Raw genomic sequence first — 230,129 nt, 5'->3', positions numbered from 1 at the left:
GTTGTAATAATGCGCAACGTGCGGTTATCCTCTAATTTAACTTGAAATATTCGGTTGAAAAACAATTCGAAGCGACAGAATCTATGTAGGATAAAATGTTTTTCTTATTATAAACTGAACTGCATTGAAATGATTTATCTTATTCTTTTGTTTTAGGTAAGTGTTTCTCATTCAGTTCATGGTAATATCCGGCAAGCTGTAAGTAAATTTTCGCGAATTCAATGTAGGAAATTTGAAAAATAGGTAGAGGGAGCAGTCTGAAAACAACTGTTCTATCCAATCAAATTCGTAAATGAATGTGCGTCCTAAACGTTGGCAAATAAAATCTCGCTTTCCAATCAGACAGCCGGCAGACGAAATTCAGTTATAGCCTCGAGGCCTTTTATTAAACGCTCGATTACTGTAGTAGTTGTCGTCGGCAACACCTTTCCCAATGTTTCATTTCTATCTCTGGCACTTGCTGCTGGTTCTACCCTTAAAATGTCTACCCGGAGAAAAATGTCCTGCCGCGCGTGACAATCGGAAATGGCATCCTCGAAATTGAAATAAGCTGCTACTGCGGCGTCGTACGCAAGATGAGCTCAAAATTTAATAGTCGCGCGGCGGCGACGGAGGCGAAAATTTTCGAAGCCGCAGCCCCCTGGTATTTAATTTTAAAAGGCACCGAAAAAGTAAGAGAGCGAGCGGCAATCTCCGCTCTACGGAAGAAATTTTTTCCAATGGAATTCCCTCGTCGTAGCTCTGTTTTCAAGGAACAAAAGCTTCGCAAGGCCGTGTTTCCGATTGCCCGTCTCAGCTTTGCACCCGTTCAAGGTCGGAATATTTCGGTGTTGATTTGCTAGCTGCGGTGTGGTGGCCAACGAAGCGCACGTGCTCTAGGCTCGCTGCTATTGTTCGAGGCACCGTTGCATGATTATGGAATTCTCGAGTACAATGCAGACACGCAATATGCTACTCGCGCCTACTACTATAGTATTTTACTGTATTGAGAATCGGGGGCGAATGATTATGTCACGCACGTCACCGCAATGTTACGATGTTGAAGAAAACAATATGTCCAGTTGACCGACAAGACAGATTTTTTTCGATACTCTAATCGAGTGGACGTATAGTCGTGATCGCTGAAAGTACACATATGCACCAATGAATGCTGCAAATCTCGTTAGAAGCACATCGAGCTGCACGCTAAATGAGATTCGTTTGTTCACTAACGATTGGAGTCAGCACGAAAGAACCGGGCAGCATTGTCTGCTAAAAGCCGGCAACTTACTTGACAAAATCGAGACTTCTACCTGAGAAAAAAATAAAAAACTTATGAAACAAGCATCTAATGATACTAACATCGTTTATGGTACGCATAATACCTACAAACGAGATATATACATCGAAAAGTAAAAGAGAGCAAGGGCAAGCGACAGCGAGACAAAGCGTTTCGAGTTGTCGTCTATAATGACCGCCGCTACAGCTCAGACGCGCTCGCACACCTGCTTATATTTACGCCACGTTTGTCGCGATAACCAGAGCGCGTTCTGCCTATCGCGTTACCTCCTCGCGAGAAGTCGCCGCAGTGAGATTAGAGGTTCTATTTCCAGAACGCGCGACGTGTCACGCGTTTTTGCTCAGTGTATTTTATGCCAGGCGCACATGCTCATGTGTGTGTGCTTGCGAAACAAAGAAATTTATACGGGAGCGCGTGAAATACTGAATGCAATTTACCGCAAATCTCGCCGACTTGTTTTTAGCCGTGCGCTCGTGTTCTTGCGCGGCCGTAGAATATTTTTCTGCTTGTGTGTGTGTGTGTGTGTGTGTGTGTGTGTGTGTGTGTGTGTGTGTATATGCGTGGTCATCGACGCGAACGAGCTAACCAGATTATTTATCACTTTTTTGTTAAAGTGCAGGTTTTAAACAATTGTATAGTACAGCTGCAATCCGAAAAATGCATGCATGGGATCTCTTGCGCTCTCTTTTATTCGAGAGCGTTTACGATGCATTGTCTTGTTGTTTCGCTGTCATTTTCGATATGGCTGCTAAATCAGATTACACCTGCGAAGACAATCAAATTTATTCCGCTCAAATTAAATCTCTACGCCGCATTTACTTTTTATTTTTTTCTCGTTTGCAATTTCATTTACCAGTCCGCGCGATTTTGACAATAATTTATCTACGTATATTCGAACTCCACGTTTCTGATAAAAATGACATTGAAGCCATGTAATGCCAATAGTTAAAAAAATATATTTAATCCCATCGAACAACGTTCCCTCGAAAACAAAGAAAAAAAAACCAGAAAAAATTAACAGACGGTACCCAATTTTTCCATGCACGTCCAACAAATCAATCTTCTCTCTCTTTCCTTTTTTTGTTTTCGTTCATGTCCACCATAACCAATGCTAGAGGGAGAGTTAGGGTGATATGGCATAGATAGGATCTTACTCGCGGCGAGATATATACTGACAAAAACTTGGACCTCTCTCTCTCTCTCTCTCTCTCTCTCGTGTGAGCGCTACTGTTTATCCACGCTTCATAGTCCCGTGATTTTTCCACAACGGCGCTTTGTCGTGGCGTATCCGGTGAGCCTCGCATCGGAATCAACATGGCTGACCCTCCTGTCTCGCCCTGTAGTCTGATGAAATATTAACAGAAAGCCGGATTCGAATAACCGCATACCTTTTTCCAGGGCTCGCGAACAATATAGGGGAATGGTTAACAAACGTTTATTCGCAGAGAAATTTTCAATCACGCTTTCCAGTTTAAAACGTCAATACTTTTCATTGAAATAGACGGACATTCGTGTATTTATTTTGAAAAATGAATGCGCAACTCCATTGCCTCGACGATTTTTGAGCGATATTTTTTTGTTCAATTCGCGCTCGTATCGTATGCGCTTAATCAAATCGACACTATTCGATAAATGCTTATTAAAAATTAAAGCAAATCCTAATCTTTACACGTAACGATGTATGAGCACTGTTCGTCACAAACGTTTTTCTAGCAATAAATAATAAATGTTCCGCTTAGGTATGTTATACGAAAGTCTTTAAAATAGCAGAAATGGCACAAGCAGGCTACGTAACAAATCTGCAATCGCACTTCCGTTAGAGTAACAGCGATATCTCATCGGGCGCTCATCGAATTACCGTGGTGCGCGCTCGGTATATAACTGGCTCTGGTTCTCTCGCTCTCTCATTGCATACTGAATAATTTCCAAACTCTAAAACAGCTAGCAGATAGATGGAGATTTAATTCGTCTACTACTGTCTCAGTGTGCCACTGTACGTTTTTAGGACTACTCGGGTCATGATCGATTTTTCACCATGATCCCTCAGTTTTCCAGAACTGCCTATCTGTATATGCACTCTATCCCTCTCTCTCGCGTGAATACATAGCATCGTATATTCACGATAAACACTAAAGCACTGCAAGGATTTCAAATACTTCGAGTTCTACCAACAGAGTTTCCTCTCTCTTTTTTTAGTTTTTACTAAGCTGCAGCATATTTATTTTCTTCTAGAGGATGAGAGAGAGAGAGAGAGATAGCAAGAAACAATGGTGGAAAATCGGCTTTCGCCGCAGGGACGTTTGTTTAACTTCGACCTCCTTCACCGATAAGTAATTCGTGAATCGCAGTCGCTCACGCGAACTCGTTTCTTCCCTTATCAAACGACTGTCCATTATGCTGTGGCTCGCGCGGGCGTCTAGTAATCAGTTGCCTCTCTAGGACATTCCAAACTCTCTTTCTCTCTTTCTTTCTTTTTCAACTATGTTTGTTTTTCGAAAATCTGGGTAATGGATTTAATAGAGGAATTTGTAAGTACATCAAATTTTTAAATGTTGCTATTTTTAACGTGTTAATTTGAACTTCTTGGACAATAGTTGAATATTCTATATTAATGGTTCTTTTAATGACAAAAATATTTTATTTCAAATAAAATACTTATTACATTGAAATGGAGTAAAAGGTTGCCCAAAATATGTAACTATAAATATTGTCGTACATTCATACTAAATTTTCAATAAATGTTACAGTCAGTTACATTGGCAAATGTCCGTAACTTAATTAAAATTCTACTCAAAACTAGCATAACAGATATACGAGGTCTATCCGGAAAGTATCGGGCCTGCGTTTATGTTTTCGCGCCATAGTGTTCGAGCGACCTCTACCGGACAGAAACGTCAACATTAAAGCCTCACGAATCTATTGGTTACTTACTGACACCTGCCGGACGTATAGTTCATGCGCAGCGTGTCTATGTTTATAGTGCCTTTTTCGCGTTCGTCGGATTTTGATATTGTCAAAAATGACTGAAAAACAAGATCAACGAATTTGCATCAAATTTTGCTTTCAACTCGGAAAAACGAACTCGGAAACTATTGAAATAATGCAAAAGGTCTTCGGAAGCGAGTGTATGAGTAAAATACGAATAAAAGAGTGGTATAAACGGTTCAAGGATGGTCGCACTTTTATCGATAGTGATTCTCGTTCCGGCCGACCTTTGACGACAAAAACCGCAAATAATATTGAGCGGGTGCGACTTGCAATCGAACAAGATCGTCGTATGACTGTGCGAGAACTAGAAGAAGACCTTGGGATACGAAAAACTATCATTTCAGAAATTTTAACCGAAAATTTAGGAATGAAACGCGTGCGTGCGAAATTCATCCCAAAATTGCTCACAGCAGAGCAGAAGAACATTCGCTTAGAGATCGCTCTGGACAATCTGGAAATGGTCAATAATGATGATAATGTGTTTAGAAAAGTTATTACAGATGATGAATCATGGGTTTATGGTTATGATCCTGAAACAAAACAACAATCTTCACAGTGGAAGCATTCTGAATCGCCAAGATCAAAAAAAGCACTTCAAAGTCGGAGCAATGTTAAGTCAATGTTGATTGTTTTTTTCGGTTGTGAAGGCGTTATACATCACCAATATGCACCAACAGGTCAGACAATCAATAAAGAATACTACGTTTAAATTTTGAAACGTTTGCGTAATGTAGTAAGAATAAAACGGCCGTACTTTTGAGAAAGTGGTGACTGGCTTCTCCATCACGATAATGCGCCAGCGCATTCATTCAATCTTGTGCAGCAGTTTTTGAGCAAACACAATATCGCATTGCTTCGACAACCTCCATACAGTCCCGACATAGCCCCTTGTGACTTTTGGCTGTTTCCAAAACTAAAAAAAACCACTCAAAGGACACCGATTCGATGACAAAACAACGGTTGAAAACAATGCGACGAGTGTACTTAAGGCTATCTCTAAAAGTGAGTTCCAGGACTGTTTTGAAAAGTGGAAACATCGATGGAACCGTGTTATTCAATCAAGTGGGGATTACTTTGAAGGATGCCACCCACCAGATGATAAAGAATAACGCTAGCACGAAAATGTAAAGGTAGGCCTGATACTTTCCGGACAGACCTCGTGGAGAGGTGAAGCAGCGCGGACTCGAGAGACAAGTTAATAAAAATTTTAGTATTTTGACAATTATGAGAAAATGCTCGGCGCGCGGTGTCCTATCTGAAAATTTCATCTGTCAGCATTCCTTACCTTGATAGCCGAGCAACTGAAATTTCCACCTGAAAAATTGAATACGTCAGATAAGAAGCATTTACTGATTAAATATGATAAAGTCTTTTTTAGTTTTTTTAACTTTTCCTTCAATTATGATGCTGCTCATTCATCATTCATCTTATTTATGAACGTTGACTAATGTATTACTTTGAAAGATTATATTAGTTATGAACAAAATACTTTGCACGTATTGCTCATGGAAAATATAATGTAACATAAAATATATAAATAAAATATTAAAAATTATTAAAAGTTTGCCTGGAAGATTAAGGATAAATGCGAAAGCGTGACTAGATATCCATTTAACGTATTTCAATTGAATTTATTCGGTTATGTGCATCAATAAACCATATTATGACGCTCTGCATTAACATTTGTTTTTGGAGAATATAAGGCTCTGCATACATACAATCATCCATAGACTTCAATTGAACGATTGTTTTACGATATTATCTTCCTTCCATTTTCAGATAAAACGAAACGAAATTATTCATCTTCGCATGAAATTTACGAAAACTATGAATAATTTATGCGTTAGGTCAACACGTCTTATCATGATATATAACGTTTTTCTTACATATCGCATGTTTGCAATAACGCTTGTTGGCTTAATCGCTCGGTCCCGGATGATGGAAGGTCCCGGTCGACTAAATCAATGCCGTGAATAATTGTGCGTAACGTGATGTACACGACACATTTGCGTGTGAGGACGAGATAGAGGGGTAGCTTCCCTGAAGCATTACGATGGATGCACTTTGACAGAAATTGTCTTGTTAGTCTGAAGGCGGCCGCCAGCTTCAAGAGCGTGACTTCAGTTGATATTGAACAGGTGAACTCTCGATGAACTCCGGTAACTCGCTAAAGCAATGGCGATTAAGCGACGCTCTAATCGCTTGTTTTTTCTACCGTGGGAGGTCTGTGATTTCATACATACGCAGTCTTGAACGTTGCAAGTTTTTTAGGTCAAGCGAGTCGGGAAAAATTGATTTGCTGTTTCCCGTCTGGTATATGAACTATGTATATGTGTATCCTGTCGAGCTGCACGGAGTTCAAGCGAAAAAGCGGAAAGAGATGAAAGGCCTGGCAGACAGGCGGACTAGGCAAGCCGGTCCGTCGCTGATTCAATATTCGTTTTTCTGCGGCTCGGCGTAACTTTTCATTTGCGTGCGCCCTGCCATGTACATATTCATGCACCTATAACCATCTACCCATACACACACACACCCATACAGAAGGCCGATTTTTTTCGTTTTCCTTTATCTGTCTCCTTGCAAAGCCTGACCTCGCTTTCTTTCTTTCTAGCTCCATTTCGCTGTAAAATTCGTCATGTGCCGAATTGTATAATATGGATACACATAACAGAGATAGATATTTCGATGTCTCGCGTGGGTGTACAATATATCCGGATATTAAATTGAATATATCTTACAATTTGGGACACAGTGGAATGTTTGTTTTTTCCAGTTTGATAGGCTTGTTTTTCCATTTTGTCAAAAAACACGGACTTTATTATTTGTACACGCGCCAATTTTCTATTTGATTGCTCGATCGTGTGACTGTTAATGATAACTACTTGTGATTCAGTGCATAAATTTGAATATTCTGATGATCGTGTTCGCATATATTGTTAATATTATCGGATACGAGAATGTTATAATTTGAACATGGAACCCATTTCAATACGTAATAACCTTTCCGATCGATAAAGTTTCAAGTCTGTATAATCGAGCATTTACGCTTCCCACTTTTCGAGAGAGAAAAAAAGCAGCAATAAAAAGTATGCTGTACAAGAGTGAGAGCCTGGTAAAATTCAAATAGCGAAGAAAAAAGAACGAAGAAGTAGGCAGAGTGTATAAATTAACATAGTGATCGGCAATCATCACGAAAAAATGTAAATGTCGTAATTGAGCGAGTGCAAGGACGAGAGAGTATGAAGTATGCATAGATTATCTGCTTGAAAACAGTTCACAGTTCATTTATTCCCAACGAAGGGCCTACTTACACTGCAAAGTTGCGAGGCGTCAACAGTATATTTAGAGCACTCGAAACGGCTAAAAACACGCGTGGACGACACACTCGAAATCTCTAGTCGTACCGTGCGAAAATTTACATTAATCGTCATACGCTGCGTCGCCGAGTTAATTCGAAAAGTTTTAGACGACGCAAACGCGCGCGGTAACAAGTGCAATTTGCAATTTTGCAATTCCAATGGTCGCTGCGTGACCCTTAGCTAAATATGCAGATCCGGCGACGCAGCTTTCTATGAAGCGTCGCGTACACATAGCTGTTTCGACATCACCGCGCCCACCCACACGTCTTTCTCGCGTCAACGTCTAGCTACGAAAGCTCACCAGCCAAGTTGAGTGCGTCGGTTATACACAGGACGTGCGATAGAATTTTCGCTCCGGATACTCGGATGTAAATTTGTTGGAGCTTGACGGAGACTCGAGCTTACTGCTTTATTGAAATGTGGTTCAGTCTATCTTAAGTTACATTCATTATAACCATACTGCTAAACCACTCTGTTTGAATACACAAAATGCATTTTATGCTCTTGATAGTGAGTCTATCAATAATAACGATTACGATGAAAAATAATGAATCTTTATTGCCTGACTACCAATAGGAAAAGCTGTGATGACGCTGCGAAACGGATGTGACAATTGTTAGCAAGAAGTTGTAAGCGCTGGACGCGTGCACGTGTGCGAATAACACACGCATCGTCAGAGGAATTTAACGCCAGTACACGCGTGCGGCCTTAAATGCAACGGAAACGCATTACGAGTGCCATGGGGTAGTTGCAGCGAAGGCAATTTGACGCGCGGTAGCAGCCGATGGGGGTACATATAAACGTGCGAATACGAGCTGCATACGGGGAAGCGAGAGGATGATGGTATATATAGCTCTACGAGCTTCAAGAGAGCCATCGCAATTTGTAGGAACAAAGGTAATTATCGTGTATGCTGTTAGCCCCACTGGAGCACCACACCTTTGGTTCTGTCTCTCTCAGTTGCGGCTTCGCCCAGGTTACAATGCAACTCCATTGCCTGTTTTGCTGAATGTTCTTCAGTTCAGCGAATAGTATTCAGAGCGGTTCCTCGATACTACTACCGCATTCAGTCCAAATCAATACTTAAGACTCTAGAAGTTTTCTCTCGCTGCTCCAAAGACTTTTTCGACAAATCTCTCAAGAGTTTATTTTTCTTCGCTTGCAACCAACTCGAAATTCAATCGACTATTATCCGATAAGAGTGAAGCAAGAATTTATTACTCGAATACATGTAATAGAGTAGAAACAAATGTTTAAACGAAGCGCAACAGTATTGATGCAGTAATTATCGAAAGTTCGCGGGGTTATTTTTCACCTTTCGCACACGCTCGCGTGATCGCAGATAGCTAGCTTGCACGGATTGGGTAGAACGTGAAACGTGATATTCTCTCTCTGCCTTTCTCGTTCCGAATTGAAAATTGTTGCGCCAGTTTCCGATCTGACGTCTCTAGTAATGCACATGGCGCGCACGCATAGACCGATCGTTTAAGGCCCATTATGAAGCTGAGCTATGCCTTTGCCACGACCGACGATATATGCACGTGTTCAACACGACAACAACTCGCGATTTGTACAATGACCACTATTCCTGATTAGCCTCATTTTTCGGCCTGATTGCGCACACTTACACTATATACCATGTGCACGCTTGATTGATCTCATGCTATATACCCATAGAAAACGTTATTATTCAGTGAACGCGAACATTTATTACAATGTTTTTACGAGCCTGCGAATTATATAACAGTTGACCTGGATTTTACACGCGCGATGTAACTTGATTTTACATACTGTAAAATGGAGTAAGCTATCGGAATATTGAACATAAATATTTCAGCAGGATAAAATATATAAATTCATTAGGTGGCATGCTGGTTGGCTGGTCATTTTATTGGCTTTTTTATTCGCGTATTTTTTTCTTCGCAAAACTCATTATTAAGATATTCAAGTGACGACTGAAGTAAATTAGAATGATCTGTAAATTGTATAACCATCTAAAGGTTGGAAACGAGGTCGAATATTCTCAAGAAAGAGATAAGAGCAAAAGTTGCTCCTCTTGTTTCGCCTACTAAATGGGATACGACCTGGCTTTTTTAAAAGTCCATCTCCTCCAAGCCAAAGTTCATTTTTCGCTCATTCTGATTTCCTGGTATGAGAGAGGGAGAGAGAGTCTTCAAGAGCAAAGCGCGTCGCCGTCGGTGGATCTCTCAGGATGCCTCGAGGCTGTGTGTCTGTAGTATAAAGCAATTCTTATGAACTCGGTACTATTTGCCAAATCGAAATGTTAAAAGTAATAGCTTGGTTCACCTCCAGTATGTATGTATATATACAGGATAAGAGAGCGAGAGAAGCGAGGAAAAGTAATAGGGCGGCATCGAATTCAGTTAAGGAGGGTTATAAATTGCGAGAGCCGCCGTCGCCGTCGCTAAAGTCCCTGCGGGCCGCAAAACTTTTCTTCCGCGCGTAATTCGAAACTCTCGTTGCCGGAAAGGAGCGCCCCTCGTACATCAAGCGTTTTCTCTCCACTTGCTCGTCGCTTCGCAAAACTACTCGACCTCGAGATTTTAGCCTTTTGGTCTGATTAAGATTACACGCTAGGCTTGGAAAAAAGTTGTCAACGTCGCTGTCGAAAAATCGGGCGCGCGTGCGAAAACAAAATTACTCTTTCGAGCCCATTCGCCGTTCAAAAATGGCTTTCAAGTCATTTCGACAGCTTGTTTGCGGACGCTTCTGCGGTGTATTCGCTATTGCGTAAACATTCAAGTGTTGTTTACGCGACTTGTTGTTTCTACTGTCAGTTCAACGTAATAATGTTTCGTGTAACTACAAAACTTGACACGCTCTACAAAATGGAACTCGTACGATAGCATTTCGTGTGTGGAAAAAGAATTGTTTTTAGAACAATACGCCGAACAATGATATGATAGAGCAAAGTCACCTTTTAAATGAAACGCTATTTTTCATATCTGCTTTATTAAACGAAAAGGTCTTCCTCCCTAGAGTCACCAAATCGCTATATAAAAGTGACGGATGTAGTGAGAAAAACCATAAAAGCTATTCTCTCGGTCTCGGCTGCAAGAAAACTTTCCTATTCATTATCCAACACATCTGCGCGCCTCGTCGCGCTCCGATAAATCAGTCAATGCGCAAATCATCGATTCTCTCCTCAGCGGCGACTGGCTGTTTTCATCGATTACTCTAATAACTTCACGTCTTCATGACAATAATACTCGGCAGCAGCACCGTACTATTTTTTTTCCTCTCTCGAGCATTTTTTTTTATTTCGTTCCGTAATCGCGTAGCTAAGGAGATAAATATGACGTCAGCGACAGAAGCCGTCGCCGCTAGGAGAGAAATTGCGCACGCTTGTGCTTCTCTTTCTCTCGTGAGAGCGAGCCACCCAAGAATTCCTCGCCTCCGGCAGAATTAAAAGTTTGAGCGACGCACCACTTGTGAACTGCTTTTTTTCTTTTTCTCCTTGTTTTTTTTTGTTTTTTCGTTTCTCTCTTTCTTTCCATTCGTTAAACACGCTGTACATTATTATATTTGCAACCGAGAGAAAAAAAAGTCACTAGCAATTCCATTTATTATATAAAGCCGTAATAACGCCGAGTGCGTATGAATTACGAAAATTCATGATTTCATAATTGCCACCGGGCTTTTATCAAACAATTGCTCTTTCTTCTTGGTAATAGGATTTGAAACATAAATTTTGAAAAGACCTCGTAGTTTCTCACGCACGCTAACAAAATAAACTCTTTCATTCCGCTAAATAAAAAGAGAGAAAGAGTTTCACGCAAAACATTGTCCAAAGCTTTACGGGAATTAAGTACGAAGGCTACTGAGCGAGCGAACGCGCGCTTGGCAAGGTCGCTTTCGTTGATTTATTTCTCTCCCGCTGCTGCTACCACCGGCTCGCTCGTTCGAGCAAGTCAACCTAGCGAGCGCTTATACTTGCCCCCCAGACAATGCATCCGGCGAGAGAGAGAGAGAGAGAACTAGTCGCCGTGAAATTACCGGCTGCGAGAGATCCACTTCTGTCTCGTTTCTTGAATTTTTTTTCTTCGCTGCTCTTCGTGGTATCGGTTATACGCTGCTTGCTCGCATTTTCATATTCTTATTTCTTCGTTTTTCCGAGCTCAAAGTTACAATTCAACGTGGTTTTGCTGAACAAATATTTTTGCGATTAACACAATTCATCATTTGCAATTTTTATACTGATTACAATTTAAAAAAATGTTGTTATGTTTGAACAGTATTCCAAGAGATGAAAAAGTGTTAAAAAATCATTTCTATTACAAATTTCGTCATTATTAGGAAACGTCTACTTTTTATTTAAAGTAAGCTTGAAAAAATCTTGAAATATCTTTTCAAAGTTCACCGCTAATTGATAGATTACGACAGTGGTCGTCGAAATTCCCGTCTTTTCTTTCCAGCACAGAGCATTAAATTATTCCACTTATTCAGCCATTCTTTTAATCACAGTGCCCACTCAACTTGGCTTTCCAAGGCAAAGAAGACGAAGCGTAAGAGAGGGTGGTGGGCATGCCGTCCGATCTTCGCGACAGATTAGACCTTCAAGAAAGTAGAATAAACGAAAAATATAGACGGAGACGAAGGACAGAGAAGCTCGAGGGATTAACATTGAGAGTCCTCTGCGAGAAGTTACGTCGTCTTCTAATTGGATCGCGCAGCACAATAAATTAAAGAATCGCAGCTAAACAGAGTCCGAAAAAAATTTCAGCGACTATGTCGTAATCAGGCTTTCCGTGTATCTCTCGGTAACGTTTCGTATCTTACGTTCTAACTCAAAACGGCGTATGTCATATCCTGTAGGTAATTGAAAACGCGTTATCTCGTTGCGGGGGTCAAGGAATCTCTTATGGCATATAGGATAGTTAACTAGCTTTGCCTTCCTCTTATTTTGGTGTGTGTGTGTGTGTATGTGTGTCGTAGCGTTCGACGGAAAATGAGCTGTGACTCTTTGCCTCGGGTTACAAACTATCGCTATGGTGAAAAGGAATGAAAGCGGTAGCGGTGGCTGGCTGGCTGCTGCATGGCCTATCGACCGTGTCGAAATCAATACTTTCGGCTGTGCTACAGCGCGCTGGCGGCCGACTGTCGTGTACCTTCGCCGCCTACTCCTACTTCGCCACTGCGAGGAAGAAGAAAAAGGAGAGAAGAGGAAGTGAGGAACGACTCTGAAATTGTAAGCTCCAACGACGACGAGCATGACGTTCCAGTCATTTCTTGGATTCTTCTTTTTCATTTCCGCCGCTGTTTCTCCACGCGACGCGTCCGCTTGTTTTTCTGGTTGTCTTCCAAATGTCAGGTTTGATTTACTTTTCATTCACCGTTGGATTTTGTCGGCTATATCATTTTGCCATTTTTCTTCAGTTTCTACTTAAGCTATATACGTGCAAAAGTGAGAAATTCTTTTAGATAGTATTTATTTTTCTAAGAAATTGATTTATCCAATACTTCATATAATTTTATTTCGAATAAAAATAGTACATTTCTTTTATTTAATTATCTATTTTCAGTTTTCATTGTCGTGATAATGTTGCAAATTTTATGTGAAATTCATTCGTTTTAAACCGTCAGTTACAGAAGAGTGGAAAATCGAGTAGGAATTTTAATTGAATCAAAGTTGTAATATGCAGTGAGCAACTCTACAGATAATTTTAATTTCAAATCTGAAGAAATGGAATACTCGAACGGATAAATGTGTACTTTAGGTATAAATGGTGAGCTTTAATGAGAATCATGAGTAGAGTGTATCGGTGACTATTTGACTTTATCGCTCAGGATAAAGCACATACGAAATCGATTTTCCAGGCTAGTATACTTCTGCCGGGGACAGTGACAAATGGAGGCCACCTTTCAACAGGCTCTCGAAGCTGCCGCCATCACCGCTTGCCGAGCTACGCCCTCCACTTTCTTAGGTGTTCGTCGAGGTTCTCTACTTCCTCCTTCACCTCTTCTTATCTCCGCTATTCTGGTCTCTACACTATTAATTAGAGGCGAATTAATATCAGTCTCTATTTCAAAGGAGAGGTTGCGAGTACAAGAGCAGAAGAAAAAAATTATTAACTTATCCGGAAAAAAGCTATTTATCTTCGTTCTTGAAACTTGAAACAAATGACTCCCTGGCGAACTTTCGTTTGGCTCGAAACTTCGATGAAAATAGTTCGAATGAGGAGAAAAGAACAACAAGAGTTTTTTTTTTTAATAAAAGTTTTGATATTTTAAAAAACGAATTAAATTTCACGCTATCTCTGGCGAGATACAGAATTCCAAGCTGATCCTGCGAGCACTATCGCACTTTGACTTGGCGAGTAGTGCTGCTTCGTGCCGAAACTCCAGAGGCTTCACGACGACGAGATAGTAAAGTGCCTATCTCTCTCTCTCTCTCTCTCTCTCTCTCTCTCTCTCTCTCTCTCTCTCTCTCTCTCTCTCTCTCTCTATCGAACTGCTGCCTCCGGCGTGAATCATGTGTCCATGAGACAACAACTAACAAAACAACAACAAAACAATAGATGTCTCGGGCTTATATTGCTTCCGACTATCTGTAACAAAACAGTGCGTGTGATTGGTCCTGTTTGTTTTCGAATTTTTTATCGACACTAGCCATATGAATTTATTGTCTGTTTGCTATAGGCTAGATTTATTGCTCTGCATTCTCCATCCGTTCCTCCAGTTTGACGTGACGATTTTTTGTTTGATAAAAGGCATTCTTTACACATGGATGACCGCACTTTGTTTGTTCTACTGATAAGTAATTGTGATTTTTTACAATGGTGCACATTTCTGGTTGTCGTGTCCGATCGAAGAGTGTCTGTACTACTAGTTTTCTAAGAGAAAAGTAAATTACAGAAGAAATTTCGTTTTTTGCAGTGATGTGCTGATTAATTCAAATAGAAAATTACTCGAAATATTACCGAAATCAGCAAAGTGGATCGAGCACTGCCATTTGTCATTCGTTAGTAGTCCTACATGCGGCAGATGAACGAGACGATCTAATATATGTCGTTGAAACCGCACATAACCCATTCGAAGTTTCAGTGCTAGTGCGGTAGTAAGTAGTAATTCACAGTGCTGCATTCTTCCGAACCTGAAAGCATCAAACTGGCGAGAGTTACAGCCGACAGCCCCCCCCCCCCCCCCAAGACACACGTAGCCTTTCGTGCAATTCGCAAAGCGTGGTAATGAAACTAACAAGTCACGTTCTCGGTAATTCGGTACGCGCAACCAATGAGCGGACGCGCAAGGATATATAATGCCGCACGCTACTGTGGCCGAAAAGCGAGAAAGCCGATGTAACTTAGACAGAAGTTGCTCTCGCTGTCTCGAAATTTACGCCACGCGTCTTTATGAACTTGCTTAAATCTCCTTAGCCGTTAGCTCTTCTCAACGCAGAGACTGTAAATTATTTAGCCCACGAGAAGGCGGGCGTTAGTTATCCTTTTGGTCACTTAGTTCCGACTAAAGTTAGTCAAGTCAGTAGTTTTCGAATTAATCTGCTTATAATTTTTCGTTGCCAGCGCACACTCTCAAGAACGCGTCTACGTGTCGAGCTACAGCAGTTGCGAAGAACCCTTCTACCCCTTAGCCATTAATCAAAAGTGCTTCACTCAAAGCCCTCCAGTTACGCACCTTCGAACTGCTAACGTTCACGCCTTCTGACTGCTACTACTGCTGTTCTAGCGTCATTCTCTGTAATATCCTTCGTACGCTAAGTGACATTTCAGCTACTAAATCTTCATCAAGCGAAAGAATTATTGTCAAACTTCTCTCTCTCTCTCTTTCTCTCTCTCTCTCTCTCTCTCTCTCTCTCTCTTTCTTTTTCTTTATCTATCTCTTTTGCTCTCTCGTTAATCAATTGATCAAAGGGATGCTAGTGCTGTTGGGATTTGCTGCTGTTAGCTTAATTGTATCTCCGTTAGTGCTGATTTGACGTTACTGTCTATTTGCGGTCTAAAGGGTACCGATTAGCGTAGGTAGCCGTCAATTACTGAATGCAATTGAAATTAGTTATAATGCTATTAAATCGATTGAATAATATTAAACATAATTTTTTCATAGGTGTTAATGTCGACGACTGATAATCAATCACTTATTCAAGTGATTATTCAATTGAAGTGAATTATCGAGTATAAACCTGATTAACATGATAAAGCAAACATTATATAACATTATATTTTAAACTTACTTGGGTGGTAAAAGTTTGTAGAAAATGATTCAGGACTAGAAAGAATGAAAATTTATAAGAAATTGTAAGTTGGACAGGATCTTTTCAAGTGCCTGTATAAGCTTGTAGTCAAAATGTAAAATTAATTCCAAAGCAACACAGCACACGCATTATATCGACATAACAAAACATCGACAGCAGTCAGCGTTTTTTTCTTTACAAACCCCACACAAGGAAGGACGGAATCCCGTACACCCACACAGATTTGACAAAGACTGCGCTGGGCCATTCAGTGGGCTGTCATTGTCCGGTGGAAAAGCGCGAAGCGAGGCTGACACCACTGTACTGTGAATTAGAAATTCCCATTCGGTTACTGCCTTTTTTTTGTCCCCTAGTAGTAGCAAACGTGCAAGATCAGCGCGAAACGGTTGCCGCGAGTTTGTTAAGTTGACACGTGTCTGGACGACAAAAAAAATCGGCATAAATTCAGGCCAGAGAGGTAGCGCGCGAGAGATTTAAAAATTCGGTATTAAATCACGTCGCGCTAGTGGGCGGAGTGCGCGCTGCCGATTACGTTTTCGCGGGCGAATTTTCCGACTCTGATTTATTGCCCCTTTCGGATTTTCATTTGTTATTAAAATATATAGACGGCCACGAGCTATCTCCTCCCTCTCTTTCTCTCGTTTCTTGTGCGCTCTGGGAGAGCGAACTATCGTACCTTTTTTTGTACTGCTGCTGCTACATCACCATAGCAGAAGTGCGAACTGCCTGTAGTTACGAGCGCTCGTTTTTCTCTGCTAGCATATCGATCACTGATCTTGTTTTTTTCTTTTTCCTTTATAAATCCTTATTCTTTTTTTTCAAGTTTGACACTGATTTATGCATCATGCTTATTGTAATTAGATAAGTAAACTACGAAAAGATACTTTCATAATTAATAGATCTTTTTTCATGGTACATAAAATAAGCTATTGATTATTTTTTCAAAGGTTCTTTTATTTCGCGCGGCTTATTCATTAATCATTCGTGTCACTCTAGTCGTTGTCAGATTGGGCGTAACAGTCTCAAGCATCAGTTGATAAAATTAAATTCTTTCGGGCTGAATAATAAAATTCATCCTCTACAACTCAAACGCACGATTAAAATTAAACTGTTGGCTAAGAAGAGCCATCGATGCTGAAATCGTTCCTACGACGAATTCATTGATGAGCTTGTAACAATTCATATGCATCTCCATGTACATATATTATCAACTAAGTTAGTTCTATTCAATTGACGCACATGTTCATTTATAGATAAGTTACATCTACGATTTTTATAGTTCTTACCAATTCCTCAAAAACAATGTAAAGAAAACACACAATTGAATGGCAGTGATCATTGAACAAATTGCCCGATGCAAATAATTCCACACGGATAGCATCTCGCTGAAAATCAATGCTTTCTATATATCTATTTTATTCCAAGCTGTATTACTAGGACGTTTCAGCATGGGGAAAGCCAAATAAAAGTCTCGCGTGATTGCGTGTAGAAGTCAAATTCAGCAGAATCAGCAGTAGCAGTGCCCTCTCGTGGGGCTCAATCGTGTGCGAGCGAAGCCGACAGTGACGAGGGTAGGCTGCCGCATTAATATTAAGTCGCCTCGTTATCGCTCGCCAAGAAGAGATCTCGCTCTCTTTCTTTTCTGTACAGACGGTCGGAATCTATTAATAACATTGAACGCGCGTCGCAAGCGCTAAATTGAAAATATCATCGATGTCTCGTTGTATGCGGGCTTCTTTCAATATCAACATCTGCCTTTACGCCCTCGCTTCTTTTTCTGATGCTTCATTTGGTATCTTAATTGATTGTCTTGAGATTTTAATTAACTTGGACTTGGAGTAACTTTTCGTGACAAAAACTAGATTGATAGAGTAGACTTTTTTAAACTTGATTGATGAATTTGTTTTTGTCGTAATAATTCCGATGCCAATAGAGATTGCGTTTTCGACATAGCAAATTCGTTGGTTCTTGCGACAAAATTTTCCGCTGTAAACAATGTTATGTTTAAAAAATGTTCTAAAACTTTCTTCGAAAGAAAAACTCGGCCATAATCTTTGTGCAACGTGACGACACGACGAGACGAGTACGCGAAAGAAAGAAGAGCAAGAGGGAAAAAAGAAGCTAGAAGAGGCGCGCGCACAGACACAGAAGCTCATCAAGCTCGCTGTCGCTGCTAATGAAAAATCGTCGGGAGCGTGGTGTACGCAAGCTAGCCCTTCACTCTCACTCGGGAAAAAGGCGAGACACACGCACACATACACACACACACACACACACACACACACGACTGAGGGCAAGCGCGCGCCACTACAATTACCGGCGAGAGTTTCCAGGCCCGGGGCGTATGGCACTCGAGGTAGCAGCAGCAGCACCTGACCCGTTGTTGCGACAATGTCACACGTCAAGCTCACTTCTGTGTGTGTGCGCGTGTGTGTATAAGGAAGGCGCATCTTGTTAGCGTTCACGTCTTATTTAATTAGACGCCTCCTCTCTTCGAAGCGTCGTTGTTAGCCGAGCGGAAAAGCTGACCCCCTCGTTATCCTTTAGCGCGGAACGTGTTCAAGTTGGCCGACAGCCAATGGCGATGGAGCCGCCGCTACTTTTGGATCTTCTTCTTTATCAGCGACTAACTTTGATCGTTTGTCACTCTGGCTATGACTAAGTCTATAAGCAATGATCAACTTACACCATTCTACAATGAATGAAAAATTTAATGATCTCGAGTAATGCAAAGACTTGATTGACAAATTTTTGTAATTTTTTTCTTTTGTTATAAACATTTCGTGTGCTCGTTATGATAAGTGTAGGTGAAACAAATGTGATGTTGGTCGAATAACAAAACTCGAGGCGGCAGATTTTAGAAACTAAATGAAACGAGCTCGGTGTTGGGCGATTACAAGGGGTCCCAAAGCGAGTATGTTCTCTTGTGCTACGCATCATCCCTTGCGCCAATGAATATTTGACAAGGACGTTAAAAGTGCGGCAGCTATTTCATTAGCTGCGCTGCGTGCTCGCTGCATTGTATACGGTCCAAAGCTTATATATTCAGTGGCGCATCTACATGCTAAGTGCACAGTTGGTGAATCGACAGTTCAACGCACATTTGGAATAGTGCTGCGCTGGACGATTTCGATGCATAGATTTTTGATTCGACGATTTGCATTTCAAGTGCACGCCCGTCGCACAACTACTACACTCGGTTGCATCATGTTTCAGCGGCACATGCATTTTGAACGAGGACGTAAATATTTGCGCGCGTCCGCGCGCGTTTTGTGATATTTGAGCGCTCGCTCGCTTGTATTTAATTACGACGTTGCGTGCCCATCAAGATAAAAATATCAGCGTTACATGCTGCCGCTACTGTTGGGCTATTATGCGTGTATTATGCATTAAATCCTGAACAAACGATGCTAGAGAGAGCGAGCGAGAGAGAAAATGCTGCGAAACGCGATATGCGAGAGAGAGAGAGAGAGTGAGATGCTGGCAGCCTGCTACAACTGACGGACGTATTTTATCTTTTAGCCTTTTCGAGAATTAATGCACTCAGATTATTTGTTTAAACAATGAGCAGACCGCTACACAACTACACACTTTGCCATATGATTGTGTGTTATGTTTCTAATGACTCTTTTTCAGAGTACTATAAATCTTTAATATTTTATGTAACACGTTATTTCTTCGCGATGTTGTATATTGAAATATCAATTTCAAATTCTTCAATTCGCTTGTATTAAAGCTTTTTATAAAAAAGATCAGATCAAATTAATAGACAAAAGTGCTTTTGTTTCATATTACGAAAAAATGTTCGTTGAGCAAAAAAAATTTCGCGTGCGTTATATGCGAATAATGAATTTTATATCAAGCGAGGAATTTTATTCACTTAACATATGACGCACCAGACCCGAACGTTTGTTTTCGAACATCTCTGACATTATAGCACCGTAGCTCGAAAATTCTTATAGCAGCATTGTGCAGCTCATTCGAAAAAACTATACGTGCTCGCGCATATCATTCATTAGGCATGCCGTTGCCGAGACAGAGAACGAGAGTAGGAAGGTTTTGATGCAGTAGTGCACTGGCTGCTGCTGCTACCGTACTTGACACATCAGCGTAACGAAGTAGTGATGCTCGCGCGCGCGCATGCCGTGGCACTTAATTAATTCTGATTAACCCGTAATCACGTCGTCGTTCGGCGAACGCCCCGAGGCACACTGCTCGCATCCAATTTACCTCTCGTTGGCTATTAATCCCTGTATGTAACATTGCCTACATATTCTTTTCTTCTTGTCCGGGCAAAAACTGGATCTTAGCGATCGTGGTTCAAAAGGCAGAACAGGATTTTCGAATGCAGGCGCCGCACGTCGTCCGAAAGTTTTGTTCCAAAATTGCAGAATTGGCTTTGCAGTATTATATATAAATATGCATGTCCAAAATTGTCAATCGAAAAAGCCTATTGGGAATCGTTGTTGAAGAATGTTATTACGAAATAAATTCGAACGAAAAGTATACATAGTGTCGCGTCATTAATCTCGTTGGCGACGTAATCGCTTAATCTTCAGCAACGAAACTAATATGTTTGTGACACTTTAATAGTCAAAGTTGGCGCTCTCGGGCAAGCAGAAAGGCAAGGCGAGGCAGAGGCTGCTATGAAAATGCTCTATTAAAACTTTCTCTTGGCGCTCCGTATGAATTTTGCCGCGCTCGGCCGCCTAATAGTATATAAAGATTTCGCTGATGCGACGGAAGAGTGTTCTACGTACTTTTTTCCTCCCTCGCACGCGCCCTCGCCTTCTGCTCTTATTAAACTTCCTCGTTCTCTTGCACAGGATCGATGTACTTTATTAAAGAGTGCACGCCCACGCACAAGAAAAATTTAATTAAGCCCGAATGCAGGACGACGTACACACACAAGCTACGTCAGCTCGTGCGGGGCTTATCTCGAATTTACAAGTGGTTCGAACTTTGCCAGCAGCCTTGCGATGTTAATACGATGCTCGCGATAAAGAGAGTCAAACGTGTGCTACCCACCTCACACCCCCTACACACCACCCTATTCTAGTTAGGCAGACAGAGGGAGAGAGAGAGAGAGTGTGATACGTTGTATTTCTCTCGCTCGTTCACTTTTGCAAACAAAGCTGCAAGAGAGCGCGGGCTTAATTAATGAACGCGACCCGCAGCTAAGAAAGACCAAGTTTCACTAGATAGTGTCGATGCTACTTCTGCAAACTACTGCCGCATACCGCGTTTCTTCAGAATTGAATGTTCGTTATTTAAGTTTAACCCGCGACTCCAATCTTTCTCACTTTGCACTACTTGTCTTCTGTGTAAAAGCTCCTACTCCAGCTGAAAACAAAATCGCTTGTTTCCTTCTACCTGTTATTAATTATTCAATGAGTTTCCATTCGTGTTCGATTTCATTTTTTCGAGTATTCACGAAATTTACGAGTGTAAAATATTTCAGGCGTGTGAAGTCGTACAGTAATGAAGTCGAAACGACGCGACGCGACGCGACGCGACGCAGCAGCGTGACGAAGGTGAATTCAATAAAATATGAAAATTGGACGATGTTCGTGGAACGGTAACGCGCGCGCGCACGAGAGAAAGAGAGCAGGTCTATCTGTCGCATGGGTGGCATATGTGGACAGTGGCAGCAAAAACTATCTGTCGAAGGTCCCGACGGGGACTCCAGTTCGTTCGATTCGATGCGGTGCGGTTGTTAGCGAAATTAGTTCGGCTTGTAGCCCCGATATAAATTGCCGGTAACGAGAGACTCGCGTCTCTACCTCTATCCCCTTCTATTTTTTACGCTATTCCGCTTTTATGCGTGAGCTGCTGGAAAATTCGCTTTTACGATTTGACCTGGATTAAAGCCCCTCGCTGTAGAGGTACGCTTTTTATTCCCTCAGAATGAAGTTTCAAAATGAGTTGTGGCGAAAATTTATTTTCCATTAATTAGAGAACGACTGTTATGCAACAGGCAACGTTTTATTTGTATATTTTATTTTCGCACAAGACATTCGACTAAAATCAATCTGTCAAGTTGATTGATTTTTTCGGCGATATGTTGGAATCGATTTTGTTTCCAGCTCTACCGGACTAAAACTGATCGGCAAACAATATTCCAATATTCCATATCGCATAGAGAGAAGTGTTTCTCTCGTTTTTCAGAGAGCGCTAGAATATTAAAAAATTTTCAATTCGTCGCGCGCCGTAAAGGCCATAGCCTAGTGATTGTTTTATTTTACGACAAGCGGCCGTCTCGCTGGCTAAAAAAGATATTAATTACAAATTCCAAAAGAGCCAAATAGCTAACTTTTCCTTTACCTTTGATCCAGCGGTTGGAAATCGCTTTTTCCCCGAGCCAAGCGTGCTCGTTTTCTCTCTTCCGCCAAACTTCGGAGTCACGCCCGTGTACGCTCTTGACGGAGCTTTTTCACTCTCTCTCTCTCTCTCTCTTTTTCTCTCGCTTCGCTTCAATCCTTTGGGACCGCGCGGCTTGCGTTGATGAAAAATATATTAGCAATTTTCGCGAGTGGGATTCAGAATTGTGAAGCTTCTCTTTATCTCTCTGCTTATACTTTTTTTCTCGTTGCTAGGGCGCTTGCTGGCTGTCCCACTCTATCTTTCTCTTTGTAATAACGCTGCATTAAAAGCTCGTCACTCTAGAACATGTATTTTCAAGCGTCTATTTTCTTTTTAGTGAAAGATTAAAATTCCCAACTAACCTTTACCACGAAAAAAATTAATTTAGCTTTTCATCCAATGAAAAGGTTATAACGATTATTCCATTTTTTCACTTACGAAATACATAGAAAGCTATACTGTGTTATGTGATAAGTCTTTTCATAACGTAAAATATGTTTATAATTTGATTGTTTTGCGTATGGTTGTAAAAGTATAAAAAAACAAGTTTTCAATTTGTTCAAAGTAAAAACTTGCTTGTACATTCACAGCATGGAAATGAAATAAATGATATCGAGCATTCATACAGTTGACTTGATTAGTTGAATAATTAATATTAATTAAAATACAATTATATTTCATATGTGGAATTAGTAGTTTTTGAAGAGATAAAAGAATGAGAAAATGACAGAATATTCTCTTGCCATATAATAATAATTTCAGCACGGTAAAATAACTCGAGCAAATAACAATTTTTCGCCGAGAGAACGATGCTATCTTATAGCTAGTATATACGTGTATGAGAATTTTTTCTGTCTTTTTCTCATTAAAATTGAAACGCGCGAAATTTCGCCCCTCTGAAAATACGAGAATAGTGATTGAGGCCGACGTCGTGCGCTCAAGATTTCTGAATTTTTAAAATTACCTGCACTCGTGCCCCCACTGCTTTCTCTCGTTTACTTAATATTTTTATCTTCTTTTTTGCTAATTGTAAGTAGCACTCTCTTCTTGATAACTTATTTTATACAAACAAATTGTTACATTTTTCAAAGTAATAAATGTTAAAGCTTATTACTCAGCGAAATTGTCTAACAGTTTACTTTCAATGTTGACACATTTCGCGTTGGATAATATTTTTTTAAAAGTAGCTTTATGATTATATTAGAACATTCACAGCTGATGCTAATTCTAGAACATTTATATTGAATTAGCTCCTTTTAAATACATGAAATATCACTTTTAATAATAAGAATGTATGAGCATACTATTGAATAGTTTGTAAAATGAAAATATCAGAAACTAAAACAGAGAGCCGAAAATTTGGGACCCTCCAAATTCATCCAATAAGTAGCAAACTCATCTCTACAGATGTGCACGTGTCGACTAGCTACTAATTAAACGATTAATCATGAAGGAGAGTAAGGGAGGGAATGGAGAAGAGGCGCCAGGCTGCCTGTCGATGTCTCGTATGAGCGTCCAATGTGCTGAAGAGAGAGAGAGAGAGAGAGAGAGTTGCAGTAGTGCATATGCACGGCACTGATCTAGATTCCTGATGAATTCGCTTCGGCCGATGCTGCCGCTAGCATTTGCGGTCCTAAACACGTCAGCACCGCGCGTAGAGATTTAGTCTTTCGTAGCAGATATATATGTTCAACGTGCGGTTGGCGTTTTGATCGATTCGATTTCTGAATTGTGGCTGCAGCCTGTGTATATTTTTTTCAATAGAACCATTGTTGCGGCTTATTCGATTTTGCATTGCCATATACACGTCGATTCGATTTATCGACGAATAATTATCGCTTATTTTCTGCTATGAATACTTCGTTCCGTGTTTATCTTGCGCTTTCTCTCTTTCTCTTTCTCTTTCCCTCTCTCTCTGTATTTACTTCACGATATAACTGCCGGCACTTGACAATAATAGAGAAATTAATTTAATAATACGCTTGCGATATCATAGTGGAACATAAAAGATATCACTTTATCTTTATTAGGTATAAAGAATGTATAATAAGAATTTAATTATGAATATATTATTTTAAAACTAAATTCATGATAATTCAAATCGCTAACAAATCATTTATTTTATCTGTTGCAGGTAAGCTTTCCAGAATATTAAATCGGTGACATGAGTAAAGACAGCGCCGTTTACACCATCACATGGAATTTTCCTTTTCCCTTGACTGAAAAACTTATTCGCTTTCAAACGCGGCTGACCACAGTCAATAATAAATATCCTCTTGCTATTCGAGGCGGCCAGTATAGTGGTTGAAGCTTGTATATATCGTCGGAGTCATGCGGCACGTCCCGAAAGAGTTGGGAGGTTAGTGGGTTATTGGCAGAGAAGGTGAAAGAGCTCTCGACTGGAAAAGCCGTGGATGACGTTTCGTAATCGAATTTCGTCCCGTGAGGCCTTCGACGTTCGTTTCTCTCTCTCTTTCGCGTAGAGTATCGTTTGCTTGGTGGTAGTGGTCGAAAACCTGTGATTTGTTGCTACTGCTCTCGACATGGCTGCACTTGTGTATATCTATGTGTGACAGCTCGTGAACGAAACCCGCAGCCGTTCGTTCGCGTGTACTTTATAGCATTCTGCCTGATTTCACCACGAGACGAATCTCTCTCTCTCTGTCTCTTTCTCCCTTTCTCGTTGCTGTATGTGTTGTCGCTTCTGTGTGATCGGCATGAAATAGCTTGTGTCACGCACGGGAATAGATAGTCCATGACAGGGTTTCTTTGTGATCATATTAGAACGTTCGAAAGATATCTATGGAAAATACACTGTACATTTCCTTTTTTTCCACTATGATTTATATTTTCTGGGTGAAATGGTTTTGTTAAATCTATTCGAGTTATGTGCATAGTTTCTCAATAGGAGTCACATATTCAAAATGTTTTTGCAAATAAGAAAATATATAAGGTATGATTGAACATGAGTGAATTAACGAAAAATATGGAGGTTTTGTAATGAACGTTGAAAATAGATGCTACAAAACGCGCACAAGAGCTTGAAGCGACAAGTACAGCTGAAGTGAGTATAAAAAGCTTCTCCTCGGTAAGGCAGCAAATACGCTTTTTTTCTCCTCGTACGCATTATACGTATATTGGCCTGCGAACTCGTGTAATACGATATCGCGTACTGAAAGATATATCGTGCGCACAAGGAGGACAAAAAAACGCGGGGAGGCCCTTTAAGAATATGAGATCGAGAAAGGTATAAAACTGGCTTGTTCGCGATATAATCCTCCGATTCCCCCATTATCCTGTTGTTTCGTCGCTTCGGGCCGCGCGCGTATTCGCGTAGTGGTCGCAATTTATTATATATCTGTTTCTCCCTTCTTTCTCATCGCAGACAGAAAGAGCTTTTTCCCTTTTTTATCGAGCGACGGCGCCTTCGGGCGAGCTAAGCTAGAAGGGGGAAAACGAAAGCTTTGACGCTACAGGTGTCGACGAAGTACAGGTGTTGCTTGCCCAGCTAGTGTATATGTGTGAGTGTGTGTGCCTGCGTTTGCCCGTTTTCGATACTCGCTCTTGCCAGCCAAGTGGTATGGGTAAGCGTAAGGCACGACCAACAGCAGCAGCAGCAGCTCTCTGTGCGCATTTTCTTTTTAGTTTCTTTTGAGTTTCCGTATCGATTCCAAGCTACACACCCGAGCTATCTTGGCTTATAATTTATTTTTTTTCCCGTATATAAAATAAAAAAAAATATTATCGGGGATTTCTCAAGCTCTTTTCTATGCGCGTGTATACACACACACACACACACACACACACATATATATATAGCTGGCTATTACTAATATACAGTGATCATTGTGTTATTATAAAATTTATATGTCAATTAAAAAGTAGTTTTACAAAAAATGCACGTTTTCACGTTTCAATCTGAATTCACGTACTTCCACGAGTGATAGGAACTATATAATAAAAAAAGTCATTACTTCAATCAAAATTAAATTTTCAGCAAACCTTTCTATTCCCTGAGCGCGTATATATCAGAAGCACTAATCAGAATGTCTTCGTAAGTTGCTCGCGAAACTCTCCTGAGGGGCGTCGTCGTCGACGGCGGCGATGCGTCGCGAAAGTGAAAAAGGCTGAAGCGCGCGGTAATTGCTAAGTGATGCATCATCCGAGTTGAGCGCACCCTCGAAAATTTGTGGCTTCGTCGTCAGGCTACATATAGCAGCTCGTGCTTTGGTTGACGTCGATATCCGCTTTCAATTAACAAACAGCTTTACATCGTAGTCTTGTATGTGCTTTTAGGTAACTATAATGCGACAATATAATTATAATCATTAATTGATCGACTGTACCTAGATAAAGAAAAAATATAACGTCTTAACGCTTTATGTAATAATTAAATTTTTTTCGACTGTCGAAAAAAATTGTTCGTGGAAATTAGGTCAGTCGGCGCATTAATCTTGTTAGAGAGAATTTATATAAATTTTCTGAACGCTCATTATGAATAATTTATGGAGTGCAATAATTACGTTTTCACGCAATTAATGTGTGAAGTCACACCAGGATATAAAACAATTGGAATCATACACTTTTCAGTCCATGAAACATTTTTCAGTCTTACATATTTTAGTAATTTTAAAAGTATTAGTGTAACATGTAAATGAAAGAGTACACAACTGGCACAAGTTTTACAATAACGTCGGGAAATGCTTTGTGTAACCAATTATAAAAAATTTAAGTTTTAATAAACCGGGCATGCATAAATCAAAGAAACAGTTTTCCTGTAAGCCACAAAAGGTAACGCACAATATTGCCCGGAAATCTGCTTTATTAAATTATAATTCCCGTTAATTCTATCCCGTGATTGTGCAACGTACAAATCTTATGAAAACGTAATGCGATAACCGTCTGCGCGAAAGTACGAACGCGCTCGCGCACGAGAGAGGAAAAAGGGCCTTTCCCAGTGGACTCAAGAGCGAAAACGAGAGGGAAAGAGAGAGAGAGAGAGAGAAGCACTCACTCACGCGCCGCGGAATGGAATCCCTTATAATACGGTAAATTTGTCGAGAGCGAATTGCTTAGCCGCATTTGTGGCGCATTTTTCTAGTGATCACCATTAGTCGACATATATCTTCATCAGGCTATGAGTTTGCTTTTTTTTACTTGCCGTTGCAATGAGAGATGAAGATTTATAGATAGAGATTTCGTTGAAATCTTTGTCGCAACGTTTTATTCCGAGAATGGTATTTTGTTTTTTAGATCAATTTCTTATTTTCAACGAGAGTCGCTTTTCATCGAATATTCGCTCGACTAAATTACAAAAATGCATTTAACGTGCAGATTTGTTGTCCGTTTCAATTAACTCGATATATATCATCAATTGAAATAACAGTCCATGTGAGTAGAAATAATTATTTTAGGGAAATTGAAACCGCCTCGCATGTTTTTTTTTTGATTGCATGCAATTGGAAAGATTACAAAAGTTTAAAGATGATCCATCAATGTCGATTGTAGGTAAGTGTTTACCCTATACTCGTACGCGTTGAAGTTGTTCTGCTCAAGTAATAACTCGACCAACCAACAGCTAACCTCTTGTTTTCCAATCAGCGAATAATTTCCATTTTCGCAAAGTGAGTTCTGCCGCAAATTGTAGTTTTCCATCGGTCTAAGCGGTATTTCCGAGAGATACTCTACGTCACTTTACTTTCACAGTACAGAATACGTTTGAGTAGTCTAACTTTTCTAGATATTTTAATATTCTATATTACATTCTGATGATATTTTCTATATTTCATTCTTGAAAAATTGACACAATGTTTGAAAGTAAACTGATTGCTCATGTAGAAATATCACAGAGCTGTCATTCGTGATTCAATTTACTGTCGTTGAAATTCATTTCAATCTATGAATATTATTTTAGTTTTAAAAGTGTCACGCGAGTGCAATGAACCTTCCACGCAATGCACTGTGCCTGCTAAGCTTATATAAAACTGGAGAAAAAAAGATGTAGATCGTTTCACCGAGTAAAATTTCAATCTTGTTCGCCGGTCGCACCGGGTACACGTGAAATAAGCACGAGAAAGCGCAGTTAGTTTTTGTGACGACGAATTCGAGATTGGTAATAGTCCGAGACACATACATAAAAGTACGAGTAAACGAGGATTTATTTGCCAAAGGCTTATTGACCCCGGAATATGAGATTAAAATTTTAATGCCATGTTTTGATGTTATTGTCGAAGATGTTACTATCTAAACACATAGCGCAACTACAGTCTCACAACTCGCAGCTACGACGACGCAAGACGTTTTCCTACTTACGTCGTAGTTGCAAACGCACGTGCAAGCTTCAAAATTTGCTCCCTACTTTTCAGCAAACTCGCGTTCTAGAGCATCTTACATCTTTCGTTTCATTTTCCACGCACGCAGGTCTCTCAAAGTAAAATGAATAGCTTCGTGCTCGAGTGCGCTTACCAGATTTTTCCTTGGTTGTACGTGCGCCATATCCCTAATCATCAATTTCAAGAATGCGCGCCATTGCTTTGATCCAAAACCGTAATTGAGTCAAACGAGGTGGTGTGCGTTCTTCTCTCTCTCTCTTGCTCTCCCTAACATAAATTGCCCAAGTAATCTACTGCCAGCTAATTAATCCCCGCGAGTGGGTATTTATTTTTCCGCATACAGCACTGCCACCACCACAAGAATATCCTCGAGAGCCCACTTACCCACTTCTCTCCTCCTCTTCCGCAGGCGACTCATAAATGTAAGCCTAAGCTCTCCAGGGAAGACATTTGCCGTCACGCGTGCGATCGGACCTTGATTTATCTGATAATGATTCCACGATCTCATTTTTTTTACGCGTTCCCTAAATTCTCGCTTTGTCGGTCGACAATATTTTGTTTACGTCTTTCTCTCTTTAAGAGAGGCTGATTTTTTATGACTTTTTATGACCGATGCTTCTTTGTTTCTTTGCTCCACAAAGAGATGTTGGGGCATAATGTTATTTTCTAAGATATATATGTGCGAATAAAGATTATCTCATGGTAATTTTTTTTATTGATTGCATAAACCGTTTTATGTATGCGGGTACATTAGTATCGTCCATTATTAACCTTATGCTGTTTTACGGTGCATTTTCTTTTGACTTTATCGATCATTGACGTATTCGTCTGATGAAATTTCAACGTAGTAAAAAATATATCGCTTAAACATTTCAACTTGATGAAATTCAATTTACCGTATTTTTACATCGGATTTTTGTCGTCAATTGACATTTTCTTGGAACGCAAACTGACATGAAGCTCAGTATTCAGTTAAGCTCAGTCAATATTGCTGAAATTGAGAAAAAAATCAATTTTTTGAATACTCTTATTTGTTAAAATTATTGTTAAAAAGTTATTAGACGTGAGGTTTAGTTTTCGATGATTTGTTGCTTTAAAAATTCATTTATTTCAAAGGCATATTTTTTTTTAGGAGAATCAAAGCTCTCAAAGTGCAACGAAAATTGATATCTACCGGAATTTGTAAAATTCTGAATTACATTCTAAAATTTTATGAGAAATTTCGATTCAAATAAAAAGTGGCCAAAAAAGTTCTGTAAAAATACATGGCAGCTTGTTTACGTAAACATTAAATCGCATAGAATGACTGACGTATAATAAATGTAGCGCATCCTTGGCGCATCAGTCACGCACAATAAGTAAATCGTATCGGTGTATATTCGTGAGCCTAATAGCTGATTGTTCTGCAGCTATTCACTGTTAACTTGCGCACGCTGACCAAAGAAGGTGGACGAATAGGAGCGTGTATACACAGTGATTTCACAAGACTGGCCTTGGGTGTAATGCTCTTTGCTTAGCGGGCGAGCTTGCGGCAATAGCAGTAGTAGCCGCGGCATATATATATATATATATATACTGTCGTACGTTGAATACTTGATGCTAGGCTCGCAGAGAAAGAGAGAGAGAGAGAGAGAGAGAGAGGGAGAGAGAGAAAGCGAGAGTATGGGACGAGAGAGAGAAAGAGAGAGGGACACGATTATGCTTTCACGAGTACGCGCGCGCGCAAAACGAGGTTGGCACCGGCTGAATAAAGCATCGCCCAGACGAATAGAAAAATAGAATAAATTGGACGCCCGGGTAATCCTGCTTAATGGCTCTTATAAATAGGACTCGGGCCGCTTTTTTTCTATTTACTTACACCGACACTGTATCGCCTTAAATATTCATCGGTTCGCCGCCGACGACGAGGTTTGCACGAGCTTCACCTATCCAACCACTTTGTGGCTATATCGATTTTCGCTCCACACAGATTGCGCCAGTAGCAACGGCATAGAGAGTACTATGTTAGGTTCCAAGCTATCCTGATTTTAGTCGCTGAATTATTCAACAATTTTTCGACATCGCTTCGTAAAAAGCCTACATTAATACTTTTCCATTCTAACTTCTTGCGCGCACGATAATTGCTGTTGTTTTTGACCGTCGAAGAAAGTTTTAAAAATACGAAATGAACTGAATCTCCGCAGGAAAGAATGTAAATATTTTTCACGCAAAAGCCATAGACTGTCGTCTGAAAACCTGTGTCAAACTAAAAAAGACCAAAATTGTTTAATCGGCTTATGGTCGTAGTGCAAAATTCTCACCGGCGCTTGGTAGAAAATTACGAACGGCGCTAGAAAATAATTAAGATCCCCGAGTGCTCGACTTCGCGAGCATATATATATATATATATATACGCATCGTCTAGTAGTTGAAGTGAGAATGGGCTTTTCACCGAGACCAGAAATAATGGTATTAAGAAGCCCCTGAGCGTTACAGACTGCAGCCCCCTAACTGAGAGCGTCTATAACCCTTTCATAGCAACCGGCCAGCGAACCTCACGAGCGATCGTCGCCGCTTCCGTCTTTCTTACGCTATGTTCGACACCCTATGATTTCCCTGTCTAGCCACGCTGCTACTTACGACTCAATGCTTTTAGCTAGATCTATATAACTCGCTGACTATAGCTTGTTAGTATTTCTCAGCTAACACGGGTTATATTGTGCCAACTGACGCACGCTGCCTCAATCTGTGAACGTGCGTATCGCGATTCAGTCACTAAGCTCTCGATATTTCTGATAAAGCTTACTCGCTTATTCGATCAGTTATCAGCATTGAAAAGGCAATTATTTATTCATCAATATCGTTTACAAATTTTTCACGTTTATAGAGTAATTTATTTGAACATATCAAGTTTTTAATCATCCATCTACACAGAAGCACATTTCCTTTATATCCAGCACAGGAAAGATGATGAAGCATTATGCCGTCGCTTTGTATGCATTTTTTTCTGGTAGTCTTTACGGGCTTGTCGTATGACCCGAAACACAACTAGCGGCCTGAGAGTAGAGATCGCGCGTGAAATTATTGTATTGTTTCGAACAACGTATTTTCGGCGTTGGGGCACTAATCCAGAAACATCGTAAACTGGGCAGCATGAACGAGATCGAATGTCCGATCGAGTGTTGCGCCCGTCCGCTTTAGAGAGCTAGAGCACAATACGGTGCAAGGGGAGAAGCCACCTGACAAACTTCCATTACCTTCGACATCGAAAGTTAAGCTGGACCAATCGGAAAACGATATCCGATAACGTAAATCTTCTCTCTTTTTCTCTCTCTTTGTTTTCGTACCATCTCTTTTCTACGTTTTTATGTTGCTCCCTTGCACCCGTTAATTCCAAGTTCAAATCTTCATTATGGCTCACGTTAAAAACGTTGCAGTGCACTGCAAATAAATTTTTCATTGTTGCACAAATTACACAGTGAATGTCGTGATGGTAATATATACATAATCAAAGAATATCAAATGAAATATCAAATTTATCGCAGAAAAAATATATATTCGGGCCGTACGAGAGAGAAAGACAGGAAGAACGAGAGAATCAACAGAAAAATGAAATTTAGCGTGCGCGATATGCGTCAACGATAAATCATAGAAAGGATCAATTTCGTGGCTATGGGTTGCCTGGGTACAAGTGCACTCTATTCAACCACGAGCGACCGAAGAAAAATGAAAAAGAAAAGAAGAAGGAGCCCTTATGAGGCTCTCTCTCAGTCTCTCTCTTCAAAGTATGCATCATCTCTTCGTCACGATGCACATGCCTGGCACCGAATTCTCGGCCCTACACCAATAAAAGCAAAGAGAGAAAGAGCGAGAGAAGAAAAAATGCAAACTATTTGCATTGCGGAATGGAGGGGGGGGGGGGGGGGGGGGAGAGGGCACACTCCGACAAACAGCATTCCATTTTGGCCGCTCGTACGTGGTAAATATGAATAGTTCAGCAAAGCTCTTTTATCGTTCTTTCACACGATACAAGACACGACGGCACGCGCTGCTGCTTGCTGCTGCCTTTTACATAATTGATATTTCCCGCGAGCTTGTACTACTGCCTTCCAAAATCGTTTTTGATAATAGAATTGTTATATATATATATATATATATCCAACTGGTTATATCGTGAGGAAAATTGAAACTCACTGCACAAAGACAAGCATGATATACCAGTAACGTTGTTGTTTAACCTTCAGTGTGTATTTATCTAGCATCAGCCAATGTAGTAATGGCAAAGTACATTATGACTCTCTTGCTTTCTCTCTACGTATACGAAAGCTTCTTATGAGCTCATTTCGGAAAGCGAATATTATTCATTATGAATGCAGAAGAATAAATCACTAGTCACGACAATAGTAAATGCTAGACTTAAACGGCCTCCTCGGCTCTTCATTGTATTTAGAGTGACTTTTGTTTATCTTTTTGAGTCTGAAAATCGCTTACTTTTTCATAAACACTTGAACGATCTACATGTTTTTATGTCATTTTATCTTTATCTCTCACGACCAACGTAAAAGTCAACTCCACTTATTTGAAGATATTTTCGTCCTCTCCTGCTCGGATTCGTTTTATAATTTATTGCAAGCTTTTCTGAAATTTTAAATTCACGTTGCTTCATATCTTAAAGTTAGAATGAATGTTTGAACATTAATTTTCTTCTTACCAAATACAAACTTCCACTAGATTCAGTTCTTTAGTGCCTATGCGTGCAAGCGCTTCATCTTAGAAAGTATTGCTCGTGAATTTTCGACACTTTGTTTGACAACCTTAGATTGAAAGGATCTATGGGTGAAGTCAAAGTATGACGGGTCGTAGAGTTATAAACGAGACTCTAAAGTTAAAGGCTTTGAAGAATACTTTACCTTATCGAAAGGTTCTTCAAATAGTAGATAGGAGGTTCAAGTTGCAACGTAAATTTTATAGCTGTGTGCTGTTGAAGTATCGAATTTCTATTACATTGCTTTCCTTACAGAGACATGCAGAGTCAGCAGGGTATTAAAAAAATTATTCATTTTTGCACTAATCTATTACTTAGATAATTTAAAGTGAGTTAAAAAACTATAAAAAAAAGTCGAATAAAAAATAGTTAAAAAGTCAATCGTAAAATTTCTTTTCTATTTTCATTTTTAACGAAGTAATAAAACATTTCATTAAAATGAATGAAAAAATAAAGTGATAAACTCAATTGTATTAAAAATTTACGAGTTTTGTTTCATAAAAGCAGCCTTATCTATTATCTTTATTCAGTCTGCAGAACACGCAAGTCGAAAAGGTATATGTAATTCGCAACACGATGCGCATAGTCAAATATTTATTTTACACTGAACGCAACAATTCCGCGGAGTATTCTCTGCGTCCATTGGATATGTCATTGGTATTCATTGGGAATGCGAACGTATTGAAAATGTTTGGGAGTTATATTTTTGTTCATAACTGTGCGTGTATGTTGGCTTACTAAATTTAACGATACTTCTTTACATAGATCATGCAGGTCGGACGTAGGCAAAAACGAAGCAATAAATAAACGGAGAAAAAGAGATAGGTGAATACATGAATTTCATCTGAAACGTAACTTCGAACACAAGGGGATGCTTTCACCGGACCTCCTTCTCTTTCTTTTCAAGAGGGTAGCTTTCTTCTCTTTTTTTCCTTTGTACCTTTACGAGAGGGAGGAGCGAGCGTACGCTTACTTTCCGTTCCTATTTTGCTGAATTTATTTCTACAAGTGAACTCAATTTCAAATGGTAGCGTTGAAATTCGAATCCAGCAAATAAATTATTCCACTGCGCACTGAAAATAAACTAGAATCCATACAGCTCTCTATGCTTAGTCTTATATTCAAGCGTAAAAATTATGATTCTTGGAATAAAGAAAGGAAATGGAATAGTACTGAATCCTGCAATCAATTCCGAGAAAAAGGCGGCCAATAGCTTTGTAGGAATGATTCGGTCGATGATTTTGTAATCATTGGTGCGTAATTAAAGTGATTGTGTTGAGCATCGAGCCGCGGCAGCGAAGAAAACCGCTAAGCAATTTTCGCGCAAAACAATCTTGCGGTTCGACTTTTCTTGTCGGTTCGCGGCCCACACAATATTGCCGGATTTACACCGGCTGCGCACAATGCCACTATTCAGCGAATTAGCGTCGCGCGCATTTACCCCCAATTAAAGGACCTGCTCTCCCTCTCCCTCGGTCTTTCATTCATTGTACCTGCTCTGCCTTTATAATTTTCACCGGCCCAGAGCTCACAGTTAGTAACAATCGGCTGCTGCTGCTGCTGCAATACACTGTTTCGAGGCGAAAACCGATAACGTAAACAATTAAAGCGCAGTATGCTGCTGCTAGTAGCGACACCGAGATCTTTCTCTGCTGCTATACTCTACTTTGCCAATTAATATCGCGTTTTGTTTTTAACAAGCTGCAAATGTACTTCCAAAGGCAAAATATTTCTCGATACATATACATACAGAAAAGTGTACGAGTAGTTTTCGATCCCTCTCCGCGATAATAAGGCGCAATCTCGAAAGCATTTCAGCCAGAGGAAGAGGGTAGCGTGACCCCCTCGAAAAGCCGTACTGGTCGCCTTTTTTTTATCTACCAAGCGCGCTTTGAAAAGTGAAGCCGTGACCCAGTTGCCTTCAGTACGTCGCGCTTTCAAATTAGTCGGACCAACGATACTCAAGATGCCGAAGGGTAAGCCTCGTCATTTTCTTTTTTATACGAGAGCCGAGCGTGCGCGAGCAATGTATATAGCTGTGGATTTATGAGAGTGATTTCGCGCGGGCCATATCAGGCTTTTTTTTTTATTAAAATGCTCGAAAGAAGAGTGTACGCATGAAAATGCGCTATGACTCAGCCATGTTTATCCTTACTGAATTTCAATTTCCAGCTAATTTACAAAGCGCCATCTGGTTGTAGCACATTCTCGCTGTATATTTTACTCTTTCGAAAATCCGAGGCTATTTTACATTGATCCGACGCAAGTCTTGAGAAGACGAAACGTACGAGATCAACGTACTGATGGATATTCAAGCTGGTAAAGCGATTTAAAACTTATGCGAGAGAGCAAGACAGAGCCAATCTACTGGCCAAGTCCACGGAGAGTCACAACGCTGTGGAAATCGAACTTGTAATAAGGTACATACGCGATGTGCTCGAGCGTATACGTGTGCGTATGAGAGTGTGTAGATGTACGCCCGCGTGCGCAGCTCGACGTTCATTGTTCCCCAGTGAATACCTCCGGCGCCAAGCGCGCGAATTCGAAAAATAAACTAAAGAACGTAGACGTGCAAGAAAAATATGTCGCGATTTTATTTTCTATCCTACGTTCGACTCCCGACTCGTTCTTTTTTTCCTGCCCCCCTCGTAAAGTATTAAGATTTACACGCGATGACTAATACATCCCCCCGTAGAAGTCAATATAACTTTTCAGATTTATTAGGCACAGCAAGGAGTCGCGCAAATATTTGACACTCGTATGCGTTGCGTCGAAAGTTCGGGGATGAAAAGTAACTTTAGAAGGGCGTAGAGAGAGAAAGAAATAGAGAGAGAGCCGTGAGAATTAGTCGACGCTGATGAGAGAACTCGGTGCATCGGAAGAAGTCTGCTGCCGTAAAGCTCAGTGCTGTCCTTTGTGCCGAGCGCCGTATCTTTACAGTCGACGGCCTACTTTATCGCTAGTAGTTGGAATGTACATCTCTCTCGCACTCTCTCGTTTACGACGGTATTCGGATCAAACAAACGCTTCAAACTTTGATTTAACTGCGAGAGGGAAACTCTTGCTCTGTGGATGATGACGAGACATCGCGTCGCGCTGCGTCGCCTCAGTGCATTGCACATTGTTGTTACCTCTCTCATTAAAAGCAATGATCGTCGAAATAAACGCTCGTTTTTTTTTTTTTTTTTTTTTTTTTCATTTACAGTTGATATTTTCATGAAGCTCGTTAGCTCCAGTTTCTCATCAGCGAGCATAACTTTAATTATTGTTTTGATCCGCCATGCGTGATAGTAATGAGATTATTATTGTATACACGAATAAAGGATATTAGAAGAACAAATAGTTGAATTTTGAGAGAGACGGTTTCGTGTGCTTTGTCGCTCTCCAAAATGACGTCTCGAGAGTGTCAATAAACTTTCCTTTTTCTTTTATGCTACTTGTCTGAAGTACAGTTAACGATATCCAAACAAACCCAGGCTACGGGAGCTTCGCCAGCTTTAAACTCTTGAGACTTTGTGACTCTAAGGATACATTTTCTCTAAAGTTCATCGCAATTTGGAAATTTTACAATACTTGGAGGGATCATAACGTATTTATGAGCACTCAATAAACATGATAAAATTGTCTATATAACAGAAATGATAAACATCGTGAAAAATCAGGATGTCTTTCCAGAAATAATTCCAGCTTCTGAATTTTCGAAAAAGAGTAACAATCGGAGTAAGTAATGCTGATCGTTTCCCTCAACTCGTAAATCCAAGTAAGGTCTTCTCCCACAATAGCCCTCACTTTCGACTCATTTGTACATTTTGGCCCAGGTGTGTGCTCTACATTTGGCATTTTTTTCTTCTTTTCGCCCATTTAGCGATGGAATTAGATCCCTCCTGAGAGATCTGTACTTGCCCGGTGCTCCCTGACGTTGGCCCCGATTTATACACACGCTTTCTCTCGTACCACCTGTGAGCAGCAAAACGTATAGACGAATCGCGTGTATAATACACTTTGCAGGCGCCCTATCTCTCTGTTTTTTCGTCTAATGGCAGCTCCTTTCTTTATGTCTCGTCTGCTCCTTTTTGGCTCCGACTCATGGAAATAATTGCTCGAGTTCTCTCGTGCGGCCGCGCGGCCGAGATACTTTTTCAACCGTTTACTTTTACGCGAGTAATGATGTCGGGCGCATGAGTTTCCACCTTTTTCGTAAGTTTGCGAACTTTTGATGATAACGTGAGATTTACACTTTTCGCTGTATCTCGTTACATTTTTCCTCGTGATAAGTTGTTACGAGAGAAACTTTTCGAATTCGGGAAAAACAATTGCGCATTGAAGTTATTGTTGGTCCGGTGAGCAAGCCACCTTTATCGATCAAGCATTAAATAGAAGCTCACACGTGTCCCGTTGCGGAATCTAGTTCGGCACTTGATGGAGAAAAAAGTATTGGCAATGCTTAATACTGCGGGCTTGATAGAGGCGCCGTGATGCGGATATGGGTCGCCCGGAGGGATGTTAATACAGAGAATTTATCAGGTGGCGTTACGACGCACTCGCGAGATAATTGTATTAGCATTGGGGGGAGTGTAGCGGTGCGCGCCCTTAGGGAAATGTACAAGGCCTTTTAATTTGCAAGTTCAAGAGAGAGCGCGCGCTAGCTGCCGAGTGAGACGGGCAATAGTATCAGAAGAGCCGACACAGTCAGTTAGTTTTTACAACCCTCCCGCCGTCCCTACATCTTTCTTGTGCACTTACATTCTGTGAGTAGTAGTAGTAGTAGTAGCGGGGAGAGAGAATTGAAATACGAAGGACAGCCTTTAAGATTTTCTCCTTCGGGAATCATTCGATTTGTGCGAAGCGATTTTACACAAGCGCTTCTCTCCCCCCTTCTCCACTTATTGCCCGCTTGAAATTCACCCCCGCGTATTTACGATTTTTCGTAGCTTTAAGGATGGGAAAGGGAGTGTGCGCATACCTGGTATGTATGAGAGCGCAAGCTCGTGTCGACTTTCCGGCCAAATCCGAATAAACGGCTTCTCCGCGCCGTGATTACGAATGCTCGACACGATTCTGCCCTTTACATATCCTCACATCTGTCGCTTATTTATAAACATTGGATTAGCCTTTTGAAAACGTTTTGCTCGAGCATTTTACTCTCTATTTCTCTCTCTCTCTCTCTCTCCATCATGTTTACGATTCTTTCTTTCTTTGTATTTTCATGCTTTTTGTTTTCTGTTTTCAGATCGAGGATGCCATGCTGATGTTCGACAAGCAAACCAACAGGCACAGAGGTGAGTTTTTCAGTTTTATATATTGTTATCCCTTTTCGAAAATGTTATATGGATCAACATTCACAACAGAGTAATGAATCAAATTTATTGTTAATCACTCGTAAAGGGATCTACACCATTTTTAGGAGCAGCTGTGTGTACGTGTGTGTGTTTGTGTGTGTAAATCTGTTCTCTCCTCTTTTCGCGCGTATCGATTAGCAAGGTGCTCGCTATAGTTTTTGCTGGCTATTGTGACTTTGTTAAGGGTCACCCCGACAGACGGTTGATAGATTCCTATAAAAAGCATGAAGAATAGCCAGTCTAATTTGTTTCGTGTCACCTTGAATGGAAAAAGTAGGGGAAAAAGGTTCTCGTTAGTAAAGCGCGACAAAGAAAGTAGACCAAAAGAACAATAATCACAGTTATGTTCGACCCATGAGTATTCAACTAATTTCCGTACATTGGTGCGATCAGTCGTCACCTTCAATTCAATCAACCAACGACGACGACACTCGCTGAAAGTATCAATATATAGAATAGGATCCGCTTGGCTAGTGCGCGTATCGTAGAGGTGATTATTTAAGCTTGGCTGAGCAAAGGCAAGACGTAGGTCATAAACCACGCAAGCGCCAACTTGATTTCACGGTAACAAGGCGGACGGGTGGGGGGGGGGGGGGGGAGAAGAAGAAGAAGAAGCTATATCGAGCGTTCGCAGCTCAAAGCTTTGACCGGAACGGATGATCCGATAGCCTGACCGTTCAGCCGTGCGATTATTCATCTGCATCTATATATATATATATATATATATATATATATATATATATATATATATATATATATATATATATATCCCTCTTCCTGAGGCTGTTTCATGCTCGACCGCTCGCGCGCCCTCTTCGATCGTACACAGGCGCGTGCGATCACTCAACTTCTGTAATTGCGAATTCAACTGGTGTGCCCAATGCTACTGCTCTCTGCTCTCTCGTGCAATTTACGAGCTCTTTGTTGCATTATAGTCGAGGAGCTCTAGTCTTACTTGACTGACTTGAACCTATTGAGATCTGTGAAATTCTCTCTGTGCTACAGTCGTTCAAACTTTCAAGTGGATTTATTCGTTCGACTTCAATACTCAACGCTACTAGTACGCTGCTGCTCTTTTGATGCATTACTTCCGAATTGATTGCCAGCAGCATCTGGAGATTTCCATTTCGATGTTATTTGCCTGATTTTCGCTATGTCAGAAAATATTCTCTTTTATTTGAACCATCATATAATTAAAATAAATCGATCACCATAAACCTGATTTTCAAATGGAAAGTTAAACAACGTTAGGGACCAGTCAATTCCTTACTCGTCCAAATACGAGTCACGGGATCCTCAAACGCACTGCAAAGCAGTTGTGGCGGCGTCGGAAGAACACAAGACGGCAGAACTTTGGGAGTGAGCAAAAGGAGCTTTGATCTCAAAGGAGCCTCGAACACCAACGTCGCGGTGGCGAAGTTACGTGTGCGGAACCGATGACCGAAGTTCAAGAGCGCATCTCGCGGGCGCTCGCGCACGATTACTCGCATTTCAACGTCGGAGGTTGCTAGAGGGGCCACGGAAGCCGAGTCGCGAGGGAAGGTAGCCAACTTTTACCTCTGAGCAATTCGGGGCTCTCTCGAAAATTTCTCGCAGCTGCAGCGCTCGTTGTGGGTCAAATAGTTTCGACTGGCAACCTATGGAAATAGTTTCGTCTCGTAGAGTACGCGCACAGCAATAAACCTTTCAACTTGAATCCATGTGCGCGAGTTGAACGAAGGAAATGGAGGGTCATTAAAATCTCGAATTTCGCCGTGCAATTAATTTATCGACATGTGCGCGGCAGTGTGCGTGCGTCCGCCTTTTTGACACTTTGTTCCGAACAAAGTTCATTGCATGCACAACTTGGAAAGCATTTTAGTTTGGCTATTCGCGTTTACCGGATTGGCACGATAACGAGCGAGTGCGGCTTGGTAATCCGTCGAGCAGCGCGCGTGGTTACGGAAGCCGCTCACTTTCCATTCCATTATGAAAATCCCGAGTCGCGCACGCTCCAATTGTCACTCGCATTACGCCCGCAGTTTTCTCAAGGCGGATAGAAAATGCGACGAGAGCGAGAGCTCGAGGGAGGATTTTGAAATATTGAAATGTAACGTTGCTCGCTCGCCATCTCTGCTCTTCTTCCTTTCGCTCACTACCACTACCCTATGCTCTCGCCTATATGTGTATTTTCCTTCGATTCCTATCTCCTTCGCAGACTGACGACTCGCTGTCCGCTTAAGCTTTTTCCTCCATTTTTCTCTCGCTCTCGCAAGCCGCACATAACCCGCGTTTGCCGAATCAACTCGTACGCTCTCTACATTTTTTTGACCTCCAATGCTTTATCTGCTTTATGCTCCTCGCTGATTTTCTTCTTACACCCCATTCTTTTCTATACGGGAATCATACTGCCAGATTGCCATATTTCAACGTAAGGACGAGCTGGAATTGAATGAGATCGCTCAAAATTGAACGTTTCAGCTTCAAGTAGTAAGACTTGGTTTTTGGTTGGACGTCTTTAGAGACGCGATTACTTAAAAGAAATTTCGGGAAGCACAATAGATATACATAATAATTTTTTAATTGACAACGTTCACATTTTCCTAACTTTGAGCTTCCACAGAGTTTGCATTCAGCTATTTCCTCTTTCAGAAAAAGCCACAAAATAAGCGACTCGGCACTCGGTCTGAGAAGCCATCTCTGGCGATCGATGAGAGAGGAAACTTCCGAATGTCAAGCGTAGAGAGCAAGAGAGATTCGCGTGAATGAGAGCTCCATTTCTCCGAGGGAGAAAATAAGATTTGAATATACACGCATACATGGTATATATATACACGCTGACAAGGGGAGAGTGACTTTCAATTCGCTCACGAGTAAAATCGCGTCGACCTGCTGTTGTTGTTCGAATTTGACGTATATCGTCGTGTGTGTATGCGTGTATATGTGAGCTCCATCGTTCAGACGTTTGTCGTCGACGAGCGTGCGCATTGACGTAGAGAGAGACGAGTTTTCGTATCGAGCTACATGAATCTTAATAGAATTTTTCAGACAGTCCCATAGCAACGCATATTGTCCGAGAGACGTTTAAAATAGATTTGTTATCGACGTCTCCTTTCTCTTTTTATCTACGATTCGAGAAGAAAAACCGTTCGCAGTACAACTCTTACGCTGTATGATCACTTCGATCTTACACATGACGCGACGCAGAGCACGTTCAATCAACGATTTCCTCTGATCCGAATAATGAAATAATAGCGCGCATGTGCGTGCGCGCGCGCGTGGAAGAGAGAGAGAGAGAGAGAGAGAGAGAGAGAGAGAGAGAGAGAGACAGACAGAGAGACAGAGAGAGAAAGCGAAGCACGCTAATTGATGCTGCGCGCAACACGTTTGCTGTGGTTCCGCCCTGCATACGTGAACACCTCTCGTCGGCGCGCAACCTGTCCGCAACTTTAGCTATTCAGCGATAACTTAGCTGACGCTTTCTCTTTTCGACTCTGCTCTTTGAATTAATCGTCCACGTAAAAGTTTTGGCAAATAATTTAAGCTTAAAAGCAACACGTGCATGTATTTTTGTCGTGTCACAGGGGGCTGCAGAATTTTAGAAATGCAAAGACAGAGCATATAAGCCGAGAAAAATATTGAGATAAGTGAGTTACGATGCAATGAAAGTGGCGAAAATTGAAAAAGAAGGTTGCAAAGCTCAGATGCAAGCAATCCGTGGATAGGGAATAGGAAGACAGGACAACGAAGTCCGTGATGTTTGCTTAATTTTTATTTGGTAATTAGCTAAGTTATGCAGATGCCGTTAGGTCTGGCGCTAACGGTGCAAAATTTTAATTTACAATTCGGGCTTGCGCGCGGCCGCGGGCGTCTGCATAATACGCTTTGGAAAATAAAATTACGCCCTCAACTGAAATTCATGCGGAGGCGCGTCGCACGCGTTCGCTCCTCACTCTGAGGAGGATCTTGTAGGGTACCATATGCATGCATACATGTATATCATTATCTGAAGCGCGGGAAAGGCGAGGAGCTGAGAAGAAGACGTGAAAATTTCGTTCGCTCTCGTTTTTTCCTTCTTGCGGTCTACCCCGAGCACAGTATTATGCAAAATTATGCATCCTTAAGAAATTCGCTGACGCTACCGTCGAATAAGAGAACAAGAAATTAAAAGTAAGATAAAAAAGTCGTCGAGCGGTCGATAATTCGCAAGTGTACGGGGATCATGCCTCGGGAGAGCGCGTGGCTACAGGGGGTATAGGACTTGTTTCCACTCTCGCGCAAACGAAGACTTAATCTGTAAAATATTTCAAACGGTAGGTTATAAAAAATGTGAGAGCACTAGGTAATTAAATTCGATAAATAATTTACGACTCGCGCGAGCAGCTCGTACACATATGTTGGATAAGGCGAAGGCACGAGAGAGCTGGAGAATGAAGGGACAAAACGTCTATGTACGGAAAAAAGCTCGTTAAGTTTGAGTTAGGGCACAATAAATATTCATTAATGGCTCAAGCAATGTCGCTCTTGTGCACATTACCTCGCTATACGCCGGAGTGTCCGGAGTGTTGTAAGAGAGACCGAATCCTCTGGCAATAGAGATGTTGTACCTAGTTTAAATCTTCAAGATCTATTGGCAATTTATTGTTTTTCCGTTTTAAGCTTCTATCTCGTGGATCATCTATAGACTCTTAACGGAAAACTAATACATCAGTCTGAACGTGGCGCTACGCTCGAATTTTTCTACCTAGTCGCGTGAAATTCATTTGTTTAACTAATTAATCAATGACATTTGCTCAGCTGTACATATCCGATAGCAGTAAAAGGAATGGTGTACCATCGATATCAACGCTAATGAACGATCTCTCGCTTCTGTGGCTGAATACGCGTCAAGACCCATTTCACACGGTAATCATGTCGGTGGGTGACGGGGCGAAGGAACGAAGCTATGAGAGAAGAGAAAGAGGAAAGAGATATATACCGAGGGAAGTAGATTGCCCGCACGAATGTTCTAATGGTTTCACAACTCTTGCCCGAGAGAGATAGTTGGTTGCTATCGAGCTCGCAGAATGATTGGCGCAGGTATACATCGGTCTTCTCGCGCAATTGATAAGCGCGCTATGCATAGATCGACTGTGCTATTAGAGCAGTGCTGTGCTCGAGGCCATTTCATCGCGTACCGTCTATTCCAAGTGATACCCAACCGCCAACGAGAATCGATTATCCGTGGTAATCAGCTTGTAAAACATTGCGACGCAAGTATGGGGCTTTCACACCCTCACCCACTCTAAACGTTACTGGTCTTTATCTCTTTTGCCCGCTTGCATTTCATGAAAATGGGTTTGCAGAGCGATAAAGCCGAAGGGCGAAAGAGGAATGAGGGATTTGCTTGATCCCCCGTTCCTCTAGCTCTTGAAGCTGATGGTGTTATGCCGTCGGAAATTGAATGCACTCATGGGAGTATTATTGCATTCAAGCCAGACCTCGTCTGACTCTTAAAACGATTCTGACGGAACGCTTCCTTCGCTGCTGATGTTTCCTCTCTCTCTCTCGCTCTTCCTTTTACCTTGCACGGCGCTGTAGCTCTCGTTTCAATTCTGATGAAAAAAAGAGCTGCAACGTGCGGCCAGGCGAATTTGCGTCGATTACTCAATTGCGCTACGTCAGATGAAATTTCAAATTTTTATTTTATCTCACCGTTCCATTGCTTTTCTGTGCTTCTTTGAATATTTTGCATAGTGTGGTATGAACAAATTCTTCACATAGTACGATCAAAATTGCATTCGGCTGATCGAAGTAATACTGCGATTTTTGTTAACGTGGATATTTGTGTGGTTGGGATTTCAAGATGAAAATGGAAAAACACAGCTGCTGTAGAAGGTTCATAGAATAACTGAAAACAGCGGCGATAGCGAGGAAGGGCAATATATAACGAGGCTCGGTGTATTGCAAACTCGCTGATGCAAACACATTTGAGATGAGTTTATTGTTCGTCGCACACTGTGAAAGTCGGGGAGCTATTATTCGGGTTGTCGACGCAGTCATATTCGCGCGTGCTCGCCACGTGGCTTGCAAGTTCCGTTGGCACGCGATTCTCCGAGCGGCAATAACTGGGAGATTAAAACAGAATTAAAAGTGTACGGTACACAGACGTTCTTTTGCTTGCTTGCTTACTTGGAGCGAATGCATGTCGAGAATGTGAATCGTACTCGTTGAGCTTCCAGCGCATCGCTCGCTGATTGTGAAATGACTAAATGCTTGCGCATTTATAACTTATTATGAGTATTTGTTTTCTTGACTACTAAGCTCTAATAAACATTGCTCTTTGGATTTTCATATTAGTACATTGATTATTTACGATAATTTGTCAAGATCACAAATGAATTGACAGAGAAAACATTGCCGTGTTAAAGTTGGCGCTACAGCGAAAATTTCTCGTATTTATCGGTCCGCAAGCAGAGACGAGCTCGTGTCTGACTCTTGACAGTGGAGCGCAGCTGATGAGGGTAAACACACGACGAACCCTAGATTTGCTCCCCTTGCTGCTTAGCGTAAATCCGCTACTCGTCCTCCCAGTAAAACCAAGACTTGACGTTGCCCTGCAATATCTACGTGTAAGCACATCGAAAGAGCATCGCCCTAAATATAAACTTCAATTTTTTATACTGTATCTCATCAATTTACCAAAAATTAAAATTCAATATTTAATTTTCTTTTGTCGGTGTAACGCATCTCCAAATGAATGACGATATTGATTCCATTGATAAATCACAAAATGCTTTCAACGTCTCGTCTGTCATATCAGTCATTTTATCTTTAATGAATGCATTCAGTCCGTAGATTGAACAAATGAAGATCGATGGCATATCACAGCGAAAAGAAAGCAAATGCAACGAATAGAAAGATAAAAAAACTCAAGAACACACGAGTCTTGAGACGAATAGAGGAAACGTAGCGTTCGTCTGTCAGAGCAGCTGCAAAAGGTAAATGCGCGCACTAGTAGTAGCAGCAATATGCACAAACGACGGCCGCTGCTCAATCATTCTGAGCTTTAGGCAGGGGCAGCAACAAAGTGTCAGTCGCAACTTTTCCAATACTCATCGGCCTGCCACGCGCGCTTCCGTTCTCTCTCATGATCCGTGCATTTGTAACCAGTCAGTATAGAATTTCAGTAATCCATCATCTTTCTCGCTGCAGCGCGCGCAAGAGTCATTATATCGAAACACGTCGCAAGCTCACTACTTCGCTTGCATAAGTGTAATATAAATTACGTGCTGGCTTGCCACTGGCGCGCCTATACGTTATCAGAGCTATCCGTCGGATGAATATGCATGCAAGGGTAGTAGTCGATCGATCCTATCGTCTTTTCTCCCTGAGTCATCGACTTTTGGTATTTAAGCTTGACTCGCTCGATTCTATAGATTTGATCGATACATTTCAAGTGATATGTGGTTCGAGCAATTACGAAACAACACTTGAGTGCAGAATTTCGTAATATTCTATTAGCATACGTCCCTCGACACTGAAATTCACTAATGACTTTGATAAAGCGACTTTAAATGATGTAGACGTAAGCGTTTGAAGTCGACCCAAATCTTGATAGTGGCGTTAACGATGCGAAGCGCTCGTTGCTGAACTTTAGCAAAGGATTCGGCATCTCGTAGCAGCTAGCAGCAGCCCCCATCCCCCGCTCGTAGCTGCTTGCTCTCATCTCATCTCCGGGTATTAAATTTCGTTTGTGCACAATGCGGCGAAGCGTAATTAGAGAGAAGCCACGTTAGAACGGGATTATTCATCTCTCTCTCTCTCTCTCTCTCTCTCTCTCTCTCTCTCTCTCTCTCTGTTGAGAGTTGAGCGGCGTAGAGAATTCGATAACTTCACGGACATTTTGCGCGCAGCTTGTGAGAGTATCGTGCGCCTCTAATTTCGCTTGGTTTTTACTCAGAGCGCGGGGTATTGCGAGTGACAGCTGGCTGTTCATTATTCCGGGATTACGGAGACGAGGACGACGATGGAACAGCTGAGCGAAGCAGCCAGCCGCACCTTGGCTAAATCCAATTCCTCTAGTAGAGCGGCTCCGTTGACGGCAACAACACAAGCTACGCGTAGCAGTGGCATGGCGCGCGGCCGAACCGAGCTTGATGCACTCGCAATAGCTAAGTGCGCGAGACGTGAGGCGCACGTGTGTCAACGTCGAACACGCCGCCCGGGCTAACTTTCCGAGATAGCACATTTATCCCTTATTAGGTTATCACGTTTGACGGTTTCTCCTGCAAGCGCCGCATCGTGTTGCACCACCTTCCTTTTGCTTTAATTATTCAAAGACTGAGTAAGCTGTTTTGATTCTAGCGACCGGCTCTCTGATTTATGCGTGTAAATTTTATCTAATCAACGCGTTGACGGAAACATTTGCATGCGCGGATTATCAAGGACAAATACTATATCGAAATGAACTCGATCGAGGAGTTGCTCATTCGAAGCCGTCGAATATCTGGATAACAGCGTAATCCCCATAAAAATGCAAGTGCACTCTTTTACCTTCAATCCATATCAGTTTTAATTTAAAATGAATTCCCGGAATTTGGCGAACTCGTACGGAAGCGCACTTTGCGATTTGTCCGGACGAAGCATTAACCCCACCCGCGTGCTAATTCGCCAACTTTGCCATGATAACGGTTAATGCATAACTCGTCGCGCTAATTCATCAGCGTACTTTGACGTTACAGCGAATTAAATGTGTCGAGATCTGTCAAACGTCCTTCTTTCTTTTCATCGGTACACTACGGGGAGAGAGCTTTTAATTAGTTTCGGCCGTGAATTTTACGACTGCGCCAAACCCCATTACCACCTACTTCGGGGTTTTCTCCTGCGTGCACGCAAGATAGTTTTAGCTGACAAAGCGTCTCCCTTCGTAAAGTGGAATCCCTGGAGCTTCTCGTACGCTAACCAACGCATATACATACATACTAATACACAGGCGCATGTGTGCAGCTCGCTCCAATTTCTTATGCAGACTCGGTAATTAAACTGGGAGGATGGAGCCCGTTAACTAGCTTTACGACGTAATTCTCTTTTTTCTCTTCTTTTTTATTCTTTACTCTTCCCCTGACTTCAGCCGACCTGAATTGTTATAATAAGCTTTATTTATTTTACGCAGAGATAGCTGAGAACTAAGATTAACTCACGGAATTTCGCTGACGAAAATAAGAATATTTCCGTTAGAAACATCTTCCATGAAAGGCTGCTTTAGTAACATACCTGTTCACTATTACTGCTTCTTCAAGTCTTAATCATACACCGTTTGCTTTAAAAAATAGTGTAAAGAGTGAGCTAAACGTAAATAATGAATCAGGATTATATTGATATATTGGTTTTTGGCCATATACAAATAGCACTTTATATGACAAAAGCTTTATAAAAATTAAGCTATATCGCAACGTAGAAGAGCCACTCGTAATCTTATCAATAAACGACAGGCATGAAAATAAACCGAGTGGGAAAAAGCCTGAACATTGTGCAATTTAATGCAGTTTACAATGAATTTACACATTTCGCCGAATTTCAGCATTCCACTTTTCTTCTTAGAGATTAGAGATGTTCGCGGTCATTGGGCCTTAGCCGATCGTTGGTCTGTTGGCTCCGCCCTCGCTTTCTTCCGTACTCTTTCTCTGCTTGTCTCTTTTGCTCTCTAACTCCAGCTTGTCGCACCTACCCGAACAAATGTCGGTACGAACACCAGCCTCTGCGTACTAGTGTAACTAGCAATACCCGAGAAGCGCATCTTCCTCGTGGAGTCAGTGGCCTCCAAGGCCTTGTTGTCCTTCGGAGCCAACAAGGATGGTATTACGGCCACGACAACGCTGCGGTGCATTCGAGCACGTCAATGTGTCCAAGCTGGAGTGGCAAGAGTTCCGATGATTGCTAATTTAATAATGTAAATACTCGGCGCAGAATATAACGTGTTGACGCACAAGCATATCCCTTTTTCCTTTTCCACATTAACTATATCGTTCTTAAATATTAAAGTAAACCATCGATAGTGACTAATAAAATAATAATAATAATAACTTTGCTTTACATATTTTACCAAGGTAACTCGCGCTTAAATTGAGATACACGTGATGGACAGTTGAGTCACGATTTACAACCAATCTTGTCAAAATTGATGGATGAAGAAACAGGCAGACTTTAACCTCCTTTTTGATAGTTATTTATTTGAAAACGGGAATGTGCTTAGCGAGGCAATTAGTGGTTCCAAAAGAAAACCCATAAAAATTAAACTTGAAGCAACAGACAAGGTATACGGCAGTGCCAACCATCTGTAGCGCATGTGGACTAACCAACCCTCTGTATTGATTCTAATCAAGCACACGCTGTCGCTCTTTTTGCTGCTAACGTCTCCGCCTAATTATTTTTATTACTTGACCACTTGGTAGGTGACAGTGCGGCTCTTCTTTTCGAATTACATATATCAGACTTCATCGAGATGAATAAATTGCAAAATAGCTAGATTTGTTCGTCCCACGTTCATTGAATCTCGTAGGAGATATATCGCACTCATCAGCGACCCTTGAGACAGTCATGGAATATCAACATTTGGATTAGCGCGTGTATGTCTTTTTTACGATGCGACATTGATCACGTTGTGGCTTTCGTGCGTGACCAAATTATGTGCCACGAGCACTAACTCGCTTACATATACAAATACGTTACGTGTACGTCCATTAGTCAGGAGTCAAATTAACGTGCGCAAAGGGGAAAATTATTTCTTTTCATTTTTTCCATGAAAATCGTCACTCGCGGCAAATTGAGCAATATTGTGTATACTCTCAAAGAGATAAACAACTACTAAATTGACTCACTACACATGCCGCTAATTGACAAAATAATTTTGACGTGACATTTCACATGTGTGCTGGGGTCGGTTGACCAGTCAACAGAGTATACATCCTTAGTTTAGAAAACTATTTGCGCAGAAATAACATGCTCTATTTAAACGTATGTGCAGTTCGCGAAGTATACATAACGCAATTATTCCGAACGGGACAGGAAGAATACATACATGCTGCAAGAGGGCTGCTTGTGTATTTCGACGAGCCAAGGCCAGGGTTAGAACATTACGTTTACTGAACTTGGATGACGCGCGAAGCTCGCTTTCAGCTTATAAGATAATCGCTGCCGAGGGACGGTATACATATATATGGCTTTCGAACTCGATCCATCATTTCTCTCTACGACTTCGTTTGCATACATTTAATAGGTTACGCGGCGTATTCGTACTATGATTTTTATGCGCACTCGTTAAAGACTAAAAGTGTGTGTGTGTGTGTGTGTGCGTGCATGCGCGCGCGAAGGGCTCAGTCCCTAGTGATAGTGGAGACCTTTTCGGTTGGCCTACTTTGTGTCGTGCGGATTTTGCATCCAATCAACTTGCAATGTCGTTATCAGCTTTTCTCTCTCACTCTCACATCCCCCTGGAAAATTTAAATTCGATTCCAACAGCCGTCGTTAGGTTGCCGATTTTCCCCCGAGGCTTCCGCGCGCACGTGAGCTTGCAAGCGCGGACAAAGCGCGTTTGTATGTAAATAATTGTATTTACATACTGACGCTCGCTCGCACACGCAGAAATGCCATATAACCGATGCACCCCCGAAATCGATGCGAGTTAATATTGGAATCTAATGTTGCTGCCACTTGATGGCGGGCTTTATATTGCAATGGCTTTATACTATTGAAAACCGAGAATCCAAGTATTACTTAGGACTTTAGTTAGGAATTTTCCAATTGTGTGTTTCCGAAAAAAAATAAAATTTTTTTCGTTTAATTTTCATTCATATAAATAACAACTGATTGTGAGTGTCCAAAACGAGATTGGAAAATTTTGTTCACCTATCACTGCTATTTTTGTCGTTGGGATAAAATCTGAACAGTCGATGACGCGGCAATCGAAAAAAAAATCAAAGAATAGAAGAAGACAACCATTCACGTAATAAGAGAAAAGAGGAAAAGCGTATTGCTGTTCCGGAAAATGAAGACGGAGCTATCAGTAGCAGTCTGTGCCGCCACCACCATTGTCTGCGGCTGCGAGCCAATTGATTTTGTTTGGCCCTTATTCGTTTTGTTCTATAGCTTTAGCTTCTTTTTTTCTTGTTTGTGCACGCTTCCCGTACCAGAGCATGTATTCTCGTTGAAAAAGAGAACATATGCCCTGATTCAATGATAGCCCTGATACTTTCTGATTCGATTTTGACGAATATGTATTTTACGCTTCAATAAATAAATCTAATTTTCCAAATCTTTTTCGAAAAATACATATCAAGTTCTTAGCTTTATAATCCGCTGTTATCCGATACTTCTGATAGAGAGCAAGTTAGGAGTGAATCAATTATTCAGCAGGCGTGCTATGAATTTCAAATTGGACTCGAAATGCGAATTGGTGTTGGAAGTAAAACGAATCTGTATTGAATTCAAAATTGAAGAAAGCTATGTACAGTTAATTGGCGATTCAACTAGTATTTATGATTCGGTATGACGTTAGTGAACCCTTTAGCAAATAACAAAAATATACGTACCAATACGATTCTCATACATGAGAGCGCGATCGCACACGTATTATGGTTGTGCGAAGGCAATTGAGCTTTCTGTCGCTCGTAAAAGCGATATGGTCGGGACATTAAGCTCGAGCGCCGGCGACTCGCGATGGTTCAATCATTGGACTGCCGCCGTCGCGTATAATTCAACAGACAGCAACGACGCTCGGTTCGTTGTATGTATACATGCAGTCGTGATAAAATTACCAAAACCGATAGATAGATAGATAGATAGATAGATAGAGAGAGAGAGAGAGAGGGAGAGAGAGAGAGAGAGAGAGAGAGAGAGAAAGCTTAATCCATGTGGCTGAGGGGCTTGTAACTCATGAAGCCGCTTTACGAGCGTCTACGCTCAAACCGACACGCGCCGGCAATAACATGCGCTGCGCGTATACGACTACACGCGTACGATTCTCAATGTCTTACACCAGTAGACGTAGTCTGTACGAATTCATTTGACACTTGAGTGCAAATAAATCGTCGGAGATGTCTGTAGGCGTGAAAATTGAAAAACTGATATTGAAAAAAAGCGTTGGAACAAGTTCAAGTAAACAATCACATTTGGCTGAGTTGAATCCGGAAATTAAGTTCGAGCATTTCCTTTACCACCGAGATGTAGCATTTAATTAGCCGCACTAATTGCAAGAATTGGATTTAATTAACCTCCTACCCTTTTGCCCGCCAAGCTCGTTACTTCACGAATATTCGAAACTCGGAACACTCATCTGATTATCCCTACTTTTCGCAAAAGTACTTTGATGAAAAAGAAAAAAATTTAGCGAATGGAAACAAAATTACATACACGCACACACAGCGAGGCGCGGATTTCCGATTACATAGTGATGCTGCTACAATTCTAAAAGAAAACTGATTAAAGCGACGAACAGAATTTAATAACAGCGTGCAGAAAAGCAAAATTAAAAACGAATGAAAAACCGAAAAAAGTGCGAGCCTGTCTTTTTTACTGCGTCAAACTTTTTTGCGACAAAGTGCAGTGGACTTTTTTTTCATTCTTCTGTTTCGTTCGCTCGGCAGAAGCGGCTTCTCGTTATTAAAATTAAATTGCATTATCAACGCAACGTGAACACCGCAAATCCGTAGGGAGGAATTACGGTTACACGACTCTCTCGTTTTTTTTACCGCATGACTTTATTGTTTTCGGCCACGAAACACGCGCGATTTATGCAATTAATTCTCTCATTTGTCGCGCACCAACTCGCCTCCCGTCGGATTTTATCGGATATTGGCTTTTCATCGAGTTCCCTGCGTGCTTCTTTTGTAACCAAGCGTCACTGTACACACATCTGCACACACTCGTACGGATCATGGAATTGTCCGGTCAGAACATACGCTGTTGTGAATTATAATCGCTGTCACACAATGCAATACGTCATTTTACGAGCCTACTGACTTATTGCTTTTCGTTATTGTATGCGATTCGGCTTCAAAGATCTTTTTTTCCATTATTTTCCATGAATTTTGTTATATTACAGATATCAAATGTTTTTTTATTAATACTTTCAAGTATTAATGAACTTATTTTAAACATACAAATCTTAAAGTTCTTTGTTAACTGTTGCTTACAGACTTTTTAATCGAAAAATGAAAAAATAACTGTTTGAAAACTACGTAGATAAATTTAATTTCTGCAAAGTTCCAATTGGACATTGCAAGCTGTTAATAAGTCGACCAAGATTTCCTCGTTTCATCGAGTTAAAAAGAGATGAGCCAAAGGCAAGCTGAGAAGTAATAAATCCCAACTAGCTTAACAAGCAATTACGAAAAATGCAAAGATGCGCCTCTTCCAACTGTATAGCTACTACGATTACTACTACTATTTTAAACGCTCTCCACTTATCTGTAACCAATAAAAGTAAACCGAGCAACAGCAACTGGAAGTTTCCTATGATAATTAAAAAATATATGAGTATATATTGATTTTTCGGGGAAAGCGGAGAGTCGGAAATTTAAATGCGCGCGCTCTCTCTCTCTCTCTCTCTCTCTCTCTCTCTCTCTCTCTCTCCCGCATAAACCGAGCAACGGTAAACAGACGTTGTTCGCGTTCAATTAATGCCAACAATTCCCTTTTGTGAAGCAGGCACTCACAATAACCCGGTTTCTCAAGTACCGTCGAGAGAGAGAGAGAGAGAGAGAGAGAGAGAAGAGCGAAGTCACGGATTAAGGAAGGGGCTCTGCTGCTGCTGCTGCTGCTGAAATAGTGGCATAATAATATTCCGCACGATTCACATTGCGGCATTAGTGATTCCTTGAACGAGTAATGAAGGAATTTAAATATTTTCGCGAGTGGTGCCGGACTTTTCCAAGTCAATTACCTGCAGCGCGCTCCAACCTGTGTATATACTGGATTCGTTCTTCTTTCTCTACGCTCACTTTTATTTTACTCGGGTTTTTTCTCTTCCTCACTTCTTTCCCTCGTGTGCTTTCTTTTTTCTCCTTTTACCTTCTTTATTAAATCTCGTTGGATGCGAATATTACTGCAGCGTAAAATAATGTCGATGTTTCTTCGATATTAATGATATTCCGATGAAATATTTCCGGTACGTTTAATGGAAAACGCAAACGCTAAATTACGTTTCAATCTGCGTGTTTCACGATAAAATACAATGCGATTTAAATTTCGATATTCTTTTATATCTCAAGATATTTTATTATTATTCTAAACTGGAAAACTATGATACAAAGTATTTATTCAAAGTTACATTTATATTTCATATATAGATTTTATATAGTAATTACTTTTTATTATCTGTTACAGGTAAGCCCTTGAAAATGCTATTACACTTAATACGACGTAAGTAATATTGATTAGACAACTATGATTTCGAAGTATAAAGTTTACTTTTGCAATGTTTATTAGAAAAATATTGCCTTCTCAAATATTGCAAATTTGACAATCGAAAATCCATTTGTGCAAATAAAATTCACATAATTCTTCATGTATGGCCATTTCTAATACAATATTTTTATCTTTTTCAATTTTTTTTCCAAATTCATTCCAAAAGCACAATAAGAATTGTGTTGTTAAAGGAACTACGGTTTAGCTTAATATAACAATCGATATGTCACATCGCGAGTCGGACACGCGGTGGATATCACGTCATATGACGACCTCGTATCCCATTGAATCGATGATTAATATTTCAGTGGCAAATAGTCAGGGACGCAAGAGGGCACTCTCCCCTCATACACCCTTCCTTTCCGATATACCGATTGCACACGCGGCTAAACGTTAATTGCCTCATTGAATATGAAATGTACGCTACATCGGCAACCCAGCAATGAATTGAAAATCGAACATTGAGCCATGCTGAGAATTTTCTCTCTCTCTCTCTCTCTCTGTCTTATGTGCTTCAGGTACGTTATGACTTTTGATTTTCTTTCGCTTGTCGTTTTCCACTTCTCGTTACAAAAATGATGACCCATTTAGTCATTAATATTTTAAATGTCATGTGTCTGCCACCTGCAAACGTCAAGATTTCTTTTATTTCATCTCTGTGGTATTGCCATTTTTTAATTTCAGCAAAATTTCAAAATTATAGCAGCTCGTGTGACAGTAGAGTCAAGGCAAGGAATGCGACAAGGGTACAATTAATTTGGAAAAACGTTCAGTTTTCTACTTGTCACCCATTAAACGTACTTGCACACTCTTTTGCCAAAGAAAAAGGAAAGAAAAGGTTAAATTGTCCCGACTTGCTCTTCGCTTTCTGTTTCGCGACTTTTCGCTTGCGTCGTTAGCGCGAAAAAATGCTGAACTTCAATGTTTTACATAGAGAAGGACTGGAACAAATGAAAGGGCGTATATAAAAGAAGGAAAAACACCGTGTCTGTCGACTATTCTTTTGTGTATGGAAAGAAGGTTGTGCAATAATTACGTGATCTCACAATGCAATTTACAACTATTTTTATTACATAGTGAGTAAAATCAAAGAAGATCACTTTTTCGACAATACTCAAATGATCTTTTTTCAGGAAAAGTGTCATTAATTTGCCTGGATAGTTAAAAAAGCTTCGAACCGAAATAACACAACTGAATAACTTTATAAAATTTGTTTTTAAAATTTCCAAAACATTCGATGAAATATTCAAACGAAAATGAACGAAATAAAATATTCTGCATTTATAAAGATCAATTCACATTCAATTTGTGGGATATAACGCAGTGTTACGTAGGATACGTAAATTATTTCGTTTTTTAAACTGGGAAAGGAAGAGTATTATTGCAAGAAGAACTATCGCTACCCAGGAAAAGAAATTTTATTTAAATAAAATGACGCGGATCTTTTGGTATAAAGACTGTATAATGATAATCATCCCTTTCAAAAATTTTCCTTTAGAAGAAACTAAATTTTATCGATTAGTCCCTTTTTATAAAGTTGCGTGTTTGTATTCAAGTAAAATGTAATTTACCTTACTAGTTTAATTTAAAACTTTTTTTTTTCTTTATGTCAGTTGATTTTTTTAGAACTTGAACCTTTATGACTACGTTCTTATAATTAATGAAGAGTTAATATGAAAATAATCCCTTTTATGATACGTCCTACTTTTGACAGGTAGTGATTTGAGTGGTAGTACTTTTGGAAGCCAGAACACTGACTCGTGGCAGAGCTTGTTTAAGAACTCGGAGAATAGTTTCCCTGGTCGAAGTCTCGAAATTTCTCTTAGATTCAAGATAGATATTTTCATTGGTGGAAAGCGCTTGTATTTCTGGAGATACACCTTAAGAGCACACTCTTGTTAATCGAGGCTTTTTATCAGAGATTTTTTGCTATATCTGATTTAAGAGAGAAAAACTTATACACTATGATTAGAAAATAAATTCATGGCAATTTATTCTTAAACTAATCATTTACAATTTCTTATAATAATTTTTTTAATACTAAAACACGTAGAAAGTTGAAATACGAGGGTCATTTAAAAAGTCCGTGCAAAGTCAGAGAGATGGCGCTACTGGTGCGTATCGAGGTTATTTTCAGTTAGTAGCATATCTTGTAAGAGTACACACCAAATTTCAGGCAAATCGGTCTATTATTTTGTGTTTAACATTCGTTTAAATCAAAGAAATCGAGTGGTTGTAAAAAAGTAGATGAAAAAGAATTTCGTATGTTTATCAAATATTACATTATTAAAGGTAAAATACCTCAGGAGATTAAACAGAAGCTTGATAAATATTATGGTGATTGTGCACCTTCGATTAGAATGGTTTATAAAAATGGTTTTAAAAATTTTTGCAGTGACTATATATGAGCACAAAAAACGCTGAATGTTAAGGTCACCACTCCAGATATCACTGATAAAATCCATGATATGGTGATGCCTGATAGTAAAGTGAAAGTACATGAGACTGCTAATGCTTTGAGCCAATGGGTACATAATATTTTGCATCAACATTGGGACATGAAAAAGCTATCCGCTAGGTGGGTTCCACAATTCCTCACGATTGACCAAAACGAAATCATGTGAAGCGTTGCAAGAACGATTTGCAGCTGTTCCAACGAAATCCGCAGGTATTTAAGCGTTGTTTCGTCAGTGTGGATAAAAAAAAGGCTACAGCACTACACTTCTGAAACCAAAGAACAATTTAAACAATAGGTTGCCAAGACGGGATCTGTACCATAAAAGGCAAAGACCATTTTTCGGCCGGGAAGGTCTTTTAGGATTCGCAAGGAATAATCTTCATGGACTATATAGAAAAGGGTAAGACCCGTAGGTAACTATGATTTATTGTTATTGGATAGTTTGAAAACTGAATTGCAAGAAAAACGTCCACCATTGGCCCACAAAAAAGTCCTCTTCTATCACGACAATGCACCAACTAACGTCTCAGTAGTTGTGGCCGCAAAACTGATGGAAATAGGGTTCCAACTCGTTTCACATCCCCCTATTCTCCAGAATTTGCTTCATCGGACTATTATTTGTAAATATATTGTGACTATTTATTAATAAATTGAGTTTTCTGTTGATTTATAAATGTGCAAGCGAGCAGCAGTATTTTTAGCATAAATTATTAGAAAATTAATAGAAAATAGTAGAAATAGAAGAATGATCGATTTAAAAATATTTAAAACTTTCGTAATGTTAAAAGGGTTTGACCGTTTTCTGATTAAACAAAGTCCTAAAATGAAAATTTGATAAAATATTTTTCAGTAAAATAATTATTCGCTACCTGTTATTATAAATAAAGTTCTGGAACTCTAAAATTTTTATTTTATTCTGTTTCAATAATAAATTTTAAAGCATTTTAAGAGAAAAACTCAGTGGTAAAAGTAAGAAACAGGAAGGAGATTGCAGTTTTATGGCCCTGTTCCCTTATCACCTTGTTGACGTTTTCCAGCCGCGTCCGACAGGACTGTAGGCTTTCTACTGTGCAGACGAGTGAGAGAGTATGAGGAAGAAAGAGAAATTGCGATACAAAGACACGTTGGCTTAAACCAGTGCTAGTGTTTTTCCTCGTATGTGAGATTTCGACTATCTTCATCCTCCGTTCGACTAACAATGCTCTCGGCTAGAAAACTGCAAGAAAATTTTCATTTGTCGTGACACTCAGTCTTGTTCTTTCTCAAACTAGGTATTATTCTTTACTTAATACAATGAAGAAAAAAAGAGAACTTCAATTATTATTATATAAAAATTAGTTAGACGTTACAATAGGCTTCCTCGAATAAAATGCACGTTAAGAAAATCTGAAACTGAAAGACAGTTTCGCAGTATAATCAGCGTAAAACCATACGTCATAGCCGATTCTGGTTTGAACATTGCTAGTCGTATCGGATCCTTGCAAATATCATGGGTTTAGAGGAGCGAGAGTAACAAGGACGCGCGATAGATAACACAGCGGCACAAAGTTCGCCCGACTTGGCGCTCGCTAATACAGGACGAAACTCCGAAAGCCCTCGATATATATACATGTATGTGTGTGTGACTTCCGGTATGATTTTGTCTCCTGCGACGCATCCGGCAAAAGTTAGCTGCTCTTCTAGCCTCTCAAAGTAGATATCACTGATTTAATTACCAGTCCGGATGATGTTAACTGATTTTAACGCAATTAAGGATGCTGAGCGTACCACGCTAATGCGCACCACATAGATATATACATCGTGGCTGCGGGATTAAAGTTGACATGGCAGTGATGAATTGCCGATTCTCGAACGATGATCGATTATGGGCTTTTGCGTTTATAAAAAGTAATAATAATGTATCTATCTCTCTGCATAATTAGTTATGCGCACTGTGATTGAATCGTTACAGTATTTGCGTGCTCATAAGCTTCTGTTTGGTTATTCATCATATTCATCCACCCAACGGATTTTACGTATACCAAATGTGTGTATTTAAAAGTCGCTTACTATAGGCGTATGATATTTGTTTCATCGATAAATTATTTTGCTTACCGATACCTATAATAATTTATTTTCAGCGATAATCCAGGCAGCAAAACAAATGAGTTATAAATTTTGTGCCTACGCAAACGCGCTAATAATCTCTCGATAATCGTGAATGAATAGCTACACCAATGGCATTCATCAGAGTGTGTTATCAGACAGTATCGTAAGTACGAAACAAATTAGTCGAGCGAAACGAAATGAAATGCAAATATTATGGACTTTTTGATTTTGTCGCGGTCATTGGAAAAAGTGAAGATACATACTTTAAAGCTTTTGTTCACTCAACATTGAAGTAAATTAAGTGCGCGCCAAATTTCCCACGCTCGATATTTACGCACGGTAAATAAATGCGCATGGACCAATCGATATAAATTCACGCGTAGCCAGCCTGCAGCTATATGCGTACTGTGTGTGCGCGGAGTTTATTTCGATCGGAAAGTTCGAAGCTCGTGGGCAATGGCACATAAAATGTAAATGTGTATACTCAGTTGTGTGCGACGATAATTACTTCACTGCAAATTGCAATTACAGCCGGCGCGGGTAATTACGTTTGGTTTCGCCTTAGGCACAGCGCCAATTTGCCAATCTCTCGTTCAACAACGTCGCTTGCTGATGCAAATCAGATGAAACTATTGATTCGAAGGGTTTTAAAAATATCAAGTCGTAAACGTTAGGAGTAATCTGAAATATGCGAACGTATATAGAGAATAGGATAAAATTATTGGAAACAAAGCGTCATGACAACGTTCTAGCAGGTAAAGTAGGCATAACAGTGTGGTGCTAATAGTGATATTTGACCGATGGGTCCTGTATACCGAACCTTGCCATTGTACATAATCGATTAGGTACGGTCCTTTTTCCTATGAAGCCTACTACACTTGTTTTGTCTCCTCCCCTCTCTACACCTACACATAGTGCGGTCGTCGTGCAGTAGTCTGACGCTTGAGCGCTCGATTTCAACGGCCGCCAAGTTACCGCAAATTTCGCTGATGGCTGCAGGCCCCTCGACGTTTAATGCCGCGCGCGTCTGCGGTGTATGGTTTTCATTTGCGATACACTGATGAAGTACGTATTCGATTATTCTTTGAGCGCACACTCGCTCACTTTGTTGTGGCCGATACGTTGGCATTGCTTGAAATTTAATTTCATTGGCAATTGCACGTGACGTGTTCGCGGCATTTGCGATGGTTGACAGCAAAATCGTCCGGGTTCCTCGAAGGTGCACCTTCGAGCATGTGCGGCCCATATGAACGCGCGTTTGACGCAGTCGGCCGGCACGTCTGTCGACTATCTGGGTTACAGCTGCGAGCGATGTCGAGACGATAACATTTGCGGGACAACAGATCGTATCAGCGCGTCATCATCGACACGTGGTCGCCTGTGCCGACCACCCGCTGAGCGTCGCACGCGACCCGAAATGCGATGCTCTTGTTTTGCTCTCTCTCTCTCTCTTTCTCTCTCGCTCTCTCTCGTCTTCTGTCGTTTCGCGGGCCTGTGGCCCGCCCGTTTCTCTTGAGAAAACTGCGGAGAGGGGGAGATTCATACCACGACCGAGCCCAGCACTGCCCGAGAGTTTTTCCTCAGTCTAGCTCAGTCACTCCCGTAGAACTTGCCTTCCATTGAAGAGCGCTAGTTCTTTACGTGCGTGAGTGTGTGTGTATGCGCTTCGACGAGTCTGGCGTGCGACAAACTGCGATAGGAGTGAGCCACCGCACGACGTGCCAGTAACGGTGCACGACAGGGCCACGGACAGGGCGACCTGCTGCCGTAGGTGAGGGTGCTTACAGCCTTTAGGGGTGCTTTCAACCGCGCGGCACTGTACCCACTCAACAACTCGGGCGGCGCCGTAGCGAGGGCTGTCCCCGTCCCCGAGACGTCGGGGCTACGTCGTGCCTCGAACACCAGAAGCACACTCTCCTCTCTATCTCTCAGCCTCACTGGTGCGTCGGATGAGCTGGTGCAGGTTGACTGGCCATCAACCTGCAACTGTGAGTAACAAATCCTTGTAAAGGCGAGCGCTGCCTCCGTGTCGACGGTTCCTGTACCACTCGGATAGTTGTACGCAAAATAAAATTTCGCTGTATCTAAGAGGCTTTTCCCCACTTACGACTGGGGTTTTTATGCCGAATAGCTACGACTTAGCTTAAGATAATTGTAAACTGCGTATTTATTCAGTCCCGCCTTGATCCTCTCATTATCATACACACCCCTCGTGTTTATTAGAAGAACTCTTAAGTTTGATGATTATTTGCAAACATGACGTGTACGAGCTATTACGAGAAATCGTATTTCAGCGATCGAATTGCCGATGATCACCGCATCAAACAGCTCGCTATTAAATATTACATTTCAGCAGATAAATTTATCAGCGAACGCTTGGTATTTTACGATTTGTAAATCACTTGATGAAATATTAGATCGGAGGTATCAAATATTTATGCATATTTTTCAGCATACCATCTGTGATGAGAAAAATCACGCCATAAACAAGAAAACGACGAGAGATAAAGTTCCGTTATAAAATGATGAACGTTTAATGCTGTAAGCTCGCTAATTCGTGCGGATCCTGCATGAAATGTCGAAGCAACTAATGAAGCCCAAATGCCGTTTTATTCTCACTCGCGTGATTAAAGGCAGAGCAAGACAGAGGAGGCCCTTATTCAAGACAACAATGAGGAGCCGTAATGAAGATTCTCCGTGGGCCATCTGCGTTTCTTAGCGATCGATATGCCGACGTCGTAAAGTTTAACGGCGACTATTCTTGCTTCTTCTCGATACACAAAAGTGCGCGCTGACGACGACGACGACGACGACGACGACGATGACGCCATGTCATTTGCCAACGAGTAATAGCCTCTGAGACGCTTACGTTTGTGGGAAGGAAGAGAAGAGCGCCGTCGTCGTCGTCGTCGACGTCGTCTTCGTCGTTTGATTCTCACTCTCCCTCCTTCCCTAATTGTCATGAATCCACCCTAATGAAGTGAACGACGACGGCAGTCTAGCCAAGCAATTACCAGCAAAGTCGACGGTGCTAAAGAGCTCCCAAGCTAGCATCTCTTGAATTTTAATCTATTCTAATTATTAAATTTTACTCGACTACATCTTGTTAACCACCTGATTGATTGCATTGTTATTTTCATCTTTTTGTGGAAAAGTATCCTGGGTTTTTTGTGATCAAATACAGATACTGGTACGATGAAGTATGATTGGAATTGTATTTGCAGTCGCGCTAATGAAAAGTAAACTGGCCACCTACATGAATTTTAATACGACAAAAGGAAATAAGTTTCCTGTATTAGTTTTCGTTGAAGTTCATATAAAATTGATATTTAATTTCGATAATGGACTTGGGAACACTGAAAATAATTTTAACAGTAACTTGTGTAAGAAATGTACGTTAGCAAAAGGATATGGTTCCATTATTTCCGATATTCAAGAAATGTAATTTTGTCGTCTGTCTAGATAATAACAGAATCCATTCGAATAAATCTTGATAAATAAATTTCTAAAGTGCGATAATCGTCGATGAATAAGGTAGTTAATCGAAAAATGCTCGAAGGCTGAACATGGTCTTTATAAGCGCGTGGCGTTAAAGGAAACGAGAAACCTTGCGCTCGCTTTCTTTAAAGAAAAAGTTGGAAGCCATTCTCGCCTCGAAGCTCGCGCACAAAATCTTGGAGAAAATGGCCTTAGCCTCATCCACTTATTTTTAGTTTATCATATAAACTACCCGTGAGCGGACATTGTACAACTTGGCAAAGTCTATGAGGAGCTCAGCGCCCTTCAAAACAAAATAAAAAAAAGTTACCTGCGCTGCATCGGATGTAAACTCAGCAGATGCTTGGAATGAAAAAACTGAATGTTTCTCTGTCTCTCGTGTGCGTGGACGACTTGTTTAATTACTTCCTCGATACAACTGCTCGATGCACAGCCAAAATGTCTTTAGCCGCGGGAGATACGTGATTTCGCACGTTCGGAGTAGTATTATAATACGACGAGTTTACGTTTGACTCCACTACTAGTATCGGCTACTTTGGCTACGCCGCAAACTTGAGAGAGAGAGAGAGAGAGAGAGAGACCGAGCCGTTGTTGCGCGCATGTGGCGCATATTATTATTCCGGGCGTTGTACTTGTCATTTTCTAACGATCAATATGTATTCATGAACTTTAACTTTGGCCTCATGCACGCGCGTGTACGTTAACGGCCAACGATAAACGAAATAAGCGAACGTAAACTCGATCAAATATAGCCTCGATACGGTTCTGAAACTATATACGATCGTATTTGTATTGCACTCGACTTTTCCGATTATTTTAAAATAGCTTCATCTTTTTCTGTCTCGCTTTACTGTTACTATTCGAGCTTCCTTTTCGTATGTTTATCGTACACTTTTGCATAAAGGACAAACAGGGCAAGGATGCTATTGGCAGAGAAGAATCTCGAGCTATACGGAGAATCTTAGGTTTATTTCCCATCTGCTACACAGTAGAAATGAAATTAGATTCAGATTGGCAGACATTCTCGATAATATAGCGCGTATAACGATTACGAGATCATTTCTACAAATTCTTGTCAAATAAAATATTTCAGGTAAGCACTATTAACGAAAAAATGATCTCGAAGTTACATGAAAATTAAGCATTTAAAAAGACGAAACGCAAATGCAGAGTCCATAAACGCTCTAAGAGGTTAATCCAGCGGTTGAGGGCTTATATTCAATCAACATTTCGCGTTCAACTAATTGCCTCATTTTGCTATAAGGTAGCAAGCAGGCTGACGGGCGGTCCCGGAGAGTACGCTAATTACCCGGCGTATAATCTACAAGAGAGCCTCAAGTGTACACGCGCTCGCGCGGAAACTTTCGTGTACAAGCTGTGTGTTGCGAGAAACTATATAACGTCTCGTAGGCGAAGCCACGAAATTCAATAATTTTCGCGGAAAATATAGCAGCCCGAGCTATTACACAAATTTGTTAGCTCGATTAATTTTCCCTTACAACACTCTACGAGCACGCAACGACGTTACAATTACACAATTCTTGCACAAGCATTGTTCAACGCTTTGCGGCGTTAATGCCGCGATTGCCTGCTAACATCTGTGCGTATAAATTTAACGGTTGACTGCTCGCGGTAGACGCCCCCAACTTTATCCATCGCGATCTGACGCGCTCCTTTTTTGTTACACACACTATAATAAATGGTGCGAATACGCAAAGCTCAGCCTGAAAAAATTACACACCACCCGATTGCGTTTACAATCTTACTGTAAATTGAACGGGCATAGGTGTATTCGTGATCGAACGCGCACGTTAACTTGCAACGCTCACTTGGTATCGCTTTCGGGATAATATTTGCAATTTAATATTTGCTATCGTTAGCGTTTAATTCCTCAAAGCTCACGCGCGTTGGAATAAAAGAAGCGAGCAGACACGCTGCGAGAGGCAAAAGTTTGTGTACGCGCGTGGATCGATGCGTGGCATATCAACTCTCGCGAACGGCCAAATGTAAATAGGAAGAGATACGCCGATGTGCAGTGCGCGGTATACCTATAGCGCAGCCGAACAACGGCATCGTAAAATACCATCGCACCCCGTATAACGCTCTCGTACAGTCAAATAGCCACGAGACTTATTCCAGTAAGCGAGCGAAAGCGAGTTTAGCTGTTATCTAGCGATATTTCCAACTAACCAATTGTTAGCCTATCGCTTGGCTATTGGCTTTCGTGCGTGTGACTGTCAATGCTTGACTCGATACATTTTTATTTCTAGCTGTTGGACTTGATGATCTCACGAAACTTGGACAGAGTTTTTATCTACTTTTAAATTTTTCGCGATATTTCAAGAGCACCAATAGTACGTCGGTCATTCATCCAATATCAGACTCAAGTTAAAGTAATGTTATTACAAATAGCGCTGAAAACATTTTGTTTGAATTACGAGCGTTGGATCTGTTGCAAAGATGATCTCATCAGGCTTAATCAACGAGCTCTCATGGCAACGTACGCATCTGCATCCACTCGTCGTCGTCGGCGTTGCCGAGTCTCCGTCAATATTGAACAAACGAGAAGCGCTGCTGCGGCAGTGGGTCAGGTGATTGCATACAAATGACAAGGTGTGCGCTTTTCTCGTTAGGGAAAACGCCGCGTCGTCGCGCTGTAAATCCAGCGAACGCGAGTAAAGGCAAAGTGGATGGCTGGAACACGCCAGTTGGCTCTCGTCGTCGGCGTTTTATACGTATTTAATTAAGAGGATGATTCCGTGGATCGGGATTCTCAGCGCTGATTGTATTCGCTCTCGCTTTGACGACGCTTTTCATTCCCAAGAGTGCACGGCCCATGTTTTATGAATGAGTTGCAGGAGCGCTTGTATCCAGTACAATTGGATTTGAAGAATATTCATAGCTTTGTTGTTGCAACAACGTAAACTTTGATGGAACGTCGTCCATTCGCCTAATCAAAAGCTGTAGAGTTAGTTTCACTTTTGGAAAACAATCAAATTCAATCGAAAGCCGCGAAGCACGTGGAGTAGAGGAAGAAGCAATTACTGGCTTCCCGATAAGCCTCTCGAATCACGGTCTCGAGTTTTAAGGCTTGCAGGATACACCACTCGCGCGATAACAATCGAGGAAGTAGGGACGACGACGACGACGACGACGACGACGACGAAGAACTCATTGACCAGGGAAAGGACTTTCACCTCGTCGCAGAGAGTCTCCAAATACAACGTCGTATCTCCCTTGTTGAATTGGTTGCTGCGTATATACAACGAAAGCTCTATTTCTCTCTGGTCTCTCCCTCTGCTTCATTGTTATCTCTCTAGTTGACCAGTAGTAGTACCAGCACCAGTAATGGTAATAGTGGTCAAGCTCTTTCCACGGTAAAGCAAGATGGAAAAAAGCAGCTGAGTGACCCAGTTTTCGATGGGCTGACTCGACGACTATGTTAATCCCAAAGAGAGAACTGAACGCATGTGGCTATTTGCCCGTGGTTCTGTAATGTACTCGCGCGCGCTCTCGTGCCTCGTCTTTGTCTCTACTGGCTAACTAACCAAGCTGACTCTAGCGTTCCATCGAACAACAATCATCTACGTGGTTTCCTCTCTATCCATTCCCACTTTGCTAAATGTGCCAGCCCCGCGAAGCTTTGTCGATCTGTCCACAATCAATAGAATGCTGCTAAACCTCGGATTATAGGTATACGCTTAATCTAACAGCAATTAACGTCGTTTCAACACTCCCCTGCCTTTTTATTCATTAAATTTACACTTTTTTCGCTCAATCTGATTATAAAGACGAAACAGTTCAACTATTCTACGAGTACATTGGGAATTACAATATGTTACGCAGATTTACATGGATAATAATTATATAGGCATTCGCAAGATTTAACAATATTCAAGCAATGCCAAACAACGCATAACTGTTTGCATGAGGAATTTATTCAAAATTCAACTCACAAATTAAAAAAGAGAAAAAGAGAAGAAAAAATGCAACACAAACTTATCGTGTACTGCAATAGCAGGCAATTACAAGCACGTGTTACACAGGCTGCAGTTCGTAGTAACGCGCCCAGGATTTACATGGCGCGACATGGCGCAAGTTAATTTACTCCGCTCGCTCACATGCACACGTCTACTCTAATGCGTAAATACATCTCCCATCATACACACGTATTAATTTTTAAAGCTGAACCTTCCGCAAGCCACCTTCTCCTAAACAGCACCTGAAAAGCATTTTCAGTATGAAGACCGACCGCAAGGCTTGACCGCACGAATCTTGAAAATTCCATTACCGTCAGCGAACCTCCAGGATCGAGGTAGAGTTTGAACAAAAAAAAATAAAAAGCTAAAAAAACTGAAATAAGAGAGGAAAAAAAAAGGCTTTAGCGGTTGGCTCTGAGGTAATTTCACCCTTATTTTTGCGTCTCGCTGGCGGTCAAGTGTGGCGTGTTTTTAATCGCCGAACAGCCAAGGGCTTTCAGATCTTTGCTTCCTTTCCTCTTTTTCTCTCTCCTCTACTGTACCTATAGCTTTAGTGATGGCAAAGTGCACCTAAACATAAAATAAAGTGTACAATTTCCGACAAATTTTGTTATGCCTTTTGTGGTTCGTTAAAAGATGATAATTTCACTAGAAATATATTTCTTTGATTGTTATTAACCACCTCAAATTGGAATCTCGTTACTTTCAAATTGCTACAGTATTGTAAACTAATATGCTTTTGCTTCAGTTTAATGTTTTGAATTATCTTTGGTATAGGTTTCAATATATCTCACAGCATTGAAACTACAATATTCAATTTCATGAAATTCTATTTGAATATAATAACAGTAGTGATAAATTCGCAACTCAATAAACTATCAGATAGTCGGCAAACTTGAATTCCTAAAAATATTTGTGATTTTTTTACAACTATTCAAAACAGTTTTTACATATTACCTAGAAACAATGTTAATTACATTCGAAGACTCTAGTATTTAGTTTTGACAGTTGCATTTGGAGAAAATCTTTTTATTGCAAAGTGCAAGTGTAGAATAAGAACACGTAAATGCACTTAAAGAAAAACAAACAAAAAGTGCACGATAACTCAAACAAAAGAAACCTTTACTCTGGTATTTATGTATTTTTCAAGCGGATTAAGTACAAATGGGAAAATAAGCGAGAGAAGGTAGTGTTCCCTTTTTCTGGCGCGCATTGATTCTTTTTCAAAACTGTTCTCGCAGTGTGCCATTAATTGACACACTATATTCTCGTTTTTTTACTTTTGACGAAAAAGGGGAACAATAGCAGTCATTAATGATACTGAGTGACCTCATTATCATCAGTACATCCGTTAGTCTGTATTTTTCTATATTTCCCTGGCGAATGAACACTTATTTGACAAATGTATTCACAACGGGGGATTTTTCGAGAGTTTTATTAGCCATTTAAAATGTGGCTCAACATTGATTTTTGTTAGATTCAAAGCTAATATCACTATGCGTAGCTTTTTAATAAACTTAATTAGTACGATTAGGATACTTGAAATGCTTATTAAATGTTATTTTATTCGGATTTTCAAGTAGAATTTTATTTTCCAAATACACAGACCACGGAAATAGTTGAAAATAGCATTGTCTAGTTTTACCATGAGGGGTAGTAGCTATGGTAATAAAAACTCATCCACAAAGGAGAGAGAAAATAAACAAAGCAGCCTCTCGCAACGCATATAACTCACCGTAAAAGCGGCTGCCATTCACCACGGACAGAGGCGCGCGCGCGTTAAATTTTTAATGCTCGCAAGGAATTGGCTTAGAGCAAGAGAGCGGGAGAGAAGGAGTTTAAGTAGTGCGGTGCTCATTCTGAAAAGTCTAATGGGCCGCTAACCGTTCATCTTCATTTCCCGCGTCAAGAGCTCAGGAGAGGGAGAGAGAGAGAGAGAGAGAGAGAGAGGAGAGAGATAGCAGAGTTTGGTCGTTAATTTTTAATTGAATTCTGATCGACAGAAATTACTTACTGCTTTCTGGTCTTTGTTCAATTATTCAATTATGCAAATCGATTACGACGCTGATGCACTATTTTGAAGTTTCTCTTTTCATTACAAACGAAAAAGCGTGTTTCCGTGCGTTTATTGTCTCTCAGACAAATCGACTGTATACGCGACTTTGCTACATATTTCTATGTATGTTCCCATGAACTTACTCTCTGTTTCAAAATTGATTGGTATTTTCATTATATATGTGTTATCAAAGATAGTATTACTACAGCTATATAAAAGTAGTAGAGTTGTTTTTTTCTCGACTTAACGGAAAATCGAAAAAATTTTACTCGGATCTTTAATTATATGATTTAACTACAAACATAAATAAAGTTAAAGTATCTAGAAGTGATCAAAGTTTAAAGAAGCAAAGGGGATAATCGGCTGTAGCCGGAGTTTTATACGCGGAGAACAAAGAGTTCTTGGTAAGATTGCGTGATACGACCGAATACAATTGTCAGTGCTCTCGAGACGGAGACGGATACCATGGCGTCAAAGGTAAAGCCGATCGTTTGTCCGGAAGTCACATTCGCAAGTATGCTAGTTACCTCCCCATCTTCCTCTCTCTCTCTCTCTCTCTTTCTCTCTCTCATTCTCTCTCTCTTTCTCTCTCTCTCTTTCTCTCTCTCTCTTTCTCTCTCCTCTATCTTTTTCGCGATGTAATACCTTCCACTAAGCGTCGAGACGTAATTAATTCAGAGCTGCCTCGGGCGTTTCGACTTAGCACCCTTCGACGAATTTATTACCAACCCTCCGATGTAATTCACGCAATAGCATGGCTTTTCGCGATGACGATCGAAACATCTTCCTTCCTCTATCTCGTTAAAGCACTTTTGCTACAGCAGTCCCATTTGCGCGTTTATTTCGTCAATTCGACGACTAAAGTTGGCTATTGTCGTTGATACTTGTTTGATTAACTTCAATGACTCATTAGTATTATAATTACTTTTTATTTCCATAAATAATGATAATAAGTTACAATATTTTTTCTTTTCATATTGCGCTTAATATCAACGTTGTACTATATTTGATTAAAATAATAATTTTGTATAAAACAACAAACCATCAATATGACAGTATTGAAAATGTTGTATACATCGTTACTGGTGCTAATTTCCCTTAAATGTCTATAAACGTGAAACACACCCGTTGCTCTTAAACGCTTTTTGTTTCCCTCATAAATCGCTCTATATCGGAACATTAATAAATAGTACTTGGGCTAAGATAACGCTCGCTGTTGCCACGGACGTAACCCTATTAAAAAAGATGAACTTGCAGTATGGAAAATCGATATCCCGGAATAAAAACAAAATGAAAAGAGACTGAGAGACGAGAAGTCGCCTCGGCGCTGTGGCGATAATGGGACGGAAGTAAGGTGTGGTTAGAAATCTCGGGCATATAAAAAAAGAAGTAGATGGATAAAAAAAAAAGAAAACAGGCGAGTCAAGATAAAAGTAGAACGAGTCTGCCTTGTCGGATTTAATCGCACTAAGTGCCGCGACCAGACGGGCCTATCGGATTATTGTCAATGCCACCTCAAAGAGCACGCCATTAGAGCCTCCTCCTACTCACGCGACAGATTTTTCCTCAGGACACAAAACGATCCCTTCACCAGTTAATTGCCAATTTTGCAAAGGGCCAACTCCTTGGGCGATGCTGACGACGTTTCTTCGCTTGATGATGGCCGATAACGAACTGCATGCCCGACTTTTTTTATTTTTTTCCTTCGACCCCTCACATTACTCTTCTTTCTTTGTCTTTTTTTCTTTTTTTTTGTAGATATATCGTCCTCCTGGAAATATTGGATTTAATGAGCGACTGCACGATGGGATATAGAGTTTTATCATGCTAGATAGGACATTCAAAAAGCCCCATAGAGAAAATACCCTTAAGATATTTCTTGAAGTATACAGAAATATTTCGCATTATTTCTCTTACATTAAATATCTTTTGGTCCGCTCATCATTGATTTGTCTTCATTCTTTCTGTTACAGGTAACTATATGCAAAAATTACAGCTGTACGAACCGTAAGTTTTTTCCATGACAAAGCAGCCATAAAGTTACGTTGCTTTCTCGATAAATTTTGCTATGCTCTCAAGTCATGAGAAAAAAATTTAATAAGATAGCCCATAAAAAATAAATAGGAGAGAAAATGCAAGAGAAAAGGGAAAAAATCTAAAGCTTCCCACAGATAAGATCACGTTACTCGCACGACTGGCGCTAATGACGAAGCCACTGCTCTGCCACGTCGTGCCAATCGTAGTCGACGACCGGGATTTTTTTCGCTATCCTTCGGTTAGTCGGATCACGCATAGTCGTCCAATTTCCAAAGCAAAGAGAGGAGGAGCAAAAAGAACTGATGCTACATGATTTTTCCACGGGTAGCCTGCTTTATCGTACGTCCGAGGGAGCGAGAGATTTTATCCGTTGCAGGGCGATACCTTTAACAAGAGCTTTTACCTCTCTCTCTCTCTCTCTGTGGGTAAACATTGCCCGGATAAGAAACTCGAGAGAGAAAGAGAGAGAGAGAGGCGTGATCGTTACGTGGGCCTGAACGAGCACTCTTCTTTCTTGAAATCGTAGAAGCTTGAGCGAACCACGCGTGTGTGGTGATACTATTTACGTCAGCTAAGTATTTCGAACGGATAAGATCAGTTTTTGATCGGGCTCCTGAACAAGATTTCTCAAGTTATTCATCTAGTCTCGTTCATTCATCTGGTTACAGCGAAGATAAGAAAAAGGTAAAAACGAATCTGTTACTCTTGTCAGCAAAAACAGCAGCCAATATGCTTGTCTTACGCGATTTATCCCTCTATAGGTATATTGATGGTTTAATTAAAAAGAAAAGTAATTAAAATAAATCATATTGTAGATTTAATGATCACTAAATACCATAGATCTTATCTTTTATTAAAAATAAAGTTCGAAGTAGAGCAATTAAATATTATTTGGGGGTATGTAGCGGAAATAACAAATATAAATTATAAGTCATGTGATAAGATCTTAAATGACATATTTCAAGAAGAGTTGGACTCGGCCAACATAAAAAATCTCATTGTCAATTATGAGTGGAGGAAAAGCCGTTTATGTACTATACAAAAATAGATAACTATAAATAATTAAAACTAAGTTAAAAATCAGTTGAACAACGCGTCAACGACGTGATTAAAACTTCTTAGAGTGATAAAAATAAACAGACAATAAATGGTCATTCATTAAAAAACTCATATTAGTTGGCCGCAGCCACAATTATAATTGATAGGAAAGGTGCCTTCAGAGTTTTGAGCGTTCGGTAGCCCCAACGTCTCGGCAACAGAGGCAGTCCCCTCGTTATGTTGCTGCTGAGATTGTGGCTGGACAAGTTGCAACAAGGATCGAGAGTATCCCAAGGAGCGTAACGCGTTCTCTACTAAGGCAGTAGAAAATCTGTCCCGAGTTCCTTGCTGTGCGTCGCTAGCTCGCTCGATGTATCGTTGTCATAATAGCAAACGCAAATATTCGCGCCGTGAAGCATAGTCTCATAATGGGCACCACGTAGTCTTTATCGTGGAATGAGATCGGACGAGAAACAAAAGCAATTGCCCATGATAGTTTTACGAAACAGAATGTCCCGACTAACAACTTTTTGCAACTGAACACTTCCGAAACCTTGCTCCTACTTCGTTGACCCCTTGGTCAGAGTCCAATCGGTGTGTTGAAATGTCGGAGCATAATTATTGCGTGCGAAAGTCGTGGAAGAGTACGCGGCCCTACCTTGCACGTGTTTAGGTAGTAAAATACGCGGTTTACCTGAAATATAGTTTTGTTTTTTACGATGCTTGCGCGCGTCAATAGGTTTCAGGGTTTTACGACGTGCACGCGTGCCAATGGGTTCCAGGTGGCTACTTTCTCTCTCCTTTGTTTCCCTTTTTCATGCCCGAACGGTACTGTATATTTTCACAGATTTGGGATGCGCTTGACCCATATAAAGCGTACAAACGAGAAGGCCCTGACGACCGATAAAAAAAGATAGAAAGTGCGCGTCGCAGTCAAGAAGTGCAAATGTTGACCGTAGACGCGAAGACTGACTGTGTCAAATAACGGAATGATATCGCATGTGTACTCTCGTCTCTTCATCTCCTCCTACGACTCTTCTTCATCTGTCTACATGTATGTGTTCATCTGTTTACATGCGCGCGGGTGGAGCGGAAGCTTTACAGTTGCTATATTTATTGCCTTATCTTGGTCTGTAATTCTCTAATTCTCCTTGTCTTTCCTTCCTCTATTCTAGCTTTGTCTTATTAGTTTACGCGGTCAGCACGTGAATTATTGCCGAAAGCAGTACAGCATAGCCTTGGAATTTCTCCTCATTATTGGCAGAAATAGTTGAGTGGTCGTCTATTTGTCTTCTTTTTTTTATATTCGTTATACGTGAAGATTTATATTGACAGTATTACGTCATCGTCTAATACGTAAACTTCTTTCGAAAAGGGTAATTGAACATAGTTTAGTTATTTCATGTATTTTCTGTAAACTTTGCGTGGAAAGAGATACTAAGCTCAGAAAATATTTACCTTTCCAATAACCGAAAGCGCAGAATGATACTGATCAATCGGAACCATTTTCCGTAGCAAGATAAAATAAACTGTATCGCATATATAATATTTCTTTCAATATACATCCTTCCATTCCATCAATATCGGATATGAGTTGCCGCTTTTCAACTCGTCGTTTCATGATGCATACACGCAAAATGTTAAATAACGGTAGATTGCTTCGGTACATATGTATCTATCGATATATACCGATTAATAAAAGCTCTTCCCTACATATTTTGTTGACGTCACTGAAGTCATATCAAATCCCAACCTAAAGGTAATGCGTGCGCATATATGCAATGCAGCCATGCGAAGCGACAGTTGAATGGCTGGCTGCATAAAATCTTTCGGATTAGCTGTTAAATTTATGCATGGACTTGCTAGAGCTTTACGCTCATGATTTTCATATTTGAATGTTATGCAGTTAATTGATTTGGACGTATACTCGTTTAATTAAGTGCATTTCAGTGCTTTTGAACATGTGAATGTGTTTCAGATTTACTAAAATAATATCATAATAATACATTGATGTGATTCAATTAGCTTTACGGGAACGGGACAATAATGAAAATTGACTGCTAATAAACTGATTTTATTTACTGATACGAGCATTGCAATCGGAAACTTGATCAACTTACTGTATTGAAATATTGATATATTGAACAGTTTGAGATAAATTTAAAATTTAATATGAGCCAATTCCATCATAGTAATTGTGGCATCGATTCAAACGAATTAAAGTGACTTAACACGTTTCGGTTAAATTTTAGTTTAATTGATTGATGGGAAAAAATTAATTTCCTCTAATAATTCTTGAATCATGAAATTCTATTTCAAAATGCAATCCAAAGAAATATATACAGCGACAATAGTAAGAACATATTTCCAAACAAATTGTAGCATAGTCTCCAAACATAACTTAACGAAGCAAACGGAAAGTCGATAGAATAGAGAAACCATTAAAGCATTCACGTTTCGCAATATCTCTTAAGCTTCGTTAACTATGCGAAAGTTTAGGAAACAGGGCGTTGGTTTGCGAGTCTAAAGGAGAGCCAGGTGGTGCGCGCGTGGACAGTGTAAATGTGTACGACCTCACGCTGCGTCAGTGACAAATGTGTTGCAGGCGGTTGCGTAGCAAATTCTCTCCGCACGCACGCGACGCCCTGTTGCCTCTCTGTTTAAGCAATTTTGCATTAAATACAACGCTGAAGTATGTGTGCGGACGCGCGCGCGTTTCAGAATACCAGAACCACAGATATGCAGAGAAACGAGGTAGATCGATACATCGAGTGGGTATTCTATTTACGAGTATAAGACGTTTACAACACGTAGTGAAGATCCTACCCTCTATATCACTGCAATGGTAGTATGATAAAGGAGATGTCTGGAATACTCGCATTCTGCATATATCATTGCTTTTATCGAAATACCATAATGTTATTGTTTACATTAATAAAATTGATGTCAGTCTGTCTCACTGACGAATAGTACACTGAGAAGAATTTTATTAGCCAGGAAGATATATTTTTATCGTCTTAAGAATTAATTCAAAATCTTTGTGAGAGAATCTTTAATTCGAAATCATGTCTACAATTGTTCAGAAGTGTATATTCCGGGAATCTGGAGGAAGCGTGCAAATACAAAAAATTTTGTTCTATTTTAATCCTACATTGTTACATCAAAGCGTATAATTCATCAAAGATGAATTTGAAATGACGTATGGTATCTCTTAGCGAAGAGCTTGACTTCCGCTGGCGTGCGCATCTCTGCGCTGAAACAGGTGATGCCGTGGAACGTGTCAGAATGTGCCTTGCTAGCGTTCGCACACGCGCGCGCCTGAGTTAGTGGTATTGGTAGTTTTGGTGTCGTTCGTGTATGCTGCACGTGCGTGGGCGTGAGTGGGTGTGGGTGTACACGATAAACTCGCGCATTCATGAAATAGTCCAGAGCGCGTACACGTTCTTCTTGCGTCGCAACAGATGGCATCTTTCGACCCGAATAGAAGGTATAAGGATACAACGTGCCTCCGGTTATAGTAGTCGCGCGCTGTTTATGTAGGATACGTTGGATTTGCCTTTCTGACATCAAATATTAAATGGAGCCTATTAATATTTGATGTTCTACCTTACCAATGGTTGAATGAAGATTCACTGGATTATTGATGAAAGCATACGCTTTGAAATTTTCAGTGGTACGAGTTGGTAAATGGTCGGACACAATGGAATACAGAATTCATAAGGGCTTCGGCTGTGTTCTTGCATCTACGCGTAAATTAGTTTTCAAGAAAAACGAGTTAATTGTCAAAATAATATTTGTTTAATGCGTAGATTTTCTGATTAGCGAATGATAAAACTTGATAATAAGCTCTGTGACTTTATAATTGCCGACGGAGAATAGCTTTGAACGCAGCAGCAACTGACGCGAAGTTCCTGTTTAAAGCTATTGCTCTGAATCAGGACTACATCTTATCAGGTTGCAGAAACAATGCCGAGTTAAGTAACGTGGATAAAGCAGCATAAATCGCGATACAATGAAGCCAGTGTAACTAGCAGCAATGTCGGGGCAAACAAAAGGAGCCGAGAACGAAGTAAAGGGCAAACGCGCGCGCCAAGAAGCACGAAATCAACGAGGAGTCTCTCACTTTGCCAGACAAAGCCAGAAGCAGCAGCAGAAGCATCGAGCACTCGTTGATTTAACATACAAAAGCTTTTGTCGGAGCTGGAGAGCGCTAAGATTATACTCTAATTTTCTTAGGCTGCGTGTTTACGTCGCTCGAGTGGATATTCCTGTCGTGGAAGCCGGAACTTTCGCACTCGCTGTGGATCGATCGAGACGCATCTGCGCTATACTATACTGTTGATTCCGAAATGTGCAAAACATTTTTCTTCTTTTTTTATCACGTATAATGGTCCTTTTGGGAAATTGGCTGATTATATCTAGATTTTACTACTGAAGTCGAAATCCGAATACGTTAGTCATTAAATCATATTACGAGAAGGCTTATATCAACTCAATTTTCTAATACTTGTGTATCTTTGTATTCTTTATTTCATTTGTAATTAGGTTGTCATTTCCCAACCACAAAAGGTAAAACTTTCACTTTTGCTCCTTCGCCCTGAGGAATCAGCCTAATTCTGGTGACGTTTGTTTGTCGACTTTTCCTTTACGTGTATTTTTCTTTCGTGTCTAGAATGGTTTTTGTTTCTCCGTACGCCGGTCACAGCAACAGAGTAATTAGCCGCTCTCTCGGCTCTTTCTCTTTGCTCTAGCAGTTACAGTAGTAGTGGTGTACTTATTTTAAGCCACTTAAACAGCGCTTTCGAGCAGCGTTGTTCTCTCCCACTCTGCCTCCTCCCGGGAATTTAATGCCCGTATAGCCGCTATCTCCGGTTCTCTCTCTCTCTCTCTCTCTCTCTCTTTCCCTCACTTTGGAGAACACGTACGTCGTAGTAACGTACCGTGTCAGGCCGGCATAATCCGAGGATCTGGAGACGGACCTTCCTCCGCTATTGCCATCTAGCCTAGAGTATGTATGTGTGTGCGCAAGAGAAGAGAGACTGAGTGTACTAGCTACCCTCGTCACCGATTTCCGCTCTCAGCAAGTTTATATATCGAGCGGCCTAATCCGAGTGACGGTGCACTGCACCGCGCGACCATGGGATCAGCTCTGTTTGCTACCATTATCGCTTACCGAGACATCGAGACATGTCTCTCTCTCTCTCTCTCCTTTCTTCAGTGACGACGACCAAGAGATAGAAAATCGTAAGCCATGTGAAATAATATTCATTAACTTCATTATTTATATTGAATGCAACTTCACATTTTCAAGATGATCAGCGATAAGATGATAATTGTCGAATAAGTATTTTATTGTCATGAAAATTTTTTTTTATTTTTATTGAATGGAAATTCGGTAAGGTATATTTGTAATATAATGGAGCTAAGTAACAATTATCCTGTTCATAGAAAGTTTACCTCATAATTATCTCAACTTTATATTCAATTTTGAATAGAAATTGAATAGAAGTGTTTCAAATGATCGGTATTTTAGAAAAATTACAATTTTTACTTAAATTTTTTCCGATTCGAAAAGCGTTATGAAACTTTTTCATCGCGTGACCTCAAGTATTTTAATAAAAATATTTCGCATATTCGCAGCAATAACACGAATTCTCCTCAAGCGCATTCGCTCGCTCGTTGCAAATAAAGCTAGCAAAAGCAAGCTTGCGACGTTAGCTTTCCTAGACTGCGTCTCTCTTTCTCTCTCTTTTTCTCTCTTTGCCTCTGACGAATTAATACTTCAAATTATGACGCTCTGCGCGCAACTTCCACGTGCAAAATACGTATATATTTTTTCCAGTGCTGGCTTGCATGAAATGGAAGGTAAAAAAACAAAAAGAAAAGCCTTCGTGCCGTGCATATTTGAGCAAGTGTCTGGATGACGAGGACGAGAGCTGCTTCTTTTCCGTGCTCTTTGAGAATTTTCTCCACGCTAACGGAACGTTAATTTTCTAGTACAGACCTATGAAAAGAAAAAGAAACGTACATCATGTCTAGAAGTTTCGAACTTGATGTTTCGTGAGTTTTAAGTCATCTGTTTATGAAATACTTGATGGCGTAATAAATATTATAATTCATACTTTAATAACAATTTATAAAAAGGATGTAATGTAAAAGAATGCTTTCGGTAATGATTATTTCAACAGCTTTTATGTATTTTTAGATAATGAATTTCGATATGCTAAGAAAAAAAAATTTTATCTCGTTAATCCATTCAAATTTGATTTTCCTGAGAACAAAAAAATTTTTTACAAAGGTGAAACGATAGCAGCGCTTGTGCAGCTCATAACGAACAAAAACCTCGTTCGTAACGCTTGAAATTTTCGAGAAAAAAGCTCGGGAACAGTAACCACATAAATTTTGCGTCGTAAAATTTGTTCTCTTTCATCCTAGGGGCGTCATAATATTTGTTTTTTTCTTTGTGAGCTGGCAAATGAAATTATCCTCGACGTCTGTCGATTAATTAGAGGCGCAGGGGAAAGAGTAGCAGCAGAAATTTTTTGCCCAGCGCAGTAATCAGTCGACATGTCGCGCTGACGAACGAGTGTCGCTAATTATCGACTAGCCTCGACGGACAAAGGTAAATTGAGAGCGAGCGAGAAGATTATCTGCACTGCACTGCATTCGCTCGCCAAATGCTATTGACAGAGACGGAACATCTGGCTCGTTCGTTCGTGATCTCAACTCGACCTCTCTGCAAAATAGTCGCGTAATAAAGCATTTGGCCCAGAGCGATTTATCAAGAAGCCAGTGTCGTTGCGCGCTGCGGTTCCTCTGAAAATTGCTCTTTCGGCTACTCAGCTCGAAAAATTTGCAAGAATATATGTGACGTAGTGACTTAATCAAGATTTTGAGAGTACAAGAGAGTAGAAAAAAAAACACTATCGATTAAGCAATTTTGACTAATTGAAAGCTCACCGGATGAAAATGGTTCAAACGCCAGAACGAGAGAAAGAGTCGATTGAAGCGGAATTTTCATAGGTTTATCTTGATAGCTCACCAGCAGTATATCCCTTTGATCATGGGCTTTATTGGCTTTGACATTCCCAACGAGTTTCATGAAAAACGTTGATCTTTTTTTTAGCTCAATGGACAAGCGATAATTAAGCTGTTCCGTAATATTTTCAGCAAAGAGTTGCGACAAAGGGGGCATTTACTACGAAATCTTCTAGTTGAGATGAATTAAACGATTAATTTTACCATATTGTTTATTCCATGAACTTATTCTGCAATTTTGTACAAAGATTACAATGATTTATTTTCTTAAAATAAAAATGAATTGAATAATACAAGTTTTTTCAGATGAACTCTATCAATGAATTTTACGCAGTTACTTTTAATATCAATATACTCAACGCTCTAATCGCTTTTTCTAATTTCTCATTAAACGCGTATCCGCATAAGAACTTGCTTCGTCAAAGACGACAACTCTCTGTTCTTCTCTTTATCTTCGTCGTTTCTCATTAGATCATTTTCAGTGCCAACCCTCGAGGCAGTACTCTCTCATTTACTTTTACTTAATTTCCATTTTCCGATAGACTGGCCTTAAATCGTAACAGATAACACGCTACATCACAAGTTATTAATAAATACAATTACCCGTTATATTTTTCATTTCAATGACAATCTGCTAAGGTAGCTTGCTGGCCAAATTGACAATCTGACGTAGGATTAACGTCGAAAATATTTGTCGACTAAATATTTGATGTAAATAATCCATGGTGGTATGGACGGCTTTACATATCAGTCGAAAATATTGAGCTTCGAAAATTGGGCATCAATTGCAGCTGCGTGGCTTTTTGTGACAGCTTCAGCAGGGTTCGCGCAATGATTTTCTACCTACTCATTGTGCGAACGAGAGCGCCTGGAAACACCTGAAATAATTGCGTTCAACTCGACCGCGCCGCTACCGTGCTTTCCAACTAAACTAATTACAATGAATTTACTACTGTACGCTTGTCGCGCTCGCTGCTTGCATTTCCTGGCAAACTCGCGCGTCGCTGCTTGAAATAGAATATAGCGCATCTTCGACATTGCTTCTGGAGGATGGGCAGGAGATCGCTTGCGCACTGATTCGCAGTGGACAATTAAGCTCGGATTACGCTCTTGTGTGCGTGTATGCCGCAGCCTAAATGGATACACATAGCCGAGATTACTGTGGTAACTCGTCTCGCTCTCCCTTGCCGCTATACCTAATGTAATGCAGCTCGCCGAAGACGACGCTGAGGCTAATGGCAAAGCACCAGTCGTTTCCGCTAGCTCTACACACTGACCCTTCTCTCTGCCATTGTACTTGGTATGCTCGCTGCTGCGCTATACGCTGACGCTCGAGCCAAACCGGCGCTACATTAGGCTTATGGATAGCGATATAATTAAGTCCGGTCAATCTCGCCAAGCGCGCGCCTACTACCACTACCACTGAACGCAACGATCTCGTCGTCGATGTAGCTGCAGTGCACGGCGGCCTTTAATCTCCATGGATTTTGGCCTTCCGGAACAATGTTTCATCTAAATTACTTGTTATCTGCTGATCGCGGAAATTAGCGCAGACTCCGCGCGTGCACCTGCAAGTGTAATGTTCGGCTTGATAGACGCAGGCGTCTAGTAGTAAGCCGAGGATATAGTCAGGCGTGGTATTATCGGCAGCGCTGATTCATTTCTTTTCTGTTCTCGAACTTATTCTTTGCGCGATCAACAGAAAGCATCGCGGCTCATCCACGGCAATAAACGCGATCCTTCTCGGACCATTATTTGCTGACCAATAAACTAACCTTACATATTAACAACGCTGGCTAAAGTCAAAAGAGAAATGGTCGCCTGCTTGCGCGGAAAAACAGCAAAGACGCTGTAAAGCTTATAAACGTGAGAGACTGAGAAGAGAGCCTTTCGCGTAACGAGAATAATGCGTGTGCCATGGCAAAGGCAAGTATCCGCCTCTATTATGCTCGAAGTCCCAGTAGACCTAGACTCATCATCCTCCGAGCTGCTGCTGCTACTGCTGCTGCTAGTGCTGCTGTTGCTCGCCCGCTCGCTTTTCTCTCTCCCGTTTCCTTCCTCGCCCTCTGATCTCGCTCGCAATCAACTCTGTAATTTATCTTGCGAATTGCCGGAATGTTAGAGGACTTGATGACACCACGTTAATCTTTTTAAGGGCCTCTCGAGGGCAGCCAGCGCGCCCCGTCTTACACACTTGGAGAATCTTAAAAAACAAACACTCGCATATACCGAGCCTTGATTAAGGAAATAGAAACAAGAGAAGCCACGACAACGAGTTTTATCGATCCATCTGCACGCGACTTGCATTATAATTGAACGATTGCTGCGAGTGAGAGACAGAGAGAGAGAGAGAGAGAGAGAGAGAGAGAGAGAGAGAGAGAGAGAGAGAGATGAGGAGGAGTGCTGTGATGGAATTACCCGATAGTTTCGATTCGTTCGACGAGTTTTCTCTCGTCGATTCACTCTCTATCTTCCTCTCTCTCTCTCTCTCCCTCTCTCTCTCTCTCTCTCCCTCTCTCTCTCTCTCTCTCTCTCTCCCTCTCTCTCTCTCTCTCTCCCTCTCTCTCTCTCTCTCTCTCTCCCTCTCACATCCTCTACACGTAACGCCCTTAGAGCAGCCGCAATGAGCTAAGAGGTAGGAATACCACTGCTGATAGCCAATCTTGCAATAACATCCTGCCTGTCCGCCCTTCAATTTTATACCAAGGAAAATAAGGTTGCAAGGGAAAATTCGACGTGTTAATTTCAACGAATTCAAACTTTAACAAGTTTTATTTTTAGAATTTGAAGATTCGTTTTCAACTGAATGAAAATAATATCAATCACTTAGTTTTCTTAAAAGAGAAAGAGAGATAGAGAAAGGGAGAAAGAAAAAGAGAGAGGGAAAGAGAAGAATAAAAATCAGCAATGCAGATTGTACTGTGGAACTTCTGGCGTCTGAACATAAAAAGTGCCTCCTGCGAGCTTCGACTTTTTTATTCGCGAGTCTGTAAATACGTACTACAAACACAAATAAAGGACTTCCAAAGGTATTTCATAAAAATACTCTATCAACTGAGACGGGGCCAGCTCGCTACCGTTGTCAAGGCAAGTGCGCAATCGAAAAACTTTTGCTAGTAGATATACGATATACATACATATACACAGCAGGTAAAGAAAAAGTCGTATCTACATTTATACTGACGCCCTAAATAGCTGAAGAAAGAGAGAGGAAGACGTTTGAAAGTACTAGATTATCCACACGAATCTCGATAATCCTTATCGAATTGGGCGCTTGTGTAATAAAAAAGCGATAAAGAAAAATTTTCACAAACAATTTTTAAGTAACCAAAAGATACGCTTGCCAAAGAACTTTCTCTCTCTCTCTCCCTGTAAAATGCAAGGCGAACGCGATAAAACCTGCTCAGTAAATAAAGGCGACGTCGAATAGAGCAGTCTTGCTTGCAGACACACAGAAACAGACATACACACACATACGCGCGTATTTTATTATTTCCTAATAAAAGTTTTGCTGAAAGAACATTTAACTTGGGGGAGGGAAGAGAAGAGGAGGAACAGCAGCGCGGTCAGTTTGACTTTTACGCTCTTACAAATATCTACTGGCAAGTTTTCCTCGTCTGGAAGGAGTGGTGCATCCTCGTGCGGAATTGGCTTGGTGAAACTAAACGAAGATATTAAATTTCAATGAGCGTCTCGAACTGCAGAAAATAAAATTTAACGAGTATTTATGGATATTTTTTCCTTCGTTGAAAATTCGATTACTCAAGGTCATAGTTCGCAGACTCCTCGACTTTGATAAATATAGCGGAGAATGCGCGAAGTTTTCGAAGCGATGAACACTCGTATAACTATAACGCGTAGCAACGATGGCGCTGGAGCTCGCGCAACTAATTACAAAATTGATTTCCTATTGCTGGCCAAATTCCCTGTACAATACGCTGTTAATTCGTGCGAATCAATAACCTACTTATCGATCAGTGAACGCGCAAAAAGAAAGATCGATTGAACGACGGACAATTTCATGAGCAAGAAGAATTGCATGGCAAAGCTGGAAACGAGGGCTAATTTGACTATATAAGTGGAATTTAGAGCGCGTAGAAATCATCCGATTATCAAACAATTGCCATTTGCGTTTGAATCATTGATGATCAGGCTCCATCTTTGCGTACTAAATTTTCAAATAAACTCGATTGCAAATTGACGATTACGTGGTATAGCTGAATTCCAGATCCGCAAAACAACGGAAACGCGCTGATTGCGCATAAATATCAACATGTATACGAAGCGCTAGCTATTTGGAAGAGGTGAAGAAACTAGACGGGCATTGTAGTAATTGCAGCGTAAACATTTCCTTTCTCACTCTGCTGGCGTTGGCGCGCTGATTGCGAGAGACTCATTATTTCGGGGCGCGAGGAAGAGAGAGAAACAGACAGAGAAAGCTCGCGTGGGGATATTAGGCGACGGCGATGACTGCACCCCCTATACCCTGATTAAGAGTGAGATCGTGACACCCTCGTTATTGCTCATAATCAAGAATCTACAATGAGAGTGGGCATATTTTCTTTTTACATTTGTTCCAGCTGCTATTGCTATATTTTACTCTCGACATTCACTAATGAACCGTCAGTTTTTATCTGACTAGAAGTTTAGAATAAAAGTAAACTTCCTTTAATTCATCTTATCCAATTCCATGCCGCGGAAAATTCCAAAAAAGATCCACACAGGCCAATTCGATGATCGCGTCTATTTCTCGACGCACTCTCTTAGATTAGGTTCGAGCAATTAAGCGATCTCTCTCTCTCTCTCTCCCTCTCTCTCTCTCGTTGGTTCGTTGAATTCTCGCCTCTCTATCTTGATCTCTGGTTGACTAAAGAAACGCGCCCGCGCGCAACTTCTCCTTGCATAGCGCGCGCAAACTTTGTTTCTCTTTCTCTTACTCTCTGTGCTCGGCTGCTACTTTCTTTTCTTTTTTAATTGCCAATAATTAGATTGACGGGACTATCTAGTTGAAAGATTGAAACTTTGAAAATTAGTGGTGTTTTTATTCCTCTGATTCATTTTCCAAATTATCTTTACAGTCAATTTGATCTTTATTAGGATTACCCGTTTACTCTTTCTTTCTTATTCAAGTTCTCTTATGAACTAGTGAAGTGCGGACGACTATTTTGATGTTACACGTACGTTTTCCAATCGTTAGTCACTTTGAGCATGATCACGAAAACGACTTTGTGGTTGAATAGCCATTCGACTTTGATATATCTTCTATATTTAAACGATAAATTCAATGCACCAACCTTTGTCACACCGTTTGTTTTGGTTCTTTGATTTTTCATAATATCTTTCGATTTTTGCTATATTTTTTAAAAGAACCAGCTAGCTTTTGAGTCGCATCACCATTTCAAAAGTGAAGGGTTTATTGCCCTAAAATAAAAATTAAAAGGACCAAATTAAATTGGATTTGCAGCAATTGACGCTTATCGTTATTTCTGAAAGCTTCATAAGCCGTAGACTACCAGTGAGCGCAAGCTGTCATTTCTCCCACGAGGAATTAGGACAATTAACGTTCTATTGATTTTTCTCTGCTACTTCCTTTTTCGAATATACCATTAACGTAATTCTGCACATTCGCTGCATTTTTGAAAAGGAATTTATTTATTCGTCAATGCAATTGGTTAATTTTATTTAAAATCAACATATATGTTGTAAGATACTTACTTGTTAGGTGTTTGAGTAATTATAAAATATGAAAAACGAATTCAGGGTCAAAATTGATAAGGCTCTAGATTGGCTATTGTATTTTCTAAAAGACCTTGAGACGTACGACGGATACAGTGATGCAACGATTCGCATATGAATAGGGAACTAAACTCTACCGTTCGAGGCGGAATGACGCCACCAATGATATATTCAATCAAAGAAAGCCACATCCATCCGCATACAAGTTACTTATTTTTCGCGAAGTAGATAGATTAAGGATGGTGCCTCGCCTAAGTTTTTTCAGCTCAACGAAGAGAAAGAGATGTGTTGGCGAAGATAAGCGAAGACCTTTCTGAAGAAGACCAACAAGAGTAAACGCACGATGTTGATTGTGGTTGCTCTATAAATGAAGAGAGGAGTGTTAGCGCATCCCTGGCTCCCAGGCGAGAGAGCGAGCGATTATTTACAATGTTCGATGAGAGCAGCGGTCGCCGATTCAAGGCGATTATAGGGAAATATCGATGACGATAATGACTTTTACTGAGTTAATGTGACATGACAGAGCGAAACACTTTGCTAGGAGCCGAATATGAAACTATAACGCTATAATGTGTTGCTTAAATATTCCATGAACTTATACTGGGATATCTTACATTCAAATTAATCTTTTGAAATCCAGTTTAAAAAACGCGCTATTTCATTATTTAAAGCTTTTGTTTTATGACGTATACAAGTAATTTTTGCAAAAAACGACCGGCTTCAAATATTTTTTTGCAATAACTCCCAAAGTTATTCAAATGAAACTACTCCATCAAAATCGGTTAAACCTTTTAATAAATAACATACATAAAATCAGTTCATATGGAATATAGAACCTCCAACTTTTGTGAAATCAGCAAAAAGTATATATTCAAACGTTAATGTTTGAAACATGAAATAAGTAATAAATGTCAGAGAAATCCATGGTAAATTTAAAGGTGCACTAATTGACTTTATCACAAAAGATAAAGGTTAATGCGAGGAGAGAGCTCTTCGATCGATATTATAATGCAACAGCTGCATGGAAATATAGCTTTAGCCCGCCCAAGTTCTCTACTCTTCATTAATGAAATTGGATAGTAAAACCCTAACGAGTGAGCGGTTCTCGCGACCACGAAATCCCGTGGAAAAATAAAGAACGAGAACAAAATCCCGGCACTTTCAATTCTTTTTATCTCTTCTCCACTCAAAGCAGCGCGCACACAACTATACCACATCTTACTCAACATAGCGCGCGCGAGCCGCATAATCTTCGGACTACGCGTAACACTTAATCTGCGCGCCAGGCGACTCTGCCGCTGAAAAGTACAAAAGCTCCGTCGCCACTGCACGAGCATACCCAACGAGCAAACTGCAGTTTGTAGTTGCGCATATCTTGTGCGCACGTGTGCGCCAGCTCACCGGTCTAACCAGCCAGTATACAGCCAGATTTCGAACTTGCGCTCGTAAAGCTGCCAATGTCCGCATCGCTCTCAGCCCGTGTTTCTCGAACGATTTCTCGACACAGAACAATACCTAATGTGCTCCGGAAATAGCATTTTTGCGTTTCTTCTGCGTCGTCAATTTGCTTTGCTGCATCTCGTCTTTGCTTGCGATTTTCCGATGTAACATGATATTGAGATTTATCATTATCTATACTTCAATCAGATGAATGCAAAAAACGCTTAAACTTATAACAATAAACGTTTACGATATGATCGTTACAATAGTCGCTATAAAAATGCAAAAAGTATGACCGGCCACTCAAAATAATCATTGCGATCCTCGGCGATCCCCCTGAAAAAGAAAACTTAATTAGTATGTGTAAATATCAAGTAATACATATAATTTGTATTCGGAATCGGGTACAAAAAGTTGAACGAAGAAGTCCTCTGCACAAGCTTCCGCACGCGATGCCATATCGTGAATTGAAACTGGACCAAACTAGGATCAAACTACTTACCTTTTATCATTGGGCGAAACTTCTCGCTGCGGTCGTTATCGGAAATTCGAATTAACAGCTTGGCTCAGTCCGACCGATAATCTACGAAAATCAAGCCTCGTGCGCGGAGCGAAGCCACACGACATGGTCCTTCGATAATGGATGGATTGAGAGGAAGTTCTTTGACTCGTTGATTTTATGTCATAATCTGATGGAAAGGGCTTTCTTTACTTTTCAAAGCGATTACTTTACGCATGTTCAGAATTTGATAAGTATGGAATGAATTTCGTCAGTGCAAACGATCATATTTGTAGAACTTGTCGATGATAAATAATTCAACGATTTTTCATACAATTTTTCATAATATTTCGCAACTAGCCCTTCTGCTAATATTCATGAAAACTGATGCACGGTGTAAATTAAAAATTAGTAGTGTAACTGCTGCAGAGTACTCGATAGCTTCAAAAAGCTAAGACGTGAAATCGATATCTTCATCAATGTATAGCTCGCAGTGTACAAGGACTGTACTCGCGCACGCTCATAAGGAAATGGCTATCCACCAATCGACACCGAATGTCTCATAATTGATGCGAAATTGCGTAAAGACGTAAAAATGGTGGTACTTGCTTGCACGTTCGAGCCAGCAGAATCAATTGGGCTAGTAGCTGCTGATCAATGTTAACAAAGGCCTATAACGCTGAATAAGAAGCAAGCAGTAGCAGCAGCAAGCTCAAGACAAAACGAATGTTAACCGCCCGTGCAAGGAGCAAGAGGCTTAAGTTGGCTTATTCATTCGTTGTGGCAAGCGTGATGCACGGGTTTTCAGGCCGGCCATTAAGTAGTGATAGTCTCGCGCTTGCGCTCGCAGAACCGCAGCAGACTCGCTACGGTCGTCGCAATAAATCAACAAGTTGATATCCACTACTCAGCTTTCACTCGTGCCAGCACACCTGGAAATATGCGCATTGCCAATGACGGTATAATGTCGATTGCACCAACTTTCAGAGGAGAAGAAGACGAAGAAGAAGAAGAAGAAGAAAGAAAAAGGAGAAGAAGAGGAAGAAGAGCTTTCGTATTTCACGTTACGTGCGCCAGAGATCTCGGATGATTTGCCGGAACAAACGGTGTTTGTACTACTGGCGATGTATGTGAGATAAATATATCGTTGTGAACCACAGTAATAACGGAAAGTTATTTATTAGCGGTAATCGAGGGTATCTTACGTAAATATTTAGCTTTAATAATTCGATAATATTTCTATCCCTTCTCCCCTCCCTACGGATTATTGTACTGTAATTTCACGTGCGTTTCATCGTGCTTAAAAGATTAAGCGCGCTATAAACACTACACGTATAAATCAGTTTAACCTGCAACAACATTATTTGGAATTAACTTTGAGAGAGGGAGAATAAGGGCGGAAGAAGGGGGCACGAAGCAACATAGTTTTACCGGCTAACACGTTGACTTGCGGCCGGTTATTGCTCTTGGCTGTGCATTAAGTCTCGCTATGACAGTCAACAATCGGCTTACCCGATCCAGCGAGGCCATCACCACCAACGCGTCGTCGATTAGCCGAAAGACAAACAGCCGCGGATCCTGAAACACAAATATACCCCATCTCGCCAACGCTAGCCAGTGGCCAGCAAGATACGGGCACCGCCGTTGACCACTTTCAAAGCCGATAAATAACAGCAACCTCCATTCGTACTTTCACTGTTTTTTCTTTCTTTTCCTTGCTTACGCGACTTTTCCGGCAGTGAGGTGTTTTTTCACCTTCTTCCGTCTCTTTATATCTCAGAAGAATTCTAAGAAGATTAATTCGTTGATGGAGAGAGAATTGAGAGGCGGCTGTAACAAATTTCAATCTGCGGCCTAGTTTATTAAGTACCTGCTAGCTATCGATCGATGTGGAGTTGAAATGGAAATTAGTTCCGTAACGGTGAGAGCAACGTTCGTTTATTTTATTTTTTTTAAACTTTGAAACTTTGCTTGCGAGTTTATAACTCTGAAGGAAAGAGATTTTGCAGCCGAAACTAGAAACAACATTGTAGATTCAATTAGTTTGTACTTGAAAATAGAAATTATAATTTTTGAGACCAAGAACAAATTGGTTTCAGCAAGACATCAATCATTGACGAAAAGAAGAAGCACCAGGGAAAAAGAAACGCGCAAGAGAGTAAGTCGCGATACTACAGCCTGGGGGTAGTAACGCGATCGGACGTTTATTGGCCACTAACTTCCTGTCTCGCGTAGCTCTTGCGCGCGCCTCGAGTCTGACCGATAATAACTGTTACTATTGGCGCTTTACGACGCCGACTTAAAACTTCTTGGCGTGTACGCGGCGCCTTACGAGACTCGAACAATTCGACGTTACAACCTTCGCCGACGACAACGTCAATGTCCTCTGCGGCCTGTACCTTTGTGTTTCTTCCATTAGAACTATGGAACTATCTACTCTAGTTGTTTATTTTTTATTAGAAATGTATCGTGCAACTTGGTTGAATTACAAGTTTTCTCAATAATTTAATTATTCAATGCAATAAATTGTTAATTCCTAAGCAAAGTTTTACGTCCGTTCGCTCTACTTGTAGTATCGTAAGCTGCTAAGCATCAAGTTCTCAGTCCTCTTGACTTCTTAATTAATTTCTCGAATTAACGAATGTTTAATTATTTCAACGAAGACTCTACTTTTTTTAGAAAGAGAAGACAAAGTTTGTCCAGAAAGAGAACCGTTGAAATTAGCAACTGTGGAATCAAATAAAAAGACTACGTTCTCAATGGGAGGAGAAGTCGTCTTTGTCTTCCGCATTTCTCTCCGTTAAGTCGTTTTTTCCATGCGAAACTTTAGCTAAACAGAAAAGAAAAAGAAAAACTTGGCTGCTCTACTAGTGGCTAAATTATAATTTGGATTTGATCTGTTTTTTTTCTTTCGCTCGGTAACTGCTCACCGTTTAATAAGATAGCACTGTTGTAACATTTATACGCGCGGAACGATATTTAACAAGGAATTACAGGGAGAAGAGTAAGCCGAGCTTTTCCCGCATTATCTTGCGCGCGCGAGCGAGTGGCGCTGACTCAGTTTCACTGGTAATCCAGCACTATTCTCGAGCGAAACGGAACTCGAAACTATCCGAGAGTGCATCTATTCTTAATTCCATGTCGTTGCGTTTTTCTAAGTACTCAAGCGATTCTTTTAGTTGCTTTTTTTCGAGAGAGAAAAAGAGAGAGAGAAAGAGAAAGAGAGAAAGCGAACTAACATCGACCAACGAATGGGAGATTAATTGAAGATCGTTGCCGTGCCTTATCAGACTACACCGACTGTCGGACTAGCTAGATTCCTTGAGTAATAGCCAAGTTATGCTAATTCGACAAACGACCAATTGTCGTGAAATGATATTAATTCGTCTTTGTTACGTCATCTGATCTCTATGTATACAAATAAGTATGCAAAACATTTTAATCATAATTTAGGTATGTAAAAGAAAAACCTTCTCATAGAAATAGCTTGTGGAAAGCGCATTGTCATAAAAACACTTAGCCCAGTTTTTAGTAGAAAAACTTAATGTTTTTATATAATTTACAACTTTTAGCAAGGTATATACAACGTACGCGTAAGCGTTGAAAATAGAACAATTTCAATCTTGTGTGCAGCGTAGATAGAACGTAGCAGTGCAAGTGTAATATCGCTGGCGCGTTCTTTTGTCGCGCGCGCAAAAAAGAGAATGAAAAAAAGGGACGGAAAAGAGCAAAGTCAAGCGAGAAAGCGGCAAAAACACGTACATATACAGAGGGAGGAAGAGAGAGTGAAGTCAGGCGAGCACGCGTTATGCTCGTGCGACAAGTAGTATCCATTTGCGAGTTTGAAGTCGCGCTGAGGACACCTTCAGAGGAACCTTTTTAACACTTTAAATGAACGCCTCTCTCCTTTTCTCTATGTGCACGTGAAACTCGAGCTACATAGCATGTAGCTTTTAAATGTTGACACGCGTGCGGCCATTATGCTCGATGATGCGTATAAGCTGCGTCAGAAAAAAGCGCGTTTCAACGACTAGAGAGTGAGAAAAAAATTTTTGCCGCTGCTACACGAACGAGGTACAAAAAAATGGCACTTTGCGAATGGACGGTGTCAAGTGCCAAACGGGGAGGTGAGTCGGGGTGGCAAAGTGTGGAGGAGAACTACTTTTTTCGCATTGCTCGCTCGTTCTCTTTCACGTGTATGAAGAGAGGATAATGAGGCAATGAATTACGGAAAATAGGCTGCTGCAAAAAAGAGGTGGGAGACTCGTGCACGCGATGTCCTTGTTAGCTCGTATTGTTTCATTATCGTTTCTTTTTTCTATGCCTTGTAAGCACGTGTGCCATTCAAATTTTAATACAATTCAACAAAAGGACTCAGGTAAAGAATTAAGAGTAACGTTATGATAAAGTTCAAGTTGAGTGTTTGTTGTAGGGTTGACGTATACTCGCGTAGACTGACAATTATTCTTTAGAATATCATGTGTCGAGGATATATGGATAAACTTTCATCATGAAAAAGAAAAACTTCCCATAACCATCTTTCATGCACGCGGAGATTAAAAAAAGTGAGAACTATATTCGGTTATGCCAGTCATACGTTTTATACGCTCGAGCGAGAAAGAAATAGAGCGAGTAAGTGCTGGCGGAGCTTGTCTCACTTCTTCATCTGCCTTGGCTCAGCGCGACGGTGTAGCCTCTTCGATCGTTTACGGTCTTATTGAAAAACAATTTTCTTCAAACCTTACCCATAGACCGCGCCGCTTAAGCGTTGAACTAAAAACTCGCTTTTTTCACTTTTATTGCCGATGAGCACATCTGTCGTCCAACTCTCTAGCTCCTTATAAGAGAGAGAGAGAGAGAGAGGGAGAGGGAGAGAGAGAAGTGAGCGGGTGACGCTGAGCCTGCAGTTTTCTTCTACCGCACGGGCAAAACTGACGCCCTCGGTTCGAGACTTTGAACATATACATATATATGTATATATTCTCTTATGAAAATTTCGAATAAGAAAGGACGCCCCCGTGAAATTTATTGAGATTCTTGCCGCCATTGCGGATACAATTGTAATATACTTTTTCATCTGCTCTCTTGCAATTTCGTTAAATTTTTTCTTTTTACTCAGTGCTTTAACGAGACTCCCACTTACGCGCTAGCATTCATGATTTATCTGAGCGTCATTAAGCATTTCAGAATAAAATACAAAAGTCTCGGTAAAAGTCGGCAAGAGAAATATGATCTTAAACTAAAAGCAAGTCAATCATTGTTTAAAAAAAGAGTCTAGTCAACGCATTAATCGGAAATCAATCGAGCGCAACGACGGCAGCAGGCAGCTCGTGGCTCGGGGAGGAGGGCAGGTCGTTAGCGTGACAAAACACAGTGCAACGGCTGGCCGTGCGATACATTTTGCCGAACTACTACAACTACTACTATATACGATACAGCTATACGACGGCATAGCCAGCTAGCCTAGGAAATCGGAATATCATTTGCGTCCGGCTTGGCCGCCGCCGCGTAAATGTAATTTGTACGGTGCAGCGGCGCGTAGACGTGAGCGCATTAATTCCGCGCGACGTATCGCCGTGAGCACGCGTCATTTGCTTGGAAAGGCGGTAAAACGCGCGAGCAGCGCGTACACTGGGCTGCAATAAATTCGTTGGCATATATAACTTTTGGCCTTACCCCTTGAAAAGGAAAACGAATCAAGCCAAGTCGTGCTTGATATCGGCAGGCTAGACCATGTATTGCGTCTGGAATTTCGACTTCATTACGACCGTTTTGGATTTAATCAAGCACAACAGACCAAACAATGGCACCGTCGTATGTCTGACCTGAAACATACCTTACTACTAATTGCAAGAACTGCCTTTATAAGGACGTGGATGTATTTTCTTGCAAATCCTGAAGTAGAAGAATTGATATTTGATCTTCTAAAATTTAGAGATATTCTATCATAAATTCCCCATGACCGAAACAAAATAACATTAATCGTTATGCGAGTAGTTATTCGCAATGGTCCATTCACATGATAATACATTAGACGAGGGAGTTGTGCGATAAGAACAATTATTGGCTTCTTAGCAACCCGCACGTAAGGGGATGAGCATGATATTGCGCACAAGGACCTATTAAGGAAAAGCCCTACAGGATTGGGAGTGAACCAGCTTAATAGATCGCGGTGGCAACTAGTTTAGTGTTACACTGAGTCGAGTCACTTCGGCAACAGCTCTGTCCTCTATGTAGCTGACTAGTATATATACAGACAATACTATAAATTACGTAAATGAAGTAAATCTTCCCTTCTCTCTCTCTCTCTCTCTCTCTCTCTCCCTCTCTCTCTCTCTCTCTCTCTCTCTCGGCTGCACTTGAACGGACATCTTAACAAGTTTGTAACATGATCATTAAAGGACTGAGCAGTGGCAGCAATGGCATTTACATCGAAGCGTGTAGAGTTGACACAATGAATATACACTTTTTTCAGTACTTTGAACACCACAGGATATTTTTCTTCTTAATTACAATAAACTGGAATATAAGATTCGAGAGATTTCTAGATTATCTCTTCCTAGAACTGCAAAGCTAGTATTTTCTCGTTATTATCCTCGAGTTTCTTCTGGTACGTGAAAATTGCGGGTCAGCAGTTTTTACACGAGAGCCTTCTTGCTACTTTAAAAAAAAGAGTCCTACAAATAAAAAGGCAAGCGTTTAAGTTCCGCAATGTTTATGTTGACATAAGCCTAGCTTTCTGTTTCGTCTTCTTACTTGTGGGAGTTATGCGAAGTAGCTTGCACCTTTGGTCGCTTCGTACTTAATTACAGCGCGAGTCTTCGCGCACTAACTCGCTGCCGTAATCACAAGCGTCATCGTGCCTGTGGATTCATAACTCCCGGGAGCTCTGAATAATTCAAGCCACAGTGACCCAAGAGCAAGAAAGACAGACTAAACGAGAGATAGATAGATAGATAGACAGATAGAATATGTCTAAGTTACCGTGGCCCACCGTGTTGCCAGATAAGTTTAAAATCATCTTAGAAAAGCGATAGGAAGTCTTTAATAACTCTTGATTTTTAATTGATCTGAATTCTGGACCGACTGAAACTCAAAAAGATTTTTGACAGTATCACTAGTCTGTTGCTCTCGCGAAAATATCTATTTTACAATTAAAGTATTGAATAAAAATATATATTCTCAACGCCTACCGATTTATCTGTTTCAGGTTTCGGCTTCGTCACGTTTCAAAGCGAAGACGTCGTCGACAAAGTGTGCGAAATTCATTTCCACGAGATCAACAACAAAATGGTAAGTAGACGCACATAGTTCCGTTTCTTTGCGTATATATACAATTCACTGCCTCCGAGGGGTTTGTACGCTTAGCTTATTCTTTACGAGACCCCGCGGTCAGAATTAATTTCGCGTATAATCAGGGAACCTCCATCCACGTTCGCGAATACTTGCACATTTCGCCCGCACATGTATACGTTTCGAACGTGATTATTTGTATTTGGCACACACCACGGCGAACATCTCGCCTATGCGCGTTCCTGGCTATGTCCAGATGTACACTGACGGTATATGTACGTCGCAAGCTTAATATGCGCATGTAGATGCGCATAATATTCAATGATAGTAATTGGACTTGCGATGCTCATTGGAAACCATTATTCAGTCGAAAGTTTCTTGAAACTGCGAAATGTACAAACACGAGTTGCTGAAGTAACATTAAGTAGTACAAGGGAAAAAGAGTCAGACTTAATGTCCTGTTGCGTGGAAAGCGTCGTGGATAATACTAATAACGATTCGACTGAAAAGACATATGACATTTGTTTATTCGTACACATTGCAGGTTGAATGCAAGAAAGCGCAGCCAAAAGAAGTGATGCTACCTGCGAACCTGGCGAAGACGCGGGCAGCCGGCCGAGGTGCTTACGGTGAGTTGGTGATGGTCGCCCAGCCCCCCACAGTGACAGCCGCCGCGTCTTACCGCTACGCGCCGTACCCCCTGCCCCCGACTGCAGCGGCGGCCGCGGCCCACGTGGCCGCCGCCGCTGCAGCCGCCACCACTTCCCACCATCATCCGGCCGCCGCAGCCGCGCTGCTCGCCCCGACTCTCGTTAGCAGCACCCAGCCGTCACCCGCCTCCTCGGCTTCAGCTGCCGCGGCCGCGGCTGCGAGCTATCAGTATGCCGCTGCAGCCGCGGCTGCCGCTGCGCAGCCAAACGCCGCAGCAGCGCAAGCCGTATACGACGTCAAGCGGGCTTTGGCCGCCGCGGCTGCCGCAGCGGCTTACAGGCCCCATCCGGGAGCCGCCGCCGCGGCCGCGGCCTCCAGGGCCGCCAGCTTGACTTACTCCATGAGCGATCTGTTAGGCGTTCAGGGCCTCGACATGGGCGCCGTTTATCATCCGCTTGGTCATACTATTGGGCTATGACCGACGACTATTCTCACGCCCCTGACTAGGCCTCAGTAAAAAATTTATTTTTTTTTTAGTTTTGTCTCTTTGCTTTGTCGAATTCAAGCAAGTTGATAATGATCTGAGTAGAGTATTTCAACGTTGAAATCGGGATTTTCGGATATTACTATTGTACTTGTAGACATTTTTTACGAATCTAGAATTCAATACTTGCAAGTTTTTTTGTACGTATATTAAAAATACTAAAGTTATTACAATCAGTATTTACAGCCTTTAAAACAAATTTTGGTACAACGAAAAATGTCTTGTGATTTACTCTAATGTGCCACTTAGTAGTGTAGTATTTCGAAAGATAAATGAATAAACATCGAGACAACAAATTTTCGTTGAATAAAAAGTGTGCCAAATGACAAAGTAGAATACAATTTTACAGAAGAAATATAATTTGTTAAACATTACTGTAGCGAAAAAAGTTCGTTGATAATGAAAAATGTGAAATGCTTTCAATCAGCTTTAAAAAAGATTAGCATTGACATATCAAAAAGTGCAATCATAGTGTAGTTAAAAAATTGGATGTAAGATGATGAATTCAAAACTTGTGTTTTAAGAAAAGACTGCGACGATAAGCTCAGATTATGAACACTGTGATTGTAGTGTTACATATTATTCAAGTTTTAGATTCGCGAGTAATAGAATAAGATTAGTCGAATATTGTAGATACCAATGGAGGCCTCATTTTTCGATAGACCGTAGAAAAAAACTAAAATCAAAGTAATTGCGAATAAAATTTTGAATCCTTTTGGAAGACTGGATATGGATTCTTAGAAACAGTAAACTCGTAAAGTAGTAGAAATATTGACTTAATAAAAAATTTAGTGTTCATCAATGTTGAACTTTGACAGTCAAAGAAAAAGAGCAGTATTAATTAAACCGTCATGTTAAATCTTGTAATAGGCTGTTTATATATTTCTTTTACCATACTCTAAAGCATTTTAAAAAATTGTCGTGTCAAGTATTGTTGATAAACAAACTGTTTACAAAAATGCTATTCAAAAGAAAATACAATCTTTATTGCAATCTAAAATTAAAAGTATAGGCATATCACTGATACGTATATTAAGTAGAAAGTAAAACGTAGTCAATTTTAGATTACTGTAGTGCAAAGTACAAATTTTCAGTGAATTTTTGCAAAGATTTATTTATTGCTTTGACGAACTGAAATTTACTTATCTTATAATAGAAATGATCTAGTCTTGATTAAAGTCTAAATGAAAACAAAGGTAAACGTGTGATTACGTTCAATATATGTTTTTATAAAACATTCTTTCGATTTTCTTGCTGTTTTTCAATCTTATTCTTGTTAAAATAAATTACGTAACTTAACGCGATCTCGACAGATTGGCAGATACGAAAATGTATACGCAGATATTTTCATTTTTGCAAGACAGAAAAAAAATAATTTTTCACTCTTGCGCTCGAGCCAAGATTTTTCTCAGTCCCTGCACAAAAAGGCGCATATGATATACTCACATTCGACGTAGACTCTCTCACGTGAGCATCCTTGAGTCATGATTTAACTCTTCTCTGTATTTCTTTGTTTCTTTCTTATACGATCGTACCCAGAGCTGAAATAGAAAATTATACGTAAAAATATTTACACGAACAGTGTAAATTTCCACATATACACTTTAAGATAGCCACAGATTAAGTCTATAGCAATTGACGAAAGTTATAGCTATGCAAATTTCATTCAGAATGACTGACATAATCATTCATTATAAAGAGTCTTTGTTGATAGTAATGTAGGTATAAATAATTGGCAATGAGCTGTTCGTATATAAAAATTCGTGAATTTACGATTCAATTCATAGGAATTGACATTCCAAGCGATAAAAACTCACGTATACGCGGAAATAGATAAACAAGGTCCCAGATAGGTAAACATACGAGCAAATAAAAAAAGAAAAGAAAGAAAGAAAAGAAGGAACGCCAGACACATGTGCTTGAAAGAGGGAAGCGGAGGGAAATAGTCTCGTGGGGGAGGGGGTGACGAATGGCGAACGAGAGAGGGAACTTTGGAAAAAGAAAAGTGGCGAGCTCGCGTTTTCTCTTTGTGCGAGAAGGCGCACTTGCAAGAAGGTATTTGCGCGGCTGTTAAAGGAGGCGGAGGTGGTCAAGGAGTGGCGCGCGGAGCTGTGTACTTCTTGTTCGCCACGCCTTTTCAGAAATATATACGTTTCACGAGTTTTGTATAACTTCATGAAATTTCATAATGCCAAAACAATAACGATGTGAGATGATATATAATCAACGGATAAACAGTATTCTAATATTGATATCATAGAGAAAAACATATATATGAAAGGCTACGAAAACGCATATATGTGTATTACGCATCTCTATATATATACACACACAAATTTATATATATATATACATATATATATAATGAATTCCTTATACAAAAATATATATTTAAAAAGAGATTTGGATTTGATATAATTATTTATATGATGAATATACATATATGTACTTATACGTGAAGAAGAGAATTATTGATTTTGAACGGCGATAAAGAAAAACCGAACTGTTTTATACTTGTCTTATGAAAAGTATTCTACATTTAATATTATATATCCATATCAATAAATTTTATAAAAGCAGTATTACTAATACACAACTTTTAGTTTGTCGACCATTATTTAAAATACATCAAACTAATAATTGAGTTAGATATTTATATTTATAATTTCACAAAGGTTTACACGACAAACAATTTTTCACAAAATATATTCGGAAAGTTTCTTTTTTCAATCGATCACACAATGCCAACACAATTTTGTCAAGAAACACACAGTATACACAAGGAAGCGTTGATTTATTTTGTACAAATAAATAGTCTTTGAAAATATTCTATGCAAAGAGATATTGGACATTCTTTTTCTTGTCACGGCCTCAGAAAGTAGGCTAGATTGAGTTTTGTTTAATTTTTGGGTGATTAGAATAAATATATATTCATGGTCGAGATCTTTGTTTTTATAAAATTTATCATCAGTGTACTGATAGATTGTAGATTTTTAGTGGAAAAGTATCGATTTTACTGAATCAAATTGAATGCAAAAATAAAAGTCGATATTAGTTTTCCGCTAAAAAGAATAGTTCCTTAAACTGTGTATCTAGAAGATATTCTAACTAATCATTATAGGTAATCCAACAAGGAAGATTGTTTCTAAGTGTGAAACAGCAGGCACAAAAACATACTAGTCTTAATTTATTATGTATATCGACAGTTCTTCATAGGCGACCTAGGATCCATTTTTAGCTAGACGAGAATATATCTAATTAATTTACGTAACGAGTAAATACCTTCCTAATTAATTATTATTATTATTGAAAAAACTAGAGAGTATAATGCATAGATTTTTTGGAGAGAAGTCGTTTAATCTAAATGCCGTTAGTCATTAGAACTATGTCTTATGTATTTCTCAGGTGGAAGAGTGGCACCGCAAATTTCAGTTGGAAAACGTCCTTTATCGCGATGAAATTGCAAATGGAAGCACAAAAAATGGAGAAGGAGCCACCGTGGCTCCCGTAGGTGATAGGAGAAAAGTGCGCTGCTCCGTCAGTTTCCGGGATATTATTTTCTTTCTCGTATTTTCTTGATTAATCCAGTCGACGCGGCTAAGTGATTTGGAAGAGTGCTCGTTTGCGAGGTAAATGCCTGCTCGAGAAGTCGTTTCCTCTTACTCCGCTCCCGGCTCTCTTTTCTTTCTTTTTTATCCGAACGACCGAGTAATCAGTAAACTTCATCAGCCTGGATCGAGACTTTTCTAAGAATCGTAGTTCCTTTCATTTAATTACGGACGGATGCGAGAAAAGTTCAAACCTATTCGCTTTGCCGCCGCTGCTGGAAAAATTTATCGTTTTGTTTTCTAGCTCGTTATTCGTGGCTCGTAACGCTGCTAACTCAGATGTTACACTTCGTCTTTTTTTATTTTAATGAGCAGTGCAATTTTTCGCTTGCGTCAATTGTGGCAATTTATTGACGCGTAAAAATACTCTTCCACCGGGAATACATAAATTAACGGCTGTATCAGAACCTACATATTTATATATATCGTACCTATTAATTGAGATAAAACAAAAACGTCAACGTTACATATATAGTTACATATATATACGTATTATTATTATTATCATTATTATACCTTTAAAGAGTATAGAACTAAATACATATATCTATACGTAAACCTTATTTATATACCTATAATACCTGTCCACCTTTAATTACTTGTTCATAGTCTACTTAAACTTCTTAAGCTATATAGCCATTATATCTTAATATATTAATGCGTGAGACGTGTGCCCTAGATAAAAAGTACGTACTTTGCCCGAGGGGCAGCAACACTGTCAGTTTCGTAAGTAGAACTTAACCATCAGGTTTTTTCGTTGTTTAAATCTGTATGATTTATTTACAAGCTTCATACCATGGGCCGGATTTTGATTTAGCACGCGTGAGCTGAGAGTGAGACTGTCAAAAAAAACTGTGGAAAATGCACTTGCCCGTGTACACATGAAGGCGCGTAAATCTCGTTCTATTTTGTTTGTTTGGTTTTTTGCAGACTCTTTCATTGCTAGAGCAAATTTTTTGCACGAGCGCGAGACTTTTATCAAAAGCCTGAATTTCCGTTTGGAGCCATGCAAGCGCTTGCGCACGGTAGCGAGGAAAAAATTCGTTCATATTAATGGCAAATGATAACATCATTTATTTTCGGTGAAAAATAACTTTTCCTTTCCGAGAAAAAGTAAAATAAATCAAAAATAAATATCCTGTTTCGAATTATATATGCGCTGTGAGTTTATTAAACATAATTATGTCAAAGTTCAATGTCGCTGCTTTGCAATTTTTCTCTCGTGCGATTCACACACATTACACATATAATTTATTATCATGCGCTATGCAGCACGTAGACCTAAATTTACGTATTCAATGCTGCAGTAGGCGCTTCGGGCGGATAGTTGCATCCAAAAGTTCGCACGATCGTAACTTGAAGTGAAAAAACACGACTTCCAATGAATTTGTTCTCGAGCAAAGAGAAAGACCGAGAAACATACTTGAGCTACGTGTATATATTATATATATATACATATATGTATCTGTGTATGACTTTTGCAACACTTAACTACGCATGCGTTTGTGTACCGCGTCAACGTATACACGGGCTCGCGCAGTTTTTCACAGCTAGCATGAATGAGAGAGAGAGAGAGAGAGAGAGAGAAAGAGAGTGTCAAGAGTGAGAGACAGAGTGAGAAAAAGCATTACAAAGCCAAAAGAAAAAGCTATGTAAATTTAAAGGATTTTCCTCGGAGCTTGCCCGTCTCACATGGATCCTCTTCACGGGGAAGTTGGAATGAGTGTAGCGACACAGTTTCTTTCTTTTTTTTTCAAACAGCCCAAAAGCTTTGAAACAGACTTATATCATGGTTATCTACTGAGACGTGATACCACTACAAGATTGTGTAAAAACTAGTGAGTATCGCGATTTTCTTGTTTCTATCATTGAATACTTATACCATTCCAACGCTGGTTATATAATTCATGATGACTGTTTCGACAACGTTACTGAGTCGGTTGTTGAATGAATATTTCTGTAGTAATTGAAATTATATAAATGTATATTTATGAAATATTGCACGCTTTGATATAAATATCGGAAAAGACATATTTAACAACATGCACTAAATGAGAAAAACATAATTACATATTCAAGATATCAAAGAGCGGGGAAAAAGACAAAAACAAATGTTATTTATGATTAACAATTTCATGAGCTTTTTCGCATTCAATAACAGAGAGAAAGAGAGAGAGAGAATAGTACTGCAAAAACTGACGTTGTGTGCTTGATGTAATCGAAAACCAGCCCGGTAGAAACTTTAGGTACGGCAATAACTAATACTTTTACTATGTATCAGTGTATCTCATTGATTAGAGAAATTAAAAAATGCTCAATAATGTAATATTTGCGTGTACGCAGCCGCGCGAGCGGTGTGCGGATATATACTATAATAGAATAGTTTTATGAGCTAGTAGTGTAGATTGTGGTCGGTGTTTATTTATATATCAATATTGTATCGTCAATATATAAACGAATATTGTATATGTCGTAGTGAGGCTGGCATACACTCTTAGTGTATAATATAATGTTCCTTTGTAGTAAAAAATGTATTTTCACCCAATTTGGATTTATGCTATGAATCGAAAATATAATCGTCAAATATAGAATAAAAATATAATTAGGTAGAGCATGAAATTTGGATTATATTTATAATGCGCACTAAGAGTTTTGCCGGTCATAGTCAATATATAATAAGCTGTATTAGAGAGCATAGAGAATTATACTTAACCGATAATTATATAATTAACTAATATATACCTTAAAGGCTATAATAACCATAGACAAATAGGAAGGTTTCGTTTGTCGTAGATACAGATATATATTTTCAATATATAAACGGCCGCGCGTAGTTAATTAGTTACCTAATGTTACAGAAATTAGTTAATAAGCTAGTCAAACGACATAGTCGAAATATTAGTTGTGTGGTCTTTGAATTTAGTGTCAAATTATGAAATTTCATGGATGCCTTTTATTTCTCTAGGACTTTTTCTATTCTTCTGTCTATATTTGTCTTCACTCTATCTCTTCTTTTTTCTTGCCTTTTAATTTTCTTCTCTTTTCTTGGTCAATATCACGTTTTCTCTAACCTAGTCGCTTTTATAACCCACATAAATCTTCTTCACTGGTAATTTTATTTCTGTTCTTATGATCACTTATTCTTGAAGTTTTGTTGGAAAAAATGATTGCTTCTTTTACATGCGTTTACAAATTTTTACAAAATGATTGCGGAGAAAAAATTTGGAAATGAACCATCAAAATTACAATAAGACTTATCGAAAAATGATTTGACAAAAAAGAAATTGTTTGAGCATTCAATAACTTTGAATTTTAATAAATGCAATGTATTAATCGATATTCATTTTTCCATTATAGATTTCATGTGGTCCCTGGGAGCACTACCAGAAGGTGAGTAACAAAATTCAACTTTTAGATGACTTTTGATAGTATAATATTTTAAAAGATCGAGCTAATACTCTTTCGTTTCAAACGACTTAATTAGTTTTCAATAGGACACTGTTAAACAGTCGCGCTGGATTGTGTTGCAGGTTTCCCAGCGGCGTACGCGGCATACGCGGCGGGCCGCGGCTACTCCAGCTACCCGAGCTTCGGACTCCCGTACCCAACAGGTAACCACCTTAGCCTTAACCACCTTAACCAAGTGAACCACCATAATACGGCAGCCAGCCACGCTCACCATGTCGCCACCCATCACGCGCCCCTCAACCTCAACTTGAACCACATACAGGCGACGGCGCCCGCTGCAGCAGTTGCCGCGGCAGCAGCTGCTGCAGCCGCCGCCGCCGCCCATCACAATCCAGCAGCAGCCGCCGCTACGCCTACCGCACTCTTTTACCACCATCCCAATTTGGACCTTTACAACGCCATGCCTCTGTGAACTAACTAGTTAACTAGAATTACTCACTCTCTTGTCTCTTGTCTGCCTGTGTCTCTCGCTATAATAATATTGTCCACTCTCTGACTTGACTTAACTTGACTTGCTGCTGCGATACCTCGCAGCAATGATCTGTCTAACCGCAAAGCGCGATCATCGTCGCATAATAAGAATAATAACAACAACAAAAATAGCAACAACAACAATAACAATAATAATAATTATAATAATTATTATAATAATAGTAATATTAATAATAATAATAATTATGAATAATAATAATAATATAAATACTAATGAAAACCGACCCAATCAACTAATTTCGCAAAAGTGTACATAAGCTGAAGCCATATTATGAATAATCGCACCAATGACAGAAAGGGAGAGAAAGCGGGGAACCCTCATGGGCACAGACAGACACGCTTACGTACACATATAACTCCACCGACGCCGCTAATTAGGCTTTAATTAGCCGCGTCCTCTCTCGCCTCGCAATTCTCGAGACTGTCAGACGTGATTCTTTTTCGAGCTGTGAGCTTTTGCGCGTATACTACGCATGCACAAACTCCCAAGGAGACAGAGAGAATGAGAGTGAGGGTGGAAGGTGCGGGACGCCACTGACGCTTATACTGTGGATGCTAGAAAGAGAGTGAGCGAGAGGGAATGTATGTGAAAACAAGTGGCGCGTTTATAGTGCCACTCCAGATCAGAGCTTCCGTTTCCAAGCTGTGATGCCGGGAACTGTACAAAATTCATGACGAGACAACCGATTAGTCAGGATAGAGTTTTCACTGGATCACTCCTTTCCAGGGCTTCACGACTTTTCTTTTTGTTTTTGTGATTGACAGTTACGATTACGTGTTTCATTATATATTCTATATGATAATAAATATTGTAATGTATACATGTAATGTTTATTAATCACGAGTGGTATGTCGCGTTAAGCGAGCAAAAGATAAATTTATATATGACATGATTTATAATAATTCTAAGAATATAAGAACACCTTTCGATTTGAGTACTATTAAAAAACTAATTAATACTTGTACAAAAAGCGTATGATGGATAAAACACAAAAATTAAAATAATGTCTGTTAAGCTAGTTTGCAGTGGAGGAACAGTAAACCTTATGTAATTATTATGATACAATGAGCTTTTTCCCAAATGGCTTAATTTTTTAGATGAATTAGCGTAGACTGCAGAGCTTGTTCGTTTTTCCGAAATTACTTATCTGTTTTTCGCAATTATCAAATAATCAACGGCTGCGTGGGATTTACTAAAATCACAATGTGAGAAAATCTGGATGAAAATTGCGCCTCTTTCAATCACTTTTTCATACCGGTACGTTCATATTGAACCCGCGAAATTTTATTTCACGCAAAGACGCGTTAATTTGCAATTCATATCGCACGAATTTCAATCACGCCATTTTGAAAAAAAAAATGAAACGATGTGCAAACAAATGAGATGTGTGTTCTAGCATAAAGTTAGAAAAATTCATTTGGAATGGCAATTGCAATCAAAACAAAAGCGTGAATCGACTGAGCATTTTTTTCTCTCTCTCACCCCAATGTTCGTTTTTAATATTCCTAGTAAGCCACAAGAAGGTCTTTATTAACGTCGACCCTCGTTCTGCGAAAGACAAATAGCAGGTGGTCTCGAGCGCGCGATACAACGCCGAGGGAGTAATAATTTCTGCTCGCGCGCGCGAGCGCGGCTTTACCAATCTGGCCTTACGATGCTCCCTTCTTCCCTCTTTCTCCTTGTCCCAGTTGTGCTTGCATCCAATCCTTTGGATTTTTTTCTACCCTTCCTCGTTTGCTTTCCCGTTTGTTTGCCCGTCACTTACGTCTCCGTTCGTTCTCTTGTTTTTATTCCATGCTTTTGGCTTTCAGTTTTTCTTTTCTGTTTACTCGTCTTGCTCTTTTACACTCATTTAATTCCATGTCGATTCGGCTCAGTTGCCTATGGCGATTATTTTGCGCGATGGCGATCGGCTAAATTAAGAAATAAGTCATCTTGCATTTGGACACTGTTACAATGGGGGCAGAAATGAAATGGTAAACGAAAGTTCTTGAACAGAGATGAAGCGAGAGCAAGACAATGCTGTAACAGAGTATAGACAAGCTCTAATTTTATGACGAAACTTCACAAAGCGTGGTGTTCAGCATGCGTCGATTTCAATAACAAAGCATAACAAATTATGCAATAAAGCTGAGCGCCAGCAGAAATTGCGATTTCGTAATACGCTACTCAATTTTCGTATTCCCACATTATGAATAATTAAAATCAAGATATTATTCTTTGAAAAGATCATCCGCCTATGTTATTTTTCTTTTCATTTCTACTAATTTATAAAGATAATAAATCTGCGTGATCGGCACAATGAATTGCGAGATGAATAATGTTTTTCGGACATTGGTCTCTTATTTCCACGAGAATATTCCGTGGAATAATAGGAAGAAGAGCATACTCCTCCAATATTCCGTAACGATCACCAATCCATACTTGCTTTCGTCACACGCCCGACTATATACAAAAATTTATTTATAATTCAACTTTTACACTTTTACACTTACGTTACTGAACGTTTCAAGAATTTATTAATAAATATAATTTCTATCTAAACTACATATTTTTGAAAATATTTCAAGCATTTATTTCGGACGAATATTTCTTATTCATGACACACAATACAGTACAATTGGTTACAGAAAGAGAAATAAAAAAAACAGCTGCCGTATACGGCAAAAACTGAATGGTTCACGAGGCATGGCCGCGCGGTGCGTAGCTGGTAGCAGCGGCCGCTCGCGTTGTTGGGATTGAATTCCCGGCACGTCACGCCATAACTAGACACACAGAGAAAGAGAGCATTCAAAGAGAAATTATATATATATATAGCTATATATGTGTGTGTATATATATACGTGTATGTGTGTGAAATTCGTCGATGGGCGGCCCAGGCTACCAGTCGCGCTGACCGTGTTTCCCATTGCGCTCACCAATGTCCGAAAAACTTTGTGTCGCGTCTCTCTGTCCTTCTCTTCCGTTCTTTCTTTCATTCTACACTTTTTTTTACCGAGAGGTGGATCAGAATATTTTTCTATGTTCGTTTGGCAGTGACCCGTAAATTTTCACCGCGAGCTTTGATTTATTTGACGATCCGTCAAGCTCAAGCGAAATCAAACAACGACGCTGATAGCGAATACACCGTTTTCTCTGTATCGTCGTACGAGAGCGTATTGCGAGATCGCATTTTCTCTGGCACCACCGCTTTTCTCTTTTTTCCTCGTAATGCAGCACCACCACCTTATTTCTCTATGATTTTCTTTTATTATTATTATTATTTTCTTTTTTATTTTTCATTCATTTGTTTTGTGTAGTTTTTTTAACGTAGTCTGTAGTGATTTTATTTTGTCAGTAGCTTTCATACATATCAACGAATGTACGAACGTGTTATGCAATAAAACATGTTTTTTCTCGGTATTACTGAGTAAAAATAGTGAACGTTTCGTATGAAAAAGTTTCAATTCATAGTTTTTATATAGAGAAATAATGTATAAAGTACGTGAAGAATTTTTTGTTAGAGATTTATGAATAAACATAATAAAGAAGCTGCCTTCTTTTATTTCTATTTCCTTTAATTTTATTAATATTTTCTACTTTAAAATCCAACTTGACAATGCTTGATTTTTCACTTTAATTCATTTCAAATCTCACTATATTTATCTTTGCTTGTCGTAGATGTTAGATTTTTCGAACTATTATTATCCAAAGCTTCATTATCATGTCAATTCAGGATTTTTATTAACAACTATTTATTTCACGTACTAAAAGAAGAAAAGTGTAAAGAACATAGGGACTTAGAGGGGGCTTGGTGGTACTTTCAGGTGCCTTGGGACTACCGCCCCTCACTACCGGAGACACGTCGCTTCACAGCTATCCGACAGAGTACAGAATCATTCCCGAACAATGAGCCCCACGTGACGATTGTCGCTCCGCACGAACGAAAGAGAGAAAGATGACAGTGATAAACACAGGCTCGATGCGATGACGATGCGCATAATTGTCGCGCAAACAATACAAAAAATATATATACATATATATTACAAAAGAAAAACTAATAATAATAATATTAATAAAAACCGAAAGTCCGTTTGTCCGGTGTGCGTGTAGAGTCATCTTGAGATCACCGGATGTAGAAAATAAATGAAAATTCGCTTAAATGTATACATGTACATGAATGTCGACAAGGGGAGATTTTTCGCATGGACCAAAATTCTGTTAGCTAATACGAGATACGTAAAAAGGAAACAAATAAGAGAATCAAGTTATCGCGTTCATGATTGGTGCGCGAGTCCCAGTGATAATTATATATTGTACATATACCCAACTAATATTATACGGAAAAAGAAAAAGATTTTTATTAACATGATTGGAATTACACATCGAATTATAAAGTACGTTGGCCTATTCTAACACATTTAATCATCGATTGTATCGAGAATTTATTCTGAATATTCTTCTTTACTTACTTAAAGTTTTTTCAATTCTCTATAATGTGTGTGAAATCAGTGGAATAAACTGTTACAAATTATAAAAGAATGATTAAACAACTTATCAATGTATTATCGTGGAAAGGAATAAAAGTACAACAAAAGCATTCTGTAATCAGTCATTTGAACGAAAATTCCAAGAAACTTCCTATTGAAACCAATAAACTCGTGCGCAAAAGTACGCAACTTTCTCTTAACTACTATACTTGCTCCGTCGAGTTATCATCGGTAAATTGAAAAGGAAGCGCACTAACTGCCACGATTAATTTTGGCTATGTGCAGAGAGCAGCAGCAGCAGCAGTAGCAGCAGCAGCAGCAGCAGCGTCCGCGCATTCTTAGCAAGTTTCCGGGTGGGTAGGGCGGACGAGGGTACAGGGGTATAGACCGGCCAAATTCAATATTACGGATCGAAGTTCCGTAGCGTAACGGCAGAACCGCCGTATTTTACAGTGATTACCGTAACGCGCTCACTACCCGCGAAGCCTCGCGCATAAATCCTCGGGTTATATCGGACCTAGGTGCGCGAGCGGCAAAATCGGCAAAGGGGATAAATAGGGGATAGCGTGAGAGAGACGGGCCGATAACCGGCTGCTTGGTTATTACAAATGCCGCAACTCTCGCCACTGTTTACGGAATACATTCTCTGTATTCGTTCACTTTATGTTTTTTTCTTGCTTCGTGTTTCTATTTGCCAATTTATGAATTTATGTCTATTCTTTTCAATAAATTTGGTTGCTTGTCTTTTAACCTACCCCAGTCCTTCATTTATGCACCTCGTATATTTTTAGAGAACTTCAAGTGAATAGAAAAGATTATACCTATTTCACTGAAACTTTTGCAAATTAGGAAATAGTTATAGAGCATATGAGAACGTAAATCTTATTTAATATAATGAATGATTTTCTGTTAATGACGCTCGTATGCTGCTGAGTATTATTCAGTATATGGGGCAATTGCACTAACGGCTATTGTCGGTCTATTTATTTATACTTTTACTCACTTATCATGCGAAATCCTAAAATACGTTGTAATTCTAGCTTTATTTTTGAAACATTTGCAAAACTCCCTCAGGTAGATTTCAGATGTATCTTGAACTTGATGGCTTGTTATTCCCCTTTTGTCAATAAAATTTTGAAATTCATTCAAATACAATTTCACTTTTGGCACATACTCGTAGCTTTACTCCTTATATTGTCAATTATGGGATAACAATGAAGAGTCTATCATGCCCAATGTAATTTCCCCTACAAAGCTTAGAAAAAACGGTGAATGACTGTAATGTATTATATTGTACGTATATTACTTTAAAAAATATTGATACTTTAAAATAAAAAATAAAAACTTTTAAGACCCAACACCAATAAATTCATATCAAATAGAGATTATTTTGAATTTAATTGTTGAAATATAAACATGATAATTAAATAATTTATATACATTATACGTTATTACTTTAAATACGAAATTTATCAACCAATAAACCGTTTTTAATAAATGTTTACATAAAATAAACATATAATACTTGCACGAAATTTAAAATATGTATACTATACATATGTACATATATATGTAAGTATGTGTATATATACGCATACATACATACGTAAAGAGTGAATATGTCATTCACTTGATATAATTTTCATTTATTATTAAAACTATAATAAATAGTAATAAAAACTATTGATGTATATTGTACATTGTATATTAAAAAGAAAAGTCATTTTATTGATAATATAAAAGTAAAATAATACTTCAAAGAAGTAATTGTTATGTATTTACAAAAAATAATATAAGAAGTTACGTTAAGTAACATTTTTCATACATCTATTAACTCTTTTCCTCCCAAATAACACAAATTTTTTCTTAACTTTCATCCTCATATCTTTTAATGAAAAAATCGTATGAAAAATTTATCAAGCATCATATCTTGTAGATTTTGACTTCCTCTTTCGAATACCGTTGACAAAATTTACCTAAATTGTAAGCCGGAAACGTTATAGGCCGGTTTTTCGGAAAATTCACAAATTTTTCGCGTTTTTTTTCTAAAAAAAGTATATTTTGAAATGGAAAAACTTTGCACACACCATTGGAAACACTGTTATCGGTGTTATAGATGTCTTTTCTTTCAAATGCCGTTGGATTTTTTCCGAAATTCAAAATGGCGAACATAAAATGGCGTTCGAAAGGAAAAATTTTTTTTTTAAACTTGACGAATTTTTTCCTCCAAAACTATCAAGTTTAGTGAAAAATTTCTAAGAACAAAAATGTCTTAAAATTAGTCAAGAAATACTCTCAAATTTTTTCAGATTTTTTTACAGCGAATTTGGAAATTTCGATTTTCCGATTTTCCACGAATTCGAAAATTAACTCGGAAAATTCTGAAAAAAATTGAGAGTACTCCTTGGTAAATTTTAACACTCTTTTGTTATTATGAATTTTTTTATTGAGTCAATAGTTTTTGAGTAAAAAATTGATCAATTTTATTCCTAGTATACATTTTTTTCAAATTAGTTTCACAAAATTTTAAAAAATTTCAAGTCTAACAATTATTTTTTTTTGCTTCCCTCGCTAAAAGTCGATTTTCCTGATCGCGACGCGATAGGACTTTAGGCGAGAGAGTTAATTTTCGAATTCGTGGAAAATCGGAAAATCGAAATTTCCAAATTCGCTGTAAAAAAATCTGAAAAAAATTGAGAGTATTTCTTGACTAATTTTAAGACATTTTTGTTCTTAGAAATTTTTCACTAAACTTGATAGTTTTGGAGAAAAAAATTCGTTAAGTTTAAGAAAAAAAATTTTTCCTTTCGAACGCCATTTTGTGTTCGCCATTTTGAATTTCGGAAAAAATCTAACGGCATTTGAAAGAAAAGACATCTATAACACCGATAACGGTGTTTCCAATGGTGTGTGCAAACTTTTTCCATTTCAAAATATACTTTTTTTAGAAAAAAAACGCGAAAAATTTGTGAATTTTCCGGAAAACCGGCCTTTAACGTTTCCGGCTTACAATTTAGGTAAATTTTGTCAACGGCATTCGAAAGAGGAGGTCAAAATCTACAAGATGTGATGCTTGATAAATTTTTCATACGATTTTTTCATTAAAAGATATGAGGATGAAAGTTAAGAAAAAATTTGTGTTATTTGGGAGGAAAAGGGTTAATGCTATCACGTTATTTAGCACAGGATTTTTTACATTTTTCTTCAATAACCTAATAACCCAACGTGCTAAATTATATCTTTTGTCTGTAACAACAGCTATGTTTGAAGTTACAGACGATAAACTACGGTTCTTATAGTTCGTTTTTTTCCTTCTATTAAAATAATCTTGGTTAATCGAATATCATATTCATCCATTTTTGTTCATCAATATCGTAAAAAATTTAAAAGGAGCATTTATGTAGTTCGTAGTAAAATGAAAACATACTAACGATATGTATGACTACATCTTATGCTATGAGCAATTCCCTGACTGGAAGTTGAAAAAATGTTCACAGACGCATGGCTGGCTAACTCCATGGTCCTTCGTCAAGCAAAGCGTCGCCTGCCTCTACCTCCTTTCCATTAGGAAAACCAAATTTACCGAATAACGAGACGTCAAAGACGTAATTGCGACTCGATAGCATAATCCAAGTGAAAAGGATTATAGTAAGAAATATGGTTTGCGATTGTGAGAAATTATTTTAAATATTAATTAACAAGCAAATATAGAATCGAAATCATTAGTAAGGCTGCATAGTAATACGAATTATTTAAGAGAAGTTGACTTGTTTTTATCTCTTTCTTTGAATTGTACAATATTCTTTAATATAATTATTCATATTATTTTTTAAGATTGCGCAAAATGGACACTATGTATTTTTAAGTTAAGTTGGGGAATTTGAAATAAAAGTCGAACGTCCGAAAAAAATATACTATATAAGAAAGTCCGGTGGCACAGTCCTATATTTTAAAACATTTTCAATGATCTATTGAAGTAAAAAAATAAAAATTGAAAAATATTTTGACAGGCTACTGTTACGCGGTATATTCATGTAAAAATATCAGTAACCCATTTAACACTTATTTCTTCGATTGGATTTCCATACTTCTTTAAGGTTGATCTAATCTTTCAATTCAAATACCAAAACTGAATTTTATGGTTTTTCTAAAGTATAAAAAACTAAGAAAATCTCGCATAGAAAGCTTGTACAAAGTAATATCATAATATTGTAGTTATTGCTTCTGAAAATATATTTTATTTTGAAAAATGATTACTACGGTAGCATAGATCGATCTATATTGCTATATGGATCGATCTGTAGAATCAAGATTTACTATTATTTCAATGACAATTATCCGTATATAAATGCGACTTTTCTGTACATTCGGCCAAAAACGCGCTTAAAATCGAACTTTGCATACGTCGTATCAAACAATACCGTACAATACATGTTCAGGAGAGCGATTCTCGTCTCGTGTGGCGTTGTGCCTGAGCGAAGCAAGGGATAGTCACACCAGACAAAAATCTACTTTCCTGCGTTTATTTTATAATGTGCGATTTAATAAACATCTATAATTCTTGATACGTACTATTGTACAAGTTTTCTGAAAAATCCTTACAAATATTTTAAATTGATTTAATGTAATCCCTAACTCCAGCAATATAATGCGGTATAATTGTAAACTCAATAATTATTTATCGGGGAAACAAAACTGCTGCGACAATTGATATCTACAATTGATAATCATAGAAGTTAGACTAAATTGTAGATGATTTGTCGTGCACAATGTGACTTTAGTGTGGTCGGAATACAGAACATATTAATTGTCTGAAAGATTTTGGTTTGGTCACAGTTTTATGGTAATACCTAAAATTCACATAATACTATTTTGTGAAACGAAGTAGCAAAAAATATTAGCACAGTAATTGAAATATTTATAAAGTTGGAATTAGTCAAAAAATTGGAAATAAATTTCAAGTATTTTTTTTCAGTTATTTTTTCCATGATAATTTCCTTTGTTACAAGAAAAAGTCTTCGCGCTCTCTTTGCTTTAAAAGCATTACTTCCATTCAAATCCCTCTTGCACTTCTTTTATTTTCTTATACTTTACGACTCCGCCGACCCACTGGTCTCTAAAATACACGGAACTTTCTATTATAGACGTTGTTCGTAGATAAAAACTAAGGGAAAAAACATTAACCTAGCGTTATACATGTAACCTCTATAAAGTAAAAAAAGGAAACTCTTTAATCGAAAAAAAATGTGGCGTTTTAGATACCTAGTCTTATCAACATGAACGTTCGAGCAGATTAAGCCTTGTTCATAACTAAACTTATTTGTGAAGTTATGTATAGAGTCTGTTTAGACAAATCTCTACTATCTTTATAGAAGCTTTTAATTAAACCACTTTTTCTCATTAAAAGTGGAAGGATATACTTATAGAAAAATAACTGCAATAAATTCAATTTCATCATTCGTTTGTTCGTATACCGGAGTGGAAATATCACTGCTTCAATCTCTCAGCGTTCACTATCCAGTAAAAAATATTAACTGGTAATCGTAGATTAAGAAATCAAATGAACCTTTTAGTACCAAAATGAATAACCGAGTATAATAAAAGCATTAGCTTCGTAGTGAAAATGATAGACGGTGAAAAAAAATATCGCCGCAGCTCCCCTCACACACACAAACACAAGTCGCTTTCTATTTCATTGTATTTTAATATCTCAAGACTATCGCACTAAGTCGTAATTTTCACGTTACCAACGAATTCACGATTCATTATTTCCAATCGAGACAAGTTAAGGAAATAGGCGTTGGCGCAAGCTGTGATCGAATCAACCGAAAATGAAGTTAAAGAAAATAAAAAAGATAAGTGTTTCGTCGCTTTAGAAAAATATCAAAAGTACGTCCGAACGCGCAGAGTTGCAGGCTTGAAAATGCGACGGATTAAAGGCCAAAGAGAAATCAATTGTTTACCAAAGCTGCCATTGTACAAGTGAAAGAACGAATGCATTTAGGAAAATTGATAAATTAGTGAGGGACGACGCGCGTCCGTCCGTGAGCTATGATTAAGCTATGATAGCATGTTAATGAGGGAGAAAAATAAGAAATTACCAAATCATCGACGATTTTCTACTTGTTTACAACAAGCATTTTATTTGTCAATTGGTTACAGTAATGAAATCATGAAAAATAAAAATATTTTCGAGCTATGCTAAATGAGAAATGAAAATTAATTCCGAAGAAGCCATTTGTCCCGAGCTTCAATTTGTTATTATATACGATGCTTAATGATATTCTAATATTTTTATGCGCATCTATAGTTCCATTTCATTTTCTTCGTCGCTATTTTATTCAATTTGGTTTGATTAACGTATTTAAACGAAATTTTTAATGAAATTATGAACGCATGACATGACACAAATTAAAATTGCTAAATCGTCATGATATAAACGGCGATGAAGTTTATGACATTGGACTATAGTTGAATTGTTGCTATTCGTAAGATTGTTGTTATATCACTGTGATTGCGTGCGGGTTTAATTATAATTGTCAAGTCTTTGGTAGGCTCGTATCGATTTATACGGTATATATTATGTTTCTATAAAATTATTTACAACTTTTTTATTATCGTCTCTGATGAGTTAGATAAAAATGGTTTTATTTTAAATTTCTTACTTCATCCTATCACTTTAACAATAAAACAATTTTGATGAAGATTATAATCGATCAAGACTACCAGGGCTAAAAAAGGATTTCACCTAAAACTATAATTAATAAATGACAAAAGCGATCCTGTAGGCGCGAAAATTTTGTAAAAAGTTTCGCCGCCATTCATTATAAGTCCTTGATAAACGAAGTAAAACGAAGAATTCAAATCATTGAGTACGCGAGTGTATAAGCTATCACACTACGAATGTTCACGCTATGAACGATATTGTAATTAAAATTGCTGAGACTCTATAACAATTATTAATTTTAAGGATTATACATACTTGAATGTCTGTAACAAATAAAAGATATCACGCAACCAAACAGATAAACTGTGACTACGATGAATAATTTTCAATAACTATTTAGTTACATTTTTTATAGTATAAACGTTTATTTGAGTTTTATATTAAAATTTCATTTTAAACTTGAGCAAGGTAATTTTCAAGCAACACATTAGTACAATCAATCATTGAACTATCGCACAATATTTGCTAACACGAAACTTATTTCGAAATGATTCAATTTTTTAATTGAAAAATTACATAGAATGATGGAATGGAAAAACTCAAAAAAAGTAAAAATCTATAAAATTACGAGATAAAATTATAATCCTTTAGTCGATTTCGGGCATAATTAATGATGAGATATCTCATATGCGCATGTAATGTAAACATTTGTCTCAAAAGTCCAATAGATTTTTAACTGACTTAAGGGAGTATGATTGGACTAAAAACTTGCGTAATGACCGTCACAAGCTTGCTATCGATCTCCATGCTTAACCTCCAAATTTTGAAACATTCGTAATCGAAATTATTCATTTTCTATTTTTTTAGGCTTTGAATGATATCTTTAGGAATGGAATTAAGTTCTGGAATCATTTTCGGTTCTTACTTTAAATTTTTTTTAGAATTTTTCCATTTTTCAATGTTTTATAAAACAATAAAAAGTGCGCGTTTCTATAAGATTACATCTCATTTTTGATCGCTAATATAACATTTTTGAAGTTATGAAGAGTCATGATATTTGAATCACAACTTCTGAGCTGAAATACTCTTATCCTCCAAGAGTTAAATGAATCTTATTTTTGTTTCTGATAGTCATCGTACTCCCTTAACAATTTCGTTTTGCGTCGTGTAATCACTGCAAGGCATTGCAAATAAGGTATTGAGTCGTAAACAAGCTTTTGTATCATGACGATCAATTCTATTGTCTTTTTACTTTTTTTATTCCAGTCATTCCATCTCTTTTTCTCAACACAACTAATTTTACTTTTAAAAAGACAGTAGCAATTGTTATAGATAATATAGTTAAGAAAATCGTAATAAATTATATTTCATTAGAAAATCTTAGTTAGCGATATGTTATTCAAATGAAATCGATTATGTGTACATAAGATTGATAATGTATGTTGGGATAGGAGCGGTTGTATACCGCGCAGTGGGACCAAGGGTAGGCCGAATGTCTGTTAGCTCCAACGGGGGTTGCACCGGTAAGCCTCAATCCTAAAGTCAGATTACGCTTATTTGCTATGTAGGACGATAAACTTGAGTTGTAGTAGTAGCAGTATGTATCCAGTTTAATACTAATACTCAACATACCTCACATTTTATTTATTTTCACGATTTTTATCGTGCATGCGTAACGTATTTTGACTCTGTTGACTCGATCATGTTCACTGAAGTATTTAAAAGGGAAACATTTTGTAAAATATTCACTAGGCTATTATATTCACTTTGTGTGTTCTTATACGTACCAAGACACAATATAAAATTATATATTACTGGATACTACTTTTCATTACAATTGCTCTTTAGACTCTCATAAAAATATCCCTAGAATATAAGATTGTAGCAAGACATATTTCAAAATTACATAATATCATTGTAAGAATAATCATGGAATGCTTAGGATTCTGAACATCAGGTATTAGTATAAATGCATCCTTAATATCATTCTTAGAGATTGCTATAAATTAATATTAATGGTTAGAAACACATTTGAATCGATTTCGAAGGAGAGGACCCGATTTAACTGGATGAAATTCAGAAAAGGTAATACAATTAAAAGTATATAAGACAACAAATGCGTTCCTTTAAGAATTGTCTCCTGGAATTCGATGTTATTTTCTTGATGATCGCATTTCTCTAGTATTATAGCGATTACACGCGACATTTGCCCGAAAAATCGGCCAGATTTTTCTCTCGTTTCGCTATCATCTTCGCAGAAAGAATCGCGTCGAAAGTTATTCGATCGCATCGAAACAGTGCGACTATTGCTTCGGCAATGAAAGCCCAACAATGTTACACAATGAGCCAACTCCATATGACGCACAAAGCACTGCAAAATGTAGAAGGTAGTAGTTTTTTAAGTCCATTGAAACTGAAATAACCTTTAGTGCATTTTCTTCTTTTCATTCCTTCCTCCTTTCCTCATTTCCGGATACAACAACGAATGAGAACGGGCTTAGAAAAAGAGGACAAGAGAAAAGAAAACGGGAATACTTTCACGAGCCAGTCGAACAACCCCTTCGTTCAGCTTTCTTTCTCTCGCTCTCGCCTACTCTCACTCTCACACATACATAGAGAAGCGTATCTTCTTAGCGACTGGACCGTGAAATCGTCTTTTCCTGCCATTTCTTTGATTCCGAAGATGAAAGGATTTTTGTACGTAATACTTGTCGGGCCGTCAGCTTTATACATAATCATCGTTGACTTTATTTTCGATAGACTAGTTCAGAAAGCACATATTATATTTGCTTTATCAGAAAGCTTTATTCCTCATTTACTGAATCGTCGATCTTCCAGATTTCTATAATTTATAGTTACATTCTATCATTGTGTATGTACATCATTTTTAATGTACATTGAAATAAAGTAATATTTTCAGTTGTAAATTGAAAAATCACTAATTAAATTTGCCCGGTCATTATCTTTTCAAGTACGTCGAAAATAGAGTGCGATTTGTTTTATAATTCATAATCATAGTTTGACATTGTACCGTTGTTGAATAATTGCTTAGCTCATAAATTATAGAATTTATTTTTATTTCATTGTAAAATACGCTTTCGATAATCCTCGTATAAGAAAATGTTTAAAATAACAATTTTTTATTTTTATATCAACCCATAGCCAATTTTTTTAAGAAAATGATTAAATGAAAAAATTATTTATTTTTTAACGTCTGAAAACTAAGAAATCTAGAAGTAAAACCGAATTTTATTAATTTATTAATTTTTGACTTGGTCACTTTGAAATCCCTATTTATTTATTTAAAAAAAAATAATAAAATACGCAAATGGAAAGATACATCCCACCTCAAACATAACGAACAACAGAATGATGTGATTGACTGGAAAATCTAAAACTGACAAAACAAAACAACGAAGACTACTCAATGAAGAAGAAGTATCATCTAGGGGCGAGTAATCTACCATCTACCTAAGCCTTCTGTCTCTTACATTAGAAACAACGTCGTGTACACTGTGTTGAGTTTTATACACATAGAATAGTGTTTCATCCGCGGGACGATTTCACGAGATATTTTGTAATCTGTCGTAGTAAACTTTATTGAATAATTATATAGAATAAAAGAATAAGTTATTACATAAAGTTTGCATCGCTATTTACAATTAATTCAAGAATTTTCGGCCTTGCTAATAAAGCTAATAGCATTAGCAATTTGTAGTAACTTTTATATGTTACCTTTTGAAATCTGAACTAATTATTAACTGTACAATATTAATAACAATGTGGACTATTTTAGTGCTTGAAACATTTTTGATCCAAAAAAAAACTCCCAAGTATGGCACATATGTAGTACAAAATGATACTTATTACCTCACCTATCAAAACACCTAAGATTTCTTGGCTTGTTATCTCTGAATCGTCCTGCGGAGACGAAAATTCATAGTTCATAGTAGAATTCAATTTTATACCATAAATAGGTCTGCGAAGCTAAATAAATTATTTGATATTAGAACGTGACTGTAGTTTAATTATATAAGCCTATCATTTGACTAACTTTGTTAATCAAAGTGTATACAGCAGTTTAAATTAGATGAAACTGCGATAATAGTGTAACGCTAATTTAATATATGTTATCCATTAATTATGTATCATCGTTTTAGGTAATCGATTGAACCATTTATATGACGTGTTTCATTAACACTACTATGTTTTATTGTGTTTAAAATAGCAATTAACAACAAAGAAATTGTAGTACAGGAGCGTCATGTTAGCAATGGCGCATTAGTAAAATCCATGATGTGGCGAGGCTTTACTTTGTAATTATAATTACAAAACCTAGTCCCGTCCATGAGTTTTTTAATAAAATAGGCGTTTAGAATAATAGTTATTTTACTTTTCTTTATGTCGTAGAATAGTACACTTACTTATTTTGAGTAGATAGTTACGATATATTAACATGAGTTATTCTTATATGTGATGTGTAAACTAATTGTGCATAACACGAAGTTTGATAATTATACATTTGATAATTGATTAATAGTTGAACAGTACTGCATCGCTCATGACTTTTATAGGCGTAGAAAAACATTGAATATATTTATTAAATATATTTTGATAAGATTGATCGAACCGCTGTTGATATTCCGTTACAAATAGCACTAGCGATAAACTAGAATAGAAGATGAGTACCGACATCTTAAATTAAACGTGTAGCATAGCATTTTTGAATTTTCAAAATTATCACAATTAAGTTATGTGTGTGAGTGTGTACGGTATAGTAAAAATCCTATAAGAAAAAGAAAATAAAATACAAACAATTATTCTCTGAATCTTGTTTTTGAAATATTGCACTAGCTTTTTTGACGAGCTTCTGTTGCTAAACTATCCACATTCACAGCAGTCCAATGTGTTGTTTGCGTGCAATTACTTTTTTAACTTTCTTTTCATTTAAGGTCGAAACTCGTTGATCTGTCGTGTAGAGACGATTAGTCATGAAAAAAAATCAAATAACTTCTGAATGCCTATAGTAAAGAAACAATGCTATCAGCATAGCAAAGACTTTTATGAACTCCTATAAAGTCGGCTTTTCTCTCGATGCATACTCCCTCCTCGAAAAAATATATAAAGACTAAGATACGCGAGGCGGTACTTTCAAAGCAAAAGGAAATGTTCGGAAATCTTTGGAAGGCTCGAAAGATCAAGGGTTTCACAAATTCGGCGCCACGAGATAAAGATAGACGGTGGAACAACGGTGCACAGTCAGCGTCGCGTCTCCAGAGATTTTTTGAAGATCTTTATACACGTATATATAGACGAAGATAGTGCGCGAGTAAAGCCTCCAGCGAAGATGCATTTCCCTATATTTGCGAATATACTGACGCAGACACAGATACACAATACCGCCCGTCCTTATCTGCTGTCTCGATCGACCTTTGCGTCAGGCGCGCGCACTCGAAAATAGATGAACTCTTGGCCTACATTCACACTGAAGTCGTAATGCAAATCGACGTAAGAATACCAACGATGCGCCTATGCCGCGTCGAGCAGCACGATCAAATTATATTTTCGCGTCGATCGACTGATAACACGAGCACTTGTCTTCCCGAAGTTATTTGTAGCTCGCGCGCACGAGCAAAATCTAGGTTTTCGTGCGCACTCTCCGGAGCGACTATTGAATTAGCACCGCTTTCAAAAGATGGTCAGTTCGAAATTAAGCAAATGAATTAACCGCGAATTTATATTCATGGCGACCGCTATTCTTATTTTAGCGTCATACGCTTGACATTCATTTATTGCGTTGCACGCCGAAATGCATTGCTGCAATAATCATGAGATCGGTACGTCGTAAAAAGGAGGCTCGTGCATATCCGAGACTCGTATTACCAACTATTTATCGCTCGCGCCAATTCTCATCGACGCGATGACACCCGCCTCGCATTCCCTATCACCTGTATAATGACAACTCATTTATATATCCGAGCCTCGCTCCAAGCTCGTTGACATTTCCAACGTTATGACTACGACATTCGATTTCCAACTTCCGCTTATATTACGAGTCGAGTTGTTAACTGCCGCATAACCCTCTACTGTGCAAGTCACGCTATCTACGAATCTATGCGACACTTCAATAAGTGACAATACAGCAGCTTATAACGCCTCTTCACGTTGCTTCCAAGATCAAATGTGTCATAGATTATTCAAAACTTCAAAGGTTTCTCTAGATTTTTCAGTCAAAAATACATAAAGATACTTTATTTCTTTTTATACTGCTGTCCATACAATCCAATTTCTAATTACATTAATCAAGCATGAGAGATTTTCTTATCTAGTAGATTGTTCAATTCGTTTCATGTATATCAGATTTCACCTTATTTTCAGTCTAATGTCATACACAGGCTTCATAATTTTAATTTTGCATGAAAAGCTTAAATGGTATTTTTATTTGAATCACAGACTGCAGTTTTTTGAATTTCTGACGATTTACTAGGGAAAAACTTGAATGCAGAATAGATCTGACACATTTGTTCTAGCGTACTAGGAAAGAATATGTTACAACTGGCGAAATCGCTCTCTTTCTCTCTCTACGAGACTCCAACCTAGCATTCACACGATTTCTGTTTCATATTCATAGAGCAATTCGAGCCTACATTTATAGAAATAATTTAGCATTCAAAGAATTTTTGTTATATAAACATAAACAATTGATACATCATTTCATATTATCGAACCAGTAAAATTTATAGCTTCATTCATTTAAAAAAATGTTCAACATTAAAATCATCAATTCATAATCATTTGAAATTAACTGAAGTAATATAACATGTTTAAATCAGCCGTAGATTTATAATAAAATTAGTATATTCTTCTATCTAATAGATCAAATCTTTAATCTGAATAGAATGCTGTAGCTTCAAATACAATTTCATATTTGTCGTTCCTAGAATTTAAAAAGTCACTAACTATCAACACATTGGACTAACGCGAATCCTCAAATTTTCAGTATTCTTAAATCATTTTGCTATTCATTTTGATTTTAACAAATATAGAGTGTCAAAATCGAAAGATTAGAAAAAAAGAATCAACAAAATAATTTGAGAGAGAAAACAAAAACAAGTAATAGAAACGATTATGATAAGAGTTTTGTGTTTCAGTGGATCTTACCAATGGGCAACTCACTCCTAACAACAACACACCCTTGCTAACGCAAGCACTTTCTGGTACGTTCGAATATCACTTCAATACATGTTTACTTTGATAGGTGCTCAATTTGCATTTATTTAGAATAATTTGCATTTAAAATAATTATATCTTCAATATTAAAGTTTTGTAAAAATCAGAGAAACGTATCTGAAATCCTTTTTTAAACGGAAATCATATGTTAAATCTTAAAGCACTGCAACAACATGAAAATCGAAGCATTTCATTAAATTTGAACTTGCTTATGGCGACGATCAGCCAGTCCTAATCCAAATAACAAAAGCGTGTACAACGAGAACCCGAGAAAAAGTTCCGCCGGAACAAGCGGCATTATTTACGAGCGGGCAAAAGTACTTAATACGACCAAAGAAGTCTTTCAAAGCGTACCGGTAGAGAGGGTGGAGGTAGCGGGATAGAGAAGGGTGATCGTCCATCCACGAACACACATATACGTATTGGTTTCCATCGGTTTGTGCATACGGGTGGAGAAGGGGAGAGAAGGGTGCGGGTCGGAAGTAGTAGTCACGGCGTCGCCGATAAAGCCTATCCTCCTTCCTCTTTCGATATCGGACTTTTCCCATGCCATCCGCAATCTCCTCTCAAATAAATCAAACTTTCGAATCGCGCCGCCACCTTCGAGACTCGCCAGCGGAAAAACTTTGTAACGCGCGTTCGCAGCCCTGGCACTGTCAAGAGTTTAAAAGCCGAATGGGTTTTTGGATTGCTCGCGATCGCTTTGCCCATCCATATCAACTCACGCTCCTCGCCCTCCTCCCTTTTTATACGACCCGCGGAGCTCTTATAGTCCTGAATATTGCGCGTTGCATTTTCGTATTTATCCGATTCTTTTGCGGGTCATTTGCTACGGTAGCTCCTTTTCTATGCCGCGTGCTTTTTCTCCGCTTTTCTCCACGAGAGAGCTGATTGATTATTTCTACGCTACTATACGAAATTGCCCTTACTTTTACAAGCAAAGTAACTTTTCTTTTGACATTCAACGATGCTACAACAACAATACAACCTTTGTCAATTAACCTCAATAATTTATGCTGTTACGTTCAAAATTGAAGTATTTGTATGGACTCAACGTATAGTATCCTTTATACCTTGTGCACCAAACATCCGTAGCGTATCCATCTACTTTGCATTGTCAACAACCCTTTAATAATTCAAATACACTCACTCGTGCTGATTAACTAAGCTGTAGCGTCAATATGACTTTCGAGAGCTTCTTTCCCCACGCACTCGACGTGAGATATTTCAGGACATCACGTGTTCGGCTGAGTGATATTTTGTGAATAGCTGATGCGCACGATAATATCCGCTCATGCACCTATGAAACGTCGATAACGGGTTGGCTGTTTGCAACAGCTGCCTCACAAAAGAATTGCTTATCGCTGTTGTTGCTACTGTTATTGTTGTTGTTGTTGTTAATGTTCTTCTAAAGGTAAAAATTTATACAGCACTGCTGTTACGCACGATATACGCTTTCACGGTTGTTTTTCTTTTCGATATTGAGCGAATGAGAAAACTTTTTCATTTAGCCAAACTGAAACTAATTATTTTAAATGCAATGAAAGTTATATAGTTTGACGACACTAACAATTTTCAATGTCATATATACAAACATGGTAATTAGCAATTGATTAGCTTTGATTACATTGATTGAAGATTATAATTGGAAACAAAATTACGTTTCATCATAGAGGGTTTTCCACACAATCACCAACCAAATTGATTTGATATTCTCGACTTAAATTAAAATTTCTGTTGCGAATAAACCAGAATATAAATAATCTAAAGTATTGTTACATCGATAACTAAAGTTTTTTAATTAAAAAATCATAGCAGACAGTAATGGATGGCGATGTGTTGCAGTGATGAACAACTATCAGGCGGCAGCGCAGGCCGGCTTCCCGCCGGCGTCGCCCCATGGAGCCGGTGGCCACGGCGGTCCTCAGGGCCGCTCTTTCCCGGCGGCTAATTCACCTGGACCCATCGACATGTACAGTTCGAGCGCTGCTGCAGCAGCGGCCGCAGCTGCCGCGGATTCGGCGGTCGCGAGCTACGTTCAGGCGGCTGCGAGCCCGCAACCGCCCACCACCGCCTTCCCAGCGATTGCAGTTTCGCGAGCTCCGCTTAATTACAGTCCCGTAAGTTCTTGCTTTGTTTGTCTTACAATATCACTCAAATATATTTGGATTTCTTTTCCAACTTTATTTTTAAAGAGTCATCAATACCAGCTATAATAAAATGTCAGCTGGGTATTCATAAAAACTCCCAATAGTGTTGGCCTTGCAGTGAACAAAGTGAAAATCCGAAGTGAAAATAAAATAATGTCTATGGCTTAACGAGCGATCAATTTTTTCATTAGTTTATTTTTTGCAAATTAATCGCAACGTTCTTCCAATAATTTTTGGCAAATTGCTTTCTCTCTGCTAATTATATTGGAATTAATCTTTTTCAATCACACGAACAGATTAAAGCAATTAATTTTTTGGCTTGATGGACAATGATTATGATTGCTTAAAAGGCACAATATTTCTGTCAATTTTTTATTTGCATTCTCACATAGTAACATTTATATAGAGAAAACTGAACGATGACTTATTATCGTGAATGCACTATGAAAACAAATATCTTGTTAAGGTTAATAACCGATGACATTGCAATAATAATCTGACGTATTGCACGCACACAGCTCATGATTCCGAAACTCATATGCACATAAGTGTCGGGCGATGCCCCGCCCATCTTCGATAGATGGAACCGCACGATAACCCTCTAGGGTGGTACACCTCGTTCGTATACCCTTCATGGACGAATCATTCGACTGTCAACGGGACTGCACTTCAATTAGTCAGGAGTGTTCTTGTGTCTCTGTTCATATGTTTTTCTACATCCACGCGGAACGCGTACATAGTTGGTTCGCTATGGGGATATTTTGAGATCACATTTTTGTTTTTTTTTTATTTTGTTTAACGTCTCTCTATCTATGCTCCATCGGCGCTAATCATCGATGGAGGCTGGCAAGGTGTTTGAGAACAAAGTACATGAAACTTTTTTTCAGTGGTGCTTGTATCAATCAGCAGAGCTGGGAATCGAACCCGGGCCCACCGGGTGCGAGTCCGTCGCCTTACCGACCGAGTCATTGCAGGCCCTATTCACATTTTTGTTGTAGTCACCTCGGCACTCACTTCCATTGAAAATATTGTATTTTCGCAACACAAAATTACTTCTGCGTAATTCTTTTCAAAGGCCGCAAATCCGCGAATTTATATATTGTTCATTCATTGGCAGATATATTCTTTATACAAATAATATAGATTAGTTGCTAATTAAAATTAATGTCCTGTTTTAGGGTCCTCTGATACCAGCGGCATTCACTAACGGCTACCATTGAGCCTTGATACGACCTAACATCAGGTAAGTATCCACAATGAAATTTTCATTTAAAACTTCTTTCAATAAATTTAAATTAAACAGAAAAATTTGGTATCTGTTGAAGTAGTTAAGAAAAGTCAAACAACTGCTGGAATTGTTTCACAGAATGGACGAGAGGGCAGAGCGCAACATGGTCAACTGACGGCATTACATTTCAAGCGAGACGTGACTAACGGCTCGCGAATAAATAAACAAAAACAATTACATACACACATATACTTCGCGAGGAGCCCACAACGGGATCTGGTTTGTAATGATGGAGACGGTCGCAGGATACGAGAATGAACGAACCATCGAGTCAGAAGTGGAGAATGATACGAAGGTCAGGATCAAAAAAAGGCTGGAAGCGATTTTATTATGAACCTGGAAAAATACGTAATAAGAGAGAATTTTTTGTGAAAAATAAATTTTTAATTTTCTTAAAAGTAACCACGACCCGTTGATCGAGATATATACGTGGATAATTGCGAAAATAAATAAGGCCGAGAAGATATCAAAAGCGAGATGAGAAACGGTGATATTCGGCACACAAAATGAAGGTATTTGTGCCGAGAAAGCGAACAATTATTTATCGCTGAACGATTTAATCGTTTTTGTATCAGAGAAAAATATGGTATGAGACTATTGATAAGTTTATGCAAATCAACAATTATTGTTGACTGCAGGACTGGTTTCACGCAGAGAAATATGATCGGAAGTAAATTTCTCCACCGCGACCGAATCTGCAATTTGGCGCTAGCCCGTTCTCCGACATTAATAATTAATACTAGTAATAATATAATAATGAATTAAATAATAATGATTAAAATAATAATGAATTAAATAATGATAACAATTATTACTAATCGCTAAATAGATAAGCGGCTAATTATATGATGCGTATGTGAATATATATTTGACGGAAAATATTAAAGAAGTTTTTAAATATATACGCATATACCGGTGAATCACAAATGGTAACAGAACAACAAATTAATTAAATAATTCATAAATATACTTAGTGATTAAGCGGAAGATAAATAAATAACTTGGAAAAATGACAAAATCCGCAAAAAATGTAATCATTGTATTTAACATTACAAATGAGGAGGATCGTTTTTAAAAGTATCTATGATGATAGTTGAAAGAAGCACAGACATCTAGACACGTATACCCACATGCATTCACGCGTCCGTTCACGCCCAAAATATAGGTCCTAATGTTTGACGTTTTTTGTGCAATTAATATGTAACGTTAAACACAATTAATGGGCCCGCATACAGGAAAATAATTGACATAAGTATGGAGAGGGGTAAAATCAACTATTATAATAGTTGAAAAAATATAAGATTTTGAATGATATAATGCAATTCATAGTTGTCAAATAAAACTTAAAAATTGGCAATTACAAATTACATTATAGAAAGTCTGAAACGTTTGATAAGATAGGTATGATAACGAATCAATCATTTAAAAAAAAATTAGTATATTAGTGGAATGTAAAAAGAAATTGAAATATTCATGCAATATAAAGCTGAGACCTTTCAGCGGACCCCTCTCCACGTATACACGGTTAAGATCTTGATCCTGCACATTTTAATACTACATAAGTGTCATAAGTTTCTTACACAACTATCAATACTATGATAAGGATGGTATAAGAGTTATTAAAAGAATCATTTTTATCGTGTTATTTTTAACGAATTTTTGTCATTTTTACTGTAAAAATAAATTAATGTTTGTTTATTTTAAGTTATTTTTTAACTTGAACTTTAAACGCGTTACAATCAAATGTGACGCTGAGGAAGAGTTAACAAATGCAAGGATCTTAATGAAGATAAGAATACTATGATAATAGTATTTTTTATGATAATAGAAAAGTGATAGGGATATTATCGAGATATGTTATTTCATCGTTTGAATGAAATGCAAGAGTAGAAAGTTCAACATAACGGAACAGACCAAAATTAAAGAACGAAGTAAAATATTAAATTCCACCCAGTAAAATATGCGAAATCGATAAGAATTAAAAAAATTTCTCGCTAATATTGCTTGATTAACTAAATGTTCAAATTTAGAACATTTTCCACTGCATATTTTATGCATTAGCGGGGAATTCTAAATTTGACGGAAAATTTCATGGAGAGTACGGGCGAAGAAATTTTTTAAATGTGTGATAATAATGATGTGGATTGTAAATTTATCGTGTGCGACAATTACATACAGTTTGGAGATTAGAATTCTAAGAAATTAGGTATTTGATATTTGAAAAATATGGTAATGAATTGGGCGTGAAAGTGATTGAACTTTTTCGTTCTTATGCAATAACTGTTTATTACTAATATTATTATTATTGACATTTATTATAATTACTATTGAGAGTTGAAAATGAGCATTATCGCGATGAATCTATGAATAAGTAAATTAATGAATTATGATGATTAAAATATGATTATAATTATATTCAGAGACAGGGTAAACAAAACTAGAACAATTTCCAGGATATGTACTTTTTTGAATAGCGACCATTTCGTTCTTCCTGCAAATATAGATTTTTATTAATAAAAGTAACAGATATGCAATAAAATGTCAATTTCTTGTAAAAGCCTAAAAACACAAGGTAAACAAAAAGTAGTCGTGAGCCAACTTAATGTAGATATTAAATTCCCGTTATAGTTTAAATTTAATTCTACATTCAACAGAAATATATGCCGCTGAATGTAATGAACCGTATTTAACATTTAGGAAAAACCAATCAAATTGGATACATTTTTTCGATAGTTGGGATAGTCAGGCTCTATACAGCAAAGTTAATTGTTTACTCAAGGAAAAACGAAATGGAATGCTACAACAGTACATCCTAATTTTAACAATAAATTCTTGTAAAAAATTGTATGTATTGAACCAATTGTGGTATCCAGCAATATCTTTGCAATTATAAGAATGCGGTGAATAAAAAAATATTGAATTGCATTGTACGAGCAAAAAATTCAGTAAACAAATGCAAACTTATGATGCGTTTAAACGTCGTAGCGTTTCAATTTACGATTTTTTCCGACACGAATGCATATTGCCAGTCTTCTCTCAGATAATGTTGAATATTTTTACAAATCAGTTTAGATGGTTAGATTTTATATGATTTAGGTTTGAATTGATTTGATAAAAATTTATTATCGCAGTGTCGATAAACACGGTTACTTAAAAGTCAAATGTGTAAGTCATTGTACATTTGAAAGTTTGTTAATGAAAATAAAGGAAATGTGCGTTATAGTGAATAACATATAGCAACATGGTAAGATACCAAAATCTGAAGATAAAACACCAGTTAATTTAAAAATTTTTATCAGTAACACAAGATGAATACCAGTCGTAGAAATATAGAGCCTATAAGATTGAAGTAAAAACTAGAATAGGAAAAATCAACTAAAATGGCAATAAGAATAATCATGCATACGACTTGAATAACGAAGCATAAATGCAATGATAAAAGCAAAATGAAAATGTCAAAAAATGTTAAAAAGATTAAAGTAACTATCTTGATTTTTTCTCTTCTCCGTCTCTATGATATTTGATTTTAATCCCATCACATGTAATAAAAAAAAACATTTTTTTAATAAAACTTCCAATATATTAATATACTGTTTAAGAAAGAACTGTTTCAACACGATTTAAAAATAAATGATAGATATAAGAAGGGTAAAATGATCAAGCCAGAAATATATCGGGCGTTGAGTACAAGATACGTCTTCATTAAAAAAAGTCGTCCAAGATCCTCCTGTAAAATCAACAGAAATATAGATAAAAATATATAAATATATAAAAATATATGTATACATTTACATTTCGGTAAATAAGGACAATTGAATAATAATGAAAACAAGGATGTTATAAAAGATGGCAAATACAATGGAACTTTTAAAATATAAACAAAACTATTGAGAAATTCCACTGAAGTTAATGAACAAAAAAGCGTAAAAATGAAAAACTGAAATTAGTATGGCTGAAGTTCACGCGTTTATAAATAATGATGAAATATTATACTCAATAATCTACATCTAGTACATATACGAGCGTATACATATATAAATATAAAAAATTATAAGAAAACAAAAATATATATGGTTCTTGTCTAAGACGAATAAATTTAATAAACAACCATGGCAAAGATGAATAAAATATTGCAAAATTGTTTTATGCATTTGTATATAATTATTGATGTTTTAAAGCTAATATGCTATTATACTGTAATTTAATTATCAAACATTCAATCACACACGAAAAACACTTAAATAAAAATGCAGTAAGAAAAGAACGCTAGAAATTATGTGAGTTTGGTGACAGGACTCGTCAAGCGGTGTTAGCAAACCTCTTTTGAAAACTCTTTTTTTACGGAAATATTAAAAAATATAATTATTAAATTATGTAATGAGTAGAAAAACAAAAAGCATGAGTTCTACCACTTGATGTCGAATCTCACCTATTTCTCACTACAGTATATATACATATATAAATATACATTATAGTATGAACACACACACACACACACACAGACACACATATATGAAAGGCTCAATAAAAGTTATTGCAAACATACTGATGACGGAATGGATAGAATAAAATTTACTTTACAAAAATAATAACTAAATTTATGTAGTTATCATTACTGATTTTTTGTGCTCAAAATTATTGCACGTATTGTAAAAAAAATTTACAGTGACTTTGTATAGTCCTGAAAAAAGATCATAACATTTTTTAGTTACAATTTATGCAGATAAGAATAATTAAGAAAATGAAGTTTTCTGATCGATTATGTTAGATTATTAATTTAATGTATTTATGTAATGCAAAAATGTTAATGATACCTTCCACAAGTGAAAAATGCTCAACGGGCAATAAATACATCATCTATAATGACACTGTAATTCTGAATATTAATCAATTTGTATGCCCTGTCCAGCGAAGGTTCTCGATTTAAAAAAAACCTATAAATTAAGGAAAAGAACTTTTTATAATACGTTTTGACTAGTTCAATACGTAATTTATTAAAAATCTACAAATGAAAAAGCAATATTAAAAATATTTTTTATCGGGTCGCGATCCTACTAATCTTGCTTGTCATGACCAGTCAATATTATGGAATCAAATTTGTGCAGGATTTTTAAATGAAAAAGGGCTTGAATGATAAAAATTTTATAGATAGGTAAAGTACACTGTCGTATAAATCAGTATAGTAATTATTTTATAACTTTGCATAATGGGACATTGTTCAGAAATTATGCATGCAAATAATATAAGTTCACGAATACGAAAATAATAAGTTTATTTAGTATTCGTTGACATATGCCGTTAAGAAAACTGATAAAACTGATTGTCTTTTTTAATGTGAACTTTTGCACTAGGTATTATTTTGTCTATTTGAAAAAGAAAATAACCATAATTTTGACATTTAATTTATATGTTCTAAATATTTCACCGATCTGAATTCAGGATGCTGCAGTACCAAGCTGATTTATATCACAATCAAGAATACTAATATTTATTAGATTCATTTAAAAATTTTGATAAAATATCAAATTTTAAGAATATTAACGATCGGCCTCTTGAATGAATACATGTAACATTACGTGAACTTGTATAGAAATACATTGAGTATATTTCAATATCTGAGCACTTTCCAATTTTGTATGTTGGCCAATATACTTCCATCACATAATCGATCCGACACTGTCGATCATTCAAAAAAATGAATTAAAATAAAAGCTAAAGAAATTTACCGCATATAGTCCTTGAATCGAATTTGATGTAATAAAGTTAGGAAACGTCTAGATTAGTTTGAAACAGAGAAAGAAAATAATGAACAATATTCCAAGTCGGGCAAACAATGCGATATATCATGTGTAATGTTAATTTTTTTACTTATGTTTGTTTTCTTGTATGCAAAACCAAGAATGAGAATGAAAGCCTTTTTCAAGAATTGACTACATACACAAAAGGTAATCATCAAAGTAGGACAATTATTATTGAAGGTGAAGAGAAAAGTGGACTAAAAGAGAAAACGTAGCTAGATAGGTACTTTTTTTGACAATTCGCAAGCGCGTCACTAAAAGACCGCACTATTTAATAATTATATTATTATTATTTGTCGTTGAAACTTTTCCAACACTATAAAATACGTCATACGTATTTCTGTGAGGAATATTATTATTTTATCCTAAGACTTTAACTGATAAACTATCTTTATGATTTTCAGTTTTATTCTTGTTAAACTCTAGTTATTTTCAATTGATTTATTCAACAAACTTAAGAATTACGATAATTTCTTAATAGCTATTTACCCGTAATTCTAAAAAGAATACTATTCACTTATCTTTGATATACATTTAAATCATAATTATAATCATCATTATCTCGTCATTATTTAAATCATTTTTGTACATCTTTTTAAAATGCGTTTATTGTATTAATTAGAGCTCATTTAAAGCTCATTTTAGACACAGTCCCGATCTCGAAAAGATAATTTTAGTTCCTCATGATTGCAAAAAAATTAATGAAATAATTAAAGAATATAGGATTGCACATGAGAGACACATGAGAGTTAAATGTTTTTTAAACATCGTTTATACACTAATTTAATACGACTCGTGATAATTAATTGAACGTATAATATTTTGTCATTAAGAAACTGAAAGTCAAAATTATTACGATTATCTGATTATGACAAGGTTCATTTTGTACAGATTCCGATTACATGTGATTTGACTGGACAGGAATTTTCTATTTGATTTATTTAAAATAGTGCTTTTCTCTTAAACACGAGAAATAAAATATTATTTTAAAAAATAAAATATTATCTGACATTATATTTTTTTACCAAAAAATTAACGATTAATTTGTATAAAATATTCTATATGAAATAATCGTACATTTGATCAGTTTTTATTAATGAACAAAATTTTATACATGTAATTCTTTCAAATATTTATTTATTCCTGCAAAAATCTTATTTTTAATAAATACTATTTAAGTTTTCTGTTTAATTAAAACAAAATTTAAAAAATTTAAAAGCTTGTGTGTAATTAGATCATGTAAAGTGAATATCTGAAAGAAATGAACCTGGCCGTTTTCACAGATTAATTATCTTCTGCTTGTAATGAAATTTTCTATACTTTGAACAGAATATATTAAAATTTTTCTGTCCGCATTTTTAAGTTGTTTTTGTGACAAATTAACAAACATGTCGATGAAATAGTGCGTTTAACGTGATGGAATGCATGTACATATTTACTGCGTGGATAATAAACAGAAGTACCGGGAAGAAAGTGAGAGAAAATATAGATAGTTAAAAAAGTGATTAAAAATAAGAGAAAAAATGTAAAGGAATGCGAAAAGAGTGATATAATTCACAGTGTTACGAAATATAGAAAAAAGTAGCGATTTAAATGATTTTTTTGTACATACATCTCCACGATGTTACTATATATTTTTTTTTAAATTACCGTAATCTTTGTTAAATCGGAAGTCATATGCTTTTTATCATTTGAGAAGTTGTTGGAACTTATGCAATATATAAGAGCATATAACGCCTGTCACTCGGTTTAAAAAAATTGCCATCAAAATATCATTATATAGCTTGGGCGCAAAATACTAATTATGAATAAGATTCTTTATTGTATACAATAAAAAAATAATTGTTTTAAAAAAGTTGAAAAAATGTGTTTTTACAAAACCGTAATATTAAAATATAGATATTGTAAATTATTTGTGTTCATTCTTAGTCTTTTTTTATTTGTGAAATTAATAACACATCAGTAATTGTTCCGTTTTTAAACGAGTGTTCATTCATGATTTTTTATAATTTATTTCTTATTTTTTATGAACCTTTATGAATCATTCTAAATTCACTATATACCGCATATAGCTATTTCTGTACAAGCGCAAAAATAGGATTTAAAATAAATTTGCATACATTTGTCAATCAAACAAAGTGGTTGTTTACTTCTTTTATAGAATCCGTATGTTAATTCGTCTGATTATAATAAATTTATCATTTGAAACATTTATTAACAAAACTTTGTTAGAAATATTTTTTAATTGACCTAAAATTAGTTAACTTTGCACAGACACAGATTGGAAATGTTTCACTTGCAAATGTCAAACCAAAGCAATATTAATTTGATAGTTTTATAATTTTTACTGAGTTAAGTAATGAGACACTTTTAACTTTCCACTATATACATAATTATGTAATATCGAAAAGAAAGGAAATTTTAAAAGCCTAATAAGAATTAATAGTCAATTAAATACTCAAATAAATAACAAAGCTGATATAAACGAATGAAAATGGATAACGACTGTTTAGATCTTTGATAAAAATATATTTTGATTGTCAATTTTATGTTTATTTGCGTATAATACTGATATTAAAGTTAATATTATAATTCAATTTGATTAATTTTGACTTTTAACATATCAAACTGATCTACTAGATCAATCATTAATTGTACTGTGTAAACTGTGTAATGTGAGCAGGTATCAAAGTGTTGGTGGACTTTGTTCTGCATTTCTACGAAATTAGTACATTATTAACCAAGGGAGTGAAAGTATTGGCAAAACCATAACACGTGTAAATTAACTACCAAGGCGAAGCCGAGTGTGTTAAATACGTGCTAGGAGCTTGCTGTTTTCATTTCCGTGATTAATATACTATTTTTTGCCTGTAGCGCGTAAAATGCACATTGTAAAACCTGATACCTAGGTTTCAAAACACACTTTACGCGCAGTAGGCTAAAAAAACAAAATCGTTCATATGATTTTTTTTCAAAAGGGTCAAAATATTCGTCAAAAAAATTCTGCATTATTTATCGTTTATCCAAAAAATAATATAAATTTAAAATACTGATTTTTTAAGACTAGTATTGCAACTAATTTTATGAATTTATAATTATAATGAAAGTTGTTTTCATCTGATTCACTGATTTGCTTGAAATATACCATAAATTTATAATATTGTTCTATAAAATATAATTATTCAAGTATCATCAGAATCACGCGTGCAATAATCAGACTTAGAGAATATAGAGTATGGTGAGAATAAAAATCGTTTTTTCATCATCTATTCGAGGGACATGTAACGTAATTTGTGAAAATATTTGTTCATTATAATGTTTTCATGCGTATCTTTTTTCGGAAGTAACTTACAAAATTGAAGCGAATAAGTAACAAAAATGTTGAATTAAAAAAAAAACTTAGAAATAAGAGGAAATGATGATTACAAAATTTATGATATATGTATGTCGATTGGAATATGCTCAAAAAAAAGGCATAGCGAGGATATTTGCAATATAACAAGCAATAAATAGGCTGCTCTCAATTCAACTGTATATTATAAGTTTATGTGAATGCTTAAATAAGATTTTTTGAATTGAACACAAAGAAACGACAAAATACCAATTTTACATCTTCTTACTAATCATACAGTATGAATAGCTGCATATTAAAAAGAAAATTACGCAATGCTGTATCGTGATCAATATGAAAAAATAGACATGATCATAATAAACACATGTTTAACAAAGAAACGGAAGGTAATCTAAATCTAAGTACGCAATGTTTCAATTTTACACTACTGATAATAATGGCATAGGTGTAAGCGACATATAAAATACAATGATTTATAATAATTATAATGCTGTACAGAATATTTATGAAGAGGCCTGCCTTTTAAAAGATTGCCGAAAGAGAGTCGATCGATGGCAATTTAAGCTTTATCTAATATTGCTACTATACTTTATGAATAAAATGTGTTTTCAAATATTATTCAACACCATATTTTCAACACGTGTATAATATGATTATTCTGCGAGAAGTAAATTCAATAACACAAAAGAGAATATAAGGTATGAGAATCCTTATAACTGTTAAGCAAACGAATACCATCAATTATCTTTATTCTTGCGCGAAATTCGCCTATTTTAGATTTTTAAATTTTAATGAAAAATAAATGAAAAATAATAAATGTTAAAAAGTGCGAGATTTCTCATTATTTTTTATGAGCGTCGTTTTTTTATCGGTACACGACTTTCATTTTGAAAACAGTAGGCCAGACTATTAGTGGATGTTTTGTAAAATATTGAAAAAGGAAAGAAAAAAAGTAAGGCAAGTAAATGCAAACTGTTGCAATTACCCTAATGTGTGCAAAAATTGCACCACCATTTAAAATGCGACTACTTCAATAATGGAGCTGGTGAGAAATAATAAAGCGCGTTAGATGCACAAGACAAGTACCGAGCCGAGTCGTTTTTCAGTATTAGATCTATTCGATTTTTCATAAGAAATTTCGATAAAAGCGATAACGGCGTAAATTCAATTCGTTAGCGAAAGAAAGATAGCCGGAGTGCAAGATATACGAGAGTGAGAGAGAACGAGAATGCGTGAGAGAACTTGCGAGGAAGAGATCAAAAACGTTTAATATATAAAGCATGAAATAAAATCCTCGAAAATATAAAATATTAAAAAAGATACATCAAGTTTCACATTGAGTTACTTGTAAACAAGGGGGTCGTAAATTTAATAATCAATTGTGTATGTATACAAACAAAAATAAATACAATATGGCGATTATAAATATGACACTAATACAACAAATAACAATATTGTATCCCTCTGTACATATTAATATATATACTATAATATAATGATTATTATATGATTTATTATATATACTATAAATATAATATAATATAATATTGTATGTACATATATATACATATATATACACATATGTGTATGTGTATGAATATGTATTTATATATAATGAATTTATATTATTACGTTTATTATTGTTTTAATTGAAACTATGATTATTATATTATCGCGACGACGAAGACGACACGACGATGATGATGAATATTATTATAATTATGATATTATTAATATTTAAGAAAAGGTTCACAACGTGCCGTGTGTATGTGGGAATAAAATATATAATATAATGGACATTGTTCAATTCAATCTGATGAAAGTCTTCCAATTATTTACCATACTATCCATATCTATTATATCATTTATTTATCTTTGATCCAATTTTATTGCAATAAAACGATAAGGAGTACCTATCTATCTGGATAAAAGAAATATTTTGTATTTTTAATGTTTGTAAATTTACAATTTTTTATGTAATGCAACGTGATAAAATTCCATTTATCCTTAAAATCAGTTCTGCATCTAAATAATACTGGTGTTACAATAAACACTCTTTTTTTATGTTTTTTTTTGTTATTAATTTCATTATTTGAACTTTTAACATGGCAATTTTGAAATTCTAATAGTATTTATGCATATATAAATTATGCTGTTTCAAATACACTACGTCGATAAATATTCTGTGATAAATAAAAATTTGCACCGATGTTTTTACAAAAACCGATGAATTTTCACTCATTTCAAAATGTAATGGAAAAACTATCTAAAAGATTAATCAAACCTATAACCGATAAAATGCACTGAGCTATTATACTATATTATACAATATTAAACTGTACATATACAATAGTGGTTACGGCCACATTATTATATTAGTATGAATGATTAGTATTAGTAATACATTAACATCATTTATTGCCTTGTTAAAAACATTCGTGAACATTCTTCAAATTTTTTCTTTCTTTCAATAAAATTTTAAAGCAATATTAATTTTAATCTTACAGATGGTTATAAAATTATTGATTTATACGAATAATTTAAAAATATAACCGCTATTTTCTTGAAACAATTTGTTAGCAACATATTTCCATTTTATAGATTATTGTTTTTTTTATTATTCATTAATTGAATTTACTGCTGAAATATAAATCTCATACTTCTAGATTTATAATGCAATTATTTCAAAGTATACGAACATTTAAAATTTTATACTCTTTTTTTCTCATCGACCAATAACAACGTCGGATGTTTGCGACTGTTCTCTTTAAAACATTACATTTATATTTAACCTCCACAGCTAAATAATTTCTTTTGTCTTTTTCCATTTTTAAATTTATAATTTTATAACACCTGATTGGATATGTAAAACTGAAAATTTTTTGTTTTTTATTTAAACCAATGATATCAAACGCACTCTGCGTGCTCTTATATATATTTTTTTTCATATCTTATCCTATTGATTAACATATTTAACAGAAATTACTTTTTTCAAATGTCAATTTTTCAATGTTTAAAAAAAAAACAATTATTACAGTGTAAAAATGTGTATTTAGTAAAACAGTTCCGCGTATTCTTAAATTCATAATCATATAATTCATTATCATATTAAAAACTACTATAAATAATCTTTTAATTCTTTTTAACTATACGAGTTAAATTACTATTAAACATTTATCCTACTCTTTGAATAATGATGCGACGTTACAGCATTTATTTCAATCGTACACATTACAAAATCAGATTCCCTATTAGTAATAGAAAATAATCAGAACATTTTCAAAGTAAAACTTCTTGTTTTTACGAAACCACTTACTCGCTGTTAGTTTTATAAAATAAGTATTAAAACAATAACATGACTACAGTTTATTTTTCTTTACTTTTATTATCTTCTAAATGATTCGTATTAATTATGGTAAATAGAATTTTTACCATTAAAATATCAGTTCGAGACTATACATGCACGCTTATTTGCCATCATATAACATTATATCACTTCACCATATCTCAGCTAATCATCACGAATAAAATGCTTCAACCTTCAACAGGGTATCCATATATTTCTTTCATGTTTCATAATAAAATAAGAAGAGGGAGGGATATTACTGAGTGATCAAGATGTATCGATAAAATAGGATGTAACATAACTAGCAATGGTACTTTACCGACCGCACTGGATGGCAGATAAAACATCTTTTTTTGTATCTGAGCCTATAGTCTAATAGTCTTGATATTATCTTAGGCTTGGATGAATCCAGCTTGATAATTGTCATGTAACCTGCAAATCTTGACTATTATAGAAAAAGTTATTACTCCTTTCCCCATTAAAAATAAAATTTCAAATATGGGAATATTCTTTTCGAAAAAGAAACAATCTAGTCGCGTTACAGATCAAGATAAAGCAGTTTTGGTAAATACGTGCAATAATTCTTTAAATACTTAACCTTATTTTAAATGTAAATAATATTTATTTTGTTTTTAATCAACATAGCAATTGAAGCAAACAAGAGATAAATTGAAAGTGTATCAAAAACGAATTGAACAAAACATTGAAAAAGATAGAGAAATAGCAAAAATATTATTAACAAAGAATCAAAAAGAGTGAGTCATTTTACTAATATTCTTAATTATCTAATTTATATGTATAGCCAAAAAAGGTTTCAGTTAAGTTATTGAATTGTTTTAATCCTAACCTTTATATTAAACTTTGGAAATTTTTGATTGAGCTTATATTCCACTTTATAAAATAATTAAATCTTAATGTCGTTGTTGTTAATATCATTGATATTAATTTTATATTAATTAGATAATATATTCTATGATTTCTTATAAATAAAATAAAATCATTAATATTGTTTCAGCCGTGCACTTCTTTTGTTACGCAAGAAAAAATTCCAGGAACAAATTCTTGTCAAAACAGATGGTCAATTAGAAAATCTAGAACGAATGGTACATGATATTGAATTCGCTCAAGTTGAAACAAAAGTTGTTGATGGCCTTAAAGTTGGTAATGAAGCTCTCAAAAAATTACATGCTCTACTATCAATTGATGATATAGAAAAAGTTATGGATGAGACAAAAGAAGGTGTTGAAAAACAACAAGAAATTAATGCGCTTCTATATGGTGAATTAACTGAAGTAGATGAAGATGACGTTGAAGCTGAACTGAATGCATTGATAACAGAAGATGCTGAACTAAAAACACCTGAAATTACAACAGATGTACCATTGCCAGATGTACCTGAACACGAACCTTATAAGGACAAAGGTATTTTTATATTCAACTGGGGCAATCAAACTTTTATTCTGATATTTTTATTTTTTTTACAGAAGCAAAAAGCAAATCGCAAGAGCCTGTTGCTTTAGAAGCATGAATGGTACCAAATTAATTATTTTTAATGCTCTTATGTATATATGTACAGCTTATATTTAATATTTGTACCAGATAAACTATCTTATCATATCTAGTACATTCATTTCATAGATTAGATCAATATAAGTAAAAAATAACTTTTCCTATGACTGTATTTTTTTGTGAATAAGTTTTTATGAACTAAATTTCAGAATGAAACTAATATGAATTGCTGTTGTGTACATTGTGTAATATTGCATTGAATCAATCCTTTGGACTTTGTATTACTGACCTATTTTGAGGGAAGTAAATCGTTGTTTTTGCAATATAACGTGATAAGAGTAATATATAATTGTGATGTTTGTAAACAGAGAAATGTTTAAAAACATAATATAAAAAATAATAATACTTGATTTGTTTTTTTTTATACAAAATATAATTTTTTCTGCATACAGTTAAATTTGAATCTTATAAACTATAATATTTTTTAATATGTTCAAGTTTTTCAGTCAATATCTATTTGTTTAAAATCTCATTTGGTTTTCTGAAAGTATAAATGATTGTAACAAAAAGTCACTTTTCAGTGCAAAGTATCATTTAGTGCTATTCCTTTCTAGTAAAATTTAAACGATTGCAAAAGTGACTAAATAAAATGATTCAACTTTAACCATTCAATATTAAAATATTCATTGATATAAAAAGCATGTCAAAAAATGATTTTTTTACATAATAAAACTAAAATTTAATCAGGCATTAATCAGCATTAACACTGCTATACTAATGTTTAAACAAATTTAAGCTTTAATGAAATAAATTTTTGTTAAGGCCTTAAAATACGGCTTAAGAAATAGAATGAAGATCAAGCTGTAATAATTACTTTTGACCAGACATACTTATTTGCAAACTTACTAAAACTAAAAATAGTTTAAATATAATCGAGTTTTATAAAAAATAATCAGTTTTGAAAAGTAATTAAATATATAGTTTCTTCAATTCCCTTTGTATAAGACAACAAAATGATGCTAAAAATACGATGATCATTTGATATGTATTACATTTGCACATGTGCCGCAGTTCCGTATTTGTCTGACGTGTACGAGACTCGTTGACCTCGTGACTGTATTGCCAAGAGAAAGGTATACGCTTCGCCGGATATTATTGAGATGAGTTTTATCATGCGACGTTGACATCTAAGTTCAGTGGCCACAGTCTGAATTATTGATATCAAAAGTAAGTTTTTCTGTAAATCTTTGACAACATTTTCCAAATTTATTTATTTATTTTTAAAATAAGTAGCACCTTGTTATTAATGAATCTACATACAGACTAGACTTGATCTATTGCGATATGGTATATCAATTAATAACATCAAATATTTTTGACGAAGCACGCCAATTCAGAATCATCAACATTATTGCTTATAATTCGAGAATTATTATTAATAGAAGAAAATCATAGAATTGAATAATCATTGAGAACTAACATCTACACAATTTTGCTTAAAGTATAAAATATATATGCTTAAATAAGTATAAAATTATTTTGCAAAATTTTAGTTATTTCTTTTTATTGTCTTAGATAAAAAATCGCATTTACTAATACTTGAACGAATGAAACTTTGCATTCATGGTACAAAACTTTGATTCTCATAAAAACACGATATTTTTGACAAAAAATTGATTTTGATACGTAAGAAGATTATTTCAACTAAATAAAACTAATAGTCGACAAAATAACTCCATTATTATTGTTACATATTTAAAAAACTGCGCATTGATTATTTGATTAGGTAGAGAACAATTTATAGACCGTAACATAAACGTAATTAATGAACGCGATATGACAAAACATCAATCGAGAATTTATTAGTTATAGATATAATTATTCCATCATATCTAAAATCACAACAAATTGTCAATAATTGAAATCTGCAACAATTGCGGATTTGCTAATAGTAATATGATTAAAAAAAGACTATTAAAGAAACTACGATTGACATAAAGTAGAAAAAGAAAATAGCTAATTCAAAACGCTTATTTGCTTAGTATAATATGAAGTCGATTTTTGAGTTCCGCTGTCATCAAGCTTGTGCGCGTAAACCATTATTTATATATAATGACGGACCTAACATATATAAGCCCGTATTGTAAATCGATGTGAAAATCTCTCTTTGCAATGTCCTCTGATTTCGATTCTAAATGAAACTTAAGGTACCATAGCAAACTAAAAAATCATGACATGGTAGGTGTGAATCGGTGAATATCATACCCAAATCGTTGCCTAAAAGCCATTATTATCATATTGATAAACACGTACATCGGAGTCATTATCTAATTCAGTTACGAGCAGATACATTTTACAAGCAGGTCCGATTATTTCATGTTTTTATTCTATTGCTTTGTGTGCTCGTCTTTTGAAAAATATATTGTATCATTTTCATGTGACTCGTTCAATTTGAACACGACCAAGTCTCACATGTAGTCATCACATCAGGAACATACCATCTTTCTTAGATATTCACTTCGAAATCATAAACATATGCTATAACGTTTGATCGAATCAAGTCTTCTTTCAAGAACATTGATGTTAAATGATGAAAGTGCTTCATTTTATATTGGAAAACACCCTCAAGGTCTTGTTATTTCCGATTCGTAATTATATGTTTTTTCTAATTATTATTGGATCACGCAGTTCAATGAATTATTGTTGTTATTACTACTGAAACGATAATTCATTCGATACAGTGTAAACAGAAGTGAATTTCACAAGGAATAGCTAAAAGAAAGAGCCTTGCAAAGCCAAAATAATCTTAGTCGTGTACTTTTCAGTGTTCTACTGTAGGTCGAAAGTGAACAAAAGGCAAATAAATGTGGAGATACGCGGAAATTAGTTTGAAATTTCAATCAAACAATCACGACGCATGACGCATCGCGACTGATTAAAATCCCACATTGATATCCAATCTTACATTGATTGAGTATGTGCCTTGTGCTAAAAAAATAGAATAGAAGACGCCGGTGTGTCCGCACGATTATCATTTTATCATTTCTGTACAGCAGTGTTGCGAAACAGTCATATATTACGCCCTCGTGATTTCCATTCGCACAACGAAGCGGCCAAGGGGAATCACATCAATTACAGAGTATATGTCTAGTTGACCGCTGAGCCAGCTTGTATCACACTTTTTAGTCTGCTATGTGAATCAAACATAGTTTGCACGCTCCGCGCGCGCAGTCATTGATTCTATACTATTGACAGTTTCGTTTATTGGCGCAAATTTAATAGATAGTTTGTGTGTGAACTTCGTGTCGTTTGAAACCATGAGATTTATTATGCCACAAGGCAATGCAGTTACTGCTCAAACTTCAGGTCAGATCAATCAACTCGACCATCATTTTATAATTATATTTAATGGCGTTCTTATCTTTCGGGACACGTAATTCAATGGAAAAATAATATTTGCATATTGGAATGATTATACATTATAATGACTCTGAGACCAATAAATATGTATACATACTAATATATGGTAAATTCCATTTCATTTTTTTTTGTGAAAGTGTTTATTGAATATATCGTAAATGAGTCATTTTAGTGAGCTACAATAATTGCGTGTATCTTTCTTATATATAATGAGTTTTTAAAAATTATGGCAAAGCAAACATTTGTTGAACGTATATCATACGTCTTGTTCAAATCTTATATCCAAGTGGAATATTTTAAAATTTCAATAAGTCACGTAAAGCTAAAGTAAAGATAGATTTAACATAACTTTATTATACATACATCGTAAATTCGTAATCTTTGTCGAACATGAAATATCCAAGTTGGCGATTTTTCAGCACGTGACGGTAAATTTAGTATTCACGTGTACCATTTCTAATCACCTGTATTTATTTTACTTTTGTCCAATACAGCTATATACAAACAATGTTCCCCAAGTAACGTTTATTAACCATTTCAAGTTTAGAACTATAACGCTACTCGGGTCCTCCCGCTGTTTACATTACTAAATGAGTATCGAGCGTTTATGAGAATTCAGCTGGTAAGGTAGTTCCGATTTTCCAAATTTTCTCTTTTATATTTGACCCAACACTGACCAGATGGAATATAAGCGTGGCTTCACCATACTTCGTACAAAATTTTCCTTGGGTATATTTGGTTTCAGTTGTTTTAATGTTTTGAAAGATCGATGAGCATTTTCATAATTCAAATAAAAATTATGTGTTATCTTTCGCATTCTATTCGCTAATGTGACTAATTTATTGCCAGCCTCATAATTCTCACACGCATCTCTTAGATGCATGGAAAGTTGGTAGCACATTATAATTCACGTTTGCACGCGACTATCTATTTGATGTGTTAATCAAGAGGAAATTAATTGTTGTTTTTTTCCTCGCTTTATTGTCAGTGACAATTGTACAGTTGAACGTTAGCGATTATGGTTATAAACAATGTTAATTTACCGTAGGAATATTTTGCATATTTCGGCCACCGTATTTTCATTTTAGAAGCATATTCTACATAGGAATTCGGTTTTTATGCATTTTGTTTTGACATATTAACTTAATACAGACATTAATCAGTGAAGTTATAAAATGAGAAACATTTTAACAGAGCTTCACACTCCACGCCAAAAATTCTGGCGGTTGGCCTCCCAATTCTTTACAAGAATGTAGTAGCGATTCGCATCGCAGTGTTAAAATAGAATTTACGCAAAGTAATTCACGGAGAAAGTAAATACGATTTCTCTAAACGAACGACGCTATGGCTTCAAAAGCGTCAACTCCAAACGATCTGTGAATTCTATAATTTCTCTTTCGGCGAACTTGATGCTCGTTAGCGCTAAATCATATATAGAAAGGGTTCCGAGCTGAATCCTCTACTAAGTATCTCACAGACTTATCTAGGAAATCCAAAATACCACGACTATTTTAGTATGGAAGAGTATGAGCCTACGAGCAAATCGCGGTACCAGCGCACGTGCAAAAACCGACAACGAGAATAGGCGACGACGTAAGTCTCTAAAGCGTTTTGTCGCCTCTAGTATTTTAGCTAGCTGAGTTTTATGAGAAGTAACAAGGATATTTGTCTCTTGCCAATTTGCTTAGCCCCTATTTTAGGCTTTTTATAAATAAAATTAGGTTAAATTCCAAATATTTCGATTAGACTTTCGATTAGACGGAACATTTATTTATAAATTGGCATCTCTTTTCAAAGTCTCGTAAAATTATTCAACAGTATCTTCCCATTATCAAAGAAAAAAACGAAAGTATAATAGTTTTGAGTAGAACAAACGAAATTTTCTAAAATAGCAAAGGCTTATCCTATGTAGAATAATAATGCCTAATACATTTCGGACTAGAACAAATCGTACATTAATTCCTAAAAAAAAGAAAAAAGAAATAGTCGTAACGCACTCATCTGCAATACTAAAAAGAACTATAACGTCTTTAGGTGCAGTAGCATGGGAGAGTTTCATTTCTTACATATTTTACAGTCCCCACAAACGCAAAAGTGATCTAATAAACCGATATAGCTACATATGTGGAGTAATAGAGAGAAAGACACATTTGTCGCGAGTGCAGGGTAACCCCACGTATGTGCAGTCGGTCAGCAACGTCGCAGTCTATACACGCGAGAGCTCTATGGCCTAAAATTCATAAAAGCTATTTTTTGCTATCACGGCTATAAATCTGGAAAAAGGAGAGCTTTCAGGGAACGATTATGGCACATGAAAGAAACTTGCACCTTTACGCAATGCCTGGAAACCTATATATATATATGTACACATTCACTACGACGACGTTTTGGTCGATTGTACTCGATTTATGAAGTATCGTGCCTCACGTGCCTGTATCAATGTGACGTACACCTTATAGTTACTCTACGTCATTTCTTCAAGTTTTTTTTTATTGTTTCCATACGTGGTGGCCCTGTACTTTGGTTATTATATCATTTGTTGGTTGATACAGAAAAGTTACGATGAACTTTCACTATCATCAGCTCTAATATAATCAACAGACATTTAATTGACCAAAAAAAACATTCAATTAGAGTACCGGAAAATACGTTTGATGATTATTCGAGTTTTTAATTCATTGTAAAATGTAAAACGTAAAGTCGTTTATCATCTTGACGCTAATTGAAAATGTCATTGTTTTTAAAAAGGATATAAGTATTTATTTTGCTTCTTGTGCAAAACTTATTTGAATATTAATTTTTAAAACTTGCCGATTCTCTTGAATGTTTAAAAATAAAAATAGTTAGACAATGAGGTGAACGATCTTGAAGTTTCTTGAAATTTTGAAATGAATGTGTATATGTTGCTCAATAAACTAAGAAAGTGGCTTTGCTCTAAATATTATTGGTACTTATTTATATATACACCGGCTTTCTCTACACCTTGCTTGAAACGCACAAGCAACATTTTTCATGTAGTCCAGAATTCCAACGAATAAATCTAATCATAAAGTACAATTTCCATCGTCAATCTCTTACCATCAGAATTTATAAAAATCGAAACACTCAACAATAGGTCATATCAAAACGCAACGCATCAAAATTTCCATACCGCAAGCGCGAAGACAGACACGCGTGATTAATAAATCCACGACGCGGCATTGTTGTTTTAATTAAAAAAGATAGAGAGAAAAAATAGCAATCCATCAAATACATGCACACGCCACAATTACTGTATTGTTATACCGTATATAACCTAGAAAGCTCAAAGCAAAGCGCAATTTTATATACATATATATGTGTGTGTGCGTGCGTGTGTGTAGAGAACTTGGCGCCGGCAAAACGAACGCGCACACAAGTCGTCTACTGTATGTATATACGTCAGAGAGGGAAAGAGAGAGAGAGAGAGCCGCGCCGGGTAATACTTCCTTCGTCTGCTTGGTTGGGTGGCGCGGGTTGGTCAAGCCGAGCAGTCAGTCCGCGTCGACGACGCACGCAGTCAGTTCAGTTCCGAGTGAGCCGCAGTCGCGCCAGGTCTGCGCGTACTTGCGTGCAGTGCTCTTTGGCCACGTGCACACACACTAACAAATTGTGTACGGTGTGTGCCTCGCTCTCTCTCTCTCTCTCTCCCTCTCTCTCTCTCTCTCTCTCTCTCCCTCTCTCTCTCTCCCTTTCTCTGGGCTCTCTCATTTATACGTATATGTGCCATTAAGATACAACTCTCTCGCTTGCTCACTCATTTTTTACTGATAAGCCGCCCACCACCTCCAAAGGAAGAGAGTGCGCGCGAGATTGAGCGCCTCGCTGCTACCAAATACGCACTCTGCGTGTGACAGCTCAGTCGACGAGTAACTGTGTTGAGAGGAGCACGCAGGTGAGTTTTGATTCTATCTCTTTTTACTTACTCATGCTATATCGTCTACTCAACAACTGAAGCACGCGACGACGACGAGTTTCACAAGCGTGTGCTAGTTTTCCAACTCGTGGTGTGGCGTGACTTTCTTCTTTGCCTGTAGAATTTTTTATCGCGAAAAGAAGCTGCTCGAACACTACAACTTTATCGCTGCATAGTGAGTAGACTATACTCGCGACGATATATATTGATTAACGACGCTGCCCCTGCAAGCAAACATGATCTTTCGTCAATAACAAGAGGAAAAGTTTTTCAGCAAGCATGGCACACGCCACATGAATGTTCCACGCGTTTTTATACGATTGTGCTTTACAATAAAACGAAGCGATGCTGCTTCTCCGTATTGTCCGTGGGTGTAATCGTGCCGGCACGATAAGGCCTCAGCGTGGCCAAATAAACGTTTTGATTAGCTAAAAGTAGAGGACGCGACTATACGTGCTTGCGTATGTAATTCTCCAGAAATTTCCCTTCATAATTTAACAGCGCGTCAGTTTTTATGCAAAACTTTGGAACATGTTATGTGCCAGGTATATCTCAATGAATTCATTCAAAAGTTCAACATTCTAGCACTAATGTGTCTGTAAACATTCTCAAACGTAAACAGTCAGCAAGCCAGAAATTGATTACCGGCTTTCGGTTTCCCGATCGTACGTAAGCTTGCGTTGGATGGCGGTTCATTAACGCGGCGCGCGAACTATTGCCCAAAAATATCTTGCTCTGTTAATTATGTCAGCGGCCAAAAATAAAGCGCATCACCTACTGCACCATTACACGCAAATGCTGCTGCTTCTATAGCGTGGATTTGCACGTACATATAGCTGAATTTTTTCACCGCGGCGATCACGACGACGATTCATTACTGAACGCGCGCGCATGAAATTATCGCGTCGTGTGCGTGCATGACATAGCCGCGCCTAAAAATACTTTCAAAAGTGTCCGTGACTTATTTGCTTGTTTCTTAATTTTGTCTTCTCCGCTCTCTCTCTCTCTCTCTCTCTCTCTCTCTCTCTCTCTCTCTCTCTCTCTCTCTCTCTCTCTCTCTGCCCCCCCCCTCTCCCTCTCTTTCAATCGCGGTGTGCATCCTCAGAAGTGTGTGCTGTAGAACCCAAAGCTACGCACGTGAGACGCAAAAGAGGATGACGATACCGCTGTCGCATTTTCATTTACCGCACAGGTTCATTGAGCCTTTTATTTTTCACGTGCACCGCACCGAGGTCGCAGTGGTTAATACATCTTCTGTTAAACGCCGCGAGCGCCGCGACCGCTCGTTTTGTATTTGTTGTGTAAAAAAATTAACTGGCGGTCAAGCTGGACGACGGTGACGCGACAAACTCATGCGTCCTATGCATTGAAAGGAGAACGTGAGCTACACTTTTCTGCTTCTTCTCCTCTTTCCTCTTTTGTTTTTCGATTGGCTATTCATTTTCAACTTTCTCATGTTAGCCGAACTTTCTTGCACTAAAGCTTGCTGTGAACAAATTCAAGATATACGACGACTACGGGGAAAACTTTCAACAATAATGAGGTTTTACTTTTAAAATTAATTGCAAAAGTTATTAATTCTACACACTGTATTTATTAAAAATACTCTTTATAGTTATCCGCGTGATTATAAATATAATTATTTATTAAACCGAACCACGTCTATGAATAACTACTATAAAAAAATCTAGTAATCAGATTACAAATAGATAAATTTATCATAAGCAATCTACGACCAAGTCAATTTTCCAATGTATATATCGCCGTCTCAATGGTGACAATGAATCGCCAAATAGACAGGCAGCAATCTTGGAGCATAAATCAAAAGAAACTCCGAAAAGTGCAATTGACATAATATCTTTTTATTGAGTATCGCGTTAAATCAAGCTACTATGTCAGTTACTATTCATCCCCGCAACTATGGAAATACATTCGTTTTGAAGGCAGAAACCGATGACTCAACCGCATGTGTGTAGATCGAAACGCTTAGCATGGAATATAATTGACGAGAAATTATCCTAGCTTGTATGCGTGTACTCGTCAAAAATCCAAAAAATTAGAAGCTCAAATCTGAACAGTGGCACAATCAGGTCAAAGCAATTGCCTCATCTCGTGAGAATAGCTGACATTGCAATCTTACGAGGCGAACCTTTTCAAACGCCTTGTTTCTTTCACAACACGAAGGTCATCATGCTACGCACACCTGCGCCTCTCTAGATTGTTCGCTCGTTTCCTTTCCGTTTGGATTTATTTAATACGATGCATACTTTTATCAACATTATTTTTTCCGAAGGAATGTTATTCTGCGACAACTAGGAGAGCATAGGCGCCAGCTGAGCGCCATTGCGTCACCGATGCAAACGATTGGTTTGTCAATGTACGTGATATGACCACGTCGAATATCCGTGTGGATGACGTTCGATTTGTACTTCTCTTTTTTTGTCTCTTTACATATTAGCTTTGGAATTTGCGATAAGCCATCGAGGATTCAGTTGCTATCTACGCAACTCAATAAACGCATTTACATCAATTTGCATCAATCCCTAGTGACATAAAAAAGGTTTCTCTACGTCGATTCTAAAAATCCAAGTGAAATAAATCTTTAATTTATCATTATTAAAATGTCAAATTTCATATACTTCATTACTCAAAGCAGTGAGACGTTTACCTTTACTTAGTAGCTAATTATTATCGAATATACGAGTATATAGAGTAAGCTCAAAGGTCAATTGGAATTATATGTTTGCACTGAATCTCCGTGATATCTCAACTCCATCGCGCTAATTACAAGAAACGTCGTCTAGGCGTTGTGGCAAACAGTTGAATATATTTGAATGTTACAAACAGGCCGATAGATTACAGTACATATACATACACATTTAAATCGTTGTTCAAGCATGAAAGAAAATTGTAAATCGATTCATACACGTGTCGTAAGCTATGTCTGCTTTTGCGCACGGAAAAATTCTCGTATATTCTCGCGTCATTTCGGCGAATTATCAGGCGTACTTTATCATGCAAATGGTTTTTCATTGCTCGTTCATCTAAACACACACATACACACGTACGCACGCACGCGCATATATATATATATATATATATATATATATATATATATATATATATATATATATATATATATATATATATATATATATTCCAGAACGTGCACCAGTCGCATCGATAACGATCTTATATACGTATCAGTCTTTCGATCGAGCTACATGTTTACGGGGAAACACATCAGAGTAAACAGCTTAGGATTTCGCACATATACGTACATTATTTTTTGTTGTCGTTTTTTGCAATTATCGTGACTTCTCGTATTTTATCGTTAAGAATGATAATTGAAATCATCAACTCATTCATCGAGTAAACGCTAGGTTAAATTTTAGTATATGACGATAAGAGGAAGAAAAAGAAAAGTAAATTAGAATCTATTTTACTACGTGGGTCGGAAAATTTTTAATATTTCTATTGTTGACGAAGTAACTCACCTGCCACTATGCTTACCTCTTATCCGAATATTACAGTATATTCGACAGCAACATTTTGCAAAGAAATGATAACATAAATGAAAGGTATTCTAAGAAAAACGGCCTTTCTGTATTATACTTAGAATCATAATGATACAATTCTATTTATGTCTGTTATGATAAGTATGCAGTTTCTGTTGAAAACCATAAAAATTTTATATAAATTTAACTATGTTAAAAATATTATAAAAATTCTTACTAGACCTGAATGAATCTAAATTACTATTGCAAAGAAACAGCAAAAGTTGAATCAAAAGGATACACTACGACATCAAATAGCGTCAATATTATTTTTACTGCATATAAAATAATGTATTCAAAATAATTAGAATTCTTAAATATCAAAATTGAACATAGATTTTAAGATCTTAGGTACTAAATGACAAGAATTTAGGATTGTTAGGATTAAAAAACTGGATTCTATAGTACCATTTCAATTTAATTCCAAGAAATGTACTAATTTAACACAGTTTGATTTCAAGGTGATCAACCGAAATATGATATAAGTTACAGTCAACACTGCCAAAGAGATAGGCCTGATAGCTTCGTGACACATCAAAGTCAGATCTCTGATCAGAGATAAAGGATGAAAGTCTTAAATCCACTTTTTGCTCAGGAGTAACTTAATCATCAAAAGTTGAGACTCTAAAATTTTCTAAAGAGACGAGTTGGCTAAGCATAGGTCACTTATTCAAACAAATATTTTAAGAATGAAGCTTAGTCGATTAATCTATCGGCGTCTTGCCGAGCTACAGGATTTGTCCGTGGTAGACGATGGATAGTAAAATTACAACTACATTCTCTGCAGTTAGCAAGGCACATTTATACATGATTCCTTGGTCAATTTTACGTTTAAATACCCTTTTTACGCTATTTTGATCTTAATTTTTACAATTTTTTTTTTGATATACTTACAAAGTTTTTTTTTCTTAAAAAATATTAGTGAAGATTCATAGCTTGGTCGTGTAGAGCAAATAATTGAAGAAAACTATTAAATTATTTATATATGCCTGAATGTTTCATTCATTATATAATAAAAATTATTCGTTACATTTTTAACTTTTACGTATCATAAATTCTTGTTCTATACAACATCGCATACAAAACTTATAGAAATTCAACTGTAAATAAATAAATTATTAGTATATAACGATACTAGTTCCGTAAGATATCATTTACATTTTTACATCTTATATATTTCGTAATGGTCTAAAAATAATCATATATTTGGTTTGAAATCTATTTTCTTATTATGAAGTCATGGTAATCTTTAGTGTCAATGCATATTATTTGTTTAAATGATTGTTTTATTTTTACAATAACTATTTAACGTACAACCATATCATGGATTTTTTATTCAACTTTTTGTTATTATGTGATAATTGGATATTATTGCTATCTTCATTATATTACAATCACGATTATAATAAATTATTTAATAATTAATATTCGTTCACAAAATTAGGGTATATAAATTATTGTTTGATTAAATGTAATGGTAATTTCTTATCTTATGTTAACATATTAAGCATATATAAGTATTATTTAAATATAACGAAAACAATTAAAATAATTAAATAAAACATTTTCATAGTGAATATATTTATATCTGACGATTACTGTTTTGTTAAATTTTGTATGTGGTAAAACATTTGATTGCTAATAATGACATATATAGATATACTAATCTATTCGCACCTAATCTTTGATTTCTCTAATCTGAAATGAGCATATGTACAACGGATTGCTATATGCAGGTGCTTCTAAAAATATTTTGTGACCATTACAATACATACAAGCATTAACAAAATTTTCTAAACGCCTTAACTGTATTGCGTAAGCTTTGTACATTTTAACAATATATTTTGGAGAGGTTAAATATTTAAACAGCTATCAAACTCAACTTCATAATCTCTAATATCGTACGAAAAGTAACATTCTATAGGTGATTTATGCCTATTCACGAGGACAGATGTTAATCTGGTGAAATTGTCGTGGAAGATCAGTAATCCGTGGCCATATATAAACCATGACCAAATAATCAAAAACTGAGAAGATAGTTCGATACGAAAAAAATCGATCGGAGCAAGCAAACAGAAACGAAATAAAAAAATTTTCCTTCATCGTTCATTGCTTTATCAGTGAGATCGATTAAATATACTTGGAAAAACTCTACAAATTTTGTCAAAACATATTTTTTCCAGAAATTCTATAAAATTACTTTCGTATAAATGTATTATATAAATGTAATTTTTTATATAAAGCTTACTGTAGACCAACATCAAGTACATACCATGCTCTAATTAAATAATATACGATGGCATGCACATGGCTAATTCGTATATACACACGCACTTTCATCAGGTGGTCACTTGCTTTATCGTTAATTTACGTTGCATATTTATCGTCGCAATATATTGATTTTCGTATAAAAAAAGAAGCGAGGTTTGATGAAACGAGGTTGACGATTTATTGAGTTTCCATTATCTATCTATTTCGAAAAAAGACTGATTACAATTTATCACTGATCGATTGGGTAAAATATTATTTCCGAAACAAAAATCCGCTTGTTAAACCGTATAAGTTGATCAAAAATATTTCAACACGTGATTAAGAATATTTAAAGTATTTTATTTCCTTAGTAAATGGTATTTTTATCATTTGAAATAATTTTCAATAGTAATTATTTAGAAAATCATTGAAAAAATACAATATCTCAAGCCTAATAAAGGACATATTTAAACCATAAGTCAATATCGAATGAAATGAAGTAAATATACGTTTCTCATTTCGAAATCATTATAAGTTTTATTTAACTGACGAAAATATTAACAATAAGCACGTATCTAAATATTCAACTTTTTACGTCACACAATTATACCATGAAAAATTCAATATAGTGCGGGTGGTATGCGTGTTTCATCGCAGTAATAAAAGACAATTAAGTTACAATACAGCCTTACGTCAATACTCGTCTAAACAAAACTCTCAAGTCGTGCTCGAAAAACAGAAAAAATCACGTTGTTCTCTTTGCGAAGAGAGAAAAAAAACTGACAACGTTCTCCCATTCAGCGTAATAAAATCGTGCAAACAAAGCGCTTCATCATTAGACAATGTTCCACGTATATGGAGCTTGACTCTTTTGACGAACGTTCTTATGGAAAAAAAGAGAATGAAAACTTAATATCATGAGTCATTAGAGCATTGTGAGTTACGTTCACCTTGTGTTGGATCGTTGATAACAAAACTTAACAAAAACGAAAATCAAGCTGATTGAAATCACTCCAAATTCAAAATTGCGGCATCATTCTCTAGATTTTTTCGAGACTTAACCACTCACGAATAATGTCGAAAACCCACGTAGTTTTTACGATTTAAAAAAATGAGGACGACGGTACAATTTGTTCTCTAAATTTTAATTCAAGGCGTGATAATTGAGGTGAAAATATATTGTGTATAGTCCGGAGGTTGAGTTTAATCATCATTGTATCACTGGCAGTATTGTTTACCAGAAAAAACATTGAGTAAAAATACTGGATATCCACAAGTACTATGGAAAAAACTTAATTTTGAATAATCAGTCTGTTAACGCTCAAGGCAAAGAGAAAAATCGGCAGAACATGTATGCAGGCAGGCAAACGCATAGCAAATCCAGGTGAAGGTCGAGAATCGTGTAACGGGCTCGTGCACTGCAGCTTGCCGAGATATAACAGTATCCGCAGTGTCTTCTGACGTAAGAAGAAGAGCACGTGGGAAACGTTTTTCCTAAGCCTTCTTTGTTTCTTTTTACCTCTTCCGAACAATGTATATCGACTACCGCCAAACCGTTATTCATCGACACTCTTTTACGCTCGAATCACTGGTAACCGATGGTAAGATTTGAAGTTTAGCAAGTGCCGAGTCAGCTGCGTACTATCGCTAACCATGTTTTCGTAATATACATGTATCTGGTGAATTCGATTAAGTGTTTAATATTTATATAGGTCCACTTCGCGAAAGAGAAACGGCAATAGACGACGCAATGGATCTATGCTCTATAAAGTACGAACATACGGATAGTCTCTTGGCGAACATAACGCTTCCCGCTAAAGTGTTTTCCTCTAAGTTCCTGATTTTGCGTGAGCATGATTTCTGTGATCCTATTTGAAGCTATGCTCCATCGGTGGAAACAAAATTGATAGAAAACAACTTTTCACGTTTCATTAACCGATTCGTTCATTTCTTCAGAATCTTTATTACGAAAAACAGTATGACAAACAACTAGAACACATCAATAACTTACAAAATAACAGCCCAAAAGTGCTGCGGTCAGAACAAATGCTTGTAGTTAAAAGGTCTTACCATTATGATTTGATCTTTTATTTCCTGCACCCGATCTTTAATCCGTAGTAGATTTATAATAGAATTATATATGTTAGTCAGTTTTACAGATTCCTCTTTATCATGAATATTGTGACAAAAAATATGTATCAAACGCTTCTTCCAGTTAATTCGAATTTCAAAATGCTGGCGCTGATCTAATCAACCTCGTAATTAAATTTTTGCATTTATATATTTATAACCGCATCTTTGTTCTTAATATTCTTATGTCCGTTCATGTGTGTTTTTAATGTCCATTTAATTTCATAAATATATTTACCCTACCGTTTGGAATTGTGTTCCTATTGTTATATCTTGTTGTATGTTGTATCTTGAGCTTACATTATACAGAATGTTCTCTGACTTTATAAGGCTATTATTTGTTGATTTGTTCGTCTCAATGAAATAAATTTTCTATAGTATAATATGGTTTGAGATGAATTGTATTGATTGTTCTACATGATATTGATTAGATCGTAACTATTTTGTTCATGGAAACATTTGTTGTATAATACGAACGCTCGGTCTACTGAATTGTACATAATATTCTTCTTCTAAAATACTAGATGATTTGATATAAAATGTATTAGTCTGCCTGATGAAGTTGATTTTTAATACCAATTCGTCAACATTCTGTTATCTATTTTGGTAACTATGGTATCTAAAAAATTCAATTCATTTTCAACTTCTACTTCTATCTTAAATTTTAAATCATCGTGGTATTCGTTGAACACTTAAATAATTGTATCTATTTAATGACGTTTGATAACTCGAAAGGTATCATCCACACATCTTAAGTAAAATTTCGAAACATGTGCAAATTTAGTTTTCAGAGTAGATAAGCAAGTCTTTTTTTGATAATTTAAAACTATGTTAGAAAATAATAGACTTCTGTGACTCACATATTTTAAGTAAAAATAAATGAGTCCAAACATGAGATTTTTAAGGAGCCCTAGATTTCTAAATGAAAAGACACAATGAAAAAATATTGAGTAAGATATTTTCCGGTGATTCTATTTTTGTGAAAGTTTACGTTTTTGCATACATAGGTTCCAATGATTTATTGATCATGACTATTTTCGTAAGATATATCTTATGGTGCGTGAAAACTGTTGGAATATTTTTAGCTTTCGATTACATACATCTTCAAATTACGGATAGCTTCGCAGAATTGCGATAATATAAGTTTTTAGTAAGAGTCAAAATTAAGTGGATCATGAAAACTTTGATTAATTCATTAAAAAGAGATAAAAACATTCGTTTTTCACTAAGATGCAAAAGTTTGGAAACTACTTTATTATGGTAGACGAATGCTAAAACCCTAGTTTTATGATATATGAGAACTTTACGAAATTACGAATGTGCAGACTTTTGCTAATTAATATGAAAAAATATCGACATCAAAACAACGATTGTTAACACCATTACGCAATGAGTTTTATGTTTTATTCCAGTTAAGCGTAGTAATTCTAATTGGATTTTATCTTCACACGTACATTTCCTCTCACTCTCCAAACTAAGCGTGTCAAATGAAGAAACTCGTCTCTTGCATCTGCCGGCCAATCAAGCACTTTTTTCTTCTGTAATTACGCGGTGCGTGTATGGGTTTTAATAAGTTCACTTTGACGTACTTGAAATATACAAGGGTTGCATTCTTCTTAAATTACTCAAAGCTTTCCGTTTTGAATTACTACTTGTGCATGCCTCATTAAACATTAATTTTCGGTTTTTTTATTGACGATGAATTACATAGTCACAGAACGTAGATAAATATGTGAACAAACATTGTACAAATATATGCGTTTCGACATCTATTGTTTGGTACGTTGATTACAACTTATTTGGTAGTATTAATTTCTCATAAATTAATTTTTGCATATTTGCTTTGACAATTAATTTGACGATGAATTTTTTTGATCACCTTTCTCAATTCAGGCAATCGACGAGGTCATAGGATAAATATTTTCCATAAAGCTTCTCATTACATATCATTAATGTGCAATTAGGAGTTAATTACGGTGAAATTTTGTTTTTCATGTAATTTTACTCGAAGGCTTTCGTAAACCGATGGAATTTATACGTAGCTTCAAACAATGTCATACATCATTTATTTTAGCAACGTGTAAATATAACTTATCAGAACTGATATATACGTTTAAAGCTGCACGGAAATTCATTTATATACGTTTTTAATGATAAGTCATAAAAATAACATGTCGAGTGTTTGATAATTTTTCATTACACATGACTCAATGTTTTGTACCTCCTTCTTTTCCAACGCGTAAAACCGTAAAGCTAAGCAATCTTACCTCTTGGACTTCCCGTTCAAGATATACCGCTCCCTGTTATCAGGATTGGATTTACTTAAAAGTAAACTCACCTTCGTAATAATTACACACGTATTCATATTTGCGGCTCTCATCAGCGTGTAAAAGTTTTTTCATTGCAATTTTTCTAACGATTATCGTTCATTATCATTCTGTATTTTTTTTTCTGAGTATTAAGACTTCTTATCCGTGAGAACTATTATAGGTATATTAAATTTTTTTTTTTGTCGATTCATATCAGTCGAGATAAGAAACATTTTTTCTTAAAGTATTCAATTTTAAGCAAGGCGATTGATAACACAAATTAATTTATAATTATTTCGCATAATTGCGTTATGAAGTGTATTTATCCTATTCGTTCATAATTGTCTATTGGGTGTGGAATATTTCTTTTGGGAAGGAAATTGTAAATCACGTTGACGTATTATAATGATATCATTGTGCTTGCTATTTTTTTTATTACGAAAGTCAGATCAGAACAAAGCTACAACACGGATTTTTTTAAATTTAAAAAGTGTCAAACTAATCGACTTTAATAGCAACGGTAATTTAAAAGTTTTTATCCTTTTCTTTTATAAAGAGTCAAAGTTTATTCTACATAGATCACATTTGCTTAGTATCGTTTACAATTGTCATGACATAAAATCGGATGTTTAAAACGAAGTGAAGAGAGCGAGAAAGAACGCGCAATACAATATTTATTGAATACAATTTTCACGACTTCGCGATCAGACTCGATGTACGCATATATTGTAGCCTCCGAAGCAAGAGTATTTTTTTATACCGATTGAGACAGACGAGGGAAAAATATGGATTCGAGTAAAAGCTTCTCTCTCGCGGCTGAAAAAAGTATTACAATAAAATAAACAAAGAAACTTCGTGGTCAGCGGAATTTTCTCTATCGCGGTGACTATAGCTCGCATAATACTAGAGGTCTGTGAACTATATGTCGAGGGCACTTGCTAAGGACGAGTGGATTTCTCGTTCTGGCAGGTAGTAGATTAACCGAAGCGTAATGAACGCGAAAAAGGGAATTTTTTTTCCTCTAGCGCTCGCACGCGCTTAAGTTCTCGAGAATGAGCCGATGACTAGTGCTACGACTAGTTAACGTGACTTTGATGTTTTTGACGTATAGTCGTCATATTTTTTCCTCTTTTGCAAACTTATCTATATAACGACTATTACGTGTTATTCTCCGTAAATAAAAACATATTTACTTAAGGAATAATGGAATCTCACACTATCAAAACAATACTCTTGATACCTCGATGTCTCATTGCATTGTTATATGCAGCCGTATACGCTTTTTCAGCTTATGTGTACAGTTTCAAATTCTTCAATTTTTTTTACAAAGACGCTATAAATGAGGAGTCTTTCATACTAATCGTTATAAAGTTGTGTTTCTACGAGTACAAGGAAAGTTTTGCTATTGTTTTCTTTTACGTCATTATTATAATGCAATGCTTTAAGTATTTCGGACGTGTTTACTTTTTAATGACAGAAAAGTCTATGACTTTTTAATGATAGAAAAATCTCTCGTCTATACCAGACAGTTCACAATTACTGTTGGAATTCTGAAAATAAATTATTTTCAAAGGCTCCGAGTACACAAATTAAATCCACAAAAATATTCACTGTAGCTGAAAACTGAGCTCGTAAAATAAAGCTGAATTTATGACTTGACATATGCTAATATACGATTTTCTTTTATTTAATTTGAGATTCGCTCCTGTAAGATTTTATTGGCGTGAATATTTTAGCTAATAGATCATAATTTACAATTCATAAAAATATAATTAGTAGCAATAAAAATACTGATAATACAATAAAATAATCTTCATTCAAAATATATTACGATCAATCGAATGTTTGCGTTAATTTATTAAATTAGAATAGCGTTTGATTTTTTAGCAGAATTACAGAATTATATTTGAGTTGTTTGTGAATTCAAATTGTGAAACGGATTATTAATAGCTAAACTGACAATAAAATAAGTGCATCCGTTAGTCCATTTACTCCTATGAGCATTAATTAGCAAAACCAATATTTTATTCCTTACCCATCGTTATTTTTATTGCCTGCATTAGTCGTTTAGTTTGACAATCTGAAAACACATCGCCTCGTCGTCAGAGCAAACTCGAGATAAGAATCAGCGACATCGAAAGAACTGAAAATGTCGAAAGGTATGTACATATATGGGCTCCTTTGAAAAGTATCATTGAAATAAGTGTAAAATCTACTTTATTGACGTCTGATAATGAATTCTCCAATTTGCTCGATGTACATACATAAAAGTTATACCAATATTCAAAATTTATGAATTCCACTAGTTTAACACCACTATTCGATCGTTAGCAAAGCATTTGTACAGTTACTTTAATCTGCTAAAAACCACTCGTCAATTCATCAATTTGTCAACTCAAACCCCCAAAAGAGGAAATAAAAAACCATATCTAAAGGCAGAATCAAACTACGTATCATGACGTTATATGTGGGTGAGGCTCTATCTATCGAGCAAATGAAAATCGTCGATTACGATAAATTGAAATATTTGGAAAATCCACATGGCGAGAGTAAGAAGCATCTCAGTTATGTGTATATAGTTGGTATTTCATTAAGCGTCATGCGCGATATACACATGCGCAAGTTCTTCCCCTTCGACGTCGCGGTCGCCGCGCGGCGCAAGTTTATCGTCGCAGGGAGGGGCGCCTGCTTGTATTAAAGAACTGAAGTTGACTGTCTGCTCCCACACTTACCTAAATTCCATCGTATTCAGTGCATTCTTGCTGTCCGATCACATCCTAACTTTGTTACGTTTACCTCTGGGTTTCAAAAATTTTGTTCTTGTTATAATTCAATATTGACATCATGGACTTAAATAATATACAACTACATACCGTTATTTTAAGTAAAACTTTTAAATTTAGAATTAAGGATGTGTCGGTATGGAAGCGTCGATAAAGGATTCTAAAAGTTTTAGTTATTTATATCTCTTAATTATTAAAAGAGTTTTAAATATATCTTTATTCAAATTTTCTGTACAATGAGTAGTAATCAAAATCATCAACCTACTTACCTTATTTTTGGCGAAGTACCAGGTATCTATTTTTTTCTGTCTTACGCACGAAATTTATCTTGTACTAGTAATTAACTAACGCGCTACTAGTTCCTCGAGTGATTGTATCAATGTATTAACTAACACGTTGAAATATTGTTAAAAAACAAAATATTACATGGCAAAATATTTTTTAAAGCAGATTATAGTTGCTCTCGCTAAACGATCGTAGTAGCTCTTATCAGAAAAAGTGTAATGCTCGTGTTCGATAATTTATCGATTTTGGTCCTTGAGTTCAATTAAAAAGTAATCTGATCAAATGGAAGACTAACAACTACCAAAGAGTATTTTTTGACATAATCAACAATTGCAATTCTGCAACCGAAAACTCCAGTAACGTAGTTTCATTGACAAACAAAACAAATTGAAAGCCTTGTAACAATCTGCTTATTCACATCGAAACGCCATTTTACTTTACCGATAAGAAAACACGCACGCATTTCGAGGTATCGTCACGTAAATAAAGTTGCTTATCGGCATTTAAAATCTTCATGGCTGTGTGTGTATGCGTATTGTACGTGCACGCGCGTGCATGTGTAAGGTGCTCGACACAATAAAAAAATTTATCACCATCAATTTTAGTTGATCTACGCGTGCCGACGGGTATAACCGACAATGATACTTGTATGTGGCTTGGTTTTTATGCTTACAAGTTGATAACCATGATAAGTCTTATGCAAATAATAAAATCCATTGTCATGTCCTTATCATCCTTTTCTGAACATCACTTGGGAGTCTCGTGCAGTACTTATTTGTTTTTCTCACCTGCTTGAAACGTGCAAAATGATAAAAGAGCTGCTAGTTATTTGCCGTATCATTGTTAGCTTTTCTAATTTTTCAATCGTCTTGGCTTCACTTTTATCTTTTTGCGCCTGAACATTTTTCTACATTGATTTTGTTAACTTATATCTGTAGTGAAAAATATTTACATTTAAGGTTATTTAGAGGAAACGTTTCTTCAGTTAAAAATTTATCTTCTGGTGTGTTATCAGTACGCGCAATTATCAATAAAAATTTTCAATTGCGTTTCTTTTTGTCAAAGAAATGAGCTTCAGTATTGCTTAATACGATGTAATTATTTATTTAAATGAGTATCGCACGTCTTTACAAAATTATCTATATTCTAAAACAAAAAATGTATTGCGTGTAAAATATTTAACTACCTGTAGATTTCTGAAATATATTGTAAAAAAATAGTTTTTATCTTGCTTTTTCTCATTGCATCTTAATGTCAAATAAGTTAAAATAATAAATCTTAGCCCTGGATATGCCTGAACTCGAATAATATCATTAACTCATTTATTTTTGTCTGGTTGTAACTGCTGTAAAAAAATACTCGGATATTTTCAACTGTCACTCTTCTCTATTCTATTCTTGTTCTTTAAAACACGTGAAACTTGTCATGCTCACGATGATCTCAATATCGCATCATCATATTGTAAGACATTTCGGTGGAAATATTCTATGACTAGCCAATATTAAAACGCATCTTATTTGTTCAACTTTATCAAGAATTTACAGAAATCCTCACGATACGAGACAAGATATAACAACACAAATTCATTTCCAGTCATATGAAAATTTAAACAAGGCAAATGCGTGACAAGTTTTTGTTCATAATACCGTCATTTTGCATCAAATCAGTTGAAAGCTTTTGTGAATCGCTATGGAAATAATATCCATGTCATCTTCGTTTTTTCTTTCTTTTTCAAATTTCAAGACAACATTGGTAGTCGAGCCCCTGGCAAAAAATTTACTCACGGTAAATACACACATTAGGCATTCATGCTTGAACGACCTTGTAAGTACATCATCCTAGAGAATCATACTGTACTTGGTTGGCACTCAGCGTACGTGACGTTTCAAAATTACAATTAATTTTGCTCTCACGATACGTGCGCTTAATGTGTTACTTGCGCTTTGTCGCACAATGTGTTTGCTCACGCTGCGTCTTGCTGTCGCATATTCTGGCAATATTATGCCTTAAGCGTTTATCAGCGATTTACAGATGATTATTTACAACTCCTCACGCTACGGGATTAATCGGAAGAATTGAAATTTCTTGAGAATTCAAGTCGTTTATTGACGAATTCGGAATTATCCTAATCTTACTTTGATGGTTTCACTGTTTGTTTCATTGAAAGAATTTCTCAATTAATAAAACTTTCACATCCCATTACAATTAGTTTTATTAAAATCTTGGAGTATAATACTAAGTAAGTAAGAAATACAATTTTCATACAAAGAAGTAGTATTAATAGACCATAAGTGTTTTAATTTCATTATACAATTTATAAAAAGAAGTTTGCGTGCCGAGCAAATTGCAAATTACGCGTCTTGATATCAAACATTTTCATAACCCTTTTATTGCGACAACAAAGTAGAAAAACAATGATTGTTTTCCCAAAGGCATGTCACCTACGCGCGGCTGCGATTGCGCCGTAGGCGCGACGACGACACGTCGTCATAAGCCATTATTGAAAATGTCGTAATTGTCGTTGCTTTTTTCATCATTTGCATTTCTTAACGATACTGATAATACAGCTGTCTCTTTCACGAGACAACGGTACGAGCGAAAGTCTGATCGAGCTTCGTTGTGTCGACTTTTGATAAAACCCATAGATAATGCGGCAGCAGGAAAAATAAAATTTTGCCAATCCAATTTCCAAATAACGTTTGCTCAATGATAAGCATTTTGCACACGAAGCCAAACGGCTGGAAGTTAAAGAAAAATTTTAATGACTTAACATTTTTTCATTTGACTTAAAAAGTGGACATTTTCAATCATATCAAAAGGAAAAGAAAAAATGAAAAAAGAAGGCTGATAGTCCGTAATAAATCTTGATGAATTGTACCTCTAAATCGAATTAAAGTAGATCAAGGTTTAGTGCTTCTTAACGAAATCCGGTGCTCACTTGTACCTCAGTGGCACATAAGATGTATCAATGAAAACAGCAATTCAACTTGTGAGTGCAGATTGAACCAGTTGCAAGCTACCAATTTCTTCATCGTTAAGATGCATAAGGAATTCCACGCCGTGTCTCGCGGATATAATTGAGTCAATATCACGTTTTTTTCCGCATTCTCTCTTAAAAACTATCTTGGAAATTTTAGATTTCTCGGTATCCATTTAATCTATCGTCAGTAATCTAGATTTCTTCTTCTCTTTATTAATATATGCGTTTATTATAATATTAATAAGTACAAGACCGAATGTTTGCGTTCACTGCGTAATAAAAGTCAATCAACTTGCAGACTTATGCGTCATTTTAATCAAACTTAATAAACCGTCATCTTTTTTTTGTTCACGATTCCACGTGGACGCGCGTGAGCGATGTGGGCACGCTGCAATCACCAGTAAATATAAACTTGAGCTGCATCCTTTCGTTGCGCGATGTTCATTATGTCCTAATTAGCGCTTCAGATTAACTACGTCGATAAAAATAACAAACGGTATACGTATAGCACAACACTAGTAAAGGAGATTCTACGGATACAAAGGTGTGGCATACATTGCATTCGTTCGCCCTCTGACCCACTTGTTAGCCTAGCCCGTTGTCTGATATATTGAATGGGAGGGGGGGGGGGGTGGATAGTGTTCCTAATCCGATCAAAATTAGCATTCGAAATCACAGCTCTTTCCTCTCTTAAAAACAGAAGGAAAGATATTCAGGTCATGTTTATAGAACCTAATTGATTACAGTTCATCGTTCGCTTGCTCACTCACACTCTGCTGATACTGCCTGCGAACGAATAATAAAGAGTAACTGAACTTTGGTGCATGTAAAACTTGCACATGCACCGCAGAGGGACGGGATAAAAAACGGGCTTCGCGCAATCAAACGATTTCTTTTATGTCTGCGGAAAATATTTTTTCTACTTTAATTTCGCTAAGTGGAAGTGTAATTTCTAGTAGAAATTTTTCACAGTTCAATTCTTTTTCCTATTTATATATTCGTATGGAAAAGGGCAAATCAATGTGATCGATATATGAAATTACATTAGGTGTTGTGTGCAAATACTTGTGTGAAAAAAAATTTTCATCGCTAAAATATCGCGAGATGCATTGCGCTAATGAACTCGAGCGACAATGTTACAGCTTATCGGGTGATCGTACGATTTTACGGGATCAATGAATCACTGTACAGTTATAATAAGGCAATTTTGCATTTTATTCCATGTATTATCGCGACTTCTTCATGTCAACTAGCGGTCATTATGCACATTAGATATTATCGTATGCACGACGTTAATTATCACTGCTTTTTCCATTTTTATGAGTGGGAATTCATTTTTTCTTGGAATAATTCACGATACAAGGTCTCGACTTGGCCTTGTTTGTTCATCAACGAAAAGCTTCTGTACGGATGCCTCACAATTGCTATATCGGTAATATTATGATGAAATAAAATTTGTTATTTAATTTGTTGTGCCGGAAAAGTCAAGCATTTATCAATAGTGGCAATCGCATACGCACCATCGGATATTTGTTGAAATAACTGGAAATTATTTATTACTCTTGCAGTCTTTTTATTTTATTAATAACTTATTTTTTATCGTCTGCCATATCAAAAACGGCCTTGTTTTTAAAACAAGTAAAGTCGCAAAAAAAAAGAAACATCCGTTACTTTCCATTATTTTGCTATCAAATATTTATTTATTTTGTTCGAAAGTGAAATAATACGTATTTTCCTACCGAATAGTTCATGAAACTGTTTTAAGATTGATATATTCATTTCAACGAATCAAGAAAGAATTATTAAAAATTGATTGTCTTTATTGTTTTAGTACAATAGAAAATAATGTGCATTTTGAATAAGCTATGATTAACGCAGTGACCTCTAATGTTGTAGCAATGACGATAGAGGAATCAAGGCGGTCTCAACGGCCATACAGATATGGTATGGTATTGCTGTGTGTCGGAGCCTTGATCAACTGGTTGGGCCTTGCCGAGAACTACGTGGAACCGGTGCGATACGTCGGAGTCGCGTGCATCGTAGCTGGTGCATTGCTCATCTGCGCGGCAATGTGCTGCTGGCTACACGCACCACCAACCAGGACGAGCTCGCATACTCACCGTTCTGCCAATCCCGTCACTGCTCAGGTTAGTTTTTCTCTGTATCTGCAGTCTTATTTTTCCGTCCCGTGAACTATCACATTTGCATGGAATGATGGTCAATGATCAAGGATTTAATTGCATAAATTTAGGCGTGGTCTTTCCTCAGCGGCTTTGTTTTTATTCTAACTATTGTTAGAGAAGCTTCAATTCTTTTCGAGATAGACAATCTAGATTACATTTTATAGCGATTCTTCAAATTATAGAACTCAACATTTATAGGTTAACGTAAAATTAAATGTTACTTAAAATGAAATTTTTCTAGATAACATTTAATAAGTGCGTTGCTCTAGAATACAGGTATTTCTGGAACGCGATGAGTCTAATTGATAAAGACAGTAAATCAAGATAAAAATAACTGAAATATAAACTGCAATAATATATTGTTTGCGCGCATTCATTGATAAGAAAGCCATTATTCCAAGTAACCTATCGTACAATAGAAAAATGTTGGGATCAAATGAGGCGACTGAGTATATTGAGAAGTAATCCCATACAATTTTTTTTTATATGTCAAGTATAAAAGTTACCTATATAACCTGTTGTTTTCCATCTAAAGAACATGATCACACGTATATATAGAAGTCAACGATCGATTTTTTTTTTCGTCTTGATTCATTTACTAATGTAAGTTGTAGTTTTAATTGATTAAAGAGTGTATTAATAAGTGAGAAAAAATTTTTAATTTCATCGGTCCATTATCAACAGTTGATTTAATGTCATCTCGAGTAAATTTCCGTAGCTAACTTATTAACATAAGAAACTCACTTCGTCCACGTAAAACGTCTCGAGTTTTTTTACAATATTTTGAGGCGCTCGACGCGATTTGGTTATCATTTTTGGGAGCACAAATACGCACGAGTTGTTTGCTTATTTAACGTGTACATAGTATTTTTTATTCTTATTTCAAGTGTCAGAGTCCAAGGTTTCCTTGCAAATACCGACAGATCCGCAAAGCGCGCTGCTGCAAAAGACGTTACTCTTTTAATTAGCCGTATCTCGAAGTAGGAAAAAAATTTTTTGTTAATACTTGTTCATGTTAAGTCTCTTATCCCTAATTTGCATGCTTTGTTTGCCAACGATGACGAACACGCTGCACAAATATCGCTTATTTTTTGTGTGTGTTGCCATTAATAAATATAACTTCTTATCAGCTTGCTTTTTTTCAATTCGAGCCCTCTTTTTATCAGTATTAATACTTTAATATACCGCATAGCAGACAAATATTTTAATTGAATAGACGTCAATTTTTGAATGACACAGCAAATATTCGAACTTTTATGCCTCATAATAGAATTTCGTAATAACCAATTCGATGCTTCGAATTGGTCTAAAGGAATCCATTTTAAAGAAAAGAAGAATACAACTGTAGTAAAAAAACATCGTATACAGCCAACGAATTCTTCACTTGTCAAGTATCAAACATATTGCGATGTTTTTTCAAACTTGCTTGCTCGCGAGTTCGCAATTTTCACTGAAATAAATCGCCGAACAGTTTACGTTACGGATCGGCCTATTTGTTTTTACTTCACGAGACTCTGGTATTGCAATAAAGTTCAGAAGAGGTTTCAACCGTCGTTGCTGTAGAATTTTATTGTTGATCCGACACTTGAATACTTTTATTAAAGAATTTTAAGGTTTTGTTCGACTCGTTTACGAGTATTTATGAATGAAAACTATCCTACTTAAATAGTAGTTGGGTAACCTATTTGTTGCAAAATTTAACACACTTTCACGATCCTACTAATTCTTTTGACTATACGTTACTTTTAGTAGCACAAAATTAGAAATAACACCGTCCTATTGAAATTTCCTAGGTTGTTAAGCCATTTATATTAATATAGGTATATAAATATTGAGATCACAGATCGATGTAACTATATATTTTTTAAATATACTCTACTACCATGGGCACGTGACCTGTAAATTATTGCCTCACGTTCGCTCTACACAGTGTACTCTATCGAGAACAAAGTTATAGTTGGAAAAAAAAACCTTCCCATCATTTGTCTTTGCATGGTGGAAACAAAGTAAATCATTATTTATTCAATTAATGTTACATTAAACGTTAAACGATTACGGGAAATTCAATTTCGCTGTTCCGAGTAGGAGATTTTATCAAAAACTACACATATAACAATAGTCGAGGCTTGAGTAGATAACTTGCGCAAAAAGTTCCAATTCCTATAGAGAAAATGAACAGCACCTGAATTTGAAAGTGGAAATACAACTGCAATGTTTTGCCACATTGGCCTACGTCAGTGTCGTTGCACAAAATAGAGTTACACAATCGCCATAAGGATATTCATCCGGAAGTATAAATCTACGCCTATATTCGTCGGGCCGCGAGTATGTATATACCTCAGCCATAGACTACCTACAGAAAAGGGCGAGTGAGGGCTAAAAATAGAACGATGCAGAAAGACCAACTTTGCAGTCTATAGCTTATCGCTATGACATCTCACTTTCGAAAACTGCAACGTATATGGAAATGAGGTTCTAGTCGTTCCGTCGTTTATTTACAGACTTCCCATCATAATATGCAAACACGAGTTTTAAGTATTCAATAGTTTATGATGGTGTGAATCATTGTTTTTTTTCTCGGTGCCAACTTTATTATGATTAGAAATTGCACCTTCAAGTCATAAAAGATGTAGATGATTTCTTTCAACAAAAATCTGTAAGATCGATAACGAGTGTGTTTAGAATAATGTATTTCTTAGCTGGACTTTGATTAAACGTACTTTTATTAACGTTTCACTCTGTTATTTTTAACCCCGCACACGTCAAAAATGAGATCGAATCTGTGTCACCTTTCCTATTGTGCTTGAACTAGTAATTTTATGACTAGGTCGATTAAGCTTTTATGAATGTAGTAGTTAAGAATTTATTGGGAATTTGATTTAGCTATCAATCATAGGGAATCTTTCATCAATGTTTCTTATAGCATGAGTTCATGTATATACTAAAATCTCATCAATAATTCTGCGAATCAGTAACAATGAAATAAATTAAATAGAATACTATTTTAAAAACTATAGTAATTTTTTATTACTATTCGAATTGCGTTCAAAAAAAAAGGTCGGTCGGTCGAAGCCTTTGTCATGTAAAAGATAAAAATTCTGTGATACAATGTCGAAGTAAACCATTATACGTGAGATCACTTGCAACTTGAATATTGAAAACCTGACCATTATATAGATTACAAGATGATGTCACTTGTAAGTGACTTTCACCCGAGGATGTATTTTTAACGAAATTTAACGAAAATGTTTACAGATCGATGACCCTATCCACGTGATCTCAATAGAGGATCCGGTGTCGGGCGCTCGCCAAAAACCACCGGATTACGAGGCAGTGGCCGACGCACCACCCAGCTACGACGACGCAATCAAATTAAACCCGGGCCAATTGGCAAGAAGTAGTCATAGTAGCATCACCGGCACTGCCACCTCACTCGAACACACGATACCCGGCGCCGTCGTCGTCATACCTACCTCAGGCGTCATCGTTGCCGAATCACATACGCCATCGCCACCACCACCCTATGCGAGGTGATAATTTTTATCATGTTTAATTTAGCTTTTTGACCAAACTTCATGAATATTAATTTAGTCAAGCCGATATGAAACTTTCATAAAATTTCTATCATGAAGGATTAATGGAATGTTATAAATGAATTGACAATTTTATGTAGACTATATTACAAATTTTTAGTATATAGTTTTGCAAAAGTTTGCAAGAATCCGTGACGTGCGGGTAATCATGCACGGTTTTATTATACACACAAACTATTGTGTATAATAATTTGGCGTGAATCAGCATGTATCAACTCTTATACTATGTTAGTGTGCACAATAAATTATACGTATAATATAAGCGTGCACAATTGTCCGCAAGCCGAATTGGTGAAGGAATAAAATTATACTCAAAATATTAATCGAAGGAATATCAGAAAAAAAACTATAACGAAAGCTCGTTCAACGACATGCTCATCAAGTTTCATTTAATTATAGCTTATTCTAAATAAATAAAAATGTGCTCTAATATAGTGCAATATCTGACTAATTTACAAATAATACTTTCGAAGTATGTGCAAAATCAGCAGAGTATTGAAAACAATGTCTGATCAGTTAGTTTAATAACCTGAAATACTTCAGAATGATATTAAAACATACCAAACAATTTTTGAATGCAGCTAATTATTAGCTAATGATTATCAACATGATAAATCACTTGAAAAGATTATTAAAACCATACTAGAAATGAATGAAGGAAAAGAAAATAATAAGAATTGGCGTTTTTCTTTTGATTATAGGTGAAGCTCCGTTACAGAAGCTTCGCGCTTCTCGCGACCAAGACTCAGGGCTATGTACTAGCCAGTGTTTACACAAAGTACAAACAAACAGGCAGCCCTTCAATAAAATAATAAAACGCATACAAATATGCTACAAAGATGATGACGATGTGGGTGCCTACAAACACAGTTACGAGGCACGCGAATTGGCTCTCATCGAGTTAGAATGAAACAAGGATGTTTTGCGATAACGAAAATAGAATGCTCAGAGCCACTGCGTAAAAGGAAGGCGTGGCACGTTTACGTAATCAAAGCAAAAAAGCAAAAGAAGAAGGTAAAAAAGAGGATGCGAGTGAAAACGTCTTTTAAATTTCTATCGGCGTATTGTACGTTTCCTCTTTCTCATATATATAAGCACGTGAAAAAAATATGCTCCGAGTATTCCGAAACAACGTCATACACGCACGGACTGAAAAGAAGAGCCAGTATTCGAGATTTCACGAATATTCGTTTCAATATCAAATAACCCATTCGACACGATTCGATATTTTGATGCTAGTTAATTGTGATATATTTTACAGTTTGAAACGAACATTCGCAAGGAGCATTTTTCTTTTTCGATGTATTTAATGAGAATTAAAGAATACCGATAAAAACATTATAATACACAACAGATAATATACGTCGAGTGCTCATCTCTAGTCAAGAGGACCGCGCAGCATGCGGTTGACACTAAAAACTCAATAATGTATACTTACCGAGATTTATACTAAAAAATGTAAATTTGCATGCACACATATCCGCGCGAGAAGGTGAAACTAAAAGACTCCCCTTCGTTAGGGCCTATCATACAAACTATTTACGAAGGACATGCACACACGGCCTGCTTGAAAGCGTAATCAAGCTCCGAACGGAATAATAATTGTTAACGCAACGATCGCGAAAGCTTCCAAAGCCAATTGCGAGGATGTCGTTTCAAAATTATCGTAAAAATGAATGAAAAAAAAAAAAAACATGAAAATAGATGCCTTCTTTCATTTTTTTGGTTAATTTTTCTGTTCGTTTTTCTCTTTCTTTCGGGACGTAATGTTAGACACTTGGTTCGCGCACGACGATGAGGATGATTACGACGACGACGACAACGACGACTATGAATAGTGATGAGGTGACACCCACGCACACGTCCATTTTATTGTGATATGTATTTTATAATGTTATACGATTTAGAAGTAAGTTGCGTAAGTTTTGCAAGATTATATCTGTAAGACTCTTTTTTAATAACAAGAGATATAAATATATTAAAGCTAAAACTTTGTACTAGCTATCTCTTACTTGTATTTCCCCTGCCAGTTGAAAGTGATATTTCCTTCTTCTACGGTATTTATCGCCATGCATTTTTTCTTCACACAAGCAAAAAGTAGCGATACGGATTGATAGCAGTCGAGCACGTCGTTTAAACATAATATGACTATGATAAGAACAAAATAAAATTACTTTTTTTTGTTACGTACGTTGGTATCCTAAGAATTTCAAGTAATTTCAATTGTTAAATCAAGAAGATTATTAAGAATGAAAATGTCTGTTGAGTGATCCTATGCAACTAGTTATTTGCAACGCGAGTCATTCTTCAATTAGAAACGACAATTTCCTGGAAAAGTAAAAATAAAAAAATTTGAAATGAGCATGAAGGCATAGAAGTGAGGAATTTTCATCGATAAATACGCTTTATTCAATCAGAGTAACATTTATACTTATGACTTAAAGCATATTGTTGAAACTTATGTCTCGTAGAACTTTATCAATTGCAACAATAGTGATAATAATTATAATAATGCTCCAATGATGAATATAATAATAATAATCAACGAAAAGAAGTGAGACCGCATAATATAACGACGTGATAATAATATAACGGACTGAATGATGATAATAATCATATCGTCACGAATTCAGTAACAGTTGGCCATCGTATTCGCGCACACACTGATAATACCTCGTTATTCGCTTTTATTCAAACCTCCGAGATACACGTACGATAACAAGGGCAGACATACTTTTATCGTCGTCACTTTATGTTCCATCTGCTCTGTCTGCGACGAAAAAGAAAAATGAGAAAATGGAGGAAATTTCTCACAACTTCATGTGCGCTGCGCGAAAAAAATTACAAAAGGATTATGCAGGAAAACGCCATACATATAGATACAAACGTGATAACTGTTTGTTTGTCTCTGTTTATCTCATACTCACGCTCACGTATACATTCCGCATTCCCGACAGGTTTTTTTTTTAATTTTCGACGGCTTTAAATCATTTAATTGTCATTCCTGTCTAGTCGCTATCAGCTAAAATTTTTATTTTTTTCGTTATTATTTTACTCAGACTACACGGTGCTGGTTAAAAGGTATATTTCCACGATGGCGCTGTTTTCACTATGTTCATTTGCTTAATAATTCGTCAGAATTGCACACTCGTGTAAATAATCTTTTGTTCGACTCTTCTTTACTCAAACTTCTCATTCATTTTCTCGCTTTATGTACATTTTACATGAACCTCGGTTAATTGCCTATGTAGCTCATTGGTACAAATTGTAAATTCACAGTCTATATATTGACGCGACCAATACATATCGCGCGCACATATAATTCTGCATGATGTTTTCCCTTTGTCGCGCACGAGATCAGAGCAATAAGGTAAGTTGTATATATACACACGCGTACATACATACGTACACACATGCGCAACAATAAACGTCAAGGACGCGAAGTATGCGTTCGTGAAAAAATCGATGAATATCAGTGCGAATCAGAATGCGCGCGACACGTGGCTCAAAAATTTAATTGTACAAACGAAAATTGTCAATCAATTTATCTATTCCTATTTGTCGTTCCTCTTTTTCCAATCACTCGCTGATAAGTATACATGCATATCGTAATTTCTCGCGTACTCCTTGCTTTTTTTATAGCGTGATATATATAAGTTCTTAAAATATACAAATAGATTAAGAACACTCGCTTTTTGACTTGGATTTCGTGTTTTTTTTTCTTTAGTATTCAAAGTTGACGTCAACCGTATACTTGTATGATGTAAAATCTAAATCAACATTAGCTATCTATAAATCTGTACAAGATATAGAGGTAATTATATGGAGCGAAACGGTGTATTGATGAAGCAAAATTGAAAAAATTGAAAATAAGATAAGATTGTCGAACCAACACTTTACTAGTAATTAATAAATAACAAATAGTTGGCCACATAAATGAAAAGTTAATATATCATTTACAAACGTAATCTACTTGTTTTTTAGTTTACTGACTAGGCGCAAATACTGTGGGCTGTTCTTTTCATTTAATACGGTCATATACAATTGATCATAAAACGTTTTTCATGAGAGGAACACGCACTGTTAATTTCGCTGTGTATTTTTATGATAAATTCACATATTTAGCTCATTCAACAACGATACAGTGAGAAATTTTCTAGATAATGTATTTTTTGTTTATTCTTTATAAAACATTAGCAGATATTATGTTGCAGTGCAGTATGAACAAATATATGAATGTTAATCAAGAATAATAATGATGGCAAGACCACCCGAGGTATTTTAACTGTGCATAACTCTATTCCTCCAAAGTATACTACATATATGTATATGCGGCATTCCTACTTGATTTTGGACAAATTTAATGAGCTATTTAAAATACCTTAGATGAACTAAACGTATAACAAAGCCGAACACCGAAAGAATTCAATTAATCGTAAGGATTCTACTCTTATAACAATAAAAAATTGGCAATGGAAAAAAGGAGAATAAAATTTTAACAATAAATAAATAATGGGCTAATGCAAATCACTGATTGGCAATCTTAGGTAGTAAATAAATTATTCGTAATACTCAATGAATAACCTATATCACGATAAATTTCAAATAGCTAGAATGCTTAATAAACTCTAAATATCACTGATACTCGGGTAAGTGACCCTTATACCGACGAAAAAATCGAGTGCAATGAAATTGACATACTTTTTTTCGGTTATTGCACTTAAGATCGTGTTTCTTTTTATATTCGATGAAGTCTCAATGATACATGCGAGACCAATGCTATGCTTCAAAACTCGTATGCGATCGTTATTATTTATATTTGTAAAATGAACAGTAGCTTTATTTGCGAAAAGGCTCGTAAGAAAATTATAAAAATACCTAGAATAGAAAAAGAGAAAAGGGAAGTGTGCTATTGAGAAATGCTATTGATATCGTTAAAAAAGTCGCGTATCGCATTAGAGTCGATTTGACATTCTTTTGCACGTCCATCGAAGGAAAACAAAGGTTAAAGAAAAACGCAAAAGAACGATTGCACCTTCATCCATTGGTCTCCCGCTTGCGCGTGCTCGTTGAAAAACTCAGATATTCGCTTCTTTTATCAGCTGCAGCATGCTCTTTTTGGTAAACTTCTCACGAATAAGACAGTCGAGAAAAGAAAGAGAAAAACTTGCGAAATTATTATGTCTAAAGAGTGCGCATCGCGTAATACTGACGAGAAGCTCGCGTTTATTCTTACAGATATAAGTAATATATATGTACACATTATAAACAGCGTCGCTCGTTACGAACGCGACACACGATTACGAACTCTCGAGGTGTCAATGGTAATTCAACAATGAACAGTCGCACTAAAAGTCTTCCTTGCATTACTCACATACACGCAGACATACACTCATGCTCGCTTTAATCGATGTTGAAATGGTTAATATGGCGAAATATCCAGTAGAGTAGTAATAATTAGGGTCGACCGTTCGTGGGTGCGCGTTGGCGGTGCGGCAGCGGCGACGGCGGTCCGGTGACAGATAAACAGTGGTAATGTGAAACGGGGTGAACGATAATAGCCATAGTTACATAATACTTGAAGATCCTAAGCGCAAGTTTGCAGGAGTGATCGATATACATGCTAAGCTAACACCTTCCCATTTTTATTTTCTTTTACACCACTCACTCTCATCGTATAACTTGTGTCATCACTCAAAATTCTAATGTTCACTCCCTCTCCCTATAATCTCCTGTTTGCCTAATATCAATTGTTTTTTCATTTTTCACATGATTTTCGTGTATAATATATAATATATAAACGACTTACAGAGCTACAACTTGTGTTACGTCTTATTTACAGATATACTTTTTTCGGCCTATCTATGTACAAACGAAAACCGGAGAAACTAAAGAGAAATGGACAAAAAGGACAAAAAGGAATAGGACAAAATCAAGGTATATACTGCGCAGTTGGCGAGAGAACAGCCCCTTGTCGCTGCAGCTCTTTACAGTAACGTTGAATAATTGATCCGCGGAAGCTCTCCTCAGTAATCGTTGCGCAGGTACAGGCCCTGATCTCAGATGGGCGTCGGCAGCACCGTGAAGTCCTGCAGCGCGGTTTTCACGGTCTCGTAAATTGGCCGTTGTGACTCATCGGTACAATAACCGTCAGCCGTGCACAGAGTTTGCAGCTTCGTTAGGTAACTGTCAAAGTTCTCATGGCCCATCTTTTCGCTCGGTGCGATCACTGCTGTTGCACCTGGTCCTACGGCACCCGCTGAACCCGGGATTCGCACGTGCTCCAATAGGCTTATCATGTTTTCACGTAGCGATGCGTAGTACTCGTTCAGGTTGTTATTGCGCTGAGATATGACGGCATTGTCCTGCGAAAATTTAATTGTTCACGTTTCTTTTTCACTTTTTACTTCATGCAACATTTTATTGAAAATCATAGCGAAAAAATTATCTGTGTACTATGATGGTGTCCTTAGTCTTTGTACTGGTTAATATGCATTTGTAACTCAATTTTTTCAATGCTTAATTATATTAAGCAATTAAATTACAATTCAATATAATATGGAAGGAAAAAACATGACTTTGAAGAGTAACTTGACATTTTTATTTTAGTTCCCATGAGTTGATCAATTAATAAAAAGTTATTGATTGATGTTGTATTCTAAAAATAAATGACTCTGTCAAGTAGTTTTTGTAAATTATTTTTATCGTGATACTTTTACCAATCCTCAAATTCAAGTTAACTAAAAGTTCAAGGCAAGTCATGCACGGTATAAATTTCGCCGTGTTTGTTATCAGTGAGAAGAAATCTTGGAGATCAACTTGAGATAAGTGTTAAAGAAAGCAAAGAAAGAAAAATGAAAAGCAACATGCAATTTGTAAACGGACAAACAAAGTGGGTTCAAAGTATTGTGTTTCATGTACAAAACATGGCATAACTTCATAAACAAAGAAATAGAACAGTAAAAAAGAATGTTGTCTGGTCGATTGAAAATTGCTGTCTGGTAGGTAGGCACAGTCATTCACGCTGTTAACATCTGATAGTAAGTGATGAAAGCTTACTGATTGTGGGTTTTTGAATGAATAAAGCTAAACCATAGAAATAAAAAGTACAGCAAAAATAGCGACAACCAATTTGGCTACTCTTAATTATGATAAGTTATGAAGATTTGTGGAAAAATCGATTTTTTGAAAATGCTTATTGGGCGCGTCGTTATATCGAATACGCAAGTAACGCCCACACCGACGATGGGTTCCATACCGACCGAGCTTTGAAATTGAGCGTCGAGGCGCTATCGTCTGGCTTCCGAGAGTAGGCATATACGTACACACACACACAAACATATATCGTTGCGGGGTTGCAGCAGTGCGGCGCTTTCTCTCTCGGTCTCGGTCTCGCTCTCTCTCTCTCTCTCTCTCTCTCTCTCTCTCTCTTTCTCTCACACACTTTCTCTTTCTCGCTCTCTCTCTCTCTCTGTCGCTTTCTCACCTTGTCGCCGTGTTTCAGTTGATTCTCCATAGCGGTGATGTCGGAGCGCAGACGCAGTACCTGCGACTCAACCCGAGCGTTTTCACGCTGCAGCTCTGTGATCTCAGCCTCCAGTGTATACAGGTCCTCGGTCTGACCTGGTGTTACACTGCCAACGCTTCCCGTTCCACCACCACCGACACTGGGATTATTATTTGTTGAGCCGACTGGAGTAACACCGGCGGACAATGCCGATGGACCCACTGGTCCCAGTGATGACGGTATTCCTGGCGATGGTCCTACCGGGATGCTAACGCTGCCCCCTGTCTCTACCCCTGTGCGGAGAGAGTTTTTCTCATAACGCCGCTGCCTCTTTTTTGTACTTTCAAAATTTGATTCGTAGTTCCAAGCCCAACTTTGGTTTTCGATATTTTCACATTTTTAATGCCGTGCGAGATTTTGTGATTTTAAAAATACAATATCACAAAGTGTAAAAAAATAATCTAACGGTTTAAATCGCCATGAAAAGTCCATGTTCAAGTGAAAATCACGCAAATTAAGTTCAATCTGATAAACATCGTCATGTCAAAAGCTGTGCCTGCCACTATGAAACGTCGTTCACTCCCTTTTTATGGTCTGTCATTATCTGCTCGTTATCACACGCCGCCTATTATTATTTATGACGAGCATTTTGAAGGAGCACGTGTGACATACACCTCGTGCGAGTGCTGTTTCTGGTATCCTAATTGCCGTGTACGTCGATAAGAACTACTACAACTAACACCCCTACGTGAATGAATTCATTTGATAAATCCTCTGAAAGTCCTCGCTCGCGCGCGGCGTCCTTTTGAAAGGTGCAACCTGTGGATATTTTCGTGCGAGAGTGCGTAGCCAGATTTAAAAAGGACTCCGCGCATTCGACGAGTCAATTGTCAAGGGATAAAGAAGGGATAAACAGCGTGAAGTGCCATCATACCAGACAGTTTCAAGAATGAAGGGCGACACCGAGTGTTGGCTTTCTTTTAAAGCTCAGCTTCAAACTTGAGATTTGCTCAATATGCTTTTTTAACGATGTTTTAGTTACACAAGCTAAAAGAATTCACTCACAAGAAAACGTGATTTTTGAATGAGCGTGCCTGCAATCCATAGAGCAATAAAGCAGAGAGAGGAGATTGAGAAATTATAGTGTCGCGTGCCAACACTCGAGTATCACTTCTTCTTCTTTTTCTTTTTCTTTGCTTTGTTGAGTGTGCGTGTGAGGATTATGTATGTAAACACCGAAAAAAAAAACAAGAAAAAACACACAGAAAACAAGATGGCGAGTACGTCGGTCCCTTACCTTCAAAAGTAAATGTTCTCCTCAAAGCTCAACGACAGGAAAGGAGCTGATTGTGATCCCAGAATAAACCAGAATACATTATTTTTCATAATAGTGGCGTTGATCCGTATTATTGCATATTTGTGTTCAAATTGATTTTATTGACAAGTAATAATGTTTATAAATTTATTTTGAAATTATTGACAATCGAGTTTTAATTAATGAGTTAATTGACTTTTTTTAATAATTGCCATTTTTTCGTTTCCAGATAACTGAATTTTTTCATTTATTTATTTTCTTTAAATACTTTACTCTTCGTGACTCTGAAGAAAATAATACATTGAAAGCAATTGCTGTATACTTTCATATGTGCAAATTTACAAAAGAACGTAGGTAAAAATAATTTAAAAGTAAATTACACAAGCCAGTAAATATTTTTTCTTATATTTGACTTTGATGTTATGAGGTGGAAAAGCTATATAATATTATATGTACATGCAATGCTTTAATTAATATAAGGGGACTGGAGGAATCAACCAAAGCTATTGTGTTTTGGTTCGAGTCACGAAGGGTACATAAAAAAATGTCTAAATTATTTTTATGATAATACTGAATACTCTGAAACAATACTAAGGAAAATAATGTAAGGAATGTTCGTCTTTATGGCAACACATATATGGATAGGGGGATGGATGTATTTTATAGGGCATCCTGATTGGTATGACAGCACATCACTGCGTGAAAGTTAAGAGCAGAGCGTGGCAAAATACAAAGTCAAATACGAGTTGAAATATGTGACAGTATCTCATTTCTTTGTCGTTTAAACAAACAATTTTTACAAATTATTAAAAAAAATCAAAATGACTACAATAAAAATTTGATTCTGTACAAGGATTCATCGCGCTAATCGAGAGAGAAAAAATTTCGTTCAGGCAAACTCGAAGCAATAATTTACTTTTAAAAAATTTTTTCGAACACGAAATGAATGTCGGTAATATATCGAATGTAATGATTTTCGCCAAACGGATAGACAAGTAGTAGAAAGTACAAAAGAAAAAGAAAGTGACAAAAGCAAAAAATAAGAATGAGCTCTCACCTGTGATGCCTTTACCGTACATGGCGGACATGTCCTCGAATTTGGGCTTCTTGACTGTGTGTCCAGCGATGGGGCAGCCAGAGAGGCTACGGTGCGTGGAGAAGGAGCCGTTGATGTGGCCGATGCCGTCGCAGCCGGGTGTTGGACAATTGACGCCCTCGAATTTCATGGCAGTGGCCGCTGCGACCGCGGCTTTGTGCTGCTCGACCGTGCCGCCTGACTCGAGGACCCTCATCTTGTTGCGATTCGCGATGGGGCAGCCCGATGCGCTGTAATCATCCCCAGTTCTCATCTCAGTCTCTCTTTGTCCTTGCCTATACACACTCCCGACCTTTGTGCTCTCGCGAGGGAGTTCTTTAATTTAATTGACGACGGACGAGTGCATCACTCGTACCGTCAATGAGCGCGAGGCAAGGGTGGACACATTCGTTAGCCTTAACATTTGGCTTTTGTAGGCTTCCTTTGACAGGCTCAAAGTCCATTTAGCAGCATTTGGCTCATTGTAAATAGTCTGCCAAATTAAGCCTTCTATTCAAAGATTTTTTTCACAGACTATAAGATCAATGGCATATTATTTCAAGTTGGCAAGATAATTAATCGATCAGAAAGTAACACGTTAAAATTTCATTTATTGTCGCAATATCAAGAATTCAGCAATTATAGCGAATGCTTCGTGAAAAAATTTTAAATGAAATGAAAACAAAAGAGACCATAGACAAATATTTACCTGCGATGAGAGAGGAATTTACCAGTGGCATGACCAGATCCGTCGCAGCCTGGAATGGGACATCTGCTAGGCAGTCGGCATCAAGTCACAATCCAGTGAGTGAGAGTGAGCGATGTAAGGCGCGCAAGCGTGAAACGAGCGGAAACCGACAGATATTAGTCAGCGTCTTCGCTTTAAACTTGTCGCGCGCGCGCGTGGCTGAAGGGCTCTCTCTCTCTCTCTCTCTCTCTCTCTCTACATTTCCCCTTTGCAATGCAAGACCTCCGAGCCCGTATGAGTGTACACACGCGAGCAATCGAGTGCATTCATGCCCGTAATAGGTGACGAAGAGAAGAGCCGCCAAATCCAAGGACCGATTTCAATCAATTCAATCTAATGAGAGTAAGAAGATACAAGTCAGCTTAACTTGAGCTATCGCAGTGCTTTAGTTTCTTGAAAGGAAAGAGAGAGAGAGAGAGACGGCTTGTCATCAAATATGTGATCAGCGTACGTCAACTCCTTTTCGTATTGACGTGAAGGTTGCTTTGGTCAGGCATTGTTTAATATCGGCTATTCTAACAAAGAACCTCAACCCATTAAGCAATGAATAATAATTTCGCAAGAAAAAATCATCCAAATAGGCGTAGTGTTCCTTTGCGACAGCTATAGCACTATTAAGAGTTTCCATACTCTTTACAGTGATCGTAACACCACGACGATAAAAATGATACGAGCCTGGAAATGCTCGACGCCTCGGTGCAACTTTACAGCCAAATAAATTTTATCGTCACATCGCTAGTACTGACCTCAGCGGCTCAGAGTCCTGTCCGTCGCGGGGCTTGCTTTTGGGCTTGTTGGCCCGAGGGCAGCCCGAAAGGCTTCTATGCGATGAGTAGTTGCCCGTAACGTGTCCCGAACCATCGCAACCCGGCGTCGGGCATTTCAGTTCCTGCGAGTGCGCTTGGATTTGCGATCGGTCCGCTCTTGGGCAACCGGATAAACTGTAAAAGAGGATGTGAACAATTTTATTTAGTAAACCTTCGTTAAAATGTAACAGTTATATTTTTAAAAAACTATGCCGCTTTTCTTTTCTTTAGCTCGACTATATGACATACCGATTGTTATTGTTATTTAAATAACGTTGATCATAGTTCTCGATAACAAATGCACACCTCATAAACGTCCCAGAATGGCATCATAAATACACTGCATGCATTTTACGGGACGTTGTCAGTGGACGTCATGATTCAAGGCGCATTACCAACTTTCTCATGGTAACTTATCGCCGCAGTTTTTCATCGTTATTAGGCAAGGTCAAGATTCTAACGACTTCCTACGTAGTCTTTCTTTCACGCGTAAGAAGTTTCCCGAAACAGTCTGTGTGCATTATGGAATCACGCGTCCACAGAGTACACACAAGATATGTCAATATATAAACATGCAAATGGCAACGTCGTAGTTCCAATCGGATCATTTATGAGGTGTCGCTCGTAAGATTGAATACTTTACATAGCGAGGCCTTGTTCCCGTAGATTGCGAGAAAATTTTTTTCAATCTTAATCTAAAAACACTGAAGGGAGAGCAGGGAACACACTCATACCTGACCCCAATGAAACTTGTCGATTGCCAATTGATTTTATTTACATTTCATGAATATCTTACAAATAAAGTTCGATCGACGCAATGTTGCGAATATATATGCAATAACATGGTCATTGACTAAGCTGCTCACTTGAGGCTGCCACAATTTTATTACGAATGAGGCGTATATATATGTGAAAAAATTGTTATCCCTTTTCGTAGGGGTCGGGTTCGCAAAATATGAAGGTGTCATTCAACACGAATTATTATCTACACATAATTTTATGAAAATAAACAAAACAAAAGATTATCGAGTAGAATTTGAATAAAATTTGAGTTATTTTGCGATGATCCGGCAAATTAGTAGGGAAAACGTTAATTTATGTTTTATACATCTGTCAAAGTAAACTAACAAATTCAAATACATGCAAAAACAATGTTTCTCAGAGTAGAGGAGTGAATTTGGTTCGCATGTTATCAGTCTGACAAAGCGAATGTGTGGGTATACGTGTATGCGCGCGTGCGTGTTGTGCATGTTCGTCGTAGCGTACTTGAGAATGTAAAAAGATGTATAAAGGAACGAGGAGAAGGAGAGCCTGTGAAGAAAAGAAAAATATGAAATGGCTCGGAAGTGAATTAGCAGCAGCAGCAGCCTTGCCTTCTGTGGGTAGCGTAGTTGCCTGAGACATGACCCATGCCATCGCAGGAAGACGTGGGACACTGTATCAGCTCCCGTCCGTCACGACCGCGAGGGGTCGTCCTCGGACTGACGCCACAGCCCCCCGCGATACTCAATGATTGTCTTCTCATATTCATACTGCAGCCGCACAACACATACATCATCAGTCACCAAGCCAACACATCTTACGTGATTTATTACGTGAGCTTTTGCTCTAACTATACCAAGCATTTACTTTACATGATACCTTTTCAAGACTATCTTTATTTTTTAGTTTTTGGGTTAACACGCTTAACAAAACATGAAAATATTAACATATTAACATATTTTCATCTTTTCCGATAAGATTATATATTTTGATCTAATAAAATGTAGTTATAAAATGACTTGTAATATTTAGTTGTTTTTCACTTTATACCCTTCAATCAACCTCTCGTTCATTAAGTTAACGCATACCGGATATGTTTGCTTGAAATTGAAAAGAAATTTTGGTAAAGATCATTAGGTTTTAGGTAGAAAACTTGCACAAACGGCGTTTCGGTCGCCGGGAGTGAATATGCCCGGCAAAGTTGTTGGACTCTTCACGTATACATGACACACACGCACGCGCGCGCATACACACACAAAAGTCAAGGCGGTTGGCAAAGTTTGATTGCATTTCCTGATCTAACGGAACATATGAAAAACGGACGCGAAAGTGCACTTGAATCGGGAAGGTTCTTGCCCGTGTATAGAGAGAGAGTGAGAGAGAGAGAGACAGAGAGAGAGACAGAGAGAGAGAGAGAGCCAGATAGAGAGAGAGAGAGAGAGAGAGAGAGAGAGAGAGAGAGAGACAGACAGACAGAGAAAGAGAGAGAGCGAGAGAGATGGGTTGGGCTATGAGGAAAGCCTCGATGGCCCTTGAGTGGCCGCGATATTGCTCGGGGGTTGCTTGGGTGCAATCACGCGCGAGCGCGGCCTGCCTACCAAAGCGTCTAACCATTTTCGGCGGAGGAACGCAGGCGCGCCGCTTGTCTCTCTCCCGTTCTGTCTCGAGAGAAGATCCTCGTGTATGAAGCTCACTCGAATGCCATGGATGCACATATAGTCGGAGCTGTGTTTTACGCGATGCCCTTATGTACGTTTACTTTACTCTTTGTGTCGCATTCTTGCTTATGAAGAAAAGTTAGCTCGTTAGATTGTATCGTTGACGCGTTTTCGTGGTATATGCGCACTCTATGTGTTTCAAAATTTGAGAAAGAGAGAGAGTATGCGATAAAGATCAGTCTGTTTTCGGCCCCAATAAGTGGAATTTGAGTGATCTATCTACCCGGCGTCCGTGTCGGAAAAAACCCATCGCGTGTTGTCGCTCGACGCTCCAATGAATGCCGAGGGTTCACGACGCTGCGTTCCTTTTCGCGTGGACAATTGGTCCCCCACTACAAGGCCCGATGCCGCGAGGGCGGTTCCTTCGTTTTCCTCGCAGAAAATGTAAAGATGAGAGGCAGTTGTTGTCTACATATCGCCTCGTCCAGTACTCACTTTCTCTGTTACGTTAGTGTCCGCGACAAGAATCAGTTCTGTCTTATCTTACATCGTACGCGAGATTCCAAAAACCCCTGTGCGTATCGTTATCGCACCTTGGCGTACCTGTGTGAGAAATATAAGCGTTCCCAGGTAACATCTACTGTTCGTATGCACTTGTATTAGTGCAACTTCAGGGTAGCTACTTAGCGAACCAGTGACTACAATTAGGGCTAGCGACAACACCATCGGCCTAGCTGAGGATACGACCGTTATCTTCTGAAGCGTCTTCGACCAGGATAACCCGAACGACGACAACTCGGTCCATATCAACCAATAGGGACAGCGTAGTACGGGCCGTGTCCGTGACTAAGTTGGCACTGCGTTGTTCCAGGGGGCGCTTTCTTTGTCGCACATAGTGTGCAATCTGTATCGCGTGGTAAGTGAATAGCAATTATCTATTTTGAATAGCCATTCATCCGGCGAACATATATTATTAGTTATTTATACGTCAGCAGCATATGGTGTGCCATTACACCGGAGAAGAACATGTTTTCAATGCGAGATAGATAAGAGCTGAGGCAGCGAGCGTAGCGAGTGCCGAGGCTTTTATATCCCGCGATGGAAATATTTTCTTCTTCGATGTGAAGTCACTCGTTGTGCTACTGATGCTTAATAAATTTTTCATTTCTGGTAAGGTTGTGGGTTTCTAGATACCGAGAACAATCGGTTGGTAAATGTGTCCTTTACGACGCAATTATACACGGTTTATAATATATTAAGTATAATAAATAACATTTTTGCTTTTAAAGTCTTTTATTAAGAACACTCTCGATACTATTGAACCGGCTGACCCAAACATGTGCTGTCAAAATCATGCCTTTGTCACGTCAAAGCAAAAAACTACTATTCGTTTAGCTAACTTACGCCCCATGTGGTGAGTCAAAGTTTCAATGGAAAATTTTGAGTTATTTTCCAGTGTAATGAATCCTGCCTTCTTCTAGTATAATAGCGCTACTATCCAGTAGGAGCTGCTCGCGCAAATAGGACTCATTTACCGACCGAGTGTACTCTGTAGGTAAAAGCGCAAATACGGCCGCCTGGAGTGATATATATATATTTTATATTTATATACATTATTATTTATTAATTATATATATATAATTTCTTATTTATTTATATAATAAATATGCAGTGATATATATATATATAGTACAGGCGGCCGTGTATATATATATATATATATATATATATATATATATATATATAAGTAAAATAAACTTATATATATATATATACACACACACATATATTTCAGTTTAGGCGTAAATAACTAATATAAGGTGAGCGCCACAAATAATACGGTCAATTTTATTTCAACTACGCTAAATTTTATTGTCTATGCGTTTGTAACGTGTGTATCTAAATGGCTTTTTCCCCACCTGCAACTAAAGTTTTTTTCATGCCGGCTAGGTACATGTTCGTTTTAAAATAAATATAATTTCTTTTAATTTCATTTTCTGACTTCACACATGCTACCTGTTTTGTACATTAGTCCTGATATATTTAAATTAAACAACACGAGTATCACGTTATCTTAAATGTACATCGATGTGTTCTTTAGTAGTTGAATTTGCGCTCAGAGCATAGTTACTTACAAGAAATCCTCCATAGTGATCCTTAACGGCAAGCATTAATTTTGTAAGTCTATCGCACGTGCCAATCCGAAACGAATGTCGATAATTACATTGATTTACACTTAATAGCCGCGAGTAGTCGAGAATAGCTCGCTAAATCTTTGCGAGCTTATAAGCAAAAATAAAAGAGGCAGGCCGATAGAAAAGTTTTCACGTGCTGCAGACGACTCATATCTATATACGTGCCAGCCGTAATATTGGCCTGGGTCATTAATAACTCTGAAGTATCGGAGCCTCAGTTCCCACGTTCTGTCCCGCCGGTTGCCTCTGCCGATGGTGTTATAGCCTCCACGACTTCACAGGAGGGGAATTGAAGAAGAAGAGCCTTTCGAGAGATAGCGGCTCGCGCATCTTGAAATCGATTCTTCGATGAGGCTGCAGCTATATAGTGCGCAATCTTTGCAGATATAGCGCAGGAGGTGAGGCTTGATCGAGGGCTAAGATATTTATCTAATGAGATTTTCGTCTGACTATAGACGAATTTCGCTACTTGAAGTCGACGTGTATATATAAATTCTTTCCTTTCCGAAATGGAATAGATGTTAATATTTGTAGATTTATCTTGTATTAGAGATGACTAATGAATGAACACTTAACTTTTTATGAATTGCCAATGATCGAATCGATCCAATTAATAAAAACGTCGGGAACACGTTGACGAAAGGCATCGCATCGAAAAAGTCACAGCTGCGTCCCCTGTTAGCGACAACATTAGATTACGCGCGTCAAAACGTTTTGAGCGGGCAGGAATCAGAGAGTGAATGCCGAGCAAATTTGACGCTCGGACCTTCGGCGTGGAAGGGCTAGGTTTGCGCGCATAAGAAGCGTGACCGGCGTGTTGGTGTGAGTTGAGAGTTTTGCCGTAGAGGTGTATCCCGGGTCCTAACTCCGTCGGGACTGCTTCTCCACCTCCTTCCATAATCCAGTGCGGTGGCAACTGATTATACCCCGACCCCCTTATCCCCGCTCGCGAAGCCCTTCGAACGGTGGAGGCGTCGGCGGTAGCGGCGCAGCATCCCCGAGCTTTACGTCAATTAGAATAAGGTTGGCACTCTCCCGCGCGCGCGCTACGAAGAGTAATTACTTTAATTAACAAAATGGAGGTAGGAAAAGACGAGGACGCAATTGCCTCGCGATATACGTACGTGCTCAAGTGTTTGCGTGAGTGCGCGTGTGTATACGGCGCGAGAAGAGAACGGAAGTTTCATCCTCGAGCTCTAAACCACCGCCGCGCGCTCGCCTTTTTAACGAATTATGCCATGGAGATGTAAGCCCATGCTTTTGCTCGCACTCGTTCACGTTTTTCAAAGGCCAACAGCGCTTTATTATTTTAGTCGATGCTGTGGTGAGCTCTGGCGCATCCTTTTTCGCAGAATTTTATTCTTCTTTTAAGTGAGAGCAGGGTTTGTGCTAACCGCTACGAGCCAAACGAATACCAAACATTTTATTTTGCTCTTTCACCGGCATGTATATTCGCCGTATTTTGTCATGTGTGGTAGTTGTTTTTATTCAATTCTGAGCCGGCGTCAATGAAATATTTATCTCAACGCATGATTCATCCAATGAAATTTGCTTGAATTTAAATAATTAGATGTTTTACAACTCAAACTATCGCATGATCATGTAGCACTATAAAGCTTACACTTGTATCCCTATAAAGTAATCGAATGCGGTTTCTTGTCCACGTAAGAAAATATCGCAGCGTTATCAAAAATGCAATCAGTCGCGACAACAAACCCAAGCGGATCCGGAAACAGAAACCGGCAATTACAATGCCTAGCTCACGCCACTTCCTATAAAAAAGAAAAGAAAAAAAACGCAAGCAGCTTTTGTATATACTCGGAGCCAATCTGTTGGTTCGCGTGACTTCCGGCCCAGGAGCAACTTCCGCAAGAGTAAAAAGCTTACCTATCGTCCTTGCCCGTGGGCTTGTCGAGGGGGCCAATCGTGTGCTGTGGAGGAGGCATACTGTAACACGGTGCAGGCGTGTAACCCGCAGGTATTTGATATCCCGAAGTGACGGGGCCGCCCGGGTAACCGCTTGCACACTGGTACCCTGCCGTTGGGTAGGGTGTGTATGTGTTGCCTGGATATTCTGCTTGAACGCCTGTCATACCATAGCCTGGGTGGGGACTCATTGGTCCGTAGCCTGCAAATATTAAAACGCGTTTGTCAAGATTTATTAACTTTGTCGTCTCAATATGATTATAAACAAATGATTCGAATATTCATCAAATGCGTTAAATTTTACCGGTATCACGTAATTACTTTCTGGAGCAGAATAAAGCAGAATACCTATCTATTGGAGCTATTGACATAAGCCGAAAAAATGAGCATAGCAAAATAACATTATGTAAGTTAGATGGAGAGCCCGACGACAAAGCTCTTGCCACGAATCTCCATAAAAATGCATCAATAATTAAGGAAGGGCCGTGCGCGTACGCACGATATTAGTCGAAAAATTCGCGAGTGCAATGCGAGTCTTCATTGTGAGCGGACAAGTTCGTTTCGACGGGAGCGAGAGAGGGCTTGATTAACCGTTGTTAAGTCCGCGCGTTTATTTGGCAGAAAGAATTGCGCGCTAGAAAACATATATCACGTCGCGAGCTCGCTTGGCATTCGCGCGTATGTTTCAATTTCAATAACTACTCCCCAGCGTCATACAGCGTACTTCCACAAGCTCGCTTTCCATCTGCGTGTGCTGTGCCCGCGAATACCGTGTATCCGCGCCAACGCGAAATATTGATAATTAACAATGGCCAGAGCGAGAGAATGGAACGAGAGAAGAAAAGAGGGGTAAGCAAGGAGGAAGAGGGATAGCGTTTGAAATTTTTTTTATATTCGGCAGTTGTAACCGCGTACTGCACGTACACTCTGCCTCGGGGGAACCGAGCGTACGAGTAAGAGAGCGGCTCTTTGTTCTATTCCGATATATCGCCCCTTTCTGCAGTGGCACGTCGACCGCCGATGTAATGACACGCTACCCGACAATGTATTCATTTCGACTGGAACGTGTCTCGCGCAAATTTATAGCGTTTGCCAGTAAAAACCGAGAGGGAGACTGAGTGAGTGAGGTATGAAGCGAGCTTTTCATCATTCGCTCTTTCCTACATCGTAAATGTGGGCCACTGTAATATAATCGTACGCGGGAATATTGCCAAGCCGCTGCTGCATGGAGACGCCCAGAGAGAGACAGCGAGAGAGAGAGAGAGAGAACGAGGGAGAGAGTTAGAGAGCAAGAGAGAGAGAGGGAGGGTGGGCGGGAGGGAAGGGGGAGAGAAAAAATTCTGTTTTTGTTGTAAGTCTATTTGTTGCGCTGCGACTCGTCTTTTTAAAAAAGCTTTTGTACTGTGTTATTTCATTCTCAAACAGTGGTTTTTTTCTACAGTATATAAATTATTTCAAGCTTGTTCAAACTAAAATTGAATGAAATAATTCAACACAAATTTTATTTGCCAATTGAAATTTAACTTGTATACTATACGACTATGATTTATTTTACTGCTCATTGGATAAAAGTAAATATATATTTAAAGCGAAGCTTGTTTTCGTTTTATTAAAAAGTTATTTATAAAAGTAATATAAAATATCTTTCGTATATGTTGTTTTTGTTCATAATATTATGAATTGATTAAAAAATGTCTTATTTACATACATTTTATATCTTTAAAGTAAGTTCACCGCGTATTAAAAAGCGGGGTGAGTTAAAAAAAATATGATTATACTTTTCTCAAACTTACCTGTTGGATCTCTGTAAGCATCCATATAATGTGATCCGCCACTATCAGGTGTACTTTCGCGACTGTAAGCTGCTGCATGAACGCCTGGCGGAAAACTTGGCACAGGCCTGATGCCCCCGCTGAAGTTGACTGGTTCATTGGCCGTGGAGAAATCAACAGGTTCGGTTTGCTCCTCGATCGGTCGAGGCGCCGTGAATCCGGGACCTACTGGTACTGGTACACCGTCGGTACCGTGTCCTCCCGTCGAATATTGTGGACTTGGTGCTCCGCTATATTTAAAAAGGCTTTGTTAAAACATTTTTTTATACACAATACAATAAATAAAATTTAACGATATTGTTCTTGCTAATACCTAAATTAACCATTTCCGTAAAAGCATGTAAATAAAACATAAAAATTCAAATCATATGGAAATTATAATTAACTTTGAATAAAAAATAATATTTGAAAATTGGATGCATAAGAGAACATTTAGCGGTAATAAATCAAGGGTGAAAGAGCAATGAAAATTTCAAGCAATTGGTCCGAGTGGAAGCGCGAGGTTTTGTCTGTAAACACTAAATTAATTAAGCAGCGATGATATTCGTGGAGGTGTTACCTGTGCAGTCTGTTCACGCTGAGGTCGAGGGTTTGGCCTTGGGGACTGGGTACTTGGGGGCTGGCCGTTAGATGAGGGCTCGCCGCTGCTTGAGGGCTACCACCGACGGTCTGGCCGCCGCCGTATTGCGGACTCAGACTGTTCGATCCATAGGGTGCCGCCTGCAACAGTTATATACATATAGTTAATAGATAATGAAATTATTTTCTCTACTCCTCTTTCATAGGCTATAAATGTATATTGGCCTAAATAATCTACAGTCTATCGATTTCCAGTTAAGATAGCGCTTCTTATATTTCTACCTGTGGACTAGTTGACGCCACACTCGACGTAGACAAGTCCATAACTGTACCCCCTGGCGATGTTGGCGGACCATTGGCTTTTTGCATTTGTTGAACTTGTGCGACGGTCACGCATTTTACTGGAATACACAGAACAAATATCGTTAGATGTCAGTTGGTAATGGTACATTTCCGTTATATTTCTATTTTTGCGCGTAATGATTATTAAGTCCTAATTAAAGCAAAATCAAATGGAAATCAGGAAAATAAAATCTTTTAACAAGTACTGACCATCTTCAGTCTTCATCATGCTGGCAACGGTAGCAGCAGCCATAGCCATTTGGTGTTGTTGTGCAGCAGCAGCAGCTTCCTGATGATAAACTCGCTCCTGCTCTTCGGGTGTCATTCCCGTCTGTCCCAAGTAGTACATATTTGGCCTCGCATGTAATTGCTGTTGTTGTTGCGGCTGCTGCGGCTGTAACGTCGCACAAGCTTGTGTGTCGTAACGTTCGTAAGCTGCAGCGGTGCCAGGATCGTAAGGTCGGTGATTCGCCGTCCCAGCACTCTCGTATCCTCTAGTGATATCGTTCGAGTAAGTGACAACGGGTCTGGCGATGTTAGTCGTATGCTGCATGTAATTAGCACGTGTGTGATCGCGCTGGTGCGAGTACACGTCATCGGCACTGGCCAGCAGCGAGGACTCGTAAGGTGAACGTTGCATCTGATGACCTTCCACGCCCATTGGCATCGGATAAGCGACGGCTGGTTGCATGGGTAAGACGTGATGAGCACCAGGGTGCTGAGGTTGCATTGTGCGACCGCCCATCGCTTCCATTGACGACATCGACGACGAATTCGAGTCTTGACTGAGGTACGAGTCGTACGTCGGTGCTTGCCGTACTGCATTTGGAGGTGGAGGTGGTGGTGGGGGAGAGTTCTGCCCTCCTACGCGACACGATGGCGAATCCTCGGTTTTTGGTACTAAAAGTTCCTGACTGGCGTTGGGTCGTGTTGGCTGGGGCGGCAGGCTGCAGCAACTTTGCGAGGAAGATGTGTTTTCGGTTTTTGGTACGACCTTGTTGGCATTGTGGCGCGACTGGTTACTATCCTCGGGTGTCTTTGGTGGTTTGACGTTGAGACTCGATGTTACAGGCTTGCTCGCGCCGTAGTAGTCGTACGTCGGCGACGATACCACCGGCTTTGTATCTTGCTGCGTTGTAGAGACGTACTGAGGATATAGCTTGCTGTCCATTGTCGGTGGCAGTAGGTTTGTGCTTATGTATTCTGGTGGTATTCCTGACACTGATTTGCAATATTTCATCGTGTGATTGAGCTATTTCTAATAATATTAAAGCAGTGCATTGAAATTGTATTTAAAAAAGTATTATACTCCAAAAATATTTTACAATCTGTGGCAATTTTAACGCTTGAAAGACGCCACAGATAGTAATAAGCAATGAGACTTTAGATCTGTTTCATTTCATGTAACATCTTCAAATGTTTATTATAAAATTGTATAAAATGATATATCTAGTCATAAGTTTTTTGGCGCACAAATACAATTTCACTTTTATGCTGCATTCAGACTTATCTGGTAAACGTTGAACATGAATAATATATTACAGCATTATGAACTTTACTGTTTACAATCTTCATAACTCATAAATTTTTGTTTACTAAATATTTAGAAGCAACTAAAAAACCATTCAAACAACAATAAATCATATTTCTATGTCTATTGAGAAAACTACATGTGTAAAATAACTTGGCTATAAGCCAAGTTAGTACACGCATGATTACGTGATGAAATATAAATATATGATATTTACAGCGTATACCAGTTGTTTTTTCCACCACTGTTGATTGCTTTGATCTTTAGACAACATCTAGCATCATATTTACATCTTACGAGCGTTTTAAAGTGATTGAGCTGTTTGTAATATCTAAGTATTATTTGTTTTCGTTTTCAAAAATTTCGTGTAAAAATAACATTGAACTCTATGTAAGATTAGAAATAACATATGAGAGAAATTTGCTATTCTATTCAAGTGATCACGCCAACGTTTCTATTAAATATATCAATTGCGAGTGAGCCAAATCGATATTTGCTTCTGTATCACTTGAAATATTTAAAGAAAAGAAAAAAAGCGTGATAAATGTAAAAGAGATATGAGCGAACTCCCAAAACTTTTACAATTCTAGTTATTCCATGATATCGTGCTTTAATAAGGGCGAATTTGAAGAAAAAACAGTTTTTTGTGGAAAAAATGACGACTAATAATTTCTACTAGTTTATTTTGGACCATCGATTACAGTTATAAAGCTATAAATTAAAAATGTATGATTTTTTCAAGATATCAAGTTGAAACTCGCTATACAAACTTGTTTCTTAGTATTGTAAAAAAAGTCTTGGATAAATTATTTCAAAATTTTCTTGTAGATACTTTTTAATACATATTATTAAAATAAATGAGCTTCAAGAATGTGCTTCTATCACGCAAAAAATAAAAAATACAAATAGAAATGTTACTTATTTTGTAAAAAATCGAAAACTTCATAAATTTTGTTTTCTTACGAAAAGAACTTTTTTATAACTCATATATAAATAAATAGAACTTATTTTACTTCAAAATATCAATCTAATACAATTTTTTAATTTTTCTGCCTTATAAATATTCTTGAGTTACAGATTTTTGTAATTAGTAGTCAATGAGCAACTCATTTGAAAGAAGGTGTTTTTTATTCGCACAACTAAAATACCTTTTCAATTAGTGGATAACCTAAAAGTCAACACAACTTTATTTACGTATTGAACGGTGCTTAAGTTTCTTATTCATAGCGTCGACTGATTAAATGCAATTAGAAAAATTATTATAATCAAATATCAACGAATAAATTTCAGTATGTTACCATTGATGCGCACATGTGTTATTTCTCTTTCAAAACAGATAGAGTAAATTCTACGTGTACTGAACTATATAAATAACACCAAAAAGCTCGCGCGGAAAATTTAGTGTCGTGGAAATTTTATTTTTCACAACTTAACTTTACAATGGATAAGATTAGTGAGGAAGAGAAAAAGAAAATATTGAAATCATTTATTATATTATTATTTTTAAAATATGAAAAATAAATTAAGTTTAATTGTTGCTAAAAATGATTTGATACATCTTCATTTTAACATCTGACAATCTTAACCTATTAAAAATGACTTTGAAAAATGTTTAAGTTTAGGTAAATTATGCTGGTTTACAAAAAAAGAAAAAATCATGAGCTTGTATTTTGTAATGCTATGCAAAGCCAACTACGAAAGAAAAAAAAATCTTGAAAGCTGTGCTTTGAAAGAATTTTTTTTTAAATAACAGATTTGAAAAGTTTTGGGGATTTGCTCATATACGTCCGTCGTTCGATACAGATAGTCTATGACTTAAATCAGACGACGATGTAAACCTTACCTTGTGCCTTATGTCGTGCTTCGCGAGCGGCTTGTTTATTGGCCGCGGCAATCGGGCATCCGGATAAGCTTCTATGCGTGTTTCGATTGGAGCTGACATGACCTCGGCCGTTGCAACCAGGCGTTGGACATTTCAAAATAGTCTCATGCATCGCCAGAACTGCGAGAACCCAGACACGTGTTTTGTTTTTGTTTTCGTTGTTTTACATTACAAAGAAATTGAGGATTTTATTACACGTTGACATCATATGTCATTGGCGTGCACACTTAGACAGAAATCACTGGCGAATCTCTTATATCGATTTGAGTATAATATATGTATAAATTTACTATCTGACATTTTAATGGAATAGACGATTCACGAAGGAAACAATATACGGAGAAAACAATCAGTAGAATGAAAATAATGAAAGGCAATTCATATTAACGTTCACGGATAGAACACAAATTTATATAATGAGTACATAATATACTGAGCGGGTAGAGAGAAAAAAAAATTCAACAAAAAAAGGTACAATTAATTTGGAAAGAAATTATAAATAACACAAGAAACTGTCGTTCGTGTATTTGTGATTTCACCTAAATATAATCATTTCTTTTTCTGTGTATTTGCTTAACAATATTATGTTCAATGAAAAGACGAATAGATAAGAGTCAGTTCAAACAAATGCTAATAGAATAAAAATATCCGTGAAATCTCGATCGCGATGAATGATAAATGTGACAATAAATATATTTCCAAGTGCGATTTAAAGGTAAATACGAATAAAAAATATTATTGAAAATTAATAAAAATTTGTAATGTAAAAGGTCATCGTCGAAAAAAAAAGTTCTGTACAATGAAACTGATGATTTAAAGTACGCAAAAAAAGAAAAGAAAATAAGTACCCGCATGAATCAAGTGAATGCCGCAAAGTTTGGATGAGCTTCCTGTATTATACTCAAAAGCGCAGTGAAAGAGATCCTCACTTTTGATTCTGGCGTGTGCGCATGGCGTTTTTCCGTGTATTTCTCTTACTTATTCTGCCCGTGTCTCGGGGTCTCGAGTTCTCCAAAACTCTAATACGGCAACATAACCAAGTCATGTGTGGTGATTATTCTCTACTAAACTGAGAAAACTACAAAGAGAATGGGTAAACAAATTATAAATAAAAAAGTGAACGCAGTAAATAAAGCTCTCTACCCCGCTAACAAAAAGCACAAAGATGTTAAAATGAAAAAAATAAATAAAGATCATAACAATAGACATACACATAAAACAGGCGCACACGCGTAACTCTGTCGTTTTTTGAACTGAGAGAGGAGAGAGGAGAGAGAAAGAGATTATAATTATACATGTACAGCAGGTGGCGTGTTTTCAATTGTACTCTTGATTTCAAACAACAATGACTTTTGTGATCAATATTTAACATTGAAGGCTATGTGCGCTACTATTTTTTGTTTTGTTTATGCTAATTACGTCGATATCAGTGGATCGTGTTATTTTCTTTCCGCTATATCAAGTTCAAAAAATATATCTATCAACAAAGAGCCGTCGTTACTGTGTTTTCAAGGATATATGCAAACTATACAGCTACGAAATAACGTGAGTATTAATTGAAAGCTGGTGTCGATGATACTCACTTTCTGGCGTTAATTTATCTTTGCGCGGACAACCGGATAGGCTGAAAAAGAAACAACTTCATTAGGGACTGTTCACAATAGACAACAATTTGTCGCTGTGGGAATTCAAAGTTTTTCGCCCGGATTAATTAATGTTACTAATTTTGTTTACGGGAAAAAGGATATTCAAAGTAGTTTTTCAAAAGAAACTCACTTTACGAGATTCAGCTAATTAACGTAAATAATTCTTTTGGGCACCGATACAGGGGAATTATGAAAAAATTATTGATATATGTTCACGATCAAGTACACGTATTGCGACTTATCTATGATAGGCAGTACTATTCAAAATAAATACTCCAAAGCGTTTAAACAAAATTTTACGTCTGTCAACAATAACTTCATGAATGCTTGATACTATGATATCGGTAGGGTTCGTGTTGCGTACGGATATCGATTCTGCGCGATTTAATTTTATATGTAATTTTTAATGTTAATTATTTCACATAGCGATTTTGTATTAAACACGAAAAATAAAATAATGAAAAAAAATGAAATATTATCTGACATAATACATTTCTGTAGAAAAATTAACAAACGATTAATTGGAAGAAAATATTTTACATGATATAACCGTATATTTGATCATTTATTAGTAATGGACAGAATTTTAAACATATATACTTTCAGTCAATTATTTTTCAATCGAATTTGTTGCAGAAAGTTTACATGGTCAACAGTATCTTTTTTCTAATAAATACTATTTGATGTATTCTGTTCCATCAAAAATAATTATACCAAATAAAAATAATTAGAAAATCCGTATTGAATCGTGTATAAACGGCATCTGTATAAAATGTACCGGGCCATGGTATCTATAACAATGAGCGAATAAAAAAAAAGAGCGCAGTTAATACGTTCGATCTCGTTTCCGGTTAGAAGAGAAAAAAAAAACAAGAAATCGACCAATGTGTCAGAATTGATTTGAGAGGCCAGTTTTGAATTAAATTCGACGAACAAATCATTGAATGAGGGCAGTTAGCACGTTGGGAGCAAGGATGGGAATGACATAAGCGAGCAAATCGTCATGAAACGAAGAGGAGTGCGTGGATGGTACATATAGATACGTGCAAAGTGCAGGTAGGCAGTTAATTCAGCGATAATTACTTACCTGCGGTGGTGCGAGTAGAGTCCGGTCACATGACCCTGCCCCGTGCAGCCGGGCGTCGGGCACTTGTTGCCCTCTGCAACAAATCAAACCATCCCCCACGTTTGGCCTTTAGTCCATTAAGCGTACGCATACAGATACTCACACTCTCACTCTTACTATGCAGAAACAGAGAATGAGGGACACGCACGAGTGTTCGCGCGTGCCCTTAGTCGATTTCTATCAATATAATCGCCATCGCAAGTCGTTAGCTCTCTGTATGAATTATTTTCATACGAGGACCTGAGGGTGTATTGCATCAATTAAATCACTGATAAGCTTTGAGTGTTTTTTCCAGGGGCGTTGCAAAATAAAAGCCAATCAACCGTGAATGAACTAGCCCTCCTTGTGCGTGCGAAAATACATATTGCACGCGTAACACTGTTATTCATAGTTGGTTGTATTATTTTTCTTTTCGAGTATCTCGTTCAATATTTTCCAAATTATTTCTTCCAATTGATTAGCTTACGATGATGATTACAGATAGACTCGACATTCTATAAATTAAATTATTACTGTTACAATATAACCTTTACAACCCGTTAATTTGACATAATCCCTTTTCATACTCAACTGCGACAAGTTCAATATATACATTAATGGAAACACACAGACAATCAAAATCCAATTACCCATGATAAATGTACATAATCTTGCATGATCGCATCCGACACGCGATAATCCGATCATAAATAATTGTCTCTTTATTTTTATAAAAATACCAATAAATGAAATTCCTTTCACAGATAAAATGAGCTAACTACCGATTGATGATTTAGCCAAGTCGTAAAGCCCCCTCTGCCCTCTGTCGTGAACACGCGTTTGTGAAAGGCAAAAGGATTGGATGCGAGCTCATCTGTATGTGTGTGCGGTCGCCCAGAAGATTTGGTCACACTACTTGCGTGAATGCGTGAATAGCCGTTGGGATTCCGCGGGGCTATGTGTGTCTAAGCCATGCGAGATTAACGCTAAAGCTACGGCAGACGCATGCTTGTTCATGAAAACAAAAATAGCTAATTCCCTTTACATTCCCGCAATTCACACATAGGCGAAACAGATGTAGGGCACGGGAATGTACGGTTTTATGTATGGTTATTGATTACTTGTTTTATGATTTAGGTTTATGAAGCTTGTAATAAAAATCACGGGCTAAGTTAATTGGATTGATGTAGTAGTCGCTTCTCTTTGATTTTTGTTGAAATAAAAAATTGCAAATTGTAACTGGTAGAATATTAAATAGGGATTGATTCAACAATTTCACTTGTACTGTACGGATCACGATCTAAATGGATATTCGAACTTCGCACACATAAATAAAGTCCTTACAATGCAGAGGTGGAGGATTCATCTTGCTGGAAGCTTTCAATGTAAAATCAAAAGGTAATCATCTTGGAGGTATAAGAGTGACCACAGAGAATATTTGTAATAGCATCGTTCAGTGTAAGAACAAGCAATATAGCTTGAAGTACACACACGTGTGTGTGTGTGTGTGTGTGTGTGTATGTACGCGTGAGAAAGCGCTTTTACAAACTTCGTTGTGAGCGTTGTGTAATCCCCTGATCCCAGTTCGACTTCACGGGAAAGAGAGAAACTTCATCAGGCCGTCATTCCCGTTGCTCTGCCCGTAAATTGGATTACGATACGTGACGTCATTAGCGGCTCGTGCCTTTATTTAGAGTCTCCGCGTGCACGCACACACCTCCGACTAATCAACTTTCTTTCCTTACTCTTCGTTTACGGGCATTGCTACATTAAAAACCATTGCCAACTTTTGATGGAGAATGCGTCGGATTTAAAAAGTTATAACAACGTGGATGTATAGCGTCTATGAAGACATTAAAAGCCGTGAAACTTTGCTTTAATTTGATTAAGGCGCGAAGAAGAAATTTTGTAATTAGTCTCCTTTACGCCATAGTATTAATTACATCAAAAACCTCTTCACTGGCCATCGGAATACTTTAGTCAGATAACTTGGCTTGCAGAAAAAAAAAATTAGACTGCCCGCGGGCATGCGAAAAAAGGAAAGCAGTCGTCAAACAGGCGCAAAGGATCGGATTACGAGAGAGGGCCAATTAATTAACCAGCTCGCGAGTTTTAAAACGTAAGCGGCTGGTCAAGGGTCACGACTACGGCACGCGCCTCTGAATAGAGTTGTAACGAGCCGACCTTTTTTACGAACGGCAAGGGTGAGGCGACGTAAAAAGAAAGAGAAGGGAGGCTGCCCATAAGCTCGTACGTGTGTGTGTAATTGCGTTATTTTGTAGCTATTTCGCACGTGGGAGACTCGCTGCGTAAACAGCGCGCATGATTGTTTTATTCATATTCGTCTCGGTGCACATTTGTAACAAAGTCCCAACACGAGAGGCGACCCTCATCTGCATGCCTTGACCAACAGAAACGTTTTACTTCCATTTGTTTTTCATATTACTTTTTATACTCGTAATATAATTCTTTTCGAGTATTTGTTGAATTTTAACAAAACTAATTAATTTTTCTTACAATCGTTGCCTATAATGCCGATAATCCATTTCGCTTTAGTTTAATAGTAGAGTAAACCATAACACTCGCTATATTCGGCGATTTTCTCGGCAACAGTATGCACATATTTTCATCAACAACAACACGTATTCCAGTGATTAGTTCGCACAGCGTATGGCCGAGTAAATAAATCAAGGCCGATGTCGTGAAATCGGAAGCGCTAAAGACACACATGTCGAACTCTTAGTGGTTGGCCGTTTACGGGCTATATCATACAAGCGGCATGACGCGTATAGGCGCGTAAAATTGAGTTACTGGGTAGTTTATTTTTTTATTAGCGCAGTGCCAGGGCACGGACTTCAGGGGGCGAGGAAGTGACTGCGTTTTTGTGGCCGCCGTGCGTACGGATTTGCCGATAGCAGTTTTACGGCGTGTCAACACGCGCCTACCGTCGAGAAAAAGTGTGGTGAGCGAGGGGTCAGACTGGGTTAGGGTGCTGAAGACTTGCATTTGCTGGCATAACTCTGTCGCTGATAATTGCCGGATTTCCGATCACTACTAATGATTCCATGCAATGGAACACACATCGACATTTTTAACGAAGCCACTTGCGGACTGTTAGTAAGGCGTAGAATAATCGTCCAATTGAAAAAATTAAATTTACCCGACGAAATCCCAGAATATCGTTGCTATAGCTGTACGAATTAAGTCGATAACGCAGCAACGATAGCAGTAGCATGAGCGTCGGTGGTGGCGCATTTAAAGGCCAAAGTCAAAGAGAGGCGCTTTTAAAGAGTAGAGCACTCGTTCACCACCACCGGAAGACCAGCAACAATTTTCGTTCTCTTACCCCCGAGCCTGGAATTCTTTCGTTTGTACAGTCGCTCGCTATGTATATATAGAGAGCCAAGGGATCTCCGAAAGCGGAGATTGAATTTTTGAAGCAGAAAAAGAGGAACGAGAAACGTTAAGGGGATAATGAGGAAAAGCAGAGAGAGAGAGAGAGAGAGAGAGTAGGAGTTTTGGTAATAAGATGGCTTCAGAAATTCGAGGATGCTAGTCACGTTTCTAATCGCTGACAGCTGTAGCTTATACGTATGACGTGCTATCAACCCCTCCGCAAATTTCTGTCTCCCTCTCTCTCTCTCTCTCTCTCTCTCTCTCTCTCTCTCTCTCGTTAGTGGCAGACGCACCGTGTCACACGAAGATTCCCGAGAATGCACTCAAATTCCACCTGTCGTCGTAGTCGCTGCCCAAGCCTTGACTTCGCACGTCCGTTGCCCCGTTTTGAGAGTATCCGACGGCTCCGCGACCTCGCTTTCCCACGTTTTCTACCCGATACGTACAAGCGCAACGTTCAAGCGTCGGCCAGGTGTTTCTATCGAGATATCGGTCGTTAGTACGATATCTTTAATTTCTTTTGATACAATTTTTCTGAGCTTGCAACAAGAAAGTGTAAAATATACTACTCTTATAAGTATTTAATAAATGCATCGTGTTAATTTTTTAATAATTCGATATGCATTTCAAAAAATCATTATTACTTTATATTGTTGACGTATGCGATTCGCTGAATCAAGTGGACTTAATTTTTCATTAATAATAATTGTAAAGAAATGCTGTGCGATAACGGTAACGTAAATAATGCGCAGAATATCATATTTTCTACGTTTGATCAGAAAAGCGCTTAGGTCATTCGCATGGGTGAAAAGTCACTGTCATCAGTGTGTCTCGCGTTGAAACGATTAAATACCCATGTCGACGAGGGATAAGTGCAGAGTAACTAGTTAGCCCTTAAGACGGGCCGTCGCGCAAGCAAAGAGAGAGCCTGATTTCAACCATTTGAGTCATCGTCCCCTCGCCGCTTTTGTAATTATTGATTTTCTGGCCCTAGCACATAACTCGCCTCTCTCCGCACCCTAACTCCGCGCATCGAGAGTAAGAGAAAGAGAAATCGCGAATAAGCAAGTGCGCGTGCAGGCAGTAGTATACGGAGGCTGCCTTTTGTCCCCCTTTTCGCAAAAGCCCAACGACCCTCGCGCGAACTGTGCGTGCGTAGGGATGCTTTGAGCGAATTTTTCGCTCTGGATTCTCAAGAGATTTTCGAGTGCAGACAAAAACGAGACACTTTCCTGACCTAGATCGCAGTAGCTCAAATTGTGACGGATGCTAAAGTTTAACAGCCGATTTGCATTCCGACCTCAAAGATTCTTTGCGTAGAGGGTGTATTATTGGAGAATGTTTTATCCTATCAGCACAAGTGATTTGTCTTCTTGTTGACCTAACGATCGTCCTACGATAACGTAACTAATAATTTGATAACGATGTCAAACTTACCCCTACCGATGCTAGAAGGTGACATCGATATGCCCGGTCTAGCAGTATCAAACGAATTCGTTTTCATTCCGCTATCTTGCTGTACGGCGATATTGTTTGTAGTAACGTCTCCGATAGTCGAAGGGCTGGCCGTCGTTGGAGTGGTAGTCATGGTCGTGACCACAATACTATTGTTAGGTACGGTACCAGTGCTACCGCTTCCATTGCCGACGCTTACTGACTTGTTGGCTGCGTTCGTTGCAGCATTCGTACTGCTAACGGCGGTTACGCTGACGACACCTTCGCGAGTGATGTCTTGTATGGCTGTTGCGGCACGCGAGCCAACGCCCGCCGGCTGCAGGATTGTGTACTGCTTGGAGTTGGCGTCTGGGCTACCGATCTGTGGATTGCTGCTGCTGTTGTTGTTATTGTGCTTGATAGGAGGCTCGTTAAGTCGAGCGTTTATTGTTTCCTCTTTGGGAGACTTCAACTGCAAAAGAGAGTTGTGCTTGTCATCGACGGGTGGCGAGCAGCCTGGCACAGGTTGCGGCACTGACGGGTAACCGACGAAGGTAGCGGCCGCTGGATATGGTCCCATTGGCGGTATCGTCGTCGGAGTCGTTCTGCTACCATTATTATTTTTCGAGTGCTCGTTGTTGTTTGGTGGTCTGAAGGCTGAACTGACATTGGTGTACGACGGTGATGTGGGGTTGACCTTGAGACCGTCAACGTAGGGTCGTTGGTAGGCGCTATAGACATTCTGCTGCTTGGGCGATGTCGAATTTGATTTACAACCGCGGTCTTTGTCGGATTGCTCGGCTACCGCTGGATCGGACATGTCGATCTCCAATTCGTTGGATGACTCGTCGACGAGTTCGTTGAAGTCCGGCGGGTCGTAGCGCGACCTTGCTTTGTAAGCTACCGATCGATTCAATTTCTTCTCTTCGTCACAGTCTTCTTTCTTCATCTTGCCGCCGTTGAACTGCTTGTAAGCGTTTTGTTGCTGCATCTTTCTGTCGTGCTGGCTCCTTAACTTGATGACGTCTTTGAGCGAGCTACCCATGTCGTTGTTCATTGTGGAGGGCTGTGACGAGGGCGACATTTTGGTTCCGTCTTTTTTCTCTTCAAATAAGTTCTCGAAATTCGACTCGTATCGGTCCTCGTCCGAGTTACCACGCTGGTAGAACGAGCCACGAGGTGTTGGTGCCCAACTACCCGATAGACTTTTCAAAGCAGCCTCGGTCTCGCGAATCAAAGTCTCGTCGTCCTCGGGATCTTCGCTATTATTCTTGCTAGCCTTTCGGGCTGGGCTACCGGAGAACACACGTTTCTTTGGCAATGGCAGACCCTTGTCATCGATGGCTAAAACTGATTTCTGATCGTCACGTGCGGCACTCTTTCTACGTCTCTTATTGTTATTGTTGTTATTGTTGTTGTTCATCGAAGTGAGTTCCGTGTCCATGTCGTTCGATAGTGTCTTCTTCGAGTTCAGCGTGGCGAGCTGTTGCTGCGGCTGTTTCGGCTTCGAGCTGACGGCGGCCGATTCTGCTTCCAGCTTGCGCTTTTTGAGGTGGGCCATCGCATTCTGACCGCCTGGCACACTGGTGAGCTCGACCCTGGAACAGAAAAATTCCAGGGGATCGTATAGACGGCTCTCACTCGATCGCGACGTATTGGCTGCTAGCATATTCTTAAAGTGTCTAATCATATGACATCGTCTTAAATGCTTAATGTATAACAATTGCAAGTTCAAGCTGCCATTCGACTGCGCGTGTTAAATATACCAAAATGTCAAAAATAAATTGTCGGCGCGCGACAAGTTAACCGTGACACACCTAAGTAGATATGAGAATCACCTGGGCCGATCCGAATGGGCCTCCGTGGAGTGTGTGCGTGTGGTCGAAAAGCGATCAATTGTCGTCGATTGACGTGTCACGCACCCACTACGAACAATAATAGTTTTGCGGCACAATCATAACTTGCCGGCTCGCACAACCGATCATAAGGCTGACGACGCGGGTGTCTGCGTGGTCCAGGAAGGAGAAAAAAAGTTTTCGCAGCACAAAACACTGAGTCACTCCCTCGAGCCACAGCCCGATCTCGTAGCCTTGTAGGTGTACTGGGACACCTTTTCGCTCGACAAGGTGGTGGAGGTAGTGGAGGCGTCGACGGTGGTGGTGGCAAAAAAGTAGTTCCACAGCAAAAGAGGTACGAAAAGTTTTGTAGACACGCGCTCGAGCAGCGAAGCGCCCTTCTCGATTTGGCGCTCGGCGAGCTACTGTGTACTATGTCGAAGGGTGCCCGGCGTTTCAGGGGTGGCGTTGGCGTGGCGGGGGTAGCGTACTGTCGCGCTCGCTCGCGCGCGCGCACTCACCGAGAGAGGGAGGCGCCTCTCGCGCCACTCGCCAGCTAGCAGCCAAGTGGGGGCGGGCCGAGGCCCGTCCACCCACGCAACGTCCTGCCAAGCGAGGAGCCAGCCAAACCCTCCTCGAGCGCTTTCTCTGTCTCTCTTTCTGCGATGCAGCGCGCGCACACAAAGTGCAAGGCTCTCATTCTCCCTCCTCCGTCCGACTCGCTGATCTGATGCTGCTGGCGCTGCTACTGCCGCTGCTGTCGTTGGCACTCGGTCTGGTGCAGCCACCTACAGGCAGCTTTTCCTCCGATGCTTTCCAAAAATGGTTACCCTCGGCACTGTTTTCCTTGGACTCACTTGGATTTTTGGCCTGATTTTAAGTTCTCCTTGTCGGCTTTCACACAATGGCTTTTCTATGGTACAAATGTGTACAGACCTTGAGTTATAGCATCGATCGTATGTGTGTGTGTGTGTGTGCAGATGTCTTCAACGAATGAATGTCTTCATATAAAACCTCACGTCGCATAGCGCAAGTATAGAATGTGTGTTCGGTAGATCGATGGTGGCAGTTGTAAAAGTTTTAAAAGATCAACGCGCTCGATTCTGCGGTGGTAAGTCCGAGCGAAAAGATTGCGGCTTCGAGAATGCCATATATCTAATAGTCCGAGAATGATAATTAATTTATCTTTGACGATCGCAGGTGCGTCGAGGGAGCTGGTTATAATTGATGAAACGTTTCTGCAAGATCGACAGCTCTGGTGTGTGTCAGATTAATGACGCTTCACACCCCCTTCAAGGCTTTCCATTTTATCCATGCTACTGCTGCTTGCCTCTATACACCGTCGCCGTCAAATCTGAATCTGAGAACTTTTTCTTTCTTACAGCCATGAAATGACTTTGTCATTAATTACCAGGGAAATCAATGTCATAACTATACTTTTTTTGCTTTGCTCGTAATAGCTTCATTAAGCTCTGTTTGAATAATCGTTACTTACGTCACATAGTATTAGAATTTGATCGTATTCAAATCGCACATCGTAGCTCATTAAAAGTAATAATAGTATAAACCTATACAGCTACGTTTCTTCGGAGGCTTCACCAGTCGTGCACTTCAGATGAGGATTAGTTCAATCTCGCGAATGATTCATATATAAACACACACCTTTGGGCTGACGACGAGGACCAGTTGACAAGTCGAATTAGATAAACCGAGCCTGGGAGATTTCTCAAAGCCGAGAAAGAGCGTCAGTAGCGGACGTGAGTATAGAGTAGGATCAGCTTGCAGGCGCGGGCGCGCAAACGCTTAGCTGTGCTGGGATCTTAAGGGAGGCTTCACTCCCTTAAACCCATGGCTCTCTTAGCTGCTTCTGCTGCTGCTGCGGACCGCGGTGGCGGCTCTTAAGTTTAGAGCCGGAGAAATCAGAAGTTAAATCGTGCCCACGGCTTAAGACATTATCACTTTTCTCTTGCGGCCCGATGTTCTTCTCTTTAATTTTTTGCACGCTGTACACCGAGACAGACAGACAGGCAGAGATTCCCTTGGATCGATGCGTCGCCGTCCACCCTCCAATTACGTACTATCCCTTACGGCCTGTGGGGAATAATTAGAAAGCAAGCCTGAGCGAGAGAGCGTAGATGGCTGTAGAATCTCTCTAGGCGCCTCCGCGAAGGCACACAGCCACACACACAGCCTTATATCCACTTAGAGAAAATCATGTGCGTGCTTCTGGTGTGATGCATTGTGCCCGTCCGTCGTTCGATGTAATTCGTCGCGCGCAATCGCCTGTCGTTTGCTGCCGTTCTCGTTACCGCTCGAACGTGTCAATGACACTTTAATCGGTCTGCAATAATTCACAAGCTACGTTTTCGCACCTAGAGAGCTTAACTTTGTGCATATGTTCTCTATTCCTCGGGTCAGTCCATAGTCGGCGGACGTTTTACTCACGTGTACATACAGCACGTAAGCCTTATGACTATGGAACACGTGGATTATGTGTTCTATCGATCCTTCCTATGCAATTACTCACGAGTCTACGAACTACTACGGGCAATAAATCTAACTATTCCAAGTCTTGCATTTTAATTGTCTACATTTCTCTCTACCCTGTCATTATTATTACAAGTATTTATTTTTACGAGGTGGCGAGTGTAAAGAATCGCCGCTGAACGTCGATCGCGAAAGAGGCCTAGTGCAGCGAAAAAAAGTGTGGCACTAACGGGACTCGTGGCGAAGAATACGTACATGTATATATAGATAGTCATACGACGTGTGTCGTCGCCGCTAGGCTAGAGCCTATTGACATGGTCGGGGCTCGGTATAATTAGCTGTAACTACACGTGGCGTTTCAGCGTACGGCAAAGTTTTGCGATGGCGGGGGAGGGGGAAGGGAGAAAAAATCATTATTGCATGCGAGCTGAACGCCACCACGACCACCACCAAGACTGCGCAACAGTCTGTCAATAATATTTAAAGAAAAAGAAAAGAAGAATTGCTAAGTGCTTCGTGTTGATGTGCAGCTCCACTTTTCAGCGATTAATCGAACAAGAGAGTAGCAGTCAGTTTTCCATTCTTTGCCACGACCAATAGCTTTTGTTTATTTCAGGCTTCCCCTGTCACATGATTATTCGCGCTACATTATGACCTAATAAACGTTCTAGAGACTTTGAATGAACACATTGTACGATATATCATTGTCGGACTAACTTTTCTACTCAATTATCAAGTTTGATTTCTTACTTTATTTTTAAACTCGGCAACATATCATTGATGTTTCGCGTAAAACCCACACCTACCTGAATATATCTGATAGAATGATTGATGCTACAGTTCCACATAACGAACATGAAAGTTTGCGATTCGTATAACTTTGTAATCAAACAAAACAGCACAGCTAGTAGCATCCATAGTGTCAGCGGCTTACGACTTTGCCGCGCATCACGTCGGCGATGCTACGCTAATTACCTTCGCGCGTACTGAAAAAAAGACAAAGTCAAAGCAGAGCAGCGGCTAAACGAAATGTCGTGTTGGCTCGAGTAAATCCAGCTAAATTCAATATTCCAACTCTCTCTGTCTCTCAGTGGCAGGCGTCCGAACCCTGATGAACTGCATTTAAATCCAGGCTCATCAATTAATTAGCGCTCACGCGCTCTACCAGGGAAACACAGTGGTAGAGAGAGAGAGAGAGAGAGGGAGAGAGTCAAGGGGGGAGGATTAGAGTATTAGGCGAGACGTCAGGTCGTAAGGAGCTGCTGCCGAGAGATAGTGGCCTCCGAAGTTCTTACGTCGCCCTCGACAATTCCAATTAGATAAACCGCGCAGGCAGGCAGCGAGCGAGTGGTGGTGGTAACGGCAGTAGTAGTAGTGGTTGGGCGGCCTGGATTTCGATGTGGCAGCGGCAGCGGCCCGAATATCGCTGTTAATGTCCGACTACGTGTCTGACGCGAGCCCGCGGTTTTCTACTTGCACGGCGGCTGACCGCTGACGCCGCTGTTCTACTTCCCCTTACACCTCTTGCCATTTCTATATATCGCTTCTATCGCTTGTTTTACTTCGTAACGAGGCTACTTTTAGCTACGAGCTCAATAATTTAATTTTTAATATCTTATAGTATTGATGCTCTTGGTGTTTGATAAATTAGTAGTTGAGAAGTTTTTTAACTAGGTGAACGCCTTGCAGTTTCTCAATAACAATTATTCCTAAAACTTTACAAAGCAAATTGTTGAAAAACAAGATTTTCTTTAAAATATTAATTTAAACGATAAACGTTGTATGCTTTCAGACTGTAAATATATAAAAAGTACGATAATTTTCTAAGCTTGATTGGCCACTATTCAAAAGTTTCACGTAAAAGTTTGAATCATATTTTCTATTTCACGACGATTGACACTGACTTTGGAGGGAAAAATCAGAAAGGAAAAAAGAAAATAGAACTAGAGTTCTTTTGAATGAAATATTAATAATGAATACATTACTACAAAGTATATGTATATATATATACGTACACACACACATACACATACATATAGTCCGGTTTGATAATAACAGCTCAGCTCAATAAAGTTGTACTAAATAATAAAATAATTTATCTATTAGCGAATGTGTTGTTTATTTCATACTTTGTTTAAACTTTGCTTAAACATCGGCAAAATTATAGTATCTCTACAACCGGACAGAGCACACAATACTATACTGTTGCAACAGTTTCTCTCATTCTATTATTCATGCAATCGTGATTGGCTATAAACCACTTGGCTTTTTGCGTATGGACACAACAAAGATATAGCAATATAAGTTGGCGTGAGAGAAAAAAATAGAGATGCAACAACGCGCGCGCGGCCAACTAAAGAAGGCGCAAAGCTCATACGTCTTTTTCTCGCCGACGACGAGAAGGGGCCCCCGCGGATAATTTAAGAGTCTCCCAAGCGTGGATAATGGCGAGTCGGCTGTGTGCTAATGCACCCCACTTGGCACCGCCTGGATTACGAACAACCTCCCTCTTCCCCTCCCACACTCGCAAGTACCTATGCGATTTTGCGCGAGTTACCCGTGGTAATTTTGCACTAACGTCCCTCTAAGCATTGCTTGTCCAGCTGTTGAACGTTTTATTTGTACACTTCTATTAGTTTCTTTATAAAGTTATTTGTGATTCAACGTGTAAATGCCATTGTTCTGATTATATGGCACTTTAATAAAGTAGGTTTAATGAAGCTTAAATACGAGTCTTTCTTTTATTTATACCGTTAGTATCAGTATTCTGAAACATCGTACTTTTTTGTAATTACATAGCATGTTAATTATACGCTGAATATAAAAAATTTTAATAAAAAATTAAAAATAAATGAAATTTAGGGCGAAATGAAAAAAAAGATTACATAGGATAACAGTAGGTTTGGAAGTATCCAATACACCTCTCAAAAGATCTGAGGATGCCAAACCGATTGGCTTTATTCACCAACTGATGTCTATTCCATATGTTCGCGGTGCAAGTCAATGATCTCTTATGTTTTTTCGAAAGCACCTATATATACAAGACTGGCGAACAAATAGGAGAATGGAAGCCAGCTTCCAATTGACCATCGGCTCAAGGGAATTCTCGTACTTTTCTTCTCTCTTTCTCTCTCGAACGTCCATTTCCTACGACATGCTCTTAAACCAATCCCAGCATTATTAAATATTCAACGCGCAGACGAAGGAGAGCCTTCTTATGTTGCCATCACATATTTAAGTGGCCATCAGCCGAAAACGCTCGATGCAATGTTGATTCGATCAGTGACATTAATTCGTTAATTAACTTTGTTATCAACCATTTCCGAAAGATTGATCGTTTAAATTTATACGCATGAGTTGCTAGTTATTTTCAATGGAATTTTTAGTCATCATCGATAAATGTTGCAAAGAAAAAAATTATTGATTACAGCTGTATAAATTTTCAAAAGGATTGATAAACCCGAGAAAAAAATGATAAAAATCGAGTATCGCTGATTGTTGATTTACTATAGATATTGGCAATACAACTGTTGATTATTTTGAAATTGTAATAAATAAATATTTTACCGAATTTACATTCGTAAAGAAATTATTATTGAATATTTCAGTAACAAGTACTTGAAATTAAAAAAAACTTATCAAAACCGACTTTGTTTTACAAACTTTCGCCGTCGACAGGTTATAAAATAATAAAAAATATCGATTTCCGATAAGCGCGGCAAAGTCTAACTTTCGTTCGTGAGCAACTTCGTTTCTCGCCGCATCAACAATTTACAACATCAAATTAAAATGCACGTACACATCACACGCTATGAAGTTCCCTTGTAAATTATTTCCCTGATATCGGCAGCACGAAAGCTATGCGAAGATTGAGAAAAGAGGAGAAGAAGAGGAAAAAAGTGAAAATCATTAGCGTCAAAGCGGAAAATGATCGAAGGCCGGCTTTTTCGCTAACTAGAAAAGTTTCGCGAGAGCGCGTTCGACGGCAATGCGTCAGGCGTGTAATTAAAGAGAGCAATACAAACGAGCAACAGTAGCAGCAGCAGCAGCAGCAGCAGCAGCAGCAGCAACAGCAGCAGCAGTATGACGCGCTAAAAGCACAACAACAAGGAACGTGCTTTTAAAGCAACGTCTTGCATCCCCACGCGCGACGGCACATATTTTCATATAACAAAACCATCTGCGTGCCGCGCATAACGAATTACTCGCTGATTTATAGAGAGCTCATGCGAAGAAAACGACCGGGGCAGAGCGAGAGAGTACGTATATATAAACGCGCGAAACATCCAGGCCCTCGAGAATTTACGCCCTGGGTTGAAACTCTTAGGCGTAGCCCGGGATCGCGGCTAAGCACGGATTTCAGTTTTCCTTTCCAAACGGCTATCAGAATTGTTGATTGATATGTTTACGTTTCTTTTTTTTCATATTTGAATCTATGAAATAAAAATGTTCATTTAGCAATTGACATTGAATTAAACATGCAACAGTTTTATAAATCAAATAACTGCAATGTTAGATGTCTTCCGCCGCATGACAATTAACTCAGCCTGAGGATCGTAGGAGTTTTGGCTTTTGATGAATACTAATCCCCCATGCGCCGTTCGTCTCCCTGAAAAAGGGTCAGGCAGCGCAAGAAATCAACGGATTCGCATAGATAGAGAGGCGGCGGGAAATTATGTGGGTGGTGTGGGCTATATAGCAAACAAAGCCGGACTACAAGGACAGCTATCAATTAGCCTGTACAGGACGCTAAGAGGATCGATAATATCATACTGACATGTAATACATGCATGTTGCTTAAACCTTCTTCAACTTGAGGCTGCCCATCGAAAATTCAAGCGAGACGGGCGTTTGCGGCAGCGGCATGAAATTTTTATTGTTTGTATGACTAGCGAGATAGGGTGCGAAGAAGAAAAAATGAGAAACGATTATCTTTGAGAGATATAAGTAATACGATAGTAGTAGTAGACTTTCAGTGGTTACATTCAGTAAACAATATGAAATACACGATTTCAATACGTTCGACTTGTTCTGCCAGTGGTTTTTTATTTATCTCCTTTAATGTGTTTTTAATCGACGCACTGATATACGGCCTACGAGTTTCTGTTTTTCCATAAAATAGCTGCAGTACTTGAGTTCGCGTGCGTCATTATCTTACACAGCAGGATTCTCTCTCATTCGGATCTGCTGTCTAATTTACGTAGCAGTAGTCAGTGAAGCAAATTAAGCAACCCATCGCACGCATGACCATTTCGCAGGTATACATCGCAACTACACTCTCCTGCACTAGCAGCAGTAGCAGCGGAAAGGCCAGTCGTTAGTGTGAGTGTGTATATATCTCGAGTTCTTGCTCTATGCGAGTCGGCAGTAAATCTCGAAATGAGCGCGGAATAAACTGCTCTCGCGGCGCGGCGTCGGCGGTGGCGTCGGCGGCGGCGGCCCGCGAACGCGAGCATAGCGCCAGTAATAATAATGCGGCTGTTACGCCGCTTGGCAATTGCTCGACGAGCTTAGAATTATTACGACGTCTATACGGATTGAGTGTGTATCTGCGTGCGCTTCGGCAATTAACGCGACGCATCGTGATTTCGATAGAACGCGCATCATTGACACTTCTGGCCTTCGCTGCAGCTATTTATTTATTATATTATGCCAACGGTAACAGGTAGGCTTGTGTGAGATTTATCTTTGTCAATGGACTTTTTCTTTTTGCATCAGTGTGACTTACCTTATAAACTTATAAAGTGCGTCATTAAAAGTTAAAAGTTTCCCATCGCCATTTATTATTCATTTAGTATAGTTTATAATAAACGTGCACAATATTTTACATAAGAAGTTCCATTTACCATAGTTATTAATTATTGTTAAGCATTTTTATGTTATCAATTTATCTAAAAAATAATCGAGTTCTTTTGGTTCAATTATTGAGGCCAACTGAATAACTCCAAATGTAAAATTACGTTAATCGCTTTTAAAATAAATATTTAATTGTTTTTATTATTGCAGCCACACAGATTTTCACGTTTGGAACATTGATGATATTTTCCATTGTATCATTCGCATTGGCCGTTCTAACAATGTAGATTTGTGCCAATTGCGGCATTCAACGTTGAACTACAGAACTGTGCGGTCGTTCATACATACGTGAGTTTTACTTGTGTGATAAAGCACATCGTCATTGCTATAAACGACTAATTGAGGAAAAGCAACAGGTATTAATATAATCACACTTTTCTTTTCAGATAGATCACTGTTTACCTTGAAAAGATTTTGGAAGAATTTATGATATGACCAAATTAGCGAGAAAAGTATAATTTTAGTGTAACATGCAATAGCTGCAATAATTTACTGATAATATGGCATAGCTTTTGTCTTATCAACGTATCGGACCATACCTTTGATTGTTTAAAAAAAAATTTGTCAAAAATGAATAGCTTACTGAAACCTTGTTGTAAGTATCAAGTGAAAAATTTTCCTTTCACAAATAGTAATTTGAAGCGTCGATCGTTGTAATTTTCCATACGCCATAATGTCGAAATAATGTTCTCAGGTGTGCATTTCCGTCAACGATGGGTGTTCGCCTTAATGTGCTTTTTGGGACTGTTTCATGCTTACGCAATGCGAGCATGTTTATCAATTACGCTCACAGAAATGGTGATCACAAGTGAGCCAGACGTGGCGTACGACGATAGTTGCCCATTTAATGTTATTGAAAATGTCACGGTCACTGACGCAAGTGCACGCTCCAGAGAAATCTATTCGTGGAACGAAGAAACACAAGTAAGTCGATATCGAAAAACAAAAAAATATTTGCCCAATGACTGTATTACCATATATCGAATGTGCATTACATATTTTTTCTCTCTCTCAACAGGGTCTCATTTTGTCATCGTTTTATTGGGGTTACGTGGTGACCCATTTGCCTGGAGGTCTTATATCTGAAAAGTACGGCGGCAAACACACTTACGGTCTTGGCATTTTCCTAACCGCCGTGTTCACATTAGTCACACCGTTATCAGTGCTATGGGCCGAATCAACAGGCTTAATTGTAGTTCGTGTGCTTATGGGTCTCGGCGAAGGTGTAACTTATCCGGCTATCAGTTTTTTGCTTGCTCAATGGATTCCACCAGACGAGATATCGAGAACTGGCACTTTCGTCTATGCAGGACAATTGTTGGGTACGATTTACGCCAATTCCATATCGGGTATGATTCTACAACACACTGGTAACTGGCAAAGTGTGTTTTACATTATCGGTGGTGTTAGTGCCGTGTGGTATATCTTTTGGTTGATACTCTGCTACAACAATCCAAGAGAACATCCGTTCATTTCCGAATCCGAGTTGAATTATCTCAACGAGCAATTGAGTCATACGAATGAAAAATCTCCGCCAATTCCATGGCGACACGTGCTCAAGTCCAAGCCAATGTGGGCAACGGTCATAGGAATGATTGGCTTCAACTGGTCGATTCTCACAATAGTTACCGATTTGCCGAAGTACATGAGCTCAGTTTTGAAGTTTTCCGTGGAACACAATGGATATTTGAATTCGCTGGTGTATCTCAGTATGTGGATTGGTAGTATGATAATTTCGTGGCTGGCTGACTTTATGATAAGTAATAAATGTCTGTCAACGACGAACGTTCGAAAGGCTGGGTCAGTGGTGGCATTGACATGCTCGGCTTGCTTCGTAATCGCGGGTTCTTACGCAGGCTGTGATCAAGTTCTAGTCATAGTTATGTTCACTGTCGCGATGGGCCTAATGGGTGCTGCTTATCCAAGCATAATGGTAAACACCCTAGATATTAGCCCGAATTACTCGGGTACACTGATGGCTCTTAGTAACGGTATATCAGCTGGTTTCACCGGAATTTTGTCACCTTACATAATCGGAGTGATGACACCTAATCAAACATTAGGCGAATGGAGATTTGTCTTTTGGATTTTGTTTGTCGTTTCAATAATAACTAATACTGTTTATCTACTCATCGGAAAAGGCAAAGTCGAGTATTGGAATGATCCTAATTTCAACACTACAGATATTAGCAAACCGACAAAAGCTGATGAATCGTCGAATATCTGTAATACGGTCGTATAACGGTACTCTTCCTTACAGGACATAATCTACTCATTAAATAAATCAATCGACTCTATTGTTATTAATATTAATTATTCTGATAAGTTTTGCAATGTTTATGATGAATAACTCTTTTCTTGGAATTGAACGATAAATTAGCATTTAAATTTATCTGCGTAATTTACGTATTAGCAATTAGTCAATTAATTAAAAATGTAAGTATGCAACATATTGTAAAATAAGTTTATAATTTACTAGTATGCAAGTGTAGCAGTGTGATGTAAATGAAATTGCAAATATGCAATCCGAACAATTTATACTTTTCGTAATATGAATTACATTATTACACGTGGAGACCTGCTTATATTATATTTATAAGAATTGATATTTGTAATACTAGGTCGATGGGTATCTTTTCAAAATGATTTTGTAATATCTTTAAGATTAAGATTTACCAATATTTTTCATATAAAATGAAAAATAATATCTTTATAGTTATTTTATTGATTGTTTATATAACAATTTTACTCAATTGTAAAAATTTCAATGTTCGCATTGATGACAATTGTGTTGAATGCAGTGTTACACCACAATAAATGCGAAATATTGAATCCTTTTATCTCTTTCAATTCGGCTCAAGTGCAACGTTTAAATGATCCACTCAATATATATATATATATATATATATATATATATATCTCAGTCCCTTCACACGACCCGCAGTGCTTTGCTTTCGGTGACATTCAAAATACGTTTCTCTCAAGTGCTTAAATTCATTCTTCATTCACAGTACTATATTCCACATCCATTCATAATCCAGGCAAGTTCTCTCTTGAAATAAGAAAAGAAGTGTCGAGAGTTCCGCTCACACGACAAAAGCTCAAATTGACTGTTAACACTTGAAATGCGCGCCGCGAGGAAAAAAAGAAAACGACGTTGTGGCAATTTGTCACAGGGGGACAGTTGTAACGGAAAGGCAGGCGGGTAACACAATTACAAATATATCATAAGCTTTTTCCGAAGGAGAAAGCGGCTTCTGCACCCGATACACGTGCAACGCCTGTCGATACGAGCTTTATCGCCGCAAATCACTACCTCGTCGCCCGTGCCGCGTACAGAGCTGAGGGTATAAGGACAGCCAACGTCTTATACTCCTGCGGGAGCATAGTCAAGACGTGACTGCGCGTGTGTTTGCTCGAGTTATCGCTTACGCTGAATAGATCAACAAGCTCCTGACAGCCGAAAAAAAGAGGGTGGGACGTTCCTTTGTACGTCGAATCGAGTGCCACTGTTATTCGCTTGTTTCTATATATGTATATATATATATTTTTTTTCAAGGGTAACTCAGAGCCTGTTGATATAAGCTTTCATCGCTATTAGAATTTATGCTTCCTGCTATCTTAGAAATTCCACTTGACTTATCTTGTAGATGACTTTGGATTATCTGATTCTGCATTGAAAGAAATAATTATCACAATATTTGCCTTTCCATTCGTAAAGTTGGTAATTAATTATCAGATAAAATCAACACCACGACAATCAATTCTCATTGATTCTCCTGAAGTAAATAATTCTCCGTAAAACATTACGTACATGCAGTAAAAATAAGTCAAGGCAAATTCACGATAATTTTGCTGCGGAATCTCACAGCACAGGAGGAGCGAAATAGAGAAAATGAGCAAGGGTGCAGAGAAGAAGCTGATGCCAAGTATTCTGATATCTCGGGAATGCTTCGCGCCTCATTAGGCTGCAATGTGTTGTTGCCTCGGTGAATGATATCGAGCAAGAGAGTGCGAGAGAGAGAGAGACGAGAGGCAGCCTCACAAGACAAATGGTCTAAAACCGGAGGTAATTGTGGGCTTTTATTAGCTTGCTCGCCTCGTCTTTCACTGCGTGAGTGAATCACACACAGCCTTACGTTCGTGCCAGAAGCACAGACACGCATCAACCCTTGATCTTGCACGAGCGTGCACGCGCGCGCTTGCGATGCTCGTCGGCGCGCAAACAGTAATTGCTCGCATGAGGCTAATGTCGGCGCTAGCTCTCTATGCCTTTATTCCTCTTGGTTTTCCTCGCGCGCTTTTACGCTTCCTGTCTCTTTTGATATGCCTTATGGATTATACTGATGAATAGAAGCTTTACTTTATTTTTATGCAAACTTTATATGAGTTGAACAGTTAAATAGGATAAAAGAATAGAACACCTGAAGGATCCTTCAAGTTCCATTCGCAACAAATCATCAATTTGAATTTTCTCGGAAAGAAAGAAAAGGAAAAATTCCTTTATTATCTCATTCCAACTCTCTGCATCCACACGAAGTGCGTTTTTTCCTTTCGTTGCCAAAGGAAGAGAGAGAGAGAGAGAGAGAGAGAGAGAGAGAGAGAGAGAGAGAGAGAGAGAGAGAGAGAGAGAGAGAGAGAGAGTGAGGAAGAAAGAGGGGCCAGTTGCGATTTTCAGCCCGGGATATCCCCTCGTACCCGGATCAAGCTTGAAGCCCGATAAAATTTCTCGCCGATAATTCCACCAGACTTGGAGCAGCGCCGCGGCGAGTCAAACTTTTCAGAGAAGTTCTCTCTGTCTTTCTCTCTTGCGCGCCCAACAGTCGTCCTTTTTACTTCCTTCCCTTTCCTTTTCATTTTCTTTTTTTTTTATTCCCTCTCTAGCACTGTATATAGATATATACTTGCAATTGCTATCTGTCTGGTGCAAGCGCTGGCGACTTAAATTGTCCAACTGGTTGACTGAAAATCCCGCGGCGCGCGCGAGCTCGATTCTTTAATCGGACGCTGACCGCCATCGACATAAATCGTTCGCTCGGTCGCGCCGCAACGCAGACGATCGCACTGATTGCTCGTGATGAGCGTACAATTCCATTCGTAGGCAACGAGTGATGTGATTGTGCGCTCTTCTAAAAATAGACTTATTTTATGAAACTCGGTACCTACGCTTTTATTAACCCTGCAGACTTTGCTAGTTACAAATTGATCACCGCAAATTGTTCGTTCCGTTTGGAAAATTCTACGTGATCATAATAGTCGTGACTCCAATTTAGAACGATAGGCGCACAGCAAGGGCTTGGGTATTTAAGTTGTAGATCAAGAACGAGCCCCGCTCCGCTCGGACAATAAGTCGTTAAGAAAATATTTGCCAGGTCGCCCTACGCAACCGTACTCGGCATACGTGTGAGCATTAATTCAGGCTCTCGCAGGTGAATTATTAAGTAAATTTTCACGGAGATTTAGTAAATTGTAGTCTCTAATGGCACAACTGCACTACTACGGGGTACGTACTCTCAGTGGACAGCGGCGAAATCGCAAATAGTCGTACTACTGCCTGCCCTTGGTCGCCGAGCCGCGGGTCGCAAGATTAATATGGTCAGCGCGTTTCTTGGCATATTTCAGATACTTGCAAAGGTTAATTACTTCGCTGGACATTGTTGGCTTTTGCCCTAGCGAATACCACGCCGGCGAGCCGCTAGTTGTCTTTTCCGCTGGGTTACGTTGCATAAAGGAAGTTATTAATGGTCAGAGGCACGCCGTCCCGTGCAAAAGGCTTGCGTATATTACGTCCCTCTCGTCATTAGCCGCGCAGCCGGCACGCATGTATTAGTGATGTCTTGCGAGCATCGTAAAAGCTTGTTTCGACACTCTAATGCGTACAGTCTAAATTACTTATGATTTCTCTTGAATTTAAAATTTGAATGTTATCTCGTATACCGATGCTATCATCTTTTATGTAAATTATTCAATTTTCCACTAACAACTTTTCAAATTAAAAATTTATATTGCACCTACTATACGTGTACAGTTCAAAGGCATAATGCCAGCCTGTTATACTTCCCGAACGAGACGCGTTTCGCGCGCTGTTATGATATCTCAGCTCTCCGTATTTCAGCCAAAGTGCCTCGTTGTCTCCTGTACGCAGGCCATATGCTTACGCTCCTTCGCTCACTGCGTCCGAGCTGAAACTCATGTATTTATGCATTTGTACAGCAGTTGCGTCGCGATGACATTAAGCATTTTCACTGTTTCTTCAATGAAAAAAATCATCCGAACTCACCTATAGAAAATAACCAATCATGATGTCAGTGGGAAGAGATATTGAAATCGATCGAATGAAATCTACACATCATATAATTGCTTATACATTCAAAAATATTGGACCACAAAAATTCCTCTCTTTCTCTCTGTCTCTCTTTCGCTAGACCGTGTTGCCTCCCTCGGAAATCGCCTTGGGCTTCTTTTATTATTAGAGAGAGCCATATTTACTCATTGGATTCAATTCGGATTCACTTATGCCGCGGCTATGATTTACGCGAGCAGTAGCAGCGGCCGCTATATACGAAGGCGTGTGTATATATACCTGCCCCGCGGAGATGGGAATTTATTGGCTGGCAAGCGTCGCCCTAAAAACCATATGAACTTTCGAAGGGCAACAACAGTCATCGTCAGAAGGGCACAAAAATTTAAATTTATCGCTCGGTTTAATGCAAATGATGTGCATAATTTATAATGTGCACAAGGTAGAAATTGGTAAATTATTAGATGGAGAGATAGTGAGCGAAAGAGAGACGAGCGCTGAACAAGCAAACCGTACTAACACGCTAAAGAGGAATGTAAATAGTGCTTTTACTCTATCTCGCGAGTCGCGTGTAATTATGGAAACGAATTTCTGATATCGCCAAGCACGTGGGACCGAGAGGGAGAGAGAGCATGACTTAGGTAATTGTAATTTTACCCCTTGCTCTCAACTAGTTCTAATTAATCATTCCTAATGATATTTTTGTTTGTTTATCTCTCTCCGAAAACTGAATACGTGTCTCGCCAGAAGTACGGTAAACTAAGAGAATTGACATTCTGAGACAAAGAATACTAAAACTATAATCAGATTTTCGTGTACATGTACTACTTTCTTTCCAAGTGTATCCATAAAACGATGTGTACACTTTTTGCTTAGAGCTGAAATGAATTATTATTATTATTCCTGAAATGATCTATCCGTAGCAATAAAAACCGACTAATTCGTTCACAGAGATCGTCCAGCAAATTATTGCGTAGTCTGAACGTCGAGAAAGAGAGACAGAGAAGACCTCCCACGCTGCTGCGCGCGATGCAGTATATAGAAGAACGGCCGAAGCGGTATGAGCGGTAGAGAGAGAAACATAAAAAACATCTATTCATCATGGGCCGCGGGGCGGCAGCTTTATATTTTGTCGCTAACTGTCATATTGCAACGGCGGAGCGCAAAAAAGAGAGAGAGAGAGAGAGAGAGAGCAGCGAGAAGAGCATTCTCGGAACGCACGCGCCCAACGAAATGAATGGGCGTCCGCTTTATTGGTAGCTACTGAATTTTTATCTCTCCCCTGTGCAAATGGACCGACATTGAGGCGGAACGTACGCTTCTTTTTAAAATGCGTGCGCGAGCCTTTTAAATCAAGACGACAATTGTTTGCCTCGCTCGATGGCTTTACTTGTCTCTTTAATTCGAGCATTATGAACAACGTTCTCGGCAGTGAGTCATCTTGATAGAGACCGATTATCGTTGAATTGATGTGAAATGGAACACTTGAAAATTTGATAATGATTGTATCAAGCTTACTTAAATTTTTTTGCCATTGTCGAACGATCATGACGTAGCTTCTCCTTGTGTGCTTTAAACTCGGTGGAAAGTTTGCGCATATGCATAGCCGATTCAATTATTAAAATCAAGTTTCCCATTCACATGATTAAAACGGATTGCGAAAAAAAATCCCATAAAAGATTCTCAATTGATAGCGTTTACTGCACTGATGATGTACGTATCGTTCCTGTTCCCTGCACCATATAGTGGCGTAACTTTGCCCATTCAACGAATAATTCCATGGCATTCGGGAACACGCGATTCGACATTTGTCACACGTACACATACATACCGAGCGTTAGCGACGGCGCGTAACATAATTCTCGCGTTGTAGCTGCGGTTAGCCGACGAAAAGAAGAAAAAATGTGAGGTGCCTAAAAGCCAGAAGAAAAAGTAGGACCATTATGCTGATGTCCCGACATATCGTAGCAGTCGCACGACTCCTTTAGCCCTGAATTGTGCGCGCGCGCGTGTGTATGCGTACGCGCGTAGACCTTCCGCCTACACACTCGCATACTAAGATGTATGGTTGAATGCGAGGGTGGATGTCTGTTCGCATTATCGCATATACGTATTTTCACCTGGAAAAACCAGCTATTGTCTAATACTAGGTATGCTTATTTTATTTTGCATCTTTTTTTAGATACTTTGGCAATTTCTCGAAAAATTTTTAAAATAACCAGCGGTCAATCTCATTATTGCCAAGATATTTTTACGTTTCTAATCATTCAATTCAGAGTACTTTAATAAAAAGTGTACGCTTGGAGCAATCGTAATTTTTCATCGTAACGAACAATAGGCCACTCGATCGACGATAACAGCAATAACGAAGCGTTATCGGGTCTAATGAGTTATTATTCGCGAGGGTCAAAAAATGATTCGACCTCGGCTCTTTATTATCCCATTCGATTATTTAACGTCGAAAAAGTTCACGAGTACCGCCACTCGACCGCCTAAATCTGCGGTTTCGCTTATAGTTTTAAAGAGCTCGCAGTTGATGTAAAATTGCGGTAAAAAGAAGAAGAAACGAGGTGAATTCATATATCTCACGAAACGAACAATTGTTTATAATGATCGGAGCTACTTTGCTATGGCTATTTATAAAGTATGTGGCAAAGATCATTATTCTTCCAGGGTACATAACAAACGAGCCCCGATGCGTAATAAAATTTAAGCTTTAATATTCTGCATTAATAGCGGTCGATAAGTGCGCGCGACTGGGGCGTCTCAGACCTGTGGCCCCTGAGCCAACTCAGCTACCACCCCATTCATTTCCTGGATTAAAGCTGTACCTTACACCGTACACTTTAAAATTTCTTACGCTCAATATAAAATTTTTATGTACTTTCGGCTTCTGAACTTTCGACTGAAGACTTTTTTTCTTGGCCGCGAGCTTGTTACTTTGGCCTAAAAATATACTCGATAATATTCGTCATACGTATCGATCAAATTTTATGTTCAATACATTCTGTCATACATCTGTCATGTTTCAAAAAATACGTTAAAAAACAAAATCGCTACTAAATGCAATTTCTTCGTCATGATTATTTCTTAATATCTTTTTCCATGAATAAATAATCGATTGTCTTTCTCTGCTGTGTTATGCACCAAGCAAACATCAATAAAGATTGAAGCTAATAATCATGAACCCAATAATGAAATGCAACGTGGCGTTACCGTAAATTTTAGGAAATCACCAAAACTTGCCAATCGTTCGCTTTCTCCTTCCGTCGTCACCCTCCTCCTTGCCACTGCTTTATTATTGCTCCAGCAGAAGGCAAAGGGGAGACCTATGTCAATGGGAACAACGCTGCTCTCTCTCTCTCTCTCTCTCTCTCTCTAGCCTATTTACTCAAGGGTTGGCATTTGCCGTCGGGGGTTTCGCTAGGGAAACCGGAGCGAGCGATCAAGGAACTGCGAAGAGAAAGGAGACGCCGAAGAACAAAGTGTCTCTCCTCTCTCTCTCTTGCCCGAACATGAATTAAAGTTTTAATTTCTCTAAATCACAGCGAGAGGTGCTTGCAAGCTCTTTCCAACAGACGGTCTGTTACTTATGGCCTTTGCCCTTTTACATCGTTTTCGCTAGGTAACCCTGAGGCTGCTGCTGCTCTGTAACAAGCATCGTCTAACTAAAACGATAGAATCGATATATGTGTGAGTGTGTGAGTGTGCTGTACACGTTTAGTAGGTAGTATACTGCGTGTGAACCCGAGTGCGTCTACGCGATACCGCGGTTACTATTTTTTTCTGTTTATTTTTGCGCACAATCGATAGTAAGAATCTTACGAATTGCCTAAGAGTTTACAATACGCTGTAACTTGAAAAATTCAAAACTTCTCGTTAGGTACGTGTGTGTAGGTACGAAGTATCGCTTATATTTAATAGACCTCCATCGACGCAGTTGTCGTCTGGTGCTCGCACGAACAGTTCACGGCTGGTATGATCGCTATTACTTTAATTGCTTTCGATTTGTGGCTTTGACAATTTACATGTTGATTATTCAGCAGTTAGTGTTATATTCTACTATGCTGACCTCAATTATGCATACTGTGTGTAGATTGCTTTGAAGTGATGATACATGCATACAGTTGTATCGATCCTGTTGTCATCCACCTCTTTTTTCTTTTCTTTTATCTTAAAATTATTAACGCTCGCATTATTATTCAACGTTTTGTCGCAGGTCATTTTCATGATTAACATTTGCAAATGCATGAGACTCCGTCGTCACAGATATTTGTGTCGAATTGTACATCTAACTAATAATCTCTTATCTGAATTAGCTTGCAAACATATATAATGAAGATAAATAAAAAGTTATACCAAAAATTCAGAGATGCGCATGCGCAGACAATCGAGCAATTAATTGATCGGCAAAAATTCAGCATAACGGGCTCGCGTCAGCTCGGCGGCACGAGTCGTAAATAATCCACGCGTTCTCTTTTAGCAGCGAATATAAGGAGGAGATGGTATCTTCGGCACAAACAGAGATGCATCATCCTCCCGCGCGCTCGCTCTCGTCTCAGTTACTTTCTCGCCTGCGGCGCCCCTCGAGATATCCAACGGGGGCGCGTTACTCCGGAAAAGTGCGTAACCTCTTTCTTGCCCTGCTCGCTCGTGGTTATATGGAAATTAAAGCGGCCGAGGGGCTTTATTGTGGTTTGAAAATGAACTTTTGTTATGAGTTTGCGAGCTAAAGGTCAACGTTGCACTGAATTTGCGGAATATGAACGGCAGAAGGATGAGCAATAATTATTAAAGGACGACGTATACTCGTTATCGAAATGTTATTCCAACGTCGAATTCCAAGCTGAGCGGATAGGAAAAGGGAAAAGTAAAGTTAGCACTTATCAGCGAACAGGAGCACAGATAAAGAGTGAGAAAATGAAAGAGGAGGCGAGGATCGGGGGCGTGGAGCACGTTGCGCTATTAACGTTAGGCGCATTAGGGACGCACGCGGGGCCCTGCAAGAAGTTTTGCGGGCGGGTCGCCACGCCGTGTGACATATTGTTTCCATTCCGGCGCACGCTACAACGCGACAAAAAAGAACTCGGCATAAATATCAGCCGAGATATCGCGCTCTCGCTTCTCTAATTTGTCTGAGTGGCTTTTTCACGGGCACCGCAAAGATTTGCCCCGCGCGCATGCCTGCAACCTCTTGATTTTCTTGCGAGGCTTCGCGACCGCCTGTACGTATATCTATATGTATGGGATTTGCTTGCGCAGATACCCCATTTTCTCGTCTATGCTAATTAGTATCGCGGCTATGAATCATTTATGCGGCCACATTTTGCCGATGTCTTACCATAGTTCTTATAGTTTGCTATTCTTTATTTTTCGTTTCATCCCGATGGTCAATCCAATCAGATGCATACGGCCGGATTTACATTCAACCAGTTGCAGCAAGCGAAAAAAACTGCTTGACTCTATATTATATTTGAGAATCATTCAAAAGCTCTGAATAATTTGTAAATGCTATAGACTACAATAACTTATTCAAAGTGTCATATACTCACAGTGTAATTGGTTCGTCGGGGCTCGGTGGCGCAGCGCACACCGAGGTGTTTATGAAATGTCGCGACGTACCGGGAGATCTACCTCGGTCATCGACCTGTAACGTACATAAAGATCATAATTTATTAAGATACACTGTACGAGTGTAAAATATTCAAGATGTGCTTTTTAAAATTTCATATTATATTGAAAAATATCAAACGAACAGAATTGTCAGTTCGCCTTGGCACAGCGATCAAATAAAATCGAGTGCATAAAAAGAGTGTCTCCATATAAAAGGCTACAACGTGTGTGATTTTATTCGTCTACCAATAAAATCGTTCCTTGCTTTCGCGGCTGAGAGTGAGAAGGAGAAAAAAGAAGTAAAGAAAAGAAAGCCGCGATTGGTGGAGCTGACTGCGAACGAAAGGATTAAATACACTTCTAGCGCGTTGATTTACGAGGAAAGCCGTCTGAATTACTGCCGAAAGTTTTTATGGTCGGCGAATGCACGGATGTCGAATAGAGAAAGAGAGCGAACGCGCACACTGGTTTATGTTCTTCGAGCTAGGACCTGCGTAATGGTACCCGCTAGGAAAATTATGGAAATCAAGAGCTCCAATGAAAGCTGGATATTTCTTAAAATTATAATATTTGTCATATAATATTCTCCCAGAGAAAAAAGTCTCTTGATGATCGTCAAAATCGATGAATATTTAGAAAAAAACCATTTTTTCACTACTGCTGTGTGACAGCACTGTGAGCATTGTCAATCAACAGCGACAATGATTTATTAACAAATATCACAGCATGATTAAGTTATAAAGTGCGGTCATTCAACGACTACGATTCTTTTCGTAGCATGCTCTGGGGCGGAGGAAGAGAAGGAGGAGGAGGAGGGAGAGGTTATTGTCTACGACTGTAATATCGGAGAAAGGGCCACTCTTAACGAGCCACTGAGTCGTATAAATTTTATTGCCATTTCATAATTCCTTCGCGCCCGCGCGTGAACAAGAGGAACAATAGGCGCGAGCGCTATTCGCTAACGATATTATCACCGAACACGCGTGCTGATATAAACGCGACAGGAAAAGAAAATTTCATACCCCTTTTACTTTCATCCATTCGTTTACTATTCATGAGCTTATTTAGCAATTATATGCACATTGTTTTATTATTGTGGCTTTCTACGTGTATTCATTTAACATTGATGTACACGTCAATTAACACTTTATTTGGAAAAGTTTACTTTGCTTATCTCACTGTTGAGAACGTGCATTGTACAAAAATATCTAAATAATTTACAAATGACTGTTTAATCACTTAAATTCAAAGTAAAAAGAACTGTTTGAGGCTATTTTAAAGTTTATAGCCAATTAGCGCTAGAGCTCTTAGCGATTTTCTTTATACTATTCAGTCTATTTTATTAAACTAGAGCCTCTTTCACTTGAATAGAGTATAATGATATCAATTTTACCTAAGGTTTTTTTATAATTAAAAAAGTATGATTTACTGCAATCGAAATCATACATTTCGTATACTCTTTTACAATCGAATTAATTAATTAAAGGTTAGTACCATTTTTATAATGAATATATTCGTAGTAGGAGGCAGAAAAAAGAGAAATCTAAAATATAGTAATGCCAGTTTTACTAATTACCGACAAAACGTCAAAGTTAAAAAAATGAGTCAACAACGTATGACTCGTATTTCATTTCATTTGCCTACGCTAATCAATAAACATAATATCACACATAAAAATGAAGGCAAAAACTGAAACTTGAATACAACCACAGTCTAGTATAAGCTGAAGAGCAGCGGACGCTCGCACAGAAAAACGATGAACCGAGAAAGAGCGAGTAAGCGAGGGGTAGGCGGAGGTTGGGAGCGTGATTTACATTCCTTCGCCTCGACAACATAAAAATTCCGCGGCGATAACTTCCTTTGTTCCTTCCTCTGGCGGACTCTGCGGGGTGCCCGTACGACTTCGCCGCCTCGGCGGCTTATATTACATTTTTTTTTGTAGTCCTGATTAAAGGTGATCTACCTCCAGCTTACGCGTTCAACTTATTCTCTCCGCTGTTATGTACTTGCTTATAGATGTGACGTTGAAAATTAGAAAGTTAATTAATGTTTATAGTTTGCGTCACATTTGTACTTATGATTGATCGTAGAGAAACATAAAGAGGGGTGATACAAATTGGCAATATAAAAGAGCGATAATTGCATTTGTTTATTTCATTTTTTTAGAGCATTCAACGAGGATAAGCGAATGAAGCGCTTGGCGTAGACGTGTATATAGATCGGCTCGGGATCGAAATGTAATTAAGAGGGCAAATAATCCGTAGTCAAGCAAACTCCCCTGGATCAAAGAACGCTTACGCGCGCTGTCACGAGGTTAAAAAGTACGTACTCGTATAAGGGAAAGCGCCGTCCCGCGATGTATCGCAGGGCTCGTATCCTCGATAAATATTTCCGTCGAATGACCGACAGCCACTGTGCGATTCAAAGGTGCACCAGTTTCACATTTGCGCGAGGGACGAAGACGAGCTGTCAAAGGGTACTCACTCACATGTAGTTAGATACATGGATGTGTGAATGTGTACGCGCGAGAAAGAAAGAAGTTAGCGAGAAAGCGCGATGAAAACAAATTTTCAATTGATTGAAATGTGAATGGAAAGATAATAGGGTGAATAAAAATGAATAAATATAAATAAAAGTGAATAAAGATAATAATAATTAATAGACCTAATGATGTATTCTCGTTGATGTATTTTTCAGTGTGACAATATTTATCTGGAGTTTACAACAATTAAAAAAAGATCAGAATACATATAAATTAATTATTTATTATAAGCAGCAATTTCTCTTTAGATACGCCTGATTACAGAAGAAAAATATGTTCCCAGGAAACTTAAAAGAGTGATTAAAGAGCAAGTTGGAAGACAGCAATGTGGAACGAGGGAGGGTAAGGACACGAGAAAGCTATGTACAAAGAGAAAACGACTATCCGTGTAGAGTGAGAGGGTCGAGGAGCAGAAGCGAAAAGCCGAAAAAGATAGTCGAGGCTGCAATAGCGACCAGTATATTTGCGTTACGTTACGTAGTTGCGCGTTTAATCAGCCGTGTAGCCCAAGCTTCCCTTTGGAAAAAGGGAGCAGCAGTAGTAGCGTTTGAAGGAGCAAGAAGACCGACTTTGTTTAAAAGGAGAGGGACAGAGAGTGAGAGGGAGAGAGTCAGATGGAAACTCCGGGACCCGGACGACTGTTTTACAAGAGAATGTTTTCCTTGGATTTCGGCCATGTATCTCGAAGAAAAGGACTGTCTCTTGGCCAAGCGGCAAACAATAAAAAGAAATTCGCTCAAAAAGCGAAATTCTAGTACGTGCATTAGCGCCCACTTTGCTAGCGGCCACGACTAGAGATTTTCTCCCTCTTTGTCGCATTTTTTTGGCTTCTTCTGCATATGCCGAGGCTTTGTTTCTTGTTCTTACTATGCTGAACTCTAACAATAAATTTTCCAATGAATCAATTTACAATGAGAAAAATTTGTTTCTAATTGTTTCAAAACCTATCGTAATATTCATTTTTATCGAACTAAATGGGATTGTGCAAGCAGAAAAGTAAGATAATTTATTCTACATAGTTATAACAAATCTTTAATCGTCGTTGATAATTCTTATATGCCGTGAGAAATAATTGCTTTCTTAATATAGCCATTGTAGCGTCTTTACATGGATCGCTTTAGTTTTAATGTCTCTGTAAATGTGGTAAAGTATAAGTATCAGAAATAACAATAACAGTATGTTAAATAAAAAATTGTCGGTTACATGAAATTCTTTCGCACAACTATCAGTCGATAAATATTCAATGAAGTATAATATTTTTTTTAGAAATAAAAAATATATAAGATACAATCTCATTACTAACAATAAGATATTTTCAATAAGTCATTCATCAAGCGGCCGAAGCCAAAACGTATTTTGCGTGTCAATGGTATGACGTTAATCAAGAATCATAAATGATGGAGGAGAGGGAGAGTTATGGTGTACGCCTTGGAGGCGTCGATGCCGTGACAGATTGGCCCCTAGTATTTTCCACCACATACATCATCGGCCCAGCCATAGCTGCCTTTAATTCTACTTCGATACCCACAGTTATCGACTCGTCTAATTGACATCGCATCCATCGCTATACGTATCTACATACTCCAATGAGATTATGACTTTCTTCAAAATAAGCTAATCGATTGTGGATTGATTTTGAGAGAATACATAAAGCGTTTTTTATTTCCAGCTTCATAAGTTTGATTTTTTCTTTGGAAAATCATATATGATATATCGATTTTCTAATTTTAACCACGATTATAATGAAGATTCTGATCATTTGAGAGTATTTTAAAATATTTATGTGAGAGTATAATAAAAAAAAAGATAAAAAATTTATGTTATGATTTAGCTCATCAGATGCTTGAAAATTCGAATCACTTAATGGCTTATTATAAACTTATCAGGCGGACGAACAGATGAGACCTTCAATTCGTCAGAGCCGAGAGAAAGTTTATGACGGCGGCCGATGTGAGTTATTTAGCGAGATACCACCCGGCAGATAAAGTTCGGTCTCTCGCAGTATACATCGATTTTTTTACTTGGTGAATTGTTGATGCCCAGTCACGCGGATCCGGGGAGGAAATGAATTTGTCAGCGTAGTAGCCTGTGCCGCGTGTATTGCAATTCTCGCTTGATGGAATCCCATTTCGCGTTGAGCGGCTGACCGTACACGATGACTAACTACTGATACGCTACAGATGCTATTGTACACGCGGGAGTGGTGCAGCTTTCAATTTGCTGGAGTTTCTCTATCTACACTGAAATTAACAGACTAGCCATTTAACCTTTATTTGTTAGGTTAAATATGCTAATTTGAAAAATATTGCATAATATCAGTTGACTTTATTTTTCTTTCATTTTTTATTAATTATCTGAACTATAGTGATTTAGAATTATGATAAAAAAGCATGAAAATAGGAGTCTTCTTGTTTCAATTTATAATGAATATAAATAAACAAATATACATTTTCAATGTAACACCATCAAGAAAATGTTATTAAAACTTTCCTTCAGCGGCTTAACTCTCTCTTTCTCACTCTCTCACTCCAATCTTCGCCAATTAGTCGCAAATATTAATTAAAATAAAACCCTGTCCTGTAGAAAAGAAGAAAAAGCACACTAAAACCATTAACATTTTTTTATTCCTGCTCTCTTTCACTGGATCTCCTCACAATTCAATCCTTTCCCATTGTCAGAGCGTAAAAAAGGCGTATATATATTTTCCGCGCAGGCGGCGGAGGTGGTGGCGGCACCCTAAGGATTCCCCCGGCAATGCTGCTACTACCGCCTCGACGTCCGGCAAGGGCTTCAAAATTTTCAGCAAATTAAATACCGACGATAGTGGTTACCCCTTAGGTCCGGCTAAGCCCAATAACTCATAGACGGAATGCGAAAGGGTGAACCCTCTCTTGCTCTTGGTCTCGCAGTTTTCTTTTTTTTCTTTTTTATTTTTGCGTACGAGCGCTAAAAAGGCAGTTACTAAGGGTTGAAAAAAATAGCAGCCCAAGCAAGTCAAAGCCTGTTTATCTTGAGATTTGTAGCCGGCTGTTTTCTCGATATTTATTGGCCTTTGCTGGAGTTAAAAGAAACTTGACGGACCGTTAAATTTCGTTATGTTTTTTTTTTTTCATTCTTTTTAGAGGTGTACATGATATATTTTGCGAGCGTAAATGGCCAGTACTACGAACGATTTCATTTTCGTTATTACTGCCATTTTTAATATTATTTAAGAAGGTGTTTACGAGACATAAGTAGGTTTAGTAGCGTATTTTTCTTTTCAACAGACTATATCGAAAGAAAATTATTGGTTCTCTTCCACGTAAGGAATGGACAGTAGTACGTATTAAAATAAGGACGACGCTTGCCAAGTTCTTTACATCGTTGGCCAAGGGAGCAAACTGCAGGTATTGCCTCTCTCACTTTCTCTCTTTTTCTTTGCGGCAGGGCTACGATTTATTGGATTAATATTTCCATGTACTCGTAAACCCACAATGTAGATTTAACGGTATGCGCTGTGATTAAATTTGACGAAAAGCAGAAGATCCGAGACGATTGTAATCCAAGGCGAAAATTTTGATAAAAATGGTAGAGTGCGAGCACGCTCCGGGCCACAAGTAGCAGCAGTAGCTCATCGCATTAAAACCCAAGGCATGCAGCATGGGCGACGATCCTCAAAATTTTGCAAGCGCGTCCAAAGATTCGGTCCAATCCCTGCGTCCGCGTTTGTTTAGGACGTACATAGAGATTGCCCCAGCACATTCGCAAGCAGGCGCATGCCGGTTATTACCGAGCCGCAGGATAGCTGGGTGGCGCCCGCAAACTAAAGACGCCAGCGTAATCCCTTAAGAGCAATAATATAAGAATCCTTTCCCCCGTCAAATTGCCAAAGCGCTTTTGTCGTATATCTAAGTGTCGGAAATTTGTTTACGTGATATACTCGTTCGATTTTCTTGCTGTCGTAAATAACAAAAAGTTTTCTTCTTTTTATTTTCAAATCTAATCCACTCGAGCTTCCATAAAGTCATTTGAAAGACACACACAACAGCGAACGAGAGAGAGAGAGAGAGAGAGAGAGAGAGTCAATCAAATCAACGAGGGAAGCTGTCGTCGCAAAGTATAACGAGAGAGCAATACACTCCAGTGTATGACTTGTACGAGTCGGTTAAATCGGTAGATAGAGATTCGAAATTTCACGAGTCTGTGTACGAGAGAGAAAGAGAGAGAGAGAGAGAGAGTGCTCGTGTTGCGGGCGTAATTTGCACACAAAGTGCCGCGTACTGCAAGCACTCACGTGTGCAGGGATATTATGCTAACGTCCCATGCATAAAGGTTAGGGAGCTTTACCAACGACGACTACGACGACGAGACCCTCTTTGAGAGATTCTGCCAAGTCCAATTCGCTGCCGAGGGCTGCTTCACTCGCTGCCGAGTATTTATATACTTTTCATGAAGTTGTTTCGAAGTAATCAAGTACGCTTTACTCCCGAGCTGTATATATATATGTACACACGTATCATTCATTCGCGGTCATTCTAGGAGATAACTTTCACGGTGTTCATCTCTGAAACAAGCTATACATCGTAATCTCTCTGCTTCAAACGGAAACTCTTGTTGGACGTATGTTAAAAGTACTCTAGTCTCCATGAATTTAATTCAAATTCTATTTTCTCTATCCGTTGAAGCTGCATGAGAAGTCTATGTACGCGAAGCTAATGAGAAATAAAGAATATTAAAAATATTTATACACCTATTGTAGGTCGACTTTATAAATCACATTTTTTAACTCTGTTTCCCTCTGTTTTAATAGGAAAAATACCATACTACGACTTATTTCTCCGTTTTTCCAGTTTTTAATAGCTTTACTTCTCTTCGATGACCCCTCCCAAGCAACGTTTGCTTCCGTCTGGCTCTAGTTTAATATGAAATTATTGAATATATCCGAATGAAGAGCTTCACTAACATATAATTTCATCATTAATACTTTACTTAGCGATGTAATTATTTTACTGGATGCTCGACTGAATAGGTGCCTTTGCGATATTTTGGAAAATATACTTGAGAGACGAGGGCAGTAGGGGTATTTCATTAACATAAGCAATTTACGCCACTTTACTCAAAAATGTCAAATATCTTGCAAGTGACATGCCTTTAAAATAAATAACATTCCGAAAACCTATACATTCAATGAAAAATATTGCGTACCCTCATACACGAGTTTCGTCACGTCAAGTGAGTGCCTGTGAAATATTCATTAGAGGCAACCTTTGACATTTGTAAATACTGTCGATCATCAAATTTTAAAAACGAAACCAATGTCGAATTCACCTAAACATACCATATTCATGTCAGTGAAAAATCGAAAACACTGCAGAGGCAGATATTATAGCATAATTATTTTTACTCATTTTCTTTTGGATTAGGAGGCAGGTGACCTTGATTTTGATTCAGTGGGTCTTACACTACCATAAACTACATTTTACATACAAAGAAGTTTTTTCGCTTCCTTCGAAAATACTGGCACGATAGTCAAGACTAATGCAAGTGATCCATATAAAAAGCAGATATAAATCAACAAAAAAGAGCAATTAGATGATTATGTTATTATTGCAGATGTGAGCGATGATTTTGATGAAGAAAGTTTTATGGATCTTACACATTATGAAGTAGAAAATTGCCGACTGAAAATCGCGAGGAATAGATACTTCGAAAAAGTATAGTGATTATATCTCATTTTATACTTCTTAGGTGAAGAATCGAATGGCTGCAGATATTGTGAAAGGCACCGCACACAATTCTTTTTCAAATAATTAGAATTTTTTAAATAATTAGAACATAACCAAACGAAACTTTAGCAAATATTATTGCTATCTTTACTCGGAAAAAATCATTGTTATAACACTAATTTTTATAATGTTTTTCAGCGCGCAGTTAGATCTGTTTGAAATATGAAAAAGTAGAAATAATGCTCCCTAAGATTTTTCTTTTACTCAAAAATCACCGCTTTATCCGAAACGACCCATAAATACCTATTAGCACTCGTCTATCTTTCAATCTAAGCTCTTCATCCTATCTGACTTCCACATGTGACGTATCAAATCTTACATAGTACCAGACGGTCCCTATTTCTTCTCGGTTAAAAAAAAACGATCGATAAAGTCGCGCTAAGGTAGGCGTAAAACTACTATATAGAAAGCGCGCAACAGATTTTCGACGCTTTTTTTCTCTCTCTCCACATCCGTAGTCTGCGTTCCATTAAATGCTACTTTATCCGGCAGGAGACAGGTGTTCCGGGCTGCGACAGACGCCCGCGAAAAATTATACGAAACTCGTGCGTGCGCGCGTCGCTCTCAGGATTGCTTCAATAATGAAGGGGAATTCCTGGGGCGGATATATGGCAAATCTTATTCAGAAGTAAGCATTTTCACGATAAAAATTTTTTTTTGCTAAATTGATCGGTGAATATTTTTTCGAAATTTACTTCAAAACATGTTCAGTTATATTTCAACATAAAAAATTATTCGTAGACATAAATAGAAAATCAATCCTATTAATATGG

General features: G+C 38.0%; 5 protein-coding genes across 11 annotated transcripts; 4 read left to right on the top strand and 1 right to left on the bottom strand.

Annotated features, from left to right (window-relative positions):
* Positions 1-38,237: 38,237 nt before the first annotated feature.
* Positions 38,238-134,746, top strand: LOC131673919 (RNA-binding protein Musashi homolog Rbp6-like). Its single transcript, XM_058952310.1, has 11 exons — positions 38,238-38,264; positions 38,529-38,577; positions 93,139-93,221; positions 93,766-93,850; positions 101,382-101,414; positions 101,555-101,635; positions 114,573-114,644; positions 120,273-120,338; positions 122,197-122,471; positions 123,680-123,744; positions 123,868-134,746. Exons 1-10 carry the CDS (start codon positions 38,238-38,240, stop codon positions 123,719-123,721), a joined length of 813 nt encoding a protein of 270 aa, XP_058808293.1. The 3' UTR covers positions 123,722-123,744; positions 123,868-134,746.
* A 1,941-nt stretch (positions 134,747-136,687) lies between these two features.
* On the top strand, positions 136,688-138,158 carry LOC131673917 (charged multivesicular body protein 6). Its single transcript, XM_058952308.1, has 4 exons — positions 136,688-136,849; positions 136,931-137,040; positions 137,301-137,707; positions 137,770-138,158. The coding sequence occupies exons 1-4, from the start codon at positions 136,784-136,786 to the stop codon at positions 137,811-137,813; spliced, it is 627 nt and encodes a 208-aa protein (XP_058808291.1). The 5' UTR covers positions 136,688-136,783; the 3' UTR covers positions 137,814-138,158.
* A 2,837-nt stretch (positions 138,159-140,995) lies between these two features.
* LOC131673916 (uncharacterized) lies at positions 140,996-169,201 on the top strand. 4 transcript variants are annotated; one of them, XM_058952306.1, is made up of 4 exons: positions 140,996-141,160; positions 163,339-163,589; positions 166,881-167,155; positions 167,920-169,201. In XM_058952306.1, the coding sequence occupies exons 1-4, from the start codon at positions 141,112-141,114 to the stop codon at positions 167,921-167,923; spliced, it is 579 nt and encodes a 192-aa protein (XP_058808289.1). In that variant the 5' UTR covers positions 140,996-141,111; the 3' UTR covers positions 167,924-169,201. The 4 variants fall into 4 exon arrangements, with proteins under 4 accessions (XP_058808289.1, XP_058808290.1, XP_058808286.1 ...); XM_058952307.1 differs by lacking the exon at positions 140,996-141,160 and adding an exon at positions 144,721-145,127; XM_058952303.1 differs by lacking the exon at positions 140,996-141,160 and adding an exon at positions 158,137-158,468.
* Positions 169,202-169,613: 412 nt separating this feature from the next.
* Positions 169,614-221,083, bottom strand: LOC131673918 (mucin-2; the record flags this gene model as incomplete). The annotated part of the gene is made up of 16 exons (XM_058952309.1): positions 169,614-173,583; positions 174,705-174,970; positions 177,098-177,366; positions 177,825-177,887; positions 178,610-178,804; positions 180,043-180,201; positions 185,172-185,412; positions 187,004-187,272; positions 187,602-187,762; positions 187,904-188,022; positions 188,174-189,184; positions 191,338-191,496; positions 192,960-193,000; positions 194,110-194,182; positions 198,961-200,555; positions 220,989-221,083. Coding segments are annotated over 16 exons (5,022 nt in total), but the record flags the coding sequence as incomplete, so codon positions are not given.
* LOC131673914 (putative inorganic phosphate cotransporter) lies at positions 181,572-211,962 on the top strand. 4 transcript variants are annotated; one of them, XM_058952300.1, is made up of 5 exons: positions 181,572-182,005; positions 209,286-209,423; positions 209,522-209,730; positions 209,830-210,059; positions 210,154-211,962. In XM_058952300.1, the coding sequence occupies exons 3-5, from the start codon at positions 209,706-209,708 to the stop codon at positions 211,375-211,377; spliced, it is 1,479 nt and encodes a 492-aa protein (XP_058808283.1). In that variant the 5' UTR covers positions 181,572-182,005; positions 209,286-209,423; positions 209,522-209,705; the 3' UTR covers positions 211,378-211,962. The 4 variants fall into 4 exon arrangements, with proteins under 4 accessions (XP_058808283.1, XP_058808284.1, XP_058808285.1 ...); XM_058952301.1 differs by lacking the exon at positions 181,572-182,005 and adding an exon at positions 208,527-208,601; XM_058952302.1 differs by lacking the exon at positions 181,572-182,005 and adding an exon at positions 208,686-208,944 and having other exon boundaries at positions 209,526-209,730.
* Positions 221,084-230,129: the final 9,046 nt, after the last annotated feature.

The sequence above is a fragment of the Phymastichus coffea genome, unplaced genomic scaffold (genome assembly GCF_024137745.1).
Source record: "Phymastichus coffea isolate CEN01 unplaced genomic scaffold, Cenicafe_Pcof_1.1 PCOF00204, whole genome shotgun sequence".
Lineage (NCBI taxonomy): Eukaryota > Metazoa > Arthropoda > Insecta > Hymenoptera > Eulophidae > Phymastichus > Phymastichus coffea.
The sequence above is the reverse complement of the archived record's forward strand: the minus strand, read 5'-3'. Positions and strand labels throughout refer to the sequence as shown.

Coding starts and splice junctions, on each gene's coding strand:
- LOC131673919 (XM_058952310.1), top strand. CDS start 38,238: ATGGGAAAGGGAGTGTGCGCATACCTG. Junction 38,578..93,138: donor GCAAACCAACAGGCACAGAG/GTGAGTTTTTCA, acceptor TATCTGTTTCAG/GTTTCGGCTTCGTCACGTTT. Junction 120,339..122,196: donor GCTAACGCAAGCACTTTCTG/GTACGTTCGAAT, acceptor GATGTGTTGCAG/TGATGAACAACTATCAGGCG.
- LOC131673917 (XM_058952308.1), top strand. CDS start 136,784: ATGGGAATATTCTTTTCGAAAAAGAAACAATCTAGTCGCGTTACAGAT. Junction 136,850..136,930: donor ATCAAGATAAAGCAGTTTTG/GTAAATACGTGC, acceptor TAATCAACATAG/CAATTGAAGCAAACAAGAGA. Junction 137,041..137,300: donor TTAACAAAGAATCAAAAAGA/GTGAGTCATTTT, acceptor ATATTGTTTCAG/CCGTGCACTTCTTTTGTTAC.
- LOC131673916 (XM_058952303.1), top strand. CDS start 158,414: ATGAGTAGTAATCAAAATCATCAACCTACTTACCTTATTTTTGGCGAA. Junction 158,469..163,338: donor TATTTTTGGCGAAGTACCAG/GTATCTATTTTT, acceptor CTAATGTTGTAG/CAATGACGATAGAGGAATCA. Junction 163,590..166,880: donor CCAATCCCGTCACTGCTCAG/GTTAGTTTTTCT, acceptor AAATGTTTACAG/ATCGATGACCCTATCCACGT.
- LOC131673914 (XM_058952300.1), top strand. CDS start 209,706: ATGAATAGCTTACTGAAACCTTGTT. Junction 209,731..209,829: donor TAGCTTACTGAAACCTTGTT/GTAAGTATCAAG, acceptor TAATGTTCTCAG/GTGTGCATTTCCGTCAACGA. Junction 210,060..210,153: donor CGTGGAACGAAGAAACACAA/GTAAGTCGATAT, acceptor CTCTCTCAACAG/GGTCTCATTTTGTCATCGTT.